General features: G+C 39.7%; 6 protein-coding genes across 10 annotated transcripts; 2 read left to right on the top strand and 4 right to left on the bottom strand.

The window, feature by feature from the left end:
* Positions 1 to 15,760: 15,760 nt before the first annotated feature.
* On the bottom strand, positions 15,761 to 38,123 carry LOC132105972 (gastrula zinc finger protein XlCGF26.1-like). The gene is made up of 2 exons (XM_059511556.1): positions 38,020 to 38,123; positions 15,761 to 17,188 (listed from the first exon to the last, which is right to left on the bottom strand). The coding sequence occupies exons 1-2, from the start codon at positions 38,111 to 38,113 to the stop codon at positions 15,915 to 15,917; spliced, it is 1,368 nt and encodes a 455-aa protein (XP_059367539.1). The 5' UTR covers positions 38,114 to 38,123; the 3' UTR covers positions 15,761 to 15,914.
* Positions 38,124 to 38,996: 873 nt separating this feature from the next.
* Positions 38,997 to 185,338, top strand: LOC132106029 (gastrula zinc finger protein XlCGF8.2DB-like). Of its 5 annotated transcripts, none has more exons than XM_059511630.1 (3): positions 38,997 to 39,048; positions 39,744 to 39,876; positions 183,197 to 185,338. In XM_059511630.1, exons 2-3 carry the CDS (start codon positions 39,792 to 39,794, stop codon positions 185,113 to 185,115), a joined length of 2,004 nt encoding a protein of 667 aa, XP_059367613.1. In that variant the 5' UTR covers positions 38,997 to 39,048; positions 39,744 to 39,791; the 3' UTR covers positions 185,116 to 185,338. The 5 variants fall into 5 exon arrangements, 4 of the variants coding, with proteins under 4 accessions (XP_059367613.1, XP_059367615.1, XP_059367614.1 ...); XR_009424017.1 differs by lacking the exons at positions 38,997 to 39,048; positions 39,744 to 39,876; positions 183,197 to 185,338 and adding exons at positions 165,808 to 165,926; positions 167,838 to 167,902; positions 168,563 to 168,810; XM_059511632.1 differs by lacking the exons at positions 38,997 to 39,048; positions 183,197 to 185,338 and adding an exon at positions 55,655 to 56,601 and having other exon boundaries at positions 39,437 to 39,876.
* On the bottom strand, positions 65,834 to 69,428 carry LOC132105969 (gastrula zinc finger protein XlCGF52.1-like). Its single transcript, XM_059511554.1, has 3 exons — positions 69,171 to 69,428; positions 68,638 to 68,761; positions 65,834 to 67,138 (listed from the first exon to the last, which is right to left on the bottom strand). Exons 2-3 carry the CDS (start codon positions 68,720 to 68,722, stop codon positions 65,958 to 65,960), a joined length of 1,266 nt encoding a protein of 421 aa, XP_059367537.1. The 5' UTR covers positions 68,723 to 68,761; positions 69,171 to 69,428; the 3' UTR covers positions 65,834 to 65,957.
* On the bottom strand, positions 90,302 to 91,741 carry LOC132106327 (gastrula zinc finger protein XlCGF8.2DB-like). The gene has a single exon (XM_059511950.1). The coding sequence runs from the start codon at positions 91,546 to 91,548 to the stop codon at positions 90,820 to 90,822; it is 729 nt and encodes a 242-aa protein (XP_059367933.1). The 5' UTR covers positions 91,549 to 91,741; the 3' UTR covers positions 90,302 to 90,819.
* Positions 98,978 to 114,097, bottom strand: LOC132106326 (gastrula zinc finger protein XlCGF57.1-like). Its single transcript, XM_059511949.1, has 2 exons — positions 113,958 to 114,097; positions 98,978 to 100,790 (listed from the first exon to the last, which is right to left on the bottom strand). The coding sequence occupies exons 1-2, from the start codon at positions 114,037 to 114,039 to the stop codon at positions 99,673 to 99,675; spliced, it is 1,200 nt and encodes a 399-aa protein (XP_059367932.1). The 5' UTR covers positions 114,040 to 114,097; the 3' UTR covers positions 98,978 to 99,672.
* LOC132105360 (gastrula zinc finger protein XlCGF52.1-like) lies at positions 128,096 to 135,045 on the top strand. Its single transcript, XM_059510452.1, has 2 exons — positions 128,096 to 128,223; positions 133,931 to 135,045. The coding sequence occupies exons 1-2, from the start codon at positions 128,142 to 128,144 to the stop codon at positions 135,043 to 135,045; spliced, it is 1,197 nt and encodes a 398-aa protein (XP_059366435.1). The 5' UTR covers positions 128,096 to 128,141.
* Positions 185,339 to 212,093: the final 26,755 nt, after the last annotated feature.

The following is a 212,093-nucleotide window of genomic DNA, read 5'->3' as shown; positions in this document are numbered from 1 at the left end:
CACTTATTTGCTTTAAAAAGTCTTTTAAAATGCCAATGACGTCATACACATCGTACAACCAGAGATACTGCTTTACGGCAATCCTGGTGTATCGCTCGCTGATAGGCTGTCGATTAAGGGAAGAGTCCCCCTCCCAACAACACGTATGGTTACGATCTGTGGTAGCCCACGCAACCTGGCCGATTTTGGACATTAGCCAACTTGGCATTTGGCCAACTTTCCCTCCCACGTGAACCACTGTAAATTCAGGTAGGATTTGACAATTAACACAGTCCACATGGGTTACCTTTTTTAATCCTTGGGAAATGAGAAATAGGACAACCCTTGCCCACTATTAGAACAATTTATCATTGCACACCTGCGAGGCATTTTTTTCCTTTAGTGATATTTAGCACTATTGTATGACATTTGCTTGTGGTTTTTTAAGGTGGCAATACTATACCATATGTATCCGGTATTTCTTAACACAAGAATAACACAACAAGTACTCAAATTCAATTTATTTTCTGTGTAAATGTCACAGTACATACATTGCAATAGGCAGATAAAAGTGCACGCAACCAAAAAAAAAGTTTCTGCGTTGAAAAGAAAAACTTGGGCGAAAAAGTCCGCCTTAACATTCTGATCCTGCTGATTCTGATTCGGATGCCATCAAGCGGTATCTCTGGTCGTAATCAGTCCTTCACTGACCAATCAGCGTTCATTAGCAGAATTCTAGCATGTTATGGGCAACAACAACTCAACCTGTAAGAAATCGAAAGGACATAAGTACTCACTTTCGATCTATAATCCATGTTGAACTTGCAAAACCTACAATCAGATCTTATATTTCTCAGCGGCAATCGGGTGAAATGGACAAATTTAGCCGTCTAGCCCCATAGACTCCCATTCATTTTGCACTCATGGGGATCGCCCCCAGTGGAACTCTGGTGGAACTGCAACCAAAATTTGGTACAATAGGACTTAAAGGAACACTCCGACTTTTTGGGACTTTAGCTTATTCACAGTATCCCCCAGAGTTAGATAAGTCCATACATACCTTTTTCATTTCTGTGCGTTCTGTAAGTGTTATTTGACGCACCCACCGCTGGCCTAGCTTAGCACAAAGACTGGATGCAAATGGATACTGGTAGCATAGTAATCCCAATAAGTGACAAAATAATGCAAACAATTTCCTATTTACATGTTGTGATCTGTATAGTCACAGCGTGCACAAATAACAAGGCTATATGAGAAAGAGAGCATTTTTAATCGTATAAATACTGGGAACTATATTCTCACTAGGCGTAGGAGCACAGCTAACGTTACTTAGGTGGAGTGGCTACTTGGGCGGAGTGATTAGCGCAGCACCCGAGACGCGCCGTGGTGAGAAGAAGAGAGTTCGCTCAGAGTTGGAGTAATAGAGTCAGCAATTACTAGATAGTAGATTTATAGTGTACAATCATGTGTGTTCGCTGTATTGTAAAGAACTGCGACAATAAACAGGGAAGACCAGGTATTACTATGATGTTTCATAGAGTTCCAACCACAAACGCTGACCTGATGAATCGATGGCTACTTGCTCTGGAAATAGATCCAAACACACCTGTAAACACCATCACAAAGTATTTCGTTTGCTCTGAACATTTTACTGTAGACGACTATTTTGAAGAAATGCAAGTTGCCACACGGACCATGAAACGTGTGCTAAAGGATACAGCCATCCTATCGATAATAAAGACAGGACAAATTGAATCACCTGGTAAGTGTTCCGTTATGTTTTGAGATGACTAGCATGGCACGGTTACAGTATGGCTAATGTTAATGTAATATAACCTTAGTAGTGACACTATTACGTGAATAGGGGATCCGTGTATTCCCTTTATTGTTATTATTGTGACACACTGTATGCAATGGCTATACTACAGTTTCATTGAACTATGAATGATCATTATAGCAAAATCACTTACTTGGTGGACAGCTGACCATTAGGTTCACTCGGCATGGGACGTTTCTTCCAGTTGATCTTGTCACAATGGAAAAAAAAAAGACAACTGCCGGGTGTATTAGGTCAGAGAAATCTTCCGTGGTAGTGACGCAAATATTTTGATTGTCATCAAGCCTTGACATTGATGGCAATACCCGGTCCCATTCATTACAACAAAGGCACTCGGTTTCTGTCGGCATAGGTTGGCATGTTCCACATTAACACCACCAGTCCGTGTTCGTTCTGATTCTCCCTTCGTCTTACAGCTTCCAAAGTTTGTAACTCCTCGTCTGTGTATTCTGGCTCAAAACAATATGGTTCTGGATCTTGGTTTGAAACAGTAAAATTCCTCTGAGTCTGACAATTCCTCAAAGTCAGCCATGATCATGAGTCACGTCTAGCTAGTTAGTCACGTTTGTTTTGTTTACGTTCTCGTGTGCTGCGCTAATCACTCCGCCCAAGTAGCCACTCCGCCCAAGTAACGTTAGCTGTGCTTCTACGCCTAGTGAGAATATAGTTCCCAGTATTTATACAAATAAAAATGCTCTCTGTCTCATATAGCCTTGTTATTTGTACACGCTGTGACTATACAGATCACAACATGTAAATAGGAAATTGTTTGCATTATTTTGTCACTTATTGGGATTACTATGCTACCAGTATCCATTTACATCCAGTCTTTGTGCTAAGCTAGGCTAGCGGTGGGTCCGTCAAATTACACTTACAGAACGCACAGAAATGAAAAAGGTATGTATGGACTTATCTAACTCTGGGGGATACTGTGAATAAGCTAAAGTCCCAAAAAGTCAGAGTGTTCCTTTAATAGGGAGTGGGAAGGCTCTCCGTAGACGGGCTCTGGTTAAGCGTATGGGGCTGTCAGGTGATAAAGGAATGACTTGAACCCGAAGACTTGTCAGACAAGAGATGAGGTGAGCTAATTACAGACTGTAGACCCAGGTAAAAAATTTATGAATCTTTTCTGTATCTTATAGCATTTTAGTTTTGTATTGTTTGTAGTGTGATCAACGTTTGCATAAGTATTAGATGTGCTGGGGAAGTAACATGTAACATTTTAATTACATTTTGCTAAAATGAACGAAATGACTCGAAAAAAGGTTCGTTCATTTTGCTGAATGAGACTCAAAAGTCCGAGTCAGTAAAATGATCCGAACTTCCCATCACTACAAGGAGCACAGCGCGGGGCCTTATGACATCACATAGACAGACCAAAATAAAAGTCCTGTTACAGTAATTTTGGATGAGAGGTGATAAATTTAAGGTAAACGCACATGTCAGTCAGAAATACAAATCATATGTCAGAAGTCTTCAGTTTTTATTTGTAATAAAATGGTTCAGTACATGTTTGACCAATAATGTACCAAAAATAAAGAAGTGTACACAGCATATCTAAGATGGGAGATCCTAGCCAAAGTCCAAACAGTTAAGTTTGAGTGTAGAAACCATTCATGCCAGTAGTTAGGAATCAGGGGTCAAGAAGCCAATTAATAAAAATACATTTTTGCTGCATTTTTTGAAAGAGCCATATGAAAGGTAATTTACTATTACACATTGATCAAGGATTGTTAATAAAAATAAAATAAAAATAGCTCAACAGACAAAAGTTAAAAACACACACACACACAAACCATATAACTTCGTATAATTTGTATTTGCTTGTTATTTTAGTTGCTATGAAAGATTTGACCAGGGTGTTATTTTCCAACCATGCAAATTCAATCAGATTATGTTTAGAGAATAAACTCTCCCGTTCCACACAGTGCTTGGATCCACTGCCTGCACTGCTTCACCTCACTTACTCACACAAGTCAAAAGAACAAAACTTAGAACAAAGTTTGCAGTAGTCGTGAACTCCAGTGGCAGATCATGGACTTGCTGCAGTTGAATATCTACGCTTTCCACAATGTACATAAATCCTTACAAGTACAATTTTAGCTGTATTATTTGCGTCCCCTTCAAAAATTGCTTTTGAAAAATTGTATGCTTATAGTCCTGAAACTGTAAGATGACCTTTACTTATTTAAAAACCCATCCTTGTAATACAAAATATTTTGTATTTTTAAGCTTCTGGAAAAAAATCAATTGTAATTTGTGTTTAAATACATTAGACAAAAACATAATTTAAAAATAATTTATTTTTAAAATAAAACTTAGTGCCAGTCAGCCACTTCATTATTTCCTGTATTAATTATACTGTAGGTATCAGCCCCAACACTATCATGTACACTGGCTGCAGATGTTAGAGTAAATTACACTTGTGTTATATTTTATGGGGCTTTACATAGACATAATAGCCTTTATACTATACTAATGTTATATTCAATATATTCAATTTTTTTTTTTAAATATAGTCATACTACATGTAGTCACACTAAACAGGATACTTACTCTACCTCCAAAATGCTGTTGCTCAGTATGGTAGAAAACCTTTGTGTTCAGTAATGAAGCAAGAATGAGGCATAGACTGATTGTTTCTAATGGTGGAAACAGTTGTGGACCTTTCCAGCGATGAAGTTGTAGATATGCATTGCAGAGCTAGTGCAAAATGAACATTTGTGGTTAAAAAGTATTTACATGTTAACATAAAATGCTTTTGCATTATGGGAGTCCCGAGTTCGAATCCAGAATCGAGGTCTTTTCCCAAATTGTTATTGAAGCCTGATTTTTTCATGTTTGTGTAGCTGCACAAACCAATGGAGCTTTTGCTCACTAGAGGGGGCGGAGCAGACCTCTATATAAGTCTGATTGGAGAGCCATTTCATCAGAATCAGCGACAAGGAACATTTCTTCACTGACTCTGCAAGAAGCCAAAGAAGAATCAGAAAAGAAGCTCAACTTGCAGAGGAAGGAGATATGAGATTTCCCCTGCCGCCATTCGGTGAAAAAAAAAGCAAATTTCTACCTCGCCGATGAAACAAATGTTGTGCCACAAGTGCGGTGACAGACAAACACAGCAAGTGTGTTACAATTATTTATATTTATGCATTTAGCAGACACTTTTATCCAAAGAAACTTACAGTGCATTCAGACTTCACATTATTTTTTACGAGTATGTGTGTTCCCTGGGAATCAAACCCACAATCTTTTGCACTGCTAACGCAATGCTCTACCACTGAGCCACAGGAACCTGTGTTGGCTGTCTGGGCAGCCCCCATCCAGAGGCTGTACTCACTGATGCTTCATGCTGTCATTGCGAAGGGATGTGGTGGGCGCTATACTGGTATGAAAGTGACTATGTTGGAAAGCTATTATGTTGTTCCATTATATGCATTTTGCTATACTGTGGATACAGTTATAATAATAATTCATTACATTTTTATGGCGCTTTTCTAGCTACTCAAAGCACTTTTACATAGTCTGGGGGTATCTCCTCATCCACCACCAGTGTGTAGCATCCACCTGGATGATGCGAAGACAGCCATATTGCGCCAGAACGCCCACCACACACCAGCTTACTGGTGGAGAAGAGACAGAGTGAAGCCAATCAGCAGATATGGGGATTGTTAGGAGGCCATGATGGTCAGAGGCCAATGGGCAAATTTAGCCAGGATGCCGAGGTCACACCTCTACTCTTTTCGAAAGACATCCTGGCATTTTTAATGACCACAGAGAGTCAGGACCTCGGTTTAACATCTCATCCGAAGGACTGTGCTTGTTGACAGTATAGTGTCCCCATCACTACACTGGGGCACTAGGACCCACACAGACCACAGGGTGAGCACCCCCTGCTGGCCTCACTAGCACCTCTTCCAGCAGCAACCTAGTTTTCTCAGGAGGTCTCCCATCCAGGTACTGAGCAGGCTTAGCCCTGCTTAGCTTCAGTGGGAAACCGGTCTTGGGCTCCAGGGTGATATGGCTGCCGGTAATATAATTCATGAGTTATATATTCTTGAATTAAAATTTTGCATTTGTATAGTTTTGTTCAATTTGGTACACTTTGCCAATTTTAACACAAATGACAATAAAGAGTCAAGGCTGAGCGTTTTTATCCTCTGTGTGCTACGCCATACTAAATACACGCATTAGTTATCAAACATAGAGCATCGTAAGAGACCAAACTAATAGAGCACAAATCACCTACTCCAGTGATTCCCAAACTAAGGGGTCGTGTAGTCCGCAGATTATTTTGCAAAAGAAACCTCTGCAGGGTGATAAAGACTACACTACATAACTGTTCCGGTTATCATGCGGCCACTTGCCTGATAAGTAAATAATTGAATGCAATCTTAGTAGCCACAATATCCTTGCCTGTGACGCCATTTTTATGCAACACAATGATGGCTGCACGTGTTTCTTTGCAGGTCACCATGGTTAACAATGGAAGAACAATGATTTCAAGCATCACCCTCCTTTTAATATGTCAAGTCTGCCATTCTAACCCAATCAGCCTGACATAATGATCTCCAGCCTTGTGCTTGTCAACATTCTCACCTGAGTTAACAAGACGATTACTGAAATGATCTCAGCAGGTCCTTTAATGACAGCAATGAAATGCAGTGGAAAGGTTTTTTTGGGATTAAGTTAATTTTCATGGCAAAGAAAGGACTATGCAATTCATCTGATCACTCTTCATAACATTCTGGAGTATATGCAAATTGCTATTATAAAAACTTAAGCAGAAACTTTTCCAATTTCCAATATTTATGCAATTCTCAAAACTTTTGGCAACGACTGTAGATCTACTGTTGTTTTGGGCTTTCCTCAGATCAGACTTGCTGCAGTTGAATATCTACGCTTTCCTCCATGTACATAAATCCTTACAAGTACAATTTTAGCTGTATTATTTGCGTCCCCTTCCCCTTCACTACATAACTGTCCCGGTTATCAAGCGGCCACTTGCCTGATAAGTAAATAATTGAATGCAAAATATTAATTTGACAATTACCTCAACATGACTCGCAGTACCAGCTTGAGCACTCCATTATCAGTTGTCACTGTTGTGGTTGTATCAATAATAAAATACTAGATGGCGTGATTGAAGAATCAGAGTTATATTGGGTTAAATAACTATAATGATAATGACAAAAAAGGACCACTTCAAATATTCATCAAGAGAATCATGAAAAAATTGTTTGCTAAAAAATATCAAGCAGCACATCTGTTTCCAACATTGATAATAATCAGAAATGTTTCTTAAGCAGCAAATCAGCATATTATAATGATTTCTGAAGGATCATGTGACACTGAAGACTGGAGTAATGATGCTTAAAATTCAGCTTTGGTCACACAAATACAGTAGCCTAAATGTTAAAACATTCAAATACATAATTTAAATGGACTATTTCACAATATTACAGTGTTTACTGAATTTTTTGTAAATAAATGTAGCCTTTCTGAATTTGTGAATATGACTTTGAATGTAGCTTTTCTGAATTTGGAAAGAGATTTTCCACAAAAAAAAAAAAAGAAAGAAAAAGAGAGAGCGGGAGTTCTTGAAAATATATTTCCCTACAAAAGGGGGGACTGGCATGAAAAGTTTTGGAACCACTGGCCAACTCAAACATACAATATTTCATTTAATTTAATTCATACAGGCCTACCTCATGTTGCACATTTGCACTTAAAAAAAAAAAACCTTTTCAGGTCTATGTCCAATCCCTCAATTTTTCTAGTTATTTATTTATATATCACAATATAATATTGATATCGCCTGGACAGTGTAAAATATTGTGATATGAATTTTAGCTCATATCGCCCACCCCTACGAAAGCAGCAGCCTTTCCTGTCTCCACACTTCAATGAAGGTGGTTGTCTGCTTTCCCTTTTACTTTCTCTGGGAGTGGGGATGTTCTGGCGAATATCCCAAAGCCCTCCTGCTTTACAGCCAGCACAATCAAGACCCAACAGCAAGGTGATCCTTGTGTTTTCTAAGGCAGTGGAGGATCTCTGCTTGAGTGGTTGGCTCTGGAAGAGCCTGCCCATGGCCAATTTGGACAAGTGGTTACTTCAGGGATGCCGTCAGCAGTCCTCTTGCCAAAGACCCCTCTGTATGAGGCGGTCGCTGCTCACTTGTGTCCACCATCTGCAGTGCACCCTTCTGAGCCCTGCAGGACTACGTCGGCCCTGGCCAGCCATGGCGGTACTGCAAGTGAGTCTGGCCAGGATCATGATGAGTTCAAGGAGCTCCACACAGCAACTGACCTGGCTCTGCACGTAGGGCATATTGCATATTTTCTTTTTCCGTAAGGTTGTGCCCTTCTCATTTTGGATTCATGGACTGAATAATAAAAAACGTTAGTAATGATGACATTTAATGTGAACCATGTTGATTTGTACAGAGGCTTTGTAAATTTGCACTTCATAAGCCTAAACAGACATTGAATGAGAGAGAGATCGAATGAGTGGGTGCGATTACTTCCATTTGTCCTCCAGTAGGGGTTGAACCGACTAGTCGACCTTAATGCAATGCCGTGACACTCTGAGCTTGATGTCGACTAGTCGCGTCGATCATGTGAAACTATTATTGCACTAATTTTGATAGTTAGCAACATGGCCACATTGCACACGACAGATGAAGAGCCCAGAGGGTCAATGCTTTTATGAAATTTTTTGGCCCGCCCCAGCACGCCCCGCGAATAAAGTAAAATTTCTTGGCCCACGCATCCGGGACATCATGGAAGTTACGTTGCTACTTAGACCTTCGTATCGTAACCTTATCAAAGAACCTAATAAAATATGAAAATATATATTCCAGATATTTAATATAGGCTATAGGTAATTGCACTATGATGGTTCGTTCGTGAACAAACCTTTTTAGGTGAACGAATTGTTCTTGTTCACGTAATCCACTGACCATAACCAGTAAAAGACTCATTTCTCGTTCAATGAAGTTCCTTCCACAGCAGCTCGCGAGCACGGCGCTATTAGCAGCGCATGCGCAGCTCGTGAACAGCTCAGTGGACTGTTTCATCCTGTCAAAGAGTTACTCAAGATGTGACGGAGCATGTGATTTGTTGAATGTAGTGAACGAATACAATCTTCTCGTTCGTGAACGAGTTGAATGAATTGAACTGATACATCTCGTTCGTGAATGAAATGAATGAGATTATACAGGGTCAGTCGGCCAAGCATGTAAAACTCGATCAGCAATCAGCAGATACAAAGCGCAGTTATAGGTGCACATACGCTTGTTTTCATATTTACAATACAGAACATAACTCCACGTTTAATCCCCGATAAAACCTCATGCTTTGTTAATCTGAACAATTTATTTAGACTATTTATTTAATGTGATCATGCACACACTTTAATAAAGCCAAATCAGTTTTTGTCACAAGTAGAGACGTTTGTTGACTTAAGACACAACACATAAGACACTCTTTTTCCCCAACTGCTGGCGTATTTGTGTAATATGAAGAAATGGTCACTGAACGAATCAGTGAACAAATCATTTTGGTGAATGAACTGAAAATCAACTAATCTTTTGAAAGAATCAAAATTTCCACCACTAAATTCCATGCAACATAAATGGATTGTTTTTAGTGATCCGCCCAAACCCGCCCGCAATAAAGTGCCAATTCCCGGGGCCCGCAGGTTATGAGACGACCCGCGTATCACTAGCAGTGGTACAACAAGTGTGTAGAAGTACTTCACTAAAGATAAGGCCTGTAAAAATGTCGCTTGCAAAATATGTGCAATGTGCAATGCACGCTCATCTGGAAAGGCATCGTTAACATTAGGTGAGGAATGCAAATCATCTCGACAGCAGTCAGTTAGAAACTTCACTAAACAACCTGCTGTGACAGAGAAAAGACGGCAACAAATTACCAATTTACTTGTGAATTTCATCGTCAAAGACATTCAACCTTTAGCTGCAGTGCACAGAGAAGGTTTTAGAGAAATACTGCACTTTTTACAGTACTGGCTACAATATTCCATCATACAATACATTGTGGAACACTATGATGGGGCATACAGGTGTTTTGCACAGTCCAGGATAATGCCAGTAACATGAATTTAGCCATGGAGCTATGTGAAATGTTTTCTAAAGATCTGGGGTGCACCAGACACACCCTACAGCTAGCAATAAAAGCTGGCTTAGACTTACCTGACGTTTCAAAGGCTATTGGAGCAAGGAGAGTTGTCAGTCATTTTTGCCACTCAGCGGTGGCCACTTGTGCCCTAAGGAAACGACATCACAGTGGGAGATGCTGGCACAGCTGATTCCAGTGCTGCAACATTTGTGAGGGGAGTTGCATGTGGGGCTGTCTTTCATATTTCCAGTAATTTTCAACATGATCAGCACCATTCTGCGCACTGAAGCATCTGACATGACAGCAGTACGTGCCTTTAATAACACTGTTCGACAGCAGTTGGAAACATGGCCTGTATGCTAGATCCTCGGTTCAAACATCTTTATTTCATCCCATAGGTTAAAAGAGAGGCCGCTCACAGCCACTGGAACAGTCTGATCCGGGACGAGGGAGAGCCGCCTGCAGCAAAAGGTGGGTTATCCCACTATCACAGTGGGAAGAAAACAGGACACTCCACAGCAGCCGAAGAAATACGTGAATATTTTTTAGCACCACATATTCCCACGATGAAGAACCCCTTGCAGCTGTGGGCCCGCAACCATAAGCTTTGCAAAAGATACTATGCTCTACCATCACTCAAAGCGAGACAATTTTTTCACTGGATGGGAATATCATCAGCCGACAGCGGGCAAGCCTCCATCCAGCTCACATCAATGCCCTCGTGTTCTTGCATGCAAACCATGATCGAAGAGTAAGAACTGTGAATGAGCAGGACTGTAACAGTAAGAAGGCTTACAGCCTATCTTGCATAAATGGCATCGTTATGCCAACATATTGCATCATTTCTTTTTGTTATTGTTGCATTGTTACCGTTAAGTTGCAATATATTATGAGCTGTCTTTCAGCATCTCTATAATTTTCTATTAATAAATTGCAAATTGTGGCATGTTGCAAAGCAGTCCCATCTCGACTTTGATCTCATAACAGTCGACTTAAAAAAAGTCTGAAGTCGTTCAACCCCTATCCTCCAGGTCAAGTCAAATATATTTGTGAAAAAAGGTTTTCGTGTCCAAGGAAAGCAAAATCTCTGTCTTATCATCAACGCAGCTGAGCCTCCTAAAGTGGAGCTCAAAAGTTACAATGATTTCAACAGCGCGTTTCATTACATCTCTCTTTTAATGAATGAATCAGCATTTTTGAATCTGTAGTTGAATTACAGTCCCTTTCCACCACCTTGTGGAACAACAATCTGTTATGTTGAGTCGTATGGGACGTGGTAACACAAGTCATGGCCTAGTGGTTAGAGAGTGGTACCGAACCCCCAACTGCTACCAGGGTGCTGCAGCATAAATGGCTGCCCACTTCTCTGGCTGTGTGTGTGTTCACTGCTGTGTGTGTGCACATTGGATTTAATGCAGACCATGAATTCTGAGTTTGGGTCACCATACTTGGCTGTATGTCTCGTCACTTTCACAATATGTTGCTTTAAAGATCTATCGCTTTTGCTGCTCAGAATTATGCAGCACATATCAGAAGATCTGCACTTCGGCGTGGTTAACGCTCGAACTCACTGATCTATATTTTAACTATAAACTAACTATAAAATATTTTCAATAAGAAAATATAGGCCTACTTTTAAATAAAAAAGTGCACAATACCCTACTTTTAAATGCATTATTAGTTTATAATGTGATTAATTGCAGACAATAATGAGATTCCCATTTAAAAAATGTTTTATCGTTGACCAGCACTAATAAATATATATGTGAAGTGACATTCAGCCAAGTATGGTGACCCATACTCAGAATTTGTGCTCTGCATTTAACCCATCCGAAATGCGCACACACACAGAGCAGTGAACACACACACACACTGTGAGCACACACCCGGAGCAGTGGGCAGCCATTTATGCTGCGGCGCCCGGGGAGCAGTTGGGGGTTCGATGCCTTGCTCAAGGACACCTAAGTCGTGGTATTGAAGGTGGAGAGAGAACTGTACATGCACTCCCCACACCCACAATTCCTGCCGGCCCGGGACTAGAACTCACAACCTTTCGATTGGGAGTCCGACTCTCTAACCATTAGGCCACGACTTCCCTCCACCATATGGGGATAATACCTCATGTTATTGCACTCAAAATTACTGCAGGGGAAATTCCCTCACTGTGACAGCCCTATCTGCATGAAATAAAAACTATGGCAGGACCATGGCCAAATGCTGGTGCTGGAGCGCTACCTCTGGCTCAATCTTACTGAGATAAAGGACACAGAGAAAATGGCCTTCCTCAACTCACCGTTCTCACCGCAGGGACTATTTGGTCCTGCTGTGGACGGGTAGACCCTGATCCTGAAGAGGGGAGGGTCAGTTCTCGCTTCAGCTAGAACTCCCACGAAGAAAGCTTGTGTTCACTCTCCACCCCTCCGATCACCTCTGAGCGATGGAGATCTTTTCCAAGGGGGGCATGTACTATGTCCTACTGAATATTTTACCGCTGTGATAGCAGACCAAAATATTCAAAATTTAAATTCTCATCTCCTCACACCTGTGAACAGAAGTTCCCCGCCCCCATGTGGCAAACTTCTACGCGCAAAATTAGAACCTCTTGCCACCCTGTTCATGGCTTGTGCAGCCATTCCTGGTGTTTCAAGCTGGGTTCTAAAGGTCCCTCGTTTCAGAGGTGTTATTCAGACTTCAGTATGGGACAATGAAGCTCATGTTCTCTGGTTCAAAGTACCAACACTGCTTGCAAAAATTGCAGTGAACACGGTGTTCTAGTGAACATCGTGTAGGACCTCTGTCGAACAACTGCAATAAACATTGATTCACCACATTCCAAGAAGAATCTAAAGAGCCTTCTTTCAGCCAGCTGTGCATCGTAAAAATTAATTAGGGACCCACTTCACGCCAGCTTGTCTCGACCAGGGCCTGTCCCACTCTGTGTTATCATCTCAGGGGATAAAACAGTGATAGACTTAAGCCAATCAGGAGGATAGAGAACTCCTTTTTGTTTTAAAACCATCTCAGCCACAAATGGTTAATGGTCCCCTTTTGACCTGCTTCGCTCAAATCCAGGTAAGAGACAAAGGAAATGGGTAATTTACAGGACGCTCTCCAGGCCTGCAAACAAAAAGGATCCAAGGAACAGTGATAACGTTTAACTCAAGCAAAAGATGGCCCATGGTAGCCATGATAACTTGCGCATAAATTGGTAATCGGGCAAACAAGAAAAAGACATTTAAGTCCTCATGCCGAGCCGGGAGCCTCACCAGACTCACGTTATCAGACTTATTTGACCTCAGGACATGTGCTCCCCTTCCCACTATACATTCCAAAATGCACACTCTTTCTTTGCAGAAAAAAGAAACACAAACTTGCATAGAGGATTTCTGAAAGACAATCATTTATTACTATTGCTATAAGAACAAATATATTAATAATAATAACTAATAATAATTCCTTACATTTATATAGCTCTTTTCTAGGCACTCAAAGCGCTTTACATTGTGAGGGTGATCACCTTAACCACCACCAGTGTGCAGCATCCACCTGGATGATGTGACGGCAGCCATAGTTCGCCAGAACCCCCACCACACCCCAGCTTATTGGTGGAGAAGAGACAGTGAGCCAATCAGAATATGGGGATTGTTAGAAGGCTGGGTAACTTCAATCCACTCAATTCTTAGAAAATAATGCACACCCAAGGTGTAACACCACCTCAGGTGTGCATTATTTTCAAAGAATTCAACAGTCAATCATCAATTATTCCATACCTAATTCACATTTATTCGACACCTATCGTCACCTCACTTATGAATGCTCTGATGATTTCCTGGTTTTATGAAGCTCAAATATGTTAGTTGGCCCAGTGTGTTGTGATTTGCTAAAACGTTTAGTGTGTCTAAACTTCATGCCCCTTACTACAGTGCCATGTGCTCTGATTGTATTCTGGCGTCATCAATATTGCTTATCAAATTGAGCCCGATTGAGACCCAGAGAATATCAGTGAAGAGGATCGCATCCATTAGTATCCTTGAAAAAAAAAATTGCGATTCGTATATGAAAAGATTTTTTTGTGAAATAATAGTTTTGATGGAATGGCAACAACTCTTCCTCTTCTCTAAAGCAGTGCAACATGGCCCTGCCCCCTTTTTTGCATGTTCCTGGGGGGGTAGAACCTACGAGCCATACGTGTATTCATTACACTGCCATAATTTTAAAAAACAATTGATCTTTCAGCGTTGTAACTTTGTAGATATTGTTTATGCTCAAACAGCAACATTTACAACTAACATAAAAAAGGGAAATCATGATCAACCAAAAATGAATATTTAGTTCTCATTTACTCAACCATGTCATTCCAAATCTGAATGTTTCTTTCTTATGAACACAAAAGATTATTTTGAAGAATGCTGGTAATCAAACAGTTGTTGGTCCCCATTTACTTCCATAGTAGGGAAAGAAGTAGTATGGAAATCAATGGGGACCAACAAGTGTTTGATTACCAGCATTCTTCAAAATAATATTTTATGCTCATTATGTTAATTTACCTTCTTTTTCTTTCATAATAAACTCATACAGGTTAGGAATGACATGAGGGTTAGTAAATGATGACAATATTTCCATGTTTAGGTTAACTATCCCTTTAATAATCACATACATTTTGTGATGTAGCTTGATGCTAATTGTACCTCTGATTATATTTAAATATGTATTCTTGTAAGCATTATAGATAGTTTGTGTTTCTGGTGAAGAACCAAACTTTGTTTTAATTTAATGCTGTATTTTGAGCAGCGGATGACATTAAAGCCATATAAAAGATACATATGAGGAAAAATGCATTGTTATATGTTGAGATAAGTGATCTAGTCTTGCCACACTTTTTATTTTACTTAGTTTCTTGTCTTCCTGTTGAGTGTCTCATTTTAAAGTAATGTTTTGCTGCAAAGCCATTTCTCTGACTTGGTCTTTGCCCACCTCAAACTTCAAGCCTTCAAGACTCTGCATCCAATCATAAGCCAGTGCTAATGAAACCCTTTTTAGAAAATGATGCCACAGGAAAAGGAGGTTTCTGCAGAACAAGAAGGGAGCCTCGCAATCAATGGGCTATTATCAACTGCTTTACCCAACTGGATAGAATGATGAAGGCCCAACCCTATCCCCATCCCATCTAGCCCCAAGTGGGTTAGGGCTAATTGGGTAAAATATCCACAAATTGGGAAAGGTCCTTAATTTATTGGACAATGCCCCCCAGTGCCCTGCAGAGACATATATTTGGGACATGAGGGAATACCCATTCAAAAGATTTAACATCACAAAACATCCAAAACTCAAGTGGAAATTGTCATTTTTAGATCTCTACAAAAAAAATGGATTACTCAGTGGATTTTCTAAATAAATTTTCATCCATAGCATCAATATTTTAGCTTTCTTCTTCATGTATTGTGTTAATCAAAATAAATAAATAAATTCTTACACCAAATAAACCATTTATGTTTACTTTTACATTATCTCACTGAAGAGGAATCCTAAAATGCAGTGGGATGTTCAATATTTCATTTAGTTTATGTAATTTTATTTATAATATTTATTTTCATTTAAGCATTTCACAATAAGGCAGTTTAATTAATATTTTGATTCTAAATTATCAATATAAGAAATGGAGGGACGCTTCTATACAGATGGAATTATTGGGGAATCCATCACAACCGCTCAGTACTAGAAAGTATACCAAAGGTGATGGTGAGGTATGGCCACAAAGTTCAAGTGTACACAAGAAGATAGAAAGCCTCAAAGTAAAAAATGGTGAAGCAAAAAGAGGTTTAATGGTAATAAATGACGTAACAATGCAGGTGGAAAACGGGGTGGTGGTTGTAGAAGCATTACTTGTTTAGACATGTATCTAATCATTTAAATGTGAACAGATAAAAAAAAAGCAGAAAATCTGATTTGGCCAACATTCAACTGTGGTTTGAGCGAAGCCTTAATTTTACACAGACACGTATTTTCTGGTGCCATAGTAAATTGCTGGGCCATTTAAAATGCTTTCCACACAAAAAACACAAATAGGGTCTCACATCTGCATGACTTTTCAGGTGTATCTTTAAGTGTGATGGCAACAGGAAATTTTTATTACATTTATCACAATTAAATTGTTTTCCTCCAGAGTGAATTTGTGAATGACATTTCAGGCCTCTTCGGTATCTTACAATTTTCTTATGCTGAAGACATGTGAAAGACCTCTTTCTAGTGTGAATTCTCATGTGAGTCTTTAGCATTCTTTTATTTATATAACTCTTTCCACAGTTATGGCACATAAAAGGCTTCTTACCAATGTGAGTTATTAAATGATTCTTAAGGCGTTTCATGTTTGTGAAATTCCTTCCACACTGATGACATATAAAACAGTTCTCCCTTGAGTGAATCCTCATGTGCTGATTAAGGTTTTTTTTACATCTGGAACTCTTTCCACACTGACCACATACGAATGGCTTCTCTCCAGTGTGAATTCTAATATGGGTATCAAGGGTCACTTTACGAGTGAAACTCTTTCCACATCGACTACATATGAATGGTTTTTCTCCAGTGTGACTGTTCATGTGATAACTAAGGCCTAGTTCACGTGTGAAGCCCTTCCCACATAATTTGCAGGTGTAAGGCTTCTCTCCGGTGTGAATCATCATGTGTTTTTTAAGGTTTCCTTTTTGAGTGAAACTCTTTCCACACTGTTGGCAGATGAAAGAGCTCTCTCCGGTGTGAATTCTCATGTGGACCTTAAGGTTTCCTTTCTCAGCGAAACACTTTCCACACTGTTGGCAAGTAAAAGAGCACACACCAGTGTGAATTTTCATGTGAACTTTAAGGTTTCCACTTTGAGAGAAGCTTTTTCCACATTGTTGGCAAGTGAATGGCCTCTCTCCAGTGTGAACTCTCACATGGACATTAAGGTTTCCTTTTTCATTGAAACTCTTTCCACACTGTTGGCAGGAGAAAGGTTTCTCTCCTTTGTGAATTCTCATGTGGACTTTAAGATTTCCAAATTGATCAAAACTCTTTCCACAGTGTTGGCAGGTGAAATACCTTTTAGTTCCTTTCTTCTGACCTCTTTTTTGAGAGGAAGTCTTTTCAGTCTTTCTGGATATTCCTTCAATCATAAAATCATGATGTCTCTCATACTGATATTTCCGCTCCATTTCATTAAGCTTGTGATCCTCCTCCTTCAGCGTAATCAGGTCTAAAGTGAAAAAAGGCAAATACAAGTTACTCCAGTTTAAAGGCTCAAAGTAAAATACCGTAATTCCTCAAATAAAAACCGGTAGTCAAATAAACGCCGGGCCTCTTATAGTGGCCGGGGGCATGGTCAACACGGACAGATAAAGGCCAGTCTTAAATAAAGGCCGGGGGAAAATTTGTGCAGCAGAGCCAGATAACGAACGTACATGCCCACTGCCGGAGCGTTTCTCGTTCTCGAGTCAAGAACCGGTTGCATCGGTTTTCGGTTCACCTGTTCACTGAACTGTTTCTGTCGGACTCGTCCGATTCGAGAACTGAGGAGCTGATGATACTGCACATGCGTGATTCAGCATGAAGCAGACTGACACAGAGCGTGTCTGAACCGAACTGGTTCTTTTGGTGATTGATTCTGAACTTATTCTGTGCTAATGTTATGATCTCTGTCCACTGGAACGCTATCGCTTTTAATTTAAAACGGGTTATTTAAAACAATTACTTATCAAACAGATGGAAGCCTGCTTCAAATAAAAGCCTGTTACCTTCTGCAGTTCAGGTAAATAAAGGCCCCGGTAAATACGGTATATAAAAATATTTAGACATTCAAAGCATCAAAACCAACAACTTACACTGTATACACCATCATGGATCATGGAGATCTTTCGTAGTGCAATTTTAATTTTTACTGATTTGGTGTTATCGGATACTAACGCAATATGAAGAAACTTATGAGCACCATATGAGAATGTCATACGATGGTATTATGACTTTCCAAAAATAAAATCTATAGATATAAAATACTAAAAGCATTTCACAATGTTAGTTTAAACATTTAACCTTGATAAATGTGCACTATTAGGCACATATGTTTACTTTCACTGCCACTTTTTTAATATTACTTGATGTTACTCTGTGTCACTCTACAATGACATTTTGGACACTGCTCTACTCAGGATTACATCGGAATGTGTGCTGCTCTTAAGTTTATTTATTGCATCTGGACTGCCACTTTAATTTTCCTTCATGTAGCTCTGCTTCACTCTACAATGACATTTTAGACACCGCTCTACCCCATTAATCATATTAGTACCTCAGGACTACTTATGAACACTATACTCTTAACACTGTCTAACTTTATTGTATCCGTTACTGCCACTTATGTGTATATAATGCTCTGTCCGTGTCTTTCTGTCTATGGGCACTTGAAGTCACTCAAAAATCTCGGTGCTCTCCACGTACGTGTATATGTCAGTGTTAACTATGCAAATGACAAATAAATGCCTCTTGACTCTGGATCCAATCGTTTTTTGTGGAGAGTGGAAGCAGAAGTGTGCTTCAGGACATCAGTGGAATCAAATTATATATTCCGTAAGTTTTGCTCATAAAGGTAATAATAATACATCTTTCGGAACTGTAAAGGATCTATTTTTATTTGTATGCACTCACAATATCAAGAAAACACTGTGCTTTTGTAAAATAAAGAAAATTAATAGGTTGCAGTTGCTGTCTCGGCCTTGAAAAGGAGCGCTTCAAAAAAATGCACCGAAAATCTGCAAAAATGTTCCTTACAGACATGATGAATATATCTATAGAAAGCTTTAAAAAGAGACCAAGATGGCAACGTGAACACATCGCGAGGCTCAGTGTCTTACCAGATTTCAGAAAATAATGTTAATTTACTTGGTTATTTCCATCGTGATTGCTCAATTCAGTTATGCGAACTACAACTATAGTAAACAGTCACTTCTGGACACCAACAAACGGTGTTCCAACATAGTTTAGATCATCCTTTCGACTTCAGCGAACTCCCGGCTGAGCAACGGAGATCACCGTGGACAAGAGGATCATTCGTACCGACCGGAAGTGCTCGCCGTTGAGACCGTAAACAAAGAGGGGGAAAGCATGGAGGGCTGCATGCTAAGCTAAGGCTAAACCCACATCAACCAGCCCTGCCTTGGACCCGGGAAGGAGCCTTTATTGTTGCTGGGGACTTTAATCACTGCACTTTAAGATCCATTCTCCCTAAATTTCACCAAAATGTCTCCTGCTTTACAAGGGGACATAAAACATTGGAGCATGTATATACTAATGTGACTGACGCCTACAAAGTCACACCCCTCCCTCACCTGGGTCAGTGTGACCACCTTTCTTTGTTCCTGCTCTCCAAGTATAGACCAGGGAAACTTACAGCTCAGCCAGAGCTGAACTGAGGAAGGGTATGTGCCAGGCCAAACTCACACATAAACAGAGGATTGAAGAACATAATCATGGTAATTTTTTGCCAAGTTTTAGCCTATTTAGCATGCTTAGCTATTTAGTTGCGCCATGGTCATTAAAAACTCATAATTTGCATGTTTTTTAGCTTAGTGGTTTTAAAACAATTGATTTAAGCCATTGAAATGCAAACAACCGCAGTATAAGTGGGAGCTGTCTTTTTATGAGCGTGATTTCTGCAATTAGGCCGGATCGAGGTCGGGTCATATTCACACCTTAAACCAGGGGTGTCAAAGTAAATTCCTGGAGGCCTGGAGCCTTGCAGACTTTTGTTCCAACCCTGCTCCAACACACATACCATGTTGTTCTTAAATAAGCCTGAAGGACTTGATTAACTGGATCAGGTGTTTTTAATTAGGGTTAGAGCTAAACTCTGCAGAGATTCAGCCAGTGTTGGGGAGTAACTAGTTACATGTAACGGCGTTACGTAATTTAATTACAAAATTAATGTAACTGTAATTAGTTACAGTTACTAAGAAAAAATGAGTAATTAAATTACAGTTACTTATGAAATTTTTAACGATTACAAAGGGGATTACATTTGAATATTTACACACATCCACATACAGATTTAACTGATTTCTTTCCCAAATTGCACGGACTATTATGAGACATACGCCCTAATAATTTCCGGGATGCGGAAATACAGTCTGGTTTATAGAATCCAATCATAAAAACGAAATGCCTAACGCGGACGTAATGTGCCACATTTTGGATGACTATATCAAAAGTAGGTCAGTACACTTGAATCAAAACATGACATCGACTAGTGTCTGTGAATATTAAGCTCCAAAAATGCAATATATGACTCCTGCACGTTCCGCGTGTCTTTGAAAATCAGTCGCGGACTGGACACCGGGAGAACAGGGACAATTCCCGGTGGCCTGGCAGTCGATTTGGTCCTCTATTTTAATATTATTATTGTATAATTGCCTGCCGAATGTACTAAAGCGATCATTTGCGAATCTGCCATTTAATAATTAAATCTCTAAAAAGTCATGAAGTGTTAGTCATGACTCGCGCGCTCTCCGCGCCTCCGCCAAACGGTTTGGATCAGACTCAGAGTAATCAATGCGAGAGAGAGAAAATAGAGTGGACTGTGGAAGCGCACAGCTGGAGCAGAGAAGCAGAACTACTGTTCAGGGTTTCAGGTCAGTTTCATCTGTAAAGATGCTTTTTTGTCTTTGTTTTTTTTATTTATTTGATCAAGCAGCAGCACGTTGCTCATCAGTCATCACTCAAAATACTATTTAAAGGACATCATTATTATAAACGTTATTATTAACGTTTTATTATTTTACTATAAACCCAGAGAAAATGTTTAGCTACTATTGTTTAACTGTGGTAACCAAAAATGTAAAATTATTTTACAAATGTATTTATTTAAAAATAAATACAAATCCATTTGCAAAATAAAAAACAAAACAAGGTTATTGTATTTTTATATAGGCTAATAAAAGCATGGTCAATTTTTGTAAGGGAAAAACATGACTCGTGTACAGTATTAGGATTTTTCTATAAACATATTGTAGTATTGTAGAGTATTGTATTGTAAAGTATAGTTTTGTTCAATCTTGAGTATTAAAGTCATGAGAGAGATGGATAACAGGGCAAAATAAAGAGACTGAAGAGAAAAATGGAAGTGAAGATGCAATTCAGGAGATAACTTTTAATTATTTTGCATGTCCCCAAATTAAAGATTTAAACCTTTTTTATGTCAGGTCCATAAAAAAAAATAGTTTTGTCCATGAATTTGTTTGTATGAGTTTGAATTTTCCAGTCTGAATTTTTTTCCCAGTCCGCCCCTCCTGAAAATTAATGGCAAAGACATGGTTTCATTTACTACACATAGGCCTACTGAAGCTCGCAGACCTCTGCCGCCTCAATATAGGAGTACACGAGCACATAAACATAATTTCTAGAACTGCTCTGTGTCACTTCATGCATTTTACTTATTTTGAGAAAACTATCATCATATCATATACAAAGAGACAGCAGTTTAAAAAAAACACCAATGTTTCAGGAGTTTATTATACAGAATATGACACATGCTTATTAGATAACTGTATTTGAATTGATATATATGCTTTTATTTATTATTATTTAATTTTCACAAATTTAGAAAAGTAATCAAAAAGTACTCAAAAGTAATTAGTTACATTACTTTAATAAAGTAATTGAAAAAGTTACACTACTATTACATTTTACACAGGGTAACTTGTAATATGTAACCTATTACATTTCCAAAGTAACCTTCCCAACACTGGATTCAGCCCTCCAAGAATTGAGTTTGACACCCCTGCCTTAAACTATACGTAACAGAGTTCATTTCAAAGTGGACTGAGACTACCTGTTCAGCTGGGTCTCGTTATGGTTGTTTGATCAACACCTGAGTGCGATTGCTGTATTCACACCTGCCAAAAATATCCGCACCAAGAGGGGAAACGAACTTGAGTTCGATTCAATTAAACCAAACAAGACGGGTGTGAAGAGAGACATATATGTTTTTGACAATTTCAAATGTCAAATACGTTTAAGAACCTCGTAAGTCTGTAATAAGGTGCCAAATGCAGTGAGATAAAAGCCTCAGTGGCCCTTATTTACGAAATGCATGTACAACGGAAAATAGGACGTACAGCCATTTCCACACAAAACATGGCAACTTTGTCAGTATGAACATGAGCAGTGGCTACATCTCAGACAAGGCTTCTAAACTGGGGCATTTTTAGGGGCGTGACATTTATCAACATCAAATTATTTTTATGATGGGATTGACAGCATACAAATGTTTCATGAATCACATTAACGTCGTGGCGAGTTGATTTGTGCACTCTGATCTGTGTTTATGTAAATTGGAATGTGTCTGTGAGCCATTATAGATATAACAAATATATGATTTACCCAGGGGTTTAGTTTTACATGTGCAAATAGGATTCACACATGGTCATATCACATACCTGCAACAATTTTATGAACGGAAGAAAAACTGAATAAAATTTGATATATAAAAAAAGTAATAAAATAAACAGGACAACAAAAACAATATTTAACTTTAACAATTGACAGATCAACAAAACAAAAACAACAAAAAAACTGTCCGAAAAGTTCAGTATATGATAAGTTTAAGGAAATTGTTTTATTCCTTTTGTGTTAGATTGATAATTAAGGGTCAATGGGTCTTATTTATGAAACGAACATACAGCAGAAAATTGGGCGTACGCTCGTTTCAATGCTAAACTTGAAATTTATTAATGTGGTCGTAAGCGGTGACTAGGATCAAATCTCACTTCAGCTTTATATTCACGAATAGTAAATAGTAGGGATGTGCATCTCATGATTTAGGACGATACAAAATGCTTTTCGATGCGTAGTCATCGATATGATACATTAAAGATACTGTACCTATGAAACAGCTACCGATGCGATGCGATGATTCACCCCAGTTATGATGTAGTGCGATTTGAATTCAATTCGATTCAACACAATGTGATGCAACAGAGAAAATATGATCACTTTTAATGCCTCGAGGCCTGTTTCATAAAACAAGTTTACCAAATAAGCCAGGCTTATTTCAGTTTGTTTGACTCATTGTCAAATGATTGGTTCCATCAAGAAAATTTTATATGGGCCTAGATCAAGCTTAGTCACTGTGGCAACTTATGCTGGAAAACTAATCTGGTCTAAAGCAGGTTAACTGTCAGACAAGCTGAATTCAATTCAGCAATATCTGCCAACTGTTTATGATAAAGAAAAATGTTAAACAACAAATGTTAATTTTCAGCCATGCAAACTACTGGCCTTTTCGAATTTCTCAGATTTTAAAGCCGTTTATGTTATTTGCCACAATGTAAATAAAAACATGAATGTAGCAGTTTTCAGCAGACATAATATAACAGTGAATATTTGTTTATCATATTTCTTCCATAATTTAGGTGTCTATTATTAAAGCTTCCGGCTTTGCTACCGTTCGGACGTTCTAGCTTACTGCTCTGCGCTTTGCTTCTTATTTCTGTACTTTTCTGATTTTTCTAAGATTTCTACATCAGCAGATCAGCACAGTGCTCAAAAACAGATTTTTTGGCACAAACGCTAAAACTAAAAACTCTTTGGGACTGGAATAATACCAAAAAAAGAAAACTTTGCCTCCCACAGCCAGCAGCTTACATTCCAGAGAGAGGAAAACAACTGCCTACATTCAAACAGAAGAGAGAAAAAATGCCTCCTGTTGGATCTACTTGTTGCATGAACTGCTGCAAACTTCTACAAAGGATTGTGATTCTTGAAACAAAGTTACTTGCTGGAATTCCAAAACAGACAGAACACTTAGCAGACCATCGTCATGGACCTTTTCAGCATACAGCCGGTGAGTCCCATGAATCTTATGAATCTCAACAGTTTATACCAAGTGTAGAGGAACAAGCCGAAACTGATCGCCACACTAATCAATGGCACAAACAGGGAGCGAGACCCAAAGGAACACGAAATATCAGATTGTCACGAGTTTCTCGTATTGCTGCTGAAGCTTCCTGTACCCCAGATTCGACTATGACAAGGCTTGTGAATACTGGCATTCAACCACCCCCTATACATCTTGAGAACAGATTTGAAGCATTAATGAATGTGGGCGAGGAATCCCCAAATGTATTTAAACATGGATCTGATCAGCCAGCAGATAACATCGCTACTAACAGGCGCTCAAGGTCGAGCAGACAGTGGCATTCAGCTCAGAGCGCAGCCGAGCCAAGGACTCTGATAGTGGGTGACTCTGTTATCAGAAACATCCGTAGCAGGAGTACAACAACATGCTGCCTTCCTCAAGCAACGGTCTCTGATGTGAACAAGGAACTTCAGAACATTCTGATGAAGCACAAGACTGCAAATCGAATCATCCATGTGGGGAAGAATTATATTCGGAAAGAGCAGTCAGAACTCCTTAAGAAGGACTTCAGTGAACTCTTTGAAACACTTCGAAGACTCAAAGTTCAGTCGTTCATCAGTGGACCACTCCCAGCAAGGGGAACAAATATGTTTTCACGGTTGCTTGGGCTGAACACATGGCTACAAAGATCTTGTAATATAAAAGGAGTGAATTTCATCAACAACTTCAATCTTTTCTGGGGCCATAGACAATTGTTTAAACCGGATGGCCTCCACCCAAACAAACTTGGTGCTAGAGTGTTTAAGGACAATATCTACTTTTCCCTCCGTCATCCTTCAGCAGAGTGTGTCAATCCATCCAGCACACACAGACCGGGTCCGAGTCATCATGTGGTTGACATATCCCACAAGGACACGGATAACACCACACAGCCAAAACAAGCACTGCTCATGGACACTATCCCGACTGAACCCTGCCCACAGACCTCCTCACAGACTGACTGTGATGTATCAAAACAGCTACAAGATTTAGCACCCATGGATTACTTTCTGGAAAACAGCCAGGGAAGCCAGGACAACATATCACAGCCACCGGAAACACCAGAGACACAGCCCATCTCACCAGACACATTATCACTTTCTCCAGCAACTCCACTTCTGTGCTTCTCACAGAAAATGGAGGAATTGGTGTATGCTGGGACTAAACTCTCTCACTCATTTGCTGCAAGCCCGCAGATAACAAAACACGGCAGGCCCCAAAACCACCAAAGCCTGTGGTCCCTGCTCATGCGAGAACTTTTCGACCACTGCCACAACACCAGGGCCCAAACCCTCTATCTGCTGAAGGTGAACCAAAAACAACTGATAGCAGCTCTCAGTGATATGTGTCGGGTCCCCGCTATAATAACAGCAACATTCACAAATGCCTACTGAACAAGCGGGAACCCAGTGTTCCTGTAGCTTTCTCTATTTCAGTTTTATCACGTGATAAAAAGTCTAAGGCCATCTCAAGCCGAAGGGCAAACTCATCTAATCTGCGGCCTATTATGCATCAAACTAAAATTGATGTAAAGACACAAAGCACAGTCATCAAGTTAGCATCTTTAAACATTCGCTCACTAAAAAATAAATAATTTCTAATCAATGACTTTATAACCACAAACAATCTGGATTTTATGTTTCTAAACGAAACATGGCTAGAAGACAGCTGCAATGCAACAGTCCTTAATGAAGCAGCCCCTCCTAACTTCACTTACATGAGTGTCTGCAGGACTGTTAGGAGAGGTGGGGGTGTAGCTGCTCTATTTAAAGATGTCTATCAATGCAAGCAAGTGTCATTTGGTCAGTACTTGTCTTTTGAATATCTAGGGATTGTGCTGAAAGGTGCTCCACGCATTCTGTTTATTATTATTTACAGGCCTCCAAAATACTCTCCAGCCTTTGTTGAAGAGGTCACAGAAATGCTATCAATGATTTCCTCAGAGTTTGACTGTTTTGCTATTGCAGGGGATTTTAATATTCACATAGATAATTCAGAAAACAAAACTACAAAAGAAATGAAAACGGTTCTAAACACTTTTGACTTGACTCAGCATGTGCATGGACCCACACACAAAGGTGGACACACTCTAGACTTAATCATCAGTAGGGGTCTAAACATTTCATCCATTGTTATTAAGGACATAGCACTATCTGATCACTTCTGTATTTTCTTTGATATTTTGATGTCTGCTACAACTGAATCTAGATCGGTCTCTGTCAGAAGGAGATGCATTAACGAGAACACAAGTGTACTATTTATGGAGGCTATATCTTTAACACCAAGCATTTCTGCAGACTCTGTTGATACTCTCCTTGATTCATTCAACTCAAAAGTTAAGAATGTTATTGATGATACTGCTCCAATAATAATTAGTAAGAAAACAAACAGACAGAAATCAGTTTGGAGAAGATCAACAGCAGTTCAGACTATGAAAAGACAATGCAGAAAAGCAGAGCGGATGTGGCGGAAGACAAAACTTGAAATTCACTATAGCATCTACAAAGACAGCCTTCATGCTTTTAATGTGAAACTAGCCACAGCTAGACAGAATTTCTTCTCAAGCCTTATAAACAGTAACTTAAATAACACTCGTACTCTTTTTGCCACTGTTGAGAGACTGACAAACTCCCCAAGTCAGATTCCCAGTGAAATGCTCTCAGACAGCAAATGCAATGAGTTTGCATCCTTCTTTTCTGAGAAGATCATCAATATCAGGAAGGCGATTAGCACATCCTCAAGTAATGCAGAGGTCAGACAGATTAGGCCACAATATCAAAAAGATACTATGTCTATTTTTGAAGCAATTGATAGCAAAATTCTGGAAGACATAGTGCAGCACCTAAAATCGTCAACCTGCTGTCTTGACACACTTCCCACATCTTTTTTCAAAAGTGTGCTTAACTGCTTAGAAGCAGATCTTTTAGAAGTGGTGAACGCCTCACTTCTTTCTGGGACATTTCCAAACTCCCTAAATAACTACACTGATAACACCATTTTGAGCAATTTTAGACCAATATCTAATCTTCCTTTTATAGGTAAAATTATAGAAAAGGTCGTTTTTAATCAGCTGAACAAATACTTAAACTCAAATGGATACCTGGACAATTTTCAATCTGGTTTTCGACCGCATCACAGCACAGAGACAGCGCTCATTAAGATAATAAATGATATTCGCTTAAATTGTGACTCTGGCAAAATATCGGTGCTGGTATTGCTAGATCTCAGAGCTGCGTTTGACACTGTCGATCATAACATACTACTAGAGAGACTGGAAAACTGGGTCGGGCTTTCTGGGATGGTACTCAAATGGTTCAGATCATACTTAGAAGGGAGAGGCTATTATGTGAGTCTAGGAGAGCATAAGTCTAAGTGGACGTCCATGACATGCGGAGTCCCACAAGGGTCAATTCTTGCACCGCTCTTGTTTAGCCTGTATATGCTTCCACTAAGTCAAATAATGAGAAAGAACCAAATTGCCTATCACAGCTATGCTGATGATACCCAGATTTACCTAGCCTTATCTCCAAATGACTACAGCCCAATTGACTCCCTCTGCCAATGCATTGATGAAATTAATAGTTGGATGTGCCAGAACTTTCTTCAGTTAAACAAGGAAAAAACTGAAGTCATTGCATTTGGAAACAAAGATGAAGTGTTCAAGGTGAATGCATACCTTAACTCTAGGGGTCAAACAACTAAAAATCAAGTCAGGAATCTTGGTGTGATTCTGGAGACAGACCTTAGTTTCAATAGTCATGTCAAAGCAGTTACTAAATCAGCATACTATCATTTAAAAAACATTGCAAGAATTAGATCTTTTGTTTCCAGCCAAGACTTCATCACCAGCAGGGTGGACTATTGTAATGGGCTCCTCACCGGCCTTCCCAAAAAGACCATTAGACAGCTGCAGCTCATCCAGAACGCTGCTCCCAGGATTCTGACTAGAACCAGAAAATCTGAGCATACCACACCAGTCCTCAGGTCCTTACACTGGCTTGCAGTTACATTTAGGATTGATTTTAAAGTACTTTTACTCGTATATAAGTCTCTAAATGACCTAGGACCGAATTATATTTCAGATATGCTCACTGAATATAAACCGAACAGACCACTCAGATCATTAGGATCGAGTCAGTTAGAAATACCAAGGGTTCACACAAAACAAGGGGAGTCAGCCTTTAGTTACTATGCCGCCCGCAGTTGGAATCAGCTTCCAGAAGAGATCAGATGTGCTAAAACACTAGTCACCTTTAAATCTAGACTTAAAACTCATCTGTTTAGCTATGCATTTATTGAATGAGCACTGTGCAATGTCCGAACTGATTGCAATATATATTTTCACTGTTTTTTTTATTTCTTTTTATGTAAAATCATTTTCTAACTGTTTTAAATTAATTTTAAATAAGTACAGTTTTAATAATTTTAAGAGTTTAAAAATTGCTTGTTTTATTCTTTTTATTATTTTTCTTCATTATTATTTTACTTTCTTTTATGTAAAGCACTTTGAATTACCATTGTGTACGAAATGTGCTATATAAATAAACTTGCCTTGCCTTGCCTATTAGAAAATAAAAAATATATATTATTTACAACCCCATATACACCAGGAAAGACAAATTACAATCTAAATAAGCATGGCAGTAATTCATTAATTTTAATGATAATATATATAAAAAAAGGCAAAGCATTTTTATTTCTGTATTGTGTTATATTTTTTAAGTCGTATTAAAAGCTGCCTACCATAGTGAGCTGGTGTGTTTATGGTGTGGTGAGCTGCTCTGTGCCAAGGGCCACTTTTTAGCCCCAGTCTGAGCCTGACCCATAGTTAAAAATTATAATAATAATAATAATATTCATCTGAATTTTAAAACACTTACGCAACAAGCTTCTGGGCTTACTTAGCTCTTCTTTTTCTTTCACAATGTTTCACACAGACAGTTAATTGTTTCACATGAACAGCCTTTCAAATTATACACCTTTTCTGGATAACCTGTCTTACTACCACCAAAACACTTATCCATTAAATGATCTAAGTAGAATGAATGAGTGTGGGGACCTCACTTCAGGCCAGTGGTGGGATATTGTTGAGACCCCACAAGAATCACCCATTACTCCTAAGTACCAACAGGAAGAGCTCATGCTGGCAAGGTCCCGAAGGACCCACAGGGAGCACCTGTTCCTGCCAGGTACCCATGAAAACATGAGACTTTATTTAACAAGGAATTATTTTGACACCTTTGGCCCTAAGGTCTGCCAAGACTGCAAAAGGAGCACCAGTCCCTGTCTACTTTGAGTCAAGAGGAAGCGGCTGTGCCCACCTCCTCCCCTGAGGAAGTATTGGTGGCAGACAGGTCCCTGCAGGAAGCAACTGTACCTGCCAGGCACCAACTGAGGAGAAAAAAAAATAAAAAAAAATGAAAATATGAGATTTTACCTAACTAGGGATGTCATCTTGACACCACTGGCCCTAAGGCCCCCGAAGGGACCACCGAGGTCTGCCAAGACTGCGAAAGGAGCACCAGTCTCTGTCTCTTCCCCCGGGGAAGCACTTATTTCCACTAAATCCCCAGAGGAAACACCTGCACATACCTCTTCCCAAGAGAGAAGCACCTGTGCACACCTTGACCCAAGATGAAGGACCTGTGCCCACTTCGTACCAAGAGAAAGTACCTATGCCAGACTCATTCCTTGAGGCAGCACTAGTGCCCAGCTTTAGACAAGAGAAAGCACCAGTGCCCGCCTTGTACCAAGAGAAAACACCTGGGCCCACCTAATCCCGAGGAAGCACTGGTGGCAGACGGATCCCTGAAGGAAGCACAAAGGGCCACCACCAAGGCCATCCAAAACTCTAAAACGAGCACCAGTGCCTGCCTCTTCCCTTGGAGAAGCACCTGTTCCCACCAGTTCCCCAGAGGGAGCACCAGTGCATACCATGTCCAGAGTGGAACCCCCAGTTCCTGCCTCATCCAAAGAGGAAGCCCCAGTGCCCCTAAAGAAGCACCAGTGGCCTCCTTGTCTCAAGAGAAAGAAATGCCAGCCTCATCCCAATAGAAAGCACCAGTACCCACTGCAAACAATTAGGAAGTACTTGTCCCTGCCAGGTCCCCAGAAAAAGCACCAGTGCCTGCCTCAGATGGGGGTGTGAAGATCATTCCACCAGCCAGGAACGGTAAGTGAAAATTTTGCTATTTTCCTCTCTGATAGTACCACCAGGCATCATTAACTTGTTATATGTATCTTCTTTACAATACAAAAAAAAGAAAAACTAAAAATGTGTAACATTTTGAAGAAAGGTTGAAGCATTTTAAAGGTCTTGATGTAGTTATATGTAAGTTACTACACCAATTCACAATTGGTACAATTTGCTCAGGCCAACATTTACTATGTTATACAGTAGTAATATTTCAAGTGTTCCTTATTTTTTACCCTTATTTTCCTATAAAAACAACTTTGCCATTTTTCCTTGTCTGAAGTTAGTAACCCAAATGCCTACAGAGAGGATGAGTGGCGTGACATGACTGAAGACAATAGATCTCATTTTAATCTATGATTCTGTCTACATTGGATGTGATGCAATGCAAATCAAAAAATCTGTAACAGTAAACTGATGGCCATACTCCAAATGTTTGCAGTACTTCTGACATGGATTTGCAGCAGCCACCTTATTTTTATTGTTCAAATTAAATAAATTTTAAGTACTAGACTTCATAAAAGAGAGTCGCACAGATATTTTTTTGTATATTATTGTAGCCGCCAAATCACCCTGCAGCCCAAGACTGGTTGCCCACTGAAGCTATGCAGGGTTAAACCTGGTCAGTACCTGGATGGGAGACCTCCCGGAAAAACTAGGTTGCTGCTGGAAGAGATGCTAGTGAGGCCAGCAGGGGGTGCTCAACCTGTGGTGTGGGTCCCAAAACCCAGTATATTGATGGGCACACTATACTGTCAAAAAGCACTGTCCTTTGGATGAGACGTTAAACGGAGGTCCTGATTCTCTATGGTTATTAAAAATCGGAGGATGTCTTTTGAAAAGAGTAGAGGTGTGACCTCGGAATCCTGGCCAAATTCGTCCAAATATGGAAAGCATATCCAAGTGCTTTCCATACTTGGATCAACATAGGATACATTTGTGAACGCACATTTTCTGCAATGTCGTGCGTCAAGTCATGCTCCCGTGCGCATCTTACAGACTGCATCTTACAATCGCAACATCATTGTGCTGTTACTAGTTTCTAGCCGAATTTCACAAAATTGGTCAGCTCCCGACAGCATCAGGTGTTTTATTTATGGGGAGTAGAATTATTTATTTATTTTGATGAATGCAATCGATTAGACATCATAATATTTAGGCTATAATAAATCAGGTTGGTTTCTATTGGTGAAGTAATATGTAAATGATATACGTGCGGCCCGCAAGACTTGCACTTGGATCATACTGCAGCCCGGTGGAAAAAAGGTTGAGAACCGCTGCTTTACTAGTATACTCCTTTTTTCAGTCTGTGAGAGACTCATACAGAGTCATCACATGGTTACTTTCTAGTGGGCTTTGTTTTCAAGTGCGCAACTCACAGCATTTGCTTTTCTTCTGCTGGCGGCCAGTTATAAAACAGCAGTGCATTGCTGCCGGTGCCCCCTTCTGGATTGGGGGTGAATTGCCTGTATTCGTTGTAAGGCCTCATGAACCGAACCGAGAAGTCCGGACTGTGACGGTTCGGTATGAATACATATATCGCTCCACCCCTACTGTTAACTATATTTTTCATCATAATAAAATGTCTTATACTTTTTTCCATAATTGGAACTCTATTATATAAATGACAGGAGACCCCAAGAAATCAAAAAGCACAATAAAAACAGTCCATATTGCACTACATTCCAAGTGTTGTAGAGCAGAGCATTGTTATATGGACTGATATTCTGGTGGGCAAAAAAATAAAAATAAAATTTTTTATTCATTTAAAATGTATAAATTTAATTGTTGATATTTTTATGACTTTTTTTAAGCAGTAGAAAAAGTGTTTAAATTTAACCACTGTGTTTTTAAATTAACAATTTATTGAGACAAACAACAAACAGTTTTTGTTTTAACAATCAAACACAAAATAAAAATTAAACATCTAATTTCGAATGTTATATATCCAGATTCAATAGTTCTTAATTATACAGATCTAATTGTCTCACCAGGCCACAGGCCACCAGTGAACAACGCAAATCAAGTTAGGAATTTTACATCACTATTCACGATAGCCCATCGGACTGGAAAACACGGGAAGTGGGGCTAACGATCATGAACTTGTATTACCGAGCCAAAGATTATCTATTCTTGAACATCTCGAATGAATAAAGATTCAAGTTCATCTGTAAAGCACATAAAGCTATCATTTGAGTTTATAAACTTCTATATCATGCATAATTCATATGGATCTGCTAACTGAATGCAAAGTTTGAGTTCTAGAAGAATGTTTGTGTCTTGATGAGCATGTATCGCTCACTAGGAGTCGCTAAATGAACAGCTGCTGTTCTTTTTTTTTTCAACAGAGGATCAGTTGCCCTATTGGTTAAAATCCCCAAACTGTTTACTTAAATATTAAATTAATAAATGACATCAAAACAGGGGCATTTGCGTTATGATGTGGTGGGCTGCTGTGGGCCAGAAAGTCCAGGGCCACTTTTTGGTCCCAGTCTGCCCCTGAATGGCTCACCCCTATCCAAAAAGCACAACCAGTTGTATTAATACTGTTATCCTGAGTGTGAAGTGTTACCAGAATTTGTTTTAATTAAGGTGAAAAATAAAAGTTTTATGTTTAATGTATTTGTGTTGATGTTGAAATGGATTTTAAAACAAATGGTATCGAAAAAAGTATCGTTAGGAACAGGTATCGAAACTGAGGTATCTAAATTGGCACCGGATCGAAAGATTTTGAACAATACCCAGCCCTATCTATAGTCTCTTAAGGCCGGAATACACTACACAATATTTGCCCCGAATTTCCACAGATTTACAGTCTGGAAATGTTGATGCTAGTTGCCAAAGATCAGAGCCAGTCTGCAGATTTGTGTTGACAGAATCCATAGAAAATCGATTAGCTTAACTTAAAAAGTGACAACCATCAGTTTAGATGTAGAAATGAACTTTATGAAGTATTTACATTTACATTTACATACTATTTTTTTATAAATTGCATGTAATATATATTAAAATTACAGGATTTTGCTAAACAGTCTAGGTCATGTAATAAGTTCACACATATTTTAATGTGAACAACATCTATGAAATTATACTTTTTTTTATTGATGTCACATTGAAGGTGTATGATATTTATAGTAGTGTACCCTTTAAGCTCACCTTAAAATAATATGAAATCTTAAAAAATTACAGCACTCTAAAATGACAGACCAGCAATAAACTATAATTGTATAGTATTATGGATGTAAAAGTACAAGCCAGTAATGCCTGTGAAGTAATATGTTAGCGTAGCACACAAATTTATACAGCTTGTCAGCTAATTGTATTCTGTAGCATCTGCGCTATGCTGCTAAATCTATCTGTAACGAATTAAACTCCATAAGTATGGGAAGAAGGAGGCGGGAACCGGCGGACAATCAAAATGAAAGCTTTAATAATCAAAATAAATACAAAACAGCGCGTCAGCCCCTCACGGACGACTGAGGCGCACAAATCAAAACTAAAATCCAGGCCTGGTCCTCTCTCGTCCTTCACTGTCGTCGCTCCAGTTTTATATCCTTCCGTGGGACTCGAGACCTGTGGGTCGAGCAGGTGTCGCTCATCTCCAATCACTCCACCGGCCTCGCTCTGTTCCCACGTCTCTCGGCCCTGCCCCACTCGTCACATATCCCCATCACCCCTCGCAGGCCGGGGGGTACCCACGAGACTGCGCTCTACCCCCCCCCCCTTCCTTCCGGGGGGAGACCGCTCATGGGGACCTGCGGGAACCTGGGGTAGGTCAGACGAGGCGAGAGAAAAGGAGATGGAAGGAGGAGCGACTGAGACGAGAGAGGGGAGAGAGGAGAAAAAAAAAAAAATAATAATTTCGGTTCCCAGACGCACTGCTGCTCGGCCCTTCACCAGCTGGGTGATCTCCTCCGAGGTGCCTGGCAGTGGCACTGGACGGCCCTCGGCGGACGGCACGACACTCCTCCGCCGCCCGGTGGACAGCGACGGCTCCTCTGGTTTTGGCCAGCCAGCAGGAGTCCCCCGTTCCCTGCCCCTCCAGATTCCTTCACGGAGGCAGCAGGCTCCGGCCCCCTTGCGAACGGCGCCGACTCCTCACCACACCATGTCCCCGGCAACTCACTCCAGCCCACCGCCTCGAGCGTCCACGGTGGCACACTCCTCGCCTGCCTGATGGCACCGCGGATTCACCACAGTGGCGAGGGATCTTCAGCAGCGTGTCCCTCCTTCTCCCGGGTTTCGGCACCACTGTAACAGTAAAAACTCCATGATCACGGGAAGAAGGGGGCGGGAACCGGCGGACAATCAAATATAAACTTTAATGACAAAATAAAGACAAAACAGCGTGTCAGCCCCTCACGGACGACTGACGTGCACAAATCAAAACACAAACTAAAATCCAGGCCTGGTCCTCTCTCGTCCTTCACTGTCGTCGCTCCAGTTTTGTATCCTTCCATCTCCTCCGTGGGACTCGAGACCGGTGGTGGGTTCGAGCAGGTGTCGCTCATCTCCAATCACTCCACCGGCCTCGCTCTGTTCCCACGTCTCTCGGCCCCGTCTCACTCGTCACACTATCCTTTAGATCTAACTGTAATTATTTTCCACATAAGTTCCATGTTATAATATACAAAGTCTGAACATTAATCTCTTAATTTTACAATAAGAAGTGAAACTTACCCAAAATAATGGCTTAAACTAGGGCTGCAACTAACGATTATTTTGATAATCGATTAATCTGCCGATTATTTTTACGATTAATCGGTTTATGTACTTATATTTTAGTTTTTTACATTTTTTTCCCCAAGTAAATTATTAATAACGGGTCTTTATCATTCAGCATAGATTTTTAAGAGATTTTAACCATTTTGCATTGTCATATCCTCATCAAAAATATACCTGGAGTTGTTTTATTATGTGTTAGTGATCCTTTGTCGAACTCTTCTGCAATCAAAACACTGACCCATACTCTAGCAAATTTCACAAAGAGATTTCAAATAATGTTTTCACCATGGCAGTCCTTAGAGCTCCTAAAGTAGTTTAACATCCCGAACAAAGCTTATTAAGGAATCTTTCAGAACATATTTTCACGAAGAATAAGGATAAAACAGAATAAGATTGCAGTGCGTTGTATTTTATTATTTTCTGGGAAACAGCTTTATAGCTTTTGCTGTGAAATTGTAAACAATCCTTCGAATAAAGTGCCAATGGCCTGAAACCTGAATGGAACTCACAATTTAAAGTAAAATCCATCAGAAGGTTGTCCAGAAAAAAAAATTGGACACACAAAAAAAACCTGCTTTGTGAAAAAGAGCAGTGAATACTTAGAAAAAAAGTGCATTTTAAATATCTTTAAACATTTACCTCTCTCATTCAGTCATAATTAGGCTGCATGACTGAATTATGAACTGGTAAACGACAAACTGATCACAGAACATGTTTGTAAAGCTTTAAATGTTAACTGTTAAAAAGCAATTTTATCAGCTTTTACGACTAAACATTTGCAAACAACATTGTACTGGAGAATCTGCACAAATAAAAGTCTTAGGGGCCGTTCACATATCGCGCCTAAAAACGCGTGTAAAACGCTAGGCGCACCGCTTTCTCCTCCTTTCCAAAGCGCTCGTGCAGTTGCGCCCCTGAGGCGTCTGCCTTTGCTAAGCATTTGCTAATGACGTGCTCTCTCCTTGAAGACGCGGAAATTTCAGCAAAATGGATTTGCAGCTCAAAAAATCGCTTGTAGCTCTGCTACTAAATTTATTTCAAAATGGAAATCCATATACAGCTATGATCAGCTGTTCCTTCATCTTGGCTGAGCTTTTAACGTTGTTATGGGAAAGGATGAAGCTGATTATTTAGTTCGTGTCACATGACCCGCGGTGCGGTTGCGGCATTCTGAAAAGTTGAAATGTTTTTAACTCGATGTGGTGCAGACGCGCCTGGAAAAACGGGCGCGTCGCGACTGCGTCGCTTCCATTATGAGCGCGCATACTGCGCGCCTAGATTGGAAATAACGAACTTGAGCGCGCAAAAGACGCGATATGTGAACGGCCCCTTAAACAGTTCAGTAGTGCAGAGTTTACAGGTTAATCTTTTTTGAAGGCTCAAAGTAAAGTACTCCCACATCCCGCTGACTGCTGCAGAGACGCTGTTCGGGAAGCACGTGACATAAAACAAGGCCAGCTTGGCTATTCGCTACTTCTCCTGTTGTACTGGCTGAGTAAAACCTCCGGTGGCTCATTACTGCCACACTTTGGTCACCGCAGATTTGAAATATGCACGAAATGAGCCGCTTACGGCAAATAAGTTATTTAGCAACGAATCGATGACTAAATTAGTTGACAACTATTTTAATAATCGATTTTAATCGATTAAATCGATTCGTTGTTTCAGCTCTAGCTTAAACAGCTAAAAAAATGCACATTTATGGGTCTCTTCTTTTGGTGAAAGTAAAATGGCGGCCAGACAGTGTGAACACACGGAGACCCATATCTCAATGTGCAATTAATTATCTGATTGACTCGTAATTACAGGAGGTATATAGTAACCAACATTTTTTATATATATATATATATATATATATATATATATATATATATATATATAATCTGACCTCAAAAATGGTCAATAGAGCCGAAGCACCAATAACATAGATTGCGTTTGAAATCATACAAGACGCAGTGAAATTTGTGACATTTTTTCTAAGTTTAAGCTGTTTTAACTTCGCATGGCTTTCTATACATCTCTTGAGACCCGAGTGCAGCAGTCATAGTGGTCCACCTAAACAATGCGCTGAAAATGCATCTGTGTGAATGGCCTGCTTTCGGTTTTAATCTTTATCAAGATCTTCTCTGCACTGAGCTTCTATATTTCTCTAACATTTTGAATGAATAACGCAGCAGCGGTGCATCTCATGGGCTAAAGTAGATTAACAAAAATGTAAAATAAAAACAACATTGTCACTTACATTATCACCACATCTAGCGCACCACTGATGACATTCCCAATGCACACCTAAATTCGACTAATATTCATTCTTTATTCACAATCTCCTCACCACAGGGAAGCACAGCACTCAAATCAGCATGTGTTCATGTTTATGTGTGCTGTCTGCGTCACTCACAGCACATGCCTATATCGTCCACTATATCGAACATTTTTTATATCAATATTGAAGAAGGTGTGTTTCGTCGATAAATACCTATAATGTTTTATCGCCCAGCCATAGGTAGACATTTATCTTTAGTGATAAACTGTCGCTCTATGTAAAAGAGATATTATTTAAGATTTGCCATATACACAAGAAAAGACAAATTATAATGTAAAAGAAGCATGACAGTCATTCATTTATGTTTATGATAATTATTTTTTTTGTTTTTTAAAGATAAGCATATTTATTTGTGTATTGTTATATTTGTATGAACTGGTGGGTATATGGTGTGGTCATACACTGTCGCTCAAAGTGGCAGTGCGTTACCGCCTGTCACTCCCAGACAATCGAAAATGGACAAAGAGGCGGAGCTGGTTGCTGAAACCACGCCCACCCAGCTCGACGGTGGTGACAGCATCAACAATCCACCTGTCACTCAAGTATCCACACCCTTAATTATACAGAACTTTAAGGCTTAATATAATTTAAAAAGATGAATAATAAAAAAGTAACCCCCTCACAGTTGTAATGAAGGACAAAATTAGCTTTACAGATCAAAACCACTTTTTGTACCTGGCTGTAAACATATTTATTTTTCTGCTGTAAAGTTTAACTTGTGGAGTCTATGGGAGTGACTCCCTTTTGGAGCCAGCCTCCAGTGGCCAGTCGATGAATTACACCGGAACGGGAACTCATCAGAACAAAGCTTTTTATCCAGTTTTTTGAAAGGCGAAAGAAGAAAGCATGTGAACCCCCCACCACATATCATTTCATTTCAACATTTTAATAATGGAAACCTACCTGTTTGTTCCTCAGTATCTTCATGTTTAACTCTGAGTGTTTCTCCAATCCTCGTGTCTTCACTCTCTTCTTTAATAAAAGCCATCTCTATCATGTGGTTCTCAGCAGCTGTGTTGAGAATTTGTCATGTTTAAAATGAGAATAATTAATAAGTAAGTAAGTTATTAATGACATAATTTTGATTTTTGGGGCAAACTAACCCTTTAAAAGGTCTGAATAGTCATAAAAAATATTTACACCTTTATGATTGACATTTGGCATTTACTAATTTGTATGTGTTATAGATTACACTTTCATGGAAACAGGCACTGTTTTGACCAGCACTGCATATATATATATATATATATATATATATATACACACACACACACACACATACACACACAAAAGAAACCTTGCTAACGTTACGTGTAATACATTGGGCTAAACGAGACTTGTCATTTCTCAAGTTAGTGATATTACCCCCTGCATGGTTTATTGTGCGTGACATGATTTACACACAGCTTGTGTCTTCTCCAGGTCGTGCTTACCAGGTTTTTCATAAAAGCCAAGATGTGCCCAGAGGGCGGCTTTTAGAGTAACGTTACTTGGAGCATTTTTAATTACTGTCAGGCCATTAAAGGCGTTCTATTAGAAGCAGCGCTGCACAGAATTATCAGTGTATGACATCAACCGCCAGACTAACATACACCTTTTGTGTGTGATTTACTCACACAAACAAATAACATTATTAAATGGTAAATGAGATATTATAACGTTGCATTCAAATTTAAAACTACCTGAACAGTCGTAAAAACTTTAAACACTTAAAATGCTTAAAGACAAACCTTTCTTCAGCAGAATCACATCACAACAGGCACAAGAGCGCAGGCTTATGGCGTCATATCGTCAGACCAAAATAAAAGTACATAAAGTTCCGTGTGATTTCAGACATCTAGCGTTTAAACAAGACTGTTATTTTGGTCTGGTGACATGACGTCAAAAGGCCGCCCCGTGCTCCTGCGTCTGTTGTGATTCTGCCGCAGAAAGGTTTACGTTTTAAATTGTTTGAGCATTTTGAAGTTTTACATAATTAAATCGAAGCAAACGGTTTAATTGTTTTTAAAGTCTTTACACGCTATTATAAATGTCATAACGTTACACTCAGTAACAAGTAATTTCTTTAACTAACACATATAAACGTTATTTCTTTGAAGCTCAACCACGCGTGAAAAGCAATAAAAAAAAACACTCTAGGCTCTCTAACTGTATATAGTGAATCAGTTTATCTTAATCACGAATGCAGGCACTAGCAAGTAGTGATGGAGAAACTGAGCTTAAGAAACTCCCGAGTCAACTGAACCAATTGCTTCTCAAAACGATTCACTTTCGAAGCGCTCGAATCACTGCACCCCATAGAGAGAAATAAATATACTACACATGCTGCTCAAAACACTGTAAATGAAACGATAACAACAAATACCGAATGGCAACTTTTATCCAATTACAATTTTGTTTCCACGATAAAAGATTCATCTATTATATATTTTATTTGAATGCTTTGCAGTGATCGTTTTGAGTGTTCATTTGGGATTGGCTGGCTAATCAGGCCAACTGAAGAACTGACTCCTTGCCAGTACCCTGACTGCAGAACTAGGGAGCTGAGTGAGATGCATCCATAGGATTTATTTTTCTTAGTGTAAACTATTCTCATATTAAACATGACAATGTGTTCACACACACAGAAAAACTCCTGGTGAAATAACTGAGATCCATGTGACACTATTATAAAGATGGCATTTATTAAAGAGGAGAGTGAAGACCTGCAGATTGAAGAAGCATTCAGAGTCAAACATGAAGATACCGAGCAACAAACAGGTTAGTTTCCATTTTCAAAGGTGAGCTTTGATCCTTATTAGAATTTTGACAATAAGGAGTCTACTTATTCAGTCGAGTCTGTTTCTGTGTATTTGTATTCACAGTATACAGCACATCATATTTTTTTCCCCATCAAAAATACGACCTGAGTAGCAGAGGGAGCTCCCGAACAAAAAAACATTATTATGGTATTTTTTTATGACGTTCGCAGAGCTAAAGTCGCGAGACAAGACTTATGACAGATAAAATATTTTACAAAATAAATATTGAAATAGAGAATTAGAAGCTGATGTCTGACTTCTTTAAGCAGGCGTATTTACCATGTTTATGATGGTAACACTAATGGCTGGTGTATATAGTTTTTTGCATCACTTATAATTACCTATTTCAGTCTTGAATAGATGATCATAATCCACACTTTATCTCAAACAGAAGTTTCAAACATTTGCTGCTCACACTTTTGAGCTCAACTTATTTTAAATGTCTTTGATGCTGGTGTTATCTGTTAACTTTATGAAATTATCAGCGGTGCTGACGCTCACCAGATGCGGAGAACCTCCAGCTTTGTTAATAACCAATCCCTGCGCTTCAGCCAATAACAAACAGGTCTGACTCAGGTGCAAACCAATCAAAACTTCCAGTTCAGCTGCGGGGGGCAGCCGTTTAAACCGCGGTTTGCTTTCACTGTCAACCACCCGCTTTGACTCAGCAGCATCATTAGCATTTCAATATTTTACTGAATGTGAGCTATGCTCTCAATTTTACATCAAAATTCTGTCAGCTCCTGAAACTGGTCATACCGTTGTTGATTTTACCAGAGCACACAGCAGTAAAAGTAAATAGAAAACTCTGTTGATATAATTATTACATGGATGGAGCAAGAACAATGTAAGTGTCCATGCACACAGTGCAGTTAAACTAAATGTACAAAGCTAAAATAACCTCAACATGAACAACAACATTGAAATAAGAGCGCATGCATTTTACATGCATCTGGCTGATAGATCTACCATTATTTATCTGTCAATCAGATGCATTTAAAATCACTTTTTCTGTGTGCGTGCTTTGGATGTGTGAGCATATGGGCATATAAACAAGACAGTCTATGTATGACTGGACAATTTGTTCATATCCAAAACAATGAGATGATATGAACATTATTGAGCGCTTAACACTCTCATGCAGTTTGTTTCATTCACACTCCGAGCCAGAGGGCACTGTCGTACACAAAGTCCAAAATGGCCCAGTAGAAGTAACTTTTGATGTGCAGGAAATCCTCAATGTGGACAAAAGCATCTTGCTATTGCTGTAGCTGAAAAAGGTCATTTCAGATTATTTTGAGGTAATAAAAATGGTATATGAATAATGCAGTGCTAACTGACATAACATTCAATATAGTATGGAAACTATTCTCACTTATTTTGTATTTGTATAAACCAATTCTAAAATTATCATTAGGAAAATACAGAAAAAAATTATAGAATAAAAATTATTGGTTGTCATCCAGCAGTGTATCTGATTTCTTATCCAATTAAAATACATAAGAAAAAAATAAAGCCTGTCAATTAGAAAAAAGTCAATAAAAAAAGTAAATGATCAAGTAAATTAAAAGTATTCCTACTTCCGAAATACTTGAGTACAATTTCTTTGTACTATTTCCACCACTGATTAAAGCTTTAAACAGGATAAAACCATGTATTACATAAGCAGTAGCATTTACAAAGAACAGTGTATCTAAAAGTATGAGAAAACAACAAACGAAAAACATACCATTTAGAGCCATGCTTGCACAGGTTCTGCACGATCCTCTTCAATAATATTCATACATTTTTACTTACAAAGATTGCACATTGATGAGAAGGGTTCTAGGCAGGCATAGTTTATTTTCATGACCCAAGGCCTGTTCTGCATCCACTTGTTTGAACGTGAACTCTTTAAGCTGCGCTGAAGGCACTTGCTGCTGCTGGCTGCGGTCGAGTTGCTCTTGACAGTCGCTGTAGCATGGTCTCCTTGTGTATCCACCAGCGTTGCAATTTATTTTTGTATCACCATAATTGATGGGTCTAAAATATAAAAATAAGGAGAAGCCTAAAACAGGCCCGATGCCTGGCCCGCATTTGAGCCATGATGTGAAAATTAGTCCAAAGTCCAGCCCTGCATAAATAAGTCAGAGACTGTCGGGCCACGCTGATGGTGGGGCTCTAAAGTGGATATTCATGAATGAAAAAAATGAAAAGAAAACCATAAAATCTGCTGTTCCAAATGGCCGCTTATTGACGACACGTCTTAATTGTCTTAAAGTCAGCTCTCCATCAGTGGTGTTCAAACATAAAAAACATATTAACAACCCCCCCCCCCCCCCCAAAAAAAGTGAGTTCCGTTTTAATATTTGTGACCAAGCAAAAAGTTCAAGGAAACTGAGAAGGCTGAAAGAGCACCCTGTTTTTTTTTTCTCTTTATTTTACAAAATCACAATGTTTTATTTTTATTGTGAAAAATCTGCATTTTCATTAGATGTGGCTACTTTTGGAGAAACAGAGATAGAAAGCAGTTCGAACATAAATTTATAATTAATGACATGCTGGTTCAAGCTACAGAAATATAATAATTGTTATAATGATTGCAGGGCAAATCTCAGGTTAGTTTGAGCGCTCACTGTACGCACAGTGCGTACGGCCGTACATCTGCAGGTGCCACTGCATTTAGTATATGTAGTGTAATATTTCAATAAAAACTCTTTTCTAAACTTCATTTCTCTAGTGAAATAACTAGCCATGGACAGTAAATGAAATGGTAAATGACATTTTGTTCATAAGCTGTTTTGTTGACATGATTGAAACATTGATTGAGCAATTACATTGGGCATGAGATGTTAATTCATGTTTATTTGAGTTAACACTAGTAGTACTACAGAGGAAGGAATGATCGTGTTCACTCGTGCTCCGCTCTGCCATTTGAAAGGACCCCATTTAAACTGCACAAGTCTGCAGTGCATTAACCAGAGGCCCCTGGGCTACAGCATTACAGTTACAGATGGTTTTATCACAGTCTTGGGCATGTCAAAGTAGGGCTGTAGTACTCAAGTCCGGTCTTGGTCTCGAGTCCGGACTCTAGACATTTTTCTGTCGTCTCGGACTCGTTGCATTTGCAATCAGACTTGGCCATTGGACTCGCCAAGTCTTCTAGTTGGTCTTGACCGAGTCCAGTAAAAAAATAAAATAAAAAATGTCTCCTTCAAAACAAAACCACATTTGCATGATGTCGCGACTGAAAACATGTGGAAAACGCTAGGCGCGCCGCTTTCTCCTTTTTTAGGAGCCTGCGCTTGCGCTCCAGTAGCGTCTGCTGTTGTTGGGCAACCATGACCCGCTCTCCATGAAGACGCAGAAGTTTCAGCAAAGAATAAATGGATTTCCAGCACTAAACATCCCTTGCAGTAGCTCTGTGTGACGAGTGGGGCGGGGCCGAGAGACGTGGGAATGAGCGAGGCCAGTGGAGTGATTAGAGATGAACGACACCTGTTCGTCCCACCGGTCTCGAGTCCCACGAAGGAGATGGAAGGATATAAAACAGGAGCGACAACAGTGAAGGACGAGAGAGGACCAGGCCTGGGCTTTACTTTATGTTTTGGTTTTTATTTGTGCGCATCAGTTGTCCGCGAGGGGCTGATGCGCTGTTTTGTGTTTATTTTGATTATTAAAGTTTCATTTTGATTGTCTGCCGGTTCCCGCCTCCTTCTTCCCGAAGATTACAGAGTTTTTATTCATTACACTCTGCTAATAGATTCATTTAAAAAATGGCTATCCTTGTACAGCTATGATCATCTGTTTCTCCATCTTAGCTTTCAGTATTGTTCCGGGAAAGGATGTGCATGACCAGCAGTGCACTTACTGTGACCTGAACAGTTTAGATGTTTCTAATTTAATTTTCTACCTGTTAGATTGTGTTTTATTTACGTCTACACCTAGATAGCCTTAAACGTACCCTTTACAATAATGAAATACTAATTATTGTTGTACAGTATAGGGGTTGCAAGACTACTGATTTCTAGTCGATTTTTTTAATAAAAAATGCTTGAGTTACTCGACTACTCGTGGTTCATGCCATTTACATTCAATAAACGCTTATTAATGTATAGCCTTATGCAACAATTACATATGTAAATAAAAAAAAAAACTTTATAATTGTGACATTACATATTTAAATTTTCATGTAACAGCCAGTATTTGTATCTGTAACAATCACAAAAATTTTCCTATCTGCATTCTGATACAACATTGTGCAGTTACTTGATAAGACCGTTATGACTTTTTATATTTTTTTTCGTAGTTATCACTGAACAAGTATTTCGTGTTAAACTAAAATAATTATTATTTAATAATTATTAATTTCTAAAATAATATTTATCATGCAAGCAGAGAGATGTCATGACAAACGTTTAGTGGTCATTTGAACACGACTGAATCCATTTAATGCGCACATTTTCATTATGCAGAACACTTTAAGCGAGTCTTAATGTTAAGGAACTTCACTAAACAGATGTGTGTGTGTGCCGCGCAAACCAGCAAAAGGTAAAGATGCAAACATGTAGGCCAAGTGGACAATGTATCCGTATCTAAGCTGATTATTAGCCTAATCTTGAGAGAGAATTGGTTTGGTTTTTGAGAGAAGCGCAACGCTGCTGTTTGATTGGTGAGCGTGCTGTGCTTGTTCCATTCATTCGTTTCATATCGTAGCCTAAGCTTTAAATCATTGCCTTTTAAATATATACAAATGCTATAACGTGTGTGATGTATTATTATAGGTAAAATTACTCTTGCAACGCTCTGATTTCTGAGAGATGCACAGAGAAGCGACAACAATGCGGTGTTTGATTTGCTCTCTTTTCACTCATAAAGTTTACATTCATTCACTTCTGGCTCTGATCCACTGGCTCACCTGTTATCTAGCAAACACCGGACTGTGTCAGCTTCAGGCGACTATTCAGGCAGAATTATTCCTTGTCCGTTATTTGTTTTTTAAGCCATTATCCTTGCCATTCCGAATAAGGTATTCGGCTTCAGGCACTACCCTAATTATTACATTACATATTTAATTTTTACATGCAACATAGATAAGGTCATAGAAAGTAACAGCTCCACGCAATATTGTAATTCTAAAATTCACGTCGTACTTGCAAACACTTTGTATGCATTATGGTTAATGCATGCTGGAGTAGTCGATTGTTTCCGACAGCGCTCGACTAGTCTATGCAAGCACTAGTACAGTATGACAAACATTTCGCTGTATTTATGTGCGCATGCCCAGTAGAGCCAAACGTATCCCTTCTAGCCTTGCCGCGTGCATTTGTCATATCCCGAACTTTGCGTGTGTCTGTGCACTGTGCCAAGGCATCAGTCATATACATTTTTGACCACAGACATAATGTCAGCAAAAGCAGCATTATTAAGTAAATAAAATGAAAATAAAGTACATCAAAATAATTTGACCTTACAGCTCCAAATTCTGTTCTAGAGGGCCAGCGTCCTTTATAGTTTAGCTCTCAGGGTCGGACCGGGGGTAAAACCAGTACTCATTACCAGGGCCCCAAAGGAAGAGAGGGTTATTGTTCATGGCTGTTTTTGCCCCATTGACTTCCATTATAACAAAATGTTTTCATTGCAAAGCCACGACAGCATAAAATCATGCATTCTTGATTGTTTGTGGTTTTCCCTTTTGGGAAGAGGTCAAATTTGTTATTTTTACAGTTGATCACTAGGGGCACCATTAACCCTTTAGACAGGCCTGTGCAAAAAAAGCTTAGTTACTGGCTTGTTTATGGAGTTCCCCATGACTTCCATTATAACAAAAATTTTTGATTGCAAAGCCATGACACCATGTATTCTTGATTGTTGGAGGTAAAATCTGAATTTTTTACAGTTGATCACTAGGTGGCACCAGGGCTTGAAAACGAAAAAAAATAAATTCAATCGGTTCACTCCGAGCATAATCGATAATGTATAGCATTATGCAACAATTACATATGTAAATGTAAAAAAACTTTATAATTATGACATTACATATTTAAATTTTCATGTAACAGCCAGTATTTGTATCTGTAACAATTTTAACGTTTCTGTTCCAGCATTCCTCTGATATTATTACCGTTCTGAAACCAGTTCTGGTGGAAAAAATACTGGTTAATAACGTTACTTTTTAAAAACAATATTCTTTATCTATAATTTGCCTAATAATAATAATAATATAAGTATAGCGTTTTATTTACTCAAAAAGAAAAGGAAAAAATAGAGATCTAACGGTTTGACACAGCCAATACAGCATCATCTTCTCTAGATTTTGGCCAAATGTAAGCTACTTAAAAATAAAAAAAATCTATCAACACTTTAAAGACAAAGTATTTTAAAGATATTTAAAAATGTTTTCTCCATTGTTAAAAAAAAAACACTTGTAAAAGATTGCGTTTTGAGAGTAAAAAATTTAAAATAATAAAGTCGTGGCTCACATCACATTTTATTAGCCCTATTACTTCCGAAATAATGAAAATGCCTGTAGTCTAATGCAAAATGTTTACAAACATTATAAAAACAGTTATTAGTTTCTCTCCAAAACAAATCTTCTAAAGTTTAGGCTATAAAAACCCCAATCCAAAAACAAATTAAGCTGAAGCTGATGTCTACCTCTCTCATTAGAAAAGAACAAGAATTAAAAATATAAGAAGCTATAGCAATATTAAAGAAAAACTCAAACTAATTAATTTAGGATAAAACGAAACTGAAACCAACGTTGGGTCTCTCATTCAACACAAAATCAAATGTTTCCGTATTCGCGATGTATTTGAATGACAAATGATTATAAAAAATAGTCTAGTGTTTATTATAGCCTAATGTTTTTAAACATGTTGTGTCTGCATTGTCTATTTCTAAATTAAATTTAAAAAACAAATTCTCTAAAAAACTTATATACAAGTCTCTCTCTCTTTCTATATATATATATATATATATATATATATATATATATACACAGTACAGACCAAAGGTTTGTACCCACCTTCTCATTCAAAGAGTTTTCTTTATTTTCATGACTATGAAAATTGTAGAGTCACACTGAAGGCATCAAGGGCTATTTGACCAAGAAGGAGAGTGATGGGGTGCTGCGCCAGATGACCTGGCCTCCACAGTCACCGGACCTGAACCCAGTCGAGATGGTTTAGGGGTGAGCTGGACCGCAGACAGAAGGCAAAAGGGCCAACAAGTGCTAAGCATCTCTCGGGGAACTCCTTCAAGACTGTTGGAAGACCATTTCAGGTGAGTACCTCTTGAAGCTCATCAAGAGAAAGCCAAGAGTGTGCAAAGCAGTAATCAAAGCAAAAGGTGGCTACTTTGAAGAACCTAGAATATGACATATTCAGTTGTTTCACACTTTTTTGTTATGTATATAATTCCATATATAATTCCACGTGTTAATTCATCGTTTTGATGCCTTCAGTGTGAATCTACAATTTTCATAGTCATGAAAATAAAGAAAACTCTTTGAATGAGAAGGTGGGTACAAACCTTTGGTCTGTAGTATATATATATATATATATATATATATATATATATATACATATATATATATAACAGAGCTTGTACAAGCTTTTTTCATCATTGAATCTTTCTCAGACGTTTCCAAATGTCAAAATTGGGTTGCGCATCTATCTGTGCATGATGGTGCCCAGTGCCTCCGGGGATCAAAGGAAAGCTGCGGTCCTCAGTTGGGCAGGAAAGGCTAAGCATGCTGGCGCTTGAGTGTCGAATAAATGCACCAATGCAGATAAAATATAGGCTCTTTTTGCGCTGCAGCATCAGGCCTAATTTGGTCTTAATCCCATACCTGCAAACTAGAAGGACTGAAAAAGGTGACAGATTTTTCAGTACCCCAGCCACCCCCCCCCCCCACAAGAAGAAAATAAAGGGAAAATACAACGTTTTCTTGAGGTAAAAAAAAACGAAACATTTATTAACACCACTGAGCATAAAACAACTGTAAAACTGTAAACAACAATAATGCAGCCAATTCCCACTGCATTAGTCAACGTTAAATGATCCGCCAAAGCGGGTGTTTCGATCACTCATTAATGTTAAACCAGACACCATTACGTGTTCGTTTTCATTTCGCTCATTTCTTATGACAAGATATACATACAAAAATCAGATAACAATGTTAATTTTGACAGCAAATTTTGATTTAGTTTTAGTCATAGTCTTTTGACTAAAATGACATTTAGTTTTAGTCATGTTTTAGTCATCTGAATTGTTTTAGTTTTAGTCTAGTTTTAGTCGTTGAAATACAATAAGATTTTATTTTATTTAATCAAATAAAATATAATGGGTTTAGTGAAATTATAATGCATTAATTTATAATGTCTCTAAAATGTCCAAACCCATATACTCCCGGATAAAACATCTATTAACCTGTTAATATAATTCATTTTAAAGATTGAACATGCAATACAGATACAGATTTTACTACTGTGACTTATATCAAAATTAAATAAAACCACTTTTCCTAAAGTAGAACAGTCTTTTTTCAATTAATGATATATGCATTCTTTATAACTACTTGCATACATCATTCTTTATCTTTCAAGCAGACATATTTAAAAGAATAAAATATAATTAATCCTTAGTGAATGCTTTTCTTTTTCTTTTGTTGCTTGATCAATATTAAGGACACAGACCGCATTAGGTTTATTACCCACTGTCATTTTTCGGATCATCTATGAGCTATGACGCGGTTCAGCGGCAAGCAGTGGCAAAACCCCAGCAAATAATCAGAATATAGACGTCCTTCGCGCTGGCTGATAAGATGTAAACTTTCGTTCCTACCAAAACATTAGTTCCGAGAAAATGGAGGAGAAACTGATAATCGTTGTTGCTGGGTTTCCTATCATTTATGATATGACGTTATTTTTTTATACAGAAAAAATTCAAAAGAACAGTTACAAAAGAGAGAGAGAGCCCCGGCCACACGCGCACGCACCCACCTTCACCGTCTTGCTCTCTCTCCCTCGTGCATATTAATCAAAATAATTTTTTTCCCCAACCAAATGTGACCAAAACGATTATAAAAATGCTGTCATTATAAAGGTGTAAAATGTCGTTGATGAAAATAATGGCGAAAAGTACTCGTAAACGAAATTAACAGTAATGCAGTGGAAGAGTAAGCTTAGCCTTGCCAAAAACCTTCACAGTGACATTGAACTAACATTGTAAGCTAACAACACAATTTGCTGATCTTACTAGGCGACACTTTCATTATAACGTTAATGTTAAACATGTTAACTAACAACAACGTTAGAGAAAACAATTTTATTGTTGGCAGATAACAGCACTTACCTCAAAACTAATGTCAGTGTCCAAAGCGTGAATTCATCGGTGGGAAAGCTGCCGCTATCTTGACTGTGATTGGCCAAATGACTCGCGTGCAGTAGGTTCTAGAAATAGGCGTGAATAGGCGCGAATTCATCTGTGGGAAAAGCTGCAGCCAGGGGCTTTTCCAAAAAGACGCTGTTATCTTGACTGTGATTGGCCAAATGACTCGCGTGCTGTATCACCAAAGAAGACCGCAGTAGGGAAGACCGCAGATTAGCCCCTCCCCCGTCAATAAAACTCTTCGCATCTACACGATTCACGTGGATGACATTTTCCCATTCAAAACGGCGATTTTCGCCGAAAAAGCGACTAGTTTGTAGGTATGTAATCCGGCCCTGAAGGCGGTGAATTGCCATTTCAACTTGCCTTTGAGGAGTTCACAGCTGAGCGGACATTTCACTCGTTGGCTTCAGCATCAAATTTGCATATGCCGTACTGCTGGATTTGTGATTGGTTGACGGCAAATTTCAAATATTAAATGGAACGCTAAAATAACGTTATTAACTGGTTAATGGCCATTTAAAATTTAGATTCTGTTCGGAACTATAAAATTTGATTTAGTTTCTGTTTCTGTCAAAATTTTGTTTTCATTTCTGTTCCTTGAACCGGTTTAGACCCCTGGGTGGCACCATTAACCCTTTAGACAGGCATGTGCAAAAAAAGCTTAGTTACTGGCTTGTATATGGAGTTGCCACATGACTTCCATTATAACAACATTTTTTGATTGCAAAGCCATGACGCCATGTATTCTCGATTGTTGGTGGTTTTCCCTGTTAGGAAGAGGCAAAATTTTTAATTTTTACAGTTGATCACTAGGTGGCACCTTTTACCCTGTGTTTACTCCAAGTAGTTCTGAGAGCTGAGGTGCATATTTAGATTTACTCAGACACATCAAGGTAAGTGTGCAAAGGTCTTTTTCTCACTCTCTCACACACACACACACACACAAACATACACACTTCTGTACCCTTGCAATGGCATAACACATCATTTGGCAGACTGAAGAAAGGGATTTGTCTCCACGTTGGTGGAAAACCACACTTTGCCGTTTCTCCCAATCCACCCTGATACAGGATCCTCTGTATCCTCCTCACCTTCAGTGGAAGCTGGAGAGGATGATGAGGGTGCCACAACAAAATCAGGATCTGACTCTCCTGAGTCTGTGGTGTCAGAGGGAGAAGACAATACATCCTGCAGCTCGCTGGAGGGGTCAAGCTGCACAATCATTTCTAAAACTTCGGTACAAGTCAAGCCTTTTGACTTGTTGCATTTTGCTCTTCTCATCATCAAATGAACATGGCATGCAAGTGTTCAAATTCACTTGTTTTTGTTTGGTCTGTACTTCTCACCATCAAAAGGCAGCAGGTGCATAAATACACTAACTTTGTTATTGTTTACTCCCATGTAGTTCTGAGAGCTGAGGTGCATATTTTGATTTTCTCAGTTACATTAAGGTAAGTGTGCAAAGGTCTCTCTCACACACTCTCTCTCTCTCTCTCACACACACACACACACACACACAAACACACACTAAATATAGTACGCTGTTATACTCCATATAACTCCATATACAAGCCAGAATCTAAGCTTTTATTTGCATAGGTCTATCTAAAGGGTTAATGGTGCTATCAAGTGATCAACTGTAAAAATTTAAAAATGTTCCTCTTCCCAACCATCAAGAATGCATGATTTTATGGTGTCATGGCTTTGCAATCAAAAAATGTCTTTATAATGGAAGTCAATGGGGCAAAAACAGCCACAAAACAATAAATGAGGGAGAAAAAATGTAAATCTGATGCTGCACAAAAACTAACAATGCATCAAACCCAATGTTGTTTCTAATCTTTAACATGCCCAAGACTGTGATTAAAGGTTTAAAAAAAAAATATCCAGTCCACAATCACTTTTTATATTGAAAACAAGTCATTTTGTGTGTTTTTTGCCCCCAAAATATCTTCAAAAATATTCTTCAAAATATCCTCCTTTGTGTTCAGCAGAAGAAAGAAATTCATACAGGTTTGTAACAACTTGAGGGTTAAGTATATGATGACAGAAGTTTCATAAAAACATTTATTGAAAATCATATTTAAGTGTTATCTAAGTGTTCACCCCTGAGTATCCGCTTTGCAAGGGCCTGGCCAGATGTCTCCCCTCGCCAGGGGTGTTGGACTTGGGGTAAAACCAGTACTGATTACCAGCACCCCAAAGGAAGAGAGGGCCCTTGAAAAGTTTGGAATATATACTTTCAAGGGGGAGGGATCTTGTGCAGTACCCCTGCCCCTCGCACATTAGAAACCTCATAAAACCTGCTAGCAGTCGGCTTGCGCATATTTTTCCACTGTGGACACTCGGATTGCACCCGAGTCGGCTCCTCTATTATAACTGCCAACTCTTGTGTGACACTTAGGCTCTTCAAATGGAAGAACTGGTTGCAGTTTGGCACGAAGTGCAAGCTCCTCTGAAATTTATAACCGTTAATAGGGAGTTTAGCTAACACAGGAGCATCTGGATGTTTAATGTAGTTTTTTGTCACAACAGTAGGGCACTGGTAGGAGAGCACTGAACCTCGAGCTACAGGACCAAATCTGGAGTCCACTAAAACCAATTCTGATAAATCAGTAAGGACGAAGGAAATCAGAGGTTGGGGAGTGAGTCCTTTGACAATTTCTCCAATAGCCAATACTGCTAGATCAGGAAAGTGACCTAACACATATTATATGTTTAGGAAACTTCCTCACATGGGTATTCAATTTGTTATGTGCTGTTATACCATGATCTGTCTGAATACTCAATTCTTATTGGCTGGAAGTGTGCAGTCAGTTTAATCATCGTTCTATATTAATGTGCTACTTTCATTAAAACAGAGATAGATTTAATCTCTATCACACCAAATTAAATTACTAAAAGTCTCTCTCAATAATGCAAATAAATACTGTAATTAATGTAAAAATATGTAAACCTCCATGTTGTACATTAAAATAGTTCTATGCACAGCTTGGATTATTTCTTATGTAATGTAAAATATTTATTGAATGAAAAGTTTCTTTATTACCCGTGTATGCTCTGTAGAGTGTAGATTTGCACACACTTCTTGAAGACGTCCTTGGCTTTCTAACCACCAAATTGATCTGTAGTCCCTGCAGAAACTGAAACTTAAGTATAATTTTCAACTATCAGTAATTTGCTAAACTAATGTATAGCTAGTTGTAATGTTACCACTGTTCTTGGTCTATGCCATGTTTGCAGATTGTCTATGAATGCCGTAGTTGGTGGTACTGTCTGCATCTGCCTCATGCTGAAGTGCGCAGTTGGAAAAAGCATGGAAACCAGATGATTGCATAACGCTTTGCCTGCAGTACATGTGTATGATGAGCTAGTGAACTAAACAGGCACTGTCAACATTCAAAGTGGTCTAAAGTAAAAGACAAAATCCAATATCAGTATATTTTAATATGGCAACTTTAATACTACACTATAGAAAATTCATGAGAACATCATTAAAAAAAAAAGATTTTATAAGGAGAAACCCCCTTAAAATATAAAATTGCAACCTTAATAAGAAAATAAAAACTTCCCCTTTCACTGTAAGCTTTATAGTTTCAATACAGTACTGCATCACTGCAAGTAGGGTGATGTCATGTTAGGTGTAGAAATTCTGAACTTCCAGTGTAAGGGTTTAGTTTTTATCATAACAGGTTTCACAGACAAGACATTATAAAATTCACAGTCTCAGACTAAAATGCATGTTTGAGCTGTTTTAATTTAAAGCATATATTAAAATAGGCCAGTGTGATTGTTTTGTCTCAAGATGCACACCAGTAAGGTTTTTCTTTCTAAGGCATATTTACTAAATGATCGTGGTTTGGAGCAGCTTGTCAGTGAACAACAGCTCGGTGTAGTTAATGCTGCTCCATGTGAAAACACTTAGGTGTAGAGATTTACCGCTAATTACCGAACCTGCTTTACTGACAAGATGCGCATTAATTTTTTCTTATAACATTGCAGTTGCAAACGATTTGCAATTTAATTTAAAGATTTATTTATTCCCTCCAGGTAATAGTTTGTACACAGGGTCAGAGTTTTGTGCAAGTGCGAATTTTCCCATCACGTTTGTTTTTATAAATCCCACTTTGTGTGTATGAAGTAGCATTCGCCTCTTTCAGAGCAGGTTTTGTGCATATGCAAACCCTCGTTGATACTCCCCTCCTCTCCCTTTTAAGATTGAAGGCTTTGTATATTTTGTATTTTTACCTTTTATTGAAATTAAATCAAATAGATTCTGAGAGATGGAACATGCTTTCTATTTTCTTGTCGGACTTTGTATCCCTTTTGAAGCCGAGTATTCTTCCTAGGCCACTATAGCATATTAAGATGACATTTCATTTTTTTTTTTGGACATGTTCTAAAAGTGTGAAGAGTTCATTTAAAGAAATTCTGAGATCTTGGATGACCTCTTTCAGTAGCTTAAAGGTGCCATCTGTCATATCTGGCAAAAAAATCAAGACATACTCCACATTCCATACCAGATGGGGGCAGTATGCCTCAATAAAGTGAATTGGTCTACTCTAGAGTAACAAACGAGAAACGGCAGTCTCTATGCTCCGCCCCTACCTTCACAACAACCCTAGAGCATAGCTGAAGCCTATAAGACAGCGGTTCTCAATTGCAGACCTCGCGCCCCACTGCTCTGCACATTTTGAACGTTTCTCTTAGCGCTTCAGACATTTGTTCTATTCAAACATAAGTGCCCTGCGAAGTGGACATCACAGGATAATTAGCCATGATTCCAGTTCGAAGTGAACGTAGCTATATGTTCCAATCAAAGTGCATTGAAGTGTGCAAGACGTGAATTTAAATTGTATTGATTTACAGAGGTATATGATGTCACAGTTGTCCATGTTTAAAGATGCTGCACAGCACAAATCAGTGAATGAATGTTTCGATGTGAGGTAAACTTCAACAGATTTCCCCTGCTCAGAGAGTAGGGAGCAATGAACATTTGAAAAACAGTTCATGAACGGAGTTCATTTCTAACGAGCTGATTATCTGAATCAGGTGTGTTAACAAAGAGAAACGTGCAAAATATACAGAGCAGTGGGGCGCGAGGACTGGAATTGAGAACTGCTGCTATAAGAGGACGTTTTGCCTCCGGAGGAACGTTGGGTGATGTCAAGTGATTTTGAAAATGACATCTTCAAGCTACTCCCCTTAACCTTTAGCAGTGAATATGTTCATATTCGTTTTGTTCATATTTCATTGAGTTGTATATACACATTATTTGAATTAAATTAATTTGACAGACAGCATTCTGTCAACATCATTGGTCAACATCAGACAGCTGATGTTGACCAAGCTAGCGCCAACCAACGTAACCAGAGCTGCCAACTCTCAAGCATTCACCGTGAGACACACGCAATTGACTCTTTTCACACACTTTCATGCAACACATCAATTTTCTCACGTACAGAAAAACCACGAAGCAAAGAGGACACTGAGACCAACAGACTAGACAGAGCAGGTTACTTATGATATAAAAAAATGGGTAAGTTATAGCTAGCTAATTATCAAACGCAGCTACGGTTAGCCATCGCTAACATTAGCAAGTTTATAGAACAGCCTTCGATACATTTCTATGTTATAACTTCCCAAAAAAAAAATACACAAACATATAAAACAAACTTCTAGCGAAATACTAACAGCATCTAACTTACCAATCCAAAAGAAATGTTGCAAGTTCGGTGTCGGACCTCATTTCTTTCAGGTCCATCAGTTGTCTCCAGCGATTGAAAGCAGTGCCGATGTTTACTCTGGTTCGGCTCCTTTTCTTAACGGATTTGATTTGTGATTCCGAGCGCGATTGTTTCCCCTGTAGCAGGTGGTGGTCTCTTGCCAAGGGCTTAAGTCATCCTTCCACTCTCTTCCCTGAACTGAAATGTAGTGGGCTGTACTTTCCACACGATTGACATCAGGTTAGATTACGCCCACAAGCCGTGCGAGTTATTCGTGTATTGCAGGTTGGCTGGTGGTTATGTTGCCCGCATACCGCCTCCCATGGCCGAAACTGGTATTACGACACCTGTCGGGCCGGGGCTAGTAATGCTAATGCTAATTAAGGTTGATATCTCTGCAGCACTATAACTTGACATTTTTTTAATGACATCATCGCCCTTATTTCTTTTCATACTTTTGATGCGTGTAGGTCATTTTTTGTATATTTTTACCTCAATTTTTGCACATGGCACCTTTAATGAGTGTAGAATCTAGCAAACATGATTGCATTGCTTTAATGGTTTTATATTGATTTTGATGTTTGTTACTTTGTAGTTTTAAACTGGGATTAACTTGTATCTGTCTTTTTGCTTTAGACCTGATGTTGCTGAAAGAGGAGAGTCAAGAACTGAGTGAAATGGAAGACAAACATAAGAAAAATCATGGTTTCATTACTGGAGAAAAATCCACGAAGGCTAAAAAGACCTCACGAAAAAGAGCTCGGAAGACCAAATCTAAATCTAACTACACCTGCCGTCAGTGTGGAAAGAGTTTCAATCAAAAAAACAATCTAGAAGTCCACATGAGAGTTCACACTGGAGAGAAACCTTTCAGCTGCCAACAGTGTGGAAAAAGTTTCACTCAAAAACAAAACCTTAAAGTCCACACAAGAATTCACACGGGAGAGAGCTCTTTCACCTGCCAAGAGTGTGGAAGCAGTTTCACTCAAAAAATAAACCTTAAAGTCCACATGAGAATTCACACTGGAGAAAAGCCGTACACCTGCAAACTCTGTGGACAGAATTTTACTCACAAAAACAACCTTAATTCTCACATGATAACTCACACTGGAGAGAAGCTGTTCGCATGTGATCAGTGTGGAAAGAGTTTCACACGCAAGGTAACCCTTAATTACCACTTGAGGATTCACTCAAGAGAGGACTGTTTTACATGCCATCAATGTGAGAAAAATTTCTGTCATAAATTAAGCCTCAAGAATCACATGAGAATCCACACTGGAGAAAAGCCTTATTCATGCCCTCAGTGTGGAAGGAGTTTTACATATAAACCATCCCTTGATTCCCACATGAGAACTCACACTGGAGAGACCCCTTATACCTGCAAATATTGTGGGAAGAAGTTCTCTCAAAAAGGAAACCTTCAGACTCACATAAGGCTTCACACTGGAGAGAAGCCTTTCTCATGTCTTCAATGTGAAAAGAGTTTTACATATCAAAGAGACCTAAAACAACATTTGCAAACTCATTCGGGAAAGACAAAGCATTGTTCCTCAGTGTAGTAAGTACACTGATAAAAATCAAGAACAATTAATCATTTAAAATAAAAAATCACATGTGCTTTTAATCTGAGGGACAATTTAATTGTCTGACTGTAATAAAAAATAATAATTTGAAGTGTGAGACCCTATTTTGTGTTTGTATGTGTGTGTAGAAAGAGGTGATAACTGGATCTGCAGTTTAAAATGTCACCAGAAAATATTTATCTATGTAAAATTATTTATTTCCCATCAGTGTTTAAAATAAGTTGCCACTAGGGCTGGTCCAAATACCATTTTTTTTAGCCTTGAAGTAGTGATGTCCGGTTTGCAAACGAATCGTTTGATTTAACCGGTTCTTATTATGCCGCGTTTCCACCGAAATTACCCGGAACAATTGTACCAGGAACCTTTTTCCCCAGGAACTTTTTTCTCCTAAAGTACCAGGAAGATTAGGCAAATAGACTGGTGATGTAGGTCTGCCCGCGTTTCTCAATACAAGAAACTCTGATTTTGGACGTGCATCCTCGGTAGTTCAGACTTTGCTCATTTGACTCGGGAGTGTGATGTCCGCGACGATGCAAATCCGGTAATTCTGCAAACAGCAGTGTACTTGATAATATCAGTCAGCTCTCCTTGGCTACTGCAATTTTCCTTACTGTATATTTACAATAAAATGAATTATGATATCAAATACCACTGCCTCCTTTCGCTTTCATTTAAACAATAACAGCTGCAGACATGTACTTAGTTCAGGGATATTTGTATATATACAGCAAGTACAATGAAACAAAATATATCAATTTGCCTTTTTTATTTTCATTTTAACATATAGATAAATTGAATACAGACCAAAGATTACCTGTTAGATTTACCCAAAACGAAAGTGGTTAAACATAAAATGTCATTCGTTTTGGGTAAATCTAACAGGTACGTCTCTGAAATCAGCAATACACATTTTTAAATAGGTGCTATTTTTGAGTTTTAAACAACTACATTCTGGCCTGAAATACTTTTAAAATTACATTTCATGACACAATAACAGTAATATTTTGAAAATGATCCGAATAAATGGTGGTTGAAATCACTGCTGTGTGAACTCAACCAATCAGGATGTTTAGCGTCCAAGTCCCGCCCCCGAAAGTTCCGGAACTTTGAAAAAGTACTACCTTGCCAGCAGGGACTTTCTGAGGGGCATTTTTTTACCTGGAACTTTATTTAGTTCCTGGTTCCTGCGGTGGAAACACACCGAGTACCGGCCCAAAGTCCCTAGTTCCTGGATAAAGTTCCTGTGGTAGAAACGCGGCTTTAGTGAACCGGTTGAACCAGTTCACCAAATTGAACTGAATCGTTTTAAACGGTTCGCGTCTCCAATACGCATTAATCCACAAATGACTTAAGCTGTTAACTTTTTTAATGTGGCTGACACTCCCTTTGGGTCAAAATAAACCAATATCCTGGAGTAATTCATTTACTCAAACAGTACACTGACTGAACTGCTGTGAAGAGAGAACTGAAGATGAACACGAGAAGAGCCAGATAACGTATGTACACGCCCACTGCTGGAGCGGTTCTGGAGTCGCATCCGATTTGATACTGCACATGCGTGTAATTTTTCAAGAGGACAAAATGCATATCAAAGTATTTTTTTAAACATCAGAAAGTGTGATAAAATAACTATTTTATTTAGCTTTTTTAAGATAATGAATGTATCTAATCTGTGTATTTTGTTAAATTGTAGATTATGTTAGATTATAGGCCAAAGGGGTTTTCAGGGAAGTTGGACAATAATTAAGACTAAAGACTCAATGTTTAATAGGAATAAGGGATGGTTTATGAAATACCTGTACTGTATTTATAGTTAACGATGACACATTCACAAATTGAGTTTGTAGTAAATAGAACATGAACAAGAGTAGAGCAGCTGATGATACTGAACTGCAGCACGTGCCGGTTAGAGCGGTTCTCGTTCTTGCGTCAAGAACCGGTTGCATTGGTTTTCGGATCAACAGTACACTGAACAGAGAACCGTTTCTGTCGGTCGCATCCGATTTGAGAAAAGATGAGCTGATGAAACTGCGCATGCATGATTCAGTGAGAAGCAGACTGACACCGAGCGTCAACCTCCCGCTCTCTATCGTGAAGCCAACAAGGAAGTGACTAAACCTGCAATTCATTGACTGGCCGCTAGAGGCTGGCTGCAAAAGGGAGTCAGTCCCATAGACTCCCCATGTTAAAATGCCCAACTTTACAACTGAAAAAAAAAAAACATTTACAGCCTGGTTCAAAAAATTAGCATATATATAGCTAATTTTGCCCTTCATGACAACTGTGAGGGGGTGAATTATTTTTATAACTCATCCATTTAAATTATATTAAACCTTAAAGTTCTGCATATTTAAGGACATGGCCACTTGAATGACAGATGGATCGCCGCTGCGGACACTGCTGTTGAGCAAAGTGGGCGTGGCTTCAGTTAGCAGCTCTCGCCTTTTTGTCCATTTTCGATTGTCTGGGAGAGTTGTGTGACTCTGGTGATGGCCCGCTCTGTACACTTTGAGCTTCAAAAACGCTCTTCAGGAGTCTATGGGTGACGTCACGGACACTACGTCCATGTTTTTATACAGTCTTTGACTGACACACGCGTCTGAACCGAACTGGTTCTTTTGGTGATTGATTCTGAACTGATTCTGTGCTAATGTTATGAGCGCGGGTAAACCGAAGGGTTGAATGAAGGGCAATCTGGCAAAATGTACGTTTATTTAATAAAAAAGAAATTGCGATGGGTTATGTACAGTCGTTGCCAAAAGTTGAGAATTACATAAATATTAGTTTTCAAAAAGTTTGCTGCTAAACTACTTTTAGATCTTTGTTTCAGTTGTTTCTGTGATGTACTGAAATATAATTACAAGCACTTCATATGTTTCAAAGGCTTTTATCGACAATTACATGACATTTATGCAAAGAGTCAGTATTTGCAGTGGCCCTTCTTTTTCAGGACCTCTGCAATTCGACTGGGCATGCTCTCAATCAACTTCTGGGCCAAATCCTGAATGATAGCAACCCATTCTTCATAATCACTTCTTGGAGTTTGTCAGAATTAGTGGGTTTTTGTTTGTCCACCCGCCTCTTGAGGATTGACCACAAGTTCTCAATGGGATTAAGATCTGGGGAGTTTCCAGGCCATGGACCCAAAATTTCAACATTCTGGTCCCCGAGCCACTTAGTTATCACTTTTGCCTTATGGCACGGTGCTCCATTGTGCTGGAAAATGCATTGTTCTTCACCAAACTGTTGTTGGATTGTTGGAAGAAGTTGCTGTTGGAGGGTGTTTTGGTACCATTCTTTATTCATGGCTTTGTTTTTGGGCAGAATTGTGAGTGAGCCCACTCCCTTGGATGAGAAGCAACCCCACACATGAATGGTGTCAGGATGCTTTACTGTTGGCAGGACACAGGACTGATGGTAGCGCTCACCTTTTCTTCTCCGGACAAGCCTTTTTCCAGATGCCCCAAACAATCGGAAAGGGGCTTCATCGGAGAATATGACTTTGCCCCAGTCCTCAGCAGTTCATTCACTATACTTTCTGCAGAAGATCAATCTGTCCCTGATGTTTTTATTTTTGTTAGAAGTTGCTTCTTTGCTGCCCTTCTTGACACCAGGCCGTCTTCCAAAAGTCTTGGCCTCACTGTGCGTGCAGATGCGCTCACACCTGCCTGCTGCCATTCCTGAGCAAGCTCTGCACTGGTGGCACTCCGATCCCGCAGCTGAATCCTCTTTAGGAGACGATCCTGGCGCTTGCTGGACTTTCTTGGATGCCCTGAAGCCTTCTATACAAGAATTGAACCTCTTTCCTTGAAGTTCTTGATGATCCTATAAATTGTTGATTTAGGTGCAATCTTAGTAGCCACAATATCCTTGCCTGTGAAGCCATTTTTATTCAACGCAATGATGGCTGCACGCGTTTCTTTGCAGGTCCCCATGGTTAACAATGGAAGAACAATGATTTCAAGCATTACCCTCCTTTTAACATGTCAAGTCTGCCATTCTAACCCAATCAGCCTGACATAATGATCTCCAGCCTTGTGCTCGTCAACATTCTCACCTGAGTTAAGACGATTACTGAAATGACCTCAGCAGGTCCTTTAATGACAGCAATGAAATGCAGTGGAAAGGTTTTTTTGGGATTAAGTAAATTTTCATGGCAAAGAAGGACTATGCAATTCATCTGATCACTCTTCATAACATTCTGGAGTATATGCAAATTGCTATTATAAAAACTTAAGCAGCAACTTTACCAATATTTATGTAATTCTCAAAACTTTTGGCCACGACTGTATAGTAAGTGAATCATGGTTTCTGACGCTTATGACACCTAGTTTATTTACTTCATATCTTCAAGACTTAAATCCTATGCACATTATTGCTATTACTATATTTGGGTGCGTTATTGCAAAACTTAATTGTAAACTATTCATGATCATGAGGTTTTTAACTGACTAAAGTTATGATTACTGACTTTTTATATTTGAATGTTTGATAGACTTGACGCCATTACGTCATCGCCAATGACGTCATTACATTGAGCGTAAAAGAACCGGTGAACTTCCCATTATTACTTTGAAGCTTCGCTAGTAATCAACATCGAATAGTTGAAGCTTTGGAGGGAGGAGGCTGAACATATTCTTATCTCTAATAAAGGCAGGAATCTCTGTGTGTCTGTTTGCATTTATATAATGTCGGGAATAGTTCATCCAATTGACTTCACGAGTGGCGGCTGTGTTGCTGCAGACCCAAGGGAGTCCAGAGTTGCATTTTGATGCAATATGGACACGCAACAATTAACCAGCTTTTAATAAATACAGAATAGCATGAGCCAGAAGGGGCGTGCCTCACATGGGCAGGGATTATATGCTCTGAAATGGACACTGTACTAGTGATACAAAACACGCAGGCCTGTTAAGAGCAATACTTTTAATACTATTTTAGTAATAATATAAACAAATTATTATTAGGCTGGGCTACTCTACATTTTTGTATGACTGCCGTATTAACAAAGTATTTTCCAAGGAAATTAAGTGCACATTTTTATCATGTGTAAAATTACTGTTTGACATAGCAGATAAAAGGCTATAGGCTTATTACTTACAGAACTTTGATTTTTCAAGCTTGAGTAGTAGGCCAGTTTAAAATCGAATATCTGGCACACTGCTTTTGTCTTGTCCTCAATCAATATAACATGCTCCCACACAGCTGAGGTCTTCAGCATGTTTGTCTTCTCTTCCAGATGAACTGATTCATGACATTCACTCATGGGCGATTCATAAGCCGCTTTTCCACTATCGGGCTGAACGATTCTCTTTTTCCTAACCATTCCATTCCACTCACTTTGGAATGCAATACAGATGTGTCAGTCATTGCCTTGGTAGTGTAATATAAACAGCGATACGGACAATGATCAGATATTTCTGTTTTTGGGACTCCTTTTTTATCTGATATTTACACCATTCAATAACAGAAAAAGAGACAACTCTTGATGTGGAAAAATTATATAAACAGAAGGCGATGACGGATATAATATCAATGTTTCCTCCACAGACCAAACTGTTTCAGACATATATATATATATATATATATATATATATAGAACATAGCGTAACTGTTTACTTGGCTGTTGATCAAATAGCTCGCTTCCGCTTAGCCAGCTATGGAGAAACTGGTAGCCAGGCAAAAGAGTGGCGACATCATGCACATGTACTCTAACAGTATGGCTAAGCACAGTTGTGTAACTGTGCCAAGAATTCTGGGCTGAGAACGTTTAGTAATTGTGCTATATTCAAGCACAAATTAAGACCGTACCGTGGGGGGATGGCAGGTGTTTATATATATATATATACTATTTAAACCTCAAAATGTAAAAATGCCAATCCAACGAACGAATATTCAAATATTCTGGTTCAACCCTGATTGCCAGTAACTGCCAGCAATTAAGACAATTTTCACAAAATTGTCATGGCCCCCATAATACTTTGCTGTATGAGTATGTGAATATTCAGTATGTCAAAAGAACAGAGCCTCTCCTTTAGACAAAACAAATAATTATTTTAAGGCACTTGAAAGGCAACATTTTGAACAATTTTAGCCAATAGTATTTATGGATCCTATACAGAATGATGATTAAAAAGATTGTTTTTGGCTTTTGTGGAAATGTCCACACAAAAACAGACTGACATATAAGATTATGTTATACAAACTTTAAAACTGAACTGAGCTGGATGATGACATCACTGAATTCAATGATGAACTGCCTTTAACTGAAAATTTAGTTTTTACTATTGTCATTTTACATTATTGAATAATGTAATGTTATACTGCACTATTTAATACTGTAAAGTTTCTTTGACACAATCTGTATTGTTAAAAGTGCTGTATAAATAAAGGTCACCTGACAATGAACTGCACATACCAGATAACATCACCTCAACTACATATCGCCCACCAATGGCCCAACAAAACAAAGCGGGCACTACAAGCCTGCTTCAGCTAGGGTTGGGCTAATAGACAGACATCACAATGTTAAGTTACACTGTAGACATCGTCCGATGCCAATTTGGTAGACATTGCCCAACCCTAGTTTCAGATGCACCAGTTGCAGTGTTTTCAAAGCTGCTGCCACTAATCTGCATGAGCTTGCTCACATGGTGACATCCTACATCAGTTTCTCTGAAGACCTGTGTGCCCAGCAGTATTAACTTAATATATATCAATAAAAAAACATTGTTTATTGCAGGCATAACCGCTTTGTCAAGCCAAAAAGGATGCATTCAGGACAAAGCCTTGTAAAACAGGCCAGCAACAAACAGACAAAGGATATCAGAGTGACCAGAGATACAGTTTTCAGCCAACCCTGCATCAGCACGGAAAGGTCTGAAAGCAATCACTAGCTAAGACACCATCCCCCTAAACTGTGGCAAATCAAAAACTGGCTGAAGACCTGAAGGATTTTATTGCAGGTTTGAGAATCCGGTTCTCACACCAATATTCGCTCTGGGGTCAGTGTTGCCAGATTGGTTAGGTTTTCCACCCAATTAGGCGGTTTTGAAATGTATTATGCAGGTACAAATTGGCTTGTGTGGGTGGTCAAAATTTGGGCTGGTTTAGGGTCAGTTTGGAAGTTTTAAAACATCTAAATTGTATAGACTTACTGGTTAACAAACAAATCCAAGGGTACATGTATTGCATCCAAACAGTCATTAAGATGTTACTAAACACACACACACACACACACACACACACAGCAGAGGTGCTTATGTCAATGCTGACAGCCGCACTTATAGCCAATCACAAGGGATCAGCAGAGCAGACATACTTAATGATTTATGACAGGTGTCAGGTTTTTAGCGTGATATTTGAATGTATGGCTGTATACTCAAGTAATCACATTGCCTAAATATAAGTTAAACAGTGGGAGAGTGACTTAATTCTCAAAACAATAATTACTGTGGAGTGAGATGACATGAAGGCTCTAATATCACTGCAACTCTGAAATCAGAGTACATCTAACTTAATCAAAATTGAAAGTTAGAAAGTAAATATTTGGTTCAATATGATCCTGTCTTTTGTCTTTCAAATAGTTCAGATTGGTAAATCCTTGCAAACTGCTAGACTTGATTAGTTTTGAATATGCAAAGTTCTTGTATGATGCCCTACATTGTACTTCACAAAATACTTTTCTCTAGTTCTGTGTAAAATTATAGAGCATCACAATGGTAAGCACATTATTATTATTATTTTTAATGGCCAGACTATCATAAAGTTTGTTTCAATGAATGACAGTTTTGAATGTCATTGTGTGTGCATGAATGAGTGTGAAATACCTGCTAAATATCTTGCTTCTTCCTATCTCTTACAGTGGACACTTTTTGCATTCATTTGCTTATTCTGACTTGAAAACGATGCATTTGTTGTTTCAAGGGTATTGGTTAAGTTCTTAATTGCCGTTTTTACAGTCTGCTTGCACATTTTAATCATATTTGGTAATTCTCTTTAACGTATGATATTTGCCCCAATTGATCTGTTTACCTGGGAAATTTATCTAACATTAAATTTAAACTAAATTTATGCATGTAGCAAATGCTTTTATCCAAAGCGACTTACAGTGCATTCAGGCTAACATTTTTTACCTAACGTGTTCCCTGGGAAACAAACCCACAACCCAATGCAAGGCTCTCTACCACTTGAGCCACAGGAACATATTTATATTATTTTGTCATCATTAATTTAGTCAAAAAAGGCCCTTATCATCCTTGATGACATATTCTATCACATTATTTTCCCAGTTAAAGTTAAAGCACCCTAGATTTTCCACTTCTTTCCACACAGCCATTAAATGGGTCATGGATGGCTACTTTGCACACGCCACGCCAAGTAATGACATCACGACGCCAAAGCCCTATTGTCCTTGTTGGCAAAAAATACTATACATATATCTTGTATATCCACCTTAATTTTAACGTAAGAGCTTGCATGTCTATTTGTAAATTTAACGTGCTAGGCTTCCCGTGCCATTTGCTTATTTTCACTGTAAAGAAACAGTCCGTTATGTTGCTGGTAAACTGATATTTAACATCATATTATCATTGTAATCAGAAACACATGGGGTTGTAGCACAAATAGTTTTACTGCACTTTTTTATTCTTTTAGTTATTTACCTTTAGAGGCTAATGAATCAGAAGTCTCACACATTCAAAGAACCATAGCTTACTTCCACATTGCAAAATAACATATATTACTTAAATATGAACATTAAAGGGATAGTTCACCCAAACTGGCATAAAACATAACTTATTATATGTTATAAACATACCATAATTGTTAAATAAATTGTTATTTTTGTTTTTATTGCGCACAAAAAGTATTCTCTTAGCTTCGCAACACTGAAGTCACATAGACTATTTTACCGATGTCCTTGCTATGTTTCTGGACCTGAGAACATTACAGTTGTGTTGCGGTCTATGGAGGGTCAGAGAGCTCTCAGATTTCAGCAAAAATATCTTAATTTGTGTTCTGAAGATTAACAAAGGTTTTATGGGTTTGGAACGACATGAGGGAGAGTAATTAATAAAAGAATTTTCATTTTGGGGTGAACTAACCCTTTAACATTGTCCAATAGTTTCTGAAGTATTTAATAATATCAAAAAGCACAGTGACTTTTCAGCCTATTAAGACTTTCATAATCTATTCCCTCACCACTAAGTAATTTTAATTCCTGAACAACAAATTTTCAAGTGTCTTGTATTTTATTAAAACAATTTAATTTACAATGTGGCATTTTGTAGCAAAATGGGAGTTCATCTAGTGTTTTGCTGAGGTATTTAACCGAATCAATATTCTAAGGAACGCCTCTATACAATCAAAATTAATTTTGCACAGATGCATATTTTTTGGTGCCATTTCAAACTGCCGAGCCATTTAAAACCTTTTCCACACAAAGAACAAAAATACGGTCTCACAAATCCATGACTTTTCATGTGCATCTTTAAGTGTGATGGCAAAATAAAGTTCTTATTACAAAGATCACATTTAAATTGCCTTCCTCCACAGTGAATATGCAGATCATTTTTTAAATTGCTACATTGTTTTAACCTCTTTTCACACTCCGGACTCTGCAGTTTCTTGCCAGAATGAGACTGCATATGACGCTTCAGGTCCTTTTGATATGTGAATCTCCTTTCACACTGAGGACACGTGAATGGTTTCTCTCCAGTGTGAACCCTAATGTGAGTCTGAAGGTTTCCTTTAACTGTGAAACTCTTCCCGCACTGAGGGCAGGTGAAAGGCCTCTCTCCAGTGTGAACTCTTATGTGAACCTCAAGGCTTGTTTTGTTCGAACAGCTCTTTCCACAGTGATGGCACATAAAAGGCTTACCTTCGCTGTGAGTTATTACATGATTCTTAAGGTGATTCTTATCTGTAAAACTCATTCCACACTGATAACATTTAAAACTGTTCTCTCTCGAGTGAATCCTCATGTGATAATTAAGGCTTATTTTACATCTGAAGCTCTTTCCACACTGACCACATACGAACGGCCTCTCTCCAGTGTGAATCCTCATGTGAGTCTTAAGACTTTCTTTTCGTGAAAAGCTCTTTCCACAGACTGTGCAACTGAAAGGGTTTTTTCCAGGATGAGTTCTCATATGAGCATTAAGGGTTCCTCTGTGTGTAAAACTCTTTCCACACTGAAGGCACATGTAAGGCCTCTCTCCGGTGTGAATCCTCATGTGGACTTTAAGGCTTCCTTTTTGAGTAAATTTTTTCCCACACTCTTGGCAGCTGAAAGGTTTCTCTCCAGTGTGAAGTCTCATGTGGACTTCAAGGTTTCTATGTTGACTGAAACTCTTTCCACACTCTTGGCAGGAGAAATAGCTTCTAGGCCCGGTCTTTTCAGTTGTTTTTTGTGTGGAAGTCTTTTCAGTCTGTGAGCAACTAAAATGTTTTTCTTCAGTTGTGAGATTGTGATGTTTCTCATCTTTCACTTCCCTTCCATTGAGTTCTGGAGCTTCCTTTTTTAGTAAAATCAGACCTTAGATTAAAAAATAAAAAGGGAGATGACGACAAATACAAATGAAACCCAGTTAAATCTAAAAACATAAATAAAACTAAACTACAAAGTCAGTCATAAAATCATTAATCAAGAAAAAAAAATTATTTGCAGTATGACCCAGAAGAGCTGGTTAAATATAGACTGATCTTGCACTTAACATATACATCTAAAATATTATAATAGGCGAACGTGAAATCTCATCTTTGTTCTATTTAGCAGAGAAACTGTATTTGTTTACAATTTCAATCAGGATTTACGCCTCATCACAGCAAAGAGACTGTGATAATTAAAGCTACAGATGACTTGCTTTTGGCAAACTCTCGCAGCTAATAGTGTTGTCAAAAATATTTATATTTGAATAAATATCGATACAAGATATATGAAACGATATATTTCTATATATAAGCTACCGTATTTTCCGGACTATAAGTCGCACTTTTTTTTCATAGTTTGGCTGGTCCTGCGACTTATAGTCAGGTGCGACTTATTTATCAAAAATAATTTGACATGAACCGAGAAATGAACCAAGAGAAAACATTACCATCTACAGCCGCCAGAGGGCGCTCTATGCTGCTCAGTGCTCCTGTAGTCTACACTGAAGTCATATAGCGCCCTCTCGCGGCTGTAGACGGTAATGCTTTCTCTTGGTTCTTGGTTCTAAATAAATGCGACTTATAGTCCAGTGCGACTTATGTTTTTTTCCTCATCATGACGTATTTTTGGACTGATGCGACTTATACTCAGGTGCGACTTATAGTCCGAAAAATACGGTACATTTCTCTTCTAATGCTATTAGATCTTTTGACAACATAAACAACAAAATTCTCTTAGATAGCTTTAGAGTTACATTAGACATTTGTAGACAAGCATGGTTTAAGTCCTATGTATCTAACCTAAATCACTTTGTTTTTGTAAATAGCAAAATAATATTAAGGCCTGGTGTCACAGACAGGTCTTAAATTAGGACCGGATTAGCCAAGGTCTTAGTTAAATTACATTATTTTATGTTATTCTATTTACTTTTTTTAATGTGCCTTAAAATACATTACTGCTGTCCATTTTGATACAAATACATATTTGAAGATATGTCAGTGCAAGTTGGATTGAGGTAAGAGCACAAAGATGCATTTTAGGCTGGGACTAGGCTTAAGCCTCGTCTGTGATAGCAGACATAAAAGTATCAGTAGTGATGAAGCTTTTATTTTATTTATTGTAATAGTTGTAAAATATACTCATGGTGAATACACTATTTTTAATTTTCCAATAAAGTGTAGCACAATTATACATTATGGTCTAAAGTTTTGTTCAAATTATTGATTTTAATAAATTAATCAATTTATAACAGTTTATATAAGTCATATATTCTGAATCCATCATCAGTTGATACTAATTGATATGGCATGTAATAATGAGTATTTGGCTGCTTATGTGATGGCTGTCCACATAAGAAGCCTCAAACTTTGAGAAAGGAAACCAACCTGTTTGTTCCTCAGTTTCTTCTTGTTTCACTTTAAATGCCTCTTCAATTGTAATGTCTTCGTTCTCCTCCTTAACGAACGCCATCTTTACATGTGGATCTCACTTGCTTCACCAGAAACTTCTCTGTTTGGGGAAAAATGTGTGTGAAAAAAACACATACAGACTAAACCTTTGAGTGCGTCTAAATCAACTCCCTATTATATTATTTAGTGCAGTGGCAAGAGTGAATGTGTTCTTAAATTGCCCTGGATCAGTTGCATAAACAGTCACTCAACAGGTAATCAATTTTACTTTGCAGATTCAAGTTAGACCTAATGTTTAAGTTATGAATTACTCTGTTTGGATTTAAAAAAAACTAGTTATTTACGCCTCACAATACATTAAATGTTACAGATTCTGAACTGCGTGAATCATTTTGGGAAGCATAGATTCAATTGACTCGGAGTTTCGAAAAGCTTCGTTTCTACCTGTATCATAAATCTTTTTTTTTTTATCAACTGATTAATGATTTAGGGAGAGAAAAGAGACGCACCTTTTCTGTTACTCATGGGGTGGTGTGAAGTAGCCACAAAATAACGCTTAATGTTAAATAAATTTAACATTTAGTCGTTTATTAATTCATTCATCACGAAAGTTTTTTTTACTTTAAACATTTAAACACTAAATTCCCCGCGCGGTTAACAATGATTTAAACGCATTAAATGCTAAAAAAAACACAAACGTGTGCAGCCAAAACACATCTAAAGGGCTTTCCTCACACACGCAGGAGCGCGTCGCAGACTTATGACGTCATGTCAACAGACCAAAATAAAAGTACTTCTCAGTGTTCACTACACAAGAACAAAATCTCCGATTCGCAGCCTAACTTTCACATTCCTCGATTTAAGTTGCATTTATTCAAATCAGTTGATTAAAAATTTGAAAAGTGATAAATTCTTCAAAATGTTATTGTTTTTATTTGTACCACTGATGAATACGTTTTATAACTGTGTGTTTTATATTGTTATCTCTTTTTATATTTACTAGTTTTTTATTTATCTAAGTTAGTTTAATTTATTTTATTTAATGTGACATTTTACATGCAGATTTGATATACTTTTGTTCCTGTAGATGTAATTTTTTTCCAGCCTTTTCATTCGTTTATTGTTATAGAGTTCACACGCTAATAAAAACAAGTGCATAGAAATACAGAAAAAAAAACATGTCAGAGGTATGGTTTAGAATTTAATTATCCACCTTTTGATTAATGTTGTCCAAGTTATAAATAACTACCAGTGAATGTTTGTACCTTATCTAAAATGCAAAACAGATAAAGCAGATGTATGCGTGTAAGAAAATATCATATTTGGTGTAAAAAAAAAAAAAGACACAGCAGATGAGAAGTCAAGTTCAAGCTGAGCTTTATTGTCATTGCGCTACATATGTGTGGACATACAGTGGAACAAAATGTTGTATCTCACAGGACCACGGTGCTACATAAATAAACATACAAACACTAGATTTAAGAACAATTGTTTAGACCGATATACTAACTATCTGAAGCGGTAATCTAACTATACATATACTATAAATAATTGACTATACGTACACATAACCAAAGATAGACTATACAAGTACTTTACATAATAAATGTGCATGATATTGTGCAAAAGAGGTATTTAAGGTTGAGAAGCAAGTAGTGCAGTATGATTTGTGGTGCCTTTACAATTATAAAAAAATTGTGTTATCTTATCAAGTCCTTGTAACATGGAGTGTTTATGAGAAAGTGTCTGGTGCATATAGTGAGAAAAGAGTGTGTTTTTTCTACAGGTTGTTTGTCCTGCCCACTCACCTGTGTGTAGGACACTCAGAATTGCACAAGTGTTCTTGATGTTTTCAATAGTTTTCATGTGGTGCATGTGGTGTGGTGGGATGGAGGGAGAGAAGGTCCTGGGTTCAGGAGCTAGGGTTATAAATGAGTTTTGAGAGGGGGGTGGGGTGATTGGAATTGAGGGCTCCGATGCTCCGATACCGTCTTCATGATGGCAAGAGCTGGAAGAGACTGTGGGAGGGATGGGTGGGGTACTTCACGATACTGGTAGCTTTACTGGAGCATTGTGCAAGGAAAATGTCCGCATTGGTTGGGAGCCTGTGCAACTGTGTAACTGTCTGCTTTAGGGTCTTGCAGTCAGCAACACTGCAGTTCCCATACCAGACAGAGATGCTGCTGGTCAGCACGCTCTCAATGGTGCACCTGTAGAATGTGGTGAAGATGGGTGGAGGGAGACTTGTTCTTTTAAATCGGCGCAGGAAGTGGAGCCACTGCTGCACCTTCTTTGAGAGTGACATGATGTTGGTGGCCCAGGTAAGATCCTCTGTGATGTGCACCCCCAAGAATTTAGTGGTCAACACAGTTACTCCTGAAGTCCATCACAACCTTTTTTGTCTTACTGACATTGAGGGACGGGTTGTTTGCACTAGACCATTCAACCAGTTGTGCCACTTCCTTTCTGGGGGGTCTTTCATCATTGATGATGAGACCTACCACAGTTGTGTAATCCGCAAACTTGATGATGTGGTTGGAGCTGAATTTGGCAGTGCAGTCGTGGGTCAACAGCGTGAAGAGCAGTGGGGTGGGCACACAGCCTTGTGGGGAACCTGTGCTCAGTGTGGTAGTGCTGGAGGTGTTGTGGCCCACATGGACTGACTTAGGGTTTTCTGGTTAGAATCCAGAAAATTAAATTCTGGTTAAAATATCCAGAATCCAGATCCAATTACAGAGTGAGGTATTAAGACAGGTTTATTTTGTTTATTTTGTTGATGAGATGTTGTGGGTTGTTGTGTTGAATGCTGAGCTGAAGTCAACGAACATCATTGTCTTTGTTTTCTAAGTGGGTAAGAGCCACACAGGGCAGCATTAACCCGGGAAAGGCCTGTTGGCACTGCTCTGTCCACTGGACCGCATCTGGTACTTACTTTTTAGTGAGGTCAGTCAGCGGGCTGGTGAGGTCCGAATAATGAGGAATAAACCTCCTGTAATATCCCGCAAGCCCCAGGAACTGCCTCACCTCCTTTTTGATCTTGGGCCTGGGGCAGGTCGCAATAGCTGCCATCTTATCAATTTGGGGACGCACCTCCCCGTGGCCCAAGTCGATACCTTACCTCCACCCGCCCGACTGTGCACTTCTTTGGGTTGGCCGTTAGCCCCGCCCGTCTCAGCGCCCCGAGGACAGCCCTCACATGCTCCATATGCTGCTGCCAGTCCCCACTATAGATGATGATATCATCCAAGTAGGCAGCAGCATATGCACCATGGGGTCGCAACACTCGATCCATGAGGCGCTGATATTTACCTGGGGCCCCGAACTAGCCGAAAGGAAGCGTCACAAATTGGTGTAATCCAAACGGTGTGGTGAAGGCTATTTTTTCTTTGGACATGGGAGATAAGGGGATCTGCCCATATCCCTTTGTTAAGTCCAATGTCGAGTAAAAGCGAGCCGTGCCTAACCGATTGAGCAACTCGTCAATCCGCGGCATAGGATAAGCATCAAATTTTGATACTGCGTTCATCCTGTGATAGTCCACACAAAACCGCACCGAGCCGTCCGTTTTGGGCACCAAAACTATCAGGTTCCCCCAATCACTGTGGGACTCCTCGATTACTCCCATCCCCAGCATTGCCTCTAATTCGTTCTGAACCACCTTTTTCTTGTGTTCAGGTAATCTATATGGCCGGCTGCGAACCACCACGCCCGGCTCTGTCTCAATATGCTGAATCAGAACAGTACGACCAGGTAGGGGCGAAAACACGTCTGCAAACTCTAACTGTAACTGCCCAATGTCAGTGAGCTCCCTGGGCCAGAAATTTTTCTTTAATGATCGCTTCTGGCCCGAAATCCTCCTCCTCACTCACTACCGTCGCTAGCAACACTGACTCCTCTGCGCTCCATTTTTTAAGGAGGTTGAGGTGGTCGATTTGCCGTGAGTTGCCTCTATCTGTTCGTACTACTTCATAATTGAGATTTCCTATCCGCCGTGTGACCTCAAAGGGTCCTTGCCCCTTGGCTAATAATTTGAAGCTAGAGGTTGAGAGTAACACAAGCACTTTATCTCCCGGTGCAAATTCTCATAACTTAGCCCCCCGGTTATACAGCTGGCTTTGCTTGTCCTGGGCCTGGGGTATTCCACTATATCCCCGTGCACACACCTCACCTTAACCATGCGGCCCGTATCCAATGCCCCAGCTTGTATCAGGCTTTGATGGATGGAGGTCTGGTTACAACCTGAATCCACCAAGGCCTGATAGGTACCCCCTTAATACTCACGGGTATTTGGTACAACCTACAACCCGAATTGATCGGGGGCAGCCAGCAGGCCGGCCCAGGCCTCCCCGCCGCCCTAGTGGCAGGAACTGGGTCAGGTGATTAGCGTGGGGAAGCAGCAAGAGGCTCCTTGGACCCCTCCTGGCACGGCGATCCCATTCCCCGGGTCGGGCCTCGTGCCCAAGCTGCTGGCTCTGTCCCCAACCTCGGTGGCCCAGCCCAACGGGACCTAGGGAGAGGGAGGGGTTTCGGGGAAGGGGAAGAGGGAGAGACAGGGGAAAAGAGAGAGAGAGAGATAGATGGTAGGGGCTCGCCGACCCCGGAGCACGCCACCAGCTGATCCTCCGCCAGTTGGATGGCCAGATCCAGCGATGCCGGCCGGTGGCACTGGACCCACTGGGCGGTCCTCTTTGAGAGATGGGAGATGAACTGCTCCAGTACCACCTTGCTGATGATGGTCTTGGCGTCGCTTCTTCCGGCCAACAGCCATTTGCGTCACGAGTCCCGGAGCTGCTGTGCCAAGACAAAGGGTCGGCCCGCTTCGGTCAGTTCCAGCGACTGGAAGCGCTGACGGTGTTGTTCGGGGCTGAGGCTGACCCTCTGGAGAATGGCTCTTTTTAAATCGATATACACCAGGAGGTTCGGGATGGGCAGTTGTTGGGCAGCCTTATGTTATGATCTCCGCAAATGGCGATCCCGATGGTCCTGACGGAGTTTGCATGGTGGAATCGTTCTTCTTCCTCCCGGGTTTCGGCTGTTGGCCAAAGTTAAATTTTGGCCAACAGCCATTTGCGCCACGAGTCCCGGTGCTGCTGTGCCAAGACAAAGGGTCGGCCCGCTTCGGTCAGTTCCAGCGACTGGAAGTGCTGACGGTGTTGTCCGGGGCTGAGGCCGACCCTCTGGAGAATGGCTCTTTTTAAATCGATATACACCAGGAGGTTCAGGTTGGGCAGTTGTTGGACACCCTTATGTTATGATCTCTGCAAATGGCGATCCTGATGGTCCTGACGGAGTTTGCATGGTGGAATCGTTCTCCTTCCTCCCGGGTTTCGTGTAGAGAGGAAGGAGACCGGGGTCGGCGTGCTGAGACTCGTGGGATACTTTATTCAACAATAAAACAAATAAACAATCGCGCCACATGCGCATGCCCTTCTCTACTTCGCACTACTGTAGTCTTCGTCTCTGGGTTTGCAGCTCGGCAGCTTCTCACTCTCATGAGTCTCCAGCTCTCTCTGATCTCGTCGGTCCTGAGCCGGCCTAAATACCGGTTCCCCACGCCAATCACTGCAACGAGAGCCAGGTGTTAATCGTTTTTCACTTGCCCCACTTACCACTGCTCGTCTCCTCACTCGCTCTCCCGTCGCAGACCTCGCTAAATCATAAAATTTATAAAGGAGAGAGCAAGCAGCAGATGGCGTTCCACACACAACAGCGCCATCTTTTTTTTCTTCTTTTTTTAAACCAGCAGTTCAATTCCAGATTGCAGCACAGTCACATTGTGCAGAAGAATCCAGTGGTCTTCTCCCGGTGGCTGTCTAGGAGACAATGTCTTTACTGGGGATCTGTCTCTGGGGCTCATCTAGATTTCCTGGTCTCCGCTGACATTCAGGGCTGTCGAGGTCATCTCTAGCTGCTGATCCACCATCTGGGCTGGGTACGTACTAGGGCTGCACGATGAATCGAATGCAATTAATCGCAATTGTCATGCACATTTTGTCAGTAAAGTCGGTTCTGTGATTAGCAGTAAATCTCCATCACCTGTTTTCAGGTGGAGCAGCATTTACTACACAGAGCCGTAGTTCTATGACAAGCTATGCAAAATCGCGTTTATAATAGCAGACGGTATAATCGTAGGATTATGAAATCATTGCTGATAATGACAGCTTTGGGCTTTGGATGGAGATTTACTGCTGATCACAGAACTGTGATTCACTGAAAGATAGGTATGGCAATCACAGCTTATGCCTAATCGTGATTTATTGCCTTTGCAATTTAATTTTGATTAATTGTGAAGCCCTAGTATGTACTGGATCCGAGTGACTTCAGTGACCATCTGATCTGGTGACTAAGGTGACCTCGGAATAAGAAAGAAACGAATATAAGCGTAGATTCCATTCTTCTAACAAATTAGCAAGTACATCAGGTGTTATGGGAAGTGTTCCCAGTTCCGGCTTTCCTAATTAATACAGCCTAAAAATCTGTATTTGAATATTAGAAATGTGTTAATGTGTTATGTGTGAGCCAAGTTAAAGAGATGGGTCTTTAATCTAGATTTAAACTGACAGAGTGTGTCTGTCTCCCGAACAATGTTAGGTAGGTTATTCCAGAGTTTAGGCTCTAAATAGGAAATGGATCTGCCGCCCGCAGTTGATTTTGAAATTCTAGGCATTATCAAAATCAAGAGTTTTGAGAATGCAACGGATGTGAGGGCTATAATGCAATAAGAGCTCTGTAAGGGAAACAGGTCAATTTTGCTCAAAGGGAATCATTTGCTCAAAGGGAGTCACTGTTTTACTGCTGATCACTGAGTTGGCCAGCGATTCATTGAACAAACCATATAACATCAACTCTGCAATGGATAATAAAATCCAACATATAGTGAAACACTATTAATTAGCACAGTAACAAGAACAGCAGTTTTAATAAATTAACTTTTAAGCACAAAACACAAGATACTTCTCTTTTCATTATAAATTAGGCTTTATCTAGTCTAACACATAAACACATGCACTCAAACTCCCGTTGCCTGTGTAGGGTGGGTGGGGTGGTTCCCTCAGTTGTCATCAATCAGAAAAGAAGGTTTCCTGAGGTTGCTGATTGGATGGAAGATCAGTAGTCATTGATGGGATGTCTTGGGAAGACAGTGGTTGGGCATTGGCTGAAGATGCAGAGTTGTTGGCTGTTTGAAGTTTTAAGGTGGACACTCAAGGTGAACTTGGAGACAAAACTTAACTCAAAACACAAAATAAATATTGGCAAATAAAATTAATTAAAGGGATAGTTCACCCAAACATTTAAATTTGATGTTTATCTGCTTACCCCCAGGGCATCCAAAATGTAGGTGACTTTGTTTCTTCAGTAGAACACAAACTGAGATTTTTAAGTCAAACCATTGCAGTCTATCACTCTTATAATATAAGTGGATGGGAATCACTGCTAAAACATACAATAAAACAAAAAAAAAACATACACAAACAAAACCAAATTAAACCCACGAGGCTTATGACTATACATTGATGTGTAAAGACACAAAATGATCGGTCTGTGCAAGAAACTGAACAGGATGTATATTGTTTTTACCTCTGATCCACACAATGTCCTAACTGATAGAACTCTCCTGAGAGGGTACTCCTGAGTGAATTCACACTCCTCAGCAGCAGGCGAGCGAGGCGTCTTCTTCTTCTTGCTTTATGGTGGATCGCAGACTTATAAGTGGATTACCGCCACCTATTTCTCAAGTGGACCATCGACACTCCTAAATGAAATTGTAGATAGAGTGTGGTCAGTGATAGGTGGCAGTAATGCACAAGTCTGCGATCCGCCGTAAAGCAAGAAGAAGAAGAGGCCTAACCCACCTACTTGAGAACGTGCTCAGGAGAGTTCTAACAATTCAGACATTGCGTGAATCAGATGTAAAAAAAAGAAGAAAAAAAAGAAGAAAAAAACATAACTACTGTTCTGTTTCTTGCACAGTCATATCAGTTTGTGTCTTAACAAATCAATTTATCGTCACAAGCCTCATTTGGTTTTGTTTATGTTTTTTTTTTTTTTTTTTTTTTATTGTAGGTTTTAACAGTGATTCCCATCCACTTACATTACAAGAGTGATAGACTGCAACGGTTTGACTTAAAAATCTTGGTTTGTGTTCTACTGAATAAACAAAGTCACCTACATTTTCGATGCCCTGGGGGTAAGCAGATAAACATCAAATTTTAATTTTTGGGTGAACTATCCCTTTAATTAATTTTATTTGCCATTATTTATTTTGTGTTCTGAGTTAAGTTTTGTCTCCAAGTTCACCTTGAGTCTGTGTCCACCTTAAAACTTCAACCAGCCAACAACTCTGCATCTTCAGCCAATGCCCAACCACTGGCTTCCCAAGACATCCCTTCAATGACTACTGAACTTCCATCCAATCAGCAACCTCAGGGAACCTTCTTTTCTGAATGATGACAACAAAGGGAACCACCCTACCCACCCTACACAGGCAATGCGAGTACCTCCAGATTCTAGCTTAACTAGTGCATTTAATATACATTTTAACCTCATTGAGGAACTCAATTAAAGGGTTACTCAATTAAACTCAATTAAAGCAGATACACATAAAATTTTCATTTTTGGTTAAAGGCCATGTTGCAGGTTAACCACCACTTTCGATTAATGGGTACATAAATCACTCAAGATATGTATATCATTTTTAAAATGTCTCAAAAATAGTCTTAAAGACCTAGTTTTTGGTACCAAGTTTTTGGTATTAACGTTTTTTTTTTTTTGCAACTCTGCGATGACGTCACGTTGGGAAGAAGTCGAGGGAAGGTCTAGTATGATGCCGCGTTCCAGGCAACCCGTAACCCGTGTTTTTCCAACCTTAAACCCGTGAAAGTGCACAGGAACGGCAATCAAACTCGTGACTTCCCACCCGTGAATTTGTGTTTCGTACTAGATCGATGTACTCCGAGTTCCGACGTCACACAGCACGCGAAACAACAATGACAGCCCCTACGGATAATACTGCCTACGGATGCAGTTTATGCAAGTGGCACACGTTGAAGAAACTATTTTAGGTCAATGTACCGTTGCAATAAAAAAAAAAAATCTAGTTACAATTCCTTGCACTCAGAAAGTTTGGCGTAACTTGCCTGGAACGGTACAAAGTCGTTAGTCGTGGAATGAAATAGTGATTACGAGCTCAAAAACCTGCCTGGAACGCAGCATCAGAACTAACGTTATAGCGACTGACTGGGATGAGGAAGAGCCAACATGTATGATGGCCCGCAGCCTTGTAATTTCGAACCTGCCAGACATGAGAGGGCAAATGAGGAATTGCCAAGAACTGATGTCCGTCAAAGCTTATTAAATGCATGGTCCGAAGAGAATGAGTGGAGAGTTGGTGAAGTGTCCTGGTGAGTTGCTATCGTTTAGCATCGCAGCAATGAGCACTGGAGCTAGTCTACGAGCAGCAGTGCACAATAACGACACACACACATATATATATATATTATTATTATTATTATTATTTTTTTTACTGTTATTGAGTAGCACCGAGTGAAAAATCTATGTTTTCTTTATATCTAGTGGCAGTGATCATGACGTTAGTTCAGATAAGTACCGGTAACCTTTGTCATAGTGTCGTAGAACTGGTAAACAGTGTCTTTGTCATCTAGAAATAGAAGGCATCATGCTAGCTATATGGATGTTTCTAAGCATTTATCTCTTCCTCCGGTGAAAATGTTGTTGCAAACGTAGCCGCATGTGTGTCGCTGTGTTTGGCAGGTGCTTGTGTGGGCGGTGCTGTCCCATGGAAACTAAGCTTGTGCTGTAGGGAAGTGAGTGCGTTTGGGTCGCTGTTGGTGGATATCTATCTATCTGTCTGTCTGTCTATCTATCTATATATGTAGTCTATCTATCTATATATATCTATGTATTTATCTATTTATCTATAATCTGCGCTATCTGAATACTCTCGTCTACTACTTATCTCTCTCTAGTCACTCTCAAGGCGGGCTTTGGTAAATTCTCTCCCCAACGTGACGTGATGCAATGCATTATGGGGGAAAGGAGACCGCTGTAATGGCGCGTTTCCACCGAGTGGTACGGTACGGTACGGGTCGGTACCCTTTTATTTGCGTTTCCACTGCCAAAAGTTGAGAATGGTACCAAAAAGCCGAACCGTACCGTACCAATTTTTGGGTACCCTTCCGTTGGGGTACCTAGCACAGTGGAACGGTACTAAAGGGTGGAGCTAGACTCACTGCAGAACGTTGATTGGTTGACAGAGAATCGTCATTTGCGCGTGCCGCAAGGGGAAAGACACAACACACGAGGCGCCATTTTTAAATTACAACAACGTCGCAACAATGTCGCCGCGCAGCATAACTTTACCGTGGTCGACCCAGGAGGTGCAGACCTTCTTGGGTATCATCGGTGAAGAAAGGGTGCAAAGGGAACTCGATGGCATGGTGAGAAACGAAAAGGTTTTTCAGCATGTTTCTGAGAGGATGGCTGTCGAGGGTTACCAGCGGACGTCCGAGCAGTGCCGCATTAAATGCAAGAAACTGCGGAGTGACTATCGTAAGGTGAAAGACCACAACAGCCGGAGTGGTGTTCACAGAAAAAATTGGAAGTGGCTAGAAATGATGGACGCCATCTACGGGCACAGACCGGCGAGTTTGGGACGAGAAGGAGGCATCGATACGGCTACCTCGTTGCTGGAGTCGATGATGGAGCCTCCCGGTAAGTTTGTAATTGTGAAATATAACGTTAGTATACATCGATCACGGGAAAGCTTACGTTCAATGCACAACTTTTGTGCAAGTCTGTTGTTTGTCTGTCAGCCAGCCAGTGTGGTATCAACCGATCATTTGCAAGCTAGCAAAACGCTAACGTTAGTTTATTAGCCTGTGGTGGACGGCGTACATGTCCAGTAACGTTACTTGTAGCCTACAGATACCCTAATAAAATACAACTGTTTTATTACTAAACATATTCTACTAAATATATATTAAAGAGAGATGGGTCCAATGATATAGCTTAAGGAAAGAGTAAGAACTCCGTCTGAAAATTATTATGAAATATCAGAGCAAGGTGAAAATGTCGACATTCAATAGGCTTAAACAGTACAGTAATGTTGTGGGGTAAAAAGTACAATATTATGCTTTGGAATGTAGTGCAATAAAAGTTACTCTTATAAAATTATAGATACTTGAAAAAAAAATACTTATGTACATTATACAAAGTAAAAATGCTTTGTTTGGCTACCCACTCAGTCCTACTACGTTGTATGTTCTGTATTTATCTCAACCGCATTGTTGCCGTTTGTGTTATTAACGTGACTTTTGTAAATTTTCAGTTGAGCATCCTAGCTGTCAGGAGGAAATGGAGGCACTTGATGAGATTTCCACCCTTGAAAGCTCAAGTTCGCCTGCCAGGACATCAACCCCGACACCACCACCAGAATCTGCTCCATCAACTTCGAGTGAACCTCGGCGTATTACAATCGGTAAGACATGAACACCAGAGTGAAAAGAAATGTATAATACTGTAATAATATATACTAGAGGTGTAACAATATATCGTGCCATAATATATTTCGCAATACAAAAGCGCAACAATACGTATTGTGGATGTTGACAATATGTATCATGGATAGTTCTCCCAAAATAAAAATTACTGTGTGAGAAAAAATTCATGTTTCAGAGTGTCAGTACTACATTAAATTACTATATAGTGTTGCTTATGATGTATACTAATGCAATGGGGGAATATTTGTGGGTCCTCATAATGGCAAATGTCTTATTACCAGAACGTTAAGAATATTCGTCTAAAATAATTCAGTATTTTCAGCTTCAGAATCATGAATATTTTTATTCTGGTGTCACCATTGTCCTTGGGTTACAAGCACCAAGTCCAAGCCTATCCATTTAAACCCACAATGTAATATCCAAGTTTTCATTGTAATCGACAATAATTTTTTTTTTTTACCTTTTATCATATGTCGTGGAGTATCGCAATATTGTATCATGAGTTCATTATCGTCATATGTTAATATATACATGTCCAATTTAGACATTGTATTGTAGTACTGTAGATATCTCCCCATAATATTGGTTGGCTCAAATCACAAGGATCAAAATGCTTCGCTAAACAAACCAACATTCCTGTCTCTTTTGCATTCCAGGCAAGAGGAAAAGGGGGCAACAGGATGTTCATGCGGCCCTGGTTGAGATGCAGGCAGCTGATGAGAAGCAGCAGGAGTGGTTGGAGAGGATGGAGGAACGCCGTGACCGGCGCTTCGAACTTATGCTGGAGGATGCACGTGAGGCAAGGCGGCATGAGGCTGAACTAACTCGCCAACACATGGAGCAGTCTGCAAGCTTCAATCAGGCCTTCCTCGGCACGCTCAGTCAGCTGGTGCAGGCGTTGAGTAGTCGCCCCAACCCTGTGCCATGATCCAGCCACTTGTGCTCTTTTGCACACAGCACTTTAGACTTGTTTACTTTTTTGGACTTGTTTAATTTTTTTGGACTTATTTAGTTTTTTGTTTGCACTCGTTTACTTTGTTTGCACTTTTAATTTTTGTTTGCACTTGTTTACAAAACCTTTTTTCTGTTGCACAGCTCATTTTTTTGTCAATAGCATTTGTTTGACTTTTTAAATTAAAGTACTTTTTCATTACCTCATGTGTCCTGTGTTCAATGGCCATCTCACACAATTCCTCCCTTACCCATTCTATAAATTGAGGTCGTTTTATTAATGTTCCTGTCATCTGGTGTCAATGACATCTATTGTTTGCTACCTTGGCCATAATGGCCATTTGGGAGATTATGCTTGCCTTAAATACAAATTAGTTAGCAATGTGTTACTTTACATTTATTGCAAACAAAATCTGAATTTATTTATTTTTACAGTCATAGGTATTGCAGAGTAATAAGTCCTTTACCCCAAATATTATAAATTAATATTATAAATATTATAAATTGTTCCCTTATAATTACACGTGTACTTATAAAGTATGTACAATAATTACAGAAAGGTACGCTGTAAATTCGGTGTACTTACGCAGTACTTTCCGGGCTGTAATCATGAATTACTGCATAAATTATTTGTAATTTTCCATGTTTTTTAGCATAATAGGTCATAAGCTACATACCATGTAATATTAAAATAATTAGCCCTTAGTTGGGTAGCTTAGTTATGAAATACTGCATTTTATTTGTATTTTTCATGGTTGTTACTCCTTTATTCACCAAATATTATAAATTGTTCCCCTATAATTACATGTACACACTCTATAATTACCAAAAGGTATGCTGTAAATTATGTGTACTTGCGCAGTATTATCTTAAGCGTTACCAGATTGGCCATTTGATATAGTTACCCAAAATGAATTATACCTCATGTTTAAACACCATCTACATAAGAGGCAGCGGCAAAAATATTTCACAAAATATGAAGAGGCAGGGTAAAAGTAAAAAGGATTTATTCATGTCCATAAAATCAAAACTTAGCGTTTACACAGGTGTGCCTTTGCTATCTGTACAACAGATTTAACTGTTCATATAACGCATCAGACCCTCGCGTACATCCCTGTCCTCCTCCTCTGCACCCTGTGCCAGTGGCACCACAGGCTCTGCAGCAACAGGTGTATCCCATTCGTGCTGGTAATCCTCTCCATGCCTTTCACAAAGATTGTGCAGAGCACAACAAGTCAACACCATGGACTTCACCAGTTCGATGTCGCTGTCATTCCTCTTCATAAGGCACCGCCACCTTCCTTTGAGTCTCCCAAAAGCATTTTCTACCACCACCCGAGCCCTGCACACTTTTTTGTTGTAGGTCAGTTGTTCTGCTGTCAGCCGGCCATTGTCAGGGAATGGTTTTAGGAGCCAATTCTGCAAAGGGTAGGCAGAGTCTCCTAGCACATAAAAGCCAGCATTCACCCCACTGATGTTCCTGGTGCAAGCTGGGTAGAGGCTTCCACGCTCGACCAACTCCCACAATGTAGATAGTCTCAGAACCCGAGCATCATGCAAACTTCCAGCCATTCCTGCATATGCACTCCAAAATAGTCCTTTTCCGTCAACTACTCCTTGCAGGATGATAGAATGCCAGCCTTTTCTATTAAAGTAATCGCAGTGGTACTCCTTTGGGGCTATTATGGGTATGCGTGACCCATCAATGGCACCAACACACTGTGGAAGCCCCCACCGGTTCTCAAAGTAGGCTGCCATCTCTTTGAACTTCTGCTGGTCAGGGAAACATATCTGTTCTGGAACTAACAACATGCTAGCGGCCTTGCAGAATTCCTGGACGCACCGACACACTGTTGTTCTGCTGACACCAAAAAGATGGCCAATACTTCTGTAGTCGCTGTTGGTTGCAAGCTTCCATAGTGCAATGGCAACTCTTTTCTTAAGGGGAACACACTCTCTGTAGTTTGTGTCCTGCTTTTCCATTGCTGGATGCACCATGGCACAAAGGAATATAAATGTTTCTTCAGACATCCTGAAGTTGTTCAACCACTGTGTGTGTGTGAATCCTGGAACGATCACATCCCACCAGTCATTTGAGCGGCTGAAAGTCCAAACGGTTGGTCTGCGGCGCTGATTTTGCACCAGATTGAGTATCTAGAAAACAAACAAACAAAAAAGTTAAGATTAATACAATGTCGCAGTGATGGTGGGTCATTTAATTAAAAGTGCAACTATCATACGCCGGATGAAAAAATACATAAAGTATTATATAAAGTATTATAAACATTGTAAGAGTTACCATTGGACACGATAGAATATATAAATTTGTTAAAATATCTAATATACTGCACCAGAGAGGGAACTTTGGTGTCATTAAAGCACAAAGAAAAAATAGCTTACAGATATAACTATTTTCTCAAAATTATACTTCTAATCTATCATTAACCACAACTAGTTTTGCACTTGTAATAATATAGGCATCAACAGATTCATGTAAAAGTTTAATGATCTTAAAAAGTAACCTTCATAGTGCTTAATGAATAGACTGTAGTTTACAGTTGGCACAGTTAAAATCTGGTTTCACAGGCAGGGCTTATTGTACTTATTTATTCAGTGTAGGGTTATTTAATCTATAACAATATTGCTTAGTTAGCACATAAGACGAAATACATTAATACATGACATAAAAAAGTTAGCTTAGCTCAAGCTTACCCGCCTGCGCCGTCGTGTTTGTCTTGCCCTGTCTTTACTCGCGCGGTTGTCTGTCTCGTCCCAGCTCCTTAAAATTTCCCAAATTCCCCTGTATTTTTCCGCTGTGTTTTTCCTTGCAGCATGTAGCCTTTGCTCAAACAAAAATTGTCTCTTCCTTGAGATAAACAGCCACACACCGAGAAGCAAGAATAGGATCTGCTGTATGTCCTCCATTGTTGTTTGCGGTGAACTTTCCTCTTCCCACGCGATCGAATGACGTCAAGCTACTTTCCGTCATACACCACGCCTATCAAGTGACGTTATCACTACTTTCTGGAATACACCACGCCTATCAAGTAAGGGTACTGTTGGCGGTGGAAACGCTAGCCAAATCATGGTTAACAGACCCGACCCGTACCGACCCGTACCGTACCGTGCCACTCGGTGGAAACGCGCCATAAGATAGTACCTACTTTTTCGTATTATATTCCGTTTTGTGATACCCAACAACATAAATTACAATGGATAACAGTTTAAATGTTTATTACCATCAAGCAGGCCTAAGCATGCTGGAACGGCACTTGATGAATTCACAGGCAAAAAGCAGTGGCAAAAAGCATGGCTAAAGGCATTGACTAAAAGCATAATTTTGATGGTGTCCTGAGTATTTAAACCGGGCTGTTGGACACATCTCAAGTGTTGTCTTGTCCAATTAGACAATGTCTTTGCTTTGGGTGTTGTATGTTCCTCTTCCCAATACATAAATCACGAGATATCTTTTCAGTCACATGGTCCAAATTTCTCGCTCTTGCAGAGTATAATTTGGACATGATTTCTATAACCAGAATCTAATATATTTTTTAAAAAAAAGTATTGATTGATAGAAATGTTTAAAGCATGAATTTTCAAACTCATACATACCCAACATGAATATAATCCTATAAACTATTCAATAATTATTCAAAATACATAAGTTAATTGGACATGATAGTCAAATGTGTAGGTTACATACAGGACATAGAGAGTTATGCATAGAAATGATTAGTTGCTCATAAGTTTTAGCATCATTTAGGTGCATATGCATCTGTGCCATTCTGTGATGTAAGAATATGTTCTGTGAAGACCAACATGTTTAAAATTTCTCATAAGGAATTTCAGTCTGGTTCTTGTCTTGGGTGGAGGACACAAGTAAGAGGAAGTATATAGCTCATGATTTCTATCATGGATTGTGTTAGAATGTTGTGGTCAATAGTCTCAAAGGCAGCGCATTGTAGTTTTTATGGTGCATTCAAGTCATGTCGGATAGATTGTATTTAGAAAGTGAAAGAAGTTCAAAAGTGAAAGTGAAAGAAGTTCAAAATCACTCTCACTGACCTTTTCATGGACTCTGCCCAGCTGGTGGAATGACCTCCCAATCTCAATACGTACTCATTTTCAAGAAACATCTCAAGACTCATCTTTTTCGCCAGCACTTAACCAACTAATATTAGCACTTTTCATTTTTTTCTTGTCTTTTCATTTATTTATTAAAAAAAAAAAAAAAAAAACCTGGCTATGCGTTCTGTACTAGACTGAATGGCACTTGTATACTGTTGTTGTTCTTCAATTGGTTTGACTGCTTCTATTGTTCTCATTTGTAAGTCGCTTTGGATAAAAGCGTCTGCTAAATAATTAAATGTAAATGTAAATGTATTTACATGTTGAATGCACATGAACACAACCACAAAGTTGTTGTGACGAGTGGGAAATTCGAAAATGTATTTTAAGCCGAGTTTCTGAAATGAGGGCATGTCAGTAAGAAAAATGTGTTGGATGCAATAGATGCAGACAAAGAATATAGATATGCAGTGTCTGTGTTGACAGTTCATTTGTTGAAATAATTATTTTTGTACAGTACAATAAAACTATATGTTACACAAAGTATTAGATTATTGTATAATTACCATATAATATATATTGATTCAGTTTATTACATAACCTTCAAAAATCACCTTCAATAAAAACAGTGCAGTTTTTATTCATCATTTAGAAATATTTGAATCAGTCTTGGACTTAGTTTCTTTATAAAAGTCTCCTACTCTTATAAAGTCCAACTTTTTACTAAGAATATTTTGACACTTAAAGCCGTGTTCAGACTGCACGATTTTAGCCCAATTTTTGGCTCGCCGACAGGTTTTGAGAAATCACAGGCAAATCGGTGCTCAATCACGCAGTGTGAATTAGCAAAGATGCGATCTGAGAGAATCGCCCACAAGTTGCCGATGCCCGTGAGATATTTGGCATGCTAAATATCTGGACCTGTCGGCAATTCAAAATCATGCTGTGTGAAAAGTCTTCTGACTGAAAACTACATAGGTGATGACCGACAGCCAATGAGAGAGCAAGATACAGAGCAGCGGGGAGTTCGGGGAGGAGATATAGATCAGCAAGCATGATATAAGAACACACAATCCTTGTTCCTTGCATCTCCCCAACCATTTCCTCCTCCATTATCTTCTTTTCTTTTTCATGTTTTCGCTGCAAATCAGCGCACAGGCAATTCTTACTGCAAGCTTCTTGCGGGCTACCAATTTTAATAATAATCCCAGTCTCACTAGTAAACTCCAGTCTTGCACGCATGATATTGCGTCGTTTTCTTATCACATCTCGCGCGTGTTTGGTTGTGAAACGTAGTTTGCGTTCCAGACAGAGTTGTCGGCGATTCTTCCTATTGTAAAGTCATGCAGTGTGAAACCTTCTGTCGCCGATCCGTCGTGCAGTGTGAACACAGCAGTGACTGAATGCTGTGTGAAAAGAACAGTGACCCGACTAATTTGAAAACCGTGCAGTCTGAACTCGGCTTAAGTCAAAGCTTCAGACTATTCTTAAGAGCATTTCTGGGAAGTTGTATACATACGGGCCAAGGATTACTAGACCAAAAAGTTAAAATAATCATAGCAAAAGGATACAACATAACTAAACATGAGTAGATAGATAGATAGATAGATGACCTTACTGTATTTAAAGTATTATTACTATTTTATTTCTAAGACTAACAACAAACAAATTTTCAGATGATTGTCTGATAAGGGCCACATTTAAAATATTAAGTGAACAGCCTCACCAAAGTAATTATCTTTGTTCACGATGTGAACGTAGCCTTGATTTCACACAGACGCGCATTTTCTGGTGACATTTTAAATTGCCGAGCCATTTAAATCTCTTCCCACACACAGAACACAAATAACGTCTTACATCAGCATGCATTTTCTGATGTATCTGCAAGTGTGAAAGCAAAATAAACATTTTGTTACAATGATTACAATTAAACATCCTTCCTTTAAAGTGAATGCACTGGTGATTTTTCAAATTGCTACCTTTTCTAAACTGCTTCCCACAATCAGAACAAGGCAATGTCTTTCCAGAATGAGTTTGCAAATGACGGTTCAGGGGCCTCATTTATAAAGCGTGCGTACGCACAAAACGGGGCTGGAAACGTACGTACGCCAGTTCCCACGCAAAGGTTGTGATCTATAAAAAACAAACTTGACGGGATGTATTAAAAGTAAAATAAAATAATAATCAGCGCTGCCTTACAGTCACATTGTCCACAACGGGAGCACAGGAGGACATGGCGCGATACATGTGATAGCCTACAGAATAGCATGAAATACCCTTTTATTAGAGAACTGCAGAACACAGTGTAAAAAGGAAATATTTTCCTTAATGTACATAGCCTATATCATAAAATGTCAAAGTCTGCAAATACAGTCATGAAGCACAATCGCTACTCATCATCGGTCCTAACTATTACGGTGTTCATTACAAAACCGTCAAGAAGCATGTGTTCACTATAACATTTTCGTCTTAAATTTTCGCCCACAAATTAATTAAGTGATTTTGTCAAGGTGTTAACGATCAGTCTATTTGCTAGAAACATATAAATTCTCCGGTGACCCGGGTATGTAATGCTTCATGATGGCACTCCTGGCACTGTTGGAGGATTACGCTAATGGCAGAATAAGGAGAGAACGAGTTTTCAGGGACCATGATGATTTCCTGGCCCATGATGATGACTGGCTAATAAGCCGATTTAGATTCCCTAGAGCTGTGCTCTTGGATCTATGTGCTGAATTGGGTCCAGTATTAGAGAGGGCAACACGCCGGAACCATGCCATCCCAGTCCAAATACAAGTCCTCACCACTCTGGGGTTCTTGGCAACCGGCTGTTTCCAGCGGGAATTGGCAGAGAGGTAAATTAATAATATAAAAAAACTATAAGTAATCCTCAAATTTGTCTCTAAGACCTTTTTGTATATGAAATAATTCTATTGGAATCTATCATCTCACCCTATAGGTCTGGTATATCACAGCCGTCCCTGAGTGCCATAATATCTGTCGTTTTAAATGGTATACTTAATATGGTTAGTCGATACATCAGGTTCCCCTACACTGTGCGAGAACAGGCCGAAATTAAAACGCAATTTGCAGCAATGTCTGGTTTCCCAAATGTAATCGGCGCAATTGACTGCACTCATGTTGCTATAAGGGCACCATCTGAAAATGAATTTGCTTATGTTAATAGAAAGCATGTGCATTCTATTAATGTGCAAATCATATGTGACTCCAACATGACCCTCACAAACATTGTGGCACGCTGGCCTGGTTCAACACATGATTCCTTTATCTTGACACATAGCAGTGTAGGGAACAGACTAAATGCAGGCGCAGTACGTGATGGCTGGCTTCTTGGTGAGTTTAACAATATTAAAAAGTAGAAACCGTAACAATTTTGTTTTTAATATAATTATAACCTGCAGGCGACAGTGGCTACCCCCTGAGACGCTGGCTCCTCACCCCATTTTTAAACCCGCAGAGCGCAGAGGAAACTCATTATAACGAGGTCCACTCTCGTGCCCGCGCAGTTGTGGAGCGTGCCATCGGCATCCTGAAATGCAGATGGCGTGCTCTGGATGCCTCGGGTGGCAGACTTTTATACCATCCAGCAAAAGTGTGCAAGATTGTCAGGGCGTGTGGTGTTTTGCACAATATAGCACTGAGAAACGGTATTCCTCTCCCTCCTGATCTCCCTCTACCCCAGCATTACGACCCCGAGCCACAGCCCCCTGGCCGACAAGAGGGATATCAACGAGGTGCAAGAATCCGTGAGGATGTCATGCGGCGTTTGTAAAGAAAGACAAAACTCAAGGTTCATGTTTTAACTGCATCTTTTAATGATTGTGCAATTTCTTGCATCACTTCTCTCATCTGCCGTAGCTCATCTGCAACCCTGTTGACAGCGTTTATTGTCTCTCGCTGTAACTGCAGGACTGCGTCAGTGAGTACCCGACCACTTTTGGACGTGCCAGACGCAGAAGGGGCACTGCTTTGAGCCGGACGCTGTGCATCTGCATCTGAGAACCCCTCACCCTGAACCTCCTGTTCATTTACAGCTTCAGACTCCGGAAGGACTGGAGGACAAACAATTGGCAACATTTATCCATTTATCACCCCACACACTCAAATGTACAGCGTTAATGATTAAAAATCGGTTTAACCTTGCTCCTCTGTGGTTTCAGTCACGTCAGTGTCTCCCTCCTTTTCCGACACAATACCACACACGCTGACCTCCCCAATTATAGCCGCGATTTTGCTGTCCACTGATGTGAGATCAGCTGTACATGGGCCCCCACCAGTTGCAGCCACGCTCTGGCGGTGGGAGGACAGTTTTCTCTTTGCCTCCACCTTGAATGAATGAGAATCTTTATTTCACATATTTTGCATACTGTAAGCACATGTAAATAAAACTTTTTGAAAATCAATATTGCTATTTATATAGGTATATAGCCTAATAAAACACAAATGTAATATGTTGGTAAAAAAAAAATTTGTATACCTTCAGGTCGGACCATTTTTTCTTTAATTCTGCAACTGTCCGTTCTGTCCCACTGACACAATTGACGGCAGAAGCAATACTTTGCCACTCGCACTGCTTCTTTTTATTAGTGACCCCACTGCTGTGGCCACCAAATAACACAGTTTTCCGAGCCTCCACCTCCCCTACAAGTGTTTCAATCTCAGTATCTGAGAAATTACGTTTTTTTCCTCTTTTCTCACCTGTCGCCATTATTAAAATTAGGCTAACAGAAATGCACGTTTTCACTTTCTTGGATTAATTAATTGGCGGGTCGCATGCCAGTTTTCCAGGTATATATGGGATTCCACTCTCATTTACATGCTGATCAGCAATCATGAGGTGATTTGCATTGACTATTTATGGTTAAAAATGGGCGTGTACAGGGCGGGATATGAGGCTGGTTCACGTACGCACATCTGCGGGTGATCTGTGATTTATAAAGGGAACATTGCTTACAGGTGTGCGTACGCACGGTTTTATAAATCGGAATATTTTTTGGCGTATGCCATTTTTGGCTTTTGGGCGCACGTAAACTTTTAGTAAAGATCCTACGCATAGTTTTATAAATGAGACCCCTGGTCTTTTTGATAAGTGTAACTCCTCTTACACTGAAAACATTTAAAAGGCCTCTCTCTAGTGTGTACTCTCATGTGAACTTCAAGGTTTCCTTTAAATGTGAAACCTTTTCCACACTGAGAACAAATGAAAGGCTTCTCTCCCGTATGAATTTTCATGTGAGTTTTAAGGTTTTCTTTAAATCTACAACTCTTTCCACAGTGATGGCAAATGTAAGGCTTCTCTCTGGTGTGAATTTTTACATGCCTCTTGAGGTTCTTCTTATCTGGGAAACACTTTCCACACTCAAGACATTTAAAACCATTCTCTCTGGAATGAATTCTCGTGTGGTAATTAAGGCTTTCTTTTCGTGTGAAAGATTTTCCACACTGAGCGCATATGAATGGCTTCTCTCCAGTGTGAACTCTCATGTGAGTCTTATGATTTCCTTTTTGTGAGAAGCTATTCCCGCACAGTTTACATGTGTAAGGGCACTCTCCAGTGTGACCTCTCATATGAGCATTAAAGGTTGCTTTATATTTGAAACTATTTCCGCACTGAGGGCATTTTAAAAGGCTTCTCTCCAGTGTGAAGTCTCATGTGAGTCTTGAGGCTTACGCTATGTCTGAAACTCTTTCCACAGTGATGGCAGGTGTAAGGTTTTTCTCCAGTGTGAATTCTCATGTGACCCTTAAGGCTTACTTTAAATCGAAATTTCTTTTCACACTCTTGGCATTGGAAAATCTTTTCCTCAGAGTGAATTATAATGTGTCTGTTAAGGTGTTTGATGTCCCGAAAAGTCATTCCACACTGATGACATGTATAACAGTTCTCTTTTAAGTGCATTTTTATGTGAGAAGTAAGAGTTTTCTTACGTTTGAAAAACTTTCCACATTGTTCACATGGGAACGGCTTAACTCCTGTGTGACTGTTCATGTGATACTTAAGGTTTACTTCTGCTGTAAAGCTTTTTTCGCACAGTTGGCATGAGTAAGGCTTCTCTCCGGTGTGAATTCTCATGTGCCTGTTAAGGGTTCCTTTTTGAGTGAAATTACTTCCACACTGTTGGCAGCTGAATGGCTTCTCTCCAGTGTGAATTCTCATGTGGCATTTAAGGTTTGTGTTTTTACGGAAAACTTTTCCGCAATGTTGGCAGGTGTAAGGGCTTTCTCCTCTGAGAATTCTTATATGGACTTTAAGGTCTCCATGTTGTTTCTTATACTGATCTTTGTCTTCCATTTCATTCAGTACCTCATTCTCCTCTGTCAGCATCATCAGGTCTAGGATGAAGAGAGACAAATACAAGTTAAAATCTTAAACCCTGTTGACAAAATGGGCCTAATCAGACCTACTGGGAGATGTGACCTGCTTCCAAAAAAAAGTAAAAGAAGAAACAAATAAAAGAAATAAATTTGTTGCATTCATCTGGCATTTATACTTATTTTGTTCAATTTGCCAAACCGTCTCATTCTCAGGCTTTTCACAATCAATGCCTCCATCTAGTCAGTCTTCTATGATGAACTTCTACCACAGGTGGACAAGAGTTCATACAAAATACAAAAGAGTTCACCTTCAACTGCCAAAATGTTGTTTTTAGGATAGATCTCGCAGACGTTTACCCATGGCAAACTACCAGCTATGCAATATAAATATATCTATTATATCTATCTATAAAGATATTTGTATTATATCTTTGCTTGACAACAGTGTCCAGCAGAGAACAATGGAATCATTAACCTCCAGTAAATTAATGGTAGCATCTGCTAAATGGATAGCCACAGCATGTAGGCCAACTTGAGGAAGAAGATCTGCACAACATCTTGGATTACATCTTATGAATTGCCCTCAGGAGCATCAGTTGTCAGATACACAAGCTACATGAAACAAAGAGGACAAAACTAGCTCAGGAGTTGGAGCTCATAGTGATGCTTATAGTCATGCATAATTGTTGAGTGCAGTGACAGCACTGTCTGTGTCCATAATATTAATTAGGTTTCAGACCCACCCCCCCACAGCACAGAAACTTCTTGCGTCAGACCAAGGCTGCATCTTATTGCTAGTTTTGCTTGATCTTAGTGCTGCATTCGACACCATAGATCATGACATACTCCTAGATCGATTACAAAACTATACAGGTATTCAAGGACAGGCTTTAGTTGGTTTAGATCATAAGTGTCTGACTGCTACAACTTTGTTTATTTAATTGGGGAGTCATCTCATTTATCACCAGTAAAATATGGAGTGCCACAAGGATCCGTCCTAGGTCCTCCTCTATTTTCAGTATACATGTTGCCCTTTGGTAATATTATCAGAAAATACGGAATTAGTTTCCACTGTTATGCTGATGATACTCAGCTATATATCTCATCGAGACCAGATGAAACTTCTAAATTATCCAAGCTAACAAAGTGTGTTAAAAATGTAAAAGATTGGATGACTAATAATTTTCTCCTATTAAATTGGATAAGACAGATTGGACCAAAAAACAGTACACAGAATTTATTGGATTACAGTTTGCAACTAGACGGATGTACTATTACTTCCTCTACAGTCAAAAATCTGTGTGTTATATTAGACAGCAACTTGTCTTTTGAAAATCATATTTCACATGTGACAAAAACAGCATTGATCAAATATGATCAATATTACAAAAAATGTTATAGTCTCTGCACTGGCTACCTATTAAGTTCCGTATCAGTTACAAAATACTATTACTTACCTACAAGGTCCTTAATGGTTTAGCTCCTGCATACCTAGCTAGTCTTCTACCATACTACAAGGTAACAAAACGCTGGTGTAATGCTATCGAAAATTTTAATAGTCACAAGAAAGAGGAGGCAGGAACCGGCGAACATTCAAATGAAAGTTTAATAATAAAATAAACACAAACGGATGAATGCCACACACAAACAAAACCAAAACACAAAAAATAAAACCCAGGCCAGGTCCCCTCTCCTCCTTCACTGTTGTAACTCCTCTTTTATCCTTTCGGATCTACTCCGTGGGACTCAAGACCGGTGAGTGGCGCAGGTGTCGCTCATTTTCAATCACTCCACCAGCCTCGACCCATTCCCATCTCTCTCTACCTCACCCCACTCATCACATACCCCCGCTGCGCTTCACTAAAACACGCCCTTTACATGCCTCTCAGGAACAACGTCCCGAAACCCCATCATTTCACCAACAAAGAGAAGTTATCAGAAAACTAAGAAATAAGTCACTGGAACTAGCGTGATGTCACGGTTGGTAAACCGTAGTCTCGGGTTTGCACTATGTGGGAGTTTTGTGTGTCTCTCGTCAGCACTGATCGTTTCATGTGGGCGTCTCCGTTAATTGTTCATCTGCCACAGCTGCCACTCATTACCTGATCCCTACTTATTGCCCTCTCTTTCGTCTTGTGTTTGTCAGAGCGTTGTTTGAAGTTTACCAATCGCATGCCTGGTTTCTTGTTCCTGTTTCATCTCATCGTTAGCTCTTCGCACCTCTGGAACCCCATCCACTCCTCACCACCACGGACTGCTCATCTCAGTTCCTGTGTCATGCTCTCCTGCTGCCTCTACTCATCGCCACTTCCTGGATCACTGTCAGACATCTACACATACCTGTTGTTCCTGCCATTCTTCTCTGTTCATTGGAATCAGTCAATAAATCCTATTTCTATTTACTTGCACTTGCTTCCTCACCCTTATTTACCGTTACACGTGATTACAAAACGAACATGATAAAAGCGGCCGTTTGTTTGCATTCAAAAGCATCAATGTTTTACTATAGAATATGCGATACATTGATCATAATGAATTAATTTATCAGGACTCAAAATAAATGTACTTCTACTTTATTTTTAACGTTTAAGCGTTATGAAAATAGCCTGCTTATTCAGTCGAGTCTGTTTATTTGTAGCCACAGTAGCCTATTAGTCACATTTAGAATGAATAATAATAACTCTATTTTTATAAAAGCTCCCGAACAAAAAATATTATTATGTTTTTATGATAGGCTACGTGGAGCTAAACTCTCGAGATGAGACTTATGACAGATAAAATGTTACTAAATAAATACACAATTGTGATAGAGAATAAGAAGAGATTTCTCCAAGTGGTAGCATTTATCATATTTACTATGGTAACGTTAATGTTTAGTGTGCATAATCTTCTGCATCGCTTATAAATATGTCTGCCTTGTTTAGTGATTATAATCCACATCAGATCAAGTTATTTCAAACATTCGCTGATGACTGAAAGTGAGTTTTGAGCTCAACTTATTTTAAAAAGTCTTTAATACTGGTGTTAACGCTGTTATCTTTCTGTAATGATCCGTGGCACTGACGATCTCCAGACGCAGAGAAATCCTCCTTTGTTCATAACCCCTCCTCTAGCCCCAGCTGGCCCGCTTTGGCCCAAGGTTTTCGTCGGGCCAAAAAACCCTGGCCGTTGGCCCCGAGGAAGCCCTGACGAGGCACGATCAAGCACCGGAAGTGACAGTGGAAATGCGACTGGCCCTGGCACGCACGCCCGCTTTTAGCCCAACAGTGGAAACGTGGCTATTGGCTCACTCAAATCCTGAGGGTGTGACATGTGGAAGTGAAAGTCGTGACATTGCTAAGTACGGTAACCCATCAGGGATGGAAATTAACTTTTGTTAAATTATAGATAAATTATAGATTATAGATAAATAGATAAATACATAGATATATATAGATAAAAAGACTAGATATATAGATAGATAGATAGACAGACAGATAGAAAGAGAGATATCGACCAACGCACTCACTTCCCTACAGCACAAGCTTTTCAGCGCAGTTTCCATGGGACAGCACCACCCACACAAGCACCTGCCAAACACAGCAACAGACACGCAGCTACGTTTGCAACAACATTTTCACCGGAGGAAGAGATAAATGCTTAGAAACATCCATATAGCTAGCATGATGCCTTTTATTTCTAGATGACAAAGACAACATTTACCAGTTCTACGACACTATGACAAAGGTTACCGGTACTTATCTGAACTAACGTCATGATCACTGCCACTAGATATAAAGAAAACGTTGATTTTTCACTCAGTGCTATTCAATGACAGTAAAAAATATATGTGTCGTTATTGTGCACTGCTGCTCGTAGACTAGCTCCAGTGCTCATTGCTGCGATGCTAAATGATAGCAACTCACCAGGACACTTCAACTCTCCACTCATTCTCCTCAGACCATGCATTTAATTAGCTTTGACGGACATCAGTTCTTGGCAATTCCTCATTTGCCCTCTCTCACGTCTGGCTGGTTTCGAAATTACACGGCTGCGGGCCATCATACATGTTGGCTCTTGCCACCTCTTCCTCATCCCAGTCAGTCGCTATAACGTCGGACCACCCTGCTGGAAACGTTCAGTGAACTGCGTGTGAATGGTGTCAAGTACCTTATAAAACTCAACTCTGTAGTATTCCATAGGAGTTTTAGGACTGAAACCACTTGATTCTCCACTATAGCACTTGGGTGGTTGTCGAACTCTTGGCATTGTTATGGGTTCTAAGTCCAAAGAATTCACAACTGTAGATGCCCTCTCAAAAAGCTGTTGGAAGGCATCATCACTCCTCTTGTCATTGAGAGTATACTGAACCTTACAAACAGCAGCTTGCATGCCAGAAACAGTCTGTGTCCTTCTCTGAAGAGACCTGTTGAGACACTCTAACTCTCCAATAACTGCTTGTGCCATCACAAGACCAAGTACAGTACTGCCTCTCATAAACTGCTGAAATAGACCATTTGCAGTGGCTACAGTGGGAGAGCTAGTCCCTGCCATTTCCTCTAAGGCAGTGTGAGTCATAATGTGTTAAAGCAGAATGGATGGCACCGTGTCTAACAGTCCACCTAGTTTCACAGAATGGTTTCAGGGCACTTGAGGTTCCATGATCAGATATCATCGATCTAGTACGAGACACGAGTTCACGGGTGGGAAGTCACGGGTTTGACTGCCGTTCCAGTGCACTTTCACGGGTTTAAGGTTGGACAAACACGGGTTACGGGTTGTCTGGAACGCGGCATCATACTAGGCTGAGGCTACCTTTCCTTGACTTCTACCCAATGTGACGTCATCAATGTGACCTCGGAACTCGGAGTACATCGATCTAGTACGAGACACGAGTTCACGGGTGGGAAGTCACGGGTTTGACTGCCGTTCCAGTGCACTTTCACGGGTTTAAGGTTGGACAAACACGGGTTACGGGTTGTCTGGAACGCGGCATCATACTAGGCTGAGGCAGAAAGCAAGGTGTTCTCCAGCTTTTGTAGGGTAAGAAGACCACCCTGCTGGAAACGTTCAGTGAACTGCGTGTGAATGGTGTCAAGTACCTTATAAAACCCAACTCTGTAGTATTCCATAGGAGTTTTAGGACTGAAACTACTTGATTCTCCACTATAGCACTTGGCTGGTTGTCGAACTCTTGGCATTGTTATGGGTTCTAAGTCCAAAGAATTCACAACTGTAGATGCCCTCTCAAAGAGCTGTTGGAAGGCATCATCACTCCTCTTGTCATTGAGAGTATACTGAACCTTACAAACAGCAGCTTGCATGCCAGAAACAGTCTGTGTCCTTCTCTGAAGAGACCTGTTGAGACACTCTAACTCTCCAATAACTGCTTGTGCCATCACAAGACCAAGTACAGTACTGCCTCTCATAAACTGCTGAAATAGACCATTTGCAGTGGCTACAGTGGGAGAGCTAGTCCCTGCCATTTTCTCTAAGGCAGTGCGAGTCATAATGTGTTCAAGCAGAATGGATGGCACCGTGTCTAACAGTCCACCTAGTTTCACAGAATGGTTTCAGGGCACTTGAGGTTCCATGATCAGATATCATCGATCTAGTACGAGACACGAGTTCACAGGTGGGAAGTCACGGGTTTGACTGCCGTTCCAGTGCACTTTCACGGGTTTAAGGTTGGACAAACACGGGTTACGCGTTGTCTGGAACGCGGCATCATACTAGGCTGAGGCTACCTTTCCTCGACTTCTACCCAATGTGACGTCATCAATGTGACCTCGGAACTCGGAGTACATCGATCTAGTACGAGACACGAGTTCACGGGTGGGAAGTCACGGGTTTGACTGCCGTTCCAGTGCACTTTCACGGGTTTAAGGTTGGACAAACATGGGTTACGGGTTGTCTGGAACGCGGCATCATACTAGGCTGAGGCAGAAAGCAAGGTGTTCTCCAGCTTTTGTAGGGTAAGAAGACCACCCTGCTGGAAACGTTCAGTGAACTGCGTGTGAATGGTGTCAAGTACCTTATAAAACTCAACTCTGTAGTATTCCATAGGAGTTTTAGGACTGAAACCACTTGATTCTCCACTATAGCACTTGGGTGGTTGTCGAACTCTTGGCATTGTTATGGGTTCTAAGTCCAAAGAATTCACAACTGTAGATGCCCTCTCAAAAAGCTGTTGTAAGGCATCATCACTCCTCTTGTCATTGAGAGTATACTGAACCTTACAAACAGCAGCTTGCATGCCAGAAACAGTCTGTGTCCTTCCCTAAAGAGACCTGTTGAGACACTCTAACTCTCCAATAACTGCTTGTGCCATCACAAGACCAAGTACAGTACTGCCTCTCATAAACTGCTGAAATAGACCATTTGCAGTGGCTACAGTGGGAGAGCTAGTCCCTGCCATTTCCTCTAAGGCAGTGTGAGTCATAATGTGTTCAAGCAGAATGGATGGCACCGTGTCTAACAGTCCACCTAGTTTCACAGAATGGTTTCAGGGCACTTGAGGTTCCATGATCAGATATCATCGATCTAGTACGAGACACGAGTTCACGGGTGGGAAGTCACGGGTTTGACTGCCGTTCCAGTGCACTTTCACGGGTTTAAGGTTGGACAAACACGGGTTACGGGTTGTCTAGAAGGTGGCATCATACTAGGCTTAGGCTACCTTTCCTTGACTTCTACCCAATGTGACGTCATCAATGTGACCTCGGAACTCGGATTACATCGATCTAGTACGAGACACGAGTTCACGGGTGGGAAGTCACGGGTTTGACTGCCGTTCCAGTGCACTTTCACGGGTTTAAGGTTGGACAAACACGGGTTACAGGTTGTCTGGAACGCGGCATCATACTAGGCTGAGGCTACCTTTCCTCAACTTCTACCCAATGTGACGTCATCACAGAGTTGCGTAAAAAAAAAAAACTTTAAAAAAGTCGCACCTGAGTAGAAGTCGCATCAGTCCAAAAATACGTCATGATGAGGAAAAAAAATATATAAGTCGCACTGGACTATAAGTCATTTATTTAGAACCAAGAGAAAACATTACTGTCTCCAGCAGCGAGAGGGCGCTCTATGTTTTCAATGAGAGGCTACAGGAGCACTGAGCAGCATCTCTGGCAGTATAGAGCGCCATCTAACGGCTGTAGACGGTAATGTTTTCTCTTGGTTCATGTCAAATTAATTTTGATAAATAAGTCGCACCTGACTATAAGTCGCAGGACCAGCCAAAATATGAAAAAAGTGCGCCTTATAGTCCGGAAAATACAGTAAACATGAATAGATAGATAGATAGATAGATAGATGACCTTACTGAATTTAAAGTACTATTACTATTTTATTTCTAAGACTAAATTAATAAAAAATAATATTTCATCAGATAACCCCCAACAGTAATGAAGACCAGACTGACATGTTTACTTGTGCAATCAAATAATGTAGTAAAAGGTGAGTTTCATTGAGTCTGTCCTTTTATTTGTTTCATATACATTTTGTCTCTTTTTGAAATGCCACAATGTAACTAATATTTTGATTCCAGGGTATTAAATGGAATCTGAACTAAAAATGGTCAGGCATGGTCACAGGCATTCATAAGAACATGTAAAATAAAAATAAAAAGCTTCAAATTTTCAGATGATTGTCTGATAAGGGACACATTTAAAACATTAAGTGAACAGCCTCACCAAAGTAATTATCTTTGTTCACGATGTGAACGTAGCCTTGATTTCACACAGACGCGCATTTTCTGGTGACATTTTAAATTGCCGAGCCATTTAAATCTCTTCCCACACACAGAACACAAATAACGTCTTACATCAGCATGCATTTTCTGATGTATCTGCAAATGTGAAAGCAAAAGAAACATTTTGTTACAATGATTACAATTAAACATCCTTCCTTTAAAGTGAATGCACTGGTGATTTTTCAAATTGCTCCCTTTTCTAAACTGCTTCCCACAATCAGAATAAGGCAATGTCTTTCCAGAATGAGTTTGCAAATGACGGTTCAGGTCTTTTTGATAAGTGTAACTCCTCTTACACTGAAAACACTTAAAAGGCCTCTCTCTAGTGTGTACTCTCATGTGAACTTCAAGGTTTCCTTTAAATATGAAACCTTTTCCACACTGAGAACAAATGAAAGGTTTCTCTCACGTATGAATTTTCATGTGAGTTTTAAGGTTTCCTTTAAATCTAAAACTCTTTCCACAGTGATGGCAAATGTAAGGCTTCTCTCTGGTGTGAATTTTTACATGCCTCTTGAGGTTTTTCTTATCTGGGAAACACTTTCCACACTCAAGACATTTAAAACCATTCTCTCTAGAATGAATTCTCGTGTGGTAATTAAGGCTTTCTTTTCGTGTGAAAGATTTTCCACACTGAGCGCATATGAATGGCTTCTCTCCAGTGTGAACTCTCATGTGAGCCTTAAGATTTCCTTTTTGTGAGAAGCTATTCCCGCACAGTTTACATGTGTAATGGCACTCTCCAGTGTGACCTCTCATATGAGCATTGAAGGTTGCTTTATATTTGAAACTATTTCCGCACTGAGGGCATTTAAAAGGCTTCTCTCCAGTGTGAAGTCTCATGTGAGTCTTGAGGCTTACACTTTGTCTGAAACTCTTTCCACAGTGATGGCAGGTGTAAGGTTTTTCTCTAGTGTGAATTCTCATGTGACACTTAAGGCTTACTTTAAATCGAAATTTCTTTTCACACTCTTGGCATTGGAAAATCTTTTCCTCAGAGTGAATTATAATGTGTCTGTTAAGGTGTTTGATGTCCCGAAAAGTCATTCCACACTGATGACATGTATAACAGTTCTCTTTTAAGTGCATTTTCATGTGGGAAGTAAGAGTTTTCTTACGTTTGAAAAACTTTCCACATTGTTCACATGGGAACGGCTTAACTCCTGTGTGACTGTTCATGTGATACTTAAGGTTTACTTCTGCTGTAAAGCTTTTTTCGCACAGTTGGCATGAGTAAGGCTTCTCTCCGGTGTGAATTCTCATGTGCCTGTTAAGGGTTCCTTTTTGAGTGAAACTACTTCCACACTGTTGGCAGCTGAATCGCTTCTCTCCAGTGTGAATTCTCATGTGGCATTTAAGGTATGGTTTTTTACGGAAAACTTTTCCGCAATGTTGGCAGGTGTAAGGGCTTTCTCCTCTGAGAATTCTTATATGGACTTTAAGGTCTCCATGTTGTTTCTTATACTGATCTTTGTCTTCCATTTCATTCAGTACCTCATTCTCCTCTTTCAGCATCATCAGGTCTAGGATGAAGAGAGACAAATACAAGTTAAAATCTTAAACCCTGTTGACAAAGTGGGCCCAATCAGACCTACTGGGAGATGTGACCTGCTTCCAAAAAAAGGAAAAGAAGAAAAAAATAAACGAAATTAATTTGTCGCATTCATCTGGCATTTATACTTATTTTGTTCAATTGGCCAAACCGTCTCATTCTCAGGCTTTTCACAATCAATGCCTCCATCTTTTCAGTCTTCTGGTGGACAAGAGTTCATACAAAATACACAAATATACAACTGCCAAAATGTTGTTTTTAGGATAGATCTCGCTGACGTTTACCCATGGCAAACTACCAGCTATGCAATATAAATATATCTATTATATTACATTTACATTTATTCATTTAGCAGACGCTTTTATCCAAAGCAACTTACAGATGAGGACAGTGGAAGCAATCAAAAACAAAAAAAGAGCAATGATATATAAGTGCTATAACAAGTCTCAGTTAGGTTAACAGTACACGTAGCATGGGATTTAAATAATACAACAAATAAAAAGAAAACAATAAAAAAAAGAATAGAGCAAGCTAGTGTTACGAGATCTTTACACACACACACACACACACACACACACACACACACACACACACACACACACAATTGCATAATAAATTAAAAGAAAATAGAATACAAAAAGATTAGAAAGGTAGTTAGATTTTTTTTTTTTAAGAATAGAATTAGAATAGTGTATGTTAAAGTTAGAGGGTCAAATAAAGATCGGCTAAGGCTAAGGACTCAGCTGCTCGGATTGAGTTGGGGAGGTCATTCCACCAGTAGGGAACATTTAATTTAAAAGTCCATAAAGTATCTTTGTGCTTCTTTGGGATGGCATAATCAAGCGACGTTCACTTGCAGAACGCAAGTTTCTAGAGGGCACATAAGTCTGAAGTAACAAATTTAGGTAAATTGGTGCAGTGCAGAGTCAGTGGTAGTTTTGTAGGCAAACATCAATGCCTTGAATTTTATGCGAGCAGCTATTGGAAGCCAGTGCAAATTGATAAACAGAGATGTGACGTGTATTCTTTTTGGCTCATTAAAAATTAATCTTGCTGCCGCATTCTGAATTAATTGTAAAGGTTTGATAGAATTGGCTCGAAGACCTGCCAAGAGGGCATTGCAATAGTCCAGCCTGGACAGAACAAGAGCTTGAACAAGGAGCTGTGCAGCATGTTTTGAAAGAAGGGCTTGATCTTTTTGATGTTGAATAAAGCAAATCTGCACGATCGGACAGTTTTAGCAATGTGGTCTGAGAAAGTCAGCTGATCATCAATCATAACTCTAAGGCTTCTAGCTGTTTTTGAAGGAGTTATGGTTGATGTGCCTAACTTGATGGTGAAAATGTGATGAAATGATGGGTTTGCTGGAATCACAAGCAGTTCTGTCTTGGCAAGGTTGAGTTGAAGGTGATGGTCCATCATCCAGGAAGAAATGACTGTTAGACAAGCTGAGATGCGAATAGCTACCATCGGATCATCAGGATGGAATGAGAGGTAGAGTTGAGTGTCATCAGCATAGCAGTGGTATGAAAAGCCATGTTTCTGAATGACAGAACCTAATGATGCCATGTAGACAGAGAAGTGGTCCAAGAACTGAGCCCTTAGGCACCCCAGTAGTTAGATGTTGTGACTTGGACACCTCACCTCTCCAAGATACTTTGAAGGACCTATCTGATAAGTAAGACTCAAACCATTGAAGTGTGGTTCCTGAGATGCCTTTTGCCATTAGGGTTGATAGGAGGATCTGGTGGTTAACCGTGTCAAAAGCAGCAGACAGATCAAGCAGGATAAGTACTGAAGATTTGGATTCTGCTCTTGCCAGTCTTAGAGCTTCAACAACTGAGAGCAAGGCCGTCTCAGTTGAATGTCCACTTCTGAAGCCAGATTGAATGCTGTCGAGGTTGTTGTGTGTGAGAAATGTAGAGACTTGGTTGAACACAGCTCGTTCAAGTGTTTTTGCAATGAAAGGAAGAAGGGAAACTGGTCTGTAGTTCTCTAAAAGAGATGGGTTAAAAGGGGGGGGGGGGGTTCTTAAGTAGTGGAGTTATACAATTTTATAAATTTCCAATCATTAGAGATGAGTAGACCAGTACCTCCACCTCTTCCAGTCGGGGGAGTGGGAAAATGAGAAATTATTGGAGAGTGCTGCAGGTGTAGCAGTGTCCTCTGGTTTGATCTAGGTCTCTGTTAGGGCCATGGGGGGGGGGGGGGGGGGGGGTTCTTAAGTAGTGGAGTTATACGATTTTATAAATTTCCAATCATTAGAGATGAGTAGACCAGTACCTCCACCTCTTCCAGTCGGGGGAGTGGGAAAATGAGAAATTATTGGAGAGTGCTGCAGGTGTAGCAGTGTCCTCTGGTTTGATCTAGGTCTCTGTTAGGGCCATGAGATTAAGCTTTGAATGACTAATAATACAAGTAATGAAATCGGCTTTGTTTACAGCAGACTGGCAATTCCAGAGACCAATAGAAAAAGCACAGGTTGTTAAGATTGTGCTGTCTACATTGTGTGATGTGTGGTTTGCGAATGGTAGTGATAGTAGGGATCTGGAAACACATAGTAAGATTTGGTTATAAACAAAAAACAACTGAAACAAATGAAACGAGAAAGAAAAAGAGATTAATCAAAACAATACTTATATTCCCTGCCGGTGTATATCTGTCTATATATGTGCCTTTATACCTATCTATAAAGATATTTGTATTATATCTTTGCTTGACAACAGTGTCTAGCAGAAAACAATGGAATCATTAACTTCCAGTACATTAATGGTAGCATCTGCTAAATGGATAGCCACAGCATGTAGGCCAACTTGAGGAAGAAGATCTGCACAACATCTTGGATTACATCTTATGAATTGCCCTCAGGAGCTTCAGTTGTCAGATACACAATGTGGCAGGGGGGGCATGGTTTAGCGAAGTCTGCAGCGGGAGAGAGAATCAGGAGATGAGCAGTAAGTGAGAGGTTTGGGCAAAAACTTTCAACACCTGTTTCTCGTTTCAGTAATTGGCGCGGAGAGAGTATAAAACGCCAGGAGAGACAGAAGCAGTCGAGAGAGAGATGGACTGCTGACGGGAATCGGAAACCGGAAAGAGTAAACCGGAAGTGTTGTGTGAACATGTTGATGTCAGAGTAAAAGTCACCATTTGGTGTTTGTGAAGTTTTGAGTTGAAGTTTGAGTTAATAAATACGTCAGCAGTCCAGCCGACCCCTTTGTCCTCTTCCTTTCCTCCCACGAACTATTACACACAAGCTATATGAAACAGGACAAAACTAGCTCAGGAGTTGGAGCTCATAGTGATGCTTATAGTCATGCTTAATTGTTGAGTGCAGTGACAGCACTGTCTGTGTCCATAATATTAGGTTTCAGACCCCCACCCCCCCATAGCACAGAAACTGCACTTGTTAAAATTACAAGAGACTAGCTTCTTGCGTCAGACCAAAGCTGCATCTTATTGCTAGTTTTGCTTGATCTTAGTGCTGCATTCGACACCATAGATCATGACATACTCCTAGATCGATTACAATACTATACAGGTATTCAAGGACAGGCTTTAGTTGGTTTAGATCATAACTGTCTGACTGCTACAACTTTATTTAATTGGGGAGTCGTCTCATTTATCACCAGTAAAATTTGGAGTGCCACAAGGATCTGTCCAGCAATTTTCAGTATACATGTTGCCTTTTGGTAATATTATTTGAAAATACAGAATTAGCTTCCACTGTTATGCTGATGATACTCAGCTATATATCTCATTAAGACCAGATGAAACTTCTAAATTATCCAAGCTAACAGAGTGTGTTAAAAATGTAAAAGATTTGATGACTAATAATTTTCTCCTATTAAATTTGGATAAGACAGAGATTGGACCAAAAAAAACAGTACACAGAATTTATTGGATTACAGTTTGCAACTAGACGGATGTATTATTACTTCCTCTACAGTCAAAAATCTGGGAGTTATATTAGACAGCAACTTGTCTTTTGAAAATCATATTTCACATGTGACAAAAACAGCATTCTTCCATCTTAGAAACATTGCCAAGCTATGAAACATGTTACCTGTTTCTGATGCAGAAAAGCTAGTTCATGCATTCATGACCTCAATACTGGATCTTCAATAAACAAGCTACAGGTAGTCCAAAATGCAGCCGCTAGAGACCTTACCAGGTCAAGAAAATATGATCAATATTACAAAAAAATTTTATAGTCTCTGCACTGGCTACCTATTACGTTCCGTATCAGTTACAAAATATTATTACTTACCTACAAAGTCCTTAATGATTTAGCTCCTGCATACCTAACTAGTCTTCTACCATACTACAAGGTAACAAAACGCTGGTGTAACACTATCGAAAACCTTAATAGCCACAGGAAAGAGGAGGCGGGAACCAGCGAACATTCAAATGAAAGTTTAATAATAAAATAAACAAACGGATGACTGCCACGCACAAACAAAACCAAAACACAAAATAAAACCCAGGCCTGGTCCCCTCTCCTCCTTCACTGTTGTAACTCCTCTTTTATCCTTTCGGATCTCCTCTGAGGGACTTTGAGACTGGTAAGTGGCACAGGTGTCGCTCATTTTCAATCACTACACCAGCCTCGACCCATTCCCATGTCTCTCGGCCCCACCCCACTCATCACATACCCCCATCACCCCTCGCAGGCCAGGCGAAACTCACGAGACTGCTCTCAACACCCCCCCCCCCCTCCAGGGAAACTGATCACGGTGGCTGTGGGTACCTGGGGGTAAGGACAGACAGAAGAGGTGAAAGAAAAGGAGACGGAAGAATGAGGACCGATTCAGAGACGATAGAGGGGAGAGGGGAAATAAATAAAAACAGTTCCAGTTCCCAGACACACTGCCATGCTAGATGGCACCGCGGGTTCACCACAGCGGTGAGGGATCTTTGGCAGCATGTCCTTCCTTCTTGCCAGGTTTCAGCACCAGTGTAACGCTATTGAAAACCTTAATAGTCATGGGAAGGAGGAGACGGAAACTGGCGAACAATCAAATGAAAGTTTAATAACCAAATAAACACAAAACCTCAAGGACGACTGCTGCGCACAAACAAACCCAAAACACAAAATAAAACCCAGGCCTGGTCCTCTCTCATCCTTCACTGTCGTAACTCCTCTTTTATCCTTCCGGATCTCCTCCTTGGGACTCGAGACTAGTGAGTGGTGCAGGTGTCGCTCATTTCCAATCACTCCACTGGCCTCAACCCATTCCCATGGCTCTCGGCCCCACCCCACTCATGAGATGAGATGATGGATCACAGCTCTCTACATAATTTTTTTGTAGCTTTAACAAGGATCAATCTATTTCCAAATTTATAAAGTGAAGACGATGCAATTAGGGGTGCACGATGTGTCGTTTAAGCATCGATATCGCGATGTACGAATCCACGATAGTCACATCGCAGGATGTGCGATGTAGGCTGTCGTAGTTGATCCGTTATTCATTAACTGTACGGGCCAGCTGCTCCCGGCCCTTGACGAATGTGATTCGCGGTGTGTTTTTAAGTCCTGCCAGTTTAACAGGGCAGAGAGAGAGAGAGAGAGAGAGAAAGAGAGCACGAGAGAAAGCGCGCAAGAGGGAGAGAGAGAGCGCAAGAGGGAGAGAGAGAGAGCGCAAAAGGGAGAGAGAGAGAGAGCAAGCGAGCCCCGGCCACACGCTCACCATCTTCAAACAACACGAGCGCTGTCTTGCTCTTTCTCCCTCGCGCAGATTAATCAATTGACATGATGGTGTCAATGTTTAAATCTTTTAAAATGAGAATGTAAGTGTGCTCACCCCATTTTTGTTTGTAAGAAAAAAAATTAGTTTTAGCTTTCATATCGCAATATATATCGCAGAAAAATTTAATATTGCAATGTCATTTTTTCCCCAATATCGTGCAGCCCTAGATGCAATGTAATGCTACATTTGATTTCTCTGTTTCTGTACAGAAAACATAGCTGAAGAACTTGTATTTTGTTCTATTGTATTAATTTGTGGTATCACTTGTAGTTTTATTTGTTCTTATTTTATTACTGGTCGTGGATTGTCTTTAATAACGTTTGAATTTTATAATTATTAGGCTTGTATAAAAACTCTTTAGCTTCGATCACAGATTAAATAAAACCTAAAGCAGAATATTTTTGTGGCATACAATTCATCAGTGTCTTTGCAAATATACACTATCACTACACTTATCTATGTGACAGACAGTGATTAACCTCCATTTGTTTCTATACACAGAGAGACATTTGCATAGATCGTGTAGCATTTGGACCAATCAGACAAACAACTATTTGTTATATTTACCAAATAATATTACGCCCCCTCATTTAACTAAAGGGTCTATGGACCCTTCCCCAAAAATGTAACTATCACCTCAACTATCACCTCTGATAACACTAGGATTATGGCTCCCAGGAATGTGCAAAACTCATGTCTCTCAAAAACAGGCACATAATGCACATAAAAAGGGACTCTTCTCTAATTAATTCATAGAAAGACATTTCTTTGAATGAACACACATATACTTTAGGGCATTGTGTATGCTGTTACTGTTCTTGTATATTGTCTTTTGAGTACTTTATATGTTTTATGCATGCTTATTATAAATCACTAGTTAATATAACCTCATTTATATGAAGTTTAGTATCTATGAGTTATTTTCATGATCTAAATGAGTGTATATTAGTGTTGGGCGATATGGTAAATTTTTCAAATCGTCATATCAACCCGTGAGATCGACGATACACGATATTATCGTGCATGTGTGGAGCAAGAGAGAGACTCTTTGTTCTTGTCATAGCAGAACTATTTGGTGTTTTAAACCACGCAGGTGCGCGAGAGAGAGAGCCTATGGAATAATCGAACCAATAATCGAAAAAATATACTTTCAAACATACTGATAAACTAACATTAAATATAAAAATACTCTTTTAAATAGCTAGTTCACATATTGTCGGGCGCAACTGTCATATCGCGCGTCCTGTGATAAATTTACCGCATCTGCACATGGAAGTTATCAGTCTAAATGTTCTGCAAAATCAGTCAACAGTAAAAATCAACAGTAGATTTCATTTAAAGACCAGCAGTTTAACACTAATATTGGGCATAAACGGACACGTTAAATATAAAGTATTCAAAACAGGTAAGTTCATATATTTGGAGTAAAGTTGAATTGAACCAATGCGCTCTGGACCGCGCGCCTCATGACAAGCTCGACGCACCGGCACAGAAACAAGAATGAAATGCATTCTACCATAACTGTGGCATTAAACTCAGTGAGGGCTCGTTTAAAATAGTGCCGTTCAGATTACTTGTTAAAGTGCAATGAAATACCTTATATCTGCAGATGATGTACGTCTGTTTGTGGATGGAGACTTTGTAACGGCCAAAACTCTGTATTTTCCATGCATCACATTATAGTGCGGTGGGCATGAAAATAATAACAAGGCTGCAGAGCGAACTTATCATCCAGTGGTTCTCACGTAGTCCTTCTACGTCATCACACATAGTCAGTGTTATTATTAGTTAAGTGATCAGTTTTTAAGAGAAGGACTACGTGAAAACCACTATGGATGATAAGTTCGCTCTGCAGCCTTGTTATTACTTTCTTTACTTTATTTGTTACGCCAAGAAAGAGTTAATCTCTCATGTTTGAGAAGAGTGCGATGTCGTGTACCAGCCATTACATGTGTGGTACACCATCTCCTCATTTTCTATCCCTTTCATTTCATGGATTTAACGAGTTATCCGAGTCATAGTGGACAACTTCAGCGACTACAGGCTCTAATCCTCCTGCGCTCACACGCGCAGTGTGTGTGTGTGTGTGTGCGTGAGAGAGAGAGAGAGAGAGAGAGAGAGAGAGAGAGAGAGAGAGAGAGAAATGCGGTGCTGAAGTGAAATTGCAGGGCAGTTTGATAGCCGAATTATACTAAGCAGCCTAATAAAAATAAAAATAATAGTTATTATTATTATAATCTAATACATTAATAGGAAAATTTGCCTTATATTGTCTTAATTATCGACAGAGAAATCTGCTTATGTTGATATCTCTGACTATTGTCGATACACGATACTATCGTCTATCGGCACAACCCTAGTGTATATTACATATTGATGCCTATGCAACACATAGTTTTATAAGAATCTTAAAGATTCTTCTCTTGAACTCTCCAATCTAATTTCATATGCAAGACACCATACTTGAGAAAAAGAGTTGTAAAACTTCCCTCCAAAAGGTCAAATTCATCATTAGCCATGTTTCCACTGTCGGACCAGTGTGAGCCAGGGTTTAAAGTGGGCCGGGCGGTGCTAATAGCTTCACTAAAACACGCCCTTTACATGACATGCCTCTCAGGAACAACGTCCCGAAACCCCATCATTTCATCAACAAAGTTATCAGAAAACTAAGAAATAAGTCACTGGAACTAGCGTGATGTCACGGTTGGTAAACCGTAGTCTCGGGTTTGCACTATGTGGGAGTTTTGTGTGTCTCTCGTCAGCACTGATCGTTTCATGTGGGCGTCTCCGTTAATTGTTCATCTGCCACAGCTGCCACTCATTACCTGATCCCTACTTATTGCCCTGTCTTTTATCTTGTGTTTGTCAGAGCGTTGTTTGAAGTTTCCCAATCGCATGCCTGGTTTCTTGTTCCTGTTTCTTCTCTGTTTCATCTCATCGTTAGCTCTTCGCACCTCTGGAACCCCATCCACTCCTCACCACCACGGACTGCTCATCTCAGTTCCTGTGTCATGATCTCCTGCTGCCTCTACTCATCGCCACTTCCTGGATCACTGTCAGACATCTACACATACCTGTTGTTCCTGCCACTCTTCTCTGTTCATTGGAATCAGTCAATAAATCCTATTTCTATTTACTTGCACTTGCTTCCTCACCCTTATTTACCGTTACACGTGATCACAAAACGAACATGATAAAAGCGGCCGTTTGTTTGCATGCTTTAAGTATTTTAATTCAAAAGCATCGATGTTTTACTATAGAATAAGTGATACATTGATCATAATGAATGAATTTATCAGGACTCAAAATTAATCACACAGAAATAAATGTACTTCTACATTATTTAATTTTAACGCTTAAGCGTTATGAAAATAGCCTGCTTATTCAGTCGAGTCTGTTTATCTGTAGCCACAGTAGCCTATTAGTCACATTTAGAATGAATAATAATAACTCTATTTTTATAAAAGCTCCCGAACAAAAAATATTATGTTTTTATGATAGGCTACGTGGAGCTAAACTCTCGAGATGAGACTTATGACAGATAAAATGTTACTAAATAAATACACAATTGTGATAGAGAATAAGAAGCTGATGTCTGATTTCTCCAAGTGGTAGCATTTATCATATTTACTATGTTAATGTTTAGTGTGCATAATCTTCTGCATCGCTTATAAATATTTCTGCCTTGTTTAGTGATTATAATCCACATCAGATCAAGTTATTTCAAACATTCACTGATGACTGAAAGTGAGTTTTGAGCTCAACTTATTTTAAAAAGTCTTTAATACTGGTGTTAACGCTGTTATCTTTCTGTAATGATCCGTGGCACTAACGCTCTCCAGACGCAGAGAAATCCTCCTTTGTTCATAACCCCTCCTCTAGCCCCAGCTGGCCCGCTTTGGCCCAAGGTTTTCGTCGGGCCAAAAAACCCTGGCCGTTGGCCCCGAGGAAGCCCTGACGAGGCACGATCAAGCACCGGAAGTGACTGTGGAAATGCGACTGGCCCTGGCACGCACGCCCGCTTTTAGCCCAACAGTGGAAACGTGGCTATTGGCTCACTCAAATCCTGAGGGTGTGACATGTGGAAGTCGTGACATTGCTAAGTACGGTAACCCATCAGGGATGGAATTTTACTTTTTTGTCCACCGGCCACTGTGGCTGGTGGATTTCAAAATCTACCAGCCACTCAATGTTTTTACCAGCCACTTTCTTGTTTTTAACAGACAATGTGTAACTCCATGTGAAAATTAATACTACAAGATCTATAATACATAAGCAGCTTTATTTAATCTCAAGTCTCAATGAAATACTGACATTTTCTCTTTCAGTGGTTCAAAAATGCTGCCTATCTAGGCAGCTTACTAGGTTTTGAAACAGCCAACTCTTGCTGAAGTAGCTCATTCTCTCAACTCCGTAGCCCAACTGGATGATACACTGCACTGAACTTTTTTAATGCACAGAAACATTCTTACGACATTTTAAACAGTTTTCGTACGCATTAATAATGCTGTATTTAATTCCAAAGGAAAGGATTCACCAGTATTTGTATGTGTAAGTGTATTTCTCTTTTTTTTTTGTGGTTGAGGGAACACGTGGGGAAAAGTCCCCTGTTCAACACTGTATCACTGAAAGAAATCTCGGCTTGCAAACTTTTACACCATCTACAAAAACAAACGCACAGCGTTTTTAATACATCATTTTATGCGTCTCATCTCGCCAGAGCTGTCAAACATGTGTAGTAATACAATGTTGTTTCTACATAACTTACAACCCTCTACGGACACCTTGGCAATTGAATGGCCATTGGCTAGTAATTATTTTAGTTTACTTGCCAGTCAGTCAAGCTTTATAATAATCAAGTATCATTTAAGAATAGAACTTTAGTAATTAGAAGTAAACTTGATAACCATGTTTGAATGCTTATTAGTCGTTTTAACTGGACTGGTGGTGGTGCTTTTTTGGTCATTCAGTGTTTCTGTAAAATAGAAAAAGAAGAAAAACTTACAAAAATACTGATAAGATAATAATAATATGATTCCTACTAATAAAAACTACAAAACACACTAAGGATTACTAAGGATTAATGAGCTGCTGGATTCATTAATATTAATCAGGTTTTGTGTGTATAGCGCGTGCTATAAAATGTACTGTAAATAACCAACAGATATAGCACTCCGCCGGCGGCACTAACTTCAGCTGCAAACACTACTGGGAACAATGCCGCCGTTTCGAGTCCGGTTTACACCGCCTTTCTCCACGTAGCTGCTTCGGATGATATTACACTTTATTGCGTGTTGTGTACACACACCGGGGACGGAAATTAACTTTTTTTGTCCACCGGCTGGGTGAAACAATATGCTATTTTTATTTACCCGCCACGGTGGCCGGTAGGTGAAGCAAGTTTACCCGCCACAACCAAGCGGCAACATTCTGATCTGAAAAATGAAGCCTACCCAGAAGTGCGAAAAACTGCAATACATCGAAAATCCGCCAGGGGAAGGTCCCAAAAGGGAGCAAATGTCCATAGCCCCCATGTTAAAATGTCTGTTTTCACAGCATAAATTCATGTTTTTACAAGTTGGTCCCATGGAGTTTTATTGTATTTTTCGATAGCTTCCGAGTGCCTGACAACTGTGAGGGGGTGAATTTTTTTTTTTTTTTTTTTTTTTTCCTAACTCGTTAGTTTAGATCGTATTTAGATCTAAAATATATGACAATAAGAGTGTGGTTAACTTTGAGTGACAGCTTGATTGACAGCTGACAAGGCAGCGCCATGGAGAATGACAACAAGAAGCGCCATTTTTTTAATACAGTTGACATATAATACTACTGTTTCTGTATCATGAAATGTAGTTTTAAGAGGTTTTCAGGCGAGAATGTAGTTGTTTAAAGCTCAAATCTGTGGTTTATTTAAAGATTTACGAAAATTTTATCCAGTTGATCCAGCAATGACCGGGCGCTCAGCGTTCATGTACCCCGCCTGAAGCAGTCTTTCCTCGGCTAGACCTTCTAAAGTTTGCCGCCAATGCCGCGGACTCTGGTGTCTCTGTAGTGGTTAAACATGAGATATAATTCATCTTGTTTATATCTAATGGGTGATTTTTGGTCTCATAAATCTATAATTTTTTCCCTAGGCAATCGTTTTGGCTGAGGGGAAGTTTCATAACTTTATAAGCTATTTAACTTTACCGATGTATGGTTAGACTAGAGCGCTGACTTTGTATGTTTAACTGAATTGTTTGCTTTATTTGTATAGCTAATGGCTATACATAATGGCTAATATTGATAAAACTGAAATTTAACAAAAAGAGACTGGGTTGAGTTTTGTCATTTTAAATTTTAATACATCAAAGATGATCTGTAATGTTGTTTACTGCAAAATCTGTTTAGTACAAATGCACATATTGCCTGGACCATAAAATGTTTAATATTTTTATATTTTATTTAAAATGAAAAAAGGCAGGTTTGCGTTTTATATTTTGTTTTTTCATAAATAGGCAAACGTTATGTGTAGTTGAATATAATCAATATGCGTTGCCTGAACCACATTTGTGTGGCTATTATGTTTAAGATTTCTTATACGAAAATAGTTAGTATGGTTTTTTATAACATATTTCGTTGCCTAAAATATACACAGAGATAACCGAATTTGCAGAGCGAGCTGAGTGAAGCGCGCTGCGTCAGAAGGTGGGCGGGGTTAGGATTTCCCAAGATTTTCCAAGATGGCGCAGCCCATACCCCCCATAAACGGCTTCAAACCCGTTCTTCAGAAAGTCTATGGGTGACGTCACAGACGCTTTGTCCATATTTTTTACAGTCTATGGCCACAACACAAAATCAACCGCATTTGGCTGGTTCTGTTTGAGTCCCTCAATTGTCCTCAGTGTGAAAAGATGGATCTCAAGATCATACAGGAAAACTGAAGAATCTGCAGGACCTGGAGGATTTTTTTTGAAGAACAGTTCTCAGTTTAACTGTTCAGAACAAACAAGGGACTCGTGAACAACCATCAGAAAAAATAAAATAAAAGTTAATTTGATAGTGGATTATCCAGGTAGCAACACACATTATTAAGAACCAAGAGTTCACAAACTTTTGAATGGGATTATTTATATAATATCAGTTTTTTTTTTTTTCGTCTTGTGGACTAAATGTAAACATATTTTATGTACAATTTAAATAAGATGTATTTTGTATGATCTCTTACTTTGTTCAAATTATTCACATTTTCACAGATTCGGCTTGGGGTTCCCAAACTTTTGCATGCCACTCAATGTTACAATGTAAAACAAATGCTAAACTTGCAATTCTTCACAAAATATCATTCATATCTGTAGAGACAACGTTTCAATAAGGATCAAATCAGTTCAGGTTTAAGAATGGAAACTAACCCGTTTGTTCCTCAGTCTCTCGTTTCACACTGAATACTTCTTCAATCTTCACGTCTTCACTTTCTTCTTTAATAAGCGTCATCTTTGTAACAGTTTTCCTGTGTGTTTGAGACAAATAGAAAAGTAACAAAAGGGGGGGGGGGGGGCTAATTAAATCTCTAAGCGTGTCTCAGTCAGCTCCCTAATTCATAAGCCAGTGAACCCCTTGCGAAAATTAACCATGGTTTTACTACAAAAAAAAAAATCCTGGATATAGGATTCTAATCTGGATATAGCACCCATCACTATTTATATAGAGAACTAAATACGATGCATCTTTTCTGCAGATGAGCTTTAACGTTTACTCAAAAAATTATGCTCTTATACTTTAAATGCTTAAATACACAAACCTTTCTTCATTCCTATCAACAAACGAACTAAAGTGGTGCGTCGCAGTCTAATGTCATCACGTCGCCACACCAAAATAAAAGTCCTGTCCCGTTTTCACACAAATAGATGGGCACAAATACATTAAATGTAGTTGTTACAAACTGCACATATTTGCTTATTATATATAATATTTGCTGATCAATGTATCAAAGGTATAAAAATTATTCAATTAAAAAACTCAATTAATTTAATTAACAAGAAAAAGAACAATAAAGAAACTGTATTATCATAATAAAACAACTTAAAAGCTTCACATAGAGACCTAGTGCTTTTTGCTTTAGTATTTTTTTAGTAGTAGGTTTCATTTCTATCATAAGTAAAGTTTGTTGATTTTTCCTTCTGCCCATTTTTGTTGCATGTTGTATTGTCCCGTAATCAGACAGAGATTGACAGTAAAGGACACATTTGGTATTTGTTTTGTAAAAAAAAAAAAATTATAATAATTTTAAAAAAAATTATATAGAATGCCCTTTAAAGTCAATTTTGTTATAAATGCAGATAAAAAATAAGTGGACAATATTCTCTGTCTCCAAATCACATTTGGTAAAATCCAAGAGCTTTGGTACACCAGATGAAGTTTTTTTAAATGTGTTTTTTATTTTGTTAGTTAACTAAGTGTAAGTGATTTTGAGTTTGTGATTAAGAGATCGTATTCCCAATTTGCGAGACTTTCAAATTTAAATATTTAGCTGACTTTTTTTATCCAAAGCAACTTACAATTATATATATATATATATATATAATATCTATTATCATATATATAATTAGAGACAGGCAAACAACCAATCTGCCTTTCAACCTAAATTCGAGGTCATATTATATTATATTATATTATATCATATTATATATTATAGTGCATGGACCTTACAGTTTTATTGGTTTTGTCTTATCGCACAGGACACATGGCAGCACAGTATGGTGAGGGGCGTTACATTTCCGTCACACGCTTGAGGTATTCGTTCAATCAGAATGCACTGGATAGCTGGCCAATCAGAGCACACCTTGCTTTTCAGAACGATAAGTTTTGTAAAAAATCTATGCATTACAGAAAGGCAGGGCTTAGAGGAGAAACAATAATGTACAGTATGTAGAAAATGTGTTTTTTTTTTAAACTAAACCACATAAACATTTCATTACACTGAATACACAAAATAATTTTCTTTTTAGCAACAACATATGATCTTTAAAGCCTTGTTGAGGAAAGGTACAACAATGCAATCATTGAGAGGACGATCGGCCAGCTGAAACACCGTTTTCGCTGTCTCCACAGCAAACTATGTGTTGAGCCTCCAAAGGCTTGCAAAATTATTGTATCATGTGTTGTGCTCCTCAACCTTTCAAAGACGAGAATAAGGAAGAAGAGGGTCATGAAGAAGTGCATCCGATTCTGCAACATGATTGTCACATGGACTCAGAGGCACTTAATTCTTCTTCTTCTGTATTTTTTTTATTGGCAGTTTGCAATCAATGTGCATTACCGCCATCTACAGGGCTGAGGTGTGATCGCATAGGGATGTCAAAAAATAAAAAATAAAAATAAAAAAAAAGGAAAGCTTCAGCTGGCGCTGCGTGTTCAGCTCCTCCAGCTTCCACTCTTATATCTCCTCAACCTTGAAATAATAATATAAATTAAATAGATAAATAACTAAATTCTTCTTGCTAGTTGGCTTTCTTTAAGATAATTAATAACCGCCCTAACTGTGGACTGTGTGCTGTTTACACAATAAATTTCCCATGGTTAACTCTCTGTCTAGTGCTCTCTTCATATTCTCCCTTTCTCTGGTGTATTGTGTACAATCTATAAGTATATGTTTTACATTTTCTACTACTCCACAATTTATGCATAGTCCAGTCTGATGTTTCCCTATTATGTGCAATCCACTATTTAAACTTGTATGTCCCATCCTCATTCTGGAAAACCATGTTGCCTCCTGTCTTTCCAATCCACTGATTTTCCTAGCTGTAACCTCTTTGTGTATATTATACAAATGTCTGCCTTTTCCCTCCTTATCCCATCTCTCCTGCCACTTTGTTAATTTTATTCTTAATAATACTTTTAATTTCTGACCTACTTAATTTAATATCGAGTTCAACCAGTTCTGATGTAACTGCTTCCTTTGCCAGCATGTCTGCCTTCTCGTTACCCTTCACTCCCCTGTGTGCAGGAACCCATATAAATCCTACGCTTATGCTTTGTTGACTTATTATACAATTTATTTGATTAATTTCATCTAGTAAATCCTGTTTACATATAGATTTTCCACTCTGAATGCATTCTAGTGAGGACATTGAGTCTGAACATATAATCACCTTATTTGGTTTTACTTCTTCCACCCATTGTAAAGCCAGAATTATTGCTACCATTTCTGCTGTAAAAATGGCCAGATGATCTGTTGTCCTTTTTTTAATATTTACATTATACTTTAAAATGTGTACTGCTACCCCTGTTTTCCCAGTCTGATCTTTTGATGCGTCTGTAAAAATCTGAACTGTGTCTTCATAATTTGTCAATATATTGCTGAACATTTTGATACATCCCTGATTTAATTATATTCTTAGCTTCCAAATCTACCCTGGGATAACAAAACATCCATGGTGGGATTGTTGGTGTGCTAACAGTTTTGCAACAAGCAATGTTGTCAATTTCCATATCTTTGGCCTGCCTATTCCCATGCCACCCAAAACTGCATAGTGCACGCCCATACTCCCAGCATTCTAATAACACCTTCTTTGTAGGGTGTGTTTCTTCATGGCCTTGCAGATTTATCCAATAAGACATGGATCGTTGTAATCGCCTTAGATCTAACGGCATTTCCCCTACTTCTATTTGTAATGATGGAATAGGTGTTGTCCTAAACGCACCACTACATATTCAAAGTGCCTTGGCCTGTACTCTGTCTAGTTCTTGCATTAAGGTTTTATTTGTTGAGCTATAAACTATGCTTCCATAATCAAATACAGAACGAATCAATGCAGTATAAATCCTTTTAAGGGATATGCCTGATGCTCCCCACCTAAACCCTGCTAAACACTTCAGTATATTTATGCCTTTTTTGCACTTATCTATCATTTTCTGAATGTGCGTTTTAAAATTTAGCTTAACATCAAACCATACCCCCAAATATCTTATACTATCAACTTGTTTAAGATGTTGCCCATACAGTTTAAGTTCTACAGTAGGATTCGTTCTTTTTTTGGAAAAACATATAAATTGTATGTCTTTTCTACAGATAGATGAAAACCCCACTCACATGACCACTTTTCAACCTTAACAATTGCTGACTGCATCTTAACCTTCAGATTATCAATATTCCTTCCTCTCACCCATAATGCCCCATCATCAGCATATAGTGCTCTACCCATTCTCTGATCTATTCCGTTAAAAATGTCATTAATCATTATATTAAAAAGCATTGGGCTACATATGCTTCCTTGTGGAGTACCGTTCTCTATTGGATATATATTTGAAAATTCCATCCCTACTCTCACCTCTATGGTTCTGTTATTTAAAAAATCTTGAATCCAGTTAAACATCCTGCCACCTATGCCCATCTTATTTAACTTAATTAAAAGCCCCTCCTTCCACAACATGTCATATGCTTTTTCAATGTCAAATAAAATAACTAAAAACAGCTTCTTTACTTACTTGTGCTTTCCTAATTTCATTTTCTAGACAAATAATTGGGTCCATTGTTGTACGCCCACTACGAAAACCACTTTGGTGAGGGGAGAGCATTCCTCTTTTTTCAATTACATATCCTAGTCTTATAGTAATCATTTTTTTCCATAATTTTGCATAAGTTGGATGTAAGAGCTATTGGTCTATAGCTTTTAACCTCTGTTTTATCCTTGCCAGGCTTTCCTATAGGGACTACCACAGAGTGTTTCCACATTCCAGGCAACCTCCCTTGCTCCCATATCTTGTTATACAATGTTAAAACAACACTCTTAGTAAGGATGGCTGAAGCGAAACAGTCGTTCCGAAGCTTTGCGAGATCCCGAAGCGCAGATGTGTCGAAACACTGATCCGAAGCGTGATTCGAAACACCCATGTCACGTGACTATGAGCAAACGAAGCCTCGAAGTGTTTCACTAATTGTTTCATCAGGTGTGGTCCGCCGAATCAGCGTTTGATTGGAACGGTCGGGAACAGACCACACAATCGCACATCTGTATAAAAGTGAAATAAACGCATTTTGACCTCGTGGGTTTTTGTGAGAGGAGTTTGACTTTGAGATAGCGGATTTTTGGTGATATAGTGACAGTGCGATTTGATTAGTTATAGGCAATTTAGACTTACATTTAAATTTACACAACACATTGACTGAGAGGCTAGAGACAGACAGAGTATACATATAGTGACACATTAATAGATACATAGATATAAATATATATAGACAGCTATTAATAGATAGATACATATATAGATAGATTACAGATACATATATAAATACATATATTATAGATAGATACATATATAGATAGATTATAGATCCATATATAAATACATATATTATAGATAGATACATATATAGATACATAGATTATAGATACATATCTAGATACATAGATCGATTCATATATAGATAGATAGATTTGGATAGATAGATAAAATGGAAGCTCCCCAGAAGAGATGCCGTACATCTGTGGTGTGGGAGCATTTCCATTTAGAAACCCCAAATAAAGTGAGATGTGTGTATTGTGATCGGCAGCTAGCCTACTGCAACAATACATCATCCATGATGCGCCATTTGAGGAGCACTCATCCTGCCATTTTGCAGGGTGCAGAGGATGGCATTCCCCCTGTACCTAGGCCTGCTACTGACACTGCTGGGCCATCTAAGCAAGGTATGCATTGTTTGGGATATAATTATAATTGAAATATAATTACAACCTTTTGGGACACTGTTTATAAAGTTTATAAGTTATATAAAGCACTGATTATAAACACTGGAAGGTTTCCAAATAATGAACCAGTAGGCTATACTTTTAATAGATGTGCACTAATTGAAGCTGTATTTTTCCAATGTATTTGTCTGAAAGTATGTTTTGTCTTCTCTTTTAAAAGTCAGACAGAGGGAATTGGATGAGGCTCTTATAAACATGGTGGTGAAGGATCTGCAGCCCTTCACCATCGTGGACGATGAGGGATTCAGGGCATTTGTGAACAAGCTTGATCCAAGCTATGTCCTCCCATCCCGGAAGGTGCTTAAAATAATGGTCAGCGAAAAGTACAACAAAGCCAAGGAGAAGACAATGGAGGACCTACAAAAGGCCGAATTTGTTAGCCTTACAGCTGACATGTGGTCCTCCATTAATATGGATGGATATCTTGGTGTGACTTGCCATTACATAACACCAGAGGCAAAAATGGCAACTGTTGTACTGGGTGTAAGGAGGTTTTACCAAACCCACACAGCCCAGCATCTCATGGAGGCTAAAGCCTTGCTAATGGCTGAGTGGGGAATAACCTCCAAAGTTCAGTGCATGGTGACTGACAATGCATCTAACATGATCCTAAGTGCCCAGCTACTCCACCTTCGCCATGTCCCATGTTTTGCTCATACTATAAATTTGATTGTGAAAAAGGCACTAGATCAAACCCCAGTCATCAATGAAATACGCCAGAAGGCCAGAAAGATAGTGGGGTTGTTCAGATCCAGCTGCAAAGCAAAGGACAAGCTTGTGGAGATGCAGAGCTTGATGGGAAGACCAACTCTGAAACTGATACAGGAGGTTGACACGAGATGGAACAGCATATTTGACATGCTACAGCGCTTGTATGACCAACGTGAACCAGTGGCTGCTGCACTTTCCAACTTAAACAATGATACTGCTCCCCTGACAAGTATTGATTATGACATTATTGAACAATCATTGTCAATACTGCAACCATTCAAACTCGCAACAACAGAGATGTCAGAGGAAAAGAGAGTGTCTGCTTCAAAGCTTATACCACTGTACAGGATGTTGTATCACAAGCTTGCACAGAAAAAAGGAAATGCAACGCAGGAATCAACTGTTCAATTAGGTAGGCCACAATGACCATACTACCCATGTGATTGGCCATAACTGTCATATTATTGTCATTATTATAAATATGTGTTTCTCCTGTTTTGGCTCATAGGCTCACATCTGCAAGAAGGTCTGCACTCCAGATGTGGAGGTTATGAGAGTTTTAGAGCCTTGGCACTGGCTACACTGCTGGACCCAAGGTTCAAAAGTGTGGCATTTGGAAATGCTGCCAAAGCCCAGGAAGCTGAAAAGCATATCACACTGGAGTGTGCTTCACTGATGCGTTCAAACACAAATCCTGGTGAGCAGTTTCAGTCTGTTATGTTATGTAATCTGAATCATGTAATATAATATATCCTTCATATATGCCGTCAGTTTAGGATTTGTTACTAATTGCTGTTTTCATTTTTATTCAGACCCAGAAATGTCAACATCACACCCATCATCATCATCATCATCACCATCACCATCACCATCAACATCAACACCAGTAGAAACACAGGACAGTTTATGGGAACTTTTTGATACTCGCATCCATCAAACCAAGATGATACACAATGCTACAGCTGATGCCACAGTGGAAGTGAAAAAATACATCAACGATGCGTATTTGCCCAGAACTCATGATCCACTAACTTACTGGAAAGAGAGAGCAGTAATCTTTCCTCATTTGTATGTCCTTGCAAAAAAATATCTTTGTATGCCAGCAAAAAGTGTCCCTTGTGAGAGGATTTTTTCAAAGGCTGGAGAAATTATCTGTAAAAAAAGAAGTAGGCTAAGTCCTTCCACAGCAGATAAATTAATATTTTTGAATAAAAATCTCTAAAAAAGTGAGACATTGTGGCTTGATTTCTTTTATTAATATTCATTTTTCATGACCAAAATAACATTATGCACAGTGAGGAGCCTATAGGTTACAAGCTTCACATATTAGAACATTATAATAATAAAAAAACAACACATTTTTTTAATGGCTCGTCAAGGTTGTTTCAGATCAACACCTGCAAGTGACCACTAGGTGTCACCGTTGAGACGGGTGTCGGATTGATTCGAAGCCTCGAAACAATATGGCACATTTGGTTCAACTGTTTCATTGGTTCACGAGGCCTCGATTTTGCCATCACTAACTCTTAGCCACATCTGATAGCTGCTCTATCATTTTGTAACACACCTCATCTTTCCCTGGTGAAGTACTCTTAACTCCTATTAAAGCTCTTTTCAACTCAAATAATGAGAAATTTGTGTCAATTACACATTCATTTGTGACTTTCCTCCCCAATATGCCTTTATTTTCCTCAATCACCTTGGCTCGAGGCACTTAATTAAGTCCAAACACAGTTTATATAGGGGAGTGGTAATGCAGAACACCTGGTGGTGATTAGTCCTAAGCACAGGATTCTGGGGAATGGAGTTGGAAATTAAACTACAAAATGCCAGAGTTCTGAGTGGAGTGCCCTCTATAGGAGTTCATGGGCACTCCAGCTGATGATCGTGACAATGACATTCAGCAGGCTGGATATGCTGTTAGAGATGCCCCCGTGAATGCATTTTATAATTAGTTGTATAGTAGTCATGGCAGTAGTAAAATTAGTAGTAAAATGCATTATTATTTGTAGCAATATTAATGATAAAATAGGCTATTTAGCAGTAATAGAAATGTAAGTAATAAAAATATATAATTTGTAGTAGTGTCATTACTTTATTATTAATTACATTTTTATTCATTTATTATATATAGTTGTTATTATTACTCTTTTAATATAGTTATTATTATAATAACAAACACAACACTTTAAAACTTTGTAATAAAATATAATATTTATTCAGCAATTGATGTGATGTCACTTTGTATCTGCAAAAGTTTGGTGCTGTCACAGTGTCTGGTCTGTGTTTCCCTGGGTGTCCACTAGTGGTCTCACTTCCCCATAGGCACCCCACTGTAGGCACTACATTTCCCACAAAGCCTTGTCCCTTCATCATGGTTAATTGCCCACCTGTTAATTGCACTCAGCTGTCTCCACTTTCATCGTCTTCACCTATCTATATAAAATGCTCTGTTTTCTATCTTGGTTATGGAGTCCTTGTTTTCCGTCACCCGGTTTTCTCGCGTTCCCTTGTGTTTTCTTGTTTCTGGACTGATTTTGTGTTATGACCTCTTGCCTGTTTTTGGATTATGATTTTTGGATTACCCTATTAAAACACTGCTTTTGGATCTGTCGTTTCCGGTGTGCCTTCGTTACAGAAGGACTCCATCATGCCCAGATCCAGCGGTGTTGGATTTCGTTCCCCAGCCAGCATGGAGGAGCGGAGGAGGAGATTCCTAAAATTAACCACTCTCCGTCAAAAGGGGAGTGAGGTGGGTGGTTTGGCACAATTATTCTGGACCATGGCGGTAAGCATGGGGTACAATTATGAGGCACTTAATGCCCTATTTAATGCCTGCCTGGACAACCCTGTGCCTCAGTGGGAAATGAATGAGCTGGAGATCTTGGATTTTTGGGGGTTCACAATGTACCTGCAACATCGGTCTCAGTGGGATACCCCAGCCACACCTATCTCTCCAGGTCTGATGGCCAACTCTAGACCGGTGTCTCCAGACAGGAGGACCACCAGCCCAGCGCCACTGCACAAGGTGGTCGCCAGCCCAGCACCACTGCACAAGATGGCCGCCAGCCCAGCGCCACTGCACAAGATGGCCGCCAGCCCAGCGCCACTGCACAAGATGGCCGCCAGCCCAGCGCCACAGCACAAGTTGGTCGCCAGCCCAGCGCCACTGCACAAGATGGCCACCAGCCTAGAGCCATTGCACAAGTTGGTTGCCAACCCAGCACCACAGCACAAGATGGCCGCCGGTCCAGCACCACTGTACAAGATGACAGGCACAGGTGACCCTCCAGAGTCGAGTCAGGTCACCGTTGACCCTCCAGAGTCGAGTCAGGTCCCCTTTGACCCTCCAGAGTCAGGTCAAGTCACCATTAACACTCATGAGTCTAGCATTACCACAGTTAGACCTCAGGAGTCAAGTCAAGTCACCAATGATCTCCATGAGCAAGGGCAAGTCACCGTTGATCTTCATGAGCAAGGGCAAGTCACCATTGATCTTCATGAGCAAGGGCAAGTCACCGTTGTTTTTCCTGAGCAAAGGCAAGTCACCGTTGTTTTTCCTGAGCAAAGTCAAGTCACCGTTGATCTTCCTGAGCAAAGTCAAGTCACCATTGATCTTCCTGAGCAAAGTCAAGTCACCATTGATCTTCCTGAGCAAAGTCAAGTCACCATTGATCTTCCTGAGCAAAGTCAAGTCACCATTGATCTTCCTGAGCAAAGTCAAGTCACCATTGATCTTCCTGAGCAAAGTCAAGTCACCATTGATCTTCCTGAGCAAAGTCAAGTCACCATTGATCTTCCTGAGCAAAGTCAAGTCACCATTGATCTTCCTGAGCAAAGTCAAGTCACCATTGATCTTCCTGAGCAAAGTCAAGTCACCGTTGATCTTCCTGAACCAAGTCAAATCACCACAGATCTACCAGAGCCTTTTCACGTCTCTGCTGAACTACCAGAGCCTCTTCACGTCTCTGCTGAACAACCAGAGCCTCTTCACGTCTCTGCTGAACTACCAGAGCCTCTTCACGTCTCTGTTGAACTACCAGATCCTCTTCACGTCTCTGCTGAACTACCAGAGCCTCTTCACGTCTCTGTTGAACTACCAGATCCTCTTCACGTCTCTGCTGAACTACCAGAGCCTCTTCACGTCTCTGTTGAACTACCAGAGCCTCTTCACGTCTCTGCTGAACTACCAGAGCCTCTTCACGTCTCTGCTGAATTACCAGAGCCCCTTCACGTCTCTGCCGAACTTCCTGAGCGCTCGACCTATCCTGTCATGACCATGGAGGCCATCTACCATCTCCTCAGGGCCACGGAGGCCACCCTTAACCTGTTCATGTTCTTTATTTCAGGCTTACCTAACCAGACTTGCTCTCCTGTGCATCGATCCCACTGTGGTGGTCTTCTGCGCCGCCCTGGTGGGCTGCTGTCTCGACCGCACGGCTGTGGTGGTCTTCTTCACCGCCCTACTGGGCTTCTGTCTCGCCCGCACGGCTGTGGTGGTCTTCTGCGCCGCCCTGGTGGGCTTCTGTCTCGCCTGCACAGCTGTGGTGGTTTTCGGCGCCGCCCTGGTAGACTTCTGTCTCGACCCCACAGCTGTGGTGGTTCTCTGCACTGCCCTGGTGGGCGTCAGTCCTGTCTGCTCGGTTGTGGTGGGCTCCAGTTCCATCTGCGCCAACCCAGTGGGCTCCAGTTCCACCTGCTCCACCCTGGATTCCTGCCCTGTCGGCTCTGCCCTGAGACCCTGAACATTCCGTTCCCTCCTGGCCTCTTTGTTTTGTTGTTGTTTTGTTTTAGTTTTTTTCACTTCCTGTCTCTGTTTCCCTCTATGGACCTGGCCCTCCGTCCCTCCCCCTGGTCCTTCACCAGTCCACCTCCCTCCTGGTCTCGTTGTTGTTGTTGTTGTTTTTCACTTTCTGTCTCTGTTTCCCTCTATGGACCTGGCCCTCCGTCCCTCCCCCTTATCCTCCACCAGTCCACCTCCCTCCTGGTCTCTGTGTTCCTTGGTTTGTTTTTGTGTTCGATGGAGCATCTGGTAGCTGCTCCTTAGAGGAGGGGGTAATGTCACAGTGTCTGGTCTGTGTTTCCCTGGGTGTCCACTAGTGGTCTCACTTCCCCATAGGCACCCCACTGCAGGCACTGCATTTCCCACAAAGCCTTGTCCCTTCATCACGGTTAATTGCAGACCTGTTAATTGCACTCAGCTGTCTTCACTTTCATCGTCTTCACCTATCTATATAAACCGGTCTGTTTTCTATCTGTGTTATGGAGTCCTTGTTTTCCGTCACCCGGTTTTCTCGCATTCCCTTGTGTTTTCTAGTTTCTTGTTTCTGGACTGATTTTGTGTTATGACCTCTTGCCTGTTTTTGGATTATTTTTTTTTCGTTACAGGTGCTGGTGGAGAGGGTTTTCTGGAATACGCATGTTTTTCAGATAAATTAAAAAATAGTTTAAAAATAATAGACATTGTTCAAGGTCTAATTACAGTTTTTTTTCCCCCAAGTGTGCAAAACTATAAGCACATTATATGCTTTAAACTCAGTTTGATATTGTAAAGTCATTCGAAATTAAAAGCTCTTTTGTTTAATTTGAGAAACACTGCCATTTCAATTCCACGCTCATTTACTGATGATCTACACACAGTGATCATGTGTGAAAACACTTATACAGTATATAATTTGTTCAGTTAGTAATCAAAACTCGCCTTTTTTTAGAAATAAATTAATCTTAACCCCTTGCATTTTTTGTTTACATTGTATCTATATTGTACAAAGTGCTTTATAAATAAAGCAAACTTTCTGACTTGACTTATATGCATATTCAGTGTGTGTGTGTGTGTGTGTGTGTGTGTGTAAGAGTTACTGTGCAAAAATAACATTTTTTGAAAAGATTAGTTTCAAAGTGTTTGCTTTTGCATGATGTGTATGTTGTGTGTGTGTTTTGTGAAGAGTTTTGAGAAATGGAGCCATAGTTTAAAAAACTGTAAGCATTTTGAAAAAAAAACCCTAAGAATTGTGTTTTTAGCCCTTAACACAATTGTTAACAAAGAGCAATAAATCCTCATGTGGCTGTTGCTTAAGGTCACGCTCTGAAAGGTCTATGTGTGAAAGGAATGTCAAGAATAGCATTATGTTATTACACATTACGTCTCTCATGGTGTAAAAATGTATCCTCTAAGCCAATAGTACTAAGTAAAATTTTTTGCTGTGCTCATATAAGACTATAATGTTGTCTCACTGTCTGTTCCACTGGCTCAGCTTCACTCTCCAAACCACCAGAGATGCCAGTACAGACTGACAGCTCAGCAGGAGGTGGTCCTCCACCTGTTTGTCACTTTTATCGCTAGATCTCAGTGACACTATAAGGTGTGGTGAAGATAAAACAAGAAGTGTAGAGCCTAGTAAGTTAGCCAATTTATTTGACTCCTTCTTAGTGATCCCTATCTCTTTTCTTATTTTTTTTAATTACTTCATGAACCGCCCTCTTTACACCGAGATTCCGTGTTTCCACTGTTTTTTTGACTGCAGTTACATTGGGATTCAGTTTTCTTTTTTAAATAGCTTTTCTCTTCACATATTCCCACAGAAGGACACATTGTTCCTCCTCTGTCCAATTTGGCTTTCTTTCTTTTTTGTTTGTTTTCTTTATCCATTTCTTAATGGATCTTTTCTTTATCAATTGTTCCCATAAACTAAGTTTATTTATGCTGTAGCACATATAAACAATATAATTTCATAATGGCAAAAACCTGGGTCACTCGTGAAATACCTATTGTTTCCCCCTTACTAAGGGAAGTGTTTATATTTAACACCCTTAAAGTCATACCTTTAGATAAGGGGGAAATCATTTCAAACTTAATGTATAAACCTAAGGTGCCCCACACCCCTGGATGTATCTGTATTTTTACATATTATTTTTCGTTTGTGTTTTCCTGTGTATTATTGTAGTCCTAGCTGTACTTTGACCGTGTTTATTGAAGTGCTATTTTTTTTTCTTTAAAGTGAAAAAATTAAGGTGCTTTATTTTGGTCCCGCGAAATGACGTCATAAGGCTGCGCCGGCCTCCTCGACTGAAGTAAGGTTTGTGTTTTTAAGCGTTGAAAGTGTTTAAATATATGCGGATTTTTCAGATAAAATTATAGTTTTTTTTACAATAACTGAAAACGAATTGTTTATTGTAGAATGTAATATTTTTTATGTTTTATCTAACAGTAACCAAAATTATTTTTGTGAGCAAAGTGCATCCATATTAGAAACAGATAACTTAAAGTGCGTCTTATTTCGCTCCCTATGTCTTGAATGCGGGGACTGGCAAATACCGCTGTGGAAACGGACCTTTATCTTGTCAACTAAACAAATTGCTTCCCAAATCTATTTACTTGTTGTGTATGTTGAAGGCTGCGCGCTCCGTAACGTCCCGTTCTCACCAAGAACGATAACTATAAAGATAACGATATTAGCGTCCACACCAGCGAAAGATATCGTCTGTTTATTCTGAGCGCACGTGCGTCTGCCGCTTTAAATCCGCGAGCTCTGATTGGATGTCAATGTTTGTATCGTTCTTCAGCTGGAAAAAAAATCGTTCTGAAAATGATTCCAACAATACCGTTTCTCTATGCCTTTATAGTTATCGTGCTTGGTGTGAACGGGCCTTAAGTCGTTAAAAATCCTGTAATTGCAACAAGAACAACTGTCCGTGTTCTTTTGCGTTCAAGTCCTTAACTGCCATGTAATGTTAAACCTCAACTGTTATAGGCTATAGCTTAGTGCAACCCAACTCCTGCACCTGAACAATTTCTAAATATAAAGCAGTATAAAACATATCTAACCACAAGCAATAACGGTAAGCACAATATAGAATTATAAATATTTATACATTTCAGTTAACATTACATTTCCATTTTTAATTCCCTTCGCCTGAAGTTTTCTCATGTCTCAGCAATGGGTTTACCATCCCAGTCAATACATAGACACTGGAAGTTAAATTAATTTGAGCAACTTTATACATTTAAACAAAATCATGTTATTATTGATTTAGTTTTCTTTTTCTTATAATTATTCTCATATTAAACATGACGATGTCCAAACAAACAGGGGAAAACTCCTGGTGAAGCAGTTGAGATCCTCATGCCATATAAAGATGGCGCATATTAAAGAGGAGAGTGAAGATGTGAGGATTGAAGAAGCAATTGGAGTGAAACAAGAAGATACTGAAGAAACAGGTTAGTTTTCATTCTCAAAACTGAACTTTAAATGTTGTCCTTATTAAAATGTTGACATTATGATCTCCTTGGCTGCCATGATGGCTTTTTTCAAGGAGGAAAACAAAAGTGTTCAAAGAGGTGAAAACCACTTCAGATAGGGTCATGTAACGTTAGTTGAGTGTAGTGTGTCCAAGGGTCCGCTTGTGGGTTTTGTAAGGGCCAGCATGAGGGACAAGACCTACAAAGTTTTGGTGAGTTTTGCAGGGAGGTTGGTAACGTTAGTTAGCATTATCATCCACTTTAGCTAGGCTACTGTAGCCTTCATATGGTATGAGTCATATCAAGCATTTTATAATACCACTGTCAAAACAATATTTAGCCTAGGCATACCTTTTTGTGCATTTACTGAACATTTGTGTAATGGCAACGACATGTGTTGACTACTGAGCAGTGATTGTAGTCCGGTACAAAGCACTGCACCATTGGTGACGTTATCGTTAACCGCTTTCACACACGCACACAATATATAAAATACACGATGATAAATATAAAAATCAATACACAATACCTATATAAAACACTATTTATTTACACGATTAATACTGAAAGAACTGCTATTACTGCACATTCACTATATAAAATAAAATTCACTGGAGGAAAAAGTTCGCGCGGCTGTCGTCATATTTGAAGTCGCTCAAAAGGCTTATTCGCGGTTGTGGCTTCAGTCGAATTCAGTGAGGCGTGGTGGTTTATGGGATGAGTAGTTCCTTTGCTCGAAATGAAAATATGTACACAGTCTTGTACCTTTGACTGTTTTTTGGAGTTTCTCTTTATTTTTTCACTCTAAATTATATGTTATATGCTTATGAGTTCAGCCGTAGCTGGTTATCCTCACACATGCTCTAAAACTCTTTAGATACGGATTTTTCCGAAAGTCAATGGGAGAAATGAATGGGAAATTTACTTCCGAAACCAAAGCTCTCTCGGGCTGTGGGCGGGACTGTGATGCTCTATATTCAACCACTGACTATAGACATTCAACATTTTGAATTTTAACTTTTATTAGACTTTAAAAAATAGCTTCTAATTTAAGTGAACTTAAAACAATCATCACATAAGCCTGTTATAATAAATGTCATACTTAACTGTGCCCTTCAATAAGTAGGAAATATCCAGAAATTAAATAAAGTTATCAAACACTAAATTCAAAATTAATATATGTAAAAATAGCCTTTCTGTGGGTCTCACCTCCTGTGAGGACCCCTGTTACTCAGTTCCATCATTGACACTTGTCTGATGTTTGTATGTTGACCATGTGTCCTATGGAGAAGCACTGATCTAAACCAGCATTGCATTTATCTCATACCAAACCTGGTCCTGAGATGCATTCCTATCCACTTCAAGCATTTGAGAACTTCCCTGAACACATTTTCCCTTGGGGGAATTCCTGTCACCATTTTTGGACGTGGATTGAGCCTTAACTGCTCAATTTTGACTAAGGGGACAAATCTACTCAAATGCACACTTCAGGCAGCTGTAAATACCAAAATTATTCTGCATATTGCAGTGACGTACTCTCAAGTCCCCCGATCAATAAGTTGGTTATAGACCTCACTGATCTGAGCGAATGTTTATTTTGAGTGAACATTGCTAAAATTATCAGATTAAAGGGTTAGTTCACCCAGATAGCAAAATTATGTAATTAATAACTTACCCTCATATTGTTTCAAACCCGTAAGACCTCCGTTTATCTTTGGAACACAGTTTAAGATATTTTAGATTTAGTCCGAGAGCTCTCAGTCCCTCCATTGAAGCTGTGTGTACGGTATACTGTCCATGTCCAGAAAGGTAAGAAAAACATCATCTAAGTAGTCCATGTGACATCAGAGGGTCAGTTAGAATTTTTTGAAGCATCTAAAATACATTTTGGTCCAAAAGTAGCAAAAACGACGACTTTATTCAGCATTGTCTTCTCTTCCGTGTCTGTTGTGTGAGAGAGTTCAAATCAAAGCAGTCTGGATATCCGGTTCACGAACGAATCATTCAGTTCACCAAATCTATCTGAATTGTTTTAAACGGTTTGCATCTCTAATACGCATTAATCCACAAATGACTTAAGCTGTTAACTTTTTTAATGTGGCTGACACTCCCTCTGAGTTCAAACAAACCAATATCTCAGAGTAATTCATGTACTCTAACAGTACACTGACTGAACTGCTGTGAAGAGAGGACTGATGATGAACACCGAGCCAGATAAGAAGAATCGAGGAGCTGATGATACTGCGCATGTGTGATTCAGTGTGAAGCAGAACGACACACAGAACCGAACTGATTCTTTTGGTGATTGATTCTGAACTGATTCTGTGCTAATGTTATGAGCGCGGGTAAACCGAAGGCTTGAATCAAGGGCAATCATCGCCAATGACGCCATTACGTCGAGCGCAAAACAACCTGTGAACCATTTTCTTCAACCGGTTTATTGAATCGAACTGTCCGAAAGAACTACTAGTGATCCGAAAACCGATGCAACCGGTTCTTGACTCGTGAACGAGTCAGTCTGTTGTTCGTTGTCTGGCTCGGCTCGGTGTTCATCTTCAGTCCTCTCTTCACAGCAGTTCAGTCAGTGTACTGTTTGAGTAAATGAATTACTCCGGGATATTGGTTTGTTTGAACTCAGAGGGAGTGTCAGCCACATTAAAAAAGTTAGCAGCTTAAGTCATTTGTGGATTAATGCGTATTAGAGATGCGAACCGTTTAAAACGATTCAGTTCGATTTGGTGAACTGAATGATTCGTTCGTGAACCGGATATCCAGACGGCTTTGTTTTGAACTCTCACACAACAGACACGGAAGAGAAGACAATGCTGAATAAAGTCGTCGTTTTTGCTATTTTTGGACCAAAATGTATTTTAGATGCTTCAAAAAATTCTAACTGACCCTCTGATGTCACATGGACTACTTTGATGATGTTTTTCTTACCTTTATGGTCATGGACAGTATACCGTACACACAGCTTCAATAAAGGGAATGAGAGCTCTCGGACTAAATCTAAAATATCTTAAACTGTGTTCCAAAGATAAACGGAGGTCTTACTGGTTTGGAACGACATCAGGGTAAGTTATTAATGACATAATTTTGCTATCTGGGTGAACTAACCCTTTAATGAGGCCTACAACCAATCCATTCCAAAAAAGAAATATAAAACCTGTGCTTATTCAAAGAAAACAAGTTGACAAAAAAAATAATTATTACAGTCAAGGCCAAAAATATCAGCACCCTTAGTAAATATGATCAAAGCAGGCTGTGAAAATTAATCTGCATTTTGAATACTTTTGATCCTCTATTTAAAAAAATAAAATAAATCACAAGAATCAAACTTCCATTGGATAAGAATTTAAAATGGGGGGAAATATCATTATGAAATGAATGTTTTTCTCAAATACAAGTTGGACACAATTATTGGCACCCCTAGAAATTCTTTTGAGTAAAATATTTCTGAAGTATATTCCCATTCATATTCACAATTTTGAGCACTCCAGGGTGATTATGAACATGAAATTATCCAGCCATAGCTTCCTGTTTCACAGAAATATAAATAGGAGGGAAAACAAAGCCCTGATTCCCTTAATCATCCATCACAATGAGGAAAACCCAAGTATATATTTCTAATGTGCAGCAAAAGATAATTGAGCTTCACAAATTAGTGAAGTGGCTTTAAGAAAAGAGCTACACCAGTGAAAATCCCCATTTCCACCATCAGGGCAATAATTAAGAATTTCTAATCAACAGAAAATGTTACGAAACTGCCTGGAAGAGGACGTGTGTTTATATCGTTCTCATGCACAGTGAGGAGGAGAGTTGAGTGGCTAAAGACTCTCAAAAGACCACAGCTGAAGAACAGCAGAAAATAGTTGAGTCTCGGGGTCAGAAAACCTTTAATGGTCAAACAGTACCTACATCACAACATGTTTTTGGGAGGGTTTCAAGAAGAATTCTCCTAGCTCATCCAAAAACAAACTCCAGCATATTCAGTTATCAGTCATGACTGGAACTTCAAATGGGACTGGCTTCTAGGGTTGGGTAACGAAATGGGACCGGTACCTATGGAACCGGTATGCACCGAGCCGAATCAGAACGCAGATTTCGGTGCCTCATTTTGGTGCCTCTTTAATGCGATCAATTGAAATAAACTGTACACAAATTCGCGATTGCCTCAGAGTCAGTCCGCTTAAATTTCATATGAAAACGTCGGCAGACCTGTCTCCTACCCGTCTTTCAGAGCGCTCTTTAATCCACAGACCGCAGCAGAGCAGCGTGAGCGGACGCGAACAGAAACAGAGGACACAAGGTGTGTTTAACGATAGATTGTTACAATATCTGTATCTGTGCGGTTCTTTGTCATAAATACAGTTTACAAAAGGTCACGAGGGAGCTGTCAGTTTCTCATCTACTGTAAAGTTTCCACTTCGTTCACCGCTCATCACTCCACAGTTGTTTCCTCCAGCAAAAATCTAGCCCTTAGCACATATGAACATATACTTTAATTATACTTATTTAAATATACTTAATTGAATTATACGTACTTTATACATACACTACTGTGCAAAGGTCTTAGGCCCACGACATAAAAAATACAGCTGTATATTCCATTTTAGACATGGGGTACTTTTTATCCCTGTGTTTACCAATCCCATCTTGATTGTTTGCTGCTAACCGGTATGCACCGAATCAGAACACAGAGTTCGGTGCCTCATTTCAGTGCTTCTTAAATGCCTGAGCGATCGATTTAAATATTTGTCCTGGTTCTCCAAAATGTACACAAGAAGCTTGGGCATCACAAGGCTTTTTTTTCGGGTGGCTATAGCATTTAGCTCCCTGGAGGTTCACACATGCTGGAGGTTCTGGACATCTTGTTTAGATACATGACATCTTTGATTCTATCAAAGACCAACAGATAAAAAAATCTAAATGTGACTGACTCTGTTAGAAATCTTATAATGGGCAATGTCATCTTCCAACCATACAAAAATCCAAACACAAACAAAAAAATGTAAACATGTAACTTGGAAATATAAAAACAGGTATCATCAGCATAACAGTGAAATCTAATAATGTCTCTTGGGAGAGGTATACAAGGCAGAGCAGAGGACCTAACACTGAGCCTTGTGCCACTCCATACTTGTGTTTGATGAGATATCTCTTAATTTACACAAAGTCATGTAAATAGGACCCAACTGTGCTAATGCTTGTCCATTACTTCCAAAATATTTCACAAGTGGTCCAAAAAATATAATGGTCAATGCTGTCTAATTCTACAGAATGAGATGCCAAAAGTATGTTTTTTCTTTTCTTTTCTTATGTATTTATTTATTTAGCTATGATGTGGCTTAAATCCTGACTGAAATTCTTCACAAACACTGTTTCTATGCAGTATTTCTAATATTCTAGACGTAAATGGCAGATCTGAGATCTATAAATGAGGTCGATAAATTACTAATTCCCCTGGGTCAAGCTGTGTGTTTTTTATATGTTTATTGGCAAATCCTAAGGAAAACAGAGTTAATATTGAGTTTCTGAGATTATAGGGAAAGCCTCTTTCAGTATCTTGGTGTGTATAGGATCTGTCATACATTTTTGTGAATTTCTAAAGCTTTAAAGTTTTTTTTTTCTGTTGTTGCAGGTCATTAACCCGAAAATAACTTGTATTTATCTCTTTTTGCCTTAGACCTTATGCCATTTAAAGAAAAGTTACTAAATGAAAACGAAGCAAAAGAAGAGAAACGTCATGATTTCACAACTGGAGAACATTTTAGGTGTTCACAATCTGAAATGACTTCTTCACAAAAAAGAGCTCAAAAGACAGGAACTACAAATTATTTCACCTGCCAGCAGTGTGGAAAAAGTTTTACTGAAAGTGGAAGCCTTAAAAGGCATGTAAGAGTTCACACTGGTGAGAAGCCTTACACATGCCAACAGTGTGGAAGCAGTTTCACTCAAAAAGGAAGTCTGAAGAGGCACTTGAGAATTCATTCTGGAGAAAAGCTTTTCACCTGCAAACTGTGTGGAAAGAGCTTCTTACACAAAGGAAATCTAAAGATTCACACGAGAGTTCACACTGGAGAGAAACCATTCATATGTGTTCAGTGTGAACAATGTTTTACACGTAAAGAAAGCCTTAAAAACCACATGAGGATTCACTCAAAAGCCAACTGCTTTGTGTGTCAACAGTGTGGAAGGAGTTTCCTAAACCGCAAACACCTAATAAGGCATGTAATAACTCACACTGGAGAAACCCCTTTCATGTGCCATCACTGTGGAAAGAGTTTCACACTTAAAGGAAACCTCAAGACTCACTTGAGAATTCACACCGGAGAGAAGCCTTTTGCATGCCAACATTGTGGAAAGAGTTTCAGACATAATGTAAGTCTTAAGATTCATATGAGACTTTACACTGGAGAGAAACCTTTCACATGCCTTCAGTGTAAGAAATGTTTCACATATCAAAGAGACCTGAAACGTCATTTGCAAACTCATTCCGGAATGAAATTGCAGAGTTCTGAGTGTGACAAAATGTTTCGAAAAAGGAGACATTTTAAAAATCATCTGTTTTGTCACTCTGGAAGAAGGCAATTTAATCGTGATCAATGTAATACAAAATGTATTGTGTCATCACACTTAAAGATACACCTGAAAAATCATACAGATGTGAGATGCTACTCATGTTCTTTGTGTGGAAAGGGTTTTCAATGGCTTGGCAATTTAAAATGGCACCAGAAAATGCGTATCTGTGTAAAATTAAGGCTGCGTTCACAACATAAATCAAAAGTGAGCCAAGTCTGATTTTCTGCTAAAGTAATTTTTTTTTGGTCAAGCTGTTAACATTAACTTAAATGTAGCCTTTATTAAATAAGGTACATGTCTGAACAGGTGATGTTTTTATAACACTTCTCATGACTTTAATTTACATCCTTTACATGCTAATTAAAAGATAAATAAAAGGACATTAACAATGAATGAGGCAATGAACACTATTGCTTATTTAATTCATCTTTAGTTAAAGAAGGTACATGCAAACATAAATATGGATTTGAATATGGCTATTGTTGGAGGTTATCTGATGACAAGCTGAAATCAACATACAGCACAGTTCATACATGTTGAACATTAGCTTTTATTCATAATCTCTATCAGTTCTTCATCAGTTCCATCCATAGGTATCTCTCTCACGATCCTGGCTAAGTACTCCTCCACTGCAGACTTTTTCAGTTTCTCCCATTGACCAGTGAGACTAGTCAGCTCATATTGTAAAGTGACAACAGTGGCCTGGTTGTCAAACTTTAGTAAACATTCTGCTTAGTTCTGTGAGCGACGTCTTGGGCAATCAATTATCTCTGATCTCTGACATTTTGTGTCTTGCCCTCCTTGTGCAAGGTGTCAATGGTCGTCTTTTGGACAACTGTCAATTCAGCAGTCTTCCCCATGATTGTGTAGCCTACAGAACTAGACTGAGAGACCATTTAAAGGCCTTTGCAGGTGTTTTTAGTTAATTAGCTGATTAGAGTGTGGCACCAGGTGTCTTCAATATTGAACCTTTTCACAATATTCTAATTTTCGGAGATACTGAATTTGGCATTTTCCTTAGTTGTCAGTTATAAACATCTAAATTAAAATAAATAAACATTTGAAATATATCAGTCTGTGTGTAATGAATGAATATAATATACAAGTTTCACTTTTTGAATGGAATGAGTGAAATAAATCAACTTTTTGATGATATTCTAATTATATGACCAGCGCCTATATATATATATATATATATATATATATATATATATATGTGTGTGTGTGTGTGTGTGTGTGTATGCGTGTGTGTATACATAAAATGTAATCCTGTGATCAAAGCTGAATTTTCAGCATCATTACTCAGTGTCACATGATCCTTCAGAAATAATTCTAATATGCTGATTTGCTGCTCGACAAACAGTTGTGTATGTATTTTTTCAGGATTCACAAATGTATAGAAAGTTTAAAAGAACAGCATTTATTTGAAATAGAAAGCTTCTGTAACATTAGAAATTACATTTCAAAAGTATGGGGGCAGTAAGTTTTTATTTTTATAAACTTTTATTCAGCAAGGATACATTGAATGATCAATAGTGACAGTAAAGATACCAATTTCAATTGTTATTCTTTTGAACTTTCTACATATCAATAATTAGAATATAAAAAATTGTGAGTGTGTGCATTATATATATATGCTCATACTTTATCCAGGGTTAACAATTCATCCTGGGTATTCATAAACTGTCATTTCAATCGGTTTGTGACATCAAAGTTCAGTGAGAGTGATTCGAAAGCTTACAGAACCATCTGCTATCTATAGCTGTCATGGTACTTTGATGTCAAAAACTGACCGGTTTGTTTAGCGTCGCTTCAAGCCAAACACATGATTGGATGAACGCAGCACAGGACCTGTTTACATAATGGCTCTAATGCAGTGGTTCCCAAACTTTTCCATTCTACGACCCACCTAGACAAGTGTAATCTATTTCACGACCCACCAAAATATATATATATAAAAAAAAATAAGAAAACGATTGACATTACTTTAAGCCTAATCTTAAAAGTTTGATGACAGAAATTAAGTATTTAATAAAAATAAAAAATTTTCACTACTAATATTTCAGTTTTAATTTTTGTTTACAGACGTTAAAATATGTAGTGTCCATAAAAACGTGAAGCAGGCTCACTCTAGTGAACTGTAATCTGCGCTGCTGTGTTTTGTTGCAGAAAATACATTCATGATCTTCCGTTTGTGTCGGCGAGAACGGAGCACAATCCAACACTTATTTAGAAAAGCATGAGAAGCAAAGCAGAGCTATCTAACACAGTTTTGAGATTAAAATAATTGTGAAATTGGTAAAAAATTATAATAAACAGATGTGTCTCATTTTAAATAATAATAAAAAAAATATATTTATTTTTGTGATGGTTAAATAAATGTTCAGCAATATCTTCAAAAGACTTCTGAACTTTGGCAAATTTTTTTCTAAACAGAGATGATACATCAAGGAAATATTGCAAACTTTTGTACATTTTGTTACGTGGAAATGTTTAAATCTTGTAGTGTTACAATTAATCCTGCATTTGTGCCCTGCTTATGGAATTACATTTGTTTCAATAATAATGAACGAAACTTTATAAAACTGAACGTAACTTTTTCAGAAACTATCAAAAATATGCCATTACAAAAGAAGAAAAACACTATGAAAATGAAAAAAAATTAACTCAGTCGCACAAATTTAACAGGCTCTTCAAATATGCTTCATTCTTTGTTAATGTTTTTCAAAGATTCGTTTTCGCTAATCGTGGATTCTGAATTCATTGCTACAGATTTCGCTTACGTTTCGCAGTTTTTCGTTTGGTGTTTTGACACAAACATCTCATGGGGGTGGTGTTAACAGTGATCTACTCTGATTGGATAGTGAGCTTTTGATGGACAGGTGCTCTCTGACCGGGAAGTACAGACGCCACCCAGTGGCCTCTCTCGTCCTTCACTGTCGTCGCTCCTCTTTTTTATACTTCCTATCTCCTCCGGGGTTCTCGAGACCGGTGAGTGTTGCAGGTGTCGCTCATTTCCCAATCACTCCACGGCTCTCGGCCCCGCCCCACTCGTCACATTCGTGCAGCCCTAGACTGAACTGTGTGAGTGTGTGTGTGTGTTTTTATTGAAACGCAAATTTAGCTGCAGCCAAGTGACTTTGTGTGACCCACCTTGTTCCATTCTGTGACCCACAAGTGGGTCGCGACCCACAGTTTGAAAACCCCTGCTCTAATGCACACCTTCCAGACCTTACTAGACAGTTTTTCATGAATGGACTTTTCTTGGAATATAAAGGTAAGAATGAAATGGCCTCTTCTTAATGGATACACACACACCGAGAGAGAGGAAGTGGTGGCCAAAATTATTAGAACGCTAGCATTTTCACCAGCTAAAAAAATGGTTTTAAGTCAGATATTTATATCTTTTGCTGTAGAGTGTTTACATTTCCAAACATGAATTTTGCCATTAATTGTAATAATCTAGTGAGATTTTTGCTTACAACAAGCCAGTGCTCCACACAGTGATCTGATCTCTCTATCATTCCAGTCTGTCTGGAATGAAATGAAGAAACAGAACAAACTACAGTACTGTGAAAAGTTATAGGCCCTTGGGTAAAAATGCTGTAAAATGAGTATGCTGTCAAAATAATGTCATAAGTAATTTTCTTTATCAGTTTAACTTCTGTTAACTTAATTAAATCAGCATTTGGTGACCATTTGAGTTTAAAGCAGCTTTTGCCCTCGGTGCACTTGAGCATAGTTTTTCAGGTAGCTTTTCTAGTCAGCAGCACCGCACCAAGCATTGTGTTACTCTCGATAATGGTGGCAGAATCTCCCAGTAGAGAAGAAATCATTGAATGAAGTCATTATTTTTGTGTCTTTGCACACAAAAATCGTTGTCAAAGCTATTTAAACTATGTGCTTATTACATTTCTGGGCCTTGATCGTGGTAGGATGTAGGACCTTGCTGTCTATGGAGGGTCAGAAAGCTCTCGGAGTTCATCAAAAATATCTTAATTTGTGTTCTGAAGATGAACGAAGGTCTGACGGGTTTGGAATAACATAAGGGTAAGTAATCAATGAATTTTCATTTTTGGGTTAACTATCCGTTTAAGATAACATCTAAATAACAATATGCAATTATGCAATAGAATTATTACTCTGGTAAGTGCAAGTAGCCCAATTTGTAGGCAGAGTTTACAGCACTGCAAAAGATGCCTGAATATATGTAGTATCAGTGGCATATCGAGTTAAACCCGAAGTAATTTATGCAATCAACCAATGTTCGAATCCGCCTTTTGCTGAACTTTTTCTTCTCCTTTTCCCACCACATATCAGATTGGAAAGGCATTTATTTTCAATAAAAACAAAGGAAATATTTGAAAATTAGAAATAAAAAACTCCATACAGTGTTATTGGTTATGGTTCGTGATAGGTGTATTTAGGACTTTATTTTCATAATAAGGCAGCATCCATTTATTGATATTAATAAATATAATTTACACTCAATGTTAGTGCATACTGTTTTATAATGTACTACAGTACTGAAGTATAAATATCTGCCACCTAACTGTCATTTACACTTAGCCTATTGCTAAAGAAAATACTGCCATTTTAGTGTAAACACAATTTATCAATATTTACATTTAGTGTAACTAGAATACATTAAATAATAAAAAAATAAAAAAATTATATAATAAAATTATATAATAAAAAATTATTCAGCTGTTCAATATGTAAAGTTAATTAATTATTAAATGAGTCCAATTGGGCGATATAGCAATCCTTTGTTAAAAAAAAAATGCATAGCAAAATTTATTTGTAAGGTAACAACCTCGACAGCTGTGCTGAATTAAGGGTCAGTATTTGTCATGTGACAACACTGTAGCATACTACTCTGAAACATTTTGTTGCTTATTGTATACTGTTTCACATATTATTCTTAAAAATATAGTAGGCAGTATAAATTGTGTACTGAGCAGTAAGCAGTAAGCTAGTGTGCCATTTCGAACACAGCCCCTCACTTTAGTTTTATTCACCATAAAATCTATGAAATGAAGAGGAGTGGCTAAATATATGCTTTATAATAAATAACATGAGTAATAAATGTTCTTTTTACCAAAAGCTAATGAAAAGGAATACATATTGCTTCTAAGTTCAGCTTACAAACTAGTTACTACTACCAGTGCTAATGTGTAAAACATAAACATAAAGATTTTCACTAGTCATAATCACCTTTTCTAACATCCAAGAGTCAAATCTGTCACACTTCCAAAGTAGAGGCATGTAGGTAGAAATATTGAAACAGTGGTATCCAACGTTGGTTTTGGTGTTGTTTTCAAGCTTCAAAGTCTCCAAATAAGCATTCATCAACTGTGACAAACAAAAATTAATCTTAGTTTTTGAAGATTTTAATAAGCTTATGACACCTAATTCTACCTTATCATTTAACCAGTGAGGATGTTTCAGACAATCTACCTCCACTGTCCACCTCAACACTCTCATGCTTTTTCAGCTCTGCCAAAAGTGTCTCAGCCTCTGTCAAATAATACCACATTTTATATATCACATGCAGGAACACCTAAATTAGTTACATACCCATAGTTACAGTATAATCAATTTGTAACTGTTACCTACTACTCACCTTGCAAAACTATTGTAGCACAGTCTGTCAGCAAGTTTTCTTTCAAAGAACCAGACTTGTCAACAGTGTCACCTGTGTAACGGAGGCCAGCAAGTAGGTGCTGTGACGCAATAGACGCTAGTGACTGCAGTCATTTAGGTTCCTTGTTAGTGCATCCGCCTCTCATGCCGGAGACCCGGGTTCGAGGCCCACTCGGAGCGAGTGCGAGGTAGTGAGGACCCGGGAGAGAGGGGTTACATTGGTGCCGTGACCCGGGTGGGAGTGAGGTTTAGGGAGGTGAGTGTAATGGAGGCCAGCAAGTAGGTGCTGTGCAGGTAAACCTCACTCCCTGATCTCAAGAGACGCGCTAGTGGCTGCAATCATTTAGGTTCCTTGTTAGTGCGTCTGCCTCCCGTGCCGGAGACCCGGGTTCAAGGCCCACTCGGAACGAGTGCGAGGTGGGGCAGTGAGGACCCAGGAGAGAGGGGTTACATTGGTGCCATGACCCGGGTGGGAGTGAGGTTTAGGGGTGTGAGTGTAATGGAGGCCAGCAAGTTAGTGCTCTGCAGGTAAACCTGGGAGAGAGGGGCTACACCTGCAACATATAATGGCTGCAATGAATGACATGTTTTAAATTGGACGCAGACAACAATTCTACCCCTCAATGATCTTACCACTGTTTCTTTTCTCAATTTTTCTTCTTTTGGCTCTCAACTTTCGTTTTCTTTTCTAGGTTGGGAGTACATAAAGTTTCAGCTTCACATCATCTATCTTGCTTAAAAGTGGTAGAGCATCTTCCTTTGGAACAGAGCATTTAATCTTTCCTGTAAGTTCATCAGTGACTGCAGTCGCATTTCACAACAATTAAAGATCAGTGCAATTGTGGACTCATTTTGAGTCCAATGGTGGACTCATTCTCACAGATGAACTCTGCAGCAGGTCTGTAGCCAACATTTGTTCTGACAACTACAAAAAAAGTGGCAAGGCATATTTTGTTGTTCTGTATGTGGCATCCAGGGGAACCATGTCTCCGTATCGTTTCAGAAGACTCTGCTGTTCTTGGGACTGATGTACAAATAAAAATGGGTTCTGCATGGTAGGCTCCTCATCTTCTACTGACACAGTCAACATCTTGGGATGATTTTTTAATGTCTATGATTTGGGCCTCAGAGCATTTTCTGAAAAAAAAAAAAAAAGTGCAGTAGGATCATCATCTTTCCATTTCTTCAACTTCCAAATTAAGCTGCTCAAGACCAGAGTACTTTCCTTCCACTAAAGCCAAATGCACATGATTTTGAATGGTATGGCTAGCCGGAAAGCAGTACTGATTATGTGACTTCAGGGTGACACAATCTGAACGTGTGAGTTCAGTGTTCACAAACTTTCAAAGCACATTCTTAAGAAAAGTTACAGATGTAATTCCTAGAGATACATGAATTTTGCTCTTAACAAGAGAGTGGATATTTCTTGTGTACCCGCTTTCTACTGAAATCTTGTGGTGCTGGTGGGCTATCTCAAGTGGTAAGCTGATGTTAATTATTTAAAGCTCCTTTTTCAACACTGAATTTATTGAATCTGGAAAAAGCACAAATATAATAAGAATATAATACACTGAAACAGCTGCTAATAAGAAATGTAAATTGTAATGGTATATTGTATTTTATGAGGGAGTTTTCTCAGTAAAACCACTTTGAAATTATATTTACTATGAAATATGCTATAAAAATAAATCTGAATTGAATCATAATAAGTGTTATTTAGATTAGTAGGTTAAATCTATTGATGGGTAAAAAAATATATTATTATATTTTCTTTAGTACGATATAAAAGTCTTCAGTTGATATAAATGCCAATTATTCAACATATCATAAATTTACCTTACAGTATTATCTGCTCTTATAAAGACACCTCTGTATTTTATATATGTATGTATGTTTTTTTATTTTTTTTTGTAATTTAGGTAGGGGGTTCCTTGTTAGGTGATCATCATATTTGGGAACATTGGCATTAAAATACATATATATTTTTGGTCATTCAAATATTTACGTTTTCCAACATTATTGTACAGAATCAATCTAGCCCACCTTCTACAGTAATGTACCTAATAAGAAGTTTAGCTGTGCACCCAACTTTTTTGTTGTTTGTATGTACATTTTTTTTCTTTTGCCTGAGTATACATGCTCATCCTATGTCCTCTGTTCTTTTTTCTTTTATCATCAGACCTACAGTTAAAAGCAAACACTTAAAGATGAGACATTTTACTAATAATCTTCAGTTCTGTAAAAGTAACCAAAACATACAGTATCCTAATCTTACCAAGCAACAAATTATGTCAGTGTTTCACTCTTGTGGCATTCTAGTACAGTGCTGAGGTCAGCTTTGTTTGTGATGAAGCCAGATACATGGGTTTTTGAAATTTTCAGGACTTTAAAACAAGCTGGGAGCCAATCAGTGCAAAAAAAAATAAAATTAAAAAGTATAATGTATAAATAACACTGTGCATTTTAATAGACTTTTGACCTTGAATCTGAACTGAAACTGAACTTGATTTGATTTGGTATTCTGGATATTCAAAACCTCACACCAAGCACACAAAACCTGAGTCAAACTTGTACTTTCACTCATTAAAAGTACTTTTTTTTGCGGTTTTTAACATTTAATATACGATTGCAGATCAGTCATATTTTAAATGAGAGAAAATGAAACCTTAGAGTACCAACGAGATCATCGCTGCTTCATGGACTTTACACGGATCGTGTAAACTGCGCATGCTGCTTGACCTTGCGATCAAACCACGCCAGCGTGATGTTGTCAGACCTGAAACTCCAAGTATTTAGTCTGTGCCGAAAAACAAGTCATGATCTGTTGATTAAGGCCATGTGAACCAGTCAACATTTTTGGCCCTTCCTGCGTGCTCTGCCTCTGCCTCACCTGTGTGCTCTGCCTCTCCCTCTCCTGCATGCTCTTCCTCTCCCTCTCCCTCTCCTGCATGCTCTTCCTCTCCCTCTCCCTCTCCTGCATGCTCTTCCTCTCCCTCTCCTGCATGCTCTAATGTGCCTCTCATGTATGCTCTGTCTCTGCCTCTCCCTCTTCTGCGTGCTCTGCCTCTAATGTGTGCTCTGCATCTGCCTCTCATGTGTGCTCTGTCTCTGCCTCTCCCTCTTCTGTGTGCTCTGTTTCTGCCTCTCCCTCTCCTGCGTGCTCTGCATCTGCCTCTCATGTATGCTCTGTCTCTGGCTCTCCCTCTTCTGCGTGCTCTGCCTCTCCTGTGTGCTCTGTTTCTGCCTCTCCCTCTCCCGCATGATCTGCATCTGCCTCTCATGTATGCTCTGTCTCTGCCTCTCCCTCTTCTGCGTGCTCTGTTTCTGCCTCTCCCTCTCCTGCATGCTCTGCATCTGCCTCTCATGTATGCTCTGTCTCTGCCTCTCCCTCTTCTGCGTGCTCTGCCTCTCCTGTGTGCTCTGTTTCTGCCTCTCCCTCTTCTGCATGCTCTGCATCTGCCTCTCATGTATGCTCTGTCTCTGCCTCTCCCTCTTCTGCGTGCTCTGCCTCTCCTGTGTGCTCTGTCTCTGCCTCTCCCTCTTCTGCGTGCTCTGCATCTGCCTCTCATGTGTGCTCTGTCTCTGCCTCTCCCTCTTCTGCGTGTTCTGCCTCTCCTATGTGCTCTGTCTCTGCCTCTCCCTCTCCTGCATGCTCTTCCTCTCCCTCTCCTGCATGCTCTAATGTGCCTCTCATGTATGCTCTGTCTCTGCCTCTCCCTCTTCTGCGTGCTCTGCCTCTAATGTGTGCTCTGCATCTGCCTCTCATGTGTGCTCTGTCTCTGCATCTCCCTCTTCTGTGTGCTCTGTTTCTGCCTCTCCCTCTCCTGCGTGCTCTGCATCTGCCTCTCATGTATGCTCTGTCTCTGCCTCTCCCTCTTCTGTGTGCTCTGCCTCTCCTGTGTGCTCTGTTTCTGCCTCTCCCTCTCCTGCATGATCTGCATCTGCCTCTCATGTATGCTCTGTCTCTGCCTCTCCCTCTTCTGCGTGCTCTGTTTCTGCCTCTCCCTCTCCTGCATGCTCTGCATCTGCCTCTCATGTATGCTCTGTCTCTGCCTCTCCCTCTTCTGCGTGCTCTGCCTCTCCTGTGTGCTCTGTTTCTGCCTCTCCCTCTTCTGCGTGCTCTGCATCTGCCTCTCATGTGTGCTCTGTCTCTGCCTCTCCCTCTTCTGCGTGCTCTGCATCTGCCTCTCATGTGTGCTCTGTCTCTGCCTCTCCCTCTTCTGCGTGCTCTGCCTCTCATGTGTGCTCTGTCTCTGCCTCTCCCTCTTCTGCGTGCTCTGCATCTGTCTCTCATGTGTGCTCTGTCTCTGCCTCTCCCTCTCCTTCATGCTCTGCATCTGCCTCTCATGTGTGCTCTGTTTCTGCCTCACCCTCTCCTGCATGCTCTGCATCTGCCTCTCATGTATGCTCTGTCTCTGCCTCTCCCTCTTCTGCGTGCTCTGCATCTGCCTCTCATGTGTGCTCTGTCTCTGCCTCTCCCTCTTCTGTGTGCTCTGTTTCTGCCTCTCCCTCTCCTGCATGCTCTGCATCTGCCTCTCCTGTGTGCTCTGTCTCTGCCTTTCCCTCTCCTGTGTGCTCTGTCTCTGCCTCTCATGTGTGCTCTGTCTCTGCCTCTCCCTCTCCTGCATGCTCTGCATCTGCCTCTTCTGTGTGCTCTGTTTCTGCCTCTCCCTCTCCTGTGTGCTCTGTCTCTGCCTCTCATGTGTGCTCTGTCTCTGCCTCTCCTGCGTGCTCTGCATCTGCCTCTCCTGTGTGCTCTGTCTCTGCCTCTCCCTCTCCTGCATGCTCTGCATCTGCCTCTTCTGTGTGCTCTGTTTCTGCCTCTCCCTCTCCTGCATGCTCTGCATCTGCCTCTCATGTGTGCTCTGTCTCTGCCTCTCCCTCTCCTGTGTGCTCTGTCTCTGCCTCTCATGTGTGCTCTGTCTCTGCCTCTCCCTCTCCTGCATGCTCTGCATCTGCCTCTCGTGTGTGCTCTGTCTCTGCCTCTCCCTCTTCTGCGTGCTCTGCATCTGCCTCTCCTGTGTGCTCTGTCTCTGCCTCTCCCTCTCCTTCATGCTCTGCATCTGCCTCTCATGTGTGCTCTGTCTCTGCCTCTTCTTCGTGCTCTGCATCTGCCTCTCATGTGTGCTCTGTCTCTGCCTCTCCTGCATGCTCTGTTTCTGCCTCTCCCTCTCCTGCATGCTCTGCATCTGCCTCTCCTGTGTGCTCTGTCTCTCCCTCTCCCTCTCCTGTGTGCTCTGCCTCTCCCTCGTGCTCTGTCTCTGCCTCTCCCTCTCCTGCATGCTCTGCCTCTCCCTCTTCTTCGTGCTCTGCATCTCCCTCTTCTGCGTGCTCTGTCTCTGCCTCTCCCTCTTCTGCGTGCTCTGCATCTGCCTCTCATGTGTGCTCTGCCTCTCCCTCTTCTGCGTGCTCTGTTTCTGCCTCTCCCTCTCCTGCATGCTCTGCATCTGCCTCTCCTGTCTGCTCTTTCTCTTCCTCTCCCTCTCCTGTGTGCTCTGTCTCTGCCTCTCCCTCTCCTGCATGCTCTGCCTCTCCCTCTTCTTTCATCGTGCTCTGCATCTGCCTCTCACGTGTGCTCTGGTTCTCATGCGTGCTCTGCCTCTGCCTCTCCTGTGTGCTCAGCCATGGGTATTGAGGGTGGAAGAGAGCGCTGTTCATTAACTCCCTCTCCCACCTACAACTCCTGCCAGAGCCAAGACTCGAACCTGCAACCTTCGGGTCACAAGTCCAACTCTCTAACCATTAGGCCACAGCTGCCCCTAATGTATGTTGGCTGGCCAATCAAGCTCAGAATATCATGGTCCGCAAACCACTTGGAAATGCTTTTGGCACTGTGGGCAGGTGCAAAAGTCCTACTGCAAAATGAAATCAGCACCTCTATAAAGCTTGTCATCAGATGGAACCATTAAGTGCTCCAAAATCTCCTGGTAGATGGCTGCATTGACTTTGGACTTGATAAAAAAACAATGGACCAACACCAGCAGACATCACAGCACCCCAAATCATCAGTAACTTCGGAAACTTCACAATGGACTTTGGATTCTGTGCCTCTCCAGTCTTTGTTTAGACTCCAGATCTTGATTTCCAAATGAAAAGCTAAATTGACTTTCACCTGAAAAGAGGACTGTGGACCACTGAGCCAACAGTCCAGTTCTTTTTATCCTTACCCCAGGTGAAATGCTTCTGATGTTTTTCTGGTTCAGGGGTGGCTTGGTTCTAGGAATGTGACAGCTGTAGCCCTTTTCTTGAAGACATCTGAGTGGGGTGACTCTGTATGCGCTGACTCTGGATTCATTCCACTCTGATACAGCACTCTGTGAACAGCCAGCCCTTTCAGCAATGATCTTCTGTGGCTTACCCTCCTTGTGGAGGGTGTTGATAGTTGTCTTCTGGACAATTGTGAAGTCATTCAGAATTGTTTTATTTTCCTAAGCTTTAAGTCGTAACCATCAGAATAAAAAATACTATTTAAATATTTCAGTTATTGTGCAATGAATATAAAATACAAGAAAGTTAGCTTTTTTTAATTAAAGTGTTCATATGATGCTGCTAAAAAGAACATTAGTTGGTGTATTTTGTGTAATAAAATGTGTTTATGCAATTTAGGGTTCAAAAACACATTATTTTCCACATACTGTACATTATTGTTTCTCCACTATGCCTCGTGTTTCTGAAACGCGTTGATTTTTACAAGGCTTATCTGTCTTAAAAGCGATGTGTACTCCGATTGGCCAGCTATCCAGTGCGTTGTGACTGGCCGAATACCTCAAGCATGTGACCGAAATATGCTTAACATATTGTGATGCCCTGTCCGATCGGAGCGACGACACATAAACATAAAACCCATTATAAATGTGATATAAACATAACTTCAAGTCGTGTCCTCTTTTGAAAGACCAAAAAAACTAATTTTGCTTTCTCAATGAAACAGCAGCACACGGCCTTGGTTGAGCCATGGCGGGATTGAGAATGGTGTGACTAGCGGATTCTACAAAGGAGCATCCGTTGGGCTTGCGGTAACCACATGTGATGACCCTGGGCTGGACTCTGATATCATCCTCTTTTGGAAGGCCAAACAAAGTTTTTCGCTTACACAGTTAAACACAGTGTCTATAAGACATGGCGGCAGCGGCAACAACAATACTACAACAACGAGAATAAAAGGTACACCACCTTTCTTTGTGTGAACATTTGGATGGCGTTATGCAAATCTTCCAACATAGTGACGTAGAGATGTGGAGGCGTGTTAGAATGAGCCATTTTAGGGGGGTGTGGTTGACTGTTAACATTTATAAAGAATATTTCTTTGAATTTGAGAATTTAGTCTTTGCAACTTTACAGATCTTCCATTAAACCTACCATTACAGTCATACAAATGCAATTTTCACTTGTTTGCAGCTGTACTTGAAGAGACCACCCAAAACACTGTAGCTCATTTTATTTTGTCTGCAAAAGTCCAGTGGAGGGAAACCTACATACTATCTTGTGGTTGGGCTACAAAAGAGACGTCTGAATAAGCTGTCTGAAGGTGTACAAGATTCTTGCTCAAACAGTGCCAATTAACTTGGTCCTGAAATTGATCAAATGCTCAAGATCTGTGCTGGTCTAGTAAATTTTAGAGGTGAACTTATTTCAAGTGTATTATTAATTAATTTCACATTTCAAAAACTGCAATGAGGTACAGCTACACTTACAGAACCTCTTATCTCTGATACATAACACTCAACAGGTAAAGAGCTGAATATACTTGTATTCAATCAATCTGAAAAACCTTCCGACAACCAGCAGAAATGTAATATAAAAATAATTATTAACACTAATTCATTAGTGTTTTTTTGTTACAATTTATATAAAATTGTGTGTCTGTATATATTGTGACAGGGTGAAGAAGTACACGACACGAGGATGCAGGTGTAGCTTATCAGACCCGAACCAGACAAATTAAAGAGTCGATCAGGACTGTGGTTGAAACACGAGCCGAATTCCTCAGTAAGGTTGTAAATCATTCTGTGCCACAAGTCTGAAGCAAGATAACCAACCAACCAACGCTTTCACAGAACAGCTTTCAACATTAACACCATTAGAACAATTATTGACAATTTCATTTCGGAGAAGAGATTGTCAAATTTGGGGCAAGTAATCAAGATGCAATGCCGCCCAGCACATGTAAACCCATGAGAGTAATAAACAAGATCCTTGGATTGACTTCCCCCCACCCAGCAGAACCAGACTGAAATTCCTAAGGGGGCCTTTGAACCTCTGGTCCCCACAGAAATTTTTATGTCAGAGAATGGCACAGAAACTGTCTTTTCTACATATATATGGACCAAAATGAACTCAAAATGACTTATAAATGAATCAGTCCATCGATTAACTCCATATTCATTTATATATAACCCACATATTTGACTATCATGTTATAATCACTTTTATGTGTATGTCTTTTAATAACTATTGTATAGCTTAAGGATACATATTCATGTTTAGCATTTACGTGTTTGAATCTGTTAGCTTGAAACAGTCCTGACCATCAGTTATTTGTCAAATGTATCATATTCTTGTTCTAGGATCATGTCCAAAATTAGACCCTGCAAGAGCAGGAAAATTCGGACCATGTGCTTGATAAAATAACATATGATTTTTGATACCCCTGAGCAAAGACAATATCTAATTGGTCAAGACAACATTTGAGGTGTGGCCAACAGGCCAGTTTCAATACTTATGACACCATCAAATTTGGCTTTTAGCTTTGCTTCTGCTATTAGTCATGCCTGTTTTTAGTTTGCTTTTAGCCTGCTTTTAGCATTTGCTTTTCAGCAGCTGCTTTTAGACATCACTGTTAGCGTTCTTTGAGTGCGGTTCCCGCGTGCTTCAGCCTGCACGCCTGCTGCTACTTAGCCACGATGAGAAGAAACACCACCTAGTCTCGTCAAACTTTACTTCTGTACTTATACTTTAGTTTATTTTCTTTTCCGTTGAGAGTTTCATGTTCTGAGTTAAGTTTTGTAACGCCATGTCTCCGAGTCTGACCTCGACTGCCCGTTCAACTTCAACCAGCCACACAACTCTGCGTCTTTAGCCAACGCCCAACCACGGGCTTCCCAAGACGTCACCTCAGCGACTACTGAACTTCCAGCCAATCAGCAACCTTGGGAAACCCCCTTTCGATGACAACAACGAGAGACCCTTTACACAGGCAATGCAAGTACCTCCAGACAGATCTATGCTGGTGTATCTAATATAATTTTAACATTTTTAAGAGGAACTCAATGCGAGGGTTAATTAAGTGATTGATGGTTGTTCATGTTTATGCAATTTAACGTATTGCTGTAAACTTGGGATTCCACATTTTCATTCTCTTAGACTCATCTTTCCCTAACTTTCGATCTTCCTGCAACTTGTGTGAATGTGTGAGTGTGTGCGTTTATGTGTTAGATTAGTTTATATGTCTTAGATTTATCTAATAAAGCCTTATTCATATTGAAAAAATAAGTATCTTGTGTTTTGTGCTTACAAGTTAATGTCTTAAACTGCCGATCTTGTTACTATGCTAATTGATAATGTTTTCACTATAGTTTGGATATTAATATTCAGTGCAGATTTGATGTTAAACTCGTTCAGTGAATCACAGGGCATCTCAGTGATCAGCCGTGAAACAGTGATTCAGCTAATTCAATTCAATATTGCTTTATTGGCATGAATGTAAATGATACAATATTGCCAAAGCTTAGTGTACATATATAGAAAAAATTAATTATAACAAAAAAATAACATCACAGTAATGGAACTGATTATTATAACATCTTATAATATTAAGCTGTAACAAATTATAACATTTGTGTGAACATTTGATACAAACATAGTAAGGATCACTGTGGTGCACAATAGGGTCAGACACACTGAGAACACGTACACACACTCGTTCACCTGCTGTCTCTCAGGCTGTGGAACGTCCACACATATCTCGCAGCCAGTGCTGCTGTTGTGTCCCTCTCCTAATATTATCTTTAATTGTTCTGTTTCACTAATGGCTGTAAAGTTCTGTATTAAATTCGTGAATTTGCTGAAGTATAGGTCTCTTATGGACGTGTATTTCTGACAGTGCAGGAGGAAGTACATCTCTGTCTATTTGTTTGTTTTGTAAGCGTTAGGCCTACTAAGTGCGTCTAATTCTGTCTAAAGTTTGTACAAAGTTTGTCTGAGACTTTCTGCCGAGCAGCTAAGTGTTAACCTAAAAATGGAACTTCTCTACTTGATTGTGACATGGATTTTATTATGTTTGCTGCTTGCCCACGATTCAAAGCAGGCAGCTACCCAGGGAAGTACACGGTACAGCAGAGAACAATTGCTTCATCTTAGCTCTGGGAACTTTCCTAGTGTATCAGATATAACCTTACACTTACCAGACTGTATACGAAAGGATTATAAATCCGGACCCTTGATATGGCAGAAAAGAAAGAGGAAGCGGGGAAAACGCAGAGGTGTCAGACTTCGCTTGAGGAAGCAGGGAATGAGACGGATCCCCCTGGCCACGATGATAACTGGGAATGTGCAATCCCTCAGGAACAAGGTGGATGAACTCCAGGGAAATGTCCACCTACAGAAGGATTTCAGGGAATGCTGCATCCTGGCCTTCACGGAGACCTGGCTGTCCAACCGGGATAATGACCGAGATCTGTGGATTGACAGCTTTGGATCACCTGTTCGGATGGACCGGGAAGTCAGTACAACGGGAAAGACACTTGGTGGCGGGGTATGTGTGTACTTTAATAGACGGTATTGTACCTCTGTGACTGTTCGAGAAAAAATATGCTTGCCCGATATTGAACTCCTGTCTGTGTCATTGCGACCGTTTTATTTACCACGGGAGTTCCCACAAATTTTCTTACATACACCCGAGGGCAAATGCCACCACCGCTTGCACTGTGATTTCTGATGTTGTGCAGAAATTACAGTCACTATCCCCAGACGCGCCAAACTTCATTCTAGGCGACTTTAACCATGTAACCCTGAAAAAGACTTTAAGAGATTTTTACCAGTATGTCACCTGTCCTACCAGGCGGGGAAAGACACTGGATCTCTGCTATGGCACACTAAAGAACACTTTTAAATCGACGCCACTACCCCCACTGGGCTCCGCAGACCATAATTGTATACAACTCCTCCCCACTTATCGTACTGTCCTGAGAAGGGAAAAAGTGCAAACTAAGACAGTACAAGAATGGACTGAGGAATCAGTTATGTGCCTCCAGGAGTGTTACGATTGTACAGACTGGGATATTTTTAAAGATTCATGTAAGGACTTGGATGAAATGACTGATGCTGTTTGTTCATATGTGGCCTTTTGTAGAGATATGATTATCTCTAGCAAACAAGTAAAAATATACCCTAATAATAAACCATGGGTGAATAGGTCTATAAAAGATAGTATACAAAAAAAAAGACATGCTCATAAGCAGGGAAATGCCTCGGATCTACATGCAGCAACTAAAGAGCTTAAAAGTGAGATATATAAAGCAAAACTAAGATATAAGTCTAAACTTGAAAAAAATCTGGCTGAAAATAACCTTGGCTCTGCCTGGTCCTGTATGAAAACAAAAGCAGGTACCCAGAAGCACAGTAATAGTAGCTATGTCTTTCCAGAGGGTTTTGGATCAGAGGTGGAGCTTGCCAATGCTTTTAACTCTTTTTATACACGTTTTGATAAGTCTGATTTTAGCCAGGAGGTCCAGGGACTCCAACATAAACTCAAGGATAATAATCAACATTTCAATATCACATATGAAGATGTAGAAAATGTGTTCAGTAGGACAAAGATAAATAAGAGTCAAGGACCTGATAACATTTGTGGGCGTGTGATTAAAACATGTACAAGAGAGCTGAGTCACATATTCCAATTTATTTTTAATAAATCATTGCAGACGCAACATGTACCTAAAATCTGGAAGGATGCTTTAGTGGTCCCAGTTCCAAAAGGTAGTAGTTCTAAAACACTCAATGAATTTAGACCTGTCGCTCTTACTTCAATTGTAATGAAAAATTTAGAAAAATTGATAAAGCAACATATTTTAAGGATAACGGAACATGCATTGGATCCCATGCAATTTGCCTTCAGGCCACGCAGGGGGGTAGAAGATGCCACTCTCACTCTGCTTCATTTGCTCCTCAAACATCTTGAGGGAAGTGGGTCCCATGCACAAATTCTTTTTATTGATTTTTCATCTGCCTTTAACACAATTCAACCATATATTTTAGCCAACCGTCTTATTGAGCAATTTGATCTTTGTCCTAGTCTTGTTGGTTGGATTCTGGATTTTTAAACAAAAAGAACACAGAGAGTAAAGGTGAATGGGGCTCTGTACGGTCAGCTTTGCTCTTCTACAGGTTCACCACAAGGGTGTGTGCTCTCACCCCTTTTGTTCATTTTATATACCAACATGTGTCAGAGCAAATATGTAAACAGGACCATTATTAAATATGCCGACGACACCATCATATTGAGTCTGCTCCATAAAAATGATAGAGGCCATGGTCCAATACTTGAAGACTTTGTCCAATGGTGTGAGGAGTCGCACCTTCAGTTGAACATACCCAAAACAAAGGATATGTACATTGATTTTGGAAAAAACCCGGGATATGAGGCAACAACTATAAATGGCCGACTAGTGGACCGAGTACAATCCTATAGATACCTAGGGACAATTATTGACTCTAAACTAAATTTCCAGGAGAATTGTGAGGCTGTCTGTAAAAAAGGGCAACAGCGTCTATACTGTTTGAGAAAATTGCACCATTTTAATATAGACAAGACAATGATGACATTATTTTATCAGTCTTTTATTGAAACCGTCATATCATTCTCCCTGGTGGCATGGTTCGGTTGTGTCTCAGTCAAGTACAAGAATCGTTTAAACCAAATTGTTAAATGGTCGAGTAAGCTGACTGGGGAGCTCCAATTGCACCCCACAACTCTGTATGTAAACCAACTACAGAGGTTAGCTATGGCCATCAACAAAGATAGTCTGCATCCTTTTAGTAGGAAATTCCAGTATCTACCCTCTGGACGGAGGCTAAAAGTTCCTGGTTGCAGAACTACAAGATTTAAAAACAGTTTTGTACCAGCAGCAATCATTCTGTTAAACAAACTGTAAAATTATTTGCACAAAACGCATAAGCACTTTGGTCATGTACTGTTCTCCGTTCCTTGTTTTTACTTAATTTTTATTTCCTGTTTTTTATATGTTTTAATGTTGTGTGTGTTGCATGTTGTGTCTTAAGAACGCCCTGCCTCTTAGACTGCAAAACTAGTTTACCTACGGGTACCAATAAAGTAACCTGAACCTGAACCTGATTAAATTACAAAAAATAAAACTTTTTCCATGATATTAAATTTTTTGAGATGCACCTGTATAGGATGTAAACATTGCAGCAAAATGTTTTATAACTGACTGCTCTTAACATTGGCATACACATGAATACAATTAAGTATTAACAGCAGCACAAATGGGAATAGAATATATAGCAAAATAATAATAATAATAATAATAATAGTAGCAGCAGTAATAGTTGAGAGAGAGTGTGTGTGTGTGTGTGTGTGTGCGCCAACAGATTTGTACTGTTTTAAATCCTTTATGATATATAGTTATTTGTGAATAAAAGTATGCTGAAGTTTTGATAGTGCTGCATGTGTATTTGTGTGTGTGGTGTAAAGGCATGTGTATGTGTGTGTGTGTGTGTGTGTGTGTGTGTGTGTGTGTGTTTGTGTCTGTGATCTGTGTGTGACACACACGCACAGGTTCCTCCTATTATAAGGGTTAATTTATAGTTACTTAGAGCCACAGACCATATTAAGAAACTGTGGCAGGTCTTTCTCATTGCTGTCTTCCTACCTCCATGACACTTGACGCTGCTGCAGCAGCTGAGCTGTCTGCACTGGGTCCAGAAACATTATAGTTTTGAATAGATGAACACATGATTCAGACAAGGGAGGCCATAAGCAAGCCAATGGCTCATATTACATCATCTAACTATCGAAGATGCCTATAATAGAAGCCTATGTTCCACCCTATCTAAAGATTTATTACATACTGTAACCTATGCATGTATTACATTTTTTACTTTAATATATAACTAGCTACGTATTCAGATTTCACTACAAATGTCTACAGTACTATGGCTATTGCTATAGTTTTTTTGACATGTTAGACTATATTGCTAGTGGCCTACAGCAGTCTGTATACCCGGTGCTCTGTCGATTTGTCCTACCATGTCAGACTTTGGTACCTTTCATTAAAACTGGGTAGTACAATTCTACAATGAAAAATGCTACTGTAAAGTTATGGTTTATTAATGTCTACACCTACCACAACCCTAAACCTACCATTACAGTAATACAAATGCAATTTTCACTTGTTTGCAGCTGTACTTGAAGAGACCACCCAAACTCTATGTGTGCTCATTTTATTTTGTCTGCAAAAGTCCAGTGGAGGGAAACCTACATACTATCTTGTGGTTGGGCTACAAAAGAGACGTCTGAATAAGCTGTCTGAAGGTGTACAAGATTCTTGCTCAAACAGTGCCAATTAACTTGGTCCTGAAATTGATCAAATGCTCAAGATCTGTGCTGGTCTAGTAAATTTTAGAGGTGAGCTTATTTCAAGTGAATTATTAATTAATTTCACATTTCAAAAACTGCAATGAGGTACAGCTACACTTACAGAACCTCTTATCTCTGATACATAACACTCAACAGGTAAAGAGCTGAATATACTTGTATTCAATCAATCTGAAAAACCTTCCGACAACCAGCAGAAATGTAATATAAAAATAATTATTAACAATTATTCATTAGTGTTTTTTTGTTACAATTTATATAAAATTGTGTTTGTGTGTGTGTGTGTATATATTGTGACAGGGTGAAGAAGTACACGACACGAGGATGCAGGTGTAGCTTATCAGACCCGAACCAGACAAATTAAAGAGTCGATCAGGACTGTGGTTGAAACACGAGCCGAATTCCTCAGTAAGGTTGTAAATCATTCTGTGCCACAAGTCTGAAGCAAGATAACCAACCAACCAACGCTTTCACAGAACAGCTTTCAACATTAACACCACTAGAACAATTATTGACAATTTCATTTCGGAGAAGAGATTGTCAAATTTGGGGCAAGTAATCAAGATGCAATGCCGCCCAGCACATGTAAACCCATGAGAGTAATAAACAAGATCCTTGGATTGACTTCCCCCCACCCAGCAGAACCAGACTGAAATTCCTAAGGGGGCCTTTGAACCTCTGGTCCCCACAGAAATCTTTATGTCAGAGAATGGCACAGAAACTGTCTTTTCTACATATATATGGACCAAAATGAACTCAAAATGACATATAAGTGAATATCAGTCCATCACTTAACTCCATATTCATTTATATGTAACCGACACATTTGACTATCATGTTATAATCACTTTTATGTGTATGTCTTTAAATAACTATTGGATAGCTTAAGGATACATATTCATGTTTAGCATTTACGTGTTTGAATCTGTTAGCTTGAAACAGTCCTGACCATCAGTTATTTGTCAAATGTATCATATTCTTGTTCTAGGATCATGTCCAAAATTATACCCTGCAAGAGCGGGAAAATTCAGACCACATGCTTGGTAAGATAAACATATGATTTATGATACCCCCGAGCCAAGACAATATCTGATTGGTCAAGACAACATTTGAGGTGTGGCCAACAGGCCAGTTTAAATACTCAGGACACCATAAAATTTGGCTTTTAGCTTTGCTTCTGCTATTAGTCATGCCTGCTTTTAGCTTTGCTTCTGCTATTAGTCATGCCTGTTTTTAGTTTGCTTTTAGCCTGCTTTTAGCGTTTGCTTTTCAGCAGCTGCTTTTAGTCATCACTGTTAGCGTTCTTTGAGTGCGGTTCCCGCATGCTTCGGCCTGCACGCCTGCTGCTACTTAGCCACGATGAGAAGAAACACCACCTAGTCTCATCAAACTTTACTTCTTTTCTTTTCCGTTGAGAGTTTCGTGTTCTGAGTTAAGTTTTGTAACGCCGTCTGTGACCTCGAGTGCCCGTTCAACTTCAACCAGCCACACAACTCTGCATCTTCAGCCAACGCCCAACCACGGGCTTCCCAAGACATCACTTCAACGACTACTGAACTTCCAGCCAATCAGCAACCTCGGGAAACCCCCTTTTCAATGACAACAAAGGGAACCCCCTTTACACAGGCAAAGTACCTCCAGACTGATCTATAATGGTGTATCTAATATAATTTTAACCTCATTGAGGAACTCAATGCGAGGGTTAATTAAGTGATTGATGGTTGTTCATGTTTATGCAATTTAACGTATTGCTGTAAACTTGGGATTTCATATTTCCATTCTCTTAAACTCATCTTTCCCTAACTTTCGATCTTCCTGCAACTTGTGTGAATGTGTGAGTGCGTGCGTTTATGTGTTAGATTAGTTTATATGTCTTAGATTTATCTAATAAAGCCTTATTCATATTGAAAAGAGAAGTATCTTGTGTTTTGTGCTTACAAGTTAATGTCTTAAACTGCCGATCTTGTTACTGTGCTAATTGATAGTGTTTTCACTATAGTTTGGATATTAATATCCAGCGCAGATTTGATGTTAAACTCGTTCAGTGAATCACAGGGCATCTCAGTGATCAGCCGTGAAACAGTGATTCAGCTAATTCAATTCAATATTGCTTTATTGGCATGAATGTAAATGATACAATATTGCCAAAGCTTAGTGTACATATATAGAAAAAATTAATTATAACAAAAAAATGAACATCACAGTAATGGAACTGATTATTATAACATCTTATAATATTAAGCTGTAACAAATTATAACATTTGTGTGAACATTTGATACAAACATAGTAAGGATCACTGTGGTGCACAATAGGGTCAGAGACACTGAGGACACACACACACACACACACACACACACACACACACACACACACTAGAGGTCTTCACAGTGCACCCGAGACCCGCTGACCCAGGACCCGACCCGGGACCCGTACGGGTTCGGGTCTATATTTTAAATGATCAGCCGGGTCCGGGTCGGGTCCGAATCTATTACCTCGGGTCCCGGGTCTGTTAAACATTATGTGTAATACCCGTGCGATTGGAGTCATCGAACTCGGAGAACACCCGGCCGTAATCAAAGACTGCTTGTGTTTTTTGTAACTTGCAACTTGTAAAATTAGGAAAAGAAAAGAGTGAGCCCAAAAAAAGTGATCTCTCTCTCTCTCTCTCTGCTTTTAGAATCAGAGCGCGTAGACTCAGAGTTAATACAAGTGCACGCACGGTATTAATGCTTGCAGACTTGACACACTCATATTTAATATATTTCAAATCAGCAACACAATCTGAGGTGAACTGTAACATGAATGTTTTCTATGACGCTCAAATTCATCTTAGGTTGATACAGCTAGCACGCATGTGCAGTCTCCAGCGCATTTCATGTTTCTATGGCAACTAGTGAGGGACACTTCGACCGCCAAACTGCGTTTTATAATTTTCTCCCGTTTTTATAATATTATAAATGAACCGTTTAATCTTAAAGTTTTAGTGGTCAGATTCAGACTCGATGCAGAGCAGAGAGCACAGAGATCAGATGATAGCAAATAAATAACGTCAGCGGCCATGGCATTGCACGAGCGATCGATAGTTCAAAAGGGCAAACAGTCGAAGTTATTATGCGAATTAACTCGAGTCAGAATGCACAGTTGCATTTGTCATCCGTCACCGTGTCATCAAGTGGACTTTTGAAGCTGAAATAATGAGTGGATTCAGCTTGGACTTGGAATAACGAGAGGAATAACATGGATAACTATCTTGTCTGAGGATTGTAATGCATCAAAGGCAGTCAGGTACAAGGAAGAGAGACTATGGCTCCTTAAATTAGGTAAGACAAAAAGCTGTATTTTTCGCAACAGGTTTATTGACTTATAATAGCAATTTAAGCTGGAATATGTGACAGTCGGGTCTGTGTCTTCCTGGCGGGTTCGGGTCCAGATTTCAAATAATATACGGGTCCGGGTCGGGTCCGGGTAGGCATTTCTTGAATCTACACGGGTCCGGGTCCAGCTTTTGAAATATTAGACGGGTCCGGGTCGGTTCGGTGTAGTACATTACGGGTCTCTTTCGGGTTCGGGCACAAATTTTTGGACCCGTGAAGACCTCTAACACACACACACACGTTCACCTGCTCTCTCTCAGGCTGTGGCACGTCCACACGTATCTCGCAGCCAGTGCTGCTGTGTGTCCCTCTTCTAATATTATCTTTAATTGTTCTGTTTCACTAATGGCTGTAAAGTTCTGTATTAAATTCGTGAATTTGCTGAAGTATAGGTCTCTTATGGACGTGTATTTCTGACAGTGCAGGAGGAAGTGCGTCTCTGTCTCGATCTTTCCTGTCTGACAGTGAGCACACACTCTCAGCTCTTTCTATGTCTGCCCGTCTCGATGGCTAGACTGTGCTCACTGAGCCTGTACTTGGTCAGGATCCGTCTCTGCTTTGTGTCTCTGACACTCTGGAGATAATCCTCATATTCATAATCAGATTTTAGAGTTCGATAGAATTGTAATTTACTTTGTGTTTTAGTTTCTTGATCCCAATGTTCCAGATATGTATTATTAGATTGTTTGATAATTTGATTGATTTTTATGTTTGGATGAGAAGCAGTGCTGGTCTGAGACTGGTTAGTGTTAGTAGAGTTAGTCAGGTTAGTAAGTCTCAGAAATAGCTGACTGAGTGAACTCTTTTCAGGGTTCAGTTCTTGGGTTTGTAGCGCTTTAAAATGTAGCGATTCTGTGGGACTTGATTTAAGATGCATCCAGAATTTGAGGGATTTTTTATGCATATCGATAATCAATGGGAATCGGCCTAATTCTGCCCTACATGCATTATTGGGTGTTCTTCTTTGTAATTTTAGAATCATTTTGCAGACTTCTGTGTGTAGGGCTTCTGTTCAGTGTCTGTCCCATCTAGTGTGTAATGATAGGCATTCTATTGAGTAACCACAAGGTGGCAGTATAGCCTTTTCCTTCTGTGTGATGCTTATGTTGTAGATAGACGAACAAGAGACAGAAAGTTGTTGGACATACCATGTTGTGGATGTCTATAAAATTAAAATATAGCTTGCAGCTCACAGAAGCTAGCAGCACAGATGTTCATGCGTGACTTCTTGAATAACAGAAGGCCGAACATTACATGGTACCAGGACTAGGGTCAGGAAAAGAACTGATGCAAGATGGATGCAGTAAAACCACCAACTCCGCTGAAAATGACGGGGAATGTGGACACGAACTGGCGAACCTTCAAGCAACAATTTCAGCTCTACATTGCCGCGGTTGGAGTTGATCGTCGGGCGGAAGAAAGTAAAATAGCCCTTTTGCTAACCATTGCATGAGCAGAGGCTATTGAAGTATTCAACACCTTAGTATATAATGAACCCGACGATAAAGACAAGTTTGACGAGGTTCTAAAGAAGTTTGATGAACACTGTCTTTCGAAGAAAAATGAAACTTACGAGAGATACGTATTTCGTTCTCGTCTCCAACAGCCTGGTGAGTCGTTCGATAAGTATCTCACTGATCTCAAAATAAAAGCTCAGTCCTGCAACTTTGGTGATCTAAAAAAAACTCAATGATAAGGGATCAGATTGTATATGGGACAAATGAAAAGAAGCTAAGAGAAAAGCTGTTGAGAGAAGCGGATCTCACACTGGCAAGTGCAATAAAAATATGTCAAGCTAATGAGCTGGCAAAGCAACATGCTCTTACTTTTCAAGCGGCACCATATGACCAAGAAAGCGAGTCCGTGAATGTAGTGAAAATGAAAGGAAAATCACAGTTCAAGTTCAAACAAAAAGACAAAAAGAGAGACGATGATCAAACACAGTTTGACTGTAAGAAGTGTGGTGAAACGCACAGACCAAGACAATGCATTTGGAAAAACATGTGTAAAAAGCAAAATCACTATGCGAAAATGTGTCATACCAGAAAAAAAGATACACATAGTGCAGGATGACCCAGATGACAGTGATGATTTGAGCGAGACATTTTTCATCAAAAAAATGTGTGAGAAAAGCTACGTACAGCCCCAAAATGCAAGTGACACAGAGCATGCTGTACGTGCAGTAAAAGATGATAAATTGACTGCACCTCTTATAGTCAATGGGACATTAGTAACCTTCAAAATTGACACCGGAGCCAAAGCCAACTTGATCAATGAAAATGATCTGAAAGCACTTGAAGAGAAACCAAAAACAGTTGCAGACAAGGCAATGTCATTAAAAGCATACAACAATCAGCCAATAAAAACTATGGGTAGTTGTAGGCTCAAATTGACCGCAAAAGGCAAACAACACCACTTGATGTTTACAATAGTGCCAAGTGGACACGAGTCGATCCTTGGAGACAAAGCATCTGAAGATCTTGGACTCAAGAGGATCTACCAGATCAACAGTGACAACATAAAAATAGACAATCAAATCAAAAGGCTGTCACAAAGCGAAGGTAGTACAAGTATTGTGAACAAATACGCGACTGTCTTTAAATTGAGAAGCTGTTACAGAGAGTGAAAAAGTACGGCCTAAAACTAAAAAGACAGAAATGTCTTGGAGTGACAGAAATGACATTCTTAGGAGACAAGCTCACAGCAAACGGCGTGCTTCCAGACAAAAAAAAAGTGCAAGCCATACTGAATATGCCGGCTCCAACTGATAAAAAAGGAGTTTAGCGAGCAATGGGGATGGTTAACTTTCTGGGTTAATTAATTCCCAACCTCTCCTCAAAAACTAAATGCCTCAGAAAACTGCTGCATCACAATGGTGCATTTGAGTGGACCACAAAACATGAAAAGAATGGAAAGAACTGAAGAGAACTGTGACTGCTGAACCAGTTTTAACCTACTTTGATCCAACAAAACCAACCAAAGTCTCCACTGATGCATCAAAAGACGGACTAGGAGCCATATTGCTACAAATGAAAAGAAAAATGGCAACCTGTAGCATATGCATCAAGATCAATGACTGAGACTGAAGACTTGTTATCCCACAGACCATGCGCAAGGACATGCTTCACCGTCTTCATGAAGGACACCTGGGAGTGGAAAAATGTAAGAGAAGAGCATGTGAAGCCATCTACTGGCCAGGTATCAACAAAGACATAGAGGAAATGATTGAGAAATGTGACATCTGCCTCAGACACCACTACAGACAAGTCAAGGAGCCAATGCTGGTGGCCGACTTTCCCACAGCTCCGTGGCAAAAAGTGGGCACAGTTTTATTTCATCTGTATGGCAAGGACTATCTTCTTGTTATAGACTATTACTCGAACTTCCCTGAGATTGCGCAACTCTCCAGCACCACCGCACAGTCTGTTATAGTGCACATGAAAGGGTTCTTTGCCAGACACGGAATCCCACAATGTGTTGTGAGTGACAACGGTCCGCAGTATGACTGTGGAGAGTTTAAAGAGTTTGCGAAGCACTACAGATTCAAGCATGTTACCTCAAGCCAATGGTCAGGCTGAAAAGGGAGTACAAATTGTTAAGAGACTACTGAAGAAAGCCAAGGACGGTAAGACTGATCCTCACCTTGCTTTACTTAGCTACAGAGCTGCGCCTCTGGAGTGTGGAGCGTCCCCTGCTGAGCTGCTTATGTGTCGCAAGCTCCGCACCACACTACCGCAATTGCAACCAGGACGAGACAATAACAACTGGATTAACAACAAAAAGAGACTCAAAATCAGTCAAAAAATGGCCTATGACAGAGCTACAAAAAGTCTGGAAACTTTTTGTGAAAAGGACACTGTGAGAATCGAGGGACCTAATTGCTGGGACAGAAAAGCGACCGTGCTCAGTGAAGTCGGACCTAGATCTTGCGTTGTGGAAACAGAGGATGGAGAGTGAGGAGAAACAGGGGGAGTCTGTTAAAGACTAATGAGGACACTGACAAACACGGTGAAACTGAATCTGAAAAACAAAATGATACACCAAATGCATACCAAGCTGAGCCTAATACCACAGCCTCTCAAATGACTGAACCAATCAGAAGGTCTACTAGACCTAGAAAACCACCTGAGAGACTTATTGAAAAAGTATAATGCTTTACATTGTTGTTTAGAGTAGAGTGCCTTGTTATTGTTATTTCTTTATGAGGTACTTGTATTGTGCAACATGTTGACCTTTTGCATGTTCGTAAGGCTTTATTACAAGCAAAAGTTAAAAGTTAAGTAAAAAAAAAAGAGCTGTTTAATTAACCTTTGTTTTATAACTTTGGAAAGGGGATGTAATGATAGGCATTCTATTGAGTAACCACAAGGTGGCAGTATAGCCTTTTCCTTCTGTGTGATGCTTATGTTGTAGATAGACGAACAAGAGACAGAAAGTTGTTGGACATACCATGTTGTGGATGTCTATAAAATTAAATATAGCTTGCATTTCACAGAAGCTAGCAGCACAAATGTTCATGCGTGACTTCTTGAATAACAGAAGGCCGAACATTACATAGTGTAGCTCTGATCACTGAGTGGACCCCAAACCTCACTTCCATACAGCGCTATGGGCTGAATCACACTATCAAAGATTTTACACCAAATTGGAAGAGGTATTTCAATATTTTGGAATTTGTTCTTGATTGCATATAGAGCTCTTCGAGCTTTATCTTTGCCTGCTCTGTTTCCAGGGCGACGCTGACAAGAGCACGGGACACGTGTCACAATATATATATTTTTTCAGAAGCTTCACCTTCTTTGTAACAAAATCATCCACTATAACCTAGGAAGTGTTTGTGAAAAAAAAAATTCTGGAGGCGTTTCATGTGTAAATATCCAACTTCAGGTGATCAGCTGATGTCCAGATAACCAGCTCGCAGCTCTGCAGCCGCAGGCACATAATTGCTAGCTGGATCTTAAGAATAAATGTACATTTTGTTTTAATGATGGTTCAGAAATATCTGTTGCAGTAGTTTAGGTACTAAAAAGAAAAAAAAAATCACCCACCTGGAAGTAGTGTCCACTTCACCCACTGGGAAGGATGAGATACTTCCCATCATTTAAGCTTCTAGTGTCACTATTTGGCCGACCAAGAAACTCTGCAAGTCTTAATCTCAGAGAGCTGTGCTGAGTTCATATTTCTATATGGTCAGGACACACTGTCAGGCCTCCACAAATTGTATATCAGCAGTTGCAAACTGATATAAAACTCATTGAAAAAAAAATTGTGAATATCAAAACAAAAACGGCTGATGGGTGGAATGAGACACAAATTAACTCTCTGACAGCAGGTGGCACTTTTTACCTTCCAAAGAATTGCCGCTGCTTGGCTGCAAGTTCACCCTGATCTAGCGACACATTAGCATCCTCCAGCTGTTTGTATTTCACCTGACATTGAAATCAAACCCAGGCCCGGTGATGTGGGACTTTAAGACTCAGAATTACTGATAACCCTCAGAGCTTTCAGGATTGTTCATGTAAAAAGGACTGATAATGATTACATCTTAGTGATTACACATGTAACAAAACGTCTTCAAAATAACATCTCGTAAACCTTGAGTTTACAAGGCAAACAGCTAGTGAAACACAGTCATAAGACAAAACAACAATGGAAAATAGTATAAAACAACTATAATATAATTGAATATAACTGACTAATCAATAAATGAAACAATGAAATGGCTACATAAATGACTATGATTAATATAAACAATGATATAATTAAATAGAGTAATAAGATGATAAGTGATTATAAATGAATTAATAGTTTACTTTAAAATATATACAGTATTTTAACTCTACATGATATGGGTACAACTGGAAAAAAAAAGATGTGTAATATTTAAATTCCAATTGTGGACAATTAATCTATTTGTATTAGATTTTTGTTATATTATAATTTTATTAGTAGACCGTTGAAAGAAAAAGCACGATGAAAAAAAAAGTTTTTATATCATATAGTTTTTGCATGCTAATGTGAAAAGTCATAGTTTTTTTCAGTACATTGCTGGAATAAATCAAATCACAATCGGAATACTTCTGTCATAGAGTATGTTTTCTTTTTTGTTTCCATGTAGTCTGAGCGTGTGAACGGGGCTTTTATTTTGGTCTAGCGATATGACATCATAAAGCCGCGTCGCGCTGCTGCGTCTCTGACTCCGCTTAAGAACGGTTTGTGTTTATTAGCATTTAAGAGTGTTTACATCGATAACTATCAGACAAAATCATAGTTTTAGAAGAACTGTAAAATTGACTGTTTTTTTTATCAATTAGTGTATTATTGTTATATGTAACATTAATTAACATTTAATCTGTGTACAAAGCGCATCCAGTTCTGCAGGTTTTACGAAGGTAAATGTAGAAAAAGTCTTTTTTAAAAGACCCCTTTTCAGATTGTATTGATTAAACCCTGCTTCTTTAGTTTATTTCTTACACTAAACCAAAATAAATGAATAGACTGAGGGAACATTAAATGCATATTTTCTTAATGTAAATGTCTAGGGAGCATACAATGAGTTTATTAGCAATAAACAATTAAACTCATGTATTTTTAATACCACTTTCAACCAAACTCTATTACTATTTCATTAATTAATATAAGATGACATAAGCAAAATGATAAAAGTCGTGTTTTCTGTGAAACATAACTAAATGAATTAGTTTGATTAAAAGAAGAACAGATATCTGCCAATGGGCTTAGATTCATAAACTTAATTAAAAGGGAAAAACAGGATTTCTTTTTACTAATTTGACCGATATATGTTCTTGTTTTAAGCAAAAACGTGCTTAATTTTATTAGCTTGATCCCATCCTGATTATAATGTTTAGATGTTCGTATTGGGAAGCAAAAATACAGAGGAAGTATATTTGCAGTGAATTAAACATCTAATGCCATGACTGTGAATTTAATTATTTCTGCTCTGGTTTAAGACCTTTTAATGTCTTAAATTGTGGAAAGGTGTATTAAAACCGTAATAAGACCTGCAAAACCATGATAAAAGAAAAAATGTTGTCTCATTTTGCTCCTTTTACCGTGAATTCAAAACACAAATTCAAGTACTAAAGGGTGAAGCAGACATTTTCTGTTCAATTGAGTTAATTGCTTGCCAAAATGATTTCCCCCCTTTATTTTATTCCAGTTTTGACTGTCAGAGTCTTTCCAGTGCATTGACTACTTAACTAGAGAGCTAATTGATCTGCACCAAAATATATAGTTTGGATTATTATAATTTTTTTTCTGTTAATTACTCTCATATTTAACATGACATTGTATTCAAACACACAGAAAAAGTCTTGATGAAGCAGCAGAGATCCACATGATACACGCACTATTATAAAGATGGAGTTTATTAAAGAGGAGAGTGAAGAGATGAGGATTGAAGAAGCATTCAGTGTGAAACAAGAAGATACTGAGGAACAAACAGGTTGGTTTTTATTCTCAAAGATTAACTCCTTATTCAAATGTTGACTTCAATAGAAATGTATTATATTTGCCTTGGAGTTATATACTTTGCTTATAGCGTATACTTTTTATATACTTTAGTTATAGCCTATACCAAGGGTAGGCAAGTTCAGTTCTTAGAGAGCCGCATTTAGCTTCAACTTGCCTACCACTGGCCTATACTTCGAGTTATATTATTATTATTATAATATAATTATATATAATATACCATAGTGACCTGAATATAAGACGACTCCTTTTTCCAGATGTACCTTTTGAAAAAAGCCTTTTTTCCAAAAAAAAAAAAAAAAAAAAAAAAATATATATATATATACACACACTCTACTAAAGGATTATTAGGAACACCAGTTCAATTTCTCATTAATGCAATAATCTTGAAAAGGGAAAAACATCCAGTATGCTGCAGTCCTGTGGGCGAAGATGCCTTGTTGATGCTAGAGGTCAGAGGAGAATGGGCCGACTGATTCAAGCTGATAGAAGAGCAACTTTGACTGAAATAACTTCCTGTACAACCGAGGTATGCAGCAAAGCATTTGTGAAGCCACAACACGCACAACCTTGAGGCGGATGGGCTACAAGAGCAGAAGACCCCACCGGGTACCACTCATCTCCACTACAAATAGGAAAAAGAGGCTACAATTTGCCCGAGCTCACCAAAATTGGACAGTTGAAGACTGGAAAAATGTTGCCTGGTCTGATGAGTCTCGATTTCTGTTGAGACATTCAGATGGTAGAATCAGAATTTGGCGTAAACAGAATGAGAACATGGATCCATCATGCCTTGTTACCACTGTGCAGGCTGCTGGTGGTGGTGTAATGCTGTGGGGGATGTTTTCTTGGCACACTTTAGGCCCCTTAGTGCCAATTGGGCATCGTTTAAATGCCACGGCCTACCTGAGCATTGTTTCTGACAATGTCCATCCCTTTTTGACCACCATGTACCCATCCTCTGATGGCTACTTCCAGCAGGATAATGCACCATGTCACAAAGCTCAAATCAGTTCAAATTGGTTTCTTGAACATGACAATGAGTTCACTGTACTAAAATGGCCCCCACAGTCACCAGATCTCAACCCAATAGAATTGGTATGGTAAATACTGGTAAAATGTACCAACTTTTTGATATACTGTAAATATAACAGGTAGCCCATCTGAATTATAGGCCTATAACATTTAGTGTATCCATCTCATAGGAGCCTACCAAACAAATTTTCACAGTAGAAGTGAAATCTTATTGTAGTCTTCAAATGTGGGTACTGTCTTACGTTTTAAAATATCTTACAGAGGAAGTTTGTTCCCATCACGCTAACATGATGGTCTCGACTTATGCCGCTGTAAGCTTTTCTTTTGTTTTCACTCGCGATCTTTACAACCCACATTACATTGGTTTTCATGGCACACTTATTTTATGTATATTTGGCGCCACCTATTGTTGTGGTTGTATTACTGACATGTCAAAGTATGGCCCCTGAATATCCACCTTATTTTCCACGTAAGTGCGAGCGCTGCCATTTTCAAACTATAATGTCAGATTTCCAGTACAGCAGTTTCGCTAATAGTAGTTGTATTGTGATTTAGTAGTTTCGTGGTCACTGTGTTGATTTTACAGGCTAGTTTACTTGTAAAATGGACCACAGAAAGACCGGCGTACTTCGTGTAGTTAAGGGGTGTCATAATAGCTGCTTCAAGAGTAAAACATACCTGCAAGACATTTGTTTTGACTATAATCCATGCACCAGAGCTGAATGTGGATGGGGGCACCCTATGATTTGCACGCCGCTCCAAAGGGAGAAGAAGCTCGTCAGTTTTGGTTAAAACTAAAAGCCTTAAAGAAATTTCCATACGTTTGCTCTTTCCACTTTGCTGATGGCAGACCCACCGATAATCATCCATTAGATGAGAAACGATGCTCCAGTGAAGACTCCGAGGCGATATCTCGTCAGGATATATCCACAAACAGGTACGTTACAGCTTTTGTTAAGTTACATGCACTAACAAAAGACATTGTTTAAAATATTTCTTTATCAAAGACGCTCCTATTGGGCATGAATAATATTTAGTGCTAAACTGAAGTTGTTGATAACAGTAGAAAACTGTGACAAAAAAGTGCATAGAGGGATAGCAAAAATTAAAATTCTGTAACTTACTTACTCTGGAGTCGTTTTAAACCTGTGTTTATTTCTTTATGCTGCTGAACACAAATGAAGATATTTCGAAGAATGTTTGTAACCAAGCAAATCTTGGGTCCCATTCACTTCCATAGTAATAAGATATAATACTATGGAAGTGAACAGGATCCAAGCATAGTTTGTATATTAACATTATTCCAAATATAGTCCTTTGTGTTCAGTAGAACAAAGAAATTTCTACAGGTTTAGAACAATTCGAGGTTGAGTTAATGATGAAAATGTTCACTTTTGTGTGAACTATCCCTGAAAGCCAGGTACTGTGATTGTATTGAACAGAAGTGCCACTGTACTGTGACTGGAACACCATGGTGCCATGTACAAAATACTTTGCTACTTTTTGTAAATAGGGGGTGGAGAATTGATCAGTTTCTCCTGAGCATCTGACTGACTTCAGTGTTGTGTTTTGCAGATGATGAGCAAGGTGACCATGAGACCAGGGACCCTTCAGTACAGTGATGCCTGAAGTCCAGCCATTGACAGACCACACTTATGCCTCGGAGAATAGAATAATGTTACACAAGGCAATACAGTTCCACAGTGAAGATCCATTAGCCCTCGCCATTCTCAAGAATGTCACTAGCTCTTTACTCTACACTGTTAAATTCTACTCTTCCAATTTTAAGATGCACATAATGAAATTGTTGAATGAATTTTTTGTACATTCCTGTCTATCTTGATAGTATACTTTCATGCACATTATTTTCTATTCTATATTTAATTTTACATTATACACCTTTTTATATTTTATTCTTATTTTTATTGTTTACTTTTATTCCATCCTTCCTATATTTATGTATATTTCATCTATGTTGTATTCTTCAATAATTGCACTCTCCATGGAGCGGACCTGACTCACATTTCACTGCTGGTTATGATCTATATAATCGTATATGTGACAAATAAAAATCTTGGATCTTGGATCAAATTCTGATGACCATGATGAAGCTGAAGTTGAGATCTTGCTGAATGCTTTGAGGAGGAGCACATGAGTCTACATGTCAATCATGAAATTTAGGATGGTGTAGTAATTTTGGATACATTGTGTAGTTGTTTGGAATTATTCAGTGTTACCATTACATATACTGTTTTTACACAAATATTTTTTAAATATCTAATATTACTTCTTTCTCCTTATATATGCACACACACAAACACACAATTAAAATGTCAAAGTGCAGTTTGTTTATATTTTTCCCCCCACTGAAAATGATAGTTTTGCAATGCTAGGTAAATAATGGTCAATTTTTTTTTTCTTTTAATTCCGGGAACAAATGGAAAACATTCTTTATAGTACTGTAAAATTAATAATTGCATCCAAAATAAAAAGTTATCAGTGCTTTTATAATTCGCCTTGAAGCCCCGTCTACTACGAGCGACAAAAATACAAAAAAAGTTATTGCAGGCCACTTCTTAATTTCATCCTCCCACTGTGTCATACACCACAGGTGTGGTAAATATTTACCATCATGGTGTATAATATTGTTCTGTGTGTGCGCCCACCATATCGCTCCTAAGCTCCTTACCTACCGGCAAGTGGAACGGAAGTTTGACACATTATAAGGAAATAACGTCATCGTATCTACTTTCCCGTTGCAAAATAAGGTGGATAAGACGACCGCATTTTTTTCAGATGTATTTCCAAGGAAAAAACATAGTCTTATATTTGGGTCAGTACGATACTACAGTCGTGGCCAAAAGTTTTGAGAATTACATTAATATTAGTTTTCAAAAAGTTTGCTGCTAAACTGCTTTTAGATCTTTGTTTCAGTTGTTTCTGTGATGTACTGAAATATAATTACAAGCACTTAATATGTTTCAGAGGCTTTTATCGACAATTACATGACATTTATGCAAAGAGTCGGTATTTGCAGTGTTGGCCCTTCTTTTTCAGGACCTCTGCAATTCGACTGGGCATGCTCTCAATCAACTTCTGGGCCAAATCTTGACTGATAGCAACCCATTCTTTCATAATCACTTCTTGGAGTTCGTCTGAATTAGTGGGTTTTTGTTTGTCCACCCTCCTCTTGAGGATTGACCACAAGTTCTCTGGGCAGTTTCCAGGCCATGGACCCAAAATTTCAACATTCTGGTCCCCGAGCCACTTAGTTATCACTTTTGCCTTATGGCACGGTGCTCCATCGTGCTGGAAAATGCATTGTTCTTCACCAAACTGTTGTTGGATTGTTGGAAGAAGTTGCTGTTGAAGGGTGTTTTGGTACCATTCTTTATTCATGGCTGTGTTTTTGGGCAGAATTGTGAGTGAGCCCACTCCCTTGGATGAGAAGCAACCCCACACATGAATGGTGTCAGGATGCTTTACTGTTGGCATGACACAGGACTGATGGTAGCGCTCACCTTTTCTTCTCCGGACAAGCCTTTTTCCAGATGCCCCAAACAATCGGAAAGGGGCTATGAAAGAAAAGAAGAATATGACTTTGCCCCAGTCCTCAGCAGTCCATGCACTATACTTTCTGCAGAAGATCAATCTGTCCCTGATGTTTTTTTTGGAGAAAAGTTGCTTCTTTGCTGCCCTTCTTGACACCAGGCCATCTTCCAAAAGTATTCGCCTCACACCTGCCTGCTGCCATTCCTGAGCAAGCTCTGCACTGGTGGCACTCCGATCCCGCAGCTGAATCCTCTTTAGGAGACGATCCTGGCGCTTGCTGGACTATCTTCGATGCCCTGAAGCCTTCTTTACAAGAATTGAACCTCTTTCCTTGAAGTTCTTGATGATCCTATAAATTGTTGATTTAGGTGCAATATTAGTAGCCACAATATCCTTGCCTGTGAAGCCATTTTTATGCAACGCAATGATGGCTGCACGCGTTTCTTTGCAGGTCACCATGGTTAACAATGGAAGAACAATGATTTCAAGCATCACCCTCCTTTTAACATGTCAAGTCTGCCATTCTAACCCAATCAGCCTGACATAATGATCTCCAGCCTTGTGCTCGTCAACATTCTCACCTGAGTTAACAAGACGATTACTGAAATGATCTCAGCAGGTCCTTTAATGACAGCAATGAAATGCAGTGGAAAGGTTTTTTTGGGATTAAGTTAATTTTCATGGCAAAGAAGGACTATGCAATTTATCTGATCAATCTTCATTCTGGAGTATATGCAAATTGCTATTATAAAAACTTAAGCAGCAACTTTTCCAATTTCCAATATTTATGTAATTCTCAAAACTTTTGGCCACGACTGTATATAATATATTATCTACTTCTGAACTGAAATAACCATTCATTTATATTTCTAATTATGAAACTTATCTAAACAAATTGTTTTGCACAGAGTAATCTGTGAAATGTAAGTGAACAACTTTATATTTGTTGTCTAATGTAAGTTTTTTTTCTTTGCATTCTCAAAATTCTCTTCTCGCGTCAAGAACCGTTTCTGTCAGATGCATCCGATTCGAGAACCGAGGAACTGATGATACTGCGCATGTGTGATTCAGCGTGAAACAGACTGACACACAGAGCGTCTGAATCGAACTGATTCTTTTGGTGATTGATTCTGAACTGATTCTGTGCTAATGTTAAGAGCACGGATAAACCGATGGCTTGAATGAAGGGCAATCATCGGCAATGACGCCATTATGTCGAGCGCTAAAGAACCGGTGAACCGTTTTCTTCAACTGGTTTATTGAATCAAACTGTCTGAAAGAACTAATGGTGATCCAAAAACCGATGAGTCAATCTTTTGTTCATTATCTTCAGTTCTCTCTTTCTCACAGCAGTTCAGTCAGTGTACTGTTTGAGTAAATGAATTACTCCGGGATATTGGTTTGTTTGAACTCAGAGGGACTGTCAGCCACATTAAAACATTTAAAACGATTCAGTTCGATTTGGTGAACTGGTTCAAAAAGATCCGGTTACATCGAATGATTCGTTCGCGAACCGGATATCACAAACTGCTTTGTTTTGAACTCTCTCACAACAGACACGAAAGAGAAGACAATGCTGAATAAAGTCGTAGTTTTTGCTATTTTTGGACCAAAATGTATTTTCGATGCTTCAAAAAATTCTAACTGACCCTCTGATGTCACATGGACTACTTTTATGATGTTTTTCTTACCTTTCTGGACATGGACAGTAGACTGTACACACAGTTTCAATGGAGGGACTGAGAGCTCTCAGAATAAATATAAAATATCTTAAACTGTGTTCCAAAGATAAACGGAGGTCTTACGGGTTTGGAATGTCATGAGGGTGAGTTATTAATAACTCAATTATGATTTTTCGATGAACTAAACCCTTTAAGTATCTTAAAGAACTATAAACAAAACAGCATCATTTGTGCATGCATAGTTTCCTACAAAGTGGTGAAAGCCAATCACACAGAGTACATTTTTCATTTAAACATGAGAGGCAGTGTGATGGGGAAAAACCAACCATAAAGTCTCAAGATATGTTTTTGAAAAAAATTGAACCCACCTTAATTTTACATGTCTTTCTAAACAATTGGCTCTCTTGTGCGAGACGCGAGTCCAATGGTGATAGAAAATGTCCCTCTCTAGAAATGCGTGAAATATGCGTTCTGTGTGAATGGCATGGTTTCAGTTTTGATGTAAACAAGATCTTTTCCACATTGATGTTCTCTTTTTCCACAATATTTTGAATGAACATCTAGCTGCTTCAACTGTATAGGTTAACAAAAACATTATAATGCAATGACACTTATATTGTCATCGTGCTCCACTGATAAAGGCCAAAGTATAATTTGACCATCCTCATCTGCTCGCCGTCCGCATTATGTAGCTTTCGTCATCAAGACGGCTCGCGGACAGCCGTGCATCCGTCCACGCGGTCTCAAAAAGTGCCTGCATGCAGACGGAGTGCACGGCTGTCAACAGCACATGCACGAGGTGAATGATGACAGAAGTGGTACCGCCTTTTGAAAGATGTGCAGATGAGACTGTTTGTGAGATGAGGCGGGCCTTAAAGCAGCCTCCTTAACAGACACCTAAAATTCGAATGCAACATTTTTGCATTCGAATGTGGATTTTTATTTTAAATTCGACGAATATTCGAAATTCGAAATTTTTAAATGCCCTAGTATACTGGTCCATGTCCAGAAAGGTAATAAAAACATCATCAAAGTAGTCCATGTGACATCAGAGGGTCAGTTAGAATTTGTTGAGGCATCAAAAATACATTTGGGTGCAAAAATAACAAAAATTACCACTTTATTCAGCATTGTCTTCTCTTCCGGGTCTGTTGTGAGCACGTTCACAACTCTGTAGTGACGATGCTGACGTATGATGCTGCTGACCAGCGTTTTTCTGGTGCGCCCAACACGTCACACACCTGAAGTGCGCACACAGAAAGCTGTCTCTGACAGCATAGAATCCTAAATTCAGTTCTCTTTTGTAACACATTGTGCTTGAATGGTCAAACACACAGAATTGTTCAAATTACCATCATGTAGAGCAGTGGTTCCCAACCTTTTTCAACTCGCGGCCCACACATCCAAACATATATGTTTGCGCGGCCCACTGCAAAAAAAATAAATAATAATAACTGACCCCGCTATTGTACGGTTAATAACTTAGTACTCAGAAGCTAGATTGTTAACTGTATTTATTGAATGAACTAGGGCTGTGCGATATGGGGAAAAAACATTGCGATTTCTTTGATCAATTTTGATATTTCGATTTTAATCACAATTTTGACGCACACATATATGCTTTACAGTCATAAATGCATTCAGGATGAATTTGAAACATATTTCCAAAAGAAAACCAATTAGAGCTTTATCAAAAATTTGTAACGTCTCTAGAACAGACATAAGTCAAAATAATCACTAAAGGTGTAACAACATTTATAGACTTATGGCAAAAAATAAATAAAATATAAATATAAACAGTTATGTGTGCGGTGCAGAAGCAGCAGAGAGAGTGCATTATTGTAACGCGAAAGCACATTAAAATAATGCACGAGAGCTCTGTCACAAAACCAGACGAGATTGCTCAGATACACGCTGCTCTCACCCGGAGAGAGTGTGCGCACTTAAAACGTTTCTCATCACACTTAAACTGCGTCCTGTGCACTCACAACTCTCTCTATGCTCATGTGCTAGATATTAATTTTCGCACGTTTTTATTTAAAGCCTTTTACCTCGTGCAGTGTGAACGCTCTGATCCGTCAACATGGGCTCGGAAAAAAGGCGCATCGCAGACAGTGTGTGAACCTGGAGTTAGGCATATGCCCAGTCTGTTCTGTTCTCGCAGTAGGCGCTGCATTCTGATTGGATCAGATAGCATAATGCGGGAGGTCAGAGCCGCGGAAAATCTTGCTATAAAGCTATTTAGAAATCGCGCAGGCTCAAATCGTTATTTTATGACGATTTCTATTAATCGCACAGCCCTAGAATGAACTGGCAATGAACAGAAAATAACTCGGACTGGCACCGCTCAGCAAAACGGGAAAACCAGATCCAGGCAGAGCTCGGCAGCGGGTAGACAGTCAGCGGAGCAAGCAGTCAGGGAACATGTTGACAGCATTTATGCATGTTTGAATTTGTTGTTCTGTAGCATATGCAGCAAAAATATCTAAGATAAATTGGCGGTTTATTCTTAAACCAATCAGCAAGCTCCAATAGTGGAAGCATAGTTACAGTTTAATATTTATTTTTTTGTTATTTAATTATATATATGAAATATATTATTATTTATTTTATTAGTAATTGGCGGCCCACCTACAATACCATCGGGCCGCGGCCCACAGGTTGAAAACCACTGATGTAGAGTATTCATGTAAACAGTCTGTTATGTCGTAATTGAACTTAAACAGCTGGTTGAAAATTGTTAGAATGCTAGTTCCATGTGTAAGGTCTTAAAGTGAGATATAAGCAGGGTTCGAAATGAGGGGGGTCTGGGGGGGTCCTGGACCCTCCATAAGTCATTAGGGACTAAGAATTCATTTTTGGATTTTGGGGGGTCCCCAACAAATATATTTTAACATTAACAATTATTGTGAAAATTATAGGTTTTAGTGACGTTTTGTATTTATAACAGTAATTAATTTATTTCCTAGCGCAAGGCAGCAATCAGGGCAGCTATTAGCTAAATGTGAGTTCAGCAGCACAGATTGTTGTTGTGGTGCTCCCGCAGACACGTACTAGATGAACACGGCAAAACGAGACATCACAAAGAGTGAAATCCTGAATGAAAATCCTGTAAGTGCTTCGATTGTGTTTATATCTCCTCCATAATCGCTTATAGTAAAATATTAGGAGTTTGAGTTCCTATATCAAAAGTTGCATTAACTAGATACCCAGTGTAATGATTAAAAGAGTACGTTTGTCAACGTTTCTTGCTAGCTGTAGCTTATGTGTATGAAGCCAAATTATCTGCCAGCTAACAGCAGACATAGCAGCTAGACTAGTTATTCAAAGCTAGCTTAACAACCTAACATTAACGTTACTTGTCCAATCCGTGATTTCGAAAGATAACCAGGACTTAATTCAAGTCTGTGAATTGATTAAAGTGAATGTGATTTGAGCATGAATGTACATGAGAGCTTGGTAAAGAAGCTAATATTATTGATAATATTATGGCCTATATAATATTATGAATAAGTGGTATTTTGTTTTTTAATATTAAGTTGTTCTGGTTTTTTTTAATCGTAAATCTCCATCAGTGCTGCTTCGTTCTCTGTAGTTCCTCTGTGAGGATACCCTTAATGGATGTATTTAATTTTAATTTTTATTTATTATAGGGATGTCCCTGAATACCATGTTCAGAAAGGAAATGATGGGTACTATGGAACCCCTGAAGAGGATAAATATGAGAATGGAGGAAAAAATATATTTCAGTGCTTTCTCTCACAGTTATTTTGTTGGGTAATTAAACTGTATATAAATAACAGGCATTAGGTAGTCAATGTTAAAATGAGGGGCATTGAAATCACTTTTGAATGCATGTTAGATTTTGTACTGTCACTTTTGTGAGATTTGTGATCACAGGTAATGCATGTATACTACGGAGTGGCCCGTATTTATCACAAATTTGACTAAATTAGGTGATTGTCAGTGGTTCTCAGGATCTGAAAATCGTTTGCCATCATCCTATCAGTTATCTCTCCTCACACTGTGGTTAGTGAAATTGTATGAACTGTTATGTATCAGGCAACTGCTAGCAAGTGGCAAACCATGTCTTTTTAGCGACTCTGAAGAATGTGGTCAAGGTTTTACATGCCTTTTTGAATACCTATTAACTATTCAGGCTAATCCCTTTTTGACATTTTTGTGCTGGTTTAAAACGTGACACCTTTGTTGTGCTCAGTGTTGCTGTCACTAGGTACGTATACATGCACACAAATAATCAGTTTGTAATTGGATTGAAGGCTCAATCAGACTGAAAAGCTTTCATGTAACACCTAATCGATCCAATTGTGCTCGATCAGAAATTTCGATTGGATTGAAAGTAGGGCTGCAACAAACGATTATTTTGACTATTGATTAATCTAACAGTTATTAGAACGATTAATCAACTAGTCATTGATTATTTCGCTGATTAAGCAGTAGACATTTATTGATTATTCAGCTTTTGCAATTAGTTAACATATTGTGTTAATCACTTCAGCTTTTGAAAGTCATAGAATGTCATTAGTTATACAATTATTTTATACAAATAAATATGCTTGGCAAAATGAGATGGCAGAGAAACTCTTATTCACCATTAAATTAGCTATATGAAAAAGTAACTGAATGACACATTCTGCCTAAAATCTTTTTTACATATGGATAAGAAACAAAAAAAAGGTTAAGTGATAAGACATTTTATTTTTGGATAAACTATTTCATTCAAAACATAATCTCTCTTAAAATACCTTATGATAATATGTTAATAGGGGGAGACTGCAAAGTATGCATTTTAAAAGATTATATTCTATCAGAAGTTGTGACATAAACACCAACTTAAACCCGATCACTTTAATAAGTGTTCATGTAAACACTACATTCAGATTCATCAGTCGGAATGAAATCAGTCCGATTGAAGCAAAAGTTGTGCATGTAAACATACCCACTGATCATTGGTTTTGATGCTTTAAAATTTGTAATTGAGGGCTAATAGTGGTTAAATAGTGGTTAAAATGGATGCAATTGTCAGTAAGATTATGCCAATTAATTGTGTTTTATGGCTTTGACTGTGTTTTTATGCACATTGTTTATTAAATTGTTTATTAAATTAAATTGTTATTAATTGAATGCTTTCTAAGTTGTGACTTTGCACCTGAATTAATTCAAGCCCTGCATATATACATATACAGGGCTTGATTTTCAGTGCAGGATTGCGGGATTGCACATAATTCTACTGATTCCCCCAGTTTCCACACTTGTAACTTGGTAAATTCCCCCAAATATTTCAACACGAAAGACTCTCGACAGATGACGGAATGTATCATTTGCATGTGCTTTTGAGGCTTACAATTTTAAACAAGTGCCCAATTGAGTATTTGCTCTATGACAATGAGACATTTTCTGTGAGCCACCTCACAACCAAAGAGCGCGCACATAGAGATGCATCTTGAGAGCATTTGCCTTTGTGCATAAACGGCCAAATACATACAAAAATGACAAAGTGCCCGTCTTCATGAGTATTCATGTAAACTCTTGATTTATACCAAACATTGTCAGTATACAGGCTATTAAGTTAATGTAAACAGTTGAGAAACAAAACTTATGTGTAACTGTTTGTGTAACTGTAATATTTTGTGTTTTGGTTTTGTTTGTGTAAAATTCAGCCTGCTCTCGGCCCCACCCCTCTCGTCACACCTGGGGTGCTTCTAAATATCCCTCCTCGGCTCCTCGCTCCTTTGACACTAGGAAAGGAAGGGAGGAAAGGAAACGAGGGTGCACAAATAAGAATTGAGAAGCACCCCTGGTTACCAACGTAAACAAAGCAGCACTGCACTTTCAAATACTATTTTTATATGCATTATATACAGAGGGAAGAGGTACAAAATAACTTCAAAACATTTCTCAAAACCACATCTCGATATCAAAAACACATTTATATAAACCCCAACCCAAATATGTATATTTCTTTACATTTTGAGAATTACGACCAGTGAATTTACTTTGCCCATACAGTATTTTCTGCTGTCACATCTATTCTGTCCTCTCTGTGACCATTCTAGCTACAAGATTCAAGATTCAAGAGTTTTATTTGTCACATACCAAATTATATATAGCATACATAACCAGCAGTGAAATGTGAGTCAGGTCCGCTCCATGGACAGTGCAATTATTAAAGAAAACAACACATATGGAAATATACATAAATATAGCTATGTAAGAATGAAATAAAAGTAAACAATAAAAATATAAGAATAAAATATAAAAAAGATGTATATTGTATAATTAAATAGAACGCAAAATAATGTGCATGAACGTAAACTGAAGTCTTAAATATTAAGATGTTCAGGGATGTACAATGTGCATATATGCATTTTACTGTGGTCTTAAACATAAGATACACAGGAATGTACAAGAATCAAATGTGCAAACATGATGGCACTGTCAGTGTGTCTATGTGAGGTAGTGAATAAAATGAAAAAGACAAAGTGAACATTAAGTGGAGGCATGAGGATGTTAAGGGGCTGGTTAAGAGTTTAGGAGCCTGATGGCCTGGGGGAAGAAACTCCTCCTGAGTCTCTCGGTTTTTGCCATCAGGCAACGGTAGCGCTTACCAGATGGCAGCAAAGTGAAAATATGGTTACTAGGGTGGATGGAGTCCTTGATGATTTTAGTAGCTCTACTTCTGCAGCGTTTGAGGTAATGTCCTGCAGAGAGGGAAGAGCAGACCCTGAAATGCGCTCAGCTAAGTGCACAACTCTCTGCAGTGCTTTGCAGTCATGACTGGAGCTGTTCCCATACCACACTGAGATGCACTGAGTCACTACACTTTCTATAGCCCCAGAATAGAAAGTTTTCAGGATTGCTGGTGAGACCCTGAATTTCCTGCTGTCGCAGATGGTACAGTCTTTTCCTGGCTTTATTAACCTGAGTTTGAATGTGAGTAGTCCAAGTCAGGTCGTCCGAGATGTTTACACCAAGGTACTTGAAGCTGCTCACCCTCTCCACAGGGGTCCCGCTGATCATAAGAGGAGTATAGGGCTGCTGCTGTTTCTTCCTGAAGTCCACAATCAGCTCTTTAGTTTTGCTCACATTCAGAAAGAGACAGTTGTCCTGGCATCATGATGTTAATTTCTCTACCTCATCCAAGTATGCGGTCTCATTATTGTTGTGAATGAGGCCCAGAACCACAGTATCATCAGCAAATTTGATAATGGATGTGGAGCTGTGCGAAGACACGCAGTCATGTGTGTAGAGAGAGTAGAGCAGGGGACTCAGGACACAGCCCTGTGGGGCTCCTATGTTCAGGGTGATGGAGCTGGAGGTGTACTGGCCTAGTTTCACCACTTGAGGTCTGCCGGTGAGGAAATCAAGAATCCAGTTGCAGAGTGAAGAATTCAGGCCGAGGTCTATGAGTTTAGAAGCTAGCTTTAAGAGGACTATAGTATTAAAAGCTGAGCTATAGTCAATAAATAGCAGCCTTACGTAGTTCCTGTTATTGCTGTCAATGTGTGTGAGAGAAGAGTGCAGGATGTGAGAGATGGCATCATCAGTGGATCTGTTAGGGCGATAGGCAAACTGGAGAGGGTCCAAAGTATCCGGTATGGAGGAGCAGATGACGTTTTTAACCAGTCCCTCAAAGACCTTCATGACTATTGATGTGAGGGCAACTGGACGATAGTCATTCAGACAAGAGGGTTTATTGTTTTTAGGCACAGGGATGGTGACCGATTTTTTGAATGAGGTGGGAACCACCGATGTAGCAAGAAACTCATTAAAAATGGATGTAAACAAACCAGCGAGCTGATCAGTGCAGGACCGCAGAACACGGCCAGAAATCCCATCAGGTCCGGCTGCTTTCCTTATATTCACTTGCTTTAGTGCCCTCCGAACCTCGTCCTCCGACACGGTGATCGCATGATGATCGCTGATCTGACTGCTGCTTCCTGACGCGCTGATCGGCAGACTCACACTGCTTAAGATTGTTTTCAAAGCGGCCGTAGAAAGTGTTTAGCTCGTCAGCCAGCGACGGATCTGCTCTCACCTCTGCAGAGGATTTATTTCCAAAGTCACAGATGGTCCTTAGTCCTTGCCACATGCGTCGGGAGTCATTTAGCTGGAAATGTGACTCTATGCGTTCCCTGTATCTGTTTGGCGGCTCTTACTGCGCGCCGGAGAGCATAGCACGATGCTTTGTACTCGCTCATGTTTCCTGACAGTAGACCGGCATTGTAAGCAGCAGTTCGTTTGTTTACTGCTGCACGGATTGATCTGTCCACCCACGGTTTCTGATTTGAGAATGACCTTGTAGTTATTGTATCCGTGGCTTGTTCGGCTAGCGTGTTTACAAAGCTTAACGTTACATCCGTGAACTCGCTGACGTCAGATGAACTTGCGCGAAACATGTCCCAGTCTACGTCATCAAGAGCCGCCTGTAACGTTGCTTCTGATTGGGCTGACCATCGCGTCACCACCCTCTGCACCGGGGGATCTTGAACGAGCCGTTGTTTATATTCCGGTGTGAGGAAAATGGCGGCATGGTCCGATCTGCCGAAAGCCGGTAGTGAGCGAACTTTGTAGGCATTCTTAAACTGAGTGTACATACTGGGGGTTGAATGAATTCTGCTTTTTTAAGTCTGCTTTTATGTGAAGTCGACTAGTCGATTGACATCATTAATGAACAAATAAGTCTGGAGCTGAGACAAACCCCTTGTGCCCAGCTATGGCATATGACATTGTGTTGACCACATGGCTATTGCTCCTATAACAGCTCATTTTATTTCTCACAGTTTTTTGCTCGTTCTAAATCAGATATAGACAAAATAGCATAGTTCATGCATTAGTGAGAGCGATTGTGTGTGTGAATTAATTCTACATGGCAGTGTCTATCTAATAGCAGTGATGCTGTGGGATTTAGTTATTAAGAAATACAGTACAGACCGAAGGTTTGGACACACCTTCTCATTCAAAGAGTTTTCTCTTTATATACATTATATACATAACAAAAAAGTGTGAAACAACTGAAAGTATGTCATATTGTAGGTTCTTCAAAGTAGCCATCTTTTGCTTTGATTACTGCTTTGCACACTCTTGGCATTCTCTTGATGAGCTTCAAGAGGTAGTTACCTGAAATGGTCTTCCAACAGTCTTGAAGGAGTTCCCAGAGATGCTTAGCACTTGTTGGCCCTTTTGCCTTCACTCTGCGGTCCAGCTCACCCCTAAACCATCTCGATTGGGTTCAGGTCCGGTGACTGTGGAGGCCAGGTCATCTGGCGAAGCACCCCATCACTCTCCTTCTTGGTCAAATAGCCCTTACACAGCCTGGGGGTGTGTTTGAGGTCATTGTCCTGTTGAAAAATAAATGGGGAACATTTAACTGTTCATGAGGTAGATTGCCTGTGGGAAGAAACTGTTCTTGTGCCTGACTGTCCTGGTATTTGCGGCTCTGAAGCGCCGGCCAGATGGCAAAAGTTCAAAGATGTGGTAACTTGGCTGTGAGGGATCCAGAGTGATTTTCTGAGCCCTTTTCCTCACTCTGGATACAGTTCTTGAAAGGTGGGCAGGGGAGCACCAATAATCCTTTCAGCAGTCCGAACAGTTCTCTGTAGTCTTTTCATGTCTGATTTTGTAGCTGAACCAAACCAGACAGTTATTGAAGTACACAGGGCAGACTGAGTGATGGCTGAATAGAACTGTTTCAGCATCTCCTGTGGCAGGTTAAACTTCCTCAGCTGGCGAAGGAAGTACAACCTCTGCTAGGCCATTTTAACAATGGAGTCAATGTGATTGTCCCACTTAAGGTCCTGAGAGATGGTGGTTCCCAGGAATCTGAATGACTCCACTGCAGCCACAGTGATGTTCATGATGGTGAGTTGGGGGAGTGCAGGGGGGTTTCTTCTGAAGTCCACGATCATCTCCACTGTTTTGAGGGTGTTCAGCTCCAGGTTGTTAAGACTGCACCAGACAGCCAGCTGCTCAATCTCTTGTCTGTAAGCAGACTCATCACCGTCCTGGATGAGGCCAATGACTGTAGTGTTGTCTGCAAACTTCAGGAGCTTGACAGAGGGGTCTTTAGAGATGCAGTCGTTGGTGTACAGGGAGAAGAGCAGTGGGGAAAGAACACATCCCTGAGGGTCACCAGTGTTGCTGGAGTGGCTGTTTGACATTTATTTTCCCAGTCTCACGAACTGTTGCCTATCTGTCAGAAAGCTGGTGATCCACTGACAGATAGAGCTAGGAACAGAGAGCTGGGTCCGTTTGGTCTGGAGGGCTTTTGGGATGATGGTGTTGAAAGTCGCACTAAAGTCCACAAACAGGATCCTCACATAAGTCCCTGTTTTGTTCAGATATTGCAGGATGAAGTGCAATCCCATGTTGATTGCATCATCCACAGACCTGTTTGCTCAGTATGCAAACTGCAGGGGGTCAAGTAAGGGTCCAGTAATGTCCTTCAGATAAGCCAGAACCAGTTTTTCAAACGACTAAATGACGACAGACGTTAGAGCCACAGGTCTGTAGTTGTTAAGTCCTGATATTGCGACAGGCTTAGTTTTAATATGCCTCTAGTCATAGAGCTTTTCGATAAAGGCTGAGGCTTTTTAGGTTAGGAAATTTGCCATATCTGACCCAGTTCATTTGCTGGCTTCCTTGGCTGTAATAAGCTGTGTATTCTGCCAACCCAGGCTGTTAAAATACAATTGGGTAAATTGGCAGTGGGTGGATTCAGACAGACCAAAACAACAAAGGATTTTCCAACACTGAACATAAACATTGCAAAGTATAACATCTTGCAGAGAAACGAATATATGAACTTAGCATGTTTCGTAAGCATCTGTAAACATATGGTATTTTATGCTTTAGTACAGTTTATCAATTTCATACGGCTCCATAAATGTTTTACTGTTTTTTCCTGTTGGTATGTAAACTGGGGATAACTTGTAATTTTCTCTTTTCTCCTCAGACCGGATGTCACTGAAGAAGGGGAGTGAAGTACCAAATGAAATGGAAGAGAAATATCAGAATGAGAAACATGTTTACATAACTGGAGAAAAATATTTTAGTTGCACAAAAACTGAAAAGATTTCTTCACAAAACAGAACTCAAAAGTCAGGGATAAGTTATTTCAGCTGCTTTCAGTGCGGAAAGAGTTTCAGCAAGCACGAAAACCTTAAAGACCACATGAGAATTCACAATGGTGAAAGCCCTTTTACCTGCCAGCAGTGTGGAAAAGGTTTTACTGAAAAAGGAAGCCTTAAAAGGCACATGAGAATTCACACTGGTGAGAAACCTTTCACCTGCCAAGACTGTGGAAGAAGTTTCACTCAAAAAGGAACCCTGAAAAGGCACATGAGAATTCACACTGGAGAGAAGCCCTACTCCTGTCAACTGTGTGGAAAAAGCTTTAAAGCAGAACTAAACATAAGGTATCACATGAAAATTCACACTGGAGAGAAGCCTTTCATGTGCTATCATTGTGGAAAAAGTTTTAGACATAATGTAAGTCTCAAGACTCACATGAAAATACACACCGGAGAGAAGCCTTTTATGTGCCATCAGTGTGGAAAGAGTTTTAGATATAGTATAAGCCTCAGCACTCACATGCGAATTCACACTGGAGAAAAGCCATTCACATGTGATCAGTGTGGAAAGAGTTTCAGATGTAAAGTAACCCTTAACTGCCACATGAAGATTCACTCAAGAGAGGACTGTTTTATATGTCAACAGTGTGGATTGAGTTTTACAAATCTAGAGCGTCTAAACAGCCATGAAACAATTCATTCTGGAGAGAATCCTTTCAAATGTCATCAGTGTGAAAGGATTTTCCGATTCAAAAAATCCCTTAAGTCTCACATGAGAATTCACACTGGAGAGAAGCCTTACACATGCCTTCAGTGTGGAAGGTGTTTCACATATAAAGCAACACTTGATTCCCACATGAGGAGTCACACTGGAGAGAGCCCTTATACCTGCAAGCTGTGTGATAAAACCTTCTCACACAATGGAAATCTAAAGACTCACATGAGAGTACACACTGGAGAGAAGCCGTTCATATGTGTTGAGTGTGGAAAAAGTTTCACACGTAAAGAAAGCCTTAATTACCACATGAGGATTCACTCAAGAGAGATCAGCTTTGTGTGTCATCAGTGTGGAAAGAGTTTTACAGACCAAAAACACCTTAAGAGGCATGTCATAATTCACGCTGCAGAAAACCCTTTGATGTGCCATCACTGTGGAAAGAGTTTTACACATAAAGGAAACCTAACGACTCATATGAGAATTCACACTGGAGAGAAGCCTTTTACATGCCCTCAGTGTGGCAAAAGTTTCAGTCATAAAGTGAGCCTCAAGACTCACATGCAAATTCACACTGGAGAGAAACCTTTCACGTGCCATCAGTGTGGAAAAAGTTTCAGACATAATGTGAGCTTTAAGGCTCACATGAAAATTCACAGTGGAGAGAAGCCTTTCACATGCCATCACTGTGGAAAGTGTTTCATGTTTAAAGGAAACCTTAAGACTCACATGAGAGTTCATGCTGGAGAGATGAGTTTTTCATGTCAAAGAGACCTAAAACGTCATTCACAAACTCATTCTGTAAATAAATTACAGTGTTCTGCGTGTAACAAGACATTTACAAAAAGCAGCCATTTTCAAAATCACCAGCGCATTCACTCTGGAGAAAGGCGGTTTAATTGTGATCAGTGTAATAAAAAATTTCTTTCACTATCACACTTGCATATACACTTGAAAAATCATGCATCTGTGAGACGTTATCAGTGTTCCTTGTGTGGAAAGGGTTTTCAATGGCTTGGCAATTTAAAATGGCACCAGAAAATACGGATCTGTGTGAAATTAAGGCTGCGTTCTCAACAAAGCTGAATGTGGTCAAGTTTGTTTTTTTGCTCAAATATGCAGTATATTTTTGTGAGGCTGTTCACATGACATTTCAAATGTGTCTACTATTAGATACATGTCTGAATAGGTTATGCTTCTTAATCATTTTGCCATGTATTTAATTTGCATCCTTTACTTGATTACTTTGCCTGGAAACTGTTTGTTAATCCATGTGGCCACACCTGATCTTAATTTTATTTTTTTGCAGTTGATACCCTCTAATTGCAATTGAATAAAGGAATCCCTCATTTATTTGATTGTTTAATAAAAACTCATGTATTAAATAAATACAAGGCACACGGACTGAAGTAGTTTAACATGGAAGCAGATCAGTCTCAAATATAATTCACGCAAAAAACATGATTCACACATGCGTAGACAATTTTACATGCATGAAACCTAATTCATGTACACACAAAAAATATCCACGTGCGTGAAAAAAAAAATATATTCACAAAAAGCAATTCACATGCGCAAAATAAAATTATATACTCGTAAAATACATTTCACAAATGCAAAACACAATTCGTAGATATACAACTGCACAAAAACCTTTGAATGTTTAAAATGTATGAGTGTATCCTTGCATTTGAATGTGCAAATCGTCATTCACGTACGAATCGCCTTAGATATGTGTGTGTGTGTGTGTGTGTGTGTGTTTTTGAGACTTTCCTGGCAGCATAACACTCGTAACACAGAGCAGTCGTACTCTTTAGCCAGTCAGATTTAAGCTTATCAATCGACCAATCAGTATCACGTGAGGGCGGGCCTACCTGCATGTTACGTCATCAGCTTTCGACCAGTTCATGGCTGAGCAGAGGTAAGTGCAGTTAATCGTTCATTTCTGTGTTAACTGAAGTTAAAGAGTTCGAGATCAGTTGAAGCAATAGTTTATGAACTATTAACTGATGTAAGCAAGTGTTGTTGTAATCAGATGTCCCATATCGTGTCAAAAATGAAGAAGAATGATGCTTGTTTTGTTGTATTTTAGCTGAAGGTACAGACAGCTCTCACAGCTACAATCACGCTAATGATTGCAAAACAATCATCTGTGGTCAATACCCATCGAGATTGTTCTTTAAATAGTGAATAGACCTATTTTAATGAGCAGCCAGTGTTTTTTTTTTGACATTTGTGTATGATGTTAAATTATTATTAACACTTGTTTCCCTGCATTTTTCAGGATTACTCACCTTTGGTGTCACATCTGGATAGCAGTCACGAACATCTTAATTCATGTTGTTTCTTTATATTCTCTTTTATACTTTTTTTGTATTTATGTCTTAATTGGTAACACTTTATTAAAAAGTTTCATTAGTTAACATGAACTAACAATGAACTGCACGTGAACAGCCTTTATTATTTTTTGTTAATGTTAACATTTACTAATACTTCTTTAAAATCTTGTTAACATTAGTAAATGCACTGTAAACCAACACTGAACAGCTGTATTTTTACCTAATGTTAACAAAGATTAACAAACACAGCAACAAATGTATTGCTCATGGTTATTTAATACATTAACTAATGTTAACTAGTTATTGTACCTTATTGTAGACTGTTACCAATATATTCAACATTAATTTCCTTATGCTGTATTGTAATGTCAAGGTTTTTAAATAAGGTTTTTATTGTCATCTTAAGGTCTCACAGGCCAATATTGTGAAGCATTCATTTTACTTTGCCTAGTAAAATAGGCAAATCTGATTTTATGCTGATAAGACAAAGGTACTTATCATAGAGAGGCAATTAAGATTATGCGACTAAGATTACTCAGTAAACTCTATTCAAATACCATCACTTAATTTCCCACATCCTCTGTCTGCACCTCTTGCACTATAGGGTTTTAGTACTTTAAATATCAGGACACAATCTTATATGTCCTAACAGAGAGGTCTACTGATGACCGGACTGAACACAATTCATTTTTTAACTTTTCACTTGATGTATTGCAATTATATTTATATACTTTAAAAGCAAAGTACACTCTGAATGGATCTCACAACTCCTGAAGAGACGTATATTTCTCTGTACTGAATATTGTGCTTCACAGTTTAGACTGTCAGTTCATGATCATATGTAACAGGAACATTAATCATGATCAAGTCATTTTATATATTTTATACCCAAATGATTCGGAAACTTTCAAATTAATAAAACGTGTACAAATTGAACTATGTCTGAATCTTTTAATTCTTACAAGAACATTTAATAATGCATGCATAGCAAGGCTTTATTCCTAAAGTGTGTACATATAGTCCGCAGGAGACAAATTAATACAGTAACAATGCATCACTTTCAACCACTTGTTGAAACAACTGTCAAAATGGATTGCTTGCAACATGACTTTTTATAAAGAATTACAGTAGAAATGGTAAGATCACAGTACTGGTTGTCTGCATCTTCATATATCATCTGTCTTGGAAATCTGAAACAATAAAACTACATAATATATGCAGATCAAAACATGTCTCCTATATGCACGTCATTACATACATTATCATCAGTTGAATGTGTGGTGGACAGGACATGAAATCCATCAGTACTAAAAATAAATGTTTATATTCACATGTCGACTAAACAGCAGTTAATAAACTATTGCTTCAACTGATCTCTAACTTCTAAACAGAAATGAACGATTAACTGCACTTACCTCTGCTCAGCCATGAACTGGTCGAAAGCTGATGACGTAACATGCAGGTAGGCCCGCCCTCACGTGATACTGATTGGTCGATTGATAAGCTTAAATCTGATTGGCTAAAGAGTACGACTGCTCTGTGTTACGAGTGTTATGCTGCCAGGAAAGTCTCAAAAACACACACACACATATCTAAGGCGATTCGTACGTGAATGACAATTTGCACATTCAAATGCAAGGATACACTCATACATTTTAAACATTCAAAGGTTTTTGTGCACAGTTGTATATCTACGAATTGTGTTTTGCATTTGTGAAATGTATTTTACGAGTATATAATTTTATTTTGCGCATGTGAATCGCTTTTTGTGAATATATTTTTTTTTCACGCACGTGGATATTTTTTGTGTGTACGTGAATTAGGTTTCATGCATGTAAAATTGTCTACGCATGTGTGAATCATGTTTTTTGCGTGAATTATATTTGAGACTAATTTGCTTCCATAGTTTAAGTCTTTGGTTCTTTTAATTGTGATGATTTTGGCTCACATTTAACAAAAATCCACCAATCTCAACAAATCTCAACAAATTAGAATACTTAATAAGACCAAAAAAAAAACTTTTTATTGAATTGTTGGCCTTCTAAAGTATGTTCTTTTATTGTACATGTACTCAATACTTGGTAGGGGCTCCTTTTGCTTTAATTACTGCCTCAATTTGGCGTGGCATAGAGGTGATCAGCTTGTGGCACTGTTGAGCTGGTATGGAACCCCAGGTTTCTTTGACAGTGGCCTTTAGCTCTTCTGCATTTTTTGGTCTCTTTCTCATTTTCCTCTTGACAATACCCCATAGATTGTCTATGGGGTTCAGGTCTGGTGAGTTTGCTGTCCAGTCAAGCACACAGTTGCCGGATTTCCACTGTCGGGCCAGTGCGAGCCAGGCCTTAAAACGGGCCAGGCGGAGCTCATAGCCCCAGGCCAGTAGCACCAAGGCCAGAATAGTGCAGAGTTTCCACAGTCAGGGCCTGAAGCTCCGCTGCGCTTCACTAAAACACGCCCTTTACACGCCTCTCAGAACAACGTCAGGAAACCCCATCATTTCAGCAACAAAGAGAAGTTATCAGAAAATTAAGAAATAAGTCACTGGAACATGTGCAATCACAAAACGAATATGATAAAAGTGGCCGTGTGTTTGTGTGCTTTGTTGAATATTCATATTCATTTAGAATGAATGATAATCTCTCTATTTTTATAAAAGCTCCTGAACAAAAAAAAAACATTATTATATTTTTATGATAGGCAACGTGGAGCTAAACTCTCGAAACGAGACTTATGACAGATAATATAAGTTACTAAATTAATACACGATTGTGATAGAGAAAAAGAAGCTGACGTCTGATTTCTTCAAGCGGTCATATTTACTATGTTTACTGTGATAATGTTATAAATATTTCTGCCTTGTATGATTATAATCCACATCGGATCAAATTATTTCAAACACACGCTGCCGACTGAAAGTGAGTTTTGAGCTCAACTTATTAAAAAAAGTTTTTAATGATGCTGCTTTTTGTTATGATCCGCAGCGCTGACTCTCTATTTTTATAAAAGCACCCGAACAAAAATCATTATTTTATTTTGATGACATATTCTGCGCGGAGCTAAACTCTTGAGATTTATGACAGATAAAAAATGTTACTAAATAAAAACAATTGTTATAGAGAATAAGAAGCTGACGTCTTCGCAAAGCTGAGGCATCTGATTTTTTTGAATGCCAATCTTCACTGAGGACATTAATACTGTTTGCTTGAGTTTGGTTCTAGTTCTGTGGATTTATTTGCGGTTTTATTAATTTTTGCAATAAAATGTTTGATTAAAATATTAAACAAAAGAATAGTTTTGTAACAAAATAAATGCACAAAATTAGGCAATTATAAGGATTCTCATAAAAACCCTGCACATGAAAGGGTTTTCAACACACAAACCATTAATTTTTGCAAAGTTATGGTAAAACCAAGCCCTACAAAAAATCCTAAATTAAGAGCCGAAATTTAGAGCCTAAATTTCAGGAGTCGAAAGAGTCGGCTCTTCTCTCTGAAAAGAGCCGAACTTCCCATCACTACTGCTGACTAAGAGTGAGTTTTTGATATCAACTTATTTTAAAAAGTCTTTAATAATACTGGTGTTAAAGCTGTTATCTTTCTGTAATGATCTGCAGCGCTGAGCTCTCCAGATGCAGAGAAACTCTGCCTTTGTTCATGACCACTCCTCTAGCCGCAGCTGGCCCGCTTTGGCCCAAGGGCCAAAAAAAAAAGCTTTTTGTCGGGCCAAAAAACCCTGGCCGTTGGCCCCGAGGAAGCCCCGACGAGGCACGATCAAGCCCCGGAAGTGACAGTGGAGACGCGACTGGCCCTGGCACGCACTAGCAAGCACGGTTTAAGCTCAACAGTGGAAACACGGCTAGTGGTCAATTAAAAAACTTTTGGTGCTTTTGGCAGTGTGGGAAGGTGCTAAATCCTGATGGAAAATGAAATCAACATCTTCAAAAAGCTGGGCAGCAGAAAGAAGCATTAAGTGCTCCAAAATTTCTTTGTGAATGGTTGCAGTGACTGGTTTTCAAAAAACACAATGGACCAACAACAGCAGATGACATTGCACACCAAAACATCACAGATTGTGGAAACTTAACACTGGACTTCAAGCAACTTGGGCTATGTGCTTCTCCGCCCTTCCTCATCTGAAAAGATGACTTTGGACCACTGGGCAACAGTCCAGTTCTTCTTCTTCTTAGCCCAGGTAAGATGCCTCTGACGTTGTCTATGGTTCAGGAGTGGCTTAACAAGAGGAATACGACAACTGTAGCCAAATTCCATGTAGCCATTGTCTGTGTAGTGGCTCTTGATGCCTTGACCCCAGCCTCAGTCCATTCCTTGTGAAGTTCACTCAAATTCTTGAATCGATTTTGCTTGACAATCCTCATAAGGCTGCGGTTCTCTCGGTTGTGCATCTTTTTCTTCCACACTTTTTCTTTCCACTCAACTTTCTGTTAACATGCTTGGATACAGCACTCTGTGAACAGCCAGCTTCACTGGTAATGAATGTTTGTGGCTTACCTTCCTTGTGAAGGATGTCAATGATTATTTGATACCATTTTGAAGGCTCAGGAAACCTTTGCAGGTGTATTGAGTTGATTAGCTGATTGGCATGTCACCATATTCTAATTTGTTGAGATTGAATTGGTGGGTTTTTGTTAAATGTGAGCCAAAATCATCAAAAATTAAAATAACCATAGACTTAAACTACTTCAGTCTGTGTGCATAGAATATATTTAATATAGACACTAGCTTCACAATTTGAGTTGAATTAAAGAAACCAAATACATAAACTTTTCCTCGATATTCTAATTTGAGAAGCACCTGTACATAAAAATTTATTGCTGTTAAATGCTACAATGTGAACGAAAGATTATAAATAAAAGGACATAAACTGAATAAGATAATTAATACTGAACTTCATTATTTGAATCTTAGTTGAAACTTGCACAGGTAAGCATATGGCTGTTGGGGCTCATCTGTTCCAGCTTCATATTTCTCGTTGCTGACCTTTTGGCTGATGTTTCTTATCTCCGGTCCTGGAACTTTACTTTCAGAATGTTTTAGATGTCTCACTATTTAAAACCCTTTCAGCTTGTTAGTGCATTAAATAAAATAAGTAAATATCTATAGCATTCAGGAGTTACAATACAAATAATGGTTTTCTTAGTATTTTTGTCTTGTTTTCTATTACAAATATCTAAACATTTTCAAATCAAGCCACAAAGTGTCTTTTGACAATAATAGCATAAATATACAGGTAAGCGTATATAAGTTATTAATTAAAAAGCAGTGAGTGATTTTGTCTTTCTTTTGTTGTTTGATTAAAGGGGTCATATGATGCGATTAAAATGTTTCCTTTCTCTTTGGAGTGTGACAAGCTCTTGTTGCATAAAGAAGATCTGTAAAGTTGCAAAGAGTAAAGTCTCAAAAATCCAAAGAGATATTCTTTATAAAAGTTAAGACTGCCACACCCCCTAAACGGCTTGTTCAAACACCCCCCCCCCCCCACATATCTACGTCACTATGTGGATATATTTGCGTAATGCCGCCATGTCAGGGAGATGTTGTGTTTATATAGGGAAAGCAAAAGCACTTTATTTGGCCTTCAGAAAGTAAATGCATTTAGGAATTTTTAAGATCTTAAAGACATTATTAACTGCCTTTACATTTATTTTGAAAGATGAAGCTCGCGATTATGGAAAGGGGCATTACATTTCTGACAAGTGTTTGCAGTGTTCGACCAATCACAATGTACTGGGTCAGTTGGCCACTCAGAGCAGACTGTGATTGTCAGAAGGAGGGACTTTGTAGAAAACTACGTGTTTTGAGAGAGGTTGGGCATAGAGGACCTACAATATTCAAGTTTCAATTCAAGTTTGTTTGTATAGTGCTTTTTACGATACAAATCATTACAAAGCAACTTTACAGAAAATTAAGTTTCTACAATATTTAGTAGTAGCTTATAAGTGGTGACTGTCAGTTTGTGTGCATATGACAGGATTTTTCAGAAAAACTAATACAAGACATGATCAGCCAGACGATGAACATTATTAACACCAATTATTATATGATGCAGTCACACTTGTAGCAATATTTGTTAGTTCTGTTGATCAAGGTTAGCATCATCTGGGGTCCTCTGAGGGTCAGCATTATCTCTTCTCAGGTGTTCTGGATCCTGACTGGAGCTTGTGGAAATCCTAGTGGCAAAACATAGAAACAAATAGACACATAATTAGCATAGCTGCTATTCCAACAAAGTAAAATTAATTAGTTTAAACCAAGCTAAAGAATAAGAATGCGCATTTGATCCCCACTGGTCTTCTCCCTGTACACCAATGATTGCACGTCTAAGGACTCCTCTGTCAAGCCCCTGAAGTTTGCAGACGACACCACACTCATCGGCCTCATTCAGGACGGTGACGAGTCTACTTACAGACAGGAGGTTAAAGAGCTGACTGTCTGGTGCACTCTCAACAACCTGGAGCTTAACACGCTCAAAACAGTGGAGATGATCATGGACTTCAGGAGAAACCCCCCTGCACTCCCCCCACTCACCATCATGAACAGCACTGTGACTGCAGTGGAGTCAATCAGATTCCTGGGCACCACTATCTCTCAGGACCTGAAGTGGGACATTCACATTGACTCCATTGTGAAAAATGCCCAGCAGAGGTTGTACTTCCTTCGCCAGCTGAGGAAGTTTAACCTGCCACAGGAGCTGCTGAAACAGTTCTACTCCACCATCATCGAATCCATCCTCTGCACTTCAGTAACTGTCTGGTTCAGCTTAGCTTCTAAATCTGACCTCAGAAGACTACAGGGGGTAGTCCGGACTGCTGAGCGAATCATTGGTTCAACCCTCCCATCTATTCCAGAACTGTACTTATCCAGAGTGAGCAAAAGGGCTGGAAAAATCACTCTGGACCCCTCACATCCAGCACAACTGAACTGTTGCCATCTGGTCGACGCTACAGAGCACTGAGCACCAGAAGAACCAGACACAGGAACAGTTTCTTCCCTCAGGCAATCCATCTAATGAACACTTTATAATAACCGTGGAACACACTACACTATTTATATTTATATACACCTACACTTATTTATCTAACACACATACTTAGCGTACACTTACATTTTTTGCACATAATATACCTGTACATACATAACTGCTCATTGTAATATACCTGCCATACATTGTCAATTTGTTTATTGTCATTACATACATACTTATTTGTATTTTTTATTTTTTATTGTGTTTTTTGTTCTGTCGCTGTCATTATGTTGCACTGTGGAGCTTCTGTCACGAAAACAAATTCCTCGTATGTGTGAACATACCTGGCAATAAAGCTCCGATTCTGATTCTGATTAAACTATTAGTCATTATGATGCCTAAACATGGCTTTATACTTCACTCATGTTTTAATATCTGTGTAAAATCCTTCACATGTGCAAAATTGTTTGTTTGGGTGCTGCACTCTGAATTTAAAGAGGACCTTTTAAAATAAACAGTTTAATATTTATGTTTGGTTGAATTCAATTTAGTTTGATGAAGAATGGCTCAATTGTCGGGTAATGCTAGAACTAATGTTATTTGTGCGTGGGCGCCTGTACAATCAAATGGATAAATCAAATAAAAATATAAATAAAATAAATAAAATGCATTGTGTCACAAAAACGTGCATATACTTGTTGCTTTGTTTCCAAGCACCTGTCTCTTACTGACTATTTGGGCTTATAAGTATCAACATAGTTTGTCTGTTAATATGCACATAATCCTGTGGGAAGTAGGGCTGTGGCGGTTAAGAAATTTCCTCTGCGGTTATTATGGGTGGCTCAATAGCGCGATATGTGGTATTACCGCCGGGTTTTTTTAAACATACCTAATTTTTCCTGATTTTGCTGCATACAAAGCTTTATCGTTGAGTTATGTAGCATATATTGTTGCTTTTTTAACTGACAGAGAGACACGTTTTAAAACATTTTTGTTTATTATTAAATGCCAAACAGCAACAAGAACGTGCGTTTTCCAATAATTTTTTTTTTTAAGAAATCCAAGAGTTCTAACACGTATTACACATGTATTTGCGTGTGACTTTGGACAGCAGCGGATTATCGCGGCACTGGCCCACCAGGACAGTGGATTCGTGTAGGAGTCGATGCACTCCTCGTTATCTGCTCACGCTCACTTGGGTATGGGCACTAACGCGGAGGTTGTCCGTGACTTCAGCAGGTATGCCTGTTACTTTCACGGCTGTATTTTACAGATTTCGCAAAGGCTTCAGCTACTGCTAACTGTCGGCCGGTACTGGTCTCAGCTGTTCTTTTTGATGTTGCTCCGCGACCTGATGCTTGAGGGGGCAGCTGCGCTGGATGACAGGGGACACTCTAAAACGCTTACCGTGAAAAACGCTTAACATGGCTTAATGTACTAAGACAGTGATATTAACAGACCAAACGCACTAAAAATCATACTATCTATAGAAAATCAGATGAGCCCTGAATATGAATGCAACTCGTTTAATAACACGTTAAGCCTTTTCCTCCCATAGAAAACCGTTATAAGAAAACTGTTAATGTGGCTTAATGTACTAAGACAGTTATTTTTAAAAACCAAACTCACTATACATTATACTAATAAAAGTATACTATGTACAAAAAAAAAACCGGTGAGTCCTGAATATGAATGAAAGTCGTTTAATAACACGCTAAGCCTTATGATGGTTTTCTATGGGAGGAAAAGGCTTAACGTGTTATTAAACGCGTTGAATTCATATTCAGGGATCATCTGATTTATGTAGATAGTATACTTTATTAAAATGATGTTCAGTGAGTTTGGTCTGTTAATATCACTGTATTAGTACATTTAACCACGTTAAGCGTTTTAGAATGTCCCGATGACCTCAAATTAGATGTATTGCCGCATCCACCATATTGAGTCCATCATATTGCCGCGTCACTGTGGTTTCTGTGGTTGCTATCTTTTCTCTGCGGGTTTGCTTGTCAATAGCGCGGTATTACAATTTCGCGGTTATCGCGACAGCCCTAGTGGGAAGCAGGGCACCATTTGAGAGATGTCAATTATATAGACCTGCATGGAAGCCTTTTGATTTCCCGTTGGGTAAGAAAAATGTAATCCTTGGTTGAATGGACCTCTATTTACTGATACAGTTAATACAGAAGACCAGTCTGCAGGGTCTATTGGCAGAGCACTTGTTGTCTGTACATTGCTATGGTTTGTACTTGTACCTGCTTTGCCTGGTTAATCTTTACCAAGGTATATGATTGAGTCCTGTGGAGGTGGCTAAACATTAACAGGGTCTGTCCTGATCTTTATGGTGAACAATCCCTTAATTAGAGGTCGACCAATATGGGTTTTTTTTCTGACCAATACAGATATGTAGAAATCAGGGCAATCAAAAGAGAGTTTGAATAAGTATTTATTGCAGGGTAAAAGAAAGTAATATTAATAATACATGGCTCAAAACTTAAGCACCTTCTCAAAACAGTTCTGAAGAATGTTTTTTACAGACACCAGTTCTTCCTACAGAAGTGCAAATGCAAATTAATTCTCTGCCAGCAGGAAGCGCTGTTGGAGCCGGAGATATAGTGGTTTCCCCAGTAACACCTGATAATCAAATTAGCACTGCTGCTCAAAAATGCTACTTTATCAGGTAGTACAAGAAAGACAAAATTAAAATATCAAATCTTTTATGAAGAAGGTAATTTCTTTACAAAGATACATTCATATAAAAACACCTGCTATCCATTTATTCAACCAAGTATAAGCCTTTTGGAAAATCGGTTTGTGGCAGTCAGTTTTGCTATTGTGATGACCCTCCCCAAATATTTCAATGTATGGGAAACATTAGACACTGCTTTATAAGTAAAATGGCCTTAGTGATAACAAAAATCAAATGGTTCACATATTACACAGCCTGCTGTTCATAACAGCTTAAGAGTGCGCTGGCCACGAGCGATGACATCGCAGAGGCTATGGTCGGACCCACAGGCACATTTAATGAGGAAAGTTAACGTGCACGTTATAATCAGCCGAGAAGTTTAGTCTAAATTGCACGTTTCTACTTTCATATGCTAATGACTACTAGCACTTACGAATGTGATAACTTTACGGCATCAACTCTAGTATTGTAAAATGTAATAGAGTTTTCGAGACTCTGTTTTGCTTTTTAGTATTTTTTTAGTATTTATGTTTTGTTTTAGTATTGATTCTTAGCTTCTGTATAAATGTCCATTTCAGGACTGGACTACATCAAGGACCATCGGGAGAAAGAGACTTCAGATCAATCACCAGTTGATGGTTCCAGTTCCTCTGAAAAAAAGAAGACTTCTTTTCCAGCATACTCATGGTCAGGAAGGTATATATATATAACAGTTAGATGGCTACCTTGGCTAAGTTGATGACAAAGAAATTCTCAAGTCTTTCCCAGCAGACTGTAAGTTGTCTTTGAAAGTCAACACTGCTATACCAGATTCTGCAGCTTGTGAACGTGTCTTCAGCACAGAAGAAAAAAAATGGAGGCTTGTTATTTATACAAACCCGATTCCAAGAAAGTTTGGACACTGTACAAATTGTGAATAAAAACTGAACGCAATGATGTGGAAGTTTCAAATTTCAATATTTTATTCAGAATACAACATAGATGACTGAGATTTAAACTGAGAAAATATCATTTTTAGGGAAAATTAAGTTGATTTTAAATTTCATGGCATCAACACATCTCAAAAAAGTTGGGACAAGGCCATGTTTACCACTGTGTGGCATCCCCTCTTCTTTTAATAACAGTGTGCAAACATCTGGGGAGTGAGGAGACAAGTTGCTGAAGTTTAGGAATAGGAATGTTGTCCCATTCTTGTCTAATGCAGGCTTCTAGCTGCTCAACTGTCTTTGGTCTTTTTTGTTGCATCTTCCTCTTTATGACTGCAGGTTGACCATTTCAGTACCCGGATCCTTCTTCTACGCAGCCATGATGTTGTAATTGATGCAGTATGTGGTCTGGCATTGTCATGTTGGAAAATGCAAGATCTTCCCTGAAAGAGATGACTTATGTATGGGAGCATATGTTGTTCTAGAACTTGGATATACATTTCAGCATTAATGGTGCCTTTCCAGATGTGTAAGCTGCCCATGCCACACGCACTCATGCAACCCCATACCATCAGAGATGCAGGCTTCTGAACTGAGCGCTGATAACATCTTGGGTTGTCCTTGTCCTCTTTAGTCAGGATAACATCGTGTCCCAGTTTTCAAAAAAGAACTTCAAATTTTGATTCGTCTGACCACAGAAGTTTTCCACTTTGCCACTAGGGTTTTGGTATTGATTGGGTTTTATTCGATACCGGTGCCATTTTGATATTTTTAAACCGTTACTGGTGCCTGAACCGATACTTCTATAAAAATAAATAAATAAAATTAAAAATGCCTAAAAAGCATAACATTAAAGAACATTAAAAAGATTTAAAATAAATCCATAGCATTCACATGCTCCTTGGATGCTCTCATTTCCCAAGCTTCCCTTACTCTAAGGCTAATAAATGTATTGCATGATCTGGGTCATTATTTAATACAAAACCACACATAATGTTTCTACTGTATCTCTGTCAATTCACTCTATTTAGCTAAAATGAGTGCTGTCTGTCACTGTCTTTAATAAGTTGTGAATGACTCATGGTCATTCTTTATAAAGTAGCTACAATGTTATTTGTAAAGTAGCCTACAGTCTTAGGCACATTAGTATTTTCACCCCAAAAAGGGGTTTTAAGCCATTTATTTATTTATTTTGCTTTAGTATGTCAGTAGGAAATATTAGTTTCCAAATTTCATTTCAATTTCATCCAAATTACAACATTTCCAAACATTCATTTTGCCATCAATTTTAATAATAATCTAGTGAGATTGTTGAATGCACAAGCAGACTGACAACAGACTAAGACATACGTCTAATATACATAGAAGTACGTATATTTAGATTACGTATATTAAAATAAGTATAATTAAAGTATACGTTCATATGTGTTAAGGGCTCAATTGTCGCTGGAGGAAACAACTGTGGTGTGATGAGCGGTGAACGAAGTGGAAACTTTACAGTAGATGAGAAACCGACTGCTCCCTCGTGACCTTTTGTAAACTGTATTTATGACAAAGAACTGCACAGATACAGATATTCTAGCAATATATAGATAAACACACCTTGTGTCCTCTGTGTTTGAGTCTGCTCGCAGTGCTCTGCCCCGGTCTGTGGATTAAAGAGCAGGCTGAAAGACGGAGAGGAGAAAGGTCTGCCGCCGTTTTCATATGACATTTAAGTGGACTGACTCTGAGGTGATCATGAATTTGTGTACGGTTTATGAAGCCCCGCTAAAAGAGCCTAGCGACGCCCAAGACAAATATTTAAATCGATTGCTCAGGCATTTAAGAGGCACCGAAATGAGGCACCGAAATCTGCATGCTGATTCAGTTCGATGCATACCGGTCCCATGGTACCCGACCCTATTTGCCACAGTCCATTTTAAATGAGTCTTAGCCCAGAGAAAATGCCTTCCCTTCTGGATCATGTTTAGATATGGCTTCTTTTTTGACCTATACAGTTTTAGCCGGCAATGGTGAATGGCACGGTGTTGTTCACCAAAAATTTTCTCTGTAAGTATACCTGAGTATAACTTTTTTGGAATCTTTAGCTCTCATGAAATCCAAAATGAGCCAATATTTGGCATGACATTTCAAAATGTCTCACTTTCAACATTTGATATGTTATCTATATTCTATTGTAAACAAAATATAAGTTTATGAGATTTGTAAATTATTCCATTCCTTTTTTACTCACAATTTGTAGTGTCCCAACTTTTTTGGAATCGGGTTTGTAGTACATGTCACTTGTTATGTAATTTGTTTTGAGATGTCCACACTATGTTGAGGTCACCTTGGTATATATATTTATATATAATATAATTTCCAAGCTTTACTAGGTTTCATGTGAAGCAGTATAGGATTAATGCATAAACACTGACCATCACACATCAAAGCATTACTGAATTTATTTGACATTCTTCCTCACTTAGTTTCATGACTGAAACAGAATTTTAAACACACATGCAGCTGAGACTGGCAAGTGTGTTCTGTTTCATTCTTACTGACCTGCAGGGGCAGTGTGTCAGGATCTGGGTTTTTTCTCTCTCTCTTTTTTTCCTTATTGCAAGTATTTTTGTTCGGCGCTGCCCCTCCCAGCAGAGGCTCTTCTGTCAAGTTTAAGGAGAGTGTTTTTTTTGTTCTATTTTTATGCCATCTGCCAGAATAATCCGACCACGATGGATCCAGCGAAGGGGGAGTCTTTTTTTTCTGCTGTTGAAATCCAGGGAGTTATGCTGGGCCGTCACGAAGAGGAGTTATCTGCTGCTAGGGGCGCAGTGGAGAGTTTGGCTGCACAAGTAAATGATCTGTCGTCTCGCCTTCTTCATGCTCACCAGGAATCACCAGTCGTTCCAAGTCGCCCATCCCTTCCTGAACCACGTGTGAACAATCGCCCATGTTACGCCGGTGAGCCGACCGAATGTAGAGCCTTTCTAACGCAGTGTGAGGTGGCTTTGTCCCTGCAGCCACAGACTTATGCGGAGGACCGTGCCCGCATTGCCTATGTTATTTCACTGATGACAGGGCGCGCTCGGGAGTGGGGGACCTCCGTCTGGGAGGCTGGGTCTCCCTGTTGCCACCGGTTCGAACTATTTAAGGAAAAGATGATTAAGGTCTTCGACCAGTCAGTTTTTGGACGCGAAGCTTCGCGCCTTCTCACCACTATCCGCCAGGGGAGGAGAACAGTGACCAATTTCGCCATAGAGTTTCGCACCCTTTCCACCACATGCGAATGGAACGAGCCTGCCTTGGTCGCACATTTTCTGGAGGGTTTGAATGTGGATCTGAAGAAGCTTTACGCTCGTGGTGCACCGGTCCAGCTTGACCAACTGATTGAACTGGCGATTCGCCTGGATACATGCTTTGAGGAACGGCGACTGGCTCGTGCAGCTCCTGCCCCTTTTCATGAGCCGCCTGCTGTTATGGCTAGACCTGAGCCAGAACCCATGCAGCTGGGGAGCATTCGTCTCCTGCCAGATGAGAGACAACATCGCATCTCCAACAGACTTTGCTGCGGTGCGGCGGGCCACTTCGCAGCATCGTGTCCAGTAAAAGCCAGAGCTGTTGTAACATCCTCTCCACCCAAGTTCCGGACCACTCTGCCAGCAGTTCGTCGTTGGGCGCGTTCCTCTGTGACGTGTCCCGCGTTGATCGACTCAGGATCGGAGGGGAACTTTATTTATGAGAGATGGGCACAAGAACACAACATCCCTCTGGCGGAACTGAGGGGTTACACCACCGTCTTTGCCCTGGATGGTAGTGCACTGTCTAGGGTTCACCATGTCACCGGTCCGGTGAGTCTCACTACCTCAGGAAACCATCAAGAGACTATTTCTTTTTTAATTTTTCAGTCCCCCTATACCCCCATTGTGTTAGGACATCCCTGGCTAGTCCAGCATAATCCTCATATTGACTGGGTCAAGGGAACCGTTTTATCTGTCTTTCTTGTCATGTTAATTGTTTAATGTCTGCTATCCCTATCCCCTCTTCTGCTTCTGTTTTTCAGGAGGAGTCTGGTGATCTGTCTGGAGTCCCGGAGGAGTACCATGATTTGCGGGCGGTTTTCAGTCTCTCCCAGGCCGTTTCCCTTCCGCCTCCCCGTCCTTATGACTGTAGCATTGACCTCCTCCCCGGCACTACACCCCCCGCGGTATATTGTATTCCCTCTCGGCGCCCGGACGAGAGGCTTTAGAGCGATACCTCTCTGAATCTCTTCACTCAGGGATTATTGTCCCCTCCTCCTCTCCTACTGGTGCAGGTTTCTTCTTTGTAAAAAAGAAGGACGGGTCGTTGCGTCCTTGTATTGATTATCGAGGGTTGAACGACATAATGATCAAGAACCGCTATCCCTTGCCCCTTATGTCGGCAGCTTTTGAGATCTTGCAGGGCGCAAAGATCTTCACAAAGTTAGATTTACGTAACGCATACCATCTTGTCCGCATTAAGCAGGGGGACGAATGGAAGACCGCGTTTAACACCCCATGGGCCACTTTGAATATCGCGTTCTCCCGTTCGGGCTGGTCAACGCCTCCGCTGTATTTCAGGCGTTGGTCAATGACGTCTTGCGGGACATGTTAAACGTCTTTGTATTCGTGTACCTGGACGACATTCTCATTTTCTCGCCCTCACTCGAAGTTCATGTTCAACACGTTCGCCGGGTTTTACAACGATTACTCGAGAACTGTCTTTTTGTCAAGTCTGAGAAGTGTGTGTTCCACTCTCGATCTGTCACTTTCCTGGGATCGGTGGTCTCTGCTGAGGGCATTGGCATGGATCCCGAGAAAGTGCGGGCAGTTGAGGAACTGTTGGAAAATAGGGTAAAGCTGTCTGAAGCCACTCGTCAACTGACACAGGGGCAGCGCAATCCTGCTTTTAGGATTCCAGCGGTTCAGACACGACATCACTATGCCACACCGGAGCTATGTTTCCGCCGGCACGCTGCACTTCAGCCACAGCCCCCTCGAAGACCTTGTGTTCTTGAAGATTCGAGAGCCTCCAGGAGGCTCCATATTGACAGCCTCCAGGAGGACCCTGTCAGTGTCCCCCCGCGAACATGAAAAATTGCACACATAAAGCCCGAAACGGTCGTTTTTCAATAGATCAATTGGAATACTGGAGATCCAACAACGCAAGACCCCTGGGTGTTGACGACTCTGAACAAGGGATATACTCTACAGTTTCGATGCCGGCTTCCCAGATTTTCAAGAATTGTTCCTACAGTTGTGGCAAAGCAAACTTCCTACAGTTCTCGACTGGCCCGTTCCCGAATCCCGAGTTGCGCTCCATCGTTTTTTAGGTTTTGCTAATTTTTACAGATGATTCATCCGTAACTTTAGTCAAGTGGCTGCTCCTCTATCAGCCCTCACCTCGACTAAGTCTCAATTTGTTTGGTCTGAGGTGGCGCAAGAGGCTTTTGATCGACTCAAGAAATTATTCACCTCCGCGCCCTGTTAGTCACCCCGGACCCTGAAATACAATTTATAGTCGAGATTGACGCTTCCGACGTGGGAGTTGGGGCTATTCTATCGCAACGATCTTCCCTAGATGACAAGGTTCACCCGTGTGCTTTTTTTTCCCATCGTCTTTCTCCGGCTGAGCGCAACTATGATGTGGGTAATTGGGAGCTTTTGGCGATTCGGCTAGTTTTGGGGGAGTGGCCACTGGACATTTGCATAAAATGCAAAAGCTCTCTCTGCTTTGCCATTTACAGGTCTTAACCAAGAGTAGGCTATGTAGCGGTCCATTCGCTATTAAAAGTGCATATTCTCTTTTTCGTGGCCACACTGGCCATGGCTGCTTAACCTGACCGAACAGCACGCGCACTCTCCAATTTGAGATTCTTGAGGAGGCGTCCGTGCACCAGTCAACAGTTTGATTGACGTACGACTCAGCCTATCGACTAACGCTTTTATTGCTCTCCTCTGAACTGTGGACCTAGTTAACAGTACGCCCATGGACGTATCCATGTATTTATTAGGGTCGAATGAAAAAGCGGGACAGATGCTCAATTTGAATGAGGCGGGACAAAGGATAAAATTGCTGTACAGTACAACAAAGCGGGACAGGTGGTCACTCTATTTGCGCCAGTTATTCAGCCAATGAAGTGTAGGCCTATGTATTTCTCAATTGTGTCTAGTATTATATAAATTACAAATGTATTTCAAACGACCCGAATATCCTTAAAAATATTTTTGGATGACTCGTAACCACGGATGACCGTAGGCACCCGCTCATTTCAGATCAACCCGCGCATCACTGACCAGTACGGATCCCTCTGTTTCACAATTTCTACAAACTGCTCTGCTGACAACAGGCCTTGTGAGCCCAACGTCAAGTGTGGCTTGCCCAAGCACGACTTCCGGAGGACTGTAAGAAGACCTTGAGAGATCTTCCATTTGTTCCCGGGCATCTTTTTGGTCCAAATGTCCCGGAACTGTTGGAAAATAGGGTAAAGCTGTCTGAAGCCACTCGTCAACTGACACAGGGGCAGCGCAATCCTGCTTTTAGGATTCCAGCGGTTCAGACACGACATCACTATGCCACACCGGAGCTATGTTTCCGCCGGCACGCTGCACTTCAGCCACAGTCCCCTCGAAGACCTTGTGTTCTTGAAGATTCGAGAGCCTCCAGGAGGCTCCATATTGACAGCCTCCAGGAGGACCCTGTCAGTGTCCCCCCGCGAACATGAAAAATTGCACACATAAAGCCTGAAACGGTCGTTTTTCAATAGATCAATTGGAATACTGGAGATCCAACAACGCAAGACCCCTGGGTGTTGACGACTCTGAACAAGGGATATACTCTACAGTTTCGATGCCGGCTTCCCAGATTTTCAAGAATTGTTCCTACAGTTGTGGCAAAGCAAACTTCCTACAGTTCTCGACTGGCCCGTTCCCGAATCCCGAGTTGCGCTCCATCGTTTTTTAGGTTTTGCTAATTTTTACAGATGATTCATCCGTAACTTTAGTCAAGTGGCTGCTCCTCTATCAGCCCTCACCTCGACTAAGTCTCAATTTGTTTGGTCTGAGGTGGCGCAAGAGGCTTTTGATCGACTCAAGAAATTATTCACCTCCGCGCCCTGTTAGTCACCCCGGACCCTGAAATACAATTTATAGTCGAGATTGACGCCTCCGACGTGGGAGTTGGGGCTATTCTATCGCAACGATCTTCCCTAGATGACAAGGTTCACCCGTGTGCTTTTTTTCCCCATCGTCTTTCTCCGGCTGAGCGCAACTATGATGTGGGTAATTGGGAGCTTTTGGCGATTCGGCTAGTTTTGGGGGAGTGGCCACTGGACATTTGCATAAAATGCAAAAGCTCTCTCTGCTTTGCCATTTACAGGTCTTAACCAAGAGTAGGCTATGTAGCGGTCCATTCGCTATTAAAAGTGCATATTCTCTTTTTCGTGGCCACACTGGCCATGGTTGCTTAACCTGACCGAACAGCACGCGCACTCTCCAATTTGAGATTCTTGAGGAGGCGTCCGTGCACCAGTCAACAGTTTGATTGACGTACGACTCAGCCTATCGACTAACGCTTTTATTGCTCTCCTCTGAACTGTGGACCTAGTTAACAGTACGCCCATTGACGTATCCATGTATTTATTAGGGTCGAATGAAAAAGCGGGACAGATGCTCAATTTGAATGAGGCGGGACAAAGGATAAAATTGCTGTACAGTACAACAAAGCGGGACAGGTGGTCACTCTATTTGCGCCAGTTATTCAGCCAATGAAGTGTAGGCCTATGTATTTCTCAATTGTGTCTAGTATTATATAAATTACAAATGTATTTCAAACGACCCGAATATCCTTAAAAATATTTTTGGATGACTCGTAACCACGGATGACCGTAGGCACCCGCTCATTTCAGATCAACCCGCGCATCACTGACCAGTACGGATCCCTCTGTTTCACAATTTCTACAAACTGCTCTGCTGACAATGTCCCAAATGTCCCGGAACTGTTGGAAAATAGGGTAAAGCTGTCTGAAGCCACTCGTCAACTGACACAGGGGCAGCGCAATCCTGCTTTTAGGATTCCAGCAGTTCAGACACGACATCACTATGCCACACCGGAGCTATGTTTCCGCCGGCACGCTGCACTTCAGCCACAGCCCCCTCGAAGACCTTGTGTTCTTGAAGATTCGAGAGCCTCCAGGAGGCTCCACATTGACAGCCTCCAGGAGGACCCTGTCAGTGTCCCCCCGCGAACATGAAAAATCGCACACATAAAGCCTGAAACGGTCGTTTTTCAATAGATCAATTGGAATACTGGAGATCCAACAACGCAAGACCCCTGGGTGTTGACGACTCTGAACAAGGGATATACTCTACAGTTTCGATGCCGGCTTCCCAGATTTTCAAGAATTGTTCCTACAGTTGTCAGAGACGCGGTTCGCGCAGAGGCTCTCTCTCTGGAAATTTGTCCACTGTTAGAGAAGGGAGCAATAGAAAAAGTTCATCCTCTTGTTCAGGGAGACAGGTTTTATTCAACATATTTTCTTGTTCCGAAGAAGGATGGTGGCTTCCGCCCAATTCTCGATTTGAAGCTTCTGAATTTGTTCCTGAAGGTCCTTTTCGAATGCTTTGCACGGCCAACGTTCTTCGATCTGTGACTGCAGATGATTGGTTCATCAGTTTCGACCTGAAAGATGCATACTTTCACGTCCCAATTGCTATACATCACAGAAAGTTTCTGCGTTTCAGTTTTCTAAACCAAGATTACCAGTTCAAAGTGCTACCCTTTGGCCTTTCCCTTGCTCCTCGCGTCTTCACAAGGTGTGTGAGCGCAGCTCTGTCTTCTCTTTGGATGAGAGGTATGTGCATTCTTCCTTATTTGGAGGACTGGCTTCTCTGTGCACCAACACAGCGACAGGCTGTACAAGATTCCAGAATGCTTTTGAGACATGTGCAGAAGCTGGGATTTTCTGGGGTTCATCACAGACCACTACGTTAATAGAAATGACCCTGAATTCCTTTTTAATGTCTGCCTTCCTGTCTCAGGAACGTGTGACGAACATTCTACAACTTTTGGCTGGCTTTCGCCCGGGGGTGCCTTTACAGTACGATGTGGTCCTACGACTGATAGGGATGTTAACAGCAGCTACGGTGGTGATCCCCTTGGGTTTACTCCACCTCAGACCACTCCAGTTATGGAACAACAGTTTACGGCTAGATCCCACCAGACATCGCCATCGCCTGGTTGTAATTTCTCACTGTTGCATATGTGCGTTGAGGCGGTTTAGAGTTTAAGAGTTTCTGAAGGCAGCAGTGCCCCTGGGTGTTGTTCTCTCTCGTGGGGAGTTGGTCACGACAGATGCTTCCCTCACAGGATGGGGGGCGACGTGGAATCGGAGGGGTATTTGTGGGAGCTGGACACCGATCCAGGCCACAAAGCATATCAACCTGCTAGAACTAAGGGCAGTGTTTTTGGCCCTAAAGTACTTCATGCGGGTTCTGGCAGGCCGTCATGTTCTCGTTTGGTCCGACAATAGGACATCCAGGAGAATGGAGGCTTCATCCAGTTGTAGTGCAGGAGATCTGGCTACGATTTGGGAGAGCAGAGGTGGATCTTTTCGCTTCAGAGAGGACCACCCACTGCCGATTATGATTCACAAGGACAGAGGTGTCCAGTCCACTGGCCCAGGATGCGCTGTCTCATGAATGCCCGGACTGCCTGCTATATGCGTTTCCACCTATCCCTCTGTTATGGGAGACGTTGCACAGGTTCTCGCTGTGCAAGCACAGAGTGCTGCTTGTGGCACCACGGTGGCCAGCCAGAACATGGTTTCCTTTGTTGCTGAGACTTCTGACAGGAAATCCATGGAAGCTTCCTCCCAGGAAGGACCTCCTCTCCCAGCTGGAGGGCAGTGTTTGGCACCCGGACCCGCCTCATCTGCAGCTTTGGGTCTGGCCATTGGGCTAAATCCTTCCCGGGAGCATTGTGATCCTGCTGTTATTCACACCATCTCTAATGCTAGGGCTTCTTCCACACAACAGATTTATGCCTCCTGTTGGAAGCTTTTTTCTGCATGGTGTGAGGAACAGGGGTTTGATCCTGCAACATATGATGTTCCGAGTGTCTTAGGCTTTCTTCAATGTTTACTGGAGGAAGGAAAAGCAGCTTCCACGTTAAAAAGTGTACGTTGCTGCGATTTCTGCATATCATGTTCCAGTTGGTGGCTCTTCTCTTGGCTCTCACAGTCTTGTCTGCAGTTTTCTGAAGGGAGCGCGCCGTCTGAACCCTGCTTGGAATCCTCATTTCCCTGTGTGGGATTTGTCACTCGTGCTTGCATTCCTGTGCTCACCCCAATTTAAGCCCTTGCAAAGCATTGACATTAAATGGGTGTTCTTGAAGACTTCTTTTTTGTTAGCTATTGCTACTGCGAAACGAGTCAGTTAACGAAAGTTGCTTGTGCTGGTTACCAGATGACTCCGGGGCTTTTCTACGACCTAATCCTTCTTTTCTTCCGAAGGTCCTTCTTCCTCAGTTCATAAATCAGCACATTGAACTGGCCTCTTTTCAGACTTCTTCAAAGTCTGACTCAAGTGCCCAACTTTTGTGTCCTGTACGTGCCTTGAGGTGTTATGTGAACTCTACTGTTCAGTTTAGACAGTCAGACCAGTTATTTGTCTGCTATGGTGGTGTGAAGAAAGGTGTTCCAGTATCGAAGCAGAGGTTGTCAAACTGGATAGTAGAGACCGTTATGCTGGCTTACAAGGCAGCAGGGAGACCATTGCCCTGGGGGGTTAATTGCCATTCCACTAGGGCCATCTCATCTTCATGGGCTGTTTTAAGAGGAGTTTCCCTGGTGGATATGTGCACGGCTGCTACCTAGACTTCTCCATGCACGTTTGCATGGTTTAATAAGGTCAACGTTGCTGCTCATCATACCGTTAGTTCTGCGGTTCTTCTGGAGCGGCCTTAATTTTTTCAGGTGGGTGGCATTCCTCATGACTATGTTGGTATGTGTCATCCATAGTGTTTACACTGCCTCTGGCGGTCAGTAAGAATGAAACAGAATGCTAGTTACGCATGTAACTGTGGTTTTGTGAATTCTGGATGACCGCCAGAGTTCTCAGTCTCTCGGAATGCGCGAGAAAGGCGTATCGAGAAAGATTGCTGAGCTACTGTAGCCTATAACCTCCAGGGGTCAGCATACGTCACGCCACGTGACATTGTTGGTATATTCTCTCGACCTATCTAGCTGGCGCTGTGATAATCCATAGTGTTTAACACTGCCTCTGGCGGTCATCCATCCTGGCGGCTTTTTCGATTAATTGCACAGCCCTAACGGATCGTTAGAAAGAGGTCAAACCGTGGGTCCACCCAACAAATGTCAGGGTTTTGCACTGACACTGTTTGTCTTGTGTTTTTCTTGTGTCTATGTCTTGCTTCAGCACATGTCCTTGTTATCCTTGTCCATGTGCTTCCTTTAGCCCCTCCTCCTTGCTTCCTCTTTACCCCACCCTCTTGTTAGCCTAGTTGGTCTAATTGTGTTCACCTGTCCCTCGTGTATTTTCCTCCCTATTTATAGTGTACCTTTCCCTCTTGTTTTTGCTGGTCCGTGGTCATTCCCACCCCCTCTGTCTCTATCTGTGGATGTGGCTGAATATATATATGTCTGTGTCTCCGTCTGTTGGTCTTGTGCCCTTGTTTTGTCTAGTGCTTGTAATTCCATGTTCTTGTTTTGCTCTTTGTTTTAGTAATTTGTTTGTTCTTGCCTTTTGCTTTTATTTGTAATATTTTAGTTTTTCTAGCCCTGATTCTTGGTTTTGTTTGATCATTCTCTTAAGTTGGTTAAATTGGTAATTTCTTATTGTTACTTTACTTTTATTAATTCATTGGATTCATTTACAACCCGAATTCCGGAAAAGTTGGGACGTTTTTTAAATTTTAATAAAATGAAAACTAAAAGACTTTTTAAATCACATGAGCCAATATTTTATTCACAATAGAACATAGATAACATAGCAAATGTTTAAACTGAGAAAGTTTACAATTTTATGCACAAAATGAGCTCATTTCAATTTTGATTTCTGCTACAGGTCTCAAAATAGTTGGGACGGGGCATGTTTACCATGGTGTAGCATCTCCTTTTCTTTTCAAAACAGTTTGAAGACGTCTGGGCATTGAGGCTATGAGTTGCTGGAGTTTTGCTGTTGGAATTTGGTCCCATTCTTGCCTTATATAGATTTCCAGCTGCTGAAGAGTTCGTGGTCGTCTTTGACGTATTTTTCGTTTAATGATGCGCCAAATGTTCTCTATAGGTGAAAGATCTGGACTGCAGGCAGGCCAGGTTAGCACCCGGACTCTTCTACGACGAAGCCATGCTGTTGTTATAGCTGCAGTATGTGGTTTTGCATTGTCCTGCTGAAATAAACAAGGCCTTCCTTGAAATAGACGTTGTTTGGAGGGAAGCATATGTTGCTCTAAAACCTTTATATACCTTTCAGCATTCACAGAGCCTTCCAAAACATGCAAGCTGCCCATACCGTATGCACTTATGCACCCCCATACCATCAGAGATGCTGGCTTTTGAACTGAACGCTGATAACATGCTGGAAGGTCTCCCTCCTCTTTAGCCCGGAGGACACGGCGTCCGTGATTTCCAACAAGAATGTCAAATTTGGACTCGTCTGACCATAAAACACTATTCCACTTTGAAATAGTCCATTTTAAATGAGCCTTGGCCCACAGGACACGACGGCGCTTCTGGACCATGTTCACATATGGCTTCCTTTTTGCATGATAGAGCTTTAGTTGGCATCTGCTGATGGCACGGCGGATTGTGTTTACCGACAGTGGTTTCTGAAAGTATTCCTGGGCCCATTTAGTAATGTCATTGACACAATCATGCCGATGAGTGATGCAGTGTCGTCTGAGAGCCCGAAGACCACGGGCATCCAATAAAGGTCTCCGGCCTTGTCCCTTACGCACAGAGATTTCTCCAGTTTCTCTGAATCTTTTGATGATGTTATGCACTGTAGATGATGAGATTTGCAAAGCCTTTGCAATTTGACGTTGAGGAACATTGTTTTTAAAGTTTTCCACAATTTTTTTACGCAGTCTTTCACAGATTGGAGAGCCTCTGCCCATCTTTACTTCTGAGAGACTCTGCTTCTCTAAGACAAAGCTTTTATAGCTAATCATGTTACAGACCTGATATCAATTAACTTAATTAATCACTAGATGTTCTCCCAGCTGAATCTTTTCAAAACTGCTTGCTTTTTTAGCCATTTGTTGCCCCCGTGCCAACTTTTTTGAGACCTGTAGCAGGCATTAAATTTTAAATGAGCTAATTAAGTGGATAAAGGTGTAAACTTTCTCAGTTTAAACATTTGCTATTTTATCTATGTTCTATTGTGAATAAAATATTGGCTCATGTGATTTGAAATTCCTTTAGTTTTCATTTTATTAAAATTTAAAAAACGTCCCAACTTTTCCGGAATTCGGGTTGTATTTCAGATTCAGTTCATTTATTCTTTGAATATTTTGAATATATTTTCTTTGAGAATATTGCTTAACTACAGATGCCAAAGGGGAACTAGCTCTAACACTGCTATCCACAATGATGCCACAGGCCGTCTAAAGGGTTGGGAAGAAGACTATCAGGCACTCCACTGAAGAGTCCCGGACAGCGTTCATACACCTAATGCCTGTAATTACAATGGACCAGTTTCTCAGCACTACTCTAAGAGAGAATATTCTCAGCTCTAACTATACTGTACAGGTGAAAGAAGGCAATCCAAGTGACATGTTTCATGTGAAAGCTAAAGTGCAAATCCTGATTTAAAAAAAAAACAAACAAAAAAAAAGGTTCCTCACAGTTGTATTTCAGGTTTGGGCAAAGCCATCCAAGGTAGCAATCTGACTAGAAAGAAGTTAAAGAAGTTAAGTTTAATAACTAAGTGGTTCTCAACCCACATTTTCTTGTACACATTCATGACCCACTCAAAATGAACACAACAATTAAGAACCACAGCTCATTTGGCTTCATTGTAAAGTTAGTATCAGCATTATAACACAAACTGGTAGTCTATTATCTTGCTTGCAATTAACCTTCTACACAATATTCACTTTCTTTTAGCTATCTTTCTGTCTTTGTTTTAGGTTGGAACAAATATAGTAGAATACCTCCAGCAATCAAAGCCATTCCACTCTGTCCTGGTGCTGGGAGATCACCAGCAATGTGCCTCTCAGGTATTTGTGACATTAGCTGGTCAGGCAGACCAGAACTCCCTCAGAGCACACTGCTTGGGGCAGTTGACATGTGCTTCAAGGTATTTTATGTTCTTGATATCAACTACCCCAAGCAGTGTACTCCCGCATTGGAGTTTCTGCAGCAAGTTGTGTATCAGATTGAGCGATCTGAATCAAAACCAGTCAAATTTCTTAAGACTGCCTTGCTTAATTGCAGAACTGTTTTATTGTGTTAAGCTGCAGTAAATGACACAACCAATGTTTGAAGACTTTAAGCCTTAAGGTCAATCGAGTTATTGAATGTTGTCAAATGTTTGAGAGAGAATGTTTGTTATCTTTCTGTTTTTTTCTTTCAAATATTGTTATTACAGTCTGACCTAAAATTAATAGGAAAATAGATAGTTCAAGTTTTTTTTTGTTTTTTTTATAGAGAGTTTAATCTAATTTAATGCAGTAAAAGTGCTTGAAGTGTGTAATATAATGTAAAACAAAGTTTACTTTCTGAAATAAGACATACTGGCATAGTTACCCAAGGTAGGATATATATATATATATATATATATATATATATATATATATATATATATATATAATTTTTACCTATTTTTGACCTTTGGTTAAAAAGGGACCTAACTAATATCTGGGTTGTTCCTTTGACCCAGAAGTTCGGTCAAAAAGAATAACCCAATTTTCTGCGTTCAAATAACCCAGATATTAGTTGGTCCCTTTTTAACCCAGGAGTTGGGTAAATAATAACCCATTATGGGTTATTTTTGACCCAGGAGTTTTTAGTATGTGTTTACATAAATTCAGGTTCTGCTCTTTTAAATGCAGAATAAAAAAATATACAAATCATTCATTGGTCTTTTCGGCATTTACCAATGCGAG

This window comes from Carassius carassius, chromosome 26 (genome assembly GCF_963082965.1).
Source record: "Carassius carassius chromosome 26, fCarCar2.1, whole genome shotgun sequence".
NCBI lineage: Eukaryota > Metazoa > Chordata > Actinopteri > Cypriniformes > Cyprinidae > Carassius > Carassius carassius.
This window is presented reverse-complemented; position numbering and strand designations above follow the sequence as displayed.

Coding starts and splice junctions, on each gene's coding strand:
- LOC132105969 (XM_059511554.1), bottom strand. CDS start 68,722: ATGGCGTTCGTTAAGGAGGAGAACGAAGACATTACAATTGAAGAGGCA. Junction 67,139..68,637: donor AGAAACTGAGGAACAAACAG/GTTGGTTTCCTT, acceptor TTTTAATCTAAG/GTCTGATTTTACTAAAAAAG.
- LOC132105360 (XM_059510452.1), top strand. CDS start 128,142: ATGGCGCATATTAAAGAGGAGAGTGAAGATGTGAGGATTGAAGAAGCA. Junction 128,224..133,930: donor AGAAGATACTGAAGAAACAG/GTTAGTTTTCAT, acceptor TTTTTGCCTTAG/ACCTTATGCCATTTAAAGAA.
- LOC132106029 (XM_059511630.1), top strand. CDS start 39,792: ATGGCATTTATTAAAGAGGAGAGTGAAGACCTGCAGATTGAAGAAGCA. Junction 39,877..183,196: donor AGATACCGAGCAACAAACAG/GTTAGTTTCCAT, acceptor TTTTCTCCTCAG/ACCGGATGTCACTGAAGAAG.
- LOC132106327 (XM_059511950.1), bottom strand. CDS start 91,548: ATGATGCTGACAGAGGAGAATGAGGTACTGAATGAAATGGAAGACAAA.
- LOC132105972 (XM_059511556.1), bottom strand. CDS start 38,113: ATGATAGAGATGGCTTTTATTAAAGAAGAGAGTGAAGACACGAGGATT. Junction 17,189..38,019: donor AGATACTGAGGAACAAACAG/GTAGGTTTCCAT, acceptor TTTTCACTTTAG/ACCTGATTACGCTGAAGGAG.
- LOC132106326 (XM_059511949.1), bottom strand. CDS start 114,039: ATGACGCTTATTAAAGAAGAAAGTGAAGACGTGAAGATTGAAGAAGTA. Junction 100,791..113,957: donor AGAGACTGAGGAACAAACGG/GTTAGTTTCCAT, acceptor TCTTCATCCTAG/ACCTGATGATGCTGAAAGAG.